Source organism: Lonchura striata, chromosome 1 (assembly GCF_046129695.1).
Source record: "Lonchura striata isolate bLonStr1 chromosome 1, bLonStr1.mat, whole genome shotgun sequence".
In the NCBI taxonomy this organism is placed as follows: Eukaryota; Metazoa; Chordata; class Aves; order Passeriformes; family Estrildidae; genus Lonchura; species Lonchura striata.
In genome coordinates, this window is record NC_134603.1 from 155,961,689 (window position 1) to 156,205,481 (window position 243,793).

The 243,793-nt window shown below is 54.8% G+C and overlaps 12 protein-coding genes across 18 annotated transcripts; 6 read left to right on the forward strand and 6 right to left on the reverse strand.

The window, feature by feature from the left end:
* Positions 1–22,727: 22,727 nt before the first annotated feature.
* Positions 22,728–40,134, reverse strand: CCDC12 (coiled-coil domain containing 12). Of its 2 annotated transcripts, XM_021542235.1 has the most exons (7): positions 39,988–40,134; positions 33,244–33,314; positions 26,346–26,425; positions 25,005–25,066; positions 24,160–24,194; positions 23,695–23,771; positions 22,728–23,432 (listed from the first exon to the last, which is right to left on the reverse strand). In XM_021542235.1, the coding sequence occupies exons 1-7, from the start codon at positions 40,111–40,113 to the stop codon at positions 23,353–23,355; spliced, it is 531 nt and encodes a 176-aa protein (XP_021397910.1). In that variant the 5' UTR covers positions 40,114–40,134; the 3' UTR covers positions 22,728–23,352. The 2 variants fall into 2 exon arrangements, with proteins under 2 accessions (XP_021397910.1, XP_021397909.1); XM_021542234.3 differs by lacking the exon at positions 22,728–23,432 and having other exon boundaries at positions 23,569–23,771.
* A 441-nt stretch (positions 40,135–40,575) lies between these two features.
* NBEAL2 (neurobeachin like 2) lies at positions 40,576–75,389 on the forward strand. Its single transcript, XM_077789993.1, is given in 55 exon segments — positions 40,576–40,649; positions 46,926–47,014; positions 48,499–48,663; positions 49,821–49,902; positions 52,169–52,527; positions 52,601–52,683; positions 54,159–54,244; positions 55,150–55,435; positions 56,308–56,414; positions 57,077–57,154; positions 57,242–57,325; positions 57,453–57,551; positions 58,373–58,944; positions 59,034–59,166; positions 59,246–59,365; positions 59,447–59,777; positions 59,875–59,957; positions 60,068–60,160; positions 60,441–60,612; positions 61,030–61,163; positions 61,245–61,404; positions 61,478–61,580; positions 61,935–62,079; positions 62,195–62,353; positions 62,438–62,597; positions 62,739–62,824; positions 63,087–63,746; positions 63,818–63,996; positions 64,068–64,227; positions 64,981–65,118; positions 65,190–65,495; positions 65,598–65,747; positions 67,290–67,447; positions 67,527–67,651; positions 67,826–67,946; positions 68,032–68,189; positions 68,306–68,513; positions 68,515–68,626; positions 69,554–69,649; positions 69,727–69,851; positions 69,935–70,075; positions 70,156–70,286; positions 70,364–70,473; positions 70,552–70,669; positions 70,741–70,838; positions 70,921–71,037; positions 71,124–71,210; positions 71,329–71,438; positions 71,519–71,691; positions 72,009–72,103; positions 72,185–72,301; positions 72,383–72,544; positions 72,616–72,764; positions 73,597–73,732; positions 75,276–75,389. Coding segments are annotated over 55 exon segments (8,568 nt in total). The 5' UTR covers positions 40,576–40,595; the 3' UTR covers positions 75,381–75,389.
* A 12,068-nt stretch (positions 75,390–87,457) lies between these two features.
* SETD2 (SET domain containing 2, histone lysine methyltransferase) lies at positions 87,458–138,036 on the reverse strand. Its single transcript, XM_077789996.1, has 21 exons — positions 137,890–138,036; positions 127,292–127,307; positions 119,594–123,972; positions 118,541–118,672; positions 117,584–117,712; positions 116,252–116,375; positions 115,152–115,229; positions 114,824–114,921; positions 113,563–113,689; positions 112,188–112,322; positions 111,728–111,856; positions 110,015–110,662; positions 101,725–101,773; positions 101,073–101,253; positions 97,525–98,206; positions 96,579–96,713; positions 96,329–96,468; positions 95,265–95,376; positions 90,132–90,212; positions 89,755–89,856; positions 87,458–87,713 (listed from the first exon to the last, which is right to left on the reverse strand). Exons 1-21 carry the CDS (start codon positions 137,925–137,927, stop codon positions 87,552–87,554), a joined length of 7,677 nt encoding a protein of 2,558 aa, XP_077646122.1. The 5' UTR covers positions 137,928–138,036; the 3' UTR covers positions 87,458–87,551.
* A 2,637-nt stretch (positions 138,037–140,673) lies between these two features.
* On the reverse strand, positions 140,674–164,186 carry KIF9 (kinesin family member 9; the record flags this gene model as incomplete). The annotated part of the gene is made up of 22 exons (XM_077783129.1): positions 140,674–140,860; positions 141,585–141,689; positions 142,453–142,568; positions 144,000–144,179; positions 144,708–144,916; positions 147,204–147,368; positions 148,677–148,798; positions 150,256–150,373; positions 150,781–150,836; positions 151,128–151,232; positions 151,867–151,935; positions 153,574–153,651; positions 154,660–154,724; positions 156,711–156,858; positions 157,412–157,504; positions 157,638–157,721; positions 158,784–159,008; positions 160,042–160,148; positions 160,277–160,442; positions 161,004–161,091; positions 163,605–163,682; positions 164,116–164,186. Coding segments are annotated over 22 exons (2,556 nt in total), but the record flags the coding sequence as incomplete, so codon positions are not given.
* A 41-nt stretch (positions 164,187–164,227) lies between these two features.
* KLHL18 (kelch like family member 18) lies at positions 164,228–184,559 on the forward strand. Of its 2 annotated transcripts, none has more exons than XM_021542257.1 (10): positions 164,228–164,438; positions 173,904–174,034; positions 174,196–174,336; positions 176,164–176,362; positions 178,326–178,486; positions 179,196–179,332; positions 180,408–180,645; positions 181,622–181,726; positions 181,913–182,024; positions 182,833–184,559. In XM_021542257.1, exons 1-10 carry the CDS (start codon positions 164,295–164,297, stop codon positions 183,217–183,219), a joined length of 1,755 nt encoding a protein of 584 aa, XP_021397932.1. In that variant the 5' UTR covers positions 164,228–164,294; the 3' UTR covers positions 183,220–184,559. The 2 variants fall into 2 exon arrangements, with proteins under 2 accessions (XP_021397932.1, XP_021397933.1); XM_021542258.1 differs by having other exon boundaries at positions 180,423–180,645.
* Positions 184,560–186,543: 1,984 nt separating this feature from the next.
* On the forward strand, positions 186,544–188,846 carry CAMP (cathelicidin antimicrobial peptide). Its single transcript, XM_021542233.1, has 4 exons — positions 186,544–186,717; positions 187,539–187,646; positions 187,733–187,816; positions 188,700–188,846. Exons 1-4 carry the CDS (start codon positions 186,544–186,546, stop codon positions 188,808–188,810), a joined length of 477 nt encoding a protein of 158 aa, XP_021397908.1. The 3' UTR covers positions 188,811–188,846.
* Positions 188,847–189,884: 1,038 nt separating this feature from the next.
* LOC110476943 (cathelicidin-B1-like) lies at positions 189,885–190,903 on the reverse strand. The gene is made up of 4 exons (XM_021542244.1): positions 190,631–190,903; positions 190,299–190,403; positions 190,116–190,199; positions 189,885–190,013 (listed from the first exon to the last, which is right to left on the reverse strand). The coding sequence occupies exons 1-4, from the start codon at positions 190,901–190,903 to the stop codon at positions 189,885–189,887; spliced, it is 591 nt and encodes a 196-aa protein (XP_021397919.1).
* A 4,895-nt stretch (positions 190,904–195,798) lies between these two features.
* On the reverse strand, positions 195,799–201,459 carry LOC110476942 (uncharacterized). The gene is made up of 5 exons (XM_031504141.2): positions 201,438–201,459; positions 198,825–198,951; positions 198,156–198,230; positions 197,873–197,959; positions 195,799–197,689 (listed from the first exon to the last, which is right to left on the reverse strand). The coding sequence occupies exons 1-5, from the start codon at positions 201,453–201,455 to the stop codon at positions 196,653–196,655; spliced, it is 1,344 nt and encodes a 447-aa protein (XP_031360001.1). The 5' UTR covers positions 201,456–201,459; the 3' UTR covers positions 195,799–196,652.
* A 1,022-nt stretch (positions 201,460–202,481) lies between these two features.
* LOC144245905 (uncharacterized) lies at positions 202,482–203,654 on the forward strand. The gene is made up of 4 exons (XM_077781374.1): positions 202,482–202,620; positions 202,925–202,978; positions 203,045–203,128; positions 203,304–203,654. Exons 1-4 carry the CDS (start codon positions 202,525–202,527, stop codon positions 203,373–203,375), a joined length of 306 nt encoding a protein of 101 aa, XP_077637500.1. The 5' UTR covers positions 202,482–202,524; the 3' UTR covers positions 203,376–203,654.
* A 2,318-nt stretch (positions 203,655–205,972) lies between these two features.
* LOC110476941 (uncharacterized) lies at positions 205,973–214,158 on the forward strand. 2 transcript variants are annotated; one of them, XM_077789998.1, is made up of 7 exons: positions 205,973–205,999; positions 206,942–207,211; positions 207,337–207,463; positions 207,882–208,067; positions 208,818–209,996; positions 210,638–210,748; positions 211,408–214,158. In XM_077789998.1, the coding sequence occupies exons 1-7, from the start codon at positions 205,976–205,978 to the stop codon at positions 212,439–212,441; spliced, it is 2,931 nt and encodes a 976-aa protein (XP_077646124.1). In that variant the 5' UTR covers positions 205,973–205,975; the 3' UTR covers positions 212,442–214,158. The 2 variants fall into 2 exon arrangements, with proteins under 2 accessions (XP_077646124.1, XP_077646126.1); XM_077790000.1 differs by having other exon boundaries at positions 210,641–210,748.
* Positions 214,159–214,546: 388 nt separating this feature from the next.
* Positions 214,547–218,409, reverse strand: LOC110476940 (uncharacterized). The gene is made up of 5 exons (XM_031504142.2): positions 218,386–218,409; positions 217,961–218,308; positions 217,061–217,175; positions 216,569–216,682; positions 214,547–215,922 (listed from the first exon to the last, which is right to left on the reverse strand). The coding sequence occupies exons 1-5, from the start codon at positions 218,407–218,409 to the stop codon at positions 214,895–214,897; spliced, it is 1,629 nt and encodes a 542-aa protein (XP_031360002.1). The 3' UTR covers positions 214,547–214,894.
* Positions 218,410–228,663: 10,254 nt separating this feature from the next.
* On the forward strand, positions 228,664–241,905 carry LOC110476951 (uncharacterized). Of its 4 annotated transcripts, none has more exons than XM_021542252.2 (10): positions 228,664–229,054; positions 229,532–229,661; positions 229,894–229,995; positions 230,408–230,503; positions 230,737–230,856; positions 234,736–234,849; positions 235,936–236,028; positions 236,664–236,780; positions 236,949–237,062; positions 238,685–241,905. In XM_021542252.2, the coding sequence occupies exons 1-10, from the start codon at positions 228,737–228,739 to the stop codon at positions 239,644–239,646; spliced, it is 2,166 nt and encodes a 721-aa protein (XP_021397927.1). In that variant the 5' UTR covers positions 228,664–228,736; the 3' UTR covers positions 239,647–241,905. The 4 variants fall into 4 exon arrangements, with proteins under 4 accessions (XP_021397927.1, XP_021397928.1, XP_021397929.1 ...); XM_021542253.2 differs by having other exon boundaries at positions 236,667–236,780; XM_021542254.2 differs by lacking the exon at positions 235,936–236,028.
* The last annotated feature ends 1,888 nt before the right edge of the window (positions 241,906–243,793 follow it).

Sequence of the window (243,793 nt, forward strand, 5' to 3'; positions counted from 1 at the left end):
CTGTTCTTTGTCTCCTCCAGAGCAAGCCATTATCCCTATTTTTAGGAAGGGAAAACTCATTTGGGATGGAGTTCTCAGTGGCAGACTTGGAATGACAGCAGGACAGAATTGTTGGTGCTGGAAAAGCCCTCCAAGATCAAGTCCAACCCTTCCCCACCACTGACCGTGTTCCCAAGTGTCACATCCACAGGGATATCAAATCCCTCCAGGAACGAGGACTCTTACTGGATTCCACCAGTCAGCACTAGCCTGGAATTTTTTGACTCACCCCAGATCCCAGACACGATCCCTCTTGCCCAACAATGGGATCAGGAGATGAAAGCTGGATTTTCTGGGCTATTCCACACAGATTTCCAAGCAAACCTTTGTGACTCTTCTTGCAGGATTCGGCCCACATGGGAGCAGGGACAGAGATTACCCAACCATGGAAAATATTCCCATTTCCAGAATATAAAATGCCATTCAGACCAAGGTCCAGTCACTTCTAAACCAGTTCTTCCAATCCTGAAGTGGAGGTTTCTCCCAAAGTCCAGGTCCTGCTCGGTTCTCCCTCACGTGCAATGTAAATGATCCATGTGTTTCATTCCCAAAATCCGTGTCCAATACCCAGGTTATTTTTATGAGTCCCATGCTCATGGAAGTGAGATCTGAAATTGAAATGTCATCTGCTATTTGATCCTGATTCCCAACTTCCTGACATCTCTTTTCCCCTTAACATATTCCAGATGACCCAGGAAAATATCCACAATTTATTTAATAAACTGAAGAGGATTTGTTATTTTCATTTTCCTAAGGGCTGAGGGAGCCCTTGGGGCAACGTTTTTCCATGTTTTCCTTCCAAATTGCTGACACTTTTTTGGTACCAAGGTGTCCGGATGCCTTTTTTCCCTCCCCTGGATCCGCCTGGAAACTCCTCGCTCCGTGGTGTTGATGTGTATATGAAGTCCAGAATTCCCTGGATGTTACAGCTCCCGTGGTGTTGTGGTGTTGGATTTCATAAATCACGCATCACCTCGGCTCGTATTCCTGGATTTTAGAGTGATTCACAGTCCCGGGGAGCAGGAATTCAGCAGGATCTGGGAAGATGCTGACAGGACCACTCAGAGCCTGAGCCCCGCTGAGGCCGTTCCCGAATTGTCTGGGGAATCTCCTGTCCTGCTGGAGATGAGGCACAGCAGGAATGTGCACCTGGAATGTCCTCACAGCACGAGGAGGCTGACAACGTGCAGTTGTTGCACTCCAGCTGGTCCAGAGGAGTTTAGGCTGGATTTTGGGAAAATTTAATCCTGGAAAGAGCTGTCCAGCCCAGGGCAGCCGTGGAGGCCTCATTCCTGGAAGGATTTAAATCCATGTGGAGGTGGCACTTGGGGACATGGTCAGTGGTGGCCTTGGCAGCGCTGGGGACAATTGCACTTGGAATTGGAGATCTTTTCCAAATTAAGGATTCCGTGATCCTATCAAGGATCCAAAGAGCTCCACCCCAAAAAAGGGGGAGGTAGATCCTGCTTGGTGCTCCCAGTCCGGATCTTGGGCGTGGCCCCTCGTTATCCTGAGAACCCCAATCCGAGGGGCTGCCATGGTAAGGAGGAACATTGAACATCTCATTCCAAAGCTGACTCCTGCCTCGGGCTCCTGCTCACAGCCCGAGGGGGTCACACAGGGATTCCCTTCCCAAATGTGGGATGGGACCCCCTCCAGCCCTCCCAGCTCTTCCCAAGGGGCTGAGCTGGGACTTGGAGCTCATCACCTTCCCACTGCTCCTCCCAGCACCCAAAGCCACCGACTGAAAGGAGTGAAGGCTGAGCAAGAGCAGCAGAAGAATCCTGGGATGATTCTGATCCTCAGAGAATCCCAAAGGCCAAAATAAAGTTGGAAAGGAGATAGCAGTAGTAAAGAACAACAATAATAACAATAAAACATTTCTTTAGTCCCCGTGTGGATGTTTTTAAAGCACAGCCAAACCAACCATTGGAGATTTGCAGAGCCCAGAGTGAAAAGAAAACTCAAAGACACAAAAATACAGAAGAAAAATATTTCAATGGCCAATCCCGGGAATTCATTCTGGGCAAAGGAGTGTCCATGCTATCCAAGGAATGTCAAAGGAATAATAAGGGATGAGGTATGACATGAAGAGTCTGATTACAAGGCCATGGAGGGACAGGACACAGGGAATGGCTTCCCACTGCCAGAGGGCAGGGATGGATGGGAGATTGGGAATTAGGAATTCCTGGCTGGGATGGAATTCCCAGAGCAGCTGTGGCTGTCCCTGGATCCCTGAAAGTGCCCAAGGTCAGGCTGGATGGGGCTTGGAGCAGCCTGGGACAGTGGGAGGTGTCCCAGGGAATGGCACTGGGATGATCCTTGAGTTCCCTTCCAACCCAAACCATGCCAGGGTTCTATAAATGCACCCATCCCACTCAAGACCTCGGATTTCCTGCAGCTGAGCATCCATTTTGAGAAAAATGACTCAAAAGTTGGGTCAGAATCAGAAAAAAACAAACATTTGAAGTTCATGAGTCCCTGTCATCCTGAACATTACAAGAAACAGAGACCAGCTTGGTTTTACTCCTCTGACAGCAGGAATTTTTTCCAAGTGGATGAGTTTTAAGCAGCTGTCACAAGCCCAAATTAGCTCCCAATGCGTGATCCGTAAAACTGGGCAGATAAATCATCCAGGAATGCCAGCCACGCTCTCGAAGGGAAGAAAAATGGACCCACAGTGTTTTTTCAGGGATGAGTTCTGCAGTTTGGTGAGAGGAGGTGTAGACAAAAAAACCACTGCCCTGACAACTCCAGAAACAAATTGTTCCTTTTCCAGTCACCAGAACTCAGCTGAGGTTTTGTTTGCCTTCATAACCTTCTGCATTCACCCCAAAAAGTCTCTGCCAACCAGGGAAATGTTCTGCAGAGCCCAGATCCTGCCTGGATTTGAAAGGATCCCAAAATTAGAATCATTTACAATGTTCTGGACGGAATCCCATGGAGCAGAGGGAAAAGAAAAGATTTCAAGAATGGGATTTTGCTGCTTTTAGGAGCATGGAGCTGATGGAATGCTGTGGAACTTCTCCTGCTCTTCAGTCACTCTGGGACGGAGGTGATGTGAGGATGGGATGAGAGGTTCCAGTTTTCGTCCTCCAAGGCCTCTCCCAGTTGGCAGACTGGGCCGAGGGAGGGTTTGGTGCCTCCCAGACTGGTCCCCCTGAGTCACGGCCACAGAAAATCCCGATGGCCAAATCCACTCCTGGCCGTGTTTGTTCCTGTCTCGGCAGGAGGAGAAGTCGAAATATTGGATTTTTCCACCCCAAAATTTCTGCCAAGACATCAGAGCCGTGTTGTTTTAAGGGGAAAATTGGAATTTTCACCAGCGTCCTTCATACCAGCCTGAACTCCTGGTGCGGAGGAGGGGTCTCACACTTCCCAGATCCTGGGAGCTGTTGCTTCCCACAAGGACAAGAGAGATCAGGTTGAGCTGCTTTGGCTTCTTGTCATTGTCATTCCAGCCATGAATTCTGAGCTCTCATCCAGGGAAGAGGCCACAGTCCACCCCTGATGCCATCGTGGAGTCAGGGCCCATCCGAGGGAACACGGGATGAGCCATGGAAGGGACAGCTCCAAAAGGGATCAGTGCAAACAGACCCAAAAAATGCATCCTGGAAAGGATTTGGGAAGGGAAAGCGGGTTTTGGGGAAACAGTGTTTTATCCAAGTGTGTTTGGACAGGAAATCCCTGGTGTTTGTGTATAACAGGGAATATCCAGAAAATCCCAGGATTGTCCCAGTCCCAGGAACTTTCCCAGTGCTGGGATGAGATGTCTGTCTGCCTGTTGGAGGCCAATCCAAGCAGAGCTCCCCAGCTTTGGTTCTGATATTCCCAAAAATCTGGGCCAATGATCAAATCCATGCCCAGTCACTTCATGGAAAAATCAGCTGGAAATTTAGTGGGGAGCAGGAAAAACTGAGTTGTGGAATGGTTTGGGTGGGAAAGGATCGTAAGGATCATCCCATTCCATGGCAGGGACACCTCCCACTGTTCCAGGATGCTCCAGCCCTGTCCAGCCTGGCCTTGGGCACTGCCAGGGGTCCAGGGGCAGCCCAGCTGCTCTGGGCACCTGTGCTGCTGTTCCATCCCCTTCTTCCTTATCTACACGTCTTAGCTGCCATCCAGGAATTTTCCAGAGCTTCACCTCAGCTGGAGCACCAAGCCAAGGAATTGGTGGCCACAGTTCCCAAACGTGGCTCCCAAAGTGCTTTATTTAGCTTTGGGATCCACCTCCAAGCTTTTGGGAGCATTAAATGAGGAGCAGTCACTTGGCAAAGCTCCAAAAGGTCCCTCAGGATTTGTGCGGAATCGTCGGTGGTTCCCAAGAGAGACCAAATTGAAGTTGGGCCTAATTAAACACAATCAGGGAATCATGAAGTCGTGGAGCGGTGGGGTCAGAAGGACCTTTAGGATCATCTACTCCCAGCCCCTCTGCCATGGGTAGAAATCCCCTGATCCAGCCAGGCTGGAGCAGGGCCTGGGGTCCCGCAGGAAGGGAGAGGTCACAGCAATGGAACATCCGTGATCCCAATCCAAGGGCTGGGGTGCTGCTGACATTCCCTACAGCCATGGCAGCATCTCCTTGGGGAGATTTTTGGCCCAAAATACTCTGGAAACTGAGGAACAGGGAAGGGCTTTGCTCATCTTCCACTGATTTATGGCGAGAATGTCAGGACCACGTGGAATTCCTTGTCATTCCTGCAGGGGAATCACTCCTGGCAGGGAGATTCCCTACAATGAGACCAACTTCCCTGGGCTTCCTGTTCCTTCCTGCCAGCACAAATTTCAGGGAATAGGAGAGGGGACACACTTCGGAGCACCTGAACCCCAAAATTTGGTGTCCTGCTCCAGCAGGATCCCTCTGCTCATCCCGAGGAGCCCCCGAGCAAACAGAGCTCCTCAATCCTGACCGGCAATGTGGGGCAGGGAGGGAAGCTGAAGGAAAATAAATAATTTCTGGCTGCTCTGAATCAAAGCCTGTTACAATCAAAACAGTTCCCCGCTGCAGCAGGGCCCTGGGGCCTCGTTCCCAAAAATTATGTGTGTGCTGGAAGCCACAGGGAAAAACTCTCTGACAGAGGAGACCTTCCCGCTGTCTGAGGGAGCCAGGGAATGCTTTGAATCCAATATCTCTGTCCAGGCTCTCCCGGAGCTTGTGCAGCCTCTCTGTCCAGGGTCCAAGCTGGAGTGGGTTAATCCTGCTGCTCCTGCTGCAGATCCTGACCCTGGGAATGCCCGGAGGGAAAAACAGGAAAGGAAATGAGGATTTGGGGGCTAAATTGAAACGGGAAGTGGACAAGAGAGCATTGAAGGAGGTTGGAGGGAAAAACCCTCGGCACAAATGCCAGCAAGGAGCCCCGATCCCAGTTTGTCTGAGAGTGCCACTGATTTCGTGGGAAATATTCCTGATTCACAGGAATTATCTCTGATTTTCAGGAATTGTACATGGATATATGCACAGGAATGCAGCAGTTGAAATGGGAATTCAGAAATCTCATTGCAAGGGATCTCATGAGGTTCAACAAGGGCAAGGTCCTGGATCCAGGTGGGATAAATCCCGAGCACAAACACGAGTTGGGTGGGGAATGGATGGAGAACCCTGCGGGGAAGGATTTGGGATGTTCATGGATGAGGGGCTGGATGTGCCCAGGCCAGAGACCCCCTGGCCCAAGGATGATCCCAAGGGTGGGATTAGGGATGGGATTGTGCCCCTCTGCCCCTCAGGTGAGACCCACCTGCAGAGCTGCCCCAACCCCAAATCCAGCAGCACAAGGACCTGGAGCTGCTGAGAGATCCAGGGGAGCCCCCAGAGCTGCTCCAGGGCTGGGAGAGCTGGGAATGTTCACCTGGAGAAGCTCCAGGGAGAGCTCAGAGCCCTGCCAGGGCCTGAGGGGCTCCAGGAGAGCTGGAGAGGAACTGGGGACAAGGATGGAGGGACAGGACACAGGGAATGGCTCCCACTGCCAGAGGGCAGGGATGGGTGGGAGATTGGGAATTGGGAATTCCTGGCTGGGATAGAATTCCCAGAGCAGCTGGGGCTGCCCCTGGATTATCCCTGGCAGTGCCCAAGGCCAGGCTGGAGCAGCCTGGGGCAGTGGGAGGTGTCTCTGCCCATGGCAGGGGTGGCACTGGATGATCCTTCAGTTCCCTCCCAACCCAAACCATCTTGGGATTCTGTGACAGGATGAAATGTCTGGGATTTTACCCCTAAGAGCCACTGATTCATGCTGAATATCCAGACATTTCTCTTTGTCCAAGATAAAGGCTGGAAACTCCACTTTTCCTCCTTCAGCAGCTCCAGGTTTCTCCCCATCCCAGCATCCATGAGCTCCAAAGTGACACCAGAGCTCGTCACAGGGATGGGACTTGGAGCAAGACCTGGATCCTGCTGCTCCAGAGGATCCCAAGAGCAGATCCCACCAAATTCTAGGATGTGGGGAATCCACATGGAAGATCACCAGCAGGATAAAGCAGCAACTTTCCTAATTCCGGAGAACCGCAAGTGCAACTGGCACTCCAGAAATTCCAGGTAACCTTCCTTGGCACCTTGGATTTCCTGAGAGGATGGAGAGGACAGGAATCAAGGATCAAACTCTGCCACTTGGGATCCCAATTTCTCTTTTTCCCCTCTCGTGGTGCTGCTATGAAGACAGAATTCCTTTCATCCTGGGTATATTCCACGTCCTTTTTGTGCATACAGAGTTTGTTCTCACCCCTTGACCGGTCAGATTGGGCAGTGCTTGTGTTTTTTAACCCCAAAAAGAGATGGGAATTGAGTCAGATCCCAAATTCTGATGGAGACATCACTGAAAGCAAAGAATTGGGATCCAAGGATATCCAGAGGTGCTTTCCAAGCCCGGTGACTCTGATTTTCCAGCACAAATCCACAAAAGAAGGGCAGAATCGTTTCAGGGGAAAAAAAAAGTGACAAAACCTCATTTTCTGTTGGGTTCTCCAGCAACAAGGACATTCCAACGGAGTGGAAAAGGAATGAAAGGAGAAGCTGGGAACAAGGAAGGTGGGAACTGGGGCTGAATAACCTCGGAGCAGTTACAATGGATCCTTGTCCTGCCGCTGGAATGTGTCCAGGAGGTGCTGAACAAGGAACTGCTCATTCCCTTGGTGACAGATAGGATTTCATGGCTTGGTTTTATGGGATGTGGCCATAAATCCATGGATTCTGCACGGCTGGAATGGGCTGGGCTCCTGCTTATTCTTTCCTGGCTTAAAACAACTGGTGTGAGGTGAGGAACCAGATGTGGGCAGATGTGGCACCTTCCAGAGAAGAGACAGACTCCAAGGATGATCCAGCATGGAATTCTCGCAGGACAGAGCTTTCAATGGATTACAGAGAATCCTTGGAGTTGTTCTGGATTAAAATGATGAGCTGGATTTAAAACAGGACAAGGAGTCTGGGCCAGCTTTGCCCCAAGCCCATCCTGGAAAATCCAGCTTGTCCTGCCTTGCCCAGTCCTGAGAGCTGAGAAAATTCCTTGGAAAACAAGGAAGGAAACTGGATTTTTCAGCTTGGAAAATACTACTACTACTACTACTACTACACTACTACTACTACTACTACTACTACTAATAATAATAATAATAATAATAATAAAACTGGGGGGTGCTGTGGAGGATTCAGGTTCTTTGACGTGTCCAACACTGATTTTCCTGGGATCTCCAAGCTTGGCATAAATCCTATTAGGAGAGGCTGGGAAAACAGAATACATTGGGATGAAAAAAGATTCCCACCTGGAAAGACTCTGGGATCCGTGTGAGGAATAATTGTGAGGCAGCTCCCCACAGCTCCTCCATCCAGTCAGAGCTGGAAGTGACTTAGCAGAGCTGCTGATCCAGCTTTTCCCACAAACACAGGGAATTGGGATTTGGGGGGCTGGAGCCCATCCCAGTTTCCACAAGTTTTATGGATACTGCTGAGGAAGAGAACGAGCAGAGAGGAGCCTGGATTGGGATGGGGACACCAGAGGGTTCCTACAGGTCTTTGAAACTGGATTCAAGAAGGGATTGAGGGAGGAAATGATCCCAGAGCACAAAGGTTGGATCCAAGATTTTTGAGGGGTTTTCCTCATTTTTTATGATGGGTAACTTGGCCACTTGAGGATGGAATGAAACAAATCCAGTGGGAATCTGGTCTGGAAGTCAAAGGAATGGTCAGAGGGACCCGGGGCTTCCAAGCCTTGCTTGTTGTCCCCTCACCAAGCTCAGCTTTCATTCCCTGCCTTTATTCCCTTTTTTTCCCCCCTCGGTTTGTAGTGGATTACAGGAACACAGCCCTCGTCCTTTTGGAGCCCCCTCCTGCCTGGAATTCCCTGGAATTCCAGGGAGGCAGAGAAATCCTTCCAAGAATATCCTAGAAGGTGAGACGTGGTTATATATGACCCCATTATTCCAAAAATAGTCATTCCCTGACAGTGGGACGGGGCCAAAATGTTGGATTTGGGGTTTCCCCCAGGATTTCAAGGATGCCTGAGCCACCCTGGGCCTTCAGCTCCAGCAAATCCCAGATTTTCTCCTCGCCAAGCAGAGCTGGCACAACACCTCGAGCTCCACATCCTTTTGTCCTGAAGGAATCGTTCCTGGCAAAGGCTTGTGGAGTTCTGCCTTCCCTTTCCTGCTTTTCCAAATGAAATTCGATCTCCAGGCTCCTGTGCTCCTGGCGGGATGTGAATTGGTGGAGGTGGTTCCCAGCATTTAGCTCGGGATAGGATTTAGGAGCTGAGCCAAAAGGCAGGAAAAGCCACAATAAAAATTCCAAGGAACAGTTTTACCAAGCTTGGAGCGGGCCCAGGGATTTTAAGGAAAACCTCCAGGCGTTCCTGCAGCTTCCCAGCCACATTTTTCCACTTCCATGGGATTGGGAAGAGCAAAATGTCCCCCAGGAGCTTTAAAGCCTCCACGGGGCAGGGGAATGGACCTTTCCTTGCATTTCCCTGCTCCAGACTCATCCCAGAAAGTTGGGAAGTTAAAATTTACAGCCTGGGATGATCCTTTCACTCTTCCCACTCTCCTCACCGGGAGCCAGAGCTGTTTCCTTGGCATCCCTCTGCTTTTCCTTGCCCTGATATTCCACGTCTGCACCTCCAGAAAAGGGAAGCATTTAAATAAATCAAAGAATGGGATTAATCCAGCAGGAGCTGAAGATCCCTTTTGAGGAAAATCCAAGTGGCTTTCCTCAGAGTTTCTTGGGAATACTCCATGTCCCAGCAGTCTTTGACTCCGTTGGAATTTGTTTTGTGTTAGCTGTGTGAAATAAGTGCTACACAATCCTGGAATTCCAGAATTTGGGTTGGGAGGGATCTGAAGGGTGATCCCATTCCCACCCCTGCCATGGGCAGGGATACTTCCCATTGTCCCAGGGTGATCCAACCTGGCCTTGGACACTTCCAGGGATCCAGGGGCAGCCCCAGCTGCTCTGGGAATTCCAGCCCAGCCAGGAATTCCCAATTCCCAATCTCCCATCCATCCCTGCCCTCTGGCAGTGGGAGCCATTCCCTGTGTCCTGTCCCTCCATCCCTTGTCCCCAGTCCCTCTCCAGCCCTAACTTTTCCCTGGATCCTTCTCTTCTCCAGGTTGAACATTCCCAACATTTCCAATTCTTCTACTGAATGACTCCACCAGCAAAATCCTGGCTTTGGTTTTCCTTGACTTCTGCCAGCAGGAACAGGAATTTCTCAAGGAAACAAAGGTTTGATCCAGCTGTGGGATTGTGAGGATGGGAATGGGATCGGTTCTGGAGGAAAATTGGTTTTATTGGGAATTCTCAGTCAATTGGCCAAGGAAGTCCCTTCCCAAGTGGGGGCTGCAACCTCAGCCCAAACCCAGAGTGAGTGAAAATTCCCAAAAAATAGGAGGGGAAAGATGAAACTGGGAGTGAAAAAATTCCATTGGGAATTATCAGAACTCCTGGATAGAAAAACACCCAAGGAATAAAAAAATAAACAATTTTAAAATCCCCAAATTGGAGCAAAACCAAAGTAACAGAACCAACTTTCCTGCTCCCCTTGAGTCTTGTTTTTTGGGACAAGGATGGATGAAATCCCTCTTTTCCTTGGAATGGCCTCCCCGAGCTTTGAGGAGCTCCTGTTAAATGGAATCCCTGCTGTGGTTTGGATAATGGGTCATAAAAACACTCAGGAGGGATTAAAACACAACAAAACCCCACAAATATCTGGTTTTCCAAAAAAAAAAAAAAAAAAAAAAAAAAAATCCCAGGACATTCCCTGCTCCGAGGGGAAGTGAGGCAGGGGAAAAAATTCCATCTTTTCCAGAAGGTTTGCAGAGGAGCAGGAAGGGGCTGAAGGTTTGAGGATCTGAGCTCCAGCCTTGGGAAGCTCCACGGGAAGGGCAGAGATGCCCTCTCTTGGGGGATCATGGAATTATCCCTCTAAAATCCCCTTTTCCCAGATTTTAAAGGCTTCTGTGTTGATGGAAGTGGGAATCCATATTTCCCAACTCTCCTTTTGGGGTTTTGGGAAGGAAAATCTCCCCGTGGAGCATCACTGCCTTCTCAAGAACTGCAAATCCTGGTTTTCCTCTCAATCCTTTTGCTGGGAAAGCCTCTTTGGAAGGGAAAAGAAGGGAAAGGTTGAGCCTATGGAATGATAAATGTCTTGGGAGGGACGGGAATTGTCCTTTAATAAATCATGGAATGAGTCCTGCAGGTGCCACCGACCCCAGGCAAGGCTGATCCCAAAGGTGGAATTGATCCCGGTGAAACGAGGGGGAGTTTTCCATGGGGATGAAAACAGTGGGAAGTGTGAGCTTCCTTCTGCTGCTTGGGATTGGGACACACTCCACAGGGGAGGAATTTTATACCTGAAATATTTTGGGATATTAAACCACACAAAGGGGATTCATGGTGCAGAAGGTTTGGTTTTTCCAAAAATTCCTCAGGCTGGGAATCGACACAGGAATAGAATTCCATATTTAGGGCCTTCACAGCTCCAGACAGCCTGGAAAGGAGTGGATCTAAACTGAAGGAGAGCAGGGATAAATGGGATATTGGGAAGGAATTCCTGGCAGGGAGGGTGGAATGGATTTCTTGGAGAAGCTGGGGATTAATAATGGACTCATGTTTAATAATGGATTCATAAGTAATGATAGGAAGGAAATGGAGCAACCTGGAGGAAAAACTGGGATGGAAAAAAAATTCAGCTTTGACCTGGAGGGAGGATTAGGAAAAGCTTCTGCTCAGTGGCTGAATCCCAGAATCCTGGAATGGTTTGGGAAGGAAGGGGCTGACAGCTCATCCCATTCCCGCCTCCCACTGTCCCAGGCTGCTCCAAGCCCAATATCCAGCCTGGCCTTGGACACTTCCAGGGATCCAGGGGCAGCCACGGCTGCTCTGGGAATTCCATCCCAGCCAGGAATTCCTAATTCCCAATCTCCCATCCATCCCTGCCCTCTGGCCTTTCTGGGATCATCCCTTCCCCACCTTTCCATGTTTGTTCCCGCCTCGCTGTATCCCAGATCAGAATCCCATGGGAATGATCTCTCCCTGTCCCAATTCCAGCACTCCAAGGCCTCTTCCCATCCCCTCACAGATGGAAAAGTCTCTTTGCAAGGACCTGGGGAAAAATGAGGGATCCTTGGAGAGAGAAATCCTTGGAGCAGAAGGTCCGTGAGGGTTTTTCCCTCCCTCATTCCAAGTGCTGCTCCCCCTCCATCCCAGGCTTGGAAATCCATCTTTTCCCTCTGCTCCAGAGGTGGGAAGGAGCTCCTGGAGAACTTTCTCCATAGGCAAAGCATTCAGAATTCCAACTTAACGAGGAGATTTTACAGGCTTCCAAACATTCCCTGGCTCCAGCCTCTCCCCCTGTGGTGGATCCCGAGGCCAACGCTTCCATGGGGGAATTATGATTTTGGAAAACTCCATTTGAAAGATCCCAAGGGAATTTATTAAGACTTCCTGTAAAAGGACAGGGAGTTTAATACAGAGCGGGGGGAAAAAAGAAACAGGAATTTTGATTTCTACCAGAACAGGGCTTGACTTCATAAACGAAATTCCCTCATGGTCTCCCCCATCCTGTTCCCATCCCATTTTCCCCCCTCCTCATCCCATAAAACAGAGCTTGGGATCAATGCCCCATGTGTATGGAAATAAAGAGGAATCTTGTCATTCCCAGGTTTTTTGGGATGGGTCACGGAGCTGGGGCAGGAACAGAACTGCTGGGAAAGGCACAAATCCTGGGTTGGCTGGGATGGGAATTTTTTCCCTCCCAACCAAATTTTTCTGGGATTCTGGAATTCTATGGAAAACAACTGAAATATTCCCAAAATCCAGTGTGCTTTCCCTCACCTACATAATTTATTTCCTCTTTTCCTTTCTGTTTTGTGTTGGAATTTCTCACTCTCAGAGGGAACCATTGGAGAGGGAACAAACCCTCATTCCATAGGGAAGGGAATCCAGCCAGAGGCGTTTCCCTCCATCCCAGTCCATCCCAACAACTGGTGACCGGTTTCCCTGGTGGATCTGATGGAATCCCAGGGTCCTGCAAAGCAGATTTTCCCAAATAAATTAATTTACCTCCTCAAATCAATTCTCCCAATAAATCCCACCTTTCTACAGCCAGGAATTTTTCCCTCAAAGCCAATCCCCAGCTTTGAGTTTTTTTGTAAAAATTGTAAAAATCTTTACAATTGAATTTTTAAAAACTGAATTTTTACAATTCCCTCATCCCTGGATTCCAAAGGGATCAGGATCTGACCTTCCCTTTTCCCAAGCAGCTCCTCAGTAATGTTGGAGTTCTGGCACCTCCTCCTTGGCTGCTTCCAGAGCTCACTCCAAGATTTAGGGATCGTGTTTCACTCCATATTAATGCCTGAAATTTTATTATCCCAGGATCATAAAAGCCCAGCTGCTGATGGCGGCCCCAGCCTCGGTTATTTCACCCTGCTGAATTCCTGGGATTGAATCCAGACTTTCTCCATGACCGAGTGGAGAGAGCCCTCTGCAGATCGCTGGATAAATCCATCCGCTCACAGGAAATATTCCAAGGAAGATGCTTTCCTCCTGCAGGAAAACCTCTGGGAAAGCAGCGTGGCTGGACCCCGGGATCTGGGATCAGCCCTTCCCAAGGCCAAGCTTGCTTTATTCAGGACATGGATTCCCTCTTTTCCTGACCTTTTTCCTGCTCTTGTGGAGGAGGTGAGACCTGACAAGGCTTAGGAGCAAGAAGGGATCAAATCCAGGATTTCCTGAGCTTTTCCCTCATTTTCGCTGAGGATGCACCAGAATTTGAACTTCTACTTCCATCATTCCCTTGTGTTCTCCCTAAAATGTTGGTTAGACATGGAATCATAAAATCCTGGAATGGTTGGGAAGGGACCTTAAGGATGATCCCACTCCACCTCCCACTATCCCAGGCTGCTCCAAGCCCCATCCAGTGGCCTTGGAAACTTCCAGGGATCCAGGATCACCCTCAGCTTCTCTGGGAATTCCATTCCAGTCTCTCCCCATCCTCCCAGCCTGGAATTCTTTCCCAATATCCCATCTAAGCCCCAAGAGAAGAGCCACTGTCCTGGTTCAATCCCCAACAGCCGCTGGTTTGGAGCAGGGATCAGAATTTCCCAGGATTTCAATCATGGGAGCAGGGAAACACAGCCTGTTTCCCTCCACTGAAGGGATCAATCCCAATAAAATCCTTGATCCGGAGCTACTGGAATTCCTGCGCCTGCTAATGAGTTAATTAAAGAAACTGCCCATGGAGTTGATGGTGGCTGGGACAGAGCAGGACAGCGAGGGGACACCATGGGGACATCGGGAGAGAAGCCTCCGGAAGCGCCTTGCACCATCTGGACTTCCAAGGATACTTGAGGATGGATTGTGAACTTAAAATTCCCTTTCCACCTAAATTATTCCACTGAAATTAGGCTCCACTTGGCTTCCGAGCACCATCCAACGAGAGCATCCAAAGATCCTGGGTCTTGGGTCATCCCAACTTTCTCAAGGCTTGGGACAATTCCCTGTCGCTGGATGTGAGTCAGAAAGAGCAGGAAATCCAGGAAAGACTGGAATTTCGGAGGTATGGAGCAGGAAGAGCTGACAGAGGTAAGGAGAGGATCTTGGAAAGGACAGGAACAATGGGGATAGAAGGGAGGGAGGAAGCCACAAGTGGAAAAAATCAGAGGATTCCTTGTGGAAAGATATCCAGAATATTGGAGAGAGTTTTCCTAAAGTCTGGGAACAGCCTGAGCACATCCCACCCCTTTGGAAAAGCTTTGGAAAAGCAAATCATGGAAAAGCCACCATTCCTAAAAACCTCCCAAGAGGTGGGAGAGGGACACCAGAGCAGGGGCCAGGGGATCCAGCAGGATTTCTCCCGGTGGCACAGGACATCTCCAGGAGCAGCAGGACCATGGACCAGCACCTCCCCATCAGCTTTTGTGGGAAAAAGCAATTCCCAGCTCTCCCGATAAAAATGCTGGGAAGTTTTGGTCTTGATGGCGATGGGATTTATTGGGCTGGAGTAGGAGAGGACCATGGACCAGGATGATCCTGAAGGTCCCTTCTGACCCAAACCCCTCCATGATTTGATGATGATTATGCAAAAGGAATTCTACCTTGGAATTCTGTTGTAGCCAAGGCCAAGGTGGAACAGAACTCACTCCAGGACATTCCCGACTCCCATCTTCTCGTTGGACGGAGGATAAACTTGAGCAAAATCCGAGCCCATCCTGGCCCCTCATCCCGCCCTGCTTTACAGCTCCGTAGAGAATCCAGGGATAAAGCTTCTGTCCATCCCAACAGGATCCCGCCCTGGAATCTTCTGCTTTTCCAGCACACACAACGTGACTGCGGGGAGGCGGCAGACGAGGCTGGAATAAATCCAGGAGAGCAGCAGGAGGGGCCCGGCATGCGGCCGGAATTAGCGGAGAGGGGAATTGCAAACAACTGGGGAAACGTGCCTGAAATTAATTTTTAGGACCTAATGGGATTTTTGCTTGGAGCAGAGTCAAGAATGAAAAGCTTTCCGTGGCAGAACGAGGCACTTTGCATAAATTTGCATCCTGACATTGGCTGGCTCTTCCTGGTCGGAGACGGGAGCGCACGTGCGTCCCTGCACGGCTGCAAGGAGGATTTGGGAATTGCTTTAGTCGTTGTCCACAGCTCCTCTCGAGGAGTTTTAATGGGAACAGACACTTGAAAGCCGGGATTCCTGGGCTCTGGAATGTCGTGGGATGAAAGAGCGGGAAAGGGAAGGACAAGTCACCTTGGTGTTGACATGTATGAACTGGAGGGAATTTTTAATTCCACAGGGAGCTGTCTGGGAAGTGTGACTCCCCAGGATGGACTGAATCCTGTAGAAGAAAGGATGAGGTGTTTTGGGAAGTGAAATGATCAAAGAATAGGATCAGGGAATGGTTTGGGATGGAAGGGACCTTCAGGATCATCCCGTTCCACCCCTGCCATGGGCAGGGACACCTCCCACTGTCCCAGGGCGCTCCAAGCCCCATCCAACCCAAACCATTGAGGTCCCTTCCAACCCAAACCTCTCTGGAATTCCATCATTCCTATGAACAATCACAGCAGGAAATTCCCCAAAACCCTCAGTTTTCCTTGATGCCCAACCCAGCTGATTTTAAGGAAAAGCCCAGGAATTCAGCCATTCCCTATTGATTAAGCTGTGCTTTAATTTGCAATTATGTTATTTTATCTCCTATCCCACTTAGTGCTCTGCTTGGAAATGGGATCCACATGGATCTGGATCAAACTCACTAAAGCCAGTGGAAGTTTTTCCCTGGATTTCCAAAGGCTCTGGATCTGCTCTTTGTCCCTTTGCAGGGAGACGCCTGGTCGGGATCTCCGTCTCCAAAACGCCAACAGGGATTAAAGAAGCATCGAGAAGGTTAAAATTCCTTTGCTTTATTATTCCCACTGAATGAGGAAGGATTTCCATCCTCACTGGAGGCAATAAAATCATCCTGACTGGATCACGGGGAGGTGGGAACGTTCAAACATGACTCCCTGCCAAATTTGAAGGTTCTTCATCAACCAAAATCAAAGGTCCTTCATCAGCCAAACTCCTCCTTCATCTCCCAGACTCGGAGATCCTTCATCAGCCAAGCTCCTCCCGATTTCCACAAGTTTTAGCAGCAAAGGGATAAAGGAGAGCAGAATCCTCATGGGATTGAGGTGTGGAGTTACCTCCCAGTAGGACCTTCAGAAGAACCTTCCAGATCCATTTAACACAACGTCACTGCCCAAATACCTGTCCCAGTTTTCCAGCTGGGAGAACATGGAAAGAGAAGCTTTTCCTGCTATTTCAGGCCTCCCCAAGACTTCCAGGCATTTCCATTAATAAATTTTCCAGGCTGATTTTTTTTTTCCTTGGCACAATCCGACCCCAGCTCCAATGGAGACCTGCTGGGAAGCTTTTCTCTTTCCCGACTCCGAGTGTTGACAGGCATGGGAAGAGCCTTCTCCTTACATCTCCTGCCACAGGGGTTTTTGGTGCTCCCAGCTTTTGTTCCACGCAGAGACACGGACAGCTCCTTAAGAAATTCCACACTTCAGCTGCTCCTCAGCTTTCTGAAGGACACAACCCCAGTAGCTCCAGTGCCCCTGGGAAGCATTTTGGAAAACATCAAGCCAGGACGGCTCTGCCAAGTATTCCCAGGGCAAGAACCACCCTCATCTTCCCAAACATCCATCATTCTCCATTAAATACAGAGGAATGCCAAGTCCTTCCCTCTTTTCATGTCATTATTTTTGGGAACAATAGGTCAGATCCCCACAGCCGGCAGGCAGCTGGAAGGGAAACACTCCCGGGAAAAACCCCGGCAAACCTTTCCTGGCTCTACCTGGGTGGGATGAGCTCATCCAACTTCCACTTTTCCTCAATCCTTCCGAATCCCTGGAGGGAAAAATCCTTAATAAAGGCACGGATTTGCTATTTTTAGTTACATTTACAATCTGCAAACGCCTCCAAGATGTTTTATTCCTCCCAGCTCCATCTACCACAGATGGAGCCCAGGAAGAGCCGTGGGAGGTCGGGCTCTTGTTGAAAATTCCTTTTTATTGGAAGTTTTCTGCTCTCTAACAATCACGTCATAAATTCAGCAGGACTTTTATGGGAACTCCCAGGGTGTTTTTATTTCAAATATCATAATACAAGGGTAAGGGGGGAAAGTCCTACAGAGCTGGAAGCAGCTCCTGTTTTTCTTGTTTTTAGAGGGATTTTAACAGGAATTGTTCTGAGCCAATGGCAAAAACTCTTCAGGAACAGCAGCACTGGGCCAAGGAAAGGAGTTATGTAGTACAGTTGGAATTTTCTGCTGGAAAAGGGTATCCAGGGGTGGGATTCTGCTTCTCTGACCCCTCAGGTGAGACCCACCTGCAGAGCTGCCCCAACCCCAAATCCAGCAGCACAAGGACCTGCAGCTGCTGAGAGATCCAGAGGAGGCTCCAGGGCTGGAGCCAGGCTGGGAGAGCTGGGAATGTTCACCTGGAGAGGAGAAGCTCCAGGGAGAGCTCAGAGCCCTTCCAGGGCCTGAAGGGGCTCCAGGAGAGCTGGAGAGGGACTGGGGACAAGGGATGAGGGACAGGGCACAGGGAATGGCTCCCACTGCCAGAGGGCAGGGATGGGTGGGAGATTGGGAATTGGGAATTCCTGGCTGGGATGGAATTCCCAGAGCAGCTGTGGCTGCCCCCAGATCCCTGGAAGTGCCCAAGGCCAGGTTGGAGCAACCTGGGGCAGTGAGAGGTGTCCCTGCCCATGGCAGGGGTGGCACTGGATGGGCTTTGAGGTCCCTTCCAGCCCAAAGCATTCCATGATTCCATGACCTTGCAATGGTCAAAGGGACACGAGTTCCACACTCACCATCCATTAGGGATGGACACAGGATGAGCAGAGGAGAGGACAACAGGATCCTGCTCCAATCGTCCCGGCTCCGAGTGACGACTTTCCCTGAACTTCCATGGGGGGCCCAGAGGCAGAAAAGCAGCTGGAAGTGGGACATGGGCAGCAGGAGCAGCTCTCCTTCCAGGATTTCCCTTTGGATCTGACAGGCTCTGATCCCAGCAGGAACGTGCTCCTCCCTGCCCAGGGCTCCTTGCTGCTCCCGGGAATTCGGAGCAGGTGCCGGAGCCAATCCCATGGGCTGTGTCCAGCAGAGGCTGCACCACCACACTCCAACACCCCAATTTTCCATTCTTCTCAGCACAGGCAGGGGAAAATTTCCCAAGGCAATTCCTGCAACGTTGGCTGGAAGAGCTGAACGACAAAGAAACGGGGCAGGAGGATAAAAGGACAGAAAAGTCCCAGGAACATTTTCCTGAGTGGAAATTCATTGGAGTCATTGGCCAGGCCCCGGGGCTGGAGGCAGCTCTGCAGTGGGGGGGGGGGGGTCTCATCCCAAAGAATTCCAAGAGCTGCCCTTCCCCACCCCCTCAGAGGCCAGTTCTGACGCGTGGACTCCCAATTCCCACATCCCAGTATCCTGTGCCTAGGAAACATCCCCCGGGATCCCTCTGCTCCCCCTCTGCCATTGCCACAGGTCTCCCAGAGTTCCCAAACCCCATCCATCAACCACCCCAGAGAGCCCTTGGAAACGGCCAGGCATTTTCCAAGCATCCCAAATGTTTGAGGAAAAAAACTATTCCCAACAGATCTGCTCAGACATTCCAAAGGAAAAAATCCCAGGAACCTGCTTTGGAAGCCTCGGACCTGAAGAGTCAGGCCAGCAGCCCAGAAGAAGGATTTGTGTCCAGACGCAGAAATTATCCCAAATCCCCCCGGAGCTGGAAGAGACGGCACAAACCCTCGGCTTGGGCAGAGTCCGGCCGGGAGCACCACAAAAGGAATTTCAGCAGCTGTCAAAAACTGGGAATTCCTTTCATATCCCTGCAGCAGATGGACACTTGAAAGCCGGACCTCGGCCGTGGGTGTGACCACTCCAAAACCACGGCCTGGAGGGCCGAGGGCTCGGCATGAAGGCTCCTCTCCATCATCCCAGCAGGTCAGAGAATCCCAACCACTCCGGCACTCCAGGGCCAATCCTGCTTCGTGTCACGGAGATGTCAGAGGCTCCTCCAAATTCCAGCCCACCCTGGTGCCTTTTATCCTGGCCACGAGCATCCCAGGGCCTGGTTTTTATAGGACAGAGGGATGTCAGAACTTCCAAGGCCGGAGCGTGGAGAGCACAGGAGGGAATCCAATGAAAAGAGGCAGGAGGTGGCATTTCCAAGGAAGGGAGAAAGAAACATGCCGAGTTTTAAAAGGCCAGAATGTTGGCGGGGGATAATCCAGAGGGAATGGCCAGGAGGATCCCGAGGGATGGATTTGACCCCGGAGTCAGTTTGGGGCTGTGTCGGTGCTCTCCACATTTCCCGGACAAAAAGCAGCGGTTCAGGCTCCAAACCAAAGGAAAACAGGTTTTCCTATGGATGAAGGAATCCCTGATTTTCCACACAGGGATCCCTGTTCCTCACCAGAGCCCCAGCACCACGCCAGGATCCCTGTCCCACTCCAGAATCATTGTCCCATGCCAGGACCCCTGCCCCACACTGGGATTCTTGTCCCATGCCTCCGTGATCCCATATTGGGATTCCTGTCCCATATTGGGATGCCAGGATCCCTCTCCTGTACAGGAACCCCATTCCCGTGCCAGGATCCCTGTCCCATTCCAGGATCACAGTCCTATTCCAGGATCCCTGTCCCATATTGGGATCCCTGTCCCATGCCAGGATCCCTCTCCTGTACAGGGACCCCATTCCCATTCCAGGATCCTTGTCAGGATCCCTGTCCCATTCCAGGATCCCTGTCCCATTCCAGGATCCCTGTCCCATATTGGGATCCCTCTCCTGTACAGGGACCCCATTCCCATGCCAGGATCCCTGTCCCATTCCAGGATCCCTGTCCCATATTGGGATCCCTCTCCTGTACAGGGACCCCATTCCCATTCCAGGATCCCTGTCAGGATCCCTGTCCCATGCCAGGATCCCTGTCAGGATCCCTGTCCCACGCTGGGTTCCCTGTTCCACACTGAAATCCCAGTCCCACTCCTTGATCCCTGCCCTGTGTTTGGCACCCCAGTCCCATCCCAAGTTCTGTGTCTCATTCCAGGATCCCACTCCCATCCTTGGATCCCAGCCCCATGCAAGAATCCCAATCCTATACCAGGACACCAGTCCCACACTGGGATCCCATTCCCACACCAGGATCCCAATCCCATGCCGAGATCCCATTCCCACGCCAGCTCCCGCATCTGTCCAGGACTCTGATCCTGCTTTAATTTCAACCTGGAATAAGTGGAAAATACACAGGAAAAGGAAAATTCAGGACACTTCACTTGAGGTTTGCCCTAAATGAAAACATTGGGATTTTTCATTTCCAGGTCAGATTTTCCGGGAGGGCTGAAAGTAAAAATTATCCCTTCAGGAACTGGGAAAAGCGGTGCCTGGAACTGGAACCAGTTTAAAGGGAATTTTTTTTCCCTTGAAAGTTAACGAGGGAAAAATTTTCTGCTTCCCACCTTGGTCTTGCTTCAGCCAGGGAAGGAAGGGATGGATGGATGGATGGATTGATGATGGATGGATGGATGGATGGATGGATGATGGATGGATGATGGATGGATGGATGGATGATGGATGGATGGATGGATGGATGGATGGATGGATGGATGGATGGATGATGGACGGATGGATGGATGGATGGATGGATGGATGATGGACGGATGGATGGATGGATGGATGGATGGATGATGGATGGATGGATGGATGGATGGATGGATGGATGGATGGATGGATGGATGATGGACGGATGGATGGACGGACAGACGGACGGATGGATGATGGATGGATGGATGGATGATGGATGGATGATGGATGGATGGATGATGGATGGATGATGGATGGATGGATGATGGATGGATGGATGGATGGGTGGATGATGGATGGATGGGTGGATGATGGATGGATGGATGGATGGATGGATGGATGGATGATGGATGGATTGATGATGGATGGATGGATGGATGGATGGATGGATGGATGGATTGATGATGGATGGATGGATTGATGATGGATGGATGGATGATGGATGGATGGATGGATGGATAATGGATGATGGATGGATTGATGATGGATGGATGGATTGATGGATGGATTGATGATGGATGGATGGATGGATGGATGATGGACGGATGGATGGATGGACGGACAGACGGACGGACGGATGGATGATGGATGGATGATGGATGGATGGATGATGGATGATGGATGGATGGATGGATGATGGATAGATGATGGACAAATGGATGGATGGATGGATGGATGGATGGACGGACGGATGGATGGACGGATGGATGGATGGATGGACGGATGGATGGATGGGAATTCCAGCTGGCAGCATCCCAGTCAGGGATGCAAAGCCTGGCTTCATCCAGATTCCAGCTGTTGGGAACAGCTGGACATGGCAGAGTTTTGTGCATGGAGATCTGCTGACATCTACAGGGCATTCCAGAGATTCCACAGCTCCATGGAATCAGGGAATTCCAGAACAATTTGGGTTGCAAGGGAACTTAAGGATCATCCCATCCATCCCACTTCCATGGGCAGGGACACCTCCAATTGTCCCAGGCTACTCCAAGCCCTGTCCGACCTGGTCTTGGGACACTTCCAGGGATGGAGCAGCCACAGCATTTCCTGATGGAACCTTCCCACTTATTTTCCAGAAATATTTTGCTCCAAGACAAGGGTGAGGGCCACTTGGATGTCTCCCATCCAAGAAAAAATAGGGAAAACCACCAAATCCACCCCATAGGGAGATGGTTGGGCTCCCAGCCCAGGTGTTTTCCCACCAGAGAATCCAAAGGGAATCCAGAGGGAATCCAGAGGCACATCCAACACCGAGCCTGGCCTCGGTGGGTGCATCTCTCCCACTGCTCCATGGAATGTCCACGTTGTCCTCACACACTTGGGAATGGCCCCTCCAAGGGGAGAGGATGGAGCAGGAATGGCTGCAAACACCAGGAATGGGAGAGCCAAGGAGAAGGAAGGAAGCTGGGAATGGAGGTGGAATCTGGGAATTTTCCAGCTGCTCTTTGCTCCCAGGCATCCCCTGGAAGCAGGAACGGGGCTCTGGCAGGTGGGAAATCCTCCTGGAGGAGCATGGAGCAGTGGGAACAGGGACAAGGATCCATCACTCTGGGAATGATGCACCAGAAAAAAACCAGCAGGACGTGGGAATTACCAGGAACAGCTCTTCTTATCCCAGTTGGGATCTTTTGTCAGCACCAGCTGTTCCACCCAGGATAAAATCTTTGGAATCATACCCGAAGGATTCCAGCACCACCCTGCAAGATCTCCCAGAGCCACAATAAAGATTTCCAGGGAAAACGCAGGATCAGCTTGCTTGGCAGATCCCATCTGCTCACCTTTTCCAGAGGCACAGGGCTGGGATCACCCCAGGAACCTGGAGCACACAATAACCTGGATCAGCCCATCCCAGGAATTGTGCTTGACTTGCTGTGGCCACCTCCAACTTCCATGGATTCAGTCCCACTGCTCCTCCTCCAATTTCCAGGGACTCAATGCCACTGCTCCTCCAATTTCCATGGACTCAATGCCACTGCTCCTCAAATTTCCATGGACTCAATCCCACTCCAACTTCCATGGGCTTAATCCCACTGCTCCTCTTCCCACTCCTCTGCAGGACAAGTGACAACTCTTTCCACATGGAATTGTTTTATTAGGAAAAGATCCATTAACAATAAAAAACCCCCAAGAGGAGGAGCGGGCCACGCTCCTGGAGGGTTGGGAAATTCGGGAGCAAAGCAAATCCCACGTTAAACTCAGCCAGATGCAGAGCAGCCAACAATTCCCGAGCCACACAGCCCCTTCCCACAGGGATTCCGGGGCTGGCCACGGATATTCCCAAATACTCAGAGCCTCAAGGAGTCTCTGCACAGGAACAGGAGCACCAATCCCTGGGAAATGATCCTGCTTTTCCAAGGGCTGCTGGCATTTCCCTCCTTTCCCAGCCAGTCTGGATTGACCTTTGCAGCCCCAGCCCGGAGTTTTCCCATTTTTTCCTTGCTCCAAGGAAATTCCAGCTAACTGGGGGGGGCGGGGGGGGGGTCTGTCCTGCTCCCATCAACCCCCCCACGATCCCAGAACGTTTTCCATGGAAGTTCCTCAGCAGCCAGCCAGGCTCTTTGGATCTGCCCCTCCTCCAGGCACGGCAGGATCAGGGAAGTTTGGGAAAAGGGATGAGCAGTCCCAAGCAGGGAGGGAGCTGAGGGACGCGGGGCCGGTGCGAGGCAGATCCGGAGCCCGTTCCTGATGGATTCTCCTCACTCGGAGTCGCTTCCCTCCTGCTTTGCTGATCCCACAGCCGACGCCAGCTCCCCCTCCTGCCCTTTCAAGCGCTCTCCTGCCGGGAGAAAAGCCATGGAGAAGGGATGGACTGGTTGGATCAGGAGTGACCCAGCGCAGGACCCCGAAACCCTTCCCTTGGCGCGATCCAAGCGCTCCTGGAGCCTCCTTGGGAAGCTCCTCGGGACCAACAGCTTCCCAGATCCATTTGGGAAGGGATCAAGCCCCACCAATCCCTCCCCGGCCCAGCGAGCTCCCAGCAGGGATCCCGGAATCCCTCTGGAATGAGCCACCCCCGTTCCCGTGGCTCCGGAACGCACGGATCAGCTCTGCGATGGCTCTCTGCGTCCTCTTCTCCAGCTTTTCCAGCTTCTTGGACACATCCCGCTTCAAATCCCTGGGAGAAGAGCCACAAGGTCAGGACAATTCCATGGCCAGGCAGGGCCCACTTTTCCCAGTGGAGATTCCTTCCCTTTCCCAAGTGCCACTGCTCCAAAACCAACCCATCCCTCGGTGACAAGCATTCCCAAGAATCAGCAGGAAAAGGGAATTGAGTCTTCCTCCATGGCCAGGAGAGTTTTCCAATTCCATGGAATCATGGATCAATCAGGGCTGGAAAGGTCCTTAAAGATCAGCTCATCCCAACCTCCCATGGGATTTTCCTGGCATTTTTAACCCTCAGCTCAGGTTTTCCTGGATATTTCCAGCACAATCTCAAGGTGTTGGAACCCCCACCGCTGACTCCAACACGCTTTTCCCGGGAGCAGCATTCCATAGGCACTCACCAGTCAGGTTTCCTGGGAGCCAAGTTTGCCAAATCCTAGGAAGAAGAGGAGACAGCCAGTGAAAGCCAAAGGCAACATTCCAGCCTGGACCTGGCACGGAGCAGCTACAGATTCCCAAATCCAGATTTCAGATCTGGATTTCCCAGATCTGGACTATGAGATCCAGATTTCCAGCTCTGGATTCCCCAGTTGAGATTTCCAGATCTGGATTTCCCAATTGAGATTTCCAGCTCCGGATTCCCCAGTTGAGATTTCCAGCTCTGGATTTCCCAATTGAGATTTCCAGCTCTGGATTCCCCAGATCCAGATTTCCCAATCCTGATTTCCCAGATCCAGATTTCCAGCTCTGGATTTCCCAGTTGAGATTTCCAGCTCTGGATTTCCCAGATCCAGATTTCCCAATCCTGATTTCCCAGATCCAGATTTTCTGCTCTGGATTTCCCAGTTCTTGATTCCGAGATCCAGATTTCCCAATTGAGATTTCCATATCTGGATTCCCCAGATCCAGATTTCCAGCTCCGGATTTCCCAACTGAGATTTCCAGCTCGGGATTTCCAGCTCTGGATTTCCCAATTGAGATTTCCAGCTCTGGATTCCCCAATCCTAATTTCCAGATCCAGATTTCCCAATCCAGATTTCCAGCTCTGGATTCCCCAATCCGGATTTCCAGATCCAGATTTCCCAATCAAGATTTCCAGCTCTGGATTTCCCAGATCCAGATTTCCCAGATCTGGATTCCCAGATCCAGATTTCCAGCTCTGGATTGCCTAACCCGAATTTTCAGATCCAGATTTCCCAGTCTGGATTTCCAGCTCTGGATTCCCAAGAATTCCAGCTCTACCTACCACCTCATCGATGATGGGCTCCGGCTTGGCCGCTTCCAGCTGCTCCTTCACTGTCTCCTCCACTAGATGGGGAAACAGGATCAGTGTTGGAAAACCGGGAATTCCAACAGCGCTCCAGGCTCCCAAAAGCTTCCCTAAAATCCCATTCCCACGGCTTTACTTAAAAACATGGCTGAGTACATCCCTTTGATATCCAAACCCTTCTGGAGACTCCTAAAAATTATCCGGGAATGATGGAAATCCCACAAACAGCAACGGCAGCTGGAAGCCGGTTGGGATCAAGGCCTCTTCTCCCAACATCTGCAAGGGATCAGCTGCTCCAAAGGTCTGGAATTTTGCTTTCCCAGACTCATTTCCAGGCCTGGGACACTTTGGGGGAGTCAAGCTCCAGCCCAGGCCTTGGGAAAAGCTCCGGAGATATCTGGGATAATGGGAAAACACTCATGGAAAAAGGCACCCACGGAGGGGCTGTGGCACCAGGGAGCACATCCAGCACGTGGATTTCATGGAATCAAGGACAATTTCAGTGGGAAAATCCCCCTTGGGTTGAGTCCAAACATTCCCAGCACTGCCCATGTCCCCAAGTGCCACATCCACAGGGATTTCGATCCCTCCAGGAATGAGGCTCCACCACTGCGGGACAAGTGGAATTTTCCAAATATCCAACCTGGTAATTCCCTCTCCTCCCGTCCCTGTTCCCTGGGAGCAGATCCCAATTTCCCCCGGGATCCTGTCAAGGAATTGTGCAGAGCCAGAAGGTTCTCCCAGAGCCTCCTTTTCTCCAGGATAACATTCCCAGCTCCCTCAGGAATTTCCCAGCTCCACTCCCTTCCCTGGACATGCTCCAGCCTTTCCATGATTTTCCTTTCACATGGAAGTTTCAAGCTCCTACAAAAACACAAGGAAAGGGCAGTGCCAGAATTCCCAGCCATTCCCATCCCTCCCTTTTTATTCAGGGCATGTTTCAAGGGATTTATTCCAGGAAAACTCCACTTTTCAGGATCCGGGGAGCTCTTTCACTTCCCCCTCAGGTGATTTATGGAAATTCCAGGTGAGGAAATTCCAGCCCCAACGCCCTCAACTCCTGACTAAGACTTCCTTCAAGATAAATCCAGCAAAAAAGCAGCCGGAATTTCCGGGAGGCTCCTCCGAGGATGAATCCTTGGATTTGGGCCTGGGAGTGTTCCCACCCCTCTTGTGCAATGCTGGGTGTGAGGGTGACAGGATCAGATATTCCAGCCCCTCCACGGACACCTCATCCCAGTGGATCTCCCACTTTTGGGAAGAGCACGGAGCTTCCCAAGCCTTCATTTCCCTTCCCACATTCCCGGTTTCTCCCACCTGAGGCCGGTTTGGCCGGGGGCAGCTTCCTCTTCTTCAGCTCCTCATCCTCGGGATCGTAATTCCGCAGCTTGATCTCCCTGGGAAAAGTGGGAAGAGCAGTGAGGAAAGTCCAGGGTGCCCCAGTGGGCACTCAGGAAAAGTGGGAATGTTGGAATCGGGAGCGAGAGGCAGCTGAAATCATGGAATTGTTGAGGTTGGAAAAGCCTCCAAGATCATCAAATCCAGCCAAGGCCACCACGGATCCCCAAGTGTCCCCGAGTGCCACATCCATGGCTTTTAAATCCCACCAGGAATGGGGATTCCCATTCCCCATTCCATGAGAAATAATCCCAGTATCCAACCTGGGATATCCTCTGGCACAGCCTCAGGCTGTTCCCTCCTATCTTGTCCCTGGGAGAAAAACCCAATTCCCACCTGGCTCCAACCTTTTGGGTCCAAAAACTGGGATATTCTGGATGGAGACCCCAGGGAAAATCCAAAATCATGGAAATAAATCTTTCAGGGAAAGACACGGGGGGGGAAAGGATTATTTAGGATACAAGGTGGTTATCCAAGCATTTCTGGAAGTGCTAAAATCAGGGAGCAAATCCCAGTTCTGGAATAAATGGATGGTGGAGCTGAGGGAATGAGGGCCCCACCATCACCTGGAAGTTTTTCCATGTTTTCATCTCCTCCAGGAAAACTCAGGATTGAGCCACAATTCCAGGATATCCCAGCTTACTTGGGCTATAAATGGACACCCTCATTCCCATGAGTGATTCCTCGCTGGAGCCAAACCCTGCAAGCCTCAAGGGGAATTCCCAAAGCCACAATCCTGGAAAATCCAGCTTTGAGGAGCTCATCCCAGCTCCAGGACACTCAGGAGGCTGCGGGATCCATGGAAAAGCTCAGCCCACGGGGATAATGAGGGAGGTGAAGCTCATTAACCGAGGATGGGATTAACTGGGATAAACGCTCCAAGAGAAGCTGGGAAGGTTGGGAAGCAGAGGACCAGGTTTTTATGGAAAGCACCAAAAATCCAACCTTGGAAGTCACCAGAGCATGAGTGGAAAATCCAAACCTTCCCACTCCATCCCATTCCTGCTCCAGGACGGGAATTTCCTGGCCAAGAGACCGAGCCACTCCATGGGAGTGCTGGGAAAACTGGGATGTGTTCCAGGACTGTGCTGAGGTAAATTATGGAATTCTAGAATGGAAGTGACCCTTGGGATCAGGGCCATGGCCAGGGACACCTTCCATGATCCCAGGGTGATCCAAGCCCCATCCTTGGACACTTCCAGGGATCCAGAGGCAGTCATAGCTTCTCTGGGAATTCCATCCCAGCCCCTCCCCACCCTCCCAGCCAGGAATTCCTTCCCAAAATGGAACTGGGAGGATCTGGGGAGTGCAGCATTCCAGAGGGAAACAATGGACACTGCCAGGGGTGGCACATTCCCTGGCTGAGCTCAGGAATATCCCAAATCCATGTTTCCCTCAGGCCCGGAGCTCTTGGCTGGGGAAGCAGGAGGGATCCCACCTTTTTTGGGAAGAGGCCCTTGGCACCGGCACGCCGGGAATGTGCGGAATGCCCGGAGTGTTCCCGATGGAAACCAGGCCCCTCCGAGCTTGGCTCGTGCTTCTCTGTTCCAGCCCCAAGGGTTTTACGGAACAAACAATTCCACGGATTTCTCCAAGCCTTCTGGCTGCCAAAATCCTTGTGGCAGGAGCACCGGGAATGGCTTTGCCAGAAAAAGCTGGAACAGGGATTTCTCCCGGTGTCACAGGTTCCTCGCTCCTGTCGTTATTTCCAAAAGCCACCGGGAGCTGCTTCAGGAGCAGCTTCCCCATCCCGCTCCCTGAGGATGAGGCTTCCACCTCCAGGAACAGCAGGAAAAATGGATGGAGATCATGGAATCATCCTGGAATGGGCTGGGTGGGATCTGAAGGGTGATCCCGTTCCACACCTCCCACTGCCCCAGGCTGCTCCAGCCTGGCTTTGGACATTCCCAGGGATCCAGGGGCAGCCACAGCTGCTCTGGGAATTCCATCCCAGCCAGGAATTCCCAATTCCCAATCTCCCACCCATCCCTGCCCTCTGGCAGTGGGAGCCATTCCCTGTGTCCTGTCCCTCCATCCTTGTCCCCAGTCCCTCTCCAGCTCTCCTGGAGCCCCTTCAGGCCCTGGCAGGGCTCTGAGTTTTCCCTGGATTCTTCCCTTCTCCAGGGGAACATTCCCAGCTCTCCCAGAGCAGAGGGGTTCCAGCCCCGGGAGCAGCTCCATGGGATCCTCTGGACTGACTCCAGCAGGTGCTGCCGCCATTCCCAGATTCCTCACCCGAGGCACCAGAGGAGGAACAGGCAGAGATCCAGGAGAACCCGCCCTGAGGAAAAGCTCTTCCCTGGAAAAGCTGCTCCTGCCCGAGCTCCCGAGCGTGTCCAAGCCCGCCCTGCTCCCAGAGTGGCTCCAGAAGGAAGGAATCCCAAAAAATCCCACCAAACTTGCCAGGCAGGTTGGTTTTCCCTGCTGGAGCAAGGATTGGGAGACATCCAGGTGTTCCAGGAGAGCTGGAGAAGATCCCAAATCCATCAGGATTCCCATCGCTTCCCACAGGGCTTTCCCAAGCACCTGAGCTTTTCTTGGGACACTGGGAATTTCAATATCCATGAATCAAGCCAGGACAAAGCCCACATTCCATGTGGAGCGTGGGATCCTGCTGGAGCTGGAGGATTCCAAGCCATTCCCACCGCAGCCATCCCGGGAATACCAGTGTGGGAACGAGGACAAAGCTCATCCATGCTTTCCTGCGGCTCCTCCAGGTTGGGATGGATCCAAACCCAACTTCCACCCTTGAGGTTCAACCAAAAGGAGCCCTGGAGGCACCTTGGGAGCATGGAGATGGCCACGGGATAACACCCGGGATAACTGCTGGAATTCCTGGGATCAGACCCACAAGCTCAGCACGGAGCCAGCACAAGGACTTGGAGCAGAAGGATGCTCCAGATGTGCTCCCACTCCCAGGAATTCTCCCCCAGGAGGAGCAGCTGGAAGTCTGAGCACCCAAAAATCCACGCCCAAAACACCGTGGGGTGGATGAATTCCCAGGAATGATTCCTGGAAAAGAGCAGAGCGCTGGGAAGAGCCAAGGGCTGGAAGGAGCACGGTGTCACCTCTGGAGGCTCATCCCCATCCCAGGGAAAATCCAGGACCACCCAGATCTTGGGATCACGGGAAGCTCCATGGATCCTTCCCTAGGGATGGATCAGCTCCATCCTGAGGGAAAATCCAGAGCATCCTGCAGCTCCAGAGGGAGGAAGGACCAAAACATGGATCAGAACCTTCAGGATGGAGCCGGCTCAGGAATTTCCCCAGCCTGGATCCCGTTGATCTCAGCTTCCGGGTGGGATTCAATCCCAGCTTTCCCTTTTCCAGCTTGGAGCAAAATGTGGCAGCTCCCAGCGTTGCCCATTCCCACTCCTTTTCCTGAGCACATTCCCACTGGGAAGGGATCCCTGGGATGCTCCATGGCCGTGTCCAAGCGGGAGCAGATCCCGGGAAGTGTCAACCAAACCCTCCCCGGGTCCCCTGCTCAGCTCCCACCTCCCGCATTTAATCCGGATTTTTTCCCATTCTTTTCCTCCTCCCTGGGATGAAGGGAATCACGTCCTGGATTCTCCTGGCGAGCCCAACCCCCTCTGGAGCAGAATCCCGAGGGATTTATTTTGAGGCAGGGATTAACAAACAAAAGGGCTCCGGACCTGCCCGGTGACATTCCAGAGGCAGAATTCCTGAGGGAGATCGGGTTTCCCAAGCCCCGCTCCTCCCCCAGACCGGGAGCTGCAGCTTCCAAGGATAATTCCCTGTCCAAGGGCAGGGCTCCGCGTGGATTCACTTTTCCTAAAACTGGGAAATTGAGGATTATTTTTGTCCCATCCCTCTCCAAGCTTTTCCTTGGATTTTTAGCTCCACTTTTCCCACCTCTGCCCAGCTTTGCTGGCACAAGGAGCCCAATTATTCCAAAGCTCAGCGCTGCGGGATGGGAATTCCAGGCTCCAGCAGGTCCCTGATTCCCAAATCCAGCGTTTTCTCCCGCGGGAATGAGGCGGAAAAGCCGAAATCCTCCCACACCCTTTTCCTGGGAAAGGCGGAGCTGCTGCTCCGCTTCCTGGTCCACACCAAAATCCAAACGATCCAAGTTTTTCACGGCTCCAGAGAGAATTCCCAGAGTTCGGATCTGGAATTCCTGGGAGAAAAGCAGGGCTTGCAGGAAAATGAGGAAGGAAAAACGGGATGGGGAGGTTGGAGTGGAGCGGGAACAAAGCAGGAAGTGGCCAAAAAATGGGATCACAGGCCAGGAAAAATGTTGGGAAAACCAGAGCCGAGGGGATCTTGTCCTTCCTGCAGCCACTGGAACAGAAAAGTTGGGAATCTCCATCCCTGGAAGCGTCCAAAGCCAGCCTGGGATAGTGGGAGCTGTCCCTGCCCATGGAATGGGATCATCCTTTGGGTCTTTCCCACCCAAACCATTCCAGGGTTTTTCCCTGCTCCAGCTTTCCTGGCAGCACTGGGATGCCATGGAGCAGGTAAGTGTGGGATCTCCCAGAGATTCTTGGAAAAATGTGGAGAAGGGGTGGGAGAATCCCAAAATTCCAGAATGGATTGCTTGGAAGGGAGTCAAGGATGATCCCATTCCATGGGCAGGGACACTCCCACTATCCCAGGCTGGCTTTGGACGCTTCCAGGGATGGAATTTAATGGGATTTCTCCATATCCCAAGTGGCTGAGAGGAAATTCCCAAAATCTATTCATAACTAAAGGGAAAAGCAGGAAAAAAAATCCTTGGATAACTCCCAGAATGATCCCATGCCCTGGCAGGGACCTCCAGCTCCTTCTCCTGGAGTTTTCCCTTCCAGCCATTCCAGGGTCACATTCCTGGGATTAGCTGGGAATACGGAGCCTGTGGAGAATCCTCAGGATCCCAGGAATCCAGGAAGGATTCCAAGCCAATCCATCCTGGAATTCCACACCTGGACAGGCTGGGATAGAGCTGAAATGAAGCAGCCAGGAGAGAAAATCCTGGAATTCTGCTCCACAAACCACGGGATTATTCCCTGAACTGCCACATTCCCTATCCCACAAAATTCCTTCTGCCTGGAAAATCCAGCCCAGCTCCTGGAAGTGCTTTGGAGGGAAGGGAGATTGCAGCCACCAGGACTCCATATTTCCCAAATCCAGGTGAAATTCCAGCAGATTCTTCCCCTTTTCCCCAGGCCAGCAGTGCCCAGCAATTCCCTTTTCCATAGGGAGATTCTCAGGAAGTCCAAATCCAAGAGGAAATCAAGGGATGGGCTCTTCCAGATCCAATTCCAATGGGAAAAGCAGAAATTCCACAAGAAAAGCAAAAGGAAATCGAAACTTGGGAATTATCTGGGCAAAATTTGGGATTCAGACATTTCCATGGAGCAGATTTTGCTGGAATTTACCTTGGGAAAATTCCCTCTGGATCCCAACAAAACAGGCTGAGATGGGAAAGGTGGAAAAACAGGGAAGTTAAGTTTTCCCCCAAAAAGAGGAGAATTCCAAAGAATTCCATGAATTTGAGGAGAAAACCGGGATGGAATTTCCTACTCCACACTCTCCTCTCCACATGAAACTTCCTTGGATTTCCAGGAAATCATTTTCCAGGAAATCATTCAGGAGGCAGGAGAAGGATTTTGTCTGGATCTGCCACCGGATGAAGGAAAAATCCATGGAAAAACTCATTTCCTGGTGCTGCTGAACATTGGGAATGAAACACCAGGAATGGCACAGAGGCCTCAGGTCCCTCCAGGCAATCCCAGCAGCCATTCCCAGGAGAAAATCAGCCCAAACCGGGATTTTTTGGGATTTGCAGGATGATTCCCAGGAGAAAATCAATCCAAACTGGGATTTTTTGGGATTTGAACAATTCCCAGGAGAAAATCAGCCCAAAGCACGATTTTTTGGGGGGGATTTGGAGGACAATTCCCAGGAGAAAATCAGCCCAAAACAGGATTTTTTGGGATTTGGAGAATTCCCAGGAGAAGATCAGCCCAAACCAGGATTGTTTTGTTTTGTTTTTTTGGGGTTTTTTTGGGTTTTTTGGGTTTGTTTTTTTTTGGGGGGGATTTGGAGGATGATTCCCAGGATAAAAATCAGAATTTTTTTGGGATTTGGAGGATGAATTCCTCATTCCAGCCAGGCCTGGATCCACAGGGGTGGGAAAACCAACCCAGATTCCGTCGGCTCTGGATCCGGTGGCAGCGCTGGAATCCGAGAGCTCCCGAGCCATTCATTATTCAGGATTTTCCCAAGCTCTGGTTTCTCCTCTGGAGCTTTGTCTGGCACAAATTCCAAGCACAGAAATTTCCCTCTCCAAAGAAATTTCCAGCCCCAAATCCGTGTGCGATTTTCTCCATCGGGATTTGCTTTTTCCAATGAGTTGTTCCCAAAAAAAAAAAAAATTTAAAAAGAAGGATTTTCCTGTTTTTTTTTCCTGGTTCATTTTTGCCACAGAGGAAGTTTTTAGGTATAAATCCATGGGATTTATCCACATTCCATGTTTTCCACCCGAATTTGTGATCCCAAAAAAAGCCCTGGTGGGAATCAGCCGGATCTGCCTCAACTCCTGTTTTCCAGGGAAAACAGTTACAGGAATCCATGGAAAAATACCAATCCCTGCAGGAATGGCTGGGAATTCAGGGAAGCTCCCAACATTCCTGCTGCCTCTGGAAATGTTCCAGGTTTTCCCTCTTGATCCATGGAATTTTGCCTCCAAGATGAATCCACCCATCCCTCATCCCAAATTATTTGCACCAAATTCCTATGGAAAATTCCCATTGAATCACAGAGATCCAAGGGAAAATACCCATGGGACAAGTGGGAATAAAGAAGGAATTACCTGTGCTTGACCTGCTCCTCTTCCTCATCTTCTCTGGGAATTTTGGATTCAGGTTCTCCGCTCTCCTTGTTCTGCAAAAAAAATGGGATAATCCATCAGATTTTGGCTTCTCTGGAAAATCGGGAGAGCAAACAACACCAAAATCCTCTGGGATTGGGATATTTTTGGGTTAAGAAAGGATGTGGGAATGAGTGATGAGAAGCCATAAAAAATTTGGGAATTCACAGAGCACGATTCCTTTTTTCCCTAATTTACCATTTGGGATGGAAAACGTGGAATCCCACAGGGAGCAGCACAACAAAGGAATTCCAGCTTCTCTGGAATAGGGAAGGAGGCTCCATGGGCAGCAGCAGATCCCAGAAAAAGCGGTGGAATTCCCTCTCCCATTCATTATCCAGGCAGGAACAGGGATGGAATGGTGCCCAGGGGGAGCTGGGAATGAGCAGCCATGGAATTCTGGAATCCCGGAAGGAAATGAACATCCCAACTTCCCAAAAAAAAAAAAAAAAACCAGGAGCAGCTCTGGATTTCCCAGGAATAGCAGCAGGGATGGACACAGCAAACACCGCTCAGCTCCTTATCCCAACTTTTATTTCCATGGAAAATGATTGGGGAAAAGGAGATTTGAGCCTTCTCTATTCCCAGATTTAAATTCCCAACTTTTCCTAAAGGCTTGGATGGGAAAGGATCCTAAGGATGATCCCATTCCATGGGCAGGGAATTCCCACAATCCCAGGCTGCTCCAAGCTGGCCTTGGACACTTCCAGGGATGAGGCAGCCATGGAATTTCTTGGGAATCCCTTCCCAACATCCCACCTCTCCCTGCCCTCTGGCACTGGGATCCACTCCCTGGATCCCATCCTTTATCCCAAGTCCCTTTCCCAACACCAGCTCCAGGATCCCAATATTATCCAGGAGCTCTTCCAGGCCTGGGAATGTTTCCCAAAGTGCTGACTCATTCCCTGGATCCCTCTTCTTCCAAAGTCTGTTCCACAATCCGGGTTAAAAATTACATTCCCAGACAACAGGGAAAGGAGCCAGGGCTGGAATTGTTCAGCTTCAGCTCCTGATCCAAAGACAAGGAAAATATTCCCAGTTTTTTCAAGGAAAAACCAACAATAATCACCCCCAAAACCCCAATTAATTCAATTTTCATTCCTTGTTTCTAAGTCCATTAAAACTTTAGGATACTCCCAGGAATTCCCTGCTCCATAAATTCAATAAAACCTGGGAAGAGCCCTCTGGAATTCCCTGCTGCAGCTCCAAGCTGGCTAATGCTTAGCCACCCTTGAATCCATGGAATTCCAAGTCCCTTCCACACTCCGAGTCCTTTCCCATTCCTTTCCTCTCCTCCAGAGCTGCATTCCCCTCACTCCCGCTGGAATTCTATCCAGAGGGTTCCAAGATAAGGAAATATTTGGCACAAATATTCCCCGGGAGCCCTGGCTGTTCCCATTCCTGCCAATTCCTGCTTTTCCCGGGCATTGGAATATTGGATATTCCAATCCTGCCACAAGCTTGCCCAAAAATCCCCAATTCCGGCTTCCTTCCCATTAAACCCAAAGTTTTTAAAGGCTTGGGAATATTCCTAGAAAATCAAAGCAAAGGTTTTCCAGGGAAGCTGTGAGGGAAAAGGGAAGGAAGAAAAGAGGGAGGGAAAGGAAAAAAGGGCAGGAAGGGAAAAGGAGAGGGAAAAAACAGAGGGAAACAAAAATGGCAGGGAAAAAATCATGAGGGAAAAAGGGCAGGAAAAAGTGTGGGAAAGGAAAAAAATGTGGGAAGATAGGGAAAGGAAAAAACAGAGGGAAACAAAAATGGCAGGGAAAAAATTGTGAGGGAAAAAATCATGAAGGAAAAACGTCAGGAAAAAAATCATGAGGGAAAAATGGCGGGAAAAAATCATGAGGGAAAAATGGCGGGAAAAAATCATGAGGGAAAAATGGCGGGAAAAAATTGTGAGGGAAAAACGGTGGGAAAAAAATCATGAGGGAAAAACGGCAGGAAAAAAGGGCAGGAAGGCAAAAGCAGGAAAAAAGGCGGCACAGCTCTGGATTTTCCAGGAATGGCAGCAGGGCTGGGCACTGCAAACACTGCTCAGCTCCACTTATCCCCATTTTATTCCTATGGAGGAAGGAGACTGTGGCATTCCTGAATTCCCAGAGCTGAATTCCCAACATTCCCTGAGCCCACGGGCACAAAAGGCTGGGATTGGAAGGGATCCTAAGGATTATCCCATTCCATGGGCAGGGAATTCCCACTGCTCCAGGGTGCTCCAGCCTGGCCTTGGGCACTGCCAGGGATAATCCAGGGGCAGCCACAGCTGCTCTGGGAATTCCATCCCAGCCAGGAATTCCTAATTCCCAATCTCCCATCCATCCCTGCCCTCTGGCAGTGGGAGCCATTCCCTGTGTCCTGTCCCTCCATCCTTGTCCCCAGTCCCTCTCCAGCTCTCCTGGAGCCCCTCAGGCCCTGGAAGGGCTCTGAGCTTTCCCTGGAATTTTCCCTTCTCCAGGTGAACATTCCCAGCTCTCCCAGCCTGGCTCCACCCCTGGAGCAGCTCCGTGACCTCGTCTGGATTTGCTCCAGGAACTTTGCTCCAGCCCTGAGGATCCCACCTGAGCCATCCCAGCCCTCTCCTATCTCCAAATCAACATTCCCAGGCTGGAATTGTTGGGAAGAACGTCCAGGATGAAACATTTCCAGCCCGTTCCGACTTTCCAAAAAAAGCCTGGATAGGAAAGGATCCTTCAGAGCCCTCCGAGGGGTTTTATCCTGGCTGGAAAAACTTCCCAGGGCTCCGTTTCCACAGCAACTCTTCTCCCAAGCCTCTGGCGCTGGATCACGAGGAGCAAAAAACAAATCCCAGCACGATAAAAAAAAAAATAAATAAATAAATAAAAAACAGGAAAAACAAGGACAGGAGCAGCCAAAGTCCAGAGCTTTGGGAAAGGGCGGAAAAGCAGGAAAAGGCAGCGGAAAGGAGCAGTGCCGGCCCTTCCTCCCGCCGGGAAGGTGTGGAGGAGCTGGGATGTGGCTCTGGAGCCAATCCAGCCGGGAACAAAAGCTTGGGATGCAGCCAAAGGAATTTTTCCAGCTCGAGGAACAACACAGGGAATGCTCCGGAGCGATGGGAGACTCTTCCTTCCCAAAAAAAACCACGGCAAAGCTCTGGTTTTTTAAGGATTTGGGGATAAAAAGGCAGGAGAAGGAGCTGTGGAGGTCTTGGATTAGGAATTTTGGGAATCTGAGCCAGCGATCCCACCTGGATTTTACTGAGGGATCCTTTGGGAATATCAGCAGCACCCCCATAGACCTTAAAAGATGAATTCCCAGGGAATTTTCCTGGGAATTCCCTCAGAGTGGAACTTCGAGCCATCAGATCCCAGAATTTCACATAAAAAGGGGAAAAACTGGAAATCTAGGATGTGCCCAATGGGAATTCCCAAATATTGTCCCAGCAAGGAATTTTTTCCTTAAATTATGGGAAAAAGTCCTTCATCCCCTACTTTCCATGGGAAGAAAGGAAAAGTGGGAATCCCAAAGCAGGAATTCCCAGATTTTAACTTAAATCCTCTGGATAATCCTGGAATATATTCCCACAAAGAAACCTTCCCACAGCTCAGCCTCTGCTGGATTCCCTAGGGAATCTGAGCACTGCAGACAAAGGAGCAGCTTCCCATTTTTCCATGGAATTTTCAAGCAGGAACATCCTTATTCCATTGATTTATTCTCCTCTCCCGTTATTTTTTACACCAAAATATTTTTGGAGAATTTTCCTTGAGGGAATCTGATCTGGAAACTGAAGGAGCAGACAGAAGAAATTCCCTTTTTCCCTATTTTTGGTGCCTCCAACCCTAAGAGAATCCCAGAAAAACTGGATTTTTCCACAGGCAGGACACAATCCAGGTTTCTCCGTGAACAACCCAAAATTTCACCCACGAGACACCAGAGTGACAGGAAAACTCCAGGAAAAGCAAAATTCCTTAACACAAGGGATGCAAGAAACAGGGAAAATCCAGATATTTCTGAGATATTTTCCTTCCTTCAGCTTCTCCCTAATTTTTAGGAAGTCCTGGACGTCCAAGGATTTTTTTTCCAGTGAAAATCCATTGCCCTTGAAACGTTTCCCAGAGATCTGAAGCTGGGATCATTTGCATTCCCTGGATTTCTGGAATTCAGGCAGGAAAACAAAGGGATGAGCTGTCAAAGGGAACGGAACCAACGGGGAATAAAGGAAAAGGATAAAAGCCTTTAACAGCTCCCAAAAAAAAAGCAGGAAAAGCTTCCCAAGGACCTTGAGCTGCTCCACAAAAACTGCTGGAATTTTCACCAGCTCGGGATCATCCTGGGGCGGCTCCTCCTGGAATATCCAGGGTTTATTCCCATTAAAACCTGGAATTCCTGCCGGGATCGCAGCCTCAGGTTTGCTTCCCTATGGATTTCAGGCCTGGAATGTTCTGGGTTCCCTGCCCATGGAACTGGGTGAGGTTTAAGGTTTCTTCCCAAAAGAAAAATTTATTTCCCACCCTTTTTCTTTCCCACCATTTTTCCCCACCCTTTTCTTCCCCCCTCAGCTTTCCATCCTTGGAAAACCAGGAATTTTCCATAAACCAAAGAGCTCCACAGCAGCTGACTGGAATTCCCTGCCCATGGAACTTTCAGGCTCTTTCCCAAAAGAAATCCGGGATTTTGGGATTCTCCAAGGTTTGATAAAGCAGGAATTTCAACCCAAACCTTTTCCACACCACAACAGAATTCCCAAATTTCTCCCCAAAGGCCAGGAATGGCTGAGCTCTCCCAGAATCTTCCAGCAGGGTGGGAAAAGTTTTCCTTTATATCCCAGCTCTTTTCCAAGAGCTTGGGATTGTCCTCCATTCCTCTGGAATGATACTGGATCCGATCAGTTGGAAAAATTTATTTCCCATCCTTTTTCTTTCCTACCATTTTTCCTTTTCCCACTCTTTTTTTCCTCCTCTCAGCTTTCCATCCTTGGAAAACCAGGAATTCTCCACTAAAAACCAAAGTGCTGCTTGGAATTCCCTGCCCATGGAACGGGATGACCTTGAAGGTCCTTCCCACCAAAGCATCCCATGAAAGAGAATTCCCAAGGGGAATTCTGGCACAGCATCCCAAAGAGGCTCCGTGTCACTCCTCATTTCCACGGATCCCATCCCAAAGCTCCGGAAAAAAAGGACAAATCCAGCTGGAATTCCAGGAGATGAAAGGAGCCCGGGATGAGGTTTGGGATCCCAAGGAGCCTTTAATCCTTTTTTTTTAATGGAGAGGGATGAAAAGAGGGAATTAGGGAAAATCTCCGTGCACATTGCCATGGAGATGGGAATGGCAGGGGAGATTGAGGAAAAGCCAATCCCAGGTTTTTTTTAGGAATTAACCCTCCCTGGCAGGAAACGGGGAGATCCTGTTCAAGGAGAAGAAGGAAAGTTTTTGGAATGGGGTTTTTCCCAAGATTTTGCCTCCGCTGGTGATGGGAAAAGAGTTCTGGAATCCTGGAATTTTCGAGGTTGGAAAAGCCTTGGAGATGGAGTCCAACCATTGCCAGCACTGATCCGGGTCCCACAGCCACGGGATTTCAATCCCTGTGGGATTGGGAATTCCACCCTGCCCTGGGAGCAGCACCCCAAAAATCCCAGAGGCTGCACATGGAGGGGGTGAGGGCAGGGAAGAGCCGATCCTCTGTCCCACCACATCCCAAAAAACTCAGGATCCATGAGGGACCCTTGGACATCTCCAGCCCCTGTGGGACCCCAAAATCCTCAAATCCCTTCCTGCCCCATCCCAAATAACTCAGGATCCGTCTGGGATGTGACACCCCCAGTCCCTTTGGGACCCCAAAATCCTCAAATGCCATCCCACCCAAAGAAGAGAGGATCCCAAAAAACTACGGATCCGTGTGGGATGTTCTGATTCCCCTCCAACATTCCCTGCCCCTCTGGGACACCAAAATCCTCAGCCCCATTCCAAACCTTCTGCATCCCAAATCCCACACCCACCCCCAACATTCCCAGCCCCATTCCAGACTGCCTGCATCCCACATCCCAAAAAACTCGGGATCCACATGGGATGTTCTCATTCCTCTCCAACATTCCCAGCCCCATTCCAGACCCTCGGGAGCCCCAAAATCCTCAGCCCCATTCCAAACCTTCTGCATCCCAAATCCCAGAGCCACCCCCAACATTCCCAGCCCCATTCCAGCCCCTCTGGGACCCCAAAATCCTCAGCCCCATTCCAAACCTTCTGCATCCCAAATCCCCACACCCACCCCCAACATTCCCAACCCCATTCCACACTGCCTGCATCCCAAATCTCAAAAAACTCGGGATCTGCGTGAGATGTTCTCATTCCTCTCCAACATTCCCAGCCCCATTCCAGCCCCTCTGGGACCCCAAAATCCTCAGCCCCATTCCAAACCTTCTGCATCCCAAATCCCAGAGCCACCCCCAACATTCCCAGCCCCATTCCACACTACCCGCATCCCACATCCCAAAAAACTCGGGATCCGCGTGGATGTCCTGAACACCCCCACACCCCAAACAACTGCGACCCACCTGGGGCCCCTCTGACACCCCAAAAGACCCGAGGACCCCAAATATCCCAAAATTCTCAGAATTCCCCTGGGCCCCTCCGCCCGGCCGCGGCACCCACGGCGCCTTCCGCGGCCTCGGCCCCACCGCGGGGCCCCTCCGAGCGCTTCCCCCGCCCTGGCAGCGCCCGGCCCGGCCCGACCTGCAGCGTCCGCTGCCTCAGCGCCTTCAGCCGCTCCCGCCGCTTCAGCGCCTCCGCCTCCAGCCGCCCCAGAACGAACCCCTCGGCCTCCTCCGCGCCGTCCATGCCGCCGCCGGGCGCCGCCATCTTGCACCCCGCGTCCCCCGCTGCCGTACAGCGCGCGGCGCGCATGCGCGGCAGGCCGGGCGTGCCGAGCGCCGAGCGTATCGATGCGAGCAATCGATTGGGGGCGATTGGGGTGGCGGTGGGGGGGGGGGGAAGGTGAAAAATTCCCCATTAAATGTTTGGGGATGCTTTAAAAGGAGATTAAAGGGGAAAACGAGGCGAAAGCGTCGGGTTCGGTTCGTGCAGGGCACCTCCGAGTGCGAGCGGGGCTCAGCTGCGCTAATCAGCGCTAATTATTTGGGGCGGGGTGCGGCTTCGCCTTGCTCACCCCATTAATGAGCGCGCGGGGATGCGGGAATAGGGAAGGGAAAGCCGAGGGTGGGGAAGGGCCCGCAGCAGGTGGAGGGGAGTCCCCGCCCCCCCCACACACACACCTGGGGGAGGTGCCGGGGGTGGGGGGGCTCGGGGCGGGGCGGAGCCGCCGCTCGGTCCCGGCCCCGGGCATGGCTTCTTCCCGGGAGCGGCTCTGCGAGCTCTGGATGCTCTACTTCGCCAAGGTGAGCCACGGCCACCGCCGCCGCCACCCCCGGGGACACCCCCCCGCCCCCGTGTCCCCATCCCCGCCTGTCCCCCATTGTCGCATCCCCCCCTGCGCTGTCACACCCCGGACCCACCCCCGTGTCCCCCCCGCACGCCGTTGTCACCTGCGCGGTGTCCCCAAAGCCACCCAGCCCCCCGTGACACCCCCCCACCGCCTTGGGGACAGCGCATCCCGCGGGGACCACCCCCCACCCGCCCATCCCGCGGTGAATTTGGGGTCCCCCCGCCCCTCTCGCCGCTCCCCAGGGGGGTTTGGGGGGTCCCCCCGGGAGGATTTTTGGGGTCCGCGTGTCGCCACCGCCCGGCGCAGGTGACATTGGAGCGGCGACAGGGCGGGGACAGCGGGCTCGGACGGGCGGGGGCCGGTTTTGGGGACCCCCGGCACCCTCTGCCAGTCCTGGGGGATGTCCCCAAGGGGGTCCCTAGGTGGGGACCCCCCCCCGCGCCACCCCAAAAGTCGCTCGTGGTCGTTTTGTCCTGAATTACCCCGGGTGGGGGCGGGTCCTGCCGGAGAGGTGGCACCCAAGTGTCACCACCCCCTTGTCACCCACCCTGGTGGGTTTTGGGGTGAAGCTGCTCCCCCAAAACCCCGCTGTGGCCCGGGCTGGGGACACCCATGGGGCCTGTCAGCTCGGCTGGCCCCGCGATGTCACCTGGGACCCTCCTCGGCACCCCAAAACGGGGTCACCCCTGCTTTGGGGGGACAGGGCCACGTGCTGGGGGGTGACACGGGGACAGGTGCCGCTGCATCGGGGTGGCCGTGGCACTCTGGGGACAGGTGCCACATTGTCCGGGTGGCCATGGGGGCACTGAGGTGGCCGTGGTTGGGTGGGGACAGGTGCCACACCATCGAGGTGGCCGTGGCACTCTGGGGACAGGTGCCATTGCTGAGCTGTGTCCAGGGGACAGGTGCCACCCTCCAGCTGTGTGTGGTCACAGAGGGGACATGGATGGGGACCGGTGCCATCCGTCAGGGGGGTGTGTGGTGGCAGGGGACACATGTCACACTGTGGCGTGTCCGTGGGGACACGTGCGGTGTCACCAGGGGCTGACGGCCCTGCAGGGTCCCATCGTGCTGTCAGGGCACTCACAGGGGACCCGTGTCACCCACGCTTGTGTGGGGACAGGTGCCACTTGTCCGGGTGTCCTGCTGGCCGTGCCACACCAGTGGGGTGGCCGTGTCACCTCTGAGGCACCAGGGACGTGGCCAGAGCCCGGTGTCACCTCCCAGCCAGGACACAGAGCAAAACCCTGTGGCCTGTGCCACAGCCGTGTCCCCAAGGCCCTGGTGAGGACAAGGCTGGGGGGACATGGCCCAGGTGATGGCGGTGTCCCCTCCATGGCAGTGTCACTCCATGGCGGTGTCCCCTCGGTGGTGGTGTCACTCCATGGCAGTGTCCCCTCCAAGTGTCCCCTCGATGGCGGTGTCCCCTCCATGGCGGTGTCACTCGATGGCGGTGTCCCCTCGGTGGCGGTGTCCCCTCCATGGCAGTGTCCCCTCCATGGCAGTGTCCCCTTGGTGGTAGTGTCCCCTTGGTGGCGGTGTCCCCTCCATGGCAGTGTCCCCTCGGTGGCAGTGTCCCCTCAATGGCAGTGTCACTCAATGGCAGTGTCACTCGATGCAGTATCACTCCATGGCGGTGTCCCCTCGATGGCGGTGTCACTCCATGGCAGTGTCCCTTCCAAGTGTCACTCGATGTCAATGTCCCCTCAATGGCGGTGTCCCCTCGATGGCAATGTCCCCTCGATGGCAGTGTCCCCTCCATGGTGGTGTCACTCCATGGCGGTGTCCCCTCCATGGCGGTGTCCCCTCGATGGTGATGTCCCCTCGATGGCAGTGTCCCTCAATGGCAGTGTCCCCTCGATGGCAGTGTCCCCTCAATGGCGGTGTCACTCAATGGCGGTGTCCCCTCAATGGCAGTGTCCCCTCCATGGCGGTGTCCCCTCGATGGCGGTGTCCCTCAATGGCGGTGTCCCCTCGATGGCAGTGTCCCCTCAATGGCGGTGTCCCCTCGATGGTGATGTCCCCTCGATGGCAGTGTCCCTCAATGGCGGTGTCCCCTCGATGGCGGTGTCCCTCAATGGCGGTGTCCCCTCGATGGCAGTGTCCCCTCAATGGCGGTGTCACTCAATGGCGGTGTCCCCTTGATGGCGGTGTCCCCTTAATGGCGGTGTCCCCTTAATGGCGGTGTCCCTCCATGGCGGTGTCCCCTCAATGGTGGTGTCCCCTCAATGGCGGTGTCACTCAATGGCGATGTCCCCTCCATGGCAGCCTCCCCTCGATGGCGATGTCACTCCATGGCGGTGTCACTCGATGGCAGTGTCACTCCATGGCAGTGTCACTCGATGGTTGTGTCCCTGTTGCCACCCCCAGCCGGTGGCCCGGGCATGGCCGCGGTGTCTCCGGTGGCTTCAAAGCAGGACAGAGCTGTTGTCACCGGCCCGGCAGGGGACAGGGGACAGGGGACAGGGGACAGGGCTGTCCCCAGGGGTGGCTGTGCTGTGCCACCCCTCCCAGGGGTGGCGGGAGCGTGACCCCAGTGCCAGCCCCGCGGGGTCACCCGGTGTCACCCGCGGCGCTCAGTGCAGGGGGTGACATCCCCCCGGCTTTGTCACCGTCACTTTTTGGGGGCTCCCGGCGGAAGGGCGGCGTTCCCAGTCTGGCATTCCCAGTCTGGCATTCCAGTCTGGCATCCCTGGTCTGGGCATTCCTGGTCTGGCATCCCTGGTCTGGCATTCCCAGTCTGGCATTCCCAGTCTGGCATCCCTGGTCTGGCATTCCGGGCTGGCCATTCCCGGTCCAAATTCCTGGCTGGGCATTCCCAGTTTGGATTTCCGGTTCGCATTCCCGGTCTGGCACTCCCAGCTGGGCATTCCCGGTCTGAATTCCTGGCTGGGCATTCCTGGCTGGGCATTCCCGGCTGGGCATTCCCGGTTCTTATTCCTGGTCTGGCATTCCCGGTTCACATTCCCGGCTGGGCATTCCCAGTCTGGCATTCCTGGCCGGGCATTCCTGGTCTGGCATTCCTGGTCTGGCATTCCTGGCTGGGCATCCAGGTCTGGCATTCCTGGTCTGGCATTCCCGGCTGGGCATTCCCAGTTCTTATTCCCAGCTGGGCATTCCCGGTTCCCTTTCCCGGTCTGGCATTCCCGGTTCGGATTCCCTGCTGGGCATTCCCGGTTCCCCTTCCCGGTCTGGCATTCCCAGTTCAGATTCCCTGCTGGGCATTCCCGGTTCCCCTTCCCGGTGTGGCATTCCCGGTTCCCTTTCCCGGTCTGGCATTCCCGGTTCGGATTCCCTGCTGGGCATTCCCGGTTCCCCTTCCCGGTCTGGCATTCCCAGTTCAGATTCCCTGCTGGGCATTCCCGGTTCCCCTTCCCGGTGTGGCATTCCCGGTTCCCATTCCCGGTCTGGCATTCCCGGTTCAGATTCCCTGCTGGGCATTCCCGGTTCCCCTTCCCGGTGTGGCATTCCCGGTTCGCATTCCCGGTCTGGCATTCCCGGTTCAGATTCCCTGCTGGGCATTCCCGGTTCCCCTTCCCGGTCTGGCATTCCCGGTTCGGATTCCCGGCGCTCCCAGGCGGCTCCGCGCCGGCCGAGCCCCGAAGCCGCCGAACAGGCTCTGCCAGCCGGGAACCGGCTGCGACAGCTCCGCGGGTGGCACCGCCACCGGCACCGGGGCACACCGGCAGCTCGGGGAGCGCCGCTCCGGTGGGCACGGCGGGAATTCCGGGATGCAGCTCCGCGCGGGTGCCCCGGCGATTTTGGAACAGCAGCTCCAGGTGGGCGCACCGGGAATTCCGGGGAGAACGCACCGGGAATTCCGGGGCACCGGCTCCGGGGAGGGCGCACCGGGAATTCCGGGGAGGGCGCACCGGGAATTCCGGGGCACCGGCTCCGGGGAGGGCGCACCGGGAATTCCGGGGAGAACGCACCGGGAATTCCGGGGCACCGGGAATTCCGGGGAGGGCGCACCGGGAATTCCGGGGAGGGCGCACCGGGAATTCCGGGGCACCGGCTCCGGGGAGGGCGCACCGGGACTTTGGGGGTGCAGCTCCCGGTGGGCGCTCCGGGAACTTGGGAGCGAGCTCAACACTCGGGCGGGATTTGGGGGTTGGATTTGCCGGGAATTCCGGGATGAAGCAGCGCAGCTCCTCGCCGCGGGGCGCCGGTGGCACCGCGGGGTCCCCGAGCGGGGCCGCGGCGGGGCAGGAAGCGCCGCCGGGGCCGCGGGTGACTTGGCATTTCCTGGCTCTGGGGCTTTTTCGGTGGCTTTGCACAAGCGACAGCGGTGACAAAAAAAAAAGGGGGGCCCCCATCCTGAGCACCCCCCGCACCCCGTTCCGGCCCCGCTGCGCCGGCGCCGCTCCCACGGCTGCGGGGCCATGGATGGCCACGGCCACCCGCGGGGACAGGTACCGGCCCTGGGGACCGGGGGACACCCCCGGCCCGGGGGACGCTCGGCGTGGAGCGGGAAGGGCGGGGGAGGCGGATTTTGGGGTGTCCCCCCCCCGCCACCCCCGTCGAGGCGGTGCCTGGCGGAGCGCCGGGATCCCGGAAAAGCGGGGACGGTCACCGTGGGAATGGGGGGACGCCGCGGGATGTGGGGGATTCGGGGTGCTCAGGGATTGGGGTGACCCCCAAGGTGCTGCATCAGGGTGTGGGGGTCCCCAGGGTGCCACAGTGGGGTGCACAGGGACCCCAAATTGGCGCAGTGCAGCGCTCAGGGCTGTGAGCGAGCCCAAAGGGCAGCGCTGGGTGCTCGGGGGCGAGAGGGACCCTAAAGGTGGCACCCTAGGGTGCTCAGGGATGGGGTGACACTAAAGGTGCCACCCTGGGGTGCTCGGGGCTCTGTGTGACCCCAAAGCGCCCCGTTGGGGTGCTCAGAGATGGGGTGACACATGTGGTGCCACCCTGGGGTGCTCGGGGCTCTGTGTGACCCCAAAGCGCCCCGTTGGGGTGCTCAGGGATGGGGTGACACTAACGGTGCCACCCTGGGGTGCTCAGGGATGGGGTGACACATGTGGCGCCACCCTGGGGTGCTCGGGGCTCTGTGTGACCCCAAAGTGGCCCGCTGGGGTGCTCAGGGATGGGGTGACACTAAAGGTGCCACCCTGGGGTGCTCAGGGATGGGGGTGACACTAAAGGTGCCACCCTGGGGTGCTCGGGGCTCTGTGTGACCCCAGAGTGCCCCGTTGGGGTGCTCAGGGATGGGGGTGACACTAAAGGTGCCACCCTGGGGTGCTCGGGGCTCTGTGTGACCCCAAGGTGCAGCCCGGGGGTGCTGAGGGACACGGGGCACCCAAAGGTGCCCTGTTGGGGTGCTCAGGAACTGGGGTGATGCCGAGGTGCCACGTGTGGTGCCCAGGACTGTGGGTGACGCCGAGGTGGCCCACGGGGTGCTCAGGGATGTGGGACACCTGAAGGTGCCACCCTGGGGTGCCCAGGGCTGCGGGTGCCCCCGGGGCGCTGGGTGGGTCCCCTGCTGTCACTTCTGTCCCCGCTGTCACCGCTGTCCCCATTGCACAACCACAGCTGGGCCGGGCAGGGCCCGCTGTGCCCTGATTGGCTGCAGGGACAGGTGCTCTGCGAGCTGATTGGCCGGTGAGTACCACAGGTTGTGCTGTGCTGGGCTCTGATTGGCTCAGCACCTCCACAGGTTTTTGCGGCTCTGGCTGCTGATTGGTCAGCGAGTCCACAGGTGATGCAGTGCTGGGCACTGATTGGTCAGAGGCTTCGCAGGTTCTGCGGTTCAAGGTTCTGATTGGTCAGTGGCTACTTGGTTTGTGGGTTCTAGGTTCTGATTGGTCAGAGGCTTTGCAGGTTCTGCGGTTCGAGGTTCTGATTGGTCAGTGGCTACTCGGTTTGTGTGGTTCTAGGTTCTGATTGGTCAGAGGCTTTGCAGGTTCTGCGGTTCGAGGTTCTGATTGGTCAGAGGCTTTGCAGGTTCTGCAGTTCGAGGTTCTGATTGGTCAGTGGCTACTCGGTTTGTGTGGTTCTAGGTTCTGATTGGTCAGAGGCTTTGCAGGTTCTGCGGTTCGAGGTTCTGATTGGTCAGAGGCTTTGCAGGTTCTGCGGTTTGAGGTTCTGATTGGTCAGAGGCTGCCACGGGTGTGTCACACACCTGAGTGGGCGGGGCTGGTTTCTCTGGCTGTGATTGGCCAATCCCTGCGGGCGGGGGCCATGCAGGGCCGTGATTGGCTGCCAGCCCCAGCCCCGCCCTCCCTTGCAGAAGGACCTGTCCTACCTGCAGCAGTGGCTGGAGGCCTTCGTCGCCAGCTTCGAGAGGGTCATCGCCCTGCCCTCGCTGGAGCCCCGCAGGTGGGACCCCAAAAACCCGCGGTGACCCCGCTCAGTGACCCGGACACCCTGAGTGACCCCGGACACCCTGAGTGACCCCTGTGGGTGACCCCGGACACCCTGAGTGACCCCAGACACCCTGAGTGACCCCTGTGGGTGACCCCGGACACCCTGAGTGACCCCAAACACCCTGAGTGACCCCGGACACCCCTGAGTGACCCCGGACACGCTGAGTGACCCCAAACAGCCCTGAGTGACCCCAAACACCCCTGAGTGACCCCAAACAGCCCTGAGTGACCCCAAACAGCCCTGAGTGACCCCAAACACCCTGAGTGACCCCAAACACCCCTGAGTGACCCCAGACACCCTGAGTGACCCCGGACACCCCTGAGTGACCCTGGACACCCCTGAGTGACCCCAGACACCCCTGAGTGACCCCGGACACCCTGAGTGACCCCAAACACCCCTGAGTGACCCCGGACACCCCTGAGTGACCCCAGACACCCCTGAGTGACCCCGGACAGCCTGAGTGACCCCGGACACCCTGAGTGACCCCAAACACCCCTGAGTGACCCCGGACACCCTGAGTGACCCCGGACACCCTGAGTGACCCCAAACACCCCTGAGTGACCCCGGACACCCCTGAGTGACCCCAAACACCCCTGAGTGACCCCGGACAGCCCTGAGTGACCCCTATGGGTGACCCCCAGCACCCCTCAGTGACCTCCAACACTTTTGAGTGACCCTCAGCACCCCCGAGTGACCCCTCTGAGTGGTCCCAAACATCCCTGAGTGTCCCCCAGCACCCCTGAGTGACCCCTGTGGATGACCCCAGCACCCCTTGATGACCCCTCTGGGTGGTCCCCAGCACCCCTAAATGATCCAAACATCCCTGAGTGACCCCTCTGAGTGTTCCCCAGCACCCCTGGGTGACCCCTGTGGGTGACCCCAAACACCCCTGAGTGACCCCTCTGGGTGGTCCCCAGCACCCCTGGGTGACCCCAGCACCCCCGAGTGACCCCTGTGGGTGACCGCAGCACCCCTAAATGATCCAAACATCCCTGAGTGACCCCCAGCACCCCTGAGTGACCCCTGTGGGTGACCCCACCACCCCTGAGTGACCCCTCTGGGTGTTCCCCAGCACCCCTGGGTAACCCCAAACACCCCTGAGTGACCCCTGTGGGTGACCCCAGCACCCCTGGATGACCCCAGCACCCCCGAGTGACCCCTATGGGTGACCCCAAACACCCCTGAGTGACCCCTGCGGGCGACCCCAAACACCCCTGAGTGACCCCTGCGGGTGACCCCAGCACCCCTGGCTGACCCCCAAAACCCTCGGGTGTCCCCAAACCCCCCGCGGGACCCCGGGCCCGCGTCCGGCCGCGGCGCCTCACTCGCTCCCCGCGGTCGGAGCCACCGGGCGCTTCGGGGGCTCCCCGGAGACGGCGGGGTGACACCCCGCAGCCCAAAATCGGGGTGACACGGTGCACCCCAAATGCTGCCAGGCCCGAGGAGGCGGGCTCCGAGATCCCGGCGCTGCCGCGGGAGGTGCTGCAGGTGCTGAGCCAGCGGCTGGGGCACAGCGTGGCGCTGGGGACGCGCGCCGGGGACCGCGCCGCCGGGCTGGGCCAGGCGCTGCTGCTCCTCAAGTTCTTCAGCATCATCTGCAGGTGGGTGACCCCCCAAATCCCCCCTGCGCCCCTCGGCCGCCCGCCCCGAAATCCCCGGCTCCAAAATTCCGTCCTCACCGGGTCTCGCTTTGTCCCAGAGCATCCCTTGGATTTGGGGATGTGCGGCCCGCATCCCAAAAAAAATACACACACAGAATTCCTCCCTTAGGGGAAGCATTGTGAAGTTTGGGGTCCACCCAAAATCCCCTCTAAAGCGCAGGCCGTCTTTAAAAATAATTAATAATGATAATCGCAGTAGTAATAATGGTAATAATAACAGCGGTAACTATGCATAATGCAAAATAACAAAATGTTTGGAAAATATAATCGTTTAGAAAAGGAATTATAAATGTGAAATTGTGAACGTTAATTTGTAAGTGTTAAAAAATGTTATTGCCCCCCAAAATTCTGTCACTTCCCCCAGTGTAGTGCCCCTCCAAAAGTGCAGCACATCTGTAAAAATAATTATTTTTAAATCGTGATATTAATAATAATTATTATTTATTAATATTATATATTATATATTATATATTATATATTATATATTATATTGTATTATATATTATATATTATATTTATTATGTGTATTTTATATATTATTATATAATATATTATATAAAATATATATTATATATTTCTATATTATTATATATAATATATATTATAATATGTATTAATAATAATAATGTAATACAATAAAAATATAACAATCAAAAAACACAATTTCCCCTAAAATTTCATCATTCCCTCCCAGTGGAGTATCCTCCCCAAAATGCATTATATCTCTAAAAAAATTTTTTGGAAATAATTAATGTTATTAATGGTTAATGTATTTGACAGTAATCATGACTATAATAATATAATCATGTAATGTAATTAAAATATAAGAATAGGAAACCATTATTCCCCCCAAAATTCCATCATTTCCCCCCCCAAATTGCATCACATCTCTAAAAAATAAAATTAAATTATTTTTATTATTAATAACAAACATTAATAACACAACATAATACAATAAAAACTGTGTAAAATAGAATAATTTTTTATGGCATTTTCCCTGCTCCAAGCACTTTATTCCCGCGCAAATTTCCCTCTTCCTCTTCCCAAATTCCCTCCCGCCCTGGTGCGGGATGGATTCCCGACGTTTTCCGTTCCAGGAACCTGGAGAACATCCAGCCCGACCGGAGCCCCGGCTGCCTCCCGCACGTGCTGCGGCTGCTGCGGCTCTGCGGGAGCCAGGTGGGAACGGGAGCGGGAACGGGAATGGGAGTGGGAACGGGAGTGGGAATGGGAACAGGAGTGGGAATGGGAACGGGAATGGGAACGGGAATGGGAGTGGGAACGGGAACGGGAATGGGAACGGGAATGGGAACGGGAACGGGAATGGGAGGGGGAATGGGAATGGGAACGGGAATGGGAGTGGGAACGGGAACGGGAATGGGAACGGGAATGGGAACGGGAGTGGGAACGGGAACGGGAATGGGAACGGGAACGGGAGTGGGAATGGGAATGGGAACGGGAGTGGGAATGGGAGTGGGAGAGGGAATGGGAATGGGAACGGGAATGGGAATGGGAACGGGAATGGGAATGGGAATGGGAGTGGGAATGGGAATGGGAACGGGAGTGGAAATGGGAGGGGGAATGGGAATGGGAGGGGGAATGGGAACGGGAGTGGGAATGGGAGCGGGAATGGGAATGGGAGTGGGAATGGGAGTGGGAACGGGAATGGGAGCGGGAGCAGGAATGGGAGTGGGAACAGGAGCGGGAATGGGAGTGGGAATGGGAATGGGAACGGGAATGGGAATGGGAGCGGGAGCAGGAATGGGAGCAGGAACAGTAATGGGAGGGGGAACGGGAACGGGAATGTGAGCGGGAATGGGAGCAGAAGTGGGAGCGGGAATGGGAATGTGAGCAGGAATAGGAACGGGAATGGGAGCGGGAACGGAGTGGGAATGGGAATGTGAGCGGGAATGGGAGCAGGAACAGGAACGGGAGGGGGAACGGGAGCAGGAATGGGAACGGGAATGTGAGCGGGAATGGGAGCAGAAGTGGGAATGGGAATGGGAGCAGGAATGGGAGCGGGAACAGGAGGGGGAATGGGAATGGGAGCAGGAACGGGAATGGGAATGGGAACGGAAATGTGAGCGGGAATGGGAATGGGAGGGGGAACGGGAATTGGAGTGGGAATGTGAGCAGGAATGAGAATTGGAATGGGAGCAGGAAAGGAAATGGGAGTGGGAACAGGAATGGGAATGTGAGCAGGAATGAGAATGGGAACAGGAGTGGGAGCGGGAATGGGAGTGGGAGCAGGAACGGGAGCAGGAATAGGAGTGGGAATGGGAATGTGGGCAGGAATGAGAATGGAAACGGGTGCAGGAGCGTGAATGGGAGTGGGAACAGGAGAGGGAACAGGAATGGGACTGGGAATGTGGGCAGGAATGAGAATTGGAATGGGAACGGGAATGGGAGTGGGAATGGGAATATGAGCAGGAATGAGAATGGGAACAGGAGTGGGAGCGGGAACAGGAGTGGGAACGGGAATTGGAATGGGAATGGGGACAGGAGCGAGAATGGGAATGAGAGTGGGAATGGGCACGGGAATGGGAATCAGAATGGGGACAGGAATGGAAACAATCATGGGAATGAGAATGGGAAAGGGAATGGGAACAGAGCTGGGAATGAGAATGGGAAGGGCCTGATTGGCTGGGGAGGGGCTCAGCGCTGATTGGTCACTGAGTCTATACATTATGTGAATCTGGGCTCTGATTGGTCAGCAGCTCTACAGGTTGTGCTGATCAGGGATTTGATTGGTCAGTGAGTGCACAGGCTGTTTGACTGAGTTCTGATTGGCCAGTGTCTCTATAGGTTGTGTGATTCTGGATGCTGATTGGTCAGAGAATCCATAGCTTGTGCTGCTCTGGGATCTGGTCAGCAAGACCATGGGTTTTGTGATTCTGGATGCTGATTGGTTGAGACCTCTACGGGTTGTGCTGATCTGGGATTTGATTGGCCAGCAGGTCTCTAGGTTGTGTGATTCTGGATGCCGATTGGTCCATGAGTCCACAGCTTGTGTGACTCTTGATGTTGATTGGTTGAGAGCTGTACATGTTGCATTGCTCTGTAATTTGATTGGTTCATGAGTCCATAGCTTGTGCTACTCTGGTGCTGATTGGCCAACAGCTTTGCAGTGCCTGGTGCTGATTGGTCAGTGCAGCTCTGAGTTCTCATTGGTCAGCAGCCCTACAGGTGGTGCCACTCTAGCTGCTGATTGGTCAGTGCATCCCAGCTTGTGCTGCTCTGAGCTCTGATTGATTGATTGATTGATGGATGGATGGATGGATGGACGGATGGATGGATGATGGATGGATGATGGATGGACGGATGGACGGATGGATGATGGATGGATGATCCCATTCTCCCCACAAAGAGGAGTTCCCCACCCCAAAAAAAACCGCATCCCGTTTTTTGGAGCGTGTCAGGGATTAAAGCTCGGCTTTCCCGGCAGCTGCGGAACATCCCGGGGGACGAGCGGAGCCGGGCACAGCTGGAAAACAAGGGGACACAGCTGGAGAGCCAGCAGAACGGGGCACAGCTGGAAAACGGGGCACAGCTGGAGAAGGGGACACTGCCGAAAAATGGGGCACAGCTGGAGAGCCAGCAGAATGGGACACAGCTGGAAAACGGGACACAGCTGGAGAAGGGGACACGGCCGGAAAATGGGACACAGCTGGAAAATGGGGCACAGCTGGAGAGCCAGGCACAGCTGGAGAGCCGGGCACAGCTGGAAAACGGGATGCTGCACGCCCTGCACCTCTGCGAGTGCTTCCTCGACCCCTACCAGACCTGGCGGCGGCAGCTGAGCGGGTGAGGGGCGCCCCCCGCCCCCCAAATTCCCTCCCCTGTCCCGGATCCCCTCCCCTCACCCCTCTCTTTCCAGGGAATCCATCAGCTCCAAGGAGAAGAGCAAATACAAGTTCGCGCCCGCCCCGCTGCCCCCCGAGTTCGGTGCCTTTTTCCAAGGTAAAAGCGGGATTTGGGAAAGGGAAGGGTCGGTGTGGGACCCCTAAGTGGGGAGAGGGTCCAGGGATGGGGGGTGCTGGGGCAGGGGAGGGATCAGGGAATATTTGTAGGATCCGGGGAGGGATGGTGTGTTCAGGGGTAGGTATTGATCCAAGGACCTTAAAGGATCCTGCACCTGCTCCAGGTTATCCTGGACTTGTCCCACAAATGTGGGATCCCACATCTGCTCCAGGTTATCCTGGATTTATCCCACACCTGCTCCAGGTTATCCTGGACTTATCCCACAAATGTGGGATCCCACATATGCTCCAGGTTATCTTGTCCAAATCCCACAAATATGGGATCCCACATCTGCTCCAGGTTATCCTGGACTTGTCCCACAAATATGGGATCCCACACCTGCTCCAGGTTATCCTGGACTTGTCCCACAAATGTGGGATCCCACACCTGCTCCAGGTTATCCTGGACTTGTCCCACAAATACGGGATCCTGCATCTGCTCCAGGTTATCCTGGACTTGTCCCACAAATGTGGGATCCCACATCTGCTCCAGGTTATCCTGGATTTATCCCATACCTGCTCCAGGTTATCCTGGACTTGTCCCACAAATGTGGGATCCCACATCTGCTCCAGGTTATCCTGGATTTATCCCATACCTGCTCCAGGTTATCCTGGACTTGTCCCACAAATGTGGGATCCCACATCTGCTCCAGGTTATCCTGGATTTATCCCACACCTGCTCCAGGTTATCCTGGACTTGTCCCACAAATGTGGGATCCCACATCTGCTCCAGGTTATCCTGGATTTATCCCACATCTGCTCCAGGTTATCCTGGACTTATCCCACACCTGCTCCAGGTTATCCTGTACTTATCCCACAAATGTGGGATCCCACACCTGCTCCAGGTTATCCTCTACCTATGTCAGGATTATTGTAGGATTCCAGGGCAAATGTAGGAAGCCATTCCAGGTTATCCTACACCTGCCCCAGAAATTTAGGATCCTGTACCTGCTCCCGTGTCCTGGGAAGAGGAACGGGATCCCAAAGCAGGAATTAAGCCCAGCAGCACCTGCAGAACCCACAAAAACCACCCCCAAGGGGGATTTTTATCAGGGAAGCCCCAAAATCCCCTTTTAGAGGCAGCGCCGTTGCAAAAATCCCCCAAAACTGCGGCCCGTAAGCCCCAGCTGAACCCGAGGGTGGCACAAATCCCCATTTTTGGGGCCAAAACCCCGTTCCTGGCACAACCAGAGCTGGAACACCTGGAGCATCCTCACCCTCCCCTCCACCAGCAGGGTCCAGCACCCCCATGGGTGGATTTGGGTAGGAAAGGGATTTTTCCCTATTTTTTGGCTGAAAAAATGATTTTTTTTCTTTATTTTTAGCTAGAAAGGGGTCCTTTTCTCTTTGGTTTTGGGCTGGTTTTTTTTTGCTGTTTGCTCCTCTGATGAAATCTGTCCCTCCTCATCCTCACAGAGAGTTTCCAAGGTGGGAAGCAGCTCCCGGAAACGATCCAGCTCCGGATTATCCATCTTTTTGGAGCCATCCTCTCCGGATCCAAGGTACCCATGGGAGCTCCTCATTCCAGGGATAAACCCCAAAGTTTTGTTCATTCCAAGGCTGGAATTAAACCAGTGAATTTTCCAAAGCTTTTAAAAATCATGTGTATCATTCCAGCCTTAAATTCGGTGGGATCGGCTCAGAAACGTTCAATTAAGGAATTAAATTCAAGAATTAAAGTATTAAAATAAAACAAAATAGTTGAAAATTAAATAAAATTATTTAAATTACTTACTAAATTAGGAATTTAAGAATGACGTAGAACAAATAAAATAATAAAATAAAAATAACTAAAATAATCGATAATTAAATAATAATTAAAATAAATTCATAATTAATTATCAATTAGATAAAATAAAGTTATTCATAATTTAACTTAATAATAATTAAGTTTAAGGAAATAAAATAAATAATATTAATTAATAATTAATAATTAATAATAATTAATTACTATTATTATTAATATTAAGAACAGAAACTAATGAAATAAAAGAAATAATAAAATAAAGCAAAATTATTTAATTTATGTAAATAAGTTAAATAATTAAATTATTGAATGAAGTTATTTTTGAATTATTAAATAGTTAAATATGATCATTAAATTACTAAGTTAAATTATTTTCTTGGACTATTACGTTTAATTGTTAAAATTAATTAAATAATTACACTATGGGAAGCTTTTAAGCTGAAGCTTCACCACCCACTCACCTCCGGGCTGGAAGCTGCAAAATCCTTGGATTAATAATTCGGAGCCGGAATGGCTTTTAATTCCCGCAGCCGTTAAAAATCCATTCGATCGATAATCCCAAAATTGCCTTGAAAACCATTCCCAGTCGCGGGGTACAACGTGCAGCGCTGGGGCTCAAGGAATAACGGGATGGGAATTCCCGCTTTCCCCACCCCGCAGCCCAACGCGCTCCAGGCCATCACGCCGGCGGCGCTGGACGCGCTGCTGCGGCTGCTGCAGCGGCGCTGCGGCGGGGCCCCGCCGTGCCCCGCGCTGCAGGAGGCGGCGCTGCGCTCCGTGGTGGCCGCGGTGCATGTCCTGCACGGCTCCAGCCCCGGCGCCGGCCCCGTGTCCCTGCGGAGCCTCCTGGACGGGTATTTCAGGGTGCTCAACTCCGACCTGCCCGCGGCCTCCCCGGAGCCCGAGGCGGCCGGCGGCCTCATCGCGCTGCGGGTGCTCATGTTGGGTAGGTGGGGAATGGGGTGGGGTTTGGGAAGGTGGGGTGGGGTGGGATGGGATGGGATGGGGTGGGATGGGATGGAGATGGGATGGGATGGGGATGGGGATGGAGATGGGGATGGGATGGGGATGGGATGGGATGGGGATGGGATGGGATGGAGATGGGATGGAGATGGAGATGAGATGGGATGGAGATGAGATGGGATGGAATGGGGATGGGATGGAATGGGGATGGGATGGAGATGGAGATGGGATGGCATGGAGATGGGATGGAGATGGAGATGGGATGGGGTGAGGTGGGATGGGATGGGATGGGGATGGAAATGGGATGGGGTGGGATGGGATGGAGATGGAGATGAGATGGGATGGGGATGGAGATGGAGATGGGATGGCATGGGGATGGAGATGAGATGGGATGGAGATGAGATGGGATGGGGATGGAGATGGGATGGGATGGGGATGGAGATGGGGTGGGGTGGGATGGAGATGGAGATGGGATGGGATGGAGATGGAGATGGGGATGGGGATGGGATGGAGATGGGGATGGGATGGCATGGGGATGGAGATGAGATGGGATGGAGATGGGATGGGATGGGGATGGAGATGGGATGGGGATGGAGATGGGATGGGATGGGGATGGAGATGGGGTGGGGTGGGATGGAGATGGAGATGGGATGGGGATGGGATGGAGATGGGGATGGGATGGCATGGGGATGGAGGTGAGATGGGATGGGGATGGAGATGGGGATGGGATGGAGATGGGGATGGGACGGGACGGGATGGGATGGGACGGGACGGGACGGGACGGGACGGGACGGGATGGGATGGCATGGGATGGGATGGGATGGGGCGGGGCTGAGCCAGGCGCTCTGTCCGTAGACGCCATCCCGGCCATGCTGAGCTGCCAGGACCGGCCGGTGCTCCAGGCTGTGTTCCTCAGCAACAACTGCTTCGAGCACATCATCCGCCTGCTCCAGAACAGCAAGGTACGGGGTGGTGCCTCAGTGTCCCCGTCCCGATCTCCAGCGTCATCTCCATCCTCATCACCATCTTCATCCCCATTCTCATCTCCATCTCCTGTCCTTATCACCATCTTCATCCCTATCCTCATTTCCAACTTCGTCACCTTCCTGATGCCAGACAAACCTGAGATAGGTGACACCAAGTTTAAATGCCCCCATCTCCATCTCCCTCATCTCCATCCATCTCCCCCATCTCCATCCCTCTCCCTCATCTCCATCCATCCATCTCCCTCATCTCCATCCATCCATCTCCCTCATCTCCATCCATCCCTCTCCCTCATCTCCATCCATCTCCCCCATCTCCATCCCTCTCCCTCATCTCCATCCATCTCACTCATCTCCATCCATCCATCTCCCTCATCTCCATCCCTCTCCCTCATCTCCATCCATCCCTCTCCCTCATCTCCATCCATCCATCTCCCTCATCTCCATCCATCTCCCTCTCCTTCATTCCCTCCCTCCCTCCCTCCCTCATTTCCTCTTTAAATGACCCTGGGACAGGCATTTGGTGACACCAGGGCTGGGCACCTTCATCTCCATCTCCATCCTCACCCCACGCACATCCATGGCGTGGGGACCCTCCAGAACCCCTTCCCTGTGTCCCATGTCCACCCCGTGTCCCACAGCTCTACCTCGGCGGCTCGCGGGAGGCGGGTGAAGCCCGGGACGAGGTTCCCACGTGGAACGGGGATGGACTCCAGCAGGTACCCCATAACCCAACCACCACCCCTGGTGGGCCGTGTCCCCCCATTCCCATGTCCCGGCAGCTCCCGCATTCCCGTGTCCCGTAGGTCAACGCCAGCAGCTCCGACGCCATCGCTGTCCACGCCCTCGGGGTGCTCACGGCCATCATGAGCAACTCGCCGTCAGCCAAGGTGGGCAGGGGGCCTCCCCTGAGGAGGACACCCCAAAACCAGAGGGATTTGGGTAGTTTTACCCGGGTTGAGGTGGCTTAACCCGAGGTGGGGCTCATCTGGGATTCCACTGTCCCTGTGCTTCCAGGAGGTGTTCAAGGAGCGCATCGGCTACGCCCACCTCTACGAGGTGCTGAGGAGCCAGGGTCAGCCCACCCAGCGTCTGCTCCAGGAGCTCCTCAACATGGTGAGCATTCCCACTTTTCCTGATTCTGGGCAAATCTCTCGGCACTGGGCGTTCCTGTGGATCTCAGGCCCCGTTCTGAGCCCGCCATCCTCTCCACTCTGCTGGTTTCTCAGCAGCTTCCGAGGGGTCCCAGGTCCGTCTTTCACTCGGAGTTGTGCTTGGGTTTGGGAGTTCTGAGCCTTTCGGATGTGGAACTGCTCATTCTGGTACTGCTGGGCACAGGAGGGTCTCCAGGGTGCTTCATGCATGAGGGTCTCCGAGATCCTTGATTCGTGGAGGCCTCCAAGACACTTCATGCACGGATATTCTGAATGCTCCGAGATTCTGGATGCACAGGAATCTTCAGAATGCTTGGTGCATGAGGGCCTCCAGGATCCTTGATACGTGGTGGCCTCCAAGATTCTTGATGCTTGGGGTCCCCAAAATTCTGGATGAACAGTATCTCCAAAACTATTAACGCGTGGGAGTCTCCAAGACTTTAATCCGTGAGGATCTCTAAGATCCTTGATGCATGGAGGCACTGAAGATCCTTGATGCATGGAGTCTCCAGAATTCTTCATGCACAGGATCTCCAAAAGGATTGATGCATAAGGGTCTCTGGCATATTTGATGCACGAGGGTCTCCAAGATCTTGAATCCATGAGGGTCTCCAAGACCCTTGATGTCTGGGGTCTCCAAATTCTGGATGCATGGGAGTCTCCAAGATTCTGGATGCACAAGGGTCTACGCAAGGTCTCTTCCTCCAGCCCAGGGTGGTCTGGGATGGATCCATCCCTCTCCAAGCACTGGAGCTGCACCAACCCCCTCTCGTGTCCCTGCAGGCAGTGGAGGGTGACCACAGCTCCTTCCCGGTGCGTCCCATCCGCAACGAGCAGCCCCTGCTGATCCTGCTGGCCTGGCTGCCGGCGCTGGAATGCCGGGATCTCCAGGTGTTCCTGTCGGTGTGGCTGCGGCGGCTCTGCGAGGCCTCCCTGCCCAGCCGCCTCACCTGCGTCAAGGCGGGCATGGTGGGCTCCCTGCTGGGCGCCCTGGCCACCGAGCCGGCGCTTCCCAGCGCCTGCTCCCAAAACCTGCTGGAGCTGCTGCGCTCCTTGGGCAGCCTCTCCATCCGGCCCGGGGAGCTGCGGCAGCTCCTGCGGCTGCTGCGGCGCGAGCGGGGCCGGGGGCCGCACCCCTACGTGGCTCCGGTCATCCGGGCGCTGTCCGGCATGGCCAGGGGCGAGGGACCTCCGCGGGCGCTGCAGAGCTTCGACCTGAGCCCCGGCATGGCCGGGATCATGGTGCCCACCATCCAGAAGTGGCCCGGCGGCGCCTTCGCCTTCCACGCCTGGCTGTGCCTGAGCGAGGAGGAGCCGGAGCCGCTGGCGAGGCCGAAGAGGAGGCAGCTCTACAGGTGATGCTCGCTGGAGGGGGCGAGGTGAGGGTGGGGAAGGGCAGCAGCACCATCCCCACCGTGGTTTTCTCCATGGTTTTCTCCACCAGCTTCTTCACGGCGGGCGGGACGGGCTTTGAGGCGTTCTTCACGGCGGGCGGCGTGCTGGTGGTGGCCGTGTGCACCAAGAAGGACTACATGACAGTGGCACTGCCCGAGTTTGCCTTCAACGACTCTGCCTGGGTGGGGATCATCCCCATCCCCGCCCCTGTTCCCATCAGGGACACCACAATGTCCTGATGTCCCTCTCTGTCCCCCCCAGCACTGCATTGACATCGTCCACGTTGCCGGCCGCCGGCCCTTCGGCCAGAACATCGTCAGCATCTACGCCGACGGACACCTGCGGAAAACGGCACAGCTCCGCTTCCCCTCCCTCCACGAGGTGGGGGATCCTCCCAGCGCCCAGCCAGACCCTTCTGCGTGGCCTCGCTGGGGGCTCAGTGTGATCCCTTCTCCCTCCCAGTCCTTCACCTCCTGCTGCATCGGCTCCGCGGGCCACCGGACCACCACGACGGCCGCCACCGCTGCCAGCCACCCGCCGGCACCGCACGGGCCGGAGCTGGTCTTCACCCAGCACCCTGTGCTGGGACGCTCCCAGTCTGTCCCCGCCACCCTCGGTCCCCACTCCTGGACCCCCACCCAGCTGCCCACGGAGGGGGTGGTGGCCACCACGGCAGCCGGAAGCCAGGACACGGAGTGGGGCAGCCCCACCTCGCTGGAGGGTCACCTGGGCTCCGTGGCCATCTTCTGCGAGGCTCTGCAGCAAGCCCAGGTCAAGGCTCTCTTCTGTGCAGGTGTGTCAGGCTGGGACGTGCAGGATGTCCCCAGGGTGCTGGTGGTGGCCAGGGTCTCCCCCACCAGGTCCCAGCTCATCCCAGTCCTCTCCCCCAGGACCAAATGTCACATCCCCGTTCACACTGGAAGGTGACTTGGTGGAGCTCAGCAGTAAACTCTTGCTGTACTACACCCCCCAGGTAAGGAGAGCTGTCCCACCCCACTGGGGACAGGGACAGGGCTGGTGGACCCTGTGCCACCAGGGACACGTCCAGGAGGATGAGGATGCTCCCATGGTGTTCTTTTCCAGGCCTGCAGGAACAACATCTGCTTGGACCTCTCTCCCAGCCACGGATTGGACGGGAGGCTGACGGGACACAAGGTGGTCAACTGGGACATCAAGGTAGGCTGAGCACGGGGTGACCTGTCCACCCCATGGCCTGGAGCCGGGGGGTCCCTCCTGGGGCACAGTCCCAGGGCAGGACCCTCACAGGTCCCCTGGACACCGCAGGGACTCTGCCCGTGGTATTGGGTCCACCGTGACCCATCTGTCCCGTGGGTCCTCATCATCCACCGTGGGTGGTGCAGGGGACCAGGTGACTTTTGGGGAGCCCAGGTGCCATGGATCTTCTCCTCCACACTGCTGTCACCACCCAGCAAAGCCTCTCCCCTCCCTCCCCCAGGACGTGGTCAACTGCGTGGGTGGGATGGGGGTGCTCCTGCCCCTGCTCGAGCAAGTGGTGTCCAAGACGGAGGAGCCCGAGGATGAGCAGGAGACCAACGACCTGGTGGGGCCAGAGCTGACATCCTCCAGGAACGCCCAGGGCATGCTCATCCCGCTGGGGAAGTCCTCGGGTGAGGAGTTCAGGGGATGTGAAGCAGGAGCTGTCCTGCTTGGGTGGCTGGAGGTGACCACAGGGGGGTTCCTGGACCTGGCAGGTGTCCACCACGGGCAGGAGAAGTCTTGCCTGAGGCTCCAGGAGTTACGGGGCAATGGAGGAACCACTTTAGATGTTGCTATGACCCAATTAGTCACAAACAAACGGTCCTGGGACAGCGAGGGTGGCTCCAGGAACCTTTGGCGTGGGTGGAACGTGCTTTCTCCCAATACCCAGCTGCTCATTCCCAAGCTCAAAGCACCAGAGGCTTCCATCTCCTTAAATCTGGAGAAAACAGGAGAACAGGGCGAAAAGTTCGGAGAGACAACTGCGTGGGATCTCCAGGAAGGGGTTTGGGTGGGCCCTGGGGCTCACGGGTCCCGGTGCCCTGCAGAGAGCAGGCTGGAGAGGAACAGCGTGGCCGCCTTCCTGCTGCTGGTGAAGAACTTCCTGCGGAACCACGCCGTGAACCAGGAGAGCCTGGTGCAGTGCCACGGCCCGGCCATCATCGGAGCGCTGCTGCACAAGGTGGGGGAGGCTCCCAAAACCTCAGCCCGCCGTCCTTGCCGTTCCCAAGGGGCTGGAAGTGTCCCCTGTCCCCCGTGGCAGGTCCCTGGCACGCTACTGGACATGAGCGCCTTGATGGCCTCGCAGATCCTCATGGAGCAGGTGGCTTCCGAGGGCAGCGGGCTCCTGCTGCACCTCCTCTACCAGCACCTCCTCTTCGACTTCCGCATCTGGAGCAACAGCGACTTCGCCGTGCGCTTAGGTGGGAGCAGGGATCGCCTGGGAATGTCCATCCCACCCGGCCTCCCTGGGCTCCTCACACCTTCTCCCTGCAGGTCACATCCAGTACCTGGCCAGCGTGGTCAAGGACCACAAGCAGCGCATCCGCAAGAAGTACGGGGTGCAGTTCATCCTGGACTCCATCCGGACCTACTACGGGTCAGCTGCCGCGCGGGGCCGGAATCCCGGAATGCTGACGGGGTGGGATTGGGAGCCGGGAGCTGTGGTTTGGCTAAACACCATTTTTGTGGGGTGGGAGCGTTGTGGTGGGTGCAGGACCTGCCATGTCCCATCCCTGAGCCGGCGCCCGGCTCCAAAATCCACCCCCGGCAGCCGCCAGGAGTGAGGTGGCTTCTGCAATGAGCAGGCCCAAATGTGTGGGGTGGACATGTCCCGGGGTAGAAGATCCCTGGAGCTCCTCAGGCTTTGTGTTGGGATTTGGGATGATGCTGGCGATGGTGGTGGGTGACGAGGGACACATCCCCACGCATTTCTGTCGGTCAACACCTCCAGGGAGAAGACCACGGCCACCGATGACGTCAGGACGGTGCAGACGTCCCTTTTCAGCCTGGTGAAGGATTTCTTCTGCAGGAGCTTCTCCGGGGAGGAGATGCAGAGCTTGCTGAACTACCTGGCAGGGGCACAGGACGAGCAGCAGGTGTGTCACCAGCCACGCTGTGGTCCCCAAACCCCGAATCATGGGCTGGGGAGAAGCCATGAGATGCTGGTGGGGCACTCGGATGGCAGTGGACAACCATGCTGGTGTCCTGCAGGTCTGTGGAGCACTGGAGGTGATCCACAGCCTGCTGAAGGGCTCCCCAGCCCAGGAGCAGCTCTTCGCCTTCCTCTTCGAGCCGGGCCATGTGGAGCTGCTCTTTTCCCTGCTGGTGCAGAAGAGGTTCTCGGATGAAGTGAGGGAAAGGGTCTTCAAGGTAGGGCAGGTCCCCAGCGCCCACCGCCTCCTGCCCCCAGAAGGGATGTCACAGCCAGGTGGCCTCTTCTCGCTGTCCCACCAGGTCCTCTACAAGATGCTGAAGTACGAGAAGGTCCCTGAGCGCAGCAAGAGCCGCCTGAAGCTGAAGGACATCGGGTACCACGGGCTCATCTCCTACCTCAGCGACATTCCCGGCTCCATGCTGCTCTTCCGCTGCCTCTCGGAGCAGGTCCTGGGGGCAGGTACCGTGTGCCAGCCACGCCAGCCGCGTGCCATGGGATCATCACTGGTGGCTTCCCACGAGGCTCAGCCGGGCTGAGTCTTTGGTGGCTTTTGGGGACAGCGGGAAGGGTCCCACCACTGTGCTGACTCTTTGTCCACAGACCCTCCCAACTACAAGGACCTGGTGGCCGTGGTGTACCTGTCCCACCGGGCTGAGCTGAGCATCCGACTCGACATCTGCCGCAAGGTGAGCGGGGCCGGGCCACAATGGGACGTGACAAAGGTGTCACCCCCGGGTTGAGCTCCTTGGACACCCAGCTGTGCCCAAAAGCGGTGGCCGTGGGGATGGTGGTGACACACATCTGCCAGCATGGGAACGGTGCAGCTCCTCCACGATGATTTTGGAGGATGTGGGGTGCTCCCGTTCCTGGGATGGATCCATCCCTCAAGAGCTGGAGCAGCAGCATCCAGTGTCCTTCCTTCTCCTTCTCCTTTCCCTTCTCCTGCAGCTCTTCCACCTGATCTACGCGCAGCAGGACCTGGTGAAGCAGCTGGCCAGGCTGGCCGGCTGGCAGGACACGCTCACCAAGCTCTACGTGAAGGAGTCCTACGAGTGCCGCCAGCGCGGCCGGAGCACCGCGGGCTGCCCGGAGCCGCTGCGCCTGTCCGAGCCCTCCGGCAAGGACGGGATGAGCCCGCCGCCCGCCGAGCTCCAGGAGCTCGATGTCTTCCTCCCGCTGGGATACGAGGCCTCGGACCAGGAGCTCTCCGAGGGCTTCTCCGACCACTCCATCTCCCCGAGCGGCCGCACCAAGTCCTTCCACTCCTACAACTTCAAGTCCTTCGACTCCTCGGACCGGGCCAGCCGCTCGTCCTCCAACCCCGGGGACGGTCCCGCCTTCGACGGCGTCTACCACCCGCTGTCCCCCTTCTCCACCTCGCCCTTCGACCTGGGGCTGGACCTGGCCAGCACCAGCTCCATGGCCACGGCCGAGAGCGGCACCCAGACCCCGGCCAGCGGCCCCGGCACCCCCTCGCCCCTGGAGAGCTTCAAGCCCTTCCCGGGAATGCGAGCGCGCAAGAGCTCCAGCCTGTCCAACGTCCTGGATGAGAGCAGCTACCAGGACGCGCTGCCCAGCGACAACGTCTCCAACACCAGCAACCCCCAGGTGAGCCCCAAACCCTCATCCCCACCACCCTGGGCGCTGCGGGCGCCTCTCACCTTCCTCTCCGCCGGCAGCAAACCCCCGAGGAGGAGCTGTGCAACCTCCTGACCAACATCATCTTCTCGGTGACGTGGCGCGGGGTCGAGGGCTGCGACGAGGCGGCCTGGAGGGAGCGCGGCCAGGTCTTCTCCGTGCTCACCAAGCTGGGCACGGCCTGCGAGCTGGTGCGGCCCCCGGACGAGATCAAGCGCAGGTGAGGCTCGCCCGCGTCCCGGGGGTGCGTCCCGAGGGATGGGCACCTCCGGAGCCGCTGCTGTCCCGCAGCCTGCTGGAGATGATGCTGGAGTCGGCGCTGACGGACCTGAAGGAGTCGGGCCCGGCCGCGCTGCCCGGGCTCAGCCACAACGCCCTGAAGCTGCTGCGGCTGCTCCAGGATTTCCTCTTCTCCGAGGGACACAACAACCAGGCGCTGTGGAGCGAGAAGGTGGGTGGGAGTGAGCAGGGATTCCTGATCCCCAGCCGCAGCTCTGCTAATCCCTAAACACGGCCCTGGCCCTGAAAGCAGCCCCGCCTGCAGGACTTGAACATAACCTCAGATTTATGCTTAAATTGAAGTCCAAGCCTAATCCTAACCTTGGGAAATAACTTCAGCCTCAATCCTAGATTTAAATCAAAGCCTAATCTTAATTTTAGGAAATAACCTGTGCCTTATTTGTAATCTTAATCCTTAAACCTTAATCCTAACCCCTAATCCTAAACTTTAATCTTAAACCTTTAGCATAAATGCTACCTTTTATACTCTTAAACTCTGAACCTAAACCCTAAGACTAACTCATAAACTTTAAGTGTAACTGTTCCTCCTGAATCATGATCCTAAACCTTAACGCCACATCTTTGTCATAAAACCCAATCCTTAATCTTAATCCTAATCTTAACCCTAACTCTTTAAATGCAAAACCCTAACCTTAACTCACAGCCTGTAATCTCTGTTAGGATTAGGAGTACTTCCTACATCCTAAACCTTACTGCAATACCTTTGTCCCGCAGCTCAACCCTAACTCCAGCCCTAATCCTGACCCCTGACCGTAAATCCTGAGCCCCAACCTCATGCCAAACCCAGACTAGTTCGCCACGAGTTGGGTTCTACCCTAATCCTAAACCCCAACCCGAATCCGAGGAGGGCTGGGAGATGGGGCCGGTGGCTGGGCAGGGCTGGGGGCTCACGGTGTCCCCCCAGATCTACGAGGGGGTCAGCAGCCTGCTGGACAAGCTGGGCGTGTGGCACCACCTGGCCGACGGCACCTCGGACCTCAAGGAGATGGCGCAGACGGGGCTGCGGGTGCTGGTCGGGTACATCCTGCTGCAGGACCCCCAGGTGGGTCCCCCCTTCCCTGGGCACCGCGGTGGCCTCGTGGTGGCCCCGCCTGATGTCCCCCGTCCCCGCAGCTGCACTCGCCGGCCTACGTGAAGCTGCACAGCCTCCTGCAGACCACGTCGGCCCCGCGGCGGGACGAGGCCTGTTACCTGCTGGGGAAGCTGGAGACGCCCCTGCGGCGCTCCCTGGATTCCAGGTCGGAGACCTTCTCCTGGCTGGTGCCCATCATCCGCACGCTGATGGATCAGTGCTACGAGACCCTGCAGCTGCAGCAGTTCCTGCCCTCGCTGCCCCCCACCAACGGCAGCCCCACCTTCTACGAGGACTTCCAGCTCTTCTGCACCACCCCAGAGTGGAGGGGCTTCATCGAGAAGCACGTGGGTGCCGTGGGGTGGGGTGGGGTGGGGTGGTTGTTGTGGGGTTACCTGGATGAGGGGTGGTGGGTGCCAAGCCCTGGGAATGCCTCTCCGCTCGTCCAGGTGCAGCCCACCATGGCCCAGTTTGAGATGGACACGTTTGCCAGGAGCCACGACCTGATGTCCAATTTCTGGAACGCCTGTTACGACGCCTTGATGAGCAGCTCCCAGCGCCGGGAGCAGGAGAAGGCGGCCAGCCGCAAGTTGTTCCAGGTACTGCCCGCTCCTTGTCCCTGGGATGTCACCCTGGGGCGTGCTCTTTATCCTGGGGACACTCTGCTCACCCCTGGGGTGTCACTCTGGGTGCTCCTCATCCTGGGGATATGTTCCTCACCCCCAGGATGTCATCCAGGGATGTCCTCCTTATCCTGGGGACAAGGTTCTCACCCCAGGGTTGTCACTCTGGGTTCTCCTTAGCCTCTGGACATGCTCCTCACCCTCTCACTCCAGGGATGTCACTCTGGGTTCTCCTCAGCCTAGGGACATGTTCCTCACCCCGCGGATGTCACTCTGGGTTCTCCTCAACCTTGGGGACATGTTCCTCACCCCAGGGATGTCACTCTGGGTTCTCCTCATCCTGGGGACATGTTCCTCACCCTAGGGATGTCACTCTGGGTTCTCCTCATCCTGGGGACATGCTCCTCACCCCAGGGATGTCACTCTAGGTTCTCCTCAGCTGAGGGACATGTTCCTCACCCCAGGGATGTCACTCTGGGTTCTCCTCACCCTGGGGACATGCTCCTCACCCTAGGGATCTCACTCTGGGTTCTCCTCATTCTGGGGACATGTTCCTCACCCCGAGGATGTCACTCTGGGTTCTCCTAATCCTGAGGACATGCTTCTCTCCCAAGGATGTCACTCTGGGTTCTCCTCAACCTGGAGACATGCTCCTCACTCTGGGAATGTCACTCTGGGTTCTCCTCAGCCTCTGGACATGCTCCTCACCCCAAGGATGTCACTCTGGGTTCTCCTCAAACTTGGGGACATGTTCCTCACCCCAGGGATGTCACTCTGGGTTCTCCTCACCCTGGGGACATGTTCCTCACCCTAGGGATGTCACTCTGGGTTCTCCTCACCCTGGGGACATGTTCCTCACCCCAGGGATGTCACTCTGGGTTCTCCTCAACCTTGGGGACATGCTCTTCACCCCGGGGATGTCACTCTGGGTGCTCCTCACCCTGGGGACATGCTCCACACTCCAAGGATGTCACTCTGGGTTCTCCTCAGCCTGGGGACATGCTTCTCACCCCAAGGATGTCACTCTGGGTTCTCCTCAGCCTGGGGACATGCTTCTCTCCCAGGGATGTCACTCTGGGTTCTCCTCAACCTGGAGACATGCTCCTCACTCTGGGAATGTCACTCTGGGTTCTCCTCAGCCTCTGGACATGCTCCTCACCCAAGGATTCATGCAGGGAATGTGCTCCTTGCTCTGGGGATGTCATTCTAGCAAGGCGCTCTTCTCCCTGGGGTATTAATCCTGGGGTTGTGCTCTTCACCCCAGGGATGCCATCCTGGGGACATTGCCTTCAGGAAGTGCTCCTCCTCCTGGGGACATTGTCCTGGGGATGTGCTCCTGGTTCCAGGCACATTACCCCTGGGATGTGCTCCTCATCCCGGGGATATCATCCCAGGGATACTCCTCATCCCAACCATGTCATCCTGGCGATGTTGTCCTTACCCTGAGGACATCACCCTATGGATGTCCCCAAGCCCCAGGCTGCTGTCACCCTCACTCTGGTGGTGCCCCCTCGGCAGGAGCTAGTGCTGGAGCCGGCGGCGAAGCGCTGCAAGGCGGAGAACGCGCGGCACGCCAACGTCCTCAAGCAGACCAACAACCAGCACAGCACCGTGCTCAAGCAGTGGCGCTCCCTGTGCCGCCTGCTCACCTCGCCCCGCTCCGCCTGGGCCGACCGGTGGGTCCCCAGCTCGTCCCCGGGCAGGGGTGGCACAGCCAGGGCTCCCCAGGGTGCCTCACCCCCAGCTGTCCCCCAGGAACCCGCCGGAGGTTCGCTGGAAGTTGTCAAGTGCCGAGACCTACTCCCGGATGAGGCTGAAGCTGGTGCCCAACCTCAATTTCGACCAACACTTGGAGGCCAGCGCCCTACGGGACAATCTGGGTGAGGTGGTGGCGCTGGGGCACCCGTGGGTCCTCCCGTGCCACGGGCAAGGGATGTCACCGGTGGGTTTGGGCTGGGAGGTGGCATGGACAGCGTTGGATTTGGGAGCCCTTCACAGGAGCTGCCCCCAGCTCATGGGGGTGGAGGGTCCTGCTGACCCCCTCCTCATTTCAGGAGCTGACCACCTCCAGAACCCCGCCGAGTCCCTCCCGCTCGCCATGGCCAAGGAGGCCAAGGTGAGCGAGCTGGAGGATGACCAGCTGGCCGAGGAGGACCTCCCTGTCCTGGACAACCAGTGAGTGACGCCACCCCTGCCCCAGCGCGGGCTCACCTGGGCTGGGGGTGTCACCAGAGTGTCCTCACGCCACGGTGCCACGCAGGGCTGAGCCCAAGGAGCAGAACCAGCGGGAGAAGCTGGTGGTGTCGGAGGACTGCGAGCTCATCACGACGGTGGCCGTGGTCCCTGGGCGCCTGGAGGTGACAACCCAGCACGTTTATTTCTATGACGGCAGCAGCGAGAAGGAGGAGACGGAGGGAGGTAACGGCGGGCGCTCCTCGAGGGCTGTGAGGAACCCCGGCCCAGCCCCATCCCTGCCTCGGGAATGGCGGGATGGTGACACCTGGGGGGCTTCCATGTCCCCCCGCCCTCGGCAGGGATCGGCTACGACTTCAAGCGCCCCTTGTCCCACCTGCGCGAGGTCCACCTGCGCCGCTACAACCTGCGCCGCTCTGCCCTCGAGCTCTTCTTCATCGACCAGGCCAACTACTTCCTCAACTTCAGAAAGAAGGTGGGGACCCCCTCATCCCCTCCCAGGTCCTTCCCAGGGCCGCAGCTGCAGCAGCTCCGTGTCCTTGTGTCCCCTCCAGGTGAGGAACAAGGTGTATTCCTGCATCCTTGGCCTGCGGCCCCCCAACCAGACCTATTTCGGCAGCCGGTCCCCCCAGGAGCTGCTCAAAGCCTCGGGGCTCACGCAGGTACCGGCCCCACCACGCCCGTCCATGTTCCGTGTGTCCCCTTCCCAGATGGAAAAGAGAGGGTGACACCATGGAGTGGGGATGCCCATGGGACGGGGATGGACGTGGGCATGGACAGGGGATCAGGGATGGCTGTGGATATGGGAGTGGCCATGGGACCAGGGATGGACATGGACGTGGGCATGGACAGGGGATCAGGGGTGGTTGTGGATCTGGGAGTGGCCATGGGACCAGGGATGGACATGGACAGGGGATCAGGGATGGCTGTGGATGTGGGAGTGGCCATGGGACCAGTGATGGAGGTGGACATGGGATCAGGGATGGCTGTGGATGTAGGAGTGGCCATGGGACCAGGGATGGACGTGGACGTGGGCATGGACAGGGGATCAGGGGTGGTTGTGGATCTGGGAGTGGCCATGGGACCAGGGATGGACATGGACAGGGGATCAGGGATGGCTGTGGATCTGGGAGTGGCCATGGGACTAGGGACGGACATGGACAGGGGATCAGGGATGACTGTCGATCTGGGAGTGGCCATGGGACCAGGGATGGATGTGGGCTTGGAGAGAGGATGAAGGATGGCTGTTGGGAGTGGCCATGGCACCAGGGATGGCAATGGGGTGAGGACAATCATGGGACAAAGGACATCCATGACACATGAGAGGATCTGAGTGCAGGGATGGCCATGGAGCATGGCTGTGGGATGGAGGTGGCCATTGGACTAGGGGTGACTGTAGAACCAAGGATGACCATGGGGTGGACACGGCCACAGTTCTGGGAACAGCTGCAGGACCAGTGATGGCCATGAGACTGGGGACAGCTTTGGAGCCAAGGGTGGCCAAGGGACGGGCACTGCCATGTGGCAGGGGGTGTCTGCCCTGTCTCCTCTGCCCCCACGCCCATCTCCACCCTCTCCCTTCTCTCCAGAAATGGGTCCTGCGGGAGATCTCCAACTTCGAGTACCTCATGCAGCTGAACACCATCGCGGGGCGCACCTACAACGACCTGTCCCAGTACCCCGTGGTGAGCCCCGGTGTCCCCCGCTGTCCCCACACTGACCTGGTGCCACCCCACCTCACCCACCTCCCGCCCCCACCCAGTTCCCCTGGATCCTGCGGGATTACGTCTCCGAGACCCTGGACCTCACCAACCCCGCCGTGTTCCGCGACCTGTCCAAGCCCATCGGGGTGGCCAACGAGCGGCACGCCCGCGACGTCAAGGAGAAGTGAGTACCCCCCAAACCGAGGGCAGGGAAGCAGGGGGGCACCTGGCCACCTCCTGGTGGACCCCATCCCACCTGGCCTGCAGGTACGAGAGCTTTGAGGACCCCACGGGCACGGTGGACAAGTTCCACTACGGCACTCACTACTCCAACGCCGCCGGGGTCATGCACTACCTGATCCGCACCGAGCCCTTCACCACCCTCCACATCCAGCTGCAGAGTGGCAGGTGGGCACCCGGCGGGTGGGTCCTGCAGAGGGGACATGGTGGGGACAACCAGGCTCCAGCCAGGTGTCCTGTGCCTCCAGGTTCGACTGCTCGGACCGGCAGTTCCACTCGGTACCGGCGGCGTGGCAAGCCCGCATGGAGAACCCTGTGGACGTCAAGGAGCTCATCCCGGAGTTCTTCTACTTCCCGGAGTTCCTGGAGAACCAGAACGGTGAGGGACACCGTTGTCACCAACAGGGGAGCACAGGGGTGGCTCTGTGTCCCTCATCACCCTCGTCCTGCCCGCAGGTTTTGACCTGGGCTGCCTGCAGCTCTCCAACGAGAAGGTGGGGGACGTGGTGCTGCCGCGGTGGGCGCGCTCCCGCGAGGACTTCATCCGCCAGCACCGCAAAGCCCTGGTGAGATGGGGAGCCCGCTCGGCCCTGGGGGCGTTCGGGGCCGTTCCCACCCCACCCTGACACCCCATCCTCGGACAGGAGTCGGAATATGTCTCCGCCCACCTCCACGAGTGGATCGACCTCATTTTTGGGTACAAGCAGCGCGGCCCGGCCGCCGTGGAGGCCCTCAACGTCTTCTACTACTGCACCTACGAGGGTGAGCTGCGGGGCAGAGCGAGGGGGACGCCCGCCAGGGGTGTGTCCCCCCGTGACCGTCCCCACCCGCAGGGGCCGTGGACCTGGACGCCATCACCGACGAGACGCAGCGCAAGGCCCTGGAGGGCATCATCAGCAACTTCGGGCAGACGCCCTGCCAGCTGCTCAAGGTAGCCCAGACCCCCAGCCCCCAAAACCAGCCCCTTTTTGGGGGGTCCCCCCACTTCTGACGGGTGCCCTGGCCCCCCCCAGGAGCCGCACCCCGCCCGGCTGTCGGCAGAGAGCGCCGCCCGCAGGCTGGCCCACCTCGACACCCGCTCCCCCAACGTCTTCGAGAACCTGGGCCAGCTCAAGTCCTTCTTTGTGGAGGTGAGGACACCCCCGGGGGTCCCTGGGCAGCGCTGGCAGGGCTGGGGTGGCCAGGAGGGTGCCCAGCAGCTGCCGTGTCCCCACAGGGCATCAGCGATGGGGTGGCCCTGGTGCAGGCCGTGGTCCCCAAGAACCAAGCCCATTCCTTCATCACTCAGGGATCTGACATCCTGGTGAGTGTGGGGAAACTGAGGCACGGGGACGTTTTGTGGTCCGAGGATGGGTCCAGGACCAAACCAGGGAGGATCCCAACAGTGAGAGGGGTGTCACCTGCCCTCCCTCTCTGCCCAGGTCACCGTGAGTGCCAACGGCTTGTTGGGGACCCATAACTGGCTGCCCTACGACAAGAACATCTCCAACTACTTCAGCTTCACCAAAGACCCCACTGTCACCAACGCCAAGTGAGTCACCGGGGCACAGGGTCCCCAGGGATGGTCCCTGGAGGTGCCACCAAATCCACCATCCCACGTTCTCCTGGCAGGACCCAGCGCTTCCTGCAGGGCCCCTTCGCCCCCGGGGCCGACCTGAGCTCGCGCACGCTGGCCGTGTCCCCCGACGGGAAGCTGCTCTTCAGCGGGGGACACTGGGACAACAGCCTCCGTGTCACCTCGCTGGCCAAAGGCAAGGTCGTGGGGCACATCACCCGGCACATAGGTACGTCCTCCTCCCGTGGTGGTGGTGATGATGATGATCTGATGATGCCCTGAGGGGGTTGTAGGGCCACGGCAGGAGAGGGGTGACACCATGAAGGGCATCTCCCGGTGTTTCCATCTCCTGGAGACAGTCCAGGTTCAACCTCAGAGCTAGAGTGGGGTGAGGAGCAGCAGCATCCACACGCCTAAATACATCTCGGAATGGGATTGGCAGCAATTCTACATCCAAAAACACATTATGGTGCCATCCCATGGGATGGGGGGCCAAGTATGGTGGGAGGGGACCAGCACCTCACGGTGTCCCTCTGGCTGTCACAGATGTTGTCACCTGCCTGTCACTCGACCTCTGCGGCATCTACCTCATTTCTGGCTCACGGGACACCACCTGCATGGTGTGGCAGGTCCTACAGCAGGTGAGGGCTCGAGGATGAGGGGGAGCTCATGGTGTGGGCACTGCCAGCAGGTCACTGATGTCCCCATGTCCCCAACGCCAGGGTGGCTTTTCCAGCGGCTTGGCTCCCAAACCCGTCCAGGTGCTGTACGGCCACGACGCCGAGGTGACGTGTGTGGCCATCAGCACCGAGCTGGACATGGCCGTGTCCGGCTCCAAGGTGAGCCGGTGGGGCCGCGGGGTGGGCGTGGGATGGGCAGTGCCACCACCAGCGTCACCCTGCGTCCCCTTCCTCCCCCAGGACGGCACCATCATCACCCACACCGTGCGCCGGGGGCTCTTCATCCGCTCCCTGCGGCCGCCCGGCGAGAGCTGTCCCCCCGCCGTCCTGTCCCACCTGGCCGTGGGGCCCGAGGGGCAGGTGGTGGCCCAAACCGCCGTGGGGCAACCCTCCTGCTCCAAGGTAGGTCCAGGTGTCCCCACGGTCCCCTCCTGGCCACCGCCGCCGCCATGCTGCCGCTGTGCTCCTCGCAGGAGAGGTTCGCGCTGCACCTGTACTCGGTGAACGGGAAGCTCCTGTCCTCCGTCCCGCTGGACCGGGAGGTGACAGCCATGTGCCTGACCGAGGACTTCGTGGTGCTGGGGACCTCGGAGTGCGGGCTGGAGATCCGCGAGCTCCAGAGGTGAGGGATGGCTGCGCCCTGTCCTGTCCCTGGCACGCCCTCAGGGTGTCCCATGCGATGGTGTCCCATGCTGTGATGCTGTGGTGTCCCGTTCCGTGGTGTCCCGTTCCGTGGTGTCCTGTTCCGTGGTGTCCCACTCCGTGGTGTCCCGTTCCATGGTGTCCTGTGCCATGGTGTCCCACTCCTTGGTGTCCCATGCCATGGCGTCCCATGCCGTGATGTCCCACTCCATGGTGTCCCATTCCATGGTGTCCGACACCATGGTGTCCCATTCCTTGGAGTCCCATTCCATGGTGTCCTGTTCCATGGTGTCCCACTCCTCAGTGTCCCATTCCATGGTGTCCCACACCATGGTGTCCCATTCCTCGGTGTCCCGTTCCGTGGTGTCCCATTCCATGGTGTCCCACACCATGGTGTCCCATTCCATTATGTCCCCTGCCATGGTGCTCCGTTCCTTGGTGTCCCATTCCTTGGTGTCCCCATTCCTTGGAGTCCCACTCCGTGGTGTCCCACTCTGTGGTGTCCTGTTCCATGGTGTCCCGTTCCGTGGTGTCCCACTCCATGGTGTCCCACTCCTCGGTGTCCCATTCCTTGGTGTCCCGTTCCGTGGTCTCCCATTCCATGGTGTCCCACTCCTCGGTGTCCCACTCCATGGTGTCCCACTCCTCGGTGTCCCATTCCTCGGTGTCCCGTTCCATGGTGTCCCACTCCATGGTGTCCCGTTCCTTGGTGTCCCATTCCTTGGTGTCCCGTTCCATGGTGTCCCGTTCCATGGTGTCCCACTCCATGGTGTCCCACTCCTCGGTGTCCCACGCGTGGCTCGTGTCCCCAGCCTCAGGGCGGCCGTGCCCCCCGTGCCCATGCGGGTGCCCGTGCGCAGCGTGTCCGTCACCAAGGAGAAGAGCCACATCCTGGTGGGGCTGGAGGATGGAAAGCTCATCGTGGTGGGCGCCGGGCAGCCCGCGGAGGTGAGCGGGACCCCGCCAGGCCGGGTGCGAGGGGGACGTGCCTCGGTGTCCCCTGGGTGTTCCCGGGGTGGGGACATCGGGGTGTCCTCGCCAGAGCTGAGGGGGACCGGGCTGGGGTGGGGATGGAGGAGGATGAGGATCTGGAAGGGGATGGTGGTAGAGAAGGGGATGAAGACGAGGTTGGATAGCGGATTTTTGGGAAGGGGATTGGGGTGGAGAGGAGGATGAGAGTCCGGAAGGGGATGGGGATGGTGGAGAGGATGAGGATGGAGAAAAGGATGAGGATCTTGAAGAAGACGAGGATGGAAATGGGGAGGGAGAAGAGGATGGGATGGAGAAGCAGATCTGGGAAGGAATGAGGAGGAATAATGGAATGAGAAATGCAGAGGAGGTAGGGATGGAGAAGGGGATGAGGACTTGGGATGGGGATGGAGAAGTGGATGAGGACTTTGGGATGGTAATGGAGAACGGGATGCGGACTTGGAAGGGGATGGGGATGGAGAAAGGGATGAGGACCTTGGGATGGGGATGGGGATGGAGAAGGGGGTGAGGATGGGGATGGAGAAGGGGATGAGGATCTTGGGATAGGGATGGAGAAGGGGATGGAGACCTTGGGATAGGGATAGAGAAGGGGATGAGGATCTTGGGATGGGATGGAGAAGGGGATGAGGACCTTAGAAGGGGATGGGGATGGAGAAGGGGATGAGGATCTTGGAACAGGATGGGGATGGAGAAGGTGGTGAGGATGGCAATGGAGAAGGGGATGAGGATGGGGATGAGGACATTGGTATGGGATGGAGAAGGGGGTGAGGATGGGGATGGAGAAGGGGGTGAATATCTTGGGATGGGATGGAGAAGGGGATGAGGACCTTGGAACAAGATGGGGATGGAGAAGGGGGTGAGTATCTTGGGATGGGGATGGAGAAGGGGATGAGGACCTTGGGATGGGGATGGAGAAGGGGGTGAGGACCTTGGGATGGGATGGTGATGGAGAAGGGGGTGAGGACCTTGGGACGGGATGGAGAAGGGGGTGAGGACCTTGGGGTGGGATGGTGATGGAGAAGGAGATGAGGACCTTGGGGCGGGATGGAGAAGGGGATGAGGACCTTGGGGCGGGATGGAGAAGGGGGTGAGGACCTTGGGGCGGGATGGAGAAGGGGGTGAGGACCTTGGGGCGGGATGGGGATGGAGAAGGGGTTGAGTACCTTAGGATGGGGATGGAGAAGAGGATGAGGACCTTGGGGCGGGATGGAGAAGGGGATGAGGACCTTGGGGTGGGATGGAGAAGGGGATGAGGATGAGGATGGAGAAGGGGAAGAGGACCTTGGGGTGGGATGGAGAAGGGGATGAGGATGAGGATGGAGAAGGGGAAGAGGACCTTGGGGTGGGATGGAGAAGGGGATGAGGACCTTGGGACGGGATGGAGAAGAGGATGAGGACCTTGGGGTGGGATGGAGGAGGGGATGAGGACTTGGGGTGGGATGGAGAAGGGGAGGGGCCGGATGAAGGCTTTGGGATGCGAAAGGCGCTCCCGCGTCCCCAGGTGCGGCCGGGGCAGTTCCACCGGCGGCTCTGGCGTTCCACGCGGCGCATCTCCCAGGTGTCGGCCGGGGAGACCGAGTACAACCCCTCCGAGGGCAGGGCCTAGGCTGGCACCCAGCACCCACCCACCCACCCAGCACCCAGGGGAGCCCCGTGCCCCCCACACGGACCGGGGGCACCCCCGGGCGCCGAGGGGGGCCCGGAGAGCCCCGTCCTGCCCGACATCCGTGGCCTTATCCAGCCCCGCCGGCGTGTCCAGCCCCCCTGGATTTTCGGGAGCCGCCCCCCCGTTGTCACAGCAGGGTGGGGGACAGGGGGAGGTGGGGACCCCTCGCTGGGGAGAGGGGGTGGCACAGCCCCCCCGCCGTGCCCGCTGGCCAGGAGCCGGCAGCGTGTGGGTGTCCCCCCCAACCCCGTCCCTTATTTTTTATTTCTATCCATTTTTAGAGCTTTTACAGAAGATGAATTGTTATTAATAATAATTAATAATGATAATAATAATATATCAGTGGGAAATCAAGGTGTGAGGCCCGTGGCTGTCCCAGGATGGGGACACAACCCCTCCTGTGTGTGTCCCCCAGTGTGCCCCTGCTCCCGTGTCCAGAATTTTGGTCTCGGAGATCCCCACACGTGTGTCACAGGTTTGGGGGGGTCTCAGCAGCTCCCCACGCGTGTGTCACCATTCTGGGGGGTCTCAGCAGCTGTGCACCCCCATGTCACGAGTTTGGGGGGTCTCAGTAGCTGTGCACCCCCATGTCACGAGTTTGGGGGGGTCTCAGCAGCTCCCCACACGTGTGTCACGAGTTTGGGGGGGGTCTCAGCAGCTGTGCACCCCCATGTCACGAGTTTGGGGGGTCTCAGCAGCTCCCCACACGTGTGTCACGAGTTTGGGGGGGGTCTCAGCAGCTGTGCACCCCCATGTCAGGAGTTTGGGGGGGGTCTCAGCAGCTGTGCACCCCCATGTCACGAGTTTGGGGGGTCTCAGCAGCTCCCCAGACATGTGTCACGAGTTTTGGGGGTCTCAGCACATCATCTGTCCCCCCCATGTCCCAGGCCGGGCAGTGGGTCCCTGGCACGTGTCCCCGTGGCCTCTGTCCCGTGTGGCAGCACGGGAGGAGCGCTCCCGGCTCCGGTGTCCCCTCCCGGCTCCGGTGTGCCCCTCCCGGCTCCGGTGTCCCCTCCCGGCTCCGGTGTCCCCGGCCCCTGGGCTGGCAGCGACCCTTGTCCCCGGTGTCCCCAATCCCAGCTCTCCCAGTCCCAAATGTCCCAGTCCCAGCTCTCCCAATCCCATATATCCCAGTCCCATATATCCCAATCCCAGTTTTCCCAATCCCATATATCTCAGTCCCAGTTTTCCCAGTCCCAAATGTCCCAGTCCTAGCTCTCCCAATCCCAAATGTCCCAATCCCAGTTTTCCCAGTCCCAGGTGTTCCAGTCCTGAGTTTCCCAGTTCCATGTATCCAGTCCTACCTCTCCCAATCCCAGCTCTCCCAATCCCATATATCCCTGTCCCAGCTCTCCCAATTCCAAATGTCCCAGTCCCAGTTTTCCCTATCCCAGGTGTCCCAGGTGTCCCAATCCCAAATGTCCCAATCCCAAATGTCCCAGTCCCAGCTTTCCTAATCCCAAATGTACCAGTCCCAAATGTCCCAGTCCCGGCTCTCCCAGTCCCAGGTGTCCCAATCCCAGTTTTCCCAATCCCATATATCCCAGTCCCAGTTTTCCCAATCCCATATATCCCAGTCTCACCTTTCCCAATCCCAGATGATCCAGTCCCCAATGTCCCAGTCCCCTTTTTCCCAATCCCATATATCCCAGTCCCCTCTTTCCCAATCCCAGGTGTCCCAAGTGTCCCAGTTCCATAGATTCCAGTCCCAGCTCTCCCTACTCCCAGTATCCCTCTCCCAGGTGACCCAGGTGTCCTTGTCCCAGGTGTCCCCATCCCACAGCACCTGGTCCAGGTGTTCCAGTCCCCTTCCCGCAGCGCGGCTCTGGGCTGACAATGCGAATCCCCCCATAAAGGGACCCTCAAAGCCCCCCCTGGGGGGGCTTTGAGGGTCCCTTTATGGGGGGATTCGCATTGTCACCGGGGGGGTGGTGGCGGCGCCGCCGGCTTTTGATGTGATGTGACCCGGGGCATTGTCCCCTCCCTGTCCCCCTTTCATCCCGGCGGGGGTCCGCATCCTGCGGGGAATTGCGGCCGGATGGGAAAAGGAGGCGGGAGGTGAGGAAACCCCAGATTCCACCCCCTCCCCAAAATCTGGGGGGCTCCCGGGCGCAGCTGGGGCTGGTTCCGAGCACATCTGGGGGTCCAGAAATAGCTGGGAGGGGTCCCGGGCACATCTGGGGGTCCAGAAATAGCTGGGAGGGGTCCCGGGCACATCTGGGGGGCATTGCTGGCACAGTTGAGGGGATCCCAGGCACATCTGGATGATCTCTGGCGCAAGTGGGGTCTCCCGGGCACATCTGGTGGCAGCCTCACACATCCTGGGGAGGTCTCCTGCACATCTGGGGGCTCCCAGAATCACCTGGAGGGGGTCTCCAGCACATCTGGGAGCGCTTTAAAACATCTGGGGGGGGGGGGGGGGTGTCCAGCTCATCTCGGTGGATCTCTGGCACATCTGGAGATGCTTGGGCACAGCTGGAGGGTGCTCTGGCACATCTGGGGGGGAGTGGGGGGATCTGGAGGGGGACACCCACCAGCCCTGAGTCTTTGAGGGGGATTTCGGGCACATCTGGCTGGCACCTGGGCACATCTGGGCAGATCTTGAATTCTCCCCGGCACACTGGGGGGAGGTGTCCCCTCCGTGCCAGGTGTGTGCCACAGCTCCGTGTCCCCACCGTGCCAGCCCCGTGCACCCACTGCCAGGTCCCGCACCCACCCCTGCACCCATTCCCACCCCCTGCACCCACTCCTGCACCCATTCCTGCACCCTGCACCCATTTCCACCCCCTGCACCCACTCCTGTGCCCACTCCCACACCCTGCACCCACTCCTGCACCCACTCCTGCACCCTGCACCCACTCTTGCACCGCTCCCACACCCTGCACCCACTCCTCCACCCATTCCTGCACCGTGCACCCACTCTTGCACCGCTCCCACACCCTGCACCCACTCTTGCACCCATTCCCACACCCTTCACCCACTCCTGTGCCTGCTCCCACACCCTGCACCCATTCCCACACCCTGCACCCATACCCTGCACCCACTGCCAGGTCCTGTACCCACTCCCACACCCTGCACCCACTCCCACACCCTGCACCCACTCCTGTGCCCGCTCCCACACCCTGCACCTATTTCCACACCCTGCACCCACTCCTGCACCCTGCACCCAATTCCCACTCTGCACCCCCTCCACGTCCCTCCACCCACTCCAGGGTGCTGCACCCACAGCGGGACTCAATAAAGCTGCTTATCCCTCTTCCAGGCCCTTATTGCCCCAGGAAGAGCCGTGGGAGGTGCGGGAGGGGTGGGTGGCCCCGTCCCTTGGGTGCCCTCGCTCCCGGTCGGAGCCGTCCCGAGGGCGGGACTCGAACCTGCGACCCCCGGGGCTGGGGGGGCGGGGCTCCGCGCCTGGCCACGCCCCCAGGCCGCGCGCAGCCAATGGGAGCGCGCCCCGCCCGGGGGAGCCACGCCCAGCCCGGCCCGGGCGCGACGGGACCGAGCGGGGCCGGACCGGGACCCAGTAGGTCCAAAAGGAGCCGGACCGGGACCGAACGGGGCGAAACCGGGACCCAGCGGGGCCGAACCGGGACCGAACGGGGCCGAAAGGAGCTGTACCGGGACCCAGCGGGTCCAAAAGGGGCTGAACCGGGGCCGAACGGAGCCAAGCCGGGTCCAAAAGGGGCCGAACGGAGCCGAACCGGGACTGAACGGGGCCAAGCCAGTACCCAACAGAGCCGAACGGGGCCGAACCGGGGCCAAACCGGGATTGAACGGGGCCGAACCTAGACCGAACGGAGCCCAAGCAGGACCCGGCAGAGCCGAACGGGGCCGAACCGGGACCCAGCGGAGTGGAGCGGAGCCGAACCGGGGCCGAGCGGTGCCGGACGGGACCGGAGCGGTTCGGCCCGGCCCGGAGCGGGTTCCCGGGCCGGTGCCGGCGATGCGGCCGCTCCCGGTGCCGCTGCTGCTGCTGCTGCTGAGCCCGGTGCGGGCGGGACGGGACCGGGAGGGGAACGGAACCGGGACCGGACCTGGACAGGAACGGGACCGGGACGGAACCGGGACCGGACCTGGACAGGAACGGAACCGGGATGGGACCGGGATGGAACGGGGACGGGACCTGGACGGGATCGGAACCGGGCCGGGACCGGGATGGGACCGGAACCGGGAGGGGACCGGGAGGGGAACGGGACCGGGATGGAACCGGGATGGAACCGGGACGGGACCTGGACAGGAACGGGACCGGGAGGGGACCGGGACGGGACCTGGACGGGATCGGAACCGGGACGGAACCGGAACCGGGCCGGGACCGGGATGGGACCGGGATGGGAACGGGAGGGGAACGGGACCGGGATGGAACCGGGACGGGACCTGGACGGGATCGGAACCGGGCCGGGACCGGGAGGGGACCGGGATGGAACCGGGACCGGGATGGGACCGGGACCGGGATGGGACCGGGCCGGGACCGGGAGGGGACCGGGATGGGACCGGAACCGGGCCGGGCCGGGTCACTTCGCCCCGGGGCTTTCGTTGTTTTTGGCTCTGTTGGGTCACGTTTGGGTCATTCCGGTTCCGTTCCTTTGCTTTCATTCCCTTCCATTTCCCTTTAGTTCTTTTCCTTTATTCTCCTTTATTTTTTCATTTATTTTTTCTTTATTTTTCCCTTTTTTCCTTTTCCTTTATTTTTTCTTTTTTTTTTCTTTTCTTTTTTCCTTTATTTATTTTCCTTTATTTTCCCTTGTACTTTCCATTATTTTTTCCTTTATTTTCCTTTTTTCCTTTATTGTTTCCTTTATTTATTTTCCTTTATTTTCCTTTATTTTTTCCTTTTTTCTTTTCCTTTATTTTCCTTTCTTTTTTCCATTATTTATTTTCCTTTCTTTTTTCCATTATTTATTTTCCTTTATTTTTTTCCATTATTTTCCTTTATCTATTTTCCTTTATTTTCCTTTCTTTTTCCATTATTTATTTTCCTTTCTTTTTTCCATTATTTATTTTCCTTTATTTTTTCCCATTGTTTTCCTTTATCTATTTTCCTTTATTTTCCTTTACTTTTTCCTTTATTTTCCTTTATTTATTTTCCTTTATTTATTTTTTTCCTTTGTTTTCATTTATCTTTTTCCTTTATTTATTTTCCTTTATTTTCCTTTATTATTTCCTTTCTTTATTTTCTTTTCTTTTCCTTTCTTTTTTCCTTTCTTTTTTCCTTTATTTTCCTTTCTTTTCCTTTATTTTTTCCATTATTTTCCTTTCTTTATTTTCCTTTCTTTTCCTTTATCTATTTTCCTTTCTTTATTTTCCTTTCTTTTCCTTTCATTTCCTTTCTTTTTTCCTTTCTTTTTTCCTTTCTTTCCCTTATATTTTCCTTACTTTTTTCCTTTATTTTCCTTTCTTTTCCTTTATTTTTTCCTTTATTTCCCTTTATTTTTTCCTTTATTTATTTTCCTTTATTTTCCCTTTCTTTCCCTTTCTTTTTCCCTTTCTTTCCCTTTCTTTTTCCCTTTCTTCTTTCCTTTCCCTTCCTTTACGTTGCCGTGTTTCCCCGCAGGTGCCGGCCCGGCCCGGGGGGTGTCCCCGGTGTCCCCGCGGGCTCCCCGAGCGCGGCGGCGGCGCCGGGGACCCGGAGCCGGGCCCGGCCCCGCGAGCGGCGCCGCCGCGCCCGAGCCCGGAGCGCGCCGAGCCCGCGGCACCGCGCCGCGCCCCGGGGCCGTGCCCGCCCTGCGGCCGTGAGTGGCACCGGCGGCTCCCTGCGTGCCTCAGTGTCCCTCCGTGCCTCAGTGTCCCTCCGTGCCTCAGTTTCCCTCCGTGCCTCAGTGTCCCTCCGTGCCTCAGTGTCCCTCCGTGCCTCAGTTTCCCTCCGTGCCTCAGTGTCCCTCCGTGCCTCAGTGTCCCTCCGTGCCTCAGTTTCCCTTCGCGCCTCAGTTTCCCTTCGCGCCTCAGTTTCCCTCTCCTGCCTCAGTGTCCCTCTCCTGCCTCAGTTTCCCCTCGTGCCTCAGTTTCCCTTCGTGCCTCAGTTTCCCTCTCCTGCCGCAGTTTCCCCATGTTGCTCCCTTTCGTGCCTCAGTTTCCCCGTGTTGGTGCTCAATTTTCCCTTTTTATGCCCCAGGTTCCCATTTGTGCCTCAGTTTCCCTTTCGTGCCTCAGTTTCCCTTTCCTGCCTCAGTTTCCCCGTGTTGCTCCCTATTTTCCCCTTTCGTGCCTCAGTTTCCCTTTCCTGCCTCAGTTTCCCTCTCCTGCCTCAGTTTCCCCATGTTGCTCCTTAATTTCCCCTTTTGTGTCTCAGTTTCCCCATGTTGGTGCCAAATTTTCCCTTTTCGTGCCCCAGTTTCCCTTTCGTGCCTCAGTTTCCCTTTCCTGCCTCAGTTTCCCTCTCCTGCCTCAGTTTCCCCATGTTGCTCCCTTTCGTGCCTCAACTTCCCCGTGTGGCTCCTTAATTTCCCCTTTCGTGCCTCAGTTTCCCTTTCCTGCCTCAGTTTCCCCGTGTTGCTCCTTAATTTCCCCTTTCGTGCCTCAGTTTCCCCGTGTTGCTCCCTAATTTCCCCTTTTGTGCCTCAGTTTCCCCATGTTGCTGCTCAGTTTTCCCTTTTCGTGCCTCAGTTTCCCCTTCGTGCCTCAGTTTCCCGTCCTGCTTAGTTTTCCTCACATCGTGCCTCAGTTTCCCCACATCGTTCCCATAATTCCCCCTCGTCCTGCCTCAGTTTCCCCAGTCGCCCCTCAACATCCCCACATCCTCCTTTCGTTTCCTCGTGTCGTGCCTCAGTTTCCCTTTTTCCTGCCTCAGTTTCCCCCATTTTACCTCATTCCCTTGTGCCTCAGTTTCCCACATTTTATCCCATTCCCTCTTTTTGTGCCTCAGTTTCCCCTCTTTGTGCCTCAGTTTCCCCTTTTGTCCCCCATTCCCTTTCACCGTGCCTCAGTTTCCCCTTTGTTTTCCAATTCCCCCTTTTTGTGCCTCAGTTTCCCTTTATCACCTTGTCCCTTTCCTGTGCCTCAGTTTCCCCTTCTCTCCCCCATCCCCCCTCACCGTGCCTCAGTTTCCCCTTTTTGTCCCCCATTCCCCCATTTGTGCCTCAGTTTCCCTTTCTCCCCGTGTCCCTTTCCTGTGCCTCAGTTTCCCTTTTCCACCTTATCCCCTTTTCCGTGCCTCAGTTTCCCCTTCTGTCCCTCATTTCCCCCTCACCGTGCCTCAGTTTCCCCTTTTCCCTTTTTCCGTGCCTCAGTTTCCCCTTCTGTCTCCCCAAAGCCGGGCGCTGTCTCCAAAGGGGAAACTGAGGCACGGCCGCCCGTGCCCTCATTCCGGTTCTCCCGCAGGCGCGGCGGCGGCGCCGCTCCCCGCGGGGGCCCCGCCGGCCCCGGGCACCGCCCGGGTGACGCCGCCGGCGCCGGGGGCGCCCCCCGAGCCCCCCGGGGACATCATCCCGCTGTACTGCGCCCTCCTGGCCGGCCTCGTCCTGGCGCTCGTGGCCTACGTGGCCTTCAAGTGGTGAGCGCGGGCTCGGGGCCCCCGGTGTCCCCGCTGTCCCCCGGTATCCCCCCGGTGTCCCCGGTGTCCCCCCGGTGTCCCCAGTGTCCCCCCGGTGTCCCCCGGTGTCCCCCGGTATCCCCCCAGTGTCCCCGGTGTCCCCCCGGTGTCCCCAGTGTCCCCCCGCTGTCCCCCCAGTGTCCCCCCGGTGTCCCCCGGTGTCCCCCCGGTGTCCCTCGGTGTCCCCCGGTGTCCCCCGGTATCCCCCCGGTGTCCCCGGTGTCCCCCCGCTGTCCCCCCGGTGTCCCCCGGTGTCCCCCCGGTGTCCCCCGGTGTCCCCCGGTGTCCCCCGGTATCCCCCCGGTGTCCCCCGGTGTCCCCCCGGTGTCCCCCGGTATCCCCCCGGTGTCCCCCGGTGTCCCCCCGGTGTCCCCCGGTGTCCCCCAGTGTCCCCGGTATCCCCCCGGTGTCCCCCAGTGTCCCCCGCTGTCCCCCGGTATCCCCCCGCTGTTCCCCGGTGTCCCCCGGTGTCCCCCCGGTGTCCCCCGGTGTCCCCCCGGTGTCCCCCGGTATCCCCCCGGTATCCCCCCGGTGTCCCCCGGTGTCCCCCTGGTGTCCCCCGGTGTCCCCCCGGTGTCCCCCGGTATCCCCCCGGTGTCCCCCGGTGTCCCCCTGGTGTCCCCCGGTGTCCCCCCGGTGTCCCCCGGTATCCCCCCGCTGTCCCCCGGTGTCCCCCCGGTGTCCCCCGGTGTCCCCCCGGTGTCCCCCGGTGTCCCCGGTGTCCCCCCGGTGTCCTGCAATGTCCTCGGTGTTCCCCCGGTGTCCCCCGGTGTCCCCCCGGTGTCCTGCAATGTCCTCGGTGTTCCCCCGGTGTCCCCCCGGTGTCCCCCGGTGTCCCCCCGGTGTCCCCCGGTGTCCCCGGTGTCCCACCCGGTGTCCTGCAATGTCCTCGGTGTCCCCGGTGTTCCCCCGGTGTCCCCGGTGACCGCCATGTTCCCCGATGATTCCCGGTGACCCCCGGTGTCCCCAGTGTCCCACCCGGTGGCCCCCGGTGGCCCGGGGTGTCCTCGATGTCCCCTGGTGTCCCCTCCGGTGTCCCGCAATGTCCCCCGGTGTCCGCACTGACCCTCGGTGTCCCCGGTGACCCCCGGTGTCCCCCCGGTATCCCCAGTGTCCCCCGCTATACCCCCGGTGTCCCCCAATGATTCCCGGTGTCCCGCGGTGTCCCCCGGTGTCCCCGGTGACCGCCACGTCCCCCAATGATTCCCGGTGACCCCCGGTGTCCCCAGTGTCCCACCCGGTGTCCCCCGACGTCCCCCCGGTGTCGCCCACTGTTCTCCATTTTCCCCCGGTGACCCCCGGTGTCCCGCAGTGTCCCCGGTGTCCCCCCGGTGTCCCCAGTGTCCCACCCGGTTTACCCGGTCTCCCCCGGTGTCCCCCGGCTTCCCCGGTGTCCGCACTGACCCTCGGTGTCCCCGGTGACCCCCGGTGACTGCGGTGTTCCCGGTGCCCCGCGCTGTCCCCCGGTGACCCTCGGTGTCCCCCAGTGTCCCCCGGTTTCCCCCGGTGTCTCCCAGTGTCCCCCAGTGTCCCCAGTGTTCCCTGGTGACTCCCGGTGTCCCCCGATTACTCCCGCTGTCCCCGGTGTCCCGCGGTGTCCCCGGTGTCCCACAGTGTCCCCGGTGTCCCCGGTGTCCCCGGTGCCCCCCGGTGACTGCGGTGTCCCGGTGGCCGCAGCTGGGGCACCTGCCGGAGGAAGCGGCGGCTGGACAAGGCGCGGGACGCGGCGGACGCGGAGAAGCCGCGGGGGGACGGCGGCACCGGCCCCGAGAGCGCCGGCCCGGAGCGGCCCCGGCCCCGTGAGCGCCCCGGGACCGCGGGCTGGGGACAGCCGGGACCGGGGACTGGGGATTTGGGACAGCCGGGACCGGGGACTGGGGACAGCCCCGGGATTGGGGATTGGGGACAGCCCCGGGATTGGGGATTGGGGACAGCCCCGGGATTGGGAACAACCGGGACCGGGGACTGGGGACAGCCCCGGGATTGGGGATTGGGGACAGCCCCGGGATTGGGGACGGCCGGGACCGGGGATTGGGGATTGGGGACAGCCGGCACCGGGGACTGGGGATTGGGGACAACCGGGACCGGGGATTGGGGATTGGGGACAACCGGGACCGGGGATTGGGGATTGGGGACAGCCGGGACCAGGGATTGGGGACAGCCCCGGGATTGGGGACAACTGGGATTGGGGATTGGGGACAACCGGGACCGGGGACTGGGGACAGCCCCGGGATTGGGGACACCCAGATCTGGGGAGGGTCAGGGTTTGGGGACACCTGGGACGGGACGGGACGGGACGGGACGGGATGGGATGGGATGGGATGGGATGGGATGGGATGGGATGGGATCAATGGGATGGGATGGGATGGGATCAATGGGATGGGATGGATGGGATGGGATCAATGGGATGGGATGGGATGGGATGGGATGGGATCAATGGGATGGGATGGGATGGGATCAATGGGATGGGATGGATGGGATGGGATCAATGGGATGGGATGGGACGGGATGGGACGGGACGGGATGGGATGGGATGGGATCAATGGGATGGGATGCGATGGGATCAATGGGATGGGATGGATGGGATGGGATCAATGGGATGGGATGGGATGCGATGGGATGCGATGGGATCAATGCGATGGGATCAATGGGATGGGATGGGATGCGATGGGATCAATGGGATGGGATCAATGGGATGGGATGCGATGGGATGCGATGGGATCACCGAGCCCCCGGATGGGGTCGGGGGTCCCCAGCACCTCCCGGGGGTCGCGAGCCAACACCACGCTCGGTCGGTGCGTCCCGGGTGGGACGGCGGGTGCTGAGCCCGCCCCTCCCCGCAGCGCCCGCCGAGGCTCCCGCTCTGCTCCCGGGCTCGCCGCGGCACCGGGAGGAACCGGGAGAGCCGGAGCCGCTCCCGGAGCCCACGGCGGCCCCGGGGGACGCCACCTCCGCCGTGTGACACCGCCGGGACACCGCGGCTGGCCCCGCCGGCGCTCCCCTTCCCCATGGATTTGTTTCTTTACGTGGGTTTTGTACTTTTTTAGGGATTTTAGGGGGGCGGGACTTTGGTGGCCTGGGTGGGGGCATTAAACGTGTCACTGGGTGCCACCAGGGTTTGTGTCCTCGGGTGTCTGTGTGTCCCCTCAGGTGTTGCAGGTGCCACCAGGTGTCCATGTGTCCCTGGGATGTGTCCCTTCAGGTGTCCCCAGTATTCCAGGTGTCCCTTCGGGCGTTTGTCCCCAGAATGTGCCCCCTTGGGTGTCCCCAGTGTCCATGGGATGTGTCCCTTGCGGTGTCCCCCTGGAATGTTCCCCCTCGGGTGTCCCAGTGTCCCCAGCTGTCCCCGAGTCCCCTTGGGGGTGTCTGTGTGTCACCAGGATTTGTGTCCTCGGGCGTTTGTGTGTCCCTAGGACGTGTCCCAAATGTCCCCAGGTGTCCCTTTTGTCCCCAAGAGGAGTCCCTGCATCCCTGTGACATCCCCTCAGGTGTCCGGGCTGGGTGTCCCCAGGGAGGGTGGCACCCCTCAGGTGTCCCAGTGTCCCTGGGATTTGTGTCCCTGGGCCTCCAGGTGTGCCACCAGGACACATCCTGGGGTGTCCGTGTGTCCCAGGCGTGGGTGGCCTTGGCAGGAGGAGGGGACACCCAAATGACCCCAAGGCAGGTGGCACTGGGGACAGAAAAAGCCATTTTTAACCCCAAAAAACTCCCAGGTCACCCCAAACTTCCTTTCCCAGGGAGTCCAGATTCCCGGGAATGCTGAGGGTGACAGGAGGTCCTCAGGGGAGAGGGGACATCCCCAGCCAGGTCCCCCTTGTGGCCCTGCCCAGCATCAATTCTGGGGTTTGGGTTGTTTGTTTTTTATTCTTTTGATTTTTTATTTTTTTCTCTTTTTTTTTTGCTCTTTTTTTTTTTTTTTTTTTTTACATACAAAGTTCCGTAAAAATTGGATAAAGTAAAATGCTCGAAGCAGTAAAATCAATCTTATCAACATGGCCAGAAATCTGCAGTATTTACAGGGAAACGGAGGAAACCTCGCAGAACCAAAAGTTAAAAACCAAGGAAACAACCAAAGAGGGGGAAAAAAAACCAAAAAAAAAAAAAAAAAATCCGGGAATAACTCCCAAATTCTGCCAAACGCTTCCGTGGGATCGGCACGTTTGGGGCTGAAAGCAACGGTGTGGGGGGGGGAAAAAGCAAATTATTATCAATATATTCACATATACGTCAAAATATAATACAGAGCTTGGGAGCAGCGCCGGGAGAGCCGGGCTTGGGAAAGCCTGGATCAACAAAAACAGGCTTGGGAAAGCCTGGATCAACAAAAACAGGCTTGGGAAAGCCTGGATCAACAAAAACAGGCTTGGGAAAGCCTGGATCAGCAAAAACAGGCTTGGGAAAGCCTGGATCAGCAAAAACAGGCTTGGGAAAGCCCAGCTCGTCCTCCTCAGCGACGGGAACCAAGTTTGTTTTCCTTAAAAAACCAAAAAATCCATTGTCATAATAATAATAATAATAATAATAATTAATAATAATAATAATAAATTCACAGGTTGGTGGCTCGGGAGGGCCGGGGCTGATTCCAGGGGCTATTCCAGCTCCGTGTCCTCTTTGGGCTTGTAGAGGATCCCGAATTTCTGCATGTACTTCTTGATGTATTCCTTGGTTTTGTGTTTGACGTTCTCGTTGCACTCCAGGTCCTCGGGGTTCTTGCAGTATTTGAGCTCCTTGTTCATCACGCCGTGGGTCAGCTGTGGGAATGCCACGGGAATGCCACGGGAATGCCACGGGAATGTCACGGGAATGTCACGGGAATGCCACGGGAATGTCACGGGTCACTCCCAAAATTCCCACCAATCCCAGACCTGGCACCCCCAGGCTACTGTGCTCCTATTTCCCAAATACTTCCTCTTCTTCCCAAATATTCCCTGAGCCGTTGTCATCCTATCCCCCAAATATTCCCCAAATACTTGGTATTATTCCCTCAATATCTGCTGTTATTTTCCCAACATTCCCAAGCTGTTTTCTTAATTGTTCCACAAATATTCCCTCTCATTTCCAGGTACTGCCCAAGCTATTGTTATATTGTTCTCCAAATGTTCCCCAGATATTTCCCAAATTCTTCTCAAATGCTCCCCAAGCATTCCCAAACATTCCTCAAATGTTCCCTAAATATTCCTGAAATATTTGGCAGTGTTCCCCAAATAACTGCTATATTTTCCAAACATTCCCCAAGCTATTTTCCTATTATTCCCCAAATATTCCCTGTTATTTGCAGATACTGTCCAAGTTATTGTTGTTTTATTCTCCAAATGTTTCCCAAATATTCCTCAACTATTTACCAAATATTCCTGAAATATCTGGTAGTGTTCCCCAAATATCTGCTATATTTTCCAAACATTTCCCAAGCTATTTCCCTATTATTCCCCAAATATTCCCTGAGCTGCTGTCATATTATCGCCCAAATCCTTCCTGTTATTCCCCAAATATTCCCTAAATATTTACTATTGTTCTCCCAATATCAGCTGTTCTTTTCCAAACATTCCCAAGCTATTTTCCCATTACTCCCCAAATATTTCCTGTTCTTTCATATTACTCCCTAAATTATTTTTCTGTTACTTCCCAAATTTTCCCCAAATAATTCCTAATACTCAATCTGCTATTACTTTCCACGTATTCCCTAAATATTTGCTATTGTTGTGCCAATATTTGTAATTCCCCAAATACTTCCTTTTATTCCCAAATAGTCCCTAAATTATTCTTCTATTTTTGCCCAGATATTCCCTAAATATTTGCTCATTCCCCAAATATTCCCTAAATATCTCCTATTATTCCTCCATATTATTTACCTATTATTTCCCAGTTATTCACTATTATTGCCCAAATATTCCTCGTTATTCCTCATCCCTGTGTCCCTACAGCCACCAGATCCCTGTGTCCTGGACTTCCCGTGTCCTGGTGTCCCACATCCCCATGTCCCTGTGTCCCCATGTCCCTTTATCCCCGTGTCCCCATGTTCCTATGTCCCCTCATCCCTGTATTCCCAAATTCCCATGCTCCTCACGTTCCCAACTCCTTGAACCCCGTGTTCCTGTGTCCCCATCCGTCTCTCCTGGGTGTCCCCATGTCCCCACATCGCCGTGTCCCTGCTCCCCATGTCCCTATAACCCTCATGTCCCCTCTTCCCACATTCCAGTGAACCTGCAGCCTCCATGTCCCCGAGTGCCACATTCCATGTCCCTGTGTCCCCATTTCAGCATCCCCGTGTCCCTGTGCTGCCATGTCCCACATCCCACTGTCCCCATGTCCTTGTATCCGTGTCCCCATGTCCCACATCCCAGTGTCCCTCTGTCCCCACATTCCTGTGTCCCCATGTCCCACATCCCACTGTCCCCATGTCCCTACATTCCTGTGTCCTCATGTCCCTGTACCTGTGCTCCCATGTCCCACATCCCTGTCCCCGTATCCACTGTCCCTGTCCCCACATTCCTGTGTCCCCATGTCCCTGTATCCGTGTCCCCATGTCCCACATCCCAGTGTCCCTCTGTCCCCACATTCCTGTGTCCCCGTGTCCCTGTATCCGTGTCCCCATGTCCCTGTACCCTCCATGTCTCCACATCCTTTGTCCCCGTGTCCTGTGTGTGACCACGTCCCCGTGTCCCTGTATCCATGCCACCATGTTCCCATTCTCCTCGTGTTCCCGTCTCCTTGTGTCCCATGTCCCCGTACCCTGCACGTCCCCACGTTCCCGCATCCGTGTCCCCGTGTCCCCCCACATTCCCACGCTCCCACCTTGCGTGCCAGGTGTTTGAAGTCCTCGGTGGTGGTGATCCGGCCCACCTTGCAGTCGGGCTTCCGGTAGGGATTCAGGCACTGCACGATGAACTGGGACATCTGCGGGACACAGCGCTGGATCCACCCCCTGCTGCCACCACCCCATCCCACCTACAGCCCCATCCCATCCCATCCCATCCCATCCCATCCCATCCCATCCCATCCCATCCCATCCCGTCCCGTCCCATCCCATCCCATCCCATCCCATCCCATCCCATCCCATCCCATCCCATCCCATCCCATCCCATCCCATCCCATCCCATCCCATTATCCCATCCCATCCCATCCCATCCCATCCCCATTCCCATTCCCATTCCCGGGGTGGGATCCCTCACCTCTTTCCTGAACACCTCCTTGCTCTTCTTGGCCAGCTCGCTGGACGTGTCGGCTTCCGCCGTCTTGGGCTTCTTGGAAGACTGGAGAGGGAACACAGGGATGGCAACGCTGCCCTGACTCCACCCTGGGGACAGAGCTCCTGTCCCACAGCTTCCAGCCCAGGGACATTCCCAGGGGCATTCCCAGCCCAACACCAGCACACTCCCCAGTCCAATCCAGATTTCCCAGCCTGATCCCAATGAGCTCCTCAGCCCAATTCCGAGGAGCTCCCAGGCCCCTTCCAGCGCCTCCTCAGCCCATTCCCAACGCCCTTCCCAGCCCAAGGCCGGCACGTTGCCCAGTCTGATCCAGGTACAATTCCCAGACAAATGCCAGCACGCTCCCAACCCAAAGCAGGGACTTCCCAGCCTGGTCCCATGAGCTTCCCTGCCTGTCCTGGTGCTCTTCCCAGCCTTATCCCAGCCTCGCTTAGCCCTGGCGATTCCCCAGTTCAATCCTGGGGAACTTTCAGGTCAGCGTCCCAGTTCATCCCAGGGAACTTCCCAGCCTGATCCAGGCACATTTCCCAGTTCATCCCAGTGGACATCCCAGCCTGATCCAGGCACATTTCCCAGTTCATCCCAGTGAACTTCCCAGCCTGATCCAGCCCCACTTCCCAGTTCATCCCAGTGAACTTCCCAGTCCAATCCCAGCCCGATCTAGCCCCACTTCCCAGTCCAATCCCAGTGAACTTCCCAGCCTGATCCAGGCACACTTCCCAGTTCATCCCAGTGAACTTCCCAGCCTGATCCAGCCCCACTTCCCAGTTCATCCCAGTGAACTTCCCAGCCTGATCCAGGCACATTTCCCAGTTCATCCCAGTGAACTTCCCAGCCTGATCCAGCCCCACTTCCCAGTTCATCCCAGTGAACTTCCCAGCCCGATCCAGGCACACTTCCCAGTTCATCCCAGTGAACTTCCCAGCCCAGTCCCGGCATGCTCCACACCCCAATCCGGGCACAATTCCCAGCCTGATCCCAGCCCAGTCCCAGCATTTCCCAGCCTTGCTCCTGGCACTCCCCAGCTCAGTCCCAACACATTTCCCAGCCCAATCCTGGCACAATTCCCAGCACACTCCTGGCCTGGGAGGCACAGGGACCACTCCTTGCTCTTTGTTTTCTTTGGAAAAAAAAGCTGGAAAAAAAGAGCAGGAGCGGGTCCTGGGGAAGTCAGGCAGGTCCATAGTGGGAATAAGTTCTGTGGTGGTGGATTTTCCTTCAGAAATTCCCTGGAAGGGCTGGGGCTGCCCACAAGCATTCACACGGATTATCTTTAGCTACAGTCAAGATAAAGGGAATTTTCTAGGAATTTCTGGCTGCTTTCCTGAGTACTGATCCCTGATTTACTAACGGGGTAGAATCCAGCCCAGCTGCATCCCGGAGCCCATCCCTTCATGCTGCATCCACACCCACCTCCCACACGCTCCCATCCCAAACTCTGCCATCTCCTTGGAGCCTAAGAAGGGAAAAGCAGCATCCCTGCACCAGCACCAATTTCTGGGAGAGGTCTTGGATCCAGGTCATCCCAGATTGTAAGGACGGGAAGAGCAAAAGGATTTTGTTAAAGGTTTGGAAAGCCGGGGGAGGTTTCCCTTCTCCTTCTGCTCTTTGATGATGTCCCAATATTTCTTTTCATTTTAAAAATCCCACTTTTTACAAGTACTTAAAAGCTGGAAAAAAAAAAGCAGGGAAAAAAAAAAAATCCCTTTCAATCCCTAAAAATGTGCTTGGCTGCAGGGCAGAGCTGCAGAAGGCCAGAGCAGAGGGCCGGGCTGTGAATCAGCCAGGGAGGTTTTATGGCCAGGGAGGTTTTATGGCCAGGCTCGGCCGGAGCAGGGACATCAAAGCTCAGCCCCGGGCTCGGCTGCACTTCAAAAGGCCGGGAATGGGGAGCAGATGGCTCCGGATGGCTCCGGCACCAAGCCTGCAGAGCTCCACGGAAACGTCATTCCCAAACCCCTCGTTATTCCCAAACCCTTCCCAAACTCGTCATTCCCAAACCCTTCGTAATTCCCAAACCCTTCGTAATTCCCAAACCCCTCCCAAACCCTTCGTAATTCCCAAACCCCTCATCATTCCCAAACCCCTTCCAAACCCGTCATTCACGAACCCTTCCCAATCCCTTCGTCATTCCCAAACCCTTCCTGAACTCATCATTCCCACACCCTTTCCAAACCCTACATTATTCCCAAACTCTTCCCAAACTCCTAATTCCCAAACCCTTCCCAAGCCCCTTGTCATTCCAAAACTCCTTCCAAACCCCTTGTTATTCCCAAACCCTTCCCAATCCCTTCATAATTCCCAAACCCCTTCCAAACCCCTCGTTATTCCCAAACCCTTCCCAATCCCTTCCCGAACTCATCATTCCCAAACCCTTCAAAAATCCCAAACCCCTCATCATTCCCAAACCCCTCGTCATTCCTAAACCCTTCCCAAACCCTTCATCATTCCCAAACCCTTCCCAAACTCATCATTCCCAAGACCTTCTCAAATCCTTCATCATTCCCAAGCCCTTCCAAACCCCTTGTTATTCCAAAACCCTTCCCAAACCCATTATTCCCAAATTCTTCCCAAACTCCTCAGCATTCCCAAACCCTTCAGCATTCCCAAACCCTTCCCAAGCCCCTCGCTATTCCCAAACCCTTCCCAAACTCGTAATTCCCAAACTCTTCCCAAACCCTTCATAATTCCCAAACCCCTCGTCATTCCCAAACCCCTGTCATTCCCACTTTGTCATTCCCAACCCCTTCTACTGCCCCAAATCCTTCTCCATTCCCAGATCCTTCTTCATCTCCAATCCTTTCCCCACCAAATCCTTCTCCACCCCCAAATTCCTTCTCCATCACCAAACCTTTTTCCACCCCAAATCCTTCTCCACCCCCAAATTCCTTCTCCATGATGAATCCCTTCTTCATCAGAAATCCCTTCCTCACCACCAACTCCTTCTCCATCCCCAAACTTTTCTCCACCAATCCCTTCTCCACCCCAAAATCCTTCCCCATCCAACCCCTCTCCACGTGGGATCAGGGCAAAAATCGGTGTCAAAACTGGCAGGGAAAGATGAGGAGGAGAAATGAAAACTTTGTTTCCAAGCTCTTCCTCATGCCAAGGTGCCAATTCCTCCTTGGAGAATTCTTCCTAATTTTAGGCTAAAATTCCATTTTAAACTTATTTTAATATCGTAACTTCCACATCAAGGCCTTCCTCCCTCACCCCTCCAAAGTGAAATCCCATAATCCAAAGGCTGCCAGGAAAACTAACACAGGAAAATCCCCAGAATGGTGCTGTCCCTGTTTTCCAGCCTCTGGAGGAGATGGGAATGGAGAAGCCACAAAGATGAGGAGAAAACCAGCCTGGGAGGGGATCAAGAAGCCAAACATTTGGGAAAACCTGGGATTCTCTTTTCCAGCAGCTCAGATCTTTCCATGGAGAACCAATCCATCCCAAATCCAAATTTTTTCCATCTAAAAGGATGCAAAACCTTCAGCATCCAGCCTGGTGTCCCTGCCAGCCTTCCCGCTGGGCCACTCCCTCAGGAAAGCCATTTTCCAAGGGAAAAACAAGATTTCAAGCGTGCTTTAAAGGGAATAGTGATCCTGGCTTCCCACTCCTCTTGTGCTTTTCCAACAAAATCCTCCTCCACAGCCTGGGAACACCGGGAGCAGCAGCAGCAGCTGTCGGACACGGTACTGGTGGGTTTAATCCCTCCTGGGTGGGTTTAATCCATCTGGGAAAGGTGTGGAGTGGGGTGGGGAGGAGGGTAAAACATCCAAGGAATGTGGCTGTAATTTCAGGGTGGAAGCATTGGAGGCAGGAGCTGCAAGCATGGGAATTCAGTGCCAGGAAAAACCCGACCTTCCGGCCATCCTGGCTCAGAAGAAAAGGAATTAAAGCTCCGTAGCGAGTAGGAACCACCTCAGCCTGAGGTCAGCCACAGCCACGGCTCATTTAGGAATGAGGGATTCGGGAAAAATCAGGGATTTTGGGTTTGGAGTGAGCAACAAAGCCTGGAAGGAGCAGCCTGTTCATGTCCGGCCTGAGGTGAAGCCCTGGGATGGTCACCTCGGCCCTCAGCTCCTCTTTATCCCAATTAATGGGATAAAAGCCCACATCCATGGAAGCACCTTCCCCTGCTGCTCCCTCTGCTGTGCAGGCAGCACTGAGACCCTCAGAATTCCATAGGAAAACACCTCCCAAGCTGGAAAGCACCAGCACAGATTGATTTCCCTGCTCAGAAGAGCCCAACCTTCTCCTCAGCACCTCAGTCCCATCCCAGGGATGTTCCCAAACATCTCCAAGGTGCTCTCCACCACTGAACTTCAGCTCATCCCTCCACAGCGATGCATTTCCCAGCCATTCCAGCTTCAAATCTCCCTTTGGAGCCTCCAATTAACATTTTCTTGCTCAATCCCAATATCCTTCAATAATATTTGCAACACCAAGATCCCAGAATATCAGGGAATGTCATGGTACAAAGGTGACACTGATCCAGGGATAAAAATCCTTGAAAAGGCTTCCCTGGATTCCTCTGTGGAAGCAACAGCCCCTCGGCTGAGCGGGGAGTGCCAGCTCTGAGCTCATTTTCCAATTAACTTTTTTCCAGGGAGATAAATATTTGTCCGTAATTTCGTCGGAGTGAACTCGCCAGGATTCCTGGCTGGAGCACTCGAAGGTGTTCTGGGAATGGGATTAACCCTTGGGATCCTGGCAGCACATGGAAAGACAACAGCAGCCACGTGGGATGCTCCTGGGTGCTGCAGGATGGACAACACCTCCAGGGAAACCCCAGGAATGTGGGAGCACCAGAGCAACAGAATTGATTCCTCTCTTTCCATGGATTTTCTCCAGCTTTTTAAGCAATCAGAAAGGTATGGGAAAGGCTCCTGAGCTACACCATTAGTTTGTCCTTCTTCAGTGTTACTCCCCCTCATTCCCACTTTTCTGACCAGCTCCACACAGGTAATGGAATTCTGGGCAGAACTTCCAGCCGAGCCCTGAGTGTGGCCAATGCAGCCACTCCAAAGGATCCGGGGTCACTTCTGTCCCCCTGCCACCTCCCATCCCATGGCCTATCCCAAAGATTTGTGTCCTCACCTTCATGGGGTTCTCGTCGTACGTGGGGGTCCCGAGGTCCATCTCGGCCTCGTGCTCCAGGCTGGCGTCGTCCCCGGGGCTGTCCCAGGTTGGGGGATCCCACTGGGTTTGTCTGGAGGAAGGAAAACACACCACTGTCACCTCCTCAGAGAAACTGCTCATGGATTATCCCATCAGCTGGGACGCCCAGATTCCATCGGCCATCGGAATTCCTGGCACATGGAATTCACGGCCTTGCTCTTCGTTTGAAGGTTTCTAAGTTGGAGAAGGTTAAAACCAAGCAGGAAGAACAGAAGGAAAGAAATCTGCACCATTTTCTACCATGGTGACGCTGTGGGATCAAGGATGTTCATCACCAGGATGGAATTCCCAGCATGGAAAGGTGGGAACATCCCAGCAGAGAGCCCAGGGAAGGTTCAGCCTCCACCAAGGCTCCCCAGGGTCTCCTCATCTCATCCCAAGACTTCCAAACGTCACAATTCCCCAATTCCTGCTCCACTGGTTTGAATTCCAGGTGTTTGAAGGTCTCCTGCTCTGCTGTGTGCCAGGGAGCAGGGAGGAATCCAAAAGGGGAGACGGAAAAGATTTATGGATGCAGGGAAATGCGTGCCAGGAGCAAGAAGTGACAGCAGGAAACTGATATGGAAAAAATATCCCTGCTTATCCCTTCAGAGGTGGATCCTCACCCACACCTCCCATGGTGTTGGAAATTTTTAAAAAGTCCTTTTTAGAAGCATACATTAATTTTAATTTCAGGTAAATTCACAGGCATTGACCCAAAACCTGGTTCTTTCCAAAACTGATGGGAAAGATGGAGGAAAAACACTGGGAACACTGTGTCTCTTCCCATGGAGGTGGGCGCTGGGCTCTTCTCCCAAAAAACAAACTACAGGACAGGAGGGAACGGCCTCAAGTTGTGCCAGGGATGTTCAGGTTGGATATTGGGAAAACTCCTTCATGGAAAGGCTTGTCCCTGGACAGGGGTGCAGTGCCCATCCCGGAGGGACCTCCGAGCCCTGTGGATGTGGCACTTGGGGACAGGGGTCAGCGATGCCCACACCCACCTGGTGACCACGTGGTAGTAGTAGATCTTTCCCTCAGGATCCCGGGCCGTTTTCCAGTTGGGAGGGAGGACGATGGTTTTGGGTTTGGGAGGGGAAGGCGGAGGCAGATCCAGGAGGTTGTTGGTGACCACCAGCTCTGGCTGCAAACAGCACGGAAGGGATGGAGAGAAAAGTTGTGAGGGATCACAAAAAGTGCCCTGGCAGCTCTTTATCCCACGGGAAAACCCTGCCCATCCCCTGGGATCCTCACCTGCTGGATGGGCTGGGGCTGCCCGGCTGCCACGATGGTGGTGACGGCCGTGGGGGGCTGCACGATGACTCCCTGCGGGTGAGCCGTGTAGATCTGCTGGCCCTGGATGTACTGGAGACCTGGCTGGGTGTAGCTCTGGAACATGGAATCACACTCAGCTGCTGCTCCCAAAAAAACTTTCACTGCTGGAGCGCAGCTTCCACCAGACCAGGCTGCTCCAAGCCCACCCAACCTGGCCTTGGGCACCGCCAGGGATCCAGGGGCAGCCACAGCTGCTCTGGGAATTCCATCCCAGCCCCTCCTCACCCTCACAGCCAGGAATTCCTTCCCAACATCACCCTCAGATTTTTGTACTATCATTAATTCTGGTAGCTCCAGACTCTACTTCTAAAAACCAGCGGAAGCTGAGCTCCCACATCTGTGTTTCACACATTCCCTCAGCTTTTATCCACAAATCTCCCTTCAACAGTCAAAAAAACCAAGATACTGCTGCAAGTTGCAAATTCCTGATTGGGCCAAACAACTACGGAATGAATCATCATCCCTTGATGTGTTCAATAATATCCCCCACCCCTGGATGTGTTCCATATCCCCCATCCCTGGATGTTCTCAGTATCTCCCATCCCTTGGAATGTCCAAGGCCAGGTTGGACAAGGCTTGGAGCAATCTGGGATAACAGAAGGTGTCCTGCCCATGGTAGTGGGTGGTACTGGACATTCTTTAAGGTTCCTTCCAACCCCAGGCGTTCCAGGATTCCACGATTCTCTAATTTATGCCGTTTGAAGACGGAAAACACCCTGGAACGTGCTTTCCCCCTACTCCAGGGAAGGAAGCTCCCTGGGAAGACCTAAGAAGATGCTCCAACAAGAGAAGCACAGGGTGAGTAACTCAAGTGTTTTTCCCAGCTGGTTCCCCCATCCCGTGGGGAGCTCCCAGCTGGAATTACCTGGACGATGGGCGGGGTGGTCTGCGAGTAGGGCGAGGTCACTCCGTAGACGGTCTGGCAGGTCTGGCCCTGGTAGTAGATGGCTGGTTGGGACTGGGCCGGGGAGTAGGGCTGCTGCACGGCCACGGCGGGCTGCTGGCTGGAATCCCACACGCCGTAACTCTGGCTCTGCACCGCCCCGGCCGCGGCCACCGGCAGCACGGCCACGTTGGCCTCCTGGTGCACCACGGCGTCGCCCTGCGCCACGTACTGCGGCGCGGCCGTCACCTCCACGGCGGCGGCCACGTGCTGCACGACGGGCACCGGCTGCGGGGTGCTCAGGGCCGGCTCCACCGCGTGCCCCACCAAAGTCTGGGAATGCTCGTATCCCGCCGGAGAGCACATGGAGTCCATGCTGGGCGTGGGCAGCAGCACCTTGCCGGCGTTGGGGTTGCTGGGGTCCACGTAGGCCTGCATGGGGTACCCCGGCGGGTACCCCATGAAGCTGTGGTGGGGCGTTCCGTAGCCCATGGAGTCGTAGGGAAGCGGGGATGTCATTCCCAGGTTTTGGAGCTGCTGCTGTTGTTTCTGGGCTTCCCGTTGGGCCACCTCCTGCTCGAAGAGCTTCCGGCGCTCCTCGGTGGACAGCTTGTTGCGGTCCTTGGGCCGGACTTTCTTCTTGGAAGAGGCTGGGGTGTCGTACCTGGGATAAAGGGAACAGGGAAAACGGCTGTGAGGCCTCAGGAAGCTGCAGGCCCGGGGCTCCAGCAGCAAAAGGGACAGTGGAAAACTTGGAATGCCCAACAGCAGCATGAATTCCTAAAAACATTCCCTTTCTTCCATCTGAAGAGAAACACCCGCTGGTCCTGCTCATCCACAGGGAGCCAGGGATGAGCAATCCCAGTGGATTGGCCAATGTCAGCCTGGTGCTGATGGAGGTGCAAGGATGCCAAGGGAAGTTGTCTGGAGGAGCCGTTCCAGGATACCTGGAGAGGGAGGGAGCATCTCCAAGAGAACCCAAGGGAAGGTCACGATCTGCAGGGTGTCCCAAGCAGGCCCTGCTGGAAACACTCTGCCATGTTTTCCCAAAGCAGGACAAACAAGGAATTTGGAAAAGGATCCCAAACAGGGGCAACTCACAATGCAGCACCTTCCCTCCCAAATTCCAGTGCTGGGGTGAGAATTCCATCTTTCCCATGTGGAACCCCCACACGGGAGCTGCAGACACAGCAAAGAACAAGGGAATCACAAGCAGCACATTCCTGTTTGGAATTCTGCTCGTTCCCAAACCGCAGCTTCAGCTTCAAAAAATAACGGTGTGGATGGGTTTTCTTAATTCCTTAACAGTTTTCATCCCAAAAGGCGCTGCAGCTGGAGGGATTTTTCCAGGGAATTAAAGGAGGAGGGGGGGAAAAAAAGCCTAAGGACTTTGATCAAAGCCCAACCAAGGAAAATTTCAGATCAAAGGTAGATATTTCCAGACGTTATGAGTGTGGTAAAACAGGGATTACAAGGAAAAATGCTTTACAGCCTTAATATAATGGATTCTACAAAGCATCCAGGATATTCTCCATATATTCTGTGTTCCCGGGATCCATTTACATATCAAAAGCACATTGCTACCAACAGATCCGCTGGAGCTGTTTCCTGGCATTCCCAGAGGAGCTGCAGGATCCACTAATGGGAACCTCATTGCCAGGAGGAGTTTGATTTCCCTAATTAAAGTCTTTCCTGGCACTGCCTGGAGAGTTTGGAAGAGAAGCAGCTGCCATGGAGGGAGTGGGAAGAAGGAAACTGAGGGTTCAGCGTTCCTTTCTCCATCTATTTGATTATTTTCCTTATTAAATCCTTGGAATAACAAAGAGGGATGCTCAGAGTGGGGAGAACATTCCCAGAGGAGGAATTTGGTCCTTCACCAACACGGACACGGCACAGGGGGGAGAGCCAGAGCAGCAGCTGCTCACCCAAAAAAAATGCTTGTTCTGTTTAAAACAACCCCAAAAATCCAGGTTTTACTTCCTGGGGATGTTTCCAGCCTCGTTAAAGAGGGATAGATTTACATCTGTATTTTTGATCCAGATGTTTCCAACTTTCCCAGCTCAGCTCAACGCGAGGTTTCCTCGTCTGGCTGACTCGGCACCAATTGTTCCCTAATTATGGAGTGGCTTTGAAAGGGACAACAGAGAAGTGACTTCTTTAAAGGAAATTCCATGGTATTTCTGCTGCCTTTAACACGATCTCCAGTCCCTCTGAACTGCAAGACATGGAATATTTTCCTTCTCTTCATTAGGAGTCGCGTGCTCAGCAGGAGACCTGGCAGCAGCCTGCTGGGATCACAGCAGGACTGGACTGTTGTCCTTACAGGTATTTTTAGGGAACAACCACTCAGTCAAGAAAATTTTGGAGTCAGAAATCCTGGTTTGGGCACTGCTCCCTCCTGTACAGGCAGGGATTGCTCCAAGTTCAGAACAATTCCCAGCACGATGAGGGGGCAGGAGAAGGGAATGGGTTTTGAAGGACCCAGGGAACTCTTTGTATTAGGAAGGCTGCATCCTGGAATTCCGGGATTCACCATCCCTGGAAGTGTCCCAGGCCAGACTGGACAGGGCTTGGAGCACTCTGGGAAGGTGGAAGGTGTCCCCATGGCACAGGGTGGGACTGGATGGGCTTTAAGGTCCTTCCAACCCAAACCATTCCACAATCCCTAATTTCTGTGCAGGAGTTGGCACAGCTTTCCTCAATCCCCACCTCATTCCCAAAACACACCTGAAGATGGAGGTGCAGGTTATCCCAGACAAGAAGCCACCAACACCAAGGAACCACCCAACTCCCACCAGGATTAAATCACCACCAGTGTGGGAATCCAGGGCTTCCCTCTGGCTGCCCTGGGACCCTGGCAGGGGTCAGGAACCCCCTGGACAGAGCCCCAGAGACACTGGCTGTGATCTCTGTCCATGGAAAAGAGTTTTCAATCTTACAGGATGAATTACAAGCTCTGAGTGTTTGATATCAGTAATAATTAAGTGTGGCATGGGTGCAAAAGTCAAATTTTAGGTTTCTAGATGAGGGGTCCAAAGGGGACAAGATGGAGGAAATTGGGTGTGCCTTGTCCTTTTTCTCCTTCTTCATGCCCTCCATGTCTCACTGTGGTGTTGGCATTTTTCTGTTGGTTCAGGCTGGGGACACACTGTCCAACGTAGGTGACAGATATTGGCACGTTCTTGTAAATGCAGCCCAGGGAGTTTCTGGTATTTAATGTTTGTCACATCCCACTGAGGGCAGAGCCCCACACGCTGCCCTGCAGGACAGAGCTGGGCAGGGCAGCAGAACATGTGAGAGATCAACAGAATAAACAACCTGGAAACAGCACAGACCAATTATGGCTTCTGCTTTGGCAGCGGGGCTGACAGACAGAGACTTTTACAACCTCAGAATCATCAATACCTCAGATTCCAACACACCAGGAGAAAACTCCCTTCTCAGGGGGCATTCCAAAGATCTCCAGGATGGTTTTTCCTGCAGGTTTTACCCACATCCCTGCAATATGGCAGCTCCCTGCCACCACTTGCCTGTCCTCCGGCCTCTTTGTGCCCCGCTCGTAGGCCGAGGACGGGGGGGACAGGGAATCTCTGCGCCTCTTCCTCTCCTTGCTCTGGCTCTGCCGCTCTGGGTCCCGCTCTCGGCTCAGGATGGGGTTCTTGGCAGTGGGGGTCTGATCCCGGAGCCCCCCTGTGTCTCTCCCACGCTCAGCTGTCGGGGGAAAAAGGGAGGGAATTTTTATCATTTGGGTATTAAGAGCTCGCCTCTCTTACAAAAGGCCTCATGTTGTGCCAGGGGATGTTCAGGTTGGATATTGGGAATATTTCTCATGGAAAACGATGGCCAGGGACAGGGTAAGGCTGGAGTCCCCATCCCTGAAGGGATTTAGAAGCCACGTGGAGGTGACACTTGGGGACACGGATCAGTGGTGGCTCTGTCAGTGCTGGGGGATGGTTGGACTCAATCTTGGAGGGCTTTTCCAAGCTCACCAATTCCATGTTTTTAATTCTAGGTTGCTCCATGTCACCCTCAGGGCCCCATCTCTCCCCACCCACCACTCAGATCCTCCCTATTCCCAGGAGGAGCAGCTATGGAGGCAGAACATCCCCTGACATTCCCAGCTGGGAAAATGAAGCAGTTTCATGGGAGCAGAGGAAAACATGGGAAAAGGTGAGCACTTACCACTGCTCTCCTTTTCTGCTTGGCTCTTCTTCGGGATGCGATAAACCTCCTGTGGAAAAACCAGGAGCAGGGTCAGAATTCCAGCTGCTCCCAAAACCACCCCAAACAGCCAAGAATCCCATAAATCACACATTTACAAGAAACCACCAGAAAAGGGTGCCTTGAAGGAAAGTTCTGGGGTTTTTGTGGTGCTTTCCATATATTTCCTCTGCTCAGTGTTTGATTTTTGATGGATCTCAGTGGGATTTTGGGCCAAGAGCTCCGGGCAGAGCTGTAGGGTCCTACACCTTCCAAGGTGGTGGAAGAGTGTTCCAGCAGCAGCTCCTGCTGTCCCTGTCCTGGTCTCCAAGGAAATTTGAGATAACCCAGCAAGGAGCAGGGAGTTGGCTGGGTGATCCCAACAGATCCCCTCTGACTGGAGACATCCCACGGCTCTGTGACCCTGGCTCTGGTGGCCAACATCTGCTCCCCCTGCTCAGGGAGCATCCCTGAGCTTCTCCCAGCTCAGCCTCACTGGGGACAGGGTCACACTTCCATGATGTTCCCAAGCTCTGGTGTTTGATGTGGGAGCATCCCAAGGGAAATGAGCAGGAGGACCAGGCCTAGCTCTGAGTGGCCTCTTTGACCAAGGGCCTGCTGAGATCAAACCCCAACGCCCACCACGTCCTCAACAGCAGCAAACCCCAAACCCTCTGCTCATCCAGCTCCTCCCCAGCACAGGGAAAACCTGGAGCTGCTGGAAGTGAATCCAGAGGAGGTCCTGGAGCTGCTCCAGGGCTGGAGCCAGGCTGGGAGAGCTGGGAATGTTCACCTGGAGAGGAGAAGCTCCAGGGAGAGCTCAGAGCCCTTCCAGGGCCTGAAGGGGCTCCAGGAGAGCTGGAGAGGAACTGGGGACAAGGGAAGGAGGGACAGGACACAGGGAATGGCTCCCACTGCCAGAGGGCAGGGATGGGTGGGAGATTGGGAATTAGGAATTCCTGGCTGGGATGGAATTCCCAGAGCAGCTGGGGCTGCCCCTGGATTATCCCTGGCAGTGTCCAAGGCCAGGCTGGAGCAGCCTGGGACAGTGGGAGGTGTCCCTGCCATGGCAGGGGTGGCACTGGATGGTCCCAAAGATCCTGGCAGCTCCAGGTGGAGATGGCACCGTGGGAAGAAAGGGAAGAAGAGCTGGAAATGAGGATCAGAACTTCCCTAAGGTGAAGGTTTAGCACAACATCCTTGTTAATCCCCCCTGGATTGGGCAGGAACAGCCATTCCCACATCACTGGAACCAACTGTGCATCCCTCCAAGTAAGAAATTAGGTTTATTAGCACCTTTCCATGCTCCTTAGATTTTTAATTGGAATATTCTGGCATTCCCAATGTAAATCCCATTTACCCCAGTGTTGCTTATGATCCTACAGAGGTTTTGCAGCATTCCTGACTATCCAAGTACTGGAAGGTTGGGGAAAAAAGCTCATTTTTGTTTAACTCCAGCTTCCATCAAGCCCTTGCTCTGTTCCCTTCCTGAAGGAATACAGAATTCCCAAGAATTCCCAGTTACTTCCAGCAGAATGTGATGAACCAGCTGGTTTATCCCTGATGGGAGCATCCCTGCTGGAGCAGCAGCTGCATCCCAAAAAAACCCCAGCATTAAATCATAAGGAGAAGCTCAGTTTAACACAAATAAATTGTTTTGGGGAGCTCTGCTGACATTCCAGCTTTCCCAGAGCACTATCCCTAAAATATCCTTTCATTTAGGCCCTGGATGAGGCAGGGGGGTGAAGGCTGTTCCAGTTGGGAATTTAAAGCTTCCACATATTCACAAATGTGGCGTTTACTTTGACTTGACTCGCAGATTTTACACCTCTTTTTTAATGTCTTCTTTTTTTAAAATTCCTTGAGTTTTTAAAGCTGTTTGGGAATTAATTAATGGGTGGCTCAGGGGGCTCATTAGCAACGTGTCCACCCCCAGCAATGGCTGGGCTAAACATGAGAATTTCCTTTAGCAAAAAAAAGGGAAGGAGAAGAAACCCTGTTGTGGTTTGTCCACGAGGCAAAACCACTTCAAAAGTGCTGCTGCTGGCTACAAAAATAGGGATTTGGGCCAAGAGTTTTAGGTTTTTAATGATATTTTTGCTTTTCTCTGGAGCCCAAACACACCACATGGAGTTTGAAGCATCTTCAAAAAAGAGAGGCATTGAAATTCCCAAAAAAATGCCCTTCAAATTAAAGTTTTTAAAATTTATTTATGTGTTTGCTATGGGGTACAATACGCCAAATCCATTTTTTTTAGATGAAATGGGGTAGGGAGGGATACAAGATGAGCCCATAATTATGTACAATTTATATATTTATAAATGCTGTAATCCATATAATGGAATTATGGAATCGTGGAATGGTTTGGGCTGGAAGGACCTTGGAGCTCATCCAGTGCCAACCCCTACCACGTGCAGGGAACTTCTCACCAGGCAGGCCAGGTTGCTCCAAGCCCCATCCAGCCATAATCTATGGATTTAATTTTATTTTCCTACAGAATTCCATAGCTATGGATGGCAGGGATGACTCTGCCTCTCCCTACCTCGTGTGGGACGGAGGCGACCACAGGGGCAGGTTCTGAAGCCACAAAATCACCTTCCACCAATAGGTTTGGCCAGGTTTTTCTTTCTTTCCCACATTAAACTCCTAAAAATGTTCATTTTCAGAGCAGCACATCCCAAAAACCCCCACAAGTCTACCCTGGATGCTCCCAGGGAGAATGAGGAGCCACCAAGGAACGGGATCGTGGATGAACTGCCCGGAGCAGAAGGACAACACAAGTGTTGGGAAGAGCTAAACTACACCAAGTCCCCAGCTCCTAAAAAAGATCTGTCCCATTAAAGAGCAGGATGGGGATGGAAAATCACCGGGAAAAGTGGGAAGAGAGGGAGGATAAGGAGCACCTGGAGAAAGGGGACTCGGCAATCCTGGCACTGCCACTCCTGCCTTGCTGTAGCTTCACCAAGACATTGGGGGAGCCCACTCCAGGATCCATCCCAACAAAGTGGCCAGCCCTAAAAAGTCCAGGAAGCCCAAAATCCAAGTTAATCATGAGCAGGGAATGAGCTCCGTGCTGTTGGAAACTCCAGCTCCACTCAATGGAGCCTCCAGCATCCATTCCATGTGGGAAGATGGAGGCAGCGAAGGCTTTGAACCAGGAACAAACGGAGGGATTTGTGCAAATTGCTCCATGAAAAGCAGATGGTGGTCAGGCCAGGCTGGGGAAACTCCCAAGAAAAGCTCCCAGTTTTATTTTTGGAAACGGAAGCTGCTGGCTGGGAGCTGCAGAATTCCTCAATCAACGCGACCGCCGCTAACGGGCTCCAAATGGCTCCCGAGCTCCCAGCACGACTTTGAAGGGATTGCACGGAAAATTAAATGCAGAAGGAAAAGTGACACGAGTCTGTTCGACACAAAAGAGGAGGAAAAAATGGGATTGAGGCTGTCCAGCCTCAGGCACAACCCAGCCTTGGCTTGGGAAAGGGAAGAGAGCTGCAGGATGGAGTCACAACTCCAAGGATTCTGCAGTGGGAAAGGAAGATTGTGTCTTGATGGAACCTTCTCCAAATATCTGTCCCTCAGCTGCCAGTCATTCCTGAATTAATGCTTTGGCTTTATGAACTTGGAGGTCTTTCCCAACCTTAATGATTCCGTGAGTTTATTCTATGAGTTTGTGAAGTTCTGTTGACTTGTCTAAGGAACAACGCGGCCAAATCCATCCCCTACCAGGCTGGATGCTCTTCCCTCCCTTCCTCTCCCCTCTCCTCTTTTTCCCTTGCAGCTCCAATGTGACCCCAAGGGACAGAGCAGAGCAAGAGGAGGGACCAACACCATGAAATCCCTGCTTGAAGGCCAGAAGATCCCACAGCAAATCACAGCCTGGCTGCTCCCCAGCCCTATTGTTTCCCCCAACTATTCCTTGCTCTGAGTTATAACAAATTATAAAATTCCTGATGAAAACATGGGATGTGCATGCCGGAGCCAGGCACTCCAGGATGGCTTCACTGGGAAAGGGACAGGCAAGAGCAGCTTCAAGAAGCTTTACCAGGATAAACCAGAGGAGACTTGGAAAGATCATCCCAGCAGATGAAGGAAGCTCAGCTGCCTTTGGTCACCCAAGATGTCCCATTCAGGGTGAAATGGCTTCCAGGGGAGGTTCAGGTTGGATACTGGGAAAATTCCTTATGGAAAGGGTTGTCCAGCAGTGAACAGGCTGCCCAGGGCAGTGGTGGAGTCCCCATCCCTGCAGGGATTTAAAAGCCTTGTGGATGTGGCACTTGGGGACAGGGGGCAGTGGTGGCCTCAGCAGTGCTGGGGGATGGTTGGACTCAAGCATCTCTGAGGGCTTTTCCAACCTCACCAATTCCCTGATGCCATGATTATTAAGCTCCAGATAGGTGAAAAAAAAAAAAAAAAGTCCACTTTGGTCCAAGTCAGGGTGAGGACTCAGCCTTGAGCTCCAAGTCACTGCAAATGCTCACAAGGCCAGAAGTATCCAACTAAAAACTTTTAAACCCAAGACCGGCTCTTCCAAAAGATTTTTCCTAAAACCAAGACCTTCTCCAAATCACAAGGAAAGGGCCTGTGGATCCTCAGAGCCACAACTCCCAGCTGCCCTTTCCCAGAAGGTGAGGGCCTCCTCTGGGGTGGGGCAAGATTCCCAAAGTTCAGTCCCACATGAGGCAGAGAGGCACCAAAACGTCCTCTCTGTCCCTCAGCTCAGCTACTCAACCTCAGCCCTCAGGAAAACCTCGGGAAGAGCTTCCCAAGCTTGGCCCTACGGCATGTCCTGGTGATTCCAAGAGGTCTGCTGGCCGTCACACCACGTGTCACCTCCAGCACGGGCCTCTCCACACGGATCATCCCACGGAGCCTTACCTGAGCACAATCCACCTGGAAGAACCACGTGGAAGCACCACCTGTGCCCTTGCTGGGTGTCCAGCAGCCAGCCTTTGGCACTGGGAGGGAGTTTTCAGCCCGGGAGAAGCCATGCAGCGCTCCCCCGGAGAGCGGGAACGGCGCCCACGAGCCCGGGCTGAAAACTCATCCCGTTGGGAATGTGAGTGTGTGTGTGTGGTGCCAGGCGTGTGGCCGTGGCCCTGGAGCCCTGGGAGGACTTACGAGTCCTGTGTGTAGAGGTAGAGAAAAAAATTAAGCTCACTTAATCCTTTCAGGCCAGGAGCTGGGATTTCCCCGGAGCGACGTCCATTGCCGGCAATGGACGCACCAAAATAACGTCGGCATCCCCGAGTTAACCACCTCTGTCCTCCTTTCACCTATCACACTGCTCATGCATCAGCCAGCTTCCCAACCATCTTCCCGGCTCTTGGCGCTATGTCCTCTCCCTTCTTCCGCACGGAGTTGGAGAAAAGGAGCCCCTTGGTCAGCTCTGGCTGCCCGGAGAAGCTGGATGGAAACGGTGGAAATTACAAGGGGGTCATCAGCAAGGCTGGAGAGGACAGCGCTTAAGTCACGACGTTTCCGACCCTCCCGCCCCCCAGCCAAGGCCAGGTGTTCCACCACTCCAAAAACCCGGCTTTTCCAAAGTTTGGATGTGCTGGGAAAGGCACCTGGGGGTGAATTATCCATCCCCCTTCCAGCTTGGATTTGTCTTTTAGACATCCGGGGTGGGCTTTGGTGGCACCTTATGAGGTGAGAGTTGGACAGAGGCAGTTAACTCCCAGAGCCATGAAAAAGTCCAGGACAGGATAAATTCCCAGCTCCCAGTTTCCCTACAGTTGTTTTATAGGAGAGAAATGAATTGTCACAGCCCCGTGTCACGATCTTGCTTTTTTGGGGTGGATTTGCTGGGATTACTCCAAGCCCACGAGATCCAACCCCATCCCTACAAGCAGACCACGACCCGAGGTTCATTAATAAATACAGAGAGAGGATGAGAATCCACATCTAAAATATGGGAACGTGTCAGGACTCCGTGGTCCGACCATAACTTCAACAAAATTCTGCAGATTCCCAAGCTGAGCTTCTCCAAGCTCCAAAGAAAACACAAATCCTGGGGATAAAACGACACCACCAGATCAAATTTGGTCTTAAAGCAACGTTTTGGGGGAGTTTGGTGAAATTTCACACATTTTATTAATATTTTATCATTTCTCTGTGCTGTTCCATGTGCATGAGTGTGGAAGGGAACACAACTGTTCCAAAGGAGCAGCTCAGTCTGGATACCCAAAACAAGTCTCCAAAGCAGAGGATGACTAAGGCCTGACTTAACTTTTAGTTTAAAACAGGTTGGACTTGATCTTGGAGGTGTTTTCCAACTTTTAACAACGCTCTTTGCAAGGGATGGAAAAAAAGGATTTTCCCCAACTGAACCACAAATTCAACCTGACGGTGTCGCTTCGAGAGGAAAACCACACCAAGAGTCTGCAAATTCAAATCTGGTAAATGATCAGATCCATTTGATAAAAAAGGAGGGAAAACACCAAATCCCAACCCAACCTCTCTACAGAAATGTGTTTTACCTCACTTCTTCCCCCCTCTAAGATTTGTGTCACAAATGATTGTGCCCAAAGTCTGTGAAAGTTCAGGAGTATCTGATCCTCCTGAAAAATTCAGGCTGAGGTAAAATGTCCCTGAATTCTCCTGGGAATCTCTGCATTTCTAAATCCTGATGTTTGCAGCTCCAGAAATGGCACAAGCAAAACTTAAGGTGAGGCCTCCTTCACCTGCACTGGTGCCGCAGCACAATTAACACCCATTATTTTAATTAACCTTTTCCATTCGTTACTCATTATCAAAGTCAATGGGTAAATCTTTAGCTCTACCATGCATCAGAAAACATGAATTTGCTTAAAATTACTGCCAGTAATTAAAAATGGGCTGGTAGTTTAAGATTAAGATTAAGATTTAAGAGAAGGGCAAAGAGCCTCCAAGTCCCACCAAGGAAGCTGGGATTGTGGCAGTGCCTTCAATTCCTGCTGGATCCTCAGGAATCACTGGGTTTGGACATATTAAAGAGGCTCCCAGCCCTCCTGCCCTTCAATGTATGGAATATGAAGTAATGCACGGAATGCAATCCTACAGGAGCAGCATCTGAGTGAAGAGTTTGCAAAGATCTAAAGAAACCCAAGGAATGGCTGAAGTGTTGAGTGGAGAGTGAGATCCACAGAGTCACGGAATGGTTTGGATGAGGAGGGACCTTAAAGGACATCCAGTGCCACCCCCTGCCACAGGCAGGGACACCTTCCACTATCCCAGGTTGCTCCAAGCTCCAACCTGGCCTGGGACACTGCCAGGGATCCAGGGGCAGCCACAGCTGCTCTGGGCACCCGTGCCAGGGCCTCACACCCTCACAGGAGGAATTAATTCTTTCCTGAGCACTGAGCTAAATCTTTCCTCTTTTCGTTTAGAACCGTTACTGGAATATCACCCTACGTCCCACCAAAGGAAGCTGCTGGCTGCAGATCCCACTGGCCACCTATGGGACAGGGACACAATTCCAGAGGACAGAGGGAGCCACCAAGCCCTTCTCCTGGAGAGGTTTTCTGCTCCAGAAGACCTTGATGGGAGTGAAACCACTGAAGTCCCAAATAACACCCAAATCCGGACATTTCCAACTGTAACACCCAAGGGCTGAGCCAACACTGCCTTTGAGAGACCCTGGCATGGCCAACAGACCCTTCTCTGGAGGTTCCACACGGTGCAGATCTAAAGCAGAGGTTGAAAGGACAGGAAAAGCTGGGGATTTTGGGATAACTCAATTCAGAGAATCCCAGAATGGTTGGGCTGGGGGGAACCTTAAGGATCATCCAATTCCACTCCCTGTTATGGGCAGAGACACCTCCCACTATCCCAGGTTGCTCCAAGCCTTGGCCAACCTTGGGCATTTCCAGGGATGGGACATTTAGGAGTAGCCTTGAACACTTCCAAGGATGGAATTCAGGAGCAGAGAGTCCATCAATCTGTTTCCTCATTGAGGGATGTGGGCCAATTCCACCCAAAATGCTTATGGGAATCTCAGTCCCTCAGAGCTGCCCATTCCTTGGAAGTCTAAGGGGATGACCAAAGTATCCTTGCGTGCCCAAACCCAACCAGCTGCTGGTTTCACCAACACCTGGACACTTCTCAGGTCACACCCAGGGCAGCTGCCACCAGAGGATTTATACAGAAAGCACTTTTTGTGTAGAAAAGGCCATTTAGTTACCAAATATTGACCAAAAGACATCAAACCAGCCCCATTTGCACCACACCACCACCAAATCCACATTTTCCTGAGCTCCAAGTGCTGGAGCTGCACGGAGTTGCCTCTTACCTTGAGCTCCTTCCAGCTGTCGAGCAGCCTGGTGGCCAAGTCGCTCACATCCACGATTTTATCCGTCTGCTCCTGGCTCCTCTCGCTCTCCACGTCGGAAACTCCTTCCTCTTCATCCTGCGACGGCGTTTCCATGGCCATGGGCTCCTCCAGCTTCGCTCCATTGCTCTCCTTGACCTCCGCCTCGGGCTCGGCCTCCAGCTCCGCAGGCTGGGATTTGCTGCTCTCCACCGGCGCCTCCACACCAGTTTTGATGTCCTGCTGCTGCTGCTGCTGCTGCTCCTCCATCACCTCCACTGGGGCTGCCTCCAGCTGGTCCAGGTCCTCCTTGCCCTCCTTCCCTTCCAGCTCGCTGGTGGTGTCCGAGATGGCGCTGTCCATGCTGTTCTCACTGATGATCTTCAGCCTGCGGAACACCAACTTCTTGGGGGTGTCCGTGTCACCTTCCACGCCCTGCTTGGCCGAGAGCTCCGGGGTGTTGAGCGGGGTGTGGGCGCGGGACGTGTTCTCGCTGGAGTACCCGTCGCCCTCGCTGAGCTGCGGCACCGCCGTCTTGGTCTGAGCCCAGCGCTGGATGATGGGCAGCACCTTGCTCTCCTCCAGCATGTTCTTGGTAGGGATGGGCAGCAGCTCCAGGGTCTTCATGATCTGAGGGAAAGGACAAGCAGGGTGCTGTAAGAGCCAGCAGGATTTAAAGCTGTGCCCAACTTTTCTCAGGAAGAATTAACTCTGAATTATCAGGGTGATAATAAAATCTTGGTTTGGGTGAGAAGGGACCTTAAAGCTCATTCAGTTCTCCCTGCCATAAGGGCAGGGACACCTTCAGCTATCCCAGGTTGCTCCAAGCCCCATCCAAGCTGGATTTGGGATGGGAAGTCCACAACCTCTCTGGACAACCTGTGCCAGGACCTCACCATCATCACAGCCAAGAATTCCTTCCCAATATCACAAAATCTAAGATCTAAATATCTGATCTCATCTAACGATGGTCACAGGTCATAGGAGATAGGTTTTGGGAAGAGTTTTTCATGGAAAGGGTTGTTAAACATCAGAATGGGCTCTCAGGGAGGTTTGGAGTCCCATCCCTGGAGGTGTCCAAGGAACACCTGGAGTTGGCACCCATTGCTCTGGGCTGGGAATAAGGTGGGGAATGGGCACAGCTTGGACTCAATGACCTTGAACTTCCAGAAGTCTTCCTAAATTGTTTATGGAAAAAAAACATTCCAGCTCCACTTCAGACTCTCAGGATCTCTGTGCTTCAGTATGGAATAAACAGCAACAACCCTTAAGTCTCACTCATGGAATCTATGTCAGGAATCTAAAGAAAACCACAGGAGCAAATTCCTTCCATCTATTAAGGATCTGCCTGAGGGCAGAAATTTCAGGCCTGTAGTTCTGAGGCACCTGAGGTTGTTTTCCACAAACACTTGGCACGGATTTGTGTTTTAAAAAAGAGAAGGAAAAGAAAATTCTGGTGATCCCGAGCGTTCAGCAAAGCTGCCAAAACCCCTTTCCCCAAAAAGGGCTGGCCAGCCCTGGCACAGGGCAGAGTCCCCATTCCTGGAGGGATTTAAGGACCTTGTGGACGTGGCACTTGGGGACAAGGGTGAGTTGTGGCCTCAGCAGCGCTGGCAAATGGCTGGACTTGATCTTAAAGGGCTTTTCCCACCTCGAGCATTCCGTGAGAGCTCCCAATCCCAGGGAATCACTGACCTCCAGCTGCAGCTTCAGGTTGTTGGCCGTGCTTCCTCTGCCATCACCCAGCTCCGTCATCCAGATCCAGAGCAGGGACAAGCCGTGACACTCCAGGAAGGACTTGAGGCAGGACTGCGAGTGCGTGTTCTGGAGAGGCAGATGTGGGAACAGTCAGAGACTTCCAGGCAAAAACATGGAAAACTGCTCTGGAAGCATGGTCAAAGCCATGGCAGAGCCAGAACTCGGCAGGTCCAAGGTGATTTGAGTGGCTGGAACTGCTGGGACTGGAGCAGGGATCCAGCAGCAGGACCATTCCAACCACTACAGCTCCCACTGGGGGATCACACCGAGGGACAACGTATCCTGGAGCTGCTCACTGAGCCTGGGGTGCAGCAGAAAGGGCAGGACCTGCCTCCCACACTCCCCCTGTTCCTCTGAACAGGACGTGGATCCCTCCCCTTCCCAGGCCGCTCCTCACCTGGATGAGTTTGAGGCAGGTGAGTTTCTGCTCCAGGGTTTCGATGCGCACCATGAGGCGGGACAAGCTGAGCACCTGGTTCTTATCCGAGAGACCCTCCCCGTTCTCCAGCAGCGCCTCCAGCTCCCCATCCACCTGCACAGCCACAGGAAACACCCTGAGGCTCGGGCCAGCCAATTCCCTGACTCCCAAGCTCCCTTTTCCCTATGGAAAATGTTTCAGCTCTGCTAGAAATTCCACGTGATTGCACCAAAACCCCCTCAGTCCTGAGTTTATCTTTTCATGCAGGAAAACAAACTAAGAAATTCTCTTTAATTGCAGGTAAAGTTATTATTTATATTCTGAGTTGTGTAACTTCTTTATAAATTTGTAATGATTAATGGCTTATAAACTGTAACAGATTTATTATCCTTACAACCTGAGATTCCCTCTCTATATGCCCACTGAAATATCACCCTCTCATTTAGTGACTAATTAGTGTTTTAAAACACCTTATAAATTATTTAGGAATTATTTCTTGGTTTCCTCACTCTCTGATACAGCACATTAAAATGAAACTGGCATTTTTAAACTTCCCAAAAGAATTAGGAATCAATCTTCTCCATAGGAACAGAGGTTTGTCCCTTCAAGGATGGAATAATTACAATTTGTAGGAATTAAAGAAGAGCCTGTGCAGGTTCTTGCAGAAGATTTCACCCAAAAAATTCCTCTTGCTCTGGATTCTCTGCCCTTTTTCCACATGGCATGAACCCAAACCTGAAATTCCATGTGTTCTCTAAAATTCCACCTCCCAACCTGGAAATGGTGGAACTCTGCCCTTGGAGCAGCCAGATTTCAGGTGATGCCCTAAACAGCAAAGCCAGTATTGTTCATCTTTCATCAATGTTTAAAAATCACGGAAAGAAACCCACATTTTTAAATCCTGTTTATGGTGGGGTTTACTTATGGATGAGCAAATACTGGACCTGGGAAAGTCACTCTGGTGGGACTTCAAATAACCAGGAGAAAGGAAATTGGATTTAACCGTAGATCCAAGAGGACACAAATCTTGAGGGGCCTTGTGAAATAAAACCATTGGAGTTGGAAAAGACCTCCAAGATTATCAATCCAATGACAGATCCATGGAAAAACTGAACCCTGAGGTTATGAGGAGTCATCTTCTCCTAAAGGAACAGTGATGGGATGAGAGGAAACTGCCTCCAGCTGTGCCAGGGGAGGCTCAGGTCGGATATTGGGGAAATTCCTTCACGGGAAGGGCTGGTGGTGGAGGAATCCCCATTCCTGGGGGGATTTAAAGCCACGTGGATGTGGCACTTGGGGACGTGGGTGGTCTTGGCCGTGCTGGGGAATGGTTGGGCTCAATCCTCAAACTCACCGAGTCCTTTTTCCGGGAGCGTTCCTTCTTCATCTTGCCTCCGGCCGCGCGGATGCTGACCCTGTTCTCTCCCCCCAGGTACCCCCGGCAGTTGGAGGAGCCACAGAAACATTTCTGGGCCTCTTTGCTGTGGAGGGACACAAAGGGAGGTTCAACAACAGCTCAACCCCAGCCACAGCCGCCCCTGCACCTTCTGAAGCCAGGAATGGGAATGGCTCTGCATGGAAAAGCCACTGAAAATCCAAATCAAGTCTTCATTCCCACCACAGCTGCCATGATCCTGAGCTGGAAAGCCAAGCCTGCCTCACTTCCAGGCTCTCCACAGGCCAAGAACCAGGAATCCGAGAGGAAAAGGTGGAGCTGGTGGGGCTGACAGCTTTTTATCCCACATTGCCATCAATATCCTAATTTTTCTAAGGAATTTATCCTCAGGATTATACATCCATTAGGAAAAGCTTGCTTTTCATAGCATTTTATACCTCATATACTGAATTTTAGAGCTCAAAACAGGATAAAGAATGAGCTCAGGATTCATGGAAGCAGGAAAATCCACATGGAAAATTTGTTTTGGGTGTTCAGCCATGGCTAAAAAATACAATATATATAATAAATGTAATAAATGCAATACATGCAATACAGTTCCCAAGGAATATTTCCACCAAGTCTCTGTATTTCTCACTTGACACACCATCCATTTTAAACTCCATTCCACAATTTCTTGGGAAAATAGCAGGGGTTTATTTTAAATACATGGAACCCACTGGAGGAACGTGGCTCTGCAGTGGTAAGAAGCAGGGATGCTCAATTCCAGGAATTTCTAGGAAGGAGGAATAATCTTAAAACGCAACTAAAAACTCATTCCTGCTTACAGAAGGGCCTGAAGAAGGTTCCAGAATGAAAAGGAAGGGTCGTTCCTCAAGTTATACTTCACCAAAGAGTAATGGAGGAATCTTAGGCTCAGGTTTAGCCAAGGGATCCCAATTCCAGGCTGGAGCTTTTTCCCTGCAGCCCTGGATTAGGCCAGGAAGAGGGGATGAGTTATCCAGGGGGTTTTACAGCTCCTCAGGTACTTGCAAAGCCATAAAACAGGAGTGGGAAGGGAAGAACGGGAATTCTTGAGGGATATTGCAAAGTCTGGAGCCTGGCTAATAAACAATCAGACAGGAAGAAGCAGGGAAGGTAATTGTCTGGGAAAGGGATGGAGTAGGAAGAGTGGGGAAGGGGAAGAGCAGGAATTCCTGTGCCAGGAAAGGGGACGTACCCGTATCTCTGGAACTGGTAATCAAACGTCAGCTCCGAGCCCGACGGGACCAGCTTGGTGGTGAAAAACCCAACCCGGAGCTGCCCATTCACAGTCCACTGTGGGAAAAAGATGCCAGGAGTTATTCCAGGTTTGCTTTCCCTGGACACACCAATCCTTGGGAAAGCAGCACTGGGGAGTTTCAAAGCGAGCAAAGCGCCCGGTTTAAATCCAGGCGTTTTCATGTCACCGATACAACAGCAACAAAACTCCCCAAAATAAAGGAAGAAAACGTTTCAGTCTGAGCTCTCCAGAGGGAGGAGCTGCTGGATTTGACCCAGCATTTTACCTTTTGGGTCTCACAGTTTGGCTCACAGCTGTGGTTCATGAAGCGGGAGCAGTTTCCTTTCTGGGTGGCGTCGATGATCTGAAAAGGGACAAGAAATGCGGGGGAAAAGGTTCATTCCTTGGCATGGGAACCATTCCATGTGGGAATCATCCCCCTTCCCACTCCTTATCTGATATTCCCCATCTTTATTTTAGAGATTGGGGGTTGCTAGGACATTAATTCCACCCCAAAAGAGCACTTAGGTACTCGGCTCCTCATTTTCAAGAGCTCTCCAGCTGAATGCAGATCCTGCATTTTGTTTCTGATACAGCCATGAGGGCCTGGGACAGTGAATTTTTCTCCCACACACCTCATGCTCCAAGGGAAAAGTCATCCCAGAAATAAAAACTCGTTTGATGACTGGAAATGCTCATTTGTGACACTTAAAATCACACAACAATCTCAAAAAACCCTTATTTTAGGAGAAAAAACACCCAGGAAAAATCACTCTGAGTATTTTTAGCTCCTTTTCTCTCAAGCTCCCCAGACCTAAAAAGTCCTGACAGGAGAGACAAGGAGAATAAAGGAGAATAAGAGATGGAATTTCTATTTATCCTTCTTGTTCTCAGGTAGAGGGAACAGCTCCACATCCCTTGGAGCTGAAGCAGCCATAAATAATTAAGGATATCCCATATATAAATATCCCAGTGGCAATCCTGCACAGAGCAACTCTGCCAGCTCCCAATTTCATGGAGTTTAATGTGAAAGGAAATGTGGATTTTTGGTGTATTTGGGCACCCAAAAAGAGCAAGTTTAGCTTGGAGCATCTTCCCAAACTTCTCTCCCATGGATGTTTTCCCATGCAACAACGAGCCATGCTCCATCTTTTCCTTTGGAAAAACACTTTTCCCTCCCTAAGGATGCTGGGATACATTTAAACTGCCATAGTTTTGTTGGAACTGAGCAATGGGTTAAAAAATCTTGAGGCTTGATGTTTCCTTTCCTCAGGAAAACATTCCCAATGGATTCAGGACTTGCTCCATGGGTTCCCAAGGAGCTGGTGCTGTACACAGCTAAATCCAGCCTTTCCCAAAGCCCAACCCAGCAATCCCACTGCTCACCTCATCATTCTTCAGGGCCATGAAATAATAGTGGATGTTTTTATTCCGGGCATATTCCTTCACTCGAGCCTTGAATTCCTTGTGATCCAGCACTTCCCCACAGTATTCCAAGACAAAAGTGTTGCTGAAAGAGGGAAAAATATTAATTTTCTTAGAAAAAAACTACAAACACAAAATAATCCCTGTTCAGGAGAATTTTCTGAGCACAATTCTCAGCCTGGCCATCCTGGTGGTGTAGCAATAATGGTGTGCTTTAATCTCAGGGAATTCTGATTAATTTGGGATTTTATGCTGTCACATGGGAAGGTGACAGAGGGACAAAGCTCCCCTTGGAGCAGGGTTTGTTCTATAAATTCAGTATATTCATGGAATTACAGGATGGTTTGGGTTGGAAGGGAACTTTGAGCTCATCCCATTCCAACACCATTCCCATGGGCAGGGACACCTTCCACTGTCCCAGGCTGCTCCAAACCCCATCCAACCTGGCCCTGGACACTTCCAGGGATCCAGGGACAACCACAGCTGCTCTGGGCAGCTGGGCCAGGGCTGGAGAGCCTTTTCCAAGAGGAATTTTCCCAATATCTCCCCTGAGCCTGCCCTGGCCCAGCCTGAGGCCGTTCCCTCTCCTCCTGTCCCTGTTCCCTGGGATAAGATCCCAAATCCTCCCGGCTGTCCCTCCTGTCAGGAGCTGTACAGAGCCACAAGGTCCCCCCTGATCCCCCTTTTCTCCAGGCTGAGCCCCTTCCCAGCTCCCTCAGGAATTCTCCAGCCCCTTCCCAGCTGTGTTCCCTGCCCTGGACACACTCCAGGATGCTTCCTTCTCCCAGTGAACCTCATCTTGGTCTCCCCATCCTGATCCTCCCCTGTGCCTCAGGAGATTTCAATGTCCTCACTCCTCTCTCCTTTGCTGGCCTCACCTAACCCAGCACTTGGAATTACAATCCTGAATTAACAAACAAGGAGGAAAGATCCCCTCTGGATCTTCTCGCTGTCCCAGGGGGAGGAGGACTCGGGAAGAGAAGTTTTGCAGAGATGGGAAGAGATGAACGGACACAACAGGAATGAAGCAGGAACAGAGAGAGTGGAGGCAGATTCATCCCAAGAATAAGCCATGGAAAGGATGTTGGGAAACCACAAAGAGCAAAACCAGGCTGGGAGATCAAACAATAGACGGGCAGATGCCAAAGAGAAGAGGGACATCCAGCAGGGATGAGGACGAGCTGGAAGAACTCAGCCCATCTCCTGTCAGATAAATCCAGACCCCACAGGCCCTTTTCCCTTCAGGAGGGAGGAAAAGGGTGGGAAAAGGCCGTGGGAAGAGGGAAGGCTTACGATGGCAGGTCCTTGGCAGCTCTGAGCCCCCAGCCCTTCTTCTCGGTCAGGATCACCTCCACATCCGCGTGCTGCTTCTTCTGGAAGCGCCGGTTGGAGCAGTAGTCACCGTTTGGACACCGGGAGGAGCTGAGGGAAAGGAAGGGAGCAAATCAATTCCCAGCAGGAAAACAGCACCAACAGGAAGGGCTCAGATGGGAAATAAATCCCAAATAATCAGGAGAAATTCCGTGCGAAAGCTTCAAATGTGGTTCGCTATAAAAAGCAGAACCACGTGGCTGTCAACGTGCAAATGCAGATCGTTTATTTCTGGAAAGATAAAAACATTTGGAATGCTGATCCCGCTGTATTTTTGTATCAGGGCATCCCAGTGGGGAGAACTGGGCTCTTCTCCCCTTCTTCTGGGGGTTATTCCCTCAAGACATTTCCTGCTCTAGGCCTGACCTATGAGATAAAAGCAAAAATTGGGATTCTGGCAGGTAATTCCAATCCTTCCACAATCCTCGTGCCAGGGGGAAATCCCACCAAGCACCCTGTCCCTGCCTGCAGCTCCCATGGAGCAGCAAACCTCTTCCAGAGGGAGAAGGAGACATCAGCCATAGGCTGGAGAGGCTCTGGGGAAAGAAGATCCAGAAGGTTGTGAGGGCTGATCTCCTGCAGATCATCCAAGGATTTAAATCATGGAATCATGGAATGGTTTGGGTGGGAAGGGACCCTAAGGACCATCTCATTCCACCCCCTTGCCATGGGCAGGGAGACCTCCCATTGTCCCAGGCTGCTCCAAGCCCCATCCAACCCCCAAAACCTTCCAGGGATGGAGCAGCCACAGCTTCTGCTGGCAGCTCCGAAGCTCACTGCAGGCCAGCACAGACACTTCACTGCCACCTCTCAGGAATTCCCGGGTTATTTGAGGGATTCCCAGGACACCTCCAGGCCAATCCATGGACCCCAACTCACCACTCGATCATGAGCAGGCGATTGAGACAATCCTCTCCACAGGCCACCTCCCCCTGCGCCCGCTCCTCCTTGGACAGCGGGGGACACTCGCACAGCATCCGCTTGATATCCCGGTGGGATTTGTTCTTCTTCCTGGGAAGCCAAGGCATGGGAATACAGGTGAGACAGCAGCCAGGTGGAGAAACTCCTCCTCAATCCTTATCAGTGGTTTTTGGAAAAAAAAGGGAAAATAAATTTCTCGACGTACGCATTGATAACCCTAGGGACAAGAATAACCAAGGACACTTGGCTTGGTGATGACTTTGTGATGGCAAAAGGCGATTTCTTTTAAAGAGAATTCCCAGGATATTTAGCTGTTTTTCCTTTCTCCTCCCTGTCTATGTTTATTTGGACACCCACATTTTAATAAGGCAAATTGGAGGGTTTGGTTACTTCAGCCTCTGCTTTGCTGTTAAGTGTGAGGATGAAAAAGAGGAGAAAATCAGAGTTAGACAAAAAGCAGGGAATCCACTAATTCATATTTTAGCTTCCATGAAGGATTTGGGGAATGCTCTAGAGTGTGGATCCCAACAAGGCAAAAAATATAAGGAAAAGAAGTCAAACTATGGCAATTAGATCCAAAAAAGCTCCTCTGAGATGATAGATAAAGACAAGGAAGTAACCAAAACCTTTGGAAAAGCGCCTTGTTTGTCCAAGAGCTTTTCAACACCCAGACAGAATTCCCTGTGCCAACAGAAAGGGAGTGAGCTGGCATTTGGGGACATTAAACAGGCAGGATCTGGTAAAGGGTATAAATAAATCAACCTTGCCCTCTGATCCTCCCATTTTCCAGCTCTTCTCAGCACTTGGGACTGTCTGGGCCAAAGTGGGCGATTCCCTTTAGGAGGAGAGAGCCTGGGGTGGCTTTGCCAAATGTGGGGAATGCAGCATCCCTGCCCCTTCCTCCAAAGGATGCCAATTCGGCCATAAAACCCCCCAACCATCCTGGAAGCAAATGGAAGCTAAATCCCAAACCTGCTCCAGGAATTAAAACAAGGCTAAAGCAGCAGTTACCTCTCCGTCAAGTAGACGTTCTCCTCGATGAGGTCGAAGTAACAGGGCATCTTCCCCTGCTTGGCAAACTCCTTCCAGCGCTGGGGGTCCCTGAAATCATCCATGATGCATAACCTGCCCACCATGGAGGAATCCTGCGGCGCCGGCTCCACCTGCTCCCCCTCCAGCTTCCCCTTCCTCTTCTCCCCGGAGTCGCCGTCGCTCTCCGAGTCGCTCTCCAACTCTGGCCGCCTTTTTTTCGGTGGGCCTCGTTCCTTCACGTCGTTTTTTTCCAAAGCTTTCGCCTCGTCCTTCTTCTCCCCGCCAGGCACCGGCTCCTTGGTGGAATTGCTGCTGATCTCGTGCGCCTGCACCGAGCCCTTCTCCTTCTGCTCGGGCAGCTGGGATTTTCCAGAGGGGCTGGGGAAGCGGGGCTTGCACTCCTCATCCCAACGCTCGTCCTCTTCAAACTCCTCGTGGTCTTCCGTGAGGGAATCCGGCACCTGGCCCTGGATGCGCTCGTAGTTAACCACGGAGGCTCTGCTGGCTGCCCTCGCATCCCAGTAACCGTTGCCCTGCCAGTAGCTCTGGGAGCTGGGATAGGCTCCCGGGCCCGGCTGGTAAACGTAGCCCGAGTACATCCCAAAGCTGCTGTCCGGCTGCTGGTAGGTGCTGCTGGGCTTCTCCTGCTGGGAGAAGTCCCAGCCCACGGCACCCATCTCCTCCGGGGCACGGAAACCATCCAGCCTGGAGTAGTCTCCGAGGCCGGACTGGTTCAGCCCGCCCTGCCCTTGCCGACTGTCAGGCTTGGAAGAGCTCATCTGGTGCCGGGATGTGTCGGTGCTTTCCAAACTCTCCGGGACGCAGAAGGGCTGCTCCTCCGGCCGGCCCATGGACCTTCCCACGGCCGCCGTGTCCGGCAGCCCCATCCTCTCCTCCGTGCCGGCTTTGCCGTGGGAATCGGCCGTGAGGTCCGCCTGGCTCGTGCTGTCCACGCCATCGCTCTGGGCCTGGCACGGATCCGCCCGCAGCTCCTCCAGCTCCTTCCTGCTCAGCTCCGTGGAGGTTGCCGGACTCTTCTCCATCCCTCTGGGAGAACACCTGCTCTCCACCTGGGGACCACCTTTACTCCCCGTATTTTCTGACCTCTCCTCATAGTAGGGCCTGCTGGGCTCGGGGCGCTCATCATCCCAGTGGTCGGAGAAGCGCCGGGTGCTCCGGGAGGAGCCTGGGCTGCTCTCCTCCATGGCTATGGTGGAGTTCTTGGGAACCACCACAACTGACTGGAGCTTCTTCCGCGGCGTCCCATCATCGGAATCCGAGTCCTCCGTGTCACTGTCCTCACTGCCCCCTTCGCTGTTGCTGTCCCCTGAGTCGGAATAATCGTCGTGGCCAGCGGGAATGAATTCCAAGGCGTTGCCGCTGCTGTCACACGTTGGGGCTTGGGTCACCATCTCCGTGTCGTCTGCCGTGACAATGACATCGGAGGAGGGATATAAAGTGTCTGGAAAAGCCGAGGCCACCAAGGGCTCGCTTCCCTCATCCCTCTCGGCCGATACGCCGGGAGACTGAACCCTCAGCTCATCCAGCTCAGCTCCCTCCGTGGAAACAGCACTTTCTTCCACGACCTCTCTGCCACGGTGCTCCAGCGGCACTTCCGAATAGTAGGAATGTTCATTCTGGAACGACAACTTGCCTTTTGCTGAGCCAAGATCAACGTGCTGAGCATCCAACTCCAGCATCTCTTCGGCTTCCGAATGCTGGAGTGGCTCCTGGCACACACCCGGCGGGGGCACGTCCCATTTGGAAGAGACACTTTCCTCCAGCACGGGATGATCCGACTGGAGCCTCAGGGAACAGCCATCCTGGGAGGAATCCCTACTCGAGCTTTCCACTGCCAGGCTGATTTTATGGGAAGGATGGCATTGTTCATCCTCCCCGGCAGACTTGGAATGGGAATCCTCCGCGCTCTCGTAATCGCACGTCACCGTCTGTGGCTCCACCTGCACGTCCAGGAAAGTCTCGGATGGCACTTTCAAATCCGCAGGTTCCGCTTCGATTTCCACTTCCGAGTGGTACAAACCAGGGGTGGCATCAGAAATGTAGCAAAAAACAGGTTCTTTGGTTTTGTCACACAGAGTGTGAGTCACCTCCTCATCCAACTTCTTCAGGTCAGCGTTAGTGGGATCTACATTCACGGCAGGGAGAGGAGCGGCTTCCTCCGGCTCTGGAGCCTCCGCTTCCTGGAACAGGCTGTTGCACTCGCTGGACTGGACCCGGGAATCATCCAGCTCTTGTTCTTGGGACACATCCGTGCTCTCAAACCCATTGGATGGCAACGGATATGATGGGCTGGTATTGATGGCAGGCGATGCTTCCGACCGACCCGGGCCGTGGTCAGAGGATGCAGCAACATCCTCTGCTTTGCAGGCACTGGAAGTTGCCAGACCTTCATCCTGACCCTCCGGGGAGCCGTTCACGCTCGATTCCGTGGGGAAACACATTCTCAAGGGATCGTGCTTTGCCCTTAAGAACGTTTCTTGCTCCTTAACACTGTCATGGCCTTCGTTTGCTGCAAGTTCCTCGGATTTTGAGTTTGCCAAACCTGCCTTGGACTCGTCGGCCTTCGGCAAAGCGGGAGAATCGTTGAACTGATTTAATGGAGAAAGTGTCTTTTCCCTTTCCAACTTTTTCACACTGGACACCCTGATCTCATTGTTCTTTACACAAGAGGTCTCTAAATCTAGAGAATTAGACTTGGACTTGATTTCTTCAATTGATTCTGTACAACAGAAAGAACTCTTAAATTTATCAGGCTTTGGTGCGGGGGCCTTGGAAGGGGTGGATTTATAGCGGGAGGAATTCACATTACTGTCGGGCTTGGAATGGGATGTCCCCTTCCGATAGCCCAGTTCATCAAGGGGAGAGCACCTTTTGGATACTTCACTTTCAGAAGTCCTTTTGGAATCTCGATCCGCTTTTGAAGACGACCTCCCTCTCCTGTCCACGTCGGCATGAGACGACTCCACTTTGCTGTCCCTGTCCGACTTGGAGTAAGAGGATCTCGAGTCTCTGTAGGAGGAGGAGGAATGGGAGGACGTACGCCTGGAGTCACTGGACCTGGAATGTGTCCTCCTGTACTCGTCCTCCGAGTCCGAGCTCTCCCGCGCCCGGCTGTCCGCGTACGACCGGGAATAGCGCGACCGTTCCCGGTACGGGGAGCTCCGGTGGTACCGGCGGTCGGAGTCGTAGTAATGCGAGCGTTCTGACCTGGAGTAGGAGGAGCTGGTTCGGGAGCTGCGGTCGGAGCGGGAACGCGAATGAGACCGGCTTCGCCTTCTCTCTCTCTCCGAGCGGGAGCGGGAGGACGAGTACCGCGAGTCTCTCTCTGATTTGGAATAGCTCGAGTACTTCTCATCCCTGTCCGACCTGGAGCGCGACGAGGACTTGCCCAGGTCATCGCTCCGGAGGGACGCGGAGCTCCGTCTGGGATCTCTGTCCTTTTCCGTGCTCGAGATCTTCTGCTCATGCGACCGCTGGCTGGAGGAGGTCCTCACGGAATCCTCGTCGGACTCGGAGCCCTGCAGCGCGCCATCCGACTGGGAGAACTTCCTCTTGGCTCCCTGCCTCCGGGAGCACACGGGAGCACCCTTTGAGCTGTCGGGAACCTCATCCTCCTTCCCAATATGGGAATCTTCCTTGGGCGGGGTTACCTGTGTCTGCTCGGGCGCGGGCGGAGTCACGCGCTCCTCTGAGCCGCGCGACGCCGGATCCTGCTTGGCGTCCGGCTCCGAGGCCTCCCTGGGCAGCGCCTGGCTCGGCTCCCTCGGCACGGGGGCTTCGGCTTCGCCGGGCGGCGACAGCAGCAGCGCCGGCATCGGTGTCGCCAGCGGGGCCGCGGCTCCAGGAACCGGCACCGGTGACGCCGGCGGTGGCGGCGGTGGCGGGGGAGGCGGCGGCGTGGGGGGGAGATCCACGGCCAAGGCCACCGGTTCCGTTACCGGCGCCGCCGGAGATGGGGGTGGCTTTGCCGTGACGTTCAGTAAATGTTTTTTAAAATGAATCTTCCCCAATTCTACCTTCGGTTTCGGAGGCGAAGATTCCTCGGCTGAACTGGCGGTGTCCCCCAGGTCCAGTTTATTTTTGGGGTTAAAATCAGCGGGAAGGGGAACCGCTGGAGGGGTGGGAGTTTCATTTTGTTTCTCGTTTCCCAGAGCAGTCAGGAATCGATTGGGTAAAGTTTTCTTGGTTAAACTAAAACTGAAAGACACTTTTTGTCTTCCCTGCTCCTCAAGGTTAACCTTGGTTTTGGTGCCTTTGGGCAGAAAGCGACTCGAGGCGACGCCTTTGAACACGGGGCCTTTGATAAAACCGGCTCTCGGCACCGTTTCAGGTTTGCCCTGTGAAAGAAAAAGAAGATGCAGTTGGAGGAATTGGATTTTGGGGGGGGTTTCAACTCAGTTCTGCAGCATTTTCTTTCACCTGGTGAATTTTTCATGATGATAAAAGAGAAATGCATACCCTGTGTCTATCTTTATTGCCTGGCTCTGTCCTGAAAAAATCAATTCCTAAGACTTCTCCAGCCTGAAACTAAGCCTCCTCTGAGGTTTGGGCTGAGCCTTTTTATCTGACTTACTAATGACCAAGCTCAAAGTCCTTTTATCATTTAATTCCTATTTTTTTGAAAAAGAGAGTTCAGCTTATAAAGTTAATTGAGGGCAAAATTCTGCCTTTTTTATGCTGTTTCTGTGGTCCCAGGCTACAAAAGATCCTGAGTTTTAAGCTTAAAGTGCACTTGTTTATGTGAATCCACCTGGATGCAGCCTTCCAGTACTGGAGAAGGCAGCAGGGAGAGCTCAGAGCCCTTCCAGGGCCTGAAGGGGCTCCAGGAGAGCTGGAGAGGGACTGGGGACAAGGATGGAGGGACAGGACACAGGGAATGGCTCCCACTGCCAGAGGGCAGGGATGGGTGGGAGATTGGGAATTAGGAATTCCTGGCTGGGAGGGTGGGGAGAGGCTGGAATGGAATTCCCAGAGCAGCTGTGGCTGCCCCTGGATCCCTGGAAGTGCCCGAGGCCAGGTTGGAAATTGGGGCTTTGAACAACCTGGGACAGTGGGAGGTGTCCCTGCCCATAGCCAGGGTGGCACTGGATGATCTTGAGAGTCCTTTTCCACCAAAATCATTTTGGGATTCTGGAATTTGGTCCCAGCATAAACCAGACCAATAACAACTACAGCAGGAATATAAACCCCATCCTTTCCCACCTCCCCCCAACAGCCTTCTCCTGGTCATCACGAATTCCTGCAAGTTCCCAGGCTCAGGCCTAGACCAGCATTAATGAACAACTCCCCAAGAATTCCCATCAGGAGCCAGTGGTGCATGATGACTCCATCAGCTCTGGATCAACCGACTGTTCCAAGCTCCATGTCCTTCCCACCAGGAGCTGCTGGCTGCCTCCTACCCAGGAGCTCACTCAGCACCTTGCAAGCCCAAATCCAGGAATTTTCAGAGCACGCAGCACCCTCTATTCCATTTGAGCATTTCTTCCTCTGTTTTAAATCTTAAAGCTCATCTGTGTCCCAGGAATAACATCCTGGAGAAGATAAAGCGGGAAAAGGGCTTTGTTGTCAATAGTACCTATCTCCAAAAATCCAAATTGCATCAGAATCACGGAATTCCCAAATGGTTTGGGTTGAAGGGACCCTCAGGATTATCCTGCTTCAATCCTGCCATGGCAGGGACACCTCCCACTGTCCCAGGCTGCTCCAAGCCCTGTCCAGCCTGGCCTTGGGCACTGCCAGGGATCCAGGGGCAGCCACAGCTGCTCTGGAAATTATATTTTGTGTTTTAACCCTAATTCCAATGGAAAGAGTCATTTCCAAATTGTCCAGAGCCGGGTTTTGCTGCTGTAGCTGTGCCATGAGCACATTTTTGGCAGGAGCAGCAGTTTCTTGCAGCCCCCTGTGAATTATTAAGGATTTTGTTATCCTTTAACTCATGGAAAACAACGTGGAGCTGCCCAGGATCAAGGCACCACAGTAAATGATTAAATGAGACATTGGTGGATTGGAAATCCTGTGTTTTCTGCACCCTGGGACATCACATATCCCAAAAACTCCTCTTTTTCAACACACTGGGGGTTTCATTGTGAGCACTTGTTAATGGTCTATCCATGACTTGTCCTGGGGACCCAACCCAGCATCACTCTGGATCTGCAGCAGAAAATTCCCTTCGCTGTGGGAAAACCGGGAGCAAAACCCAAAAGAATTTCCTTGAAATCTGTGTCTTTTATTAGGGGACATTTCAGGGATGATTTTAAAGGAGTTTCATGGCTAAAAGAGAATCCAAAACATTGACTTTGGACAAAAGGAATCTCCAGCTCTGAAATGGGCACCTCTCAGCACAACTCACAAACATCTCCACAAAGTCCTGCTGAAAATGCCATCCTGGCTTTCCAGAGAATCCACACAACAAAAGTGATCCTGGGATTCATCCACATTAATTCATGGAAGGATGAAGCACAAAATGAACACTACTGAGACCACCCTCCTGTAGGAGTTCAAGCCTCCTGAAGAGTGAGGGAACAGCATTTTGGGAGAATCCTGGATCAGTTATTATCCTTACAACCAGAAATTCCCAATTTTTTTACTTCAACTTGGGACAAGAGAAGGGAGCAGCTTCCTCTCCAACTATACCCTGAAGGATCCCCACAGGTCAAATTCTTATCAGGGATAGGATTTTTTAATCATATCAACTATAAATAAGAATATAATAAATATATAGGTTAAAATATTGGAAATTCAGGGAATCAGCATTTCAGAACTTTCCTTCTTGCTACAACTTTGGTGCTGTTATTTTAAGTGTCAATGTTTTGATCAAAATCCTTTTAATTTCAAGCACAACAGCTCTGAAATAACGGGAATAAGGGGGTTTGGATAAATTCACCTTTTCCCAAATATGGGATCTGCAGGCAAAAAAAAGCTGCCACATTTCCATTCCTCCCCTTCCCACAGCAAACTCAGCAGAGCTGACACATTCCAGGATATTTCCCCTCATCTGTTCACCCTTCCAGGGATTTTTTTTTCCTTACATAACAGCAACTTGAACAAAACACAATTCCCAGAATTTGAAACACACTCCACAGGTAAATTGGTAAATGTAATAGGTGGGAATTACTGAAAAACTCCCCAGGAGAAGAGGAATTCTCCTTCCTCTCCTGTTTTACACAAAGGGAACATTACTCAAAATGGAAAAAAAAAAGCACATCCAAAATGATTAACAGCCCTCATTCCAAAGCCAGGAGATTAAAATCTATCCCAAGCCTCCAAGTTTTCTCTTTTCCCAATAAATTCATTGAGTCACAGGCAGCAAAACTCATTATTTTTACAAATTAAGTCTTTAAATAATCAGCACCAACCCACACCAAGCTGTGCCATCATTTCTCGTGTGCTTGTGGCACAAGTGGTACTGGAATTACTGCCCTTCCTTTCCAGATTTAATAAGAATTATTGCCCCTCATTCCCAAATTTAATAAAAATTACTGCCCCTCCTTCCCTAATTTAATGAGAATTACTGCCCCTCCTTCCCCATTTAACCAGAGGAATCCCAGAAAAGCATCCCTTTGCTTTATCCAGCCCTGGATTCATGGAATGCCTCAGTCAAACCAACCCAGCTGGGCTCACAGGAGATCCAGGAACGTTGCAATTGGTTTTACTCACCTCATTTTCTTCTTCTCTATTGCAATCCAGCCGGGGAAACATGGAAAAAAAAAAAAAAACAGGAAAAGAAGGTGTGAACAGCAGGTAGGAACAAGAAATGAAGCATTGGGCATCTGGATTTGGAATGGGATGGATGTGGGACGCGGAGTGAGGGAAACACCAACAACACCTGGACACAAACCAGGCTCTGAGGGGAGCAGGGCACAGTTGGGAGGCTCCAAAATTCCCTGGAAAATCCCACATGGATTAGGACAGAGCAAACCTTTTTGGAGAGAACTGCTAGCTTAGTGTTGTCTCCAGTTATTCCAACATGCTGCAGAAATAAAACCCTCAAAAATTGACTGAAAAAGGTGGATTTAGGATTCCTTCCATTTGAATACTTTCCTGAATAACTGAAAGTTTCTGCCTCTCACTGACAGAAATTAAAGATATTAACGAAGGTCTGACTGCTGTGCACCTGCCCTGGCTATTTGCATAATTAATCCCTACTTTGGCAGCTTGAAAATGAATTAATTAGGATCATTCTCCATGCCGAGCCAACAGAAAAGTTAGGTTCTCCCAATTTTCCACTCTTCCCAAGTTTTCTGCTCCGATCCCACGGCGAAGTTGTTTCTCCTCAGGGAAGGAGAAGGAACAGGAACACAACTCCCTCTCCTTGCTTTGCTCAGTTCCTTGGAGAGTGTCAGGGAATTTCTTGGCCCAACCAACACACCTCAGCCAAGACATCAACCCTTCCTCTGTCATGGATCTACCAGAGATCCCAAACCCCTCTCCAGCGCTCCGACACAGCTCAGGGCTGGAATTCTCCGACATTTTACCAACTTTTATTCAGCACCGCTGTGGTGACAAAGCCAAAGATTTCCCACAGAAAAGTTCACAGATTCCAGCTCAATGAGAAATACCCAATTCTGGAAGAAAAACTCAAGATTTTCGTTTCGGAGCAACGCGGACGCGGTGACGGCACAAGAACCACCCGCGTCCCCACTGAAACCATCCCCAACTGGGAACTGGGAGCAAAGGGAAGAACTTTCCCCTCAGGAATATTCTCCTGCCCCTCCAAAGGATCCCATCCAATTGATCCAGCTTAATAAAAACCCATAAATTATTCCCAGAGCAGCGCCAACGGGGTTTGATTCCATCAGGGAAACCTGAGCCGGGAGTTCCAGCCGGATTCAATGGGGTCAGGCAAGGCAGGAATTCCAAATCCCACAGATTCAGGAGATCTCCAAGAGCACCACTTTACTGGAATTAAGGCCTAAAAGGAGCTTCCAATCTCAGGATCACCAAAAGAGGAGTTTGGGACTTTCAGGAAGCCTCACGTGGTTTGGGTTTGAGATTTTGTGGGGTCAAAACTCAACAAAAACCTTGCATTTGGTGATTGAAGGGTCTTTCCCAACCTCAGTGATTATTCCAGGAAGATTTTCCAGACTTCCTAAGGAGATGCAGCAGAGAATTACGACCACCAGGTGGAAGCTGAGGGATCTAAGGCAAAAATAACTCTTTATACACAAAAATCCATCTTTAATCAGCTGTATACTGAGAGAGAGGTAATTCAATTTCATATTTATAATTAATAACAAGGATAATTAATGATAAAGAGAAAAGAGAGTCAGGATCCTTCAAATCCCAGAAAAAGCCTGCAGGAAAAAGAGAGGAAACAAAAGATCCCCATCCATGGAAGTGTCCAAAGCCAGGTTGGACAGGGCTTGGAGCAGGCTGGGATAGTGGAAGGTGTCCCTGCGAGGGACAGGATGATCCCATTCCAACCCAAACCATTTGGGATTCTGAGATTCCATCAATTAAAATAAAAGGTGCTGACCTTCCTAAAAGCAGGGTTATGGATCCCATTTCCTTTCCAGCTTCTTCCTTCTCCCCAAATAAAAAACAAAAAAAAAACCCAACAAAAACATAAAAATAGAATTCCAAAATTAGGGAAGGCGCAGCCGTTCCCTCAGGAACTTTGTGCCAAATTCCTCCCACACTGGGATGAAGTTACATAAAACCCCCCTGCTCCCAACACATAACCCAGGGGTTTTCCAGCTCCACAGGTTTGGAACAATTCCCTCAGCTTCACCTTGCTCCCTGCAGGCACCAAAAATAGAACTGGGATGAAAGTGAACACGGAATTTTGTGGCTCCTTCCTGGGAAAGTCAGGAGAAAAGAGTTGGTGAAACCCAAAATAAAACTGAACACCCTGAGAAGTGCTGAATAAATTTTAAAAAATAACCTAAAGAACCACAAAATCAACCAAAGAACAAAAAAATAACCCCAGCACCAGGAAGCTTCACCACCTTTGATCTGTTTCCAGCTACTCGATGTGTTAATTTTGTTAAAAAACAAAAATCAGGCACCACTTAAATTCCAGGAAAAGCTTTTCTAAGACTACAGAACTACATTTATATCAAAATTCTTTACATGGGTCACATTTCTATATTTTTTTTTTTTAATATGGATCCACATTTCAACCAAAATTATTTATTTGAGGCCACATTTCCACCAAAATTCTTTACATTGAATTTTCCTTACATATATTTTGACCTTACATGTATTTTGATGAAAACTTTTTATATTTAAACTTTATCACCTTCTCTCCTGACGGAAACATCCCAATTTTGCCACAGTAATGGTGATAAAAAGTAAAATTTTATTTTAATTCCAGGGTTCAGCAGCTCCAGCATTTCTTGGTGCTTCAACAGGTTGAGCTGAACATTTTTCTCCTTTTAAAGTGCAACCCACACAATAATTGGAATTTTATCCTGGTTTTCCTTATGCAAAAGGAGCCAAAAAATGCCCTCAGGCTTCTAAAGTCTAAAAGACAAAACTTTAGGAGCCTCATCTCCCCTAAATACTGAGGTTTTTTTTCTTTTCTTCCCTTTAAAAGAGGAAAATGTGGAAGCTTGGGGCTTTTTTTTATCTAAGCATCAGCAGCCTAACAGCCCTGGGAGCTGAAAAGACCCATTCCCAGCAGGAATTCAGCTCAGGAATTCACAGAGATCCATCTGAAAGCCACCACAATGTTCAAAGAAAGGGAAGCTCAGCTCAGGAAATTGGGATTTAACCTGTTTTGTTCAGGCTGGGTTAGCCTGAAATATCCTGGCTGCAGCTGGAATTCCATGGATCATCACCCTCATCCACAGCAGGAAACTGGAAGGCAACGAACCAAACCAACACCACAGCTGGAAATTTGGAATTCCAACAAGATCCTGAAGCCCAAAAGGAATTATCCAGGTGGGTTTTACCGTTTTTCCTGGATGCTGATGGAGAGCTGCACCCCTGGGTTTCTGCTGGGAATGTAATTCCCTGGAAGCTGGGGAGGAAATTCCCTCTCTGCTGTTCCAATTCACAGAATCCCAGAATTCCAGAATGGAAGGGACCCTAAAGCTCATCCCATTCCAGCCCTGCCATGAGCTCCTTCCACCATCCCAGGCTGTTCCCAGCCCTTGGACACCTCCAGGGATGCAACATCCATGGTTTCTCTGGGAAAACTCATTCCCCCCACAGCCAGGAATTCTTTCCACGTATCTATCCCAATTTTCCCCTCCATTTATTTCCATCCTCCACACTGAAGGATTTGCTGGAACACTCCCAGGCCTGAAGTGCTTTTGCTCCTCTGCTTATGAATCCCTAAGGTGGGATAAAAAACCAAGGACAGAAGTGCAGCTGTCCCTGTGTTTAATGGAATATTAATGGAATACTGGGAGGAATTCCTGGGAAGGCTTTTGTGCAGAGCACTGGGCTTTTAATATCCCAACGTGTCCCTGCTCCCAAAAACACCACACTGCAAATGGAGAAGGGGCAGGCAGGAAAAGAGTTGGCAAGGTAACAGGCAATCCTGCTCCTTCCCAAAAAAAAAAAACATGGAGAGTGGAAAGGCAAAAGCACTCACATGAGTAGGGAAAATCCCTGGAAAAAGTCTTATTTAACCAGGAGGTGGAATCCAAGCTGTGTTTCCCGGGAAATGAGGTGAAGGTACCTCCCAAAATCCCCAAATCCAGCTCTCCTGCTTCCCAAAATCCCCAATTCCTGGTTTAGACATCCCCACGGAGGGTTTGGAGCTGGAATTTTGGAGCAAGGGAAGTTTCTCCTGTGCTGGAATAGGAAAGAACAGGGAGGACTGGATATTCCAGGGAAAGAAGGAGACAAATATATTGAAAATAGGGATTTATCCTTTCATTTATAGAAATGAGGAGGGGTTGAGTGACTTCATTTAGTAATTATTCCATAATTTATCTAGGATTTATTCCATAATGGAATTATTCCATAATTCTAGGATTTCAGAGAAGTCAAGATGTGCTCCAGGAAAAAAGTCCAGTAAAGAAAAAAATATCCAGTTAGTCTGCTCCTTCTCCCAGCTGCCTGAAAACTCCCAAACTCCCCCCAAATCCTGCTTTTCCCTTTCTGCTCAGGGCACACCTAAGGAAGAAATTCCACTTGAAATCCTGACAGGAATCAGGAAAAGCAAAACTGCTCCCACGGAGGATGGGAAAGGGATTCACCTGGCACAGGGAGGGAGAGGAGGAGGATGGAAGGGTGAGGATGAGGATGGGGGTGGAAGTGGGATGGGACCCAAAATAGAGGCACAAATCCCCGCTGGAATTCAAAGCATGGCTCTTGGAAAACTTTCCCCTCCTCCTCTGGGAGCAGGGAAGGAGATTCCAGCAGCAGCTTTGGGAGTCAGCACCTTCCCATAAACCACATGGCCACGGGGTCACTTCCCAGGTAATCCCTGCCCCAAATCCCTCCTGGGGCACAAAGAGCCTTCCAAGGAAAAACCCTCCAAAAAGGGAAAAGCGCATTTTCCCAAATGAAATCCCAAAATCTGGGCACATCCCTGAGTCCATCCAGGGTGCAGGGGAAAGGATGGGCCTGGATCCACACACAAATGCAGTTCAGCACCTCCAGGGTGGCTTCCCATGGATCTCTCCCTGTGGAATACCACGGGAGGGATGGACAGGTGGGAATTGCACTGAGAACCCCCAAAATCCACATTAAAACCCAGCTGTCCAAAGAACCCCCAAATCCACATTACATCCAAAATTCCATGGAAACTTTGGACACAGATGTGGGATCAGAGCAGCCAAGGGCATCATTTCACCCTGGATTTTCCTCCCTTATTAACAATTCATAATTCAAATTAAAACCATCCTAAAGCCAAAGTTAGGCCAGATTTAAAGCTCAGGCTCAGTTCCACCACCAAAACGCTTCCCCTGCCAGCACAGAGCCACTTCCAGGACTGAAAATTGAATCAGTGGGAATAGTAGGGGGAAAAAAAAACCCCAATTTTTTATCATTTTGCTCAAATCCCAAAATTATCCGTGCCCAGATAAAGTTCCTGTGTTTAAGTTGCTGTTTTTAAGTTGCTCTTTGTAAATTTCTGATTTAAGTTAAAATAGGTTTGAGCAGGAAAAAGTTTTCAGGAGGAAGTCCTGGAACCTGAAAACTGGAGGAATTTCGGGATTTTAAAATTAAACAAATAATCAGAAAAATCCCAGTTTACTTACAATTGTTGCTACCAGGGACCGAGACATTCCCAAGGATGAGGATTCATTCCCAGGGACTGGGATTCATTCCCAGCACCTGGGCATGCAGAGGTGCTGAGGCTCCACCTGAACTGAGCAAAGAATTTGGGATTTGTGCTAAAAATCAGGGAAAAAAACTCCCCAGAGCAGCAAAGCAAGCCCCTCCCTCGGAGGGGGAGGATTTAGGAATGGCCCCCAGCATCCAACACTTGCTGTTTTCCCGGGAAATCCAGGAATTTCCAGCCCTCCATCACCCCCCTGGCCTATCAGGTATCCCCATCCCGGGGGATTTTCCCTGAATGGGGCAGCAAATTCCAAGCGGGATCTTATGGAGCCTGAATGACATCACCCCCCCCCAGGCACTGCACGGCACCTTTGTCTCCCAAAATGCCCGGAAAACAAGGAATTCTCTCTTTGGGACACAGATGGATCCGTGGCACCCATTCCCAACATCCCCCGAAAAAAAGAAGCCATCCTGTCCCCTCCATCCCAAGGTTCACACTGAGGAAAAACCAGGAAATTTTAGTGTCACCACCTCCTACTTCACACACGTGCAACACCAAATATTCCCAAAATTCACCAGATCAAAGGTCCAAATATCCCGTTCTGAGCCCAGACTCATCCCAAATTTAACAGGAAGGCAATTCCCAATCATGAGGTGATCCTAAAATCCCATTCCAAAGGGGAGCAGCTGCAACCTGCAACCCAAAAAATAAGGAACAGAACGTTGCAAGGCCCTTTGATGAGCTCAAAGTCACTCCTTTGACAAAAATAAATAAAAATAGATAGAAATAAATAGAAATTCTCCAAGGATTTATTTCTTACCTAATTATAGCTGAAGTCTAACGTCCTGGGATTTTGCCCAGCAGGAGCAGGGACACCTTGGGAATTGCTCTCAATCCCACAGGAGAGAATAAATCCTTCTCATGCTCCTTTACACCAGAAATTTGCCATAAAATTCCAATCTGGGAATGGGTTGTGCAGGCAAACACTAAGCACCAGGCTCTGGAGATTTTTCCTGTTGGATTTCCAGCTGCAAAAAGCTGGGGAATTATAATTATTTCCTGCTACCTGGGAATGACACACTCTGGATTTCCAGCTGGAAAACTTCCACTGCTGCATTTCAAACAGGAAGGGGAAAAGGGAATTACAAAGATGCTGTGGAAGCTGTAAAATCTTGGAGCAATCCAGAGGGAATCCACTGGAAATGAGAATCCACAAGGAGCTCCGGCTCCTTCCTGAACCAGCCTCTTCCTCACATCAATATTTTGGGATCAAATTTTGACTCCTGGCTCATATTCTCCTGAGTTTTAGGTCCACCTCCACATCATTCCCAGGGATTGCAGCCTCTGGTGTGGATCCCAAAAAGCTGAAGGAGTGGTGTAGCTGCAGGGATGGAGCATTTTTAGAGAAGTTTAACTCCAAAAAATGGGAAAAGTCAAGAAAAAAATCAAGGAAAAAGAAAATAGCCTGTTCTACCAACACTCCATCAACCAGAGCCACACTGGGACGTCCTCAAGACTTTTCCTCAAGGAGTTCTAAAATTCTGGAAGGAAAAATGCCCATTAAAAACAGGTGCTGATAAATCCTCTCTTCCTTTCTAAATATCCAAACAAATCATATTTAAAATTCCATCAGCACATCTGGGAACAGGCTGCCCCAAGAAGCTCCAGCTGCCCCATTCCTGGAAATGTCCCAGGTAAGGATCCCAAATTCCCCATTCAGGCTCCCAAGGCCAGACACATAAAGTGAATTTTCCTTAAATAATCCAAGTTTCCAGACACTTTAAAGCTGGAAAACCCATGGATACGCTCAAGCTGCGAGAGTCAAGCTTCTCCCTTTTCCCATCCCACAGACCATCATGAATCTCCTTAATAAAGGGGAAGAGCATTCCAAGGGAAATGCAGGTGGAAAACTCAGCCTTTCCCTCCCCTCAGCATCTCCCAGGTGGATTGGAACATGCTCCAGGACCTACATGTGGGTGTTGAACCACAGCACTTTGGCCAGGAGCTTGTGCAGAGGGAACCAACCTTATGGATGGTTTTCCTTAGGGAAAAGCAGAAAACAGAAACCAGATTCCCAGAAAAAAAACATCCCAAAGTGACACCAACAGGGAACAGCCTGGGAGACTCTACAACTCCAAGGAGCATCAAAATAATTCCTTGGGAACAGCCACAACCAAGAAACCTGGAGTTCCAGACTGTCTGAATCTGTATCGAGTCATGGTAACAAAACCAACAGAATATTCCATAGTCTGATCCTAAATCCCAACCCTCCAAACCACCCAGCAAGCCCCACCAGGATCACCGGGATGGCTGGAAAAGCTTCTTCCTCCAAAAGGGAGCTGAATTCCTGCTGGGGAGGTCTCCAGAAGCAGATGTATAAATGTAATTTCCACGATGACAGACGAACATGAGGAAAAGAAATCCTTGGAGTATGAATTCTGTCCCATCATGGAGGTGTCATTGGTCCAAGAGGTTCCTGCACCATCAGGATGGGGATGATCTTGGAATATTCTTCCAGGAAACAGCAGCACCAAGAGATGAATTGGCTTCTGCTCACAGCAGGATACAAACATCCGTCCGTGTCCGTCAGGAACAGCTTGTCCACAGAAGCTGTGGCTGCCCCTGGATCCCTGGAATGTCCAAGGCCAGGCTGGACAGGGCTTGGAGCAGCCTGGGACAGTGGGAGGTGTCCCTGCCATGGCAGGGGTGGCACTGGATGGGCTTTGAGGTCCCTTCCAACCCAAACCAGTCTGGGATTCTAAACAGGTCCAGGCCAGCGTGGGCAACTCCATGGAGAAGCTCCACGTGGAATGTGGTGGCACCTCTGAGCTCTGGGAATTGGGCTGGCCCAAATTTAAGCATCCAAAAAGTCAAGGAGACCTGGTTCTGCTGGACACCGAAGTTCCCAGGAATGCGAGCTCTGGTTGATAAGCGGACACGGAGAGCGACCCACGAGGTAAAAGCCAGCCAGAGTTCCTTTCCTACAGGAAAATTCCAGTAAAAGCCATCATTCAGCTCCTGGCTCAGCATCCACCTTCTCCGGCCAGCCTGGAGCTCCAGCTCAGCAGCATCCCTGGAAGTGTCCAAGGCCAGGCTTGGAGCACCCTGGGACAGTGGAAGGTGTCCCTGCCATGGCAAGGGGGGGATGAGACGATCCTTAGGGCCCCTTCCCACCCAAACCATCCAGGGAATAATTCCCAAGAAAAGTAAGGCTGAGCCTGAGGATTCACCGGGCTCTCATCAAACCTCTCCAAGCAGCACGATCCCAACGTTCCGAGCTACCAAAGCAGCTCATCCCAAAAAAACCAACCCTGCACACGCCTCCTCATCCCACCCCGCGATGGGTAAGGAATGGGGGAAGCCACAAACATCCCACAGGCAGCACGGCTCCGTTTGAATTCCACTCTTCCCAAACACCCAACAGATCCCCAGACGTTCCTAACAACCTTCAACCAATTCTCCCAAAGGATCCCTTTCTCCAGGTAAAAGTTCTGTGCTGGGAAAAGCACATCCAAATTAAGGCACGCCACTAACGAACGGAACGCCGGGATTCGAGGTGGGGATGGGGAAACAACAACCCTAAAAACACCAGGACAGCTCCCAAAAACTTTCTGAGTCCCAACACGCAACAGCCAACTCAAGGAAACCCCAAAACCAGGCCAATTAATCCATAATTCCACTAGAAAGTCGTTAGAGGAGCCGCTCCAGCTCCTTTCAACAGGCCAGGTTGGCACCACCGGACATTTTTAGCCAACAAACAGCGACATGAGACAACGTGGACAATTTTGGATACCAAATTCCAAGTGCCAGATCAACCCCAGGCACAAGGGTCCCTCCACAGGCTCCAAATGACAAAGGTAAAACACCTGAATTAGCCTAAAAGTTTTGGGATGAACGAGAGTCCATTGGACCCAGAGGGTCACCAGGGAAGTGATCATCCCACCAGGATTTACTCCCATCCCAGGAGCCATGTCTGGCAAAACACAACCTGGATTCCAAAGGAAAGTCTCCATTCCTCGCTAATTTTAGAAGGCTCAGCCACCGGCATCGTTTCAGCTGCAACAAGGGGAAGCCGTTCCTCAGCTGCTCCAGGTGGGCACGGGCAGAACTCGTTCAAAAAAGGTTTGCTCTGTTGTCCCTGCTCAAAAAAACCACCATTTTTAGCTTTGCCTCCAATCCGGCCGTTGCTTGGAGGGTGCTCCGTGCCAGATGTCTGCTCCTTCCACCCCAGAGCTGGCAAAGTTTATGGAGCCCCTGAATCCTTCGCCAAGGAAGTCTAAAAATGTAAAAATAGCGTTGAGAACCAGCGGGAAACGGGTGTGGGGGGAGAAACCCGGCAGGGACGGAGTGACTTCTCAGGAGAGGCGATAAAGCCGGAGGCCCTGGCGGGATCAAGGGGGTGGGTTGGTGAAATTCCCCCTCCAAAGGAGAGCCAGAGTTCCCGGCCATTAGGCTGCTCCCCCTTCCCTGGCTCCTTCCTCCTGGCAGAAAATGGGGTCAGGGCAAGGGCCGCCCGAGGGGAGAGAATTCCAGGGCTAAAACCAAGACGAGGCTCGGTAACTAGGAAAAACAGCATTAATAACAACAATAATAATAAAGAAGGTACAGAAAAATGGCCCCGCGGGGAGGCCGGGACACGTCCGCACGCTCCGCCCGGCTCCCCCCGCGCACCCCCGGGCAGGGACGGGACAGGGAAGGGGACACGGCAGGGGCAGCGGGGACGCAGCCCCGGAGCCGACCCGGCACCCGCGGCGCGGCCGCTCCCGCCGCCCGCGCCCCGCGCTCCCCGCGCCCGCCCCGGCCGCGGCCATCACGCGAGGCCGGGGATGCGCGGCCTACCCCGGACCGGCGGGAGGACGGCGGGAAGGAGGAGGGCGGCGGGCCGGGGAAAGGGCAGGGGCGAGGGAGCGGGAAGGGGAAGGGGAACGGGAAGGGGAAGGGGAAGGGGAAGGGGAAGGGGAAGGGGAAGGGGAAGGGGAAGGGGAAGGGGAAGGGGAAGGGGAAGGGGAAGGGGAAGAAGCCCGGCTGCCGCGCGGCGCCGGCGGGCCCGAGGCCGCGGAGGGCCCGCGCTTACTCCGGCGTGGGGTGCTCCGGGTCGTAGAAATCCCCCATGGTGGGTGGGCGGGCGCGGGGCTCCGCAAGTGCCCCCAGGCCGGGGAGGCCCCGCTCGCCCCGTCGGGGCTCCTCACATGGTCCGGCGGGGCCCCCCCGCCACCCGCGCCCAGCCCGGCCCGGCCCCGCCGCGATCCGCCCCGGCCGCCGGCTCCTCCTCCCGCGGCACCGCGCAGCGCCGGGAGCGCTCCGGGAGCGGCCGCCGGTGCCCGCCGCACGCCGGCATCGCGCCCGCCTGTGCCGCCGGCGGCCGCGGCCCCGCCGGCGATCCGCGCGGCACGCGGCGGGATCGCCGCCGAGAGCGCGGCGGGCACCGGGAGCCGCCGCGGGGCCACCGCCACTTCCTTGGGGACGTACTAGGATCGTTCCAGGGATCGCCGGGGCACGCCAGAATCAGCCGGGGTGGCACAGGGATCCCGCCGGGATCCAGGAAGGGGTCAGCGGGGCACACCGGGATCAGCCGCGGGACTGCCGGGATCTCCTCCAGGTCAGCCCTGCACCACCAGCATCTCCTCCAGGTCAGCCCTGCACCACCAACATCTCCTCCAGTTCAGCCTTGCACCATCAGGATCTCTTCAAGGTGAGCGCTGCACCAGCAGCATCTCCTCCAGGTCAGCACTGCCTCATCAGGATCTCCTCCAGGTCAGCCCTTGCACCACCAGGATCTCTTCAAGGTGAGCACTGCACCAGCAGCATCTCCTCCAGGTCAGCCCTGCATCACCAGGATCTCCTCCAGGTCAGCCCTTGCACCACCAGGATCTCCTCCAGGTCAGCCCTGCACCACCAGGATCTCCTCCAGGTCAGCCCTGCACCACCAGCATCTCCTCCAGGTCAGCACTGCCCCACCAGGATCTCCTCCAGGTCAGCCCTTGCACCACCAGGATCTCCTCCAGGTCAGCCCTGCACCACCAGCATCTCCTCCAGGTCAGCCCTGCACCAACAGCATCTCCTCCAGGTCAGCCTTGCACCATCAGGATCTCTTCAAGGTGAGCGCTGCACCACCAGGATCTCCTCCAGGTCAGCCCTTGCACCACCAGCATCTCCTCCAGGTCAGCCCTTGCACCACCAGCATCTCCTCAGGATCATGCCTGGGTCACTCCCAGGATCAGCCATCGGATCACTAAAATCTCCCCAGGATCACCAGGGCCACACCAGGTTCGGCCACGCTATTCCCGGGATCTCAGCGGGATTCCCCTGGGGCCACACCAGGACTGGCTGCAGGATCTCCTTGGGATCACCCCTGGGATCCTCAGGATCTCACCAGGAGCAGGTGGGAGATCACTGGGGCCGCACCCAGATCAGCTGCAGGACTGTTGGGATCACTCAGGGACAGGCAGGAATTTACCAGGATCTCTCAGCATCACACTGGGAGCACCCCCAGGAGCACCCCCAGGATCACACCTGGACACCAGCACCCCTTGGCACCAGATCCCTGGGGCTGTTCCAGGCCCCATTTCCCCTAAAAATCACTAAACCCCCTCTTTTTCCTTTCACAGGGCATTTTCCATCTTCCCAGTCCCTGGGAGAACTCCTCCATGGAATGGTGCCGGAGCACTTCAGGAGACCCAGCTGCTTCAGGAATCCTCCAAACCACAGTTACAGCTTCCAACGTTGAGATTTCTGGGATTTTCCCAGATTTGGGGGAATGGTGTGGACAGGAAGGACCCACAGGGATAAAGTGGGAAGCAGAGGAGGGGTGGATATAGGGAAGGACACAGGAAGGTTTAGTTCCAGTCCTGTTGGAAGCATTTTCCTGGGAAATCCAGCCTGGCCTGAATTCCCAGCAGCTTTTGGAACCTCTGGGATCGGGTCATTACAAGGAAAAGGTGATTTCTGGGATGTTCTCCAATGCCCTCCCAGGGCCCAGGTGCTGTTTTGGGGCCAGAAGGAAGCTCCAACAGATCCAAGCAAACCGAGCACCGTGGATCCGTTCACTTTGCCAGTTCTCCATGGAACTGGGGCTGGCCTGGGGAAAATCTGGGATGCCTGAACTGGGGATGCTCCTGCCATGGCTGGTGCTGGTTTTGGCAGCTGGGGGCTGTTGGTTTGGGGCTTTCAGCATTCTCCCCTAGACCCCAAATCCCTCAGAGGGAGCTGGAGGGGCTCATCCTGGAGAAGAGGAGGCTCAGGGGGCACCTTGTGGCTCCTGCAATTCCCGGGAGGAAGGTTGGAGCCGGGAGGGGTGGGGCTCTGCTCCCAGGGAACAGGACAAGAGGGAACAGCCTCAAGGGCAGGTTCAGGTGGGATATTGGGAATGTTCCTCTTGGAAAAGGCTCTCCAGCCCTGGCCCAGCTGCGAGGGCAGGGCTGGAGTCCCCACTGCTGGAGGGATTTCAAAGCCCTGTGGACACGGGGACACGGTCAGGGTTGGTCTTGATAGTGCTGAGGAATGGTTGGACTTGACCTTGGAGGACTCTTCCAACCAAAACCATTCCGTGATTCCCCAGAAATGAATCTTTGTTTCATTCCCTTCTCCAGACAGATCCAACAGGCCAATCCATGACTTGTTGCTCCAATGGGAACAACAGGAGAGCCTGCTGCTCGAGCAGCAGGAAAGAGGGAGTCAGGAGCAGCCTGGGTTATCCACAGCAACCTTTGTGCTGTGATCCTGCCTTTTCCAGAGGCTCAGGAAAACAAGTGGTGCTGCTGGAACTGCCTGGCTCGTGTCCTGTCCAAACAGCGGCATCGATTCCCACTTAGAACTCCCTGCCTGCCCAAAGGTTGCGTGGTTCACTTTTCCTGCTGTTTATTTTTACAAATCGATGTTGGATGCGAGCAGGAGGCACTTCCTGAGGTGGCATTCCTTCGGGAATGCTGGGATCCAGGCTACGTGAGGGGCAGGAAGGACAGGGCTTTCTTCTTCCCAGCATCCGGGACCAGTCCGGGTTTCCTGTGGATTTTCCGGAGGGCCGCCATGGTCCTGTTGAAGGTTTGCTGGGAACAGGGAACACAAAGGGATCACACTGAGCTCAGAGCACAGTTCTCACCTTTAAAAGCTTTTTTCCTGAAAAATAAAACCAAATGCCTTCTCAGACTTTCCAAGTGGTGCTGGAAAGAGCTAGGAAAATCCCCATTATACCAGCATTGCTCTGCTGAGAGCAAATCCCAAGGAGGGGACAGGAATCCCTAGGAAGTTCTCCAAGGGCACTGAAAAGATGTTGAGATGTTTTCATGGAATCCCAGAATTATTTCAGTTGGACCTTAAGGCTTATCCCAATCCACCCCATTCCATGGACAGAGACAACTTCCACTGTCCCAGGCTGCTCCAGACCAAATCCAGCCTGGCTTTGGACACTCCAAGGAATCCAGGGGCAGCCACAGCTTCTCTGGGAACTCCATCCCAGCCCCTCCCCACCAGGAGTTCCTTCCCATATCCCACCCATCCCTGCCCTCTGGCACTGGGGACCATTCCCTGTGTCCTGTCCCTCCATCCCTTGTCCTTCTCCAGCTCTTTAGGCCCTGGAAGGGCTCCGAGTTCTCTCTGGAGCCTTCTCCAGGCTGAACATTCCCAGCTCTCTCTGGGTGAATTTGTTCTGACAGGGCTTGGAGCACCCTGGGATAGTGGAAGTTGTCCCTGCCCATGGCAGGGGCTGGATGATCTGAAGGTCTCTTCCATCCCAATCCATTCTGGGGTTCTCCCAGGCCCAGCTGGGGTTACCTTTTGATCTGTCTTCATCCTGGCCCTGTAGAAGGACACGGAGCCCGGGCAGTCCGGCAGCGCCGTCTCCTGCACCCGCTCAAACTTGTCCTGCACGTCTTCATCCTGCCAGGGAAAAGCATTCCCCACTCCATGTGCAAAACACACACCTGGAGACCTGGGACAAGGATCCCCTTTGCTGCAGCAAGCACCAACTCAGCCAGGAAAACCCTGAAAGTGAGAAGTTTCCCTTTCCACACCTCGGAGGAGCAGCTTTGGGCAAAAACCTGCAAGGGTTGGGATTTTCCCACAGGAAAAAATATTCCCAGCTCTCCCAGCCTGGCTCCAGCCCTGGGCCCTGCTCTGGGTCTCTCCAGCAGCTTCAAGTCCTTGTGCTGTTGGATCCAGGGCTGGGGCTGCTCTGCAGGTGGGGTCTCACCTCGGAGGTGCAGAATTCCCCCCTTGTGGTCACGCTTTTTTTAGATGCAAGAATTCTGGGAAATGGGAATTTAACAGAATTTCAGGATCAGAAAAGACCCAGATCCCCACAGTGGCTCATACCACAGGACTGGTACTGACCAGTGCCACAAGAGTTTGGCTGCAAACCTGTGATCCCACAGGCTGGGAATCCAAACATCCCTGCAGCCCCAGGCACTTTGCCCAGTTCCTGATATTCCACAGATGCCCAGGTGCTCAGTCACTGTCCTGATTTAGCCTCCAGACAGTGAAGGGAATGTGACAGCAGGACGTGGCTCCAGATATTCCCTTTGTGCCTCGTTCCTTCTCCTCCTTCTCCTTTTTCTCCTCCTCCTTCCACAGGCTCCCTCATTCCCTCACCACACCACACGGGGCTCCCGAGGAGAATCAGCAGAGCTCTGGGATAACTCACCAGGCACATGACTCTCCTTAAGGGAACCATTCCAGGTCTGATGTTCCCACCAGGCTCCAGAGCTTTCTTCACATCTTTAGGGAGATGGACGTTTTCGTTGTACCAGATCTCAAACTCTGCAAAGCAAAGAGGGGCAATTAATGGCTGTAATTAATAACCCAAAAGACAGCATGGAGTGCTTGTCCCTATGGATCAGGCAGGATCTCAGTGCTCTTTAAACCCTCAGACAAAAGCTCAGAACTGCAGGATTTGGAGTTTAAATGATTGGAAAAGTGAATTTAAGGAGGCTGTTGGCTGTGCTGAGGTGGCCAGGAGGTGGTGGCCAGCTCTGGGGACAGTCCCCTGGCCATGAGAAGGCACTAGTCCTGCAGCCCCCAGAATCTCTTTGGAATGAGCAGCACGGCTGGGGCTCGGATTTCAAACCCACACACTCAGGCACAGCCATTTGCCATCCCATAATAGGCAGTGAGAACACACAGAAGGTGGGAATCACGTCCTTATTAATCCTGGGAATTTCCCACTCCTGATGTGGGTGAGCCCTGGATGTCTGAACAAACAGCAAACATCTGGAGCACCCAGAAATGCCAGACCTGGATCCCACAGAAAGCAGTGGCACAGCTGTGATTGGGGCCTGTTTATCCCTGGAATGATGGGAATGATTATCCCATTCCTTCCAGCCTGGGATGCTCTGATGGATCCAAGCTGCCCCCTGGCAAATGTTGCCATGTGCACAGCATCCAAATGTTTGGAAATCTGGAATTCCTACAGGGTCCAGCTTCCCTTAGAGGGGCAAATCCAGGGATACTGCAGGGGCAGTTTGAATGCACAGATTTCCATGTGGAGCCCAGCAGGAATTTGCAGGGATTTCCCAGGCAGAGCTGTGGCCAAGCTGCTTTTCCTGATGAGGCTGCAACTCTGGAAGCTGTAAATCACACAGGGACAGAGGAAATATTGGGAATCCAGAAGCAAAGCCCTATCCCAGGGCAATTCCTTAACCAGCAGCTCTATGAAATAAAATCAAGGATGAGATGTGAGGTCAGCAGTGTAAGATTCCTTGTAGGAGGCTTTTTTCCCCATGTAGGGGTGGGATCAAGAAGTAGAGGGATGTTATCTGGAAGAGAGGATCTGCAGCAATTCAAGGTTAGGTCAGAAAACCCCACCTGATTATGGATAAAATCCATTCTGGACAACAGAGAGTGATAATTTGGCAAGGGGCTGGAGGGACAGGACACAGGGAATGGCTTCCACTGCCAGAGGGCAGGGATGGATGGGAGATTGGGAATTGGGAATTCCTGGCTGGGAGGGTGGGCAGGCCCTGGCACAGGGTGCCCAGAGGAGCTGTGGCTGCCCTTGGATCCCTGGCAGTGCCCAAGGCCAGGCTGGACAGGGCTTGGAGCAACCTGGGACAGTAGGAGGGGATTGGAACTGGATAAGCTTTAAGTTCCCTTCCAATCCAAACCATTCTGGGATTCCATGATGTTTGGGAGTGCTCCAGTCTGGATTTGTCCCAGCTGAGCTGGAGGGTGCTGAGCCCTGGTGCTCTGTACCTGAGATGAGCCTTTTCCTGCACTTATCCAGGAGCTGCTGGCAGTACTGGATCTCTGCCTTCAGGTCCTGCAGCTCGGTAAAGCCAGCCCTGTGCTCCTCCTTCAGCCCCTTCAGCTTCAGGATGAGGGAGAACTCCTCCTCATCGATGATCACCTGTCCTTTCTCATCCATGTATTCTCCTGGAGAGGGAGAAAAGGAAGGGAAGGTCCTTGTGAGGGTGGAGAGCAGGGACAGGGCTCTGCAGATGTGACACCTGATGGAGGCTCTGACTTGGCTTTCAGGGGAAAAATTCCTGGGATTGTTTAGATGGGATATTGGGAAGCAATTCCTGCCTGGGAGGCTTGGGAGGCACAGGTTGCCAGAAGCTGTGGCTGTCCCTGGATCCCTGGAAGTGCCCAAGGCCAGGTTGGATTTGGTTTGGAGCACCCTGGGACAGTGGAAGGTGTCCCTGCTCATGGCAGAGGTGGAGTGGGAATGTCCTTAACAACCCTTCCAGCCCAAACCATTCTGGAATTCTATGACCACCCAAAACTGCTCTGGAACCTGGAAATCACATAGGGATGGAGGAAATATTGTGAATCCAGGGGCAAAGCCCTATCTGGGGGTAATTCCTTAACCAGCACCTCTAGTAAATTAAATCAAGGATGAGACCCAGATGAGACCTCGAAGCCCAGAGGTCCATCCCCTGTCCCGTGCTGCCTCCTCACCCTCCTGCCTCCTCTTCTGCTTCTGAGCCTCCAGAGCCTCCTTGACTGCCTCCATCTGCTGCTTGAGGCTGTTGATCTCCTGTACCACAGCATGGCTTCTCTTCTTCCTGGCTATGAGGATTCTCTTGTTGTCCCTGAAGATCCGGTGGATCTCCTGTCCAGTCGCCTTCTTAAACAGCTCAAAGGCCTCTTGCTTGGACACAGGGGGCCTGGAAGCAGACACAGACACAGAGCTCACTGTGCCCTGCCCTGCAGCTTGGAAAAGCTCTGCAAATTCTTCGAGTCCAAGCATCCCCCAGCACTGCCAAGGCCACCCCTGACCCATGTCCCCAAGTGCCACATCCACATGGATGTTAAATCCATCCAGGGATGGGGAACCACCACTGCCCTGGGCAGCTGAGCCAGGGTTGGAGAGCCTTTTCCAGGAGGAACATTCCCAAAATCCACCCTGACCTCCCCTGGCCCAGCCTGAGGCTGTTCCCTCTCCTCCTGTCCCTGTTCCCCAGGCTGTCCCCTCCTGTCAGGAGCTGTGCAGAGCCACAAGGTCCCCCCTGATCCCCCTTTTCTCCAGGCTGAGCCCCTTCCCAGCTCCCTCAGCCACTCCTGGGGCTCCAGCCCCTTCCCCAGCTCCATTCCCTGCCCTGGATATGCTCAGTGTGGTGAGGGGCCCAGAACTCCACTCAGGATTTGAGGTGTGGCCACCCCAGTCCTTGGGAATAGCCACAGCTGAGGTCTGATGGGGTTTCAGTGGGTTCCTTTGGGGTCCCTGGCACTGTTCCCATGCCAGCCCCAACACCCACTGTCCCCCAGGCTGCTCCCAGAATAAAGTTCTTCACCCTGACACCATATTCCTCAGGAGATGCCTCACAACTGAGTATTCCCTGGAAAGCTGGCCTTTCATGGGTTGGATTGTCACCAAAATCATGGATATTGTCCCTCCCTATTGTTAAACAAATGCCTTTGCTCTGCCCATGCTGCATTCCCAGCAGGATCAGCCCCCTCTGGAGCCAAACCCCCGCAGCCCCAAGCACTGGCCAGCTCCACAACACTGCTGCCATGCCTTGCAAGTCCTGCATGTTTTCCAAATCAGAATTCCAAGTGCCATTCCTGACTTTTCTGTGAAATGGCTTTGATGCCAGCATGTCCCTGTGAACACCTGGTGTTATTCCAATATGAGCCACCCCAGGCAAAAAAAGGAGAATGTCACATTCCACAGATACTCCTGGAGAGCAGGATGGGTTTGGGAGAAACAGAAAACCATGGAATGATTTGGGTTGGAAGGGACCTTAAAGCTCCAAGGCAGGTACCCAGAGGGCTCCACATTCCTCACTCCCAACTCCAGCTCCTGCCTTCCCTGGGTGCCCTCTTAAGGGCATTTTCCAGCTGCTCCAGGGCTGTGTGAGCTGGCACGGGGCTGTAAACAACAGCTCCTGGGCAGAGTGCCACAGCTCAGCTCCCAGCTGCTGGAATTGCTCTGGGATGTGCCTCCTGCAGCTGCAGCAGCCTGTCCTGCCAGCCCTGGGAACATCAGAGGGACACAAATCCTGTGTGGAGGGCATGGAAACACAGTGAGGAGCTCCAGGAAGGAATTCTGCAACAATTCACTGCTCTGCTGGAACCCACAAAGCACAAATCCTGGGCTGATCCTGGGCAGCAGGAGTGGGGGATTGTGCCCCTCTGCCCCTCAGGTGAGACCCACCTGCAGAGCTGCCCCAAATCCAGCAGCACAAGGACCTGGAGCTGCTGAGAGATCCAGGGGAGCCCCCAGAGCTGCTCCAGGGCTGGGAGAGCTGGGAATGTTCACCTGGAGAAGCTCCAGGGAGAGCTCAGAGCCCCTGGCAGGGCCTGAAGGGGCTCCAGGAGAGCTGGAGAGGCACTGGGGACAAGGATGGAGGGACAGGACACAGGGAATGGCTCCCACTGCCAGAGGGCAGGGATGGATGGGAGATTGGGAATTGGGAATTCCTGGCTGGGATGGAATTCCCAGAGCAGCTGTGGCTGCCCCTGGATCCCTGGAAGTGCCCAAGGCCAGACTGGAGCAACCTGGGACAGTGGGAAGTGTCCCAGCCCATGGCAGGGGGTGGAAAGGGATGATCCTAAATTCCCTTCCAACCCAAGCCAGCCTGGAATTCCATGATTCTTTTGCTCCATTTCCATTTCTGGCTGCATGTGAGGTCTCCCTGCAGTTTTCCCACTCACCAAAGGGATGCTACAGCTTTTAGAGATTAAAGAATTAAATGAATTAAAATAAAATAAAATAAAAATTAAATAAGTGAAGTTTTTAAATATTCAAGTGGGCAGGGCAGAGCTGGAAGCAGAGATGACCCCCACCATCACCATGTGGAGTTCAGGGTGTTCCCACCAACACTCTTGCCCTGTATTCCCTGCAAATCCCCAGATCTCTCCCCTTTGCCTTGGAGCTGCACTCAGGGAACACAATCCAGTGTAAAACACCCTCTGGAAAAAGGGATTTACTCCCTCCCAGGGAAAACCTACCTGAGGTTCTGGGAATCCTCCGAAGATGGGATTGTGGGCTCTTCATCACTGTCCTGGTCAGCTCCTTCCTCTTCCTCTTCCTCTTCCAGCTCTATGGTGGGTGTTTTGGATTGTGAGGATTCATCCTGATTTGTCTCAGGAGGAGGGCTCCTAGAGCTTTCCTTCCTGACAGGGGGAAAAACACAAACCAGATTCATTAATTCCTTCACCAGAGGCATCTGGAACCAAAACACGCTGAGGGTTTGGCTTTGCTGAGTTCCAAACTGATCTGAGGCAGCTTCTACCAAAGTTTCCAGGGAAACACCCACTGACAAGGAATAAAACCAGCCTTGTTCCCACAAATCCTTCATCCTCAGAGTACTGTGGGATACAGGCCAGGCTGGAGGAGCTCTCCTGAGAAGGGTCTCAAGGACAGCAGCCCCACCCTGCCCAGCTTTGGGCACAGCTGGACAAAGGCTGAGCCTCTCCAAAAGAAATCCCCAAGGATTTGATCCAAGCCCACTTTCAAAGCAAGCCGGGCTCCCTGCTCCTTTCCCTCCACAAACCCCTCCAGCTTAAACTGCAGGGAATAGAAACAGAATCATCATGGAATCATGGAATGGGTTTAGTTGGGACCTTAAAACCCATCCCAATCCACCCCTGCCATGGCAGGGACACCTCCCACTGTCCCAGGCTGCTCCCAACCCTGTCCAGCCTGGCCTTGGGCACTGCCAGGGATCCAGGGCAGCCACAGCTGCTCTGAGCACCCTGTGCCAGGGCCTGCCCACCCTGCCAGGGGATTTCTTCCTAAGGAATGGTGTGAGCAGGAGAGTGGGATTTGGATCACAGGCAGAGGAGTGTTTGCCACATCTCCTGGAGGCTCCCTAAAACCAGAACAGCACAGCAGAGCCCAGGGGTCACATGGACACCAAAGCCTTGGTGGTTCTTCTACTCCCTCCATGAGGGCTTTGGGGAAATGTCGGGGAGGAACCAAGCAGGGTTTACTTCTGTAAATTGAAGGCTCTTCCTCTGCTCAGGACTGGCTGGCTCCCCCTTCCCTCCCCAAATCTCTTCTGCTCCTCTGGCAGCTCCCTCCATTCCCTCCTCCATGGGCTGCACATTCCTGCCTGAGCAGGGCTGGGTCCTGCACTTGGGCCACCACAAGGATTGGGGACAACAGCTGGGACAGGAGGGGGACAGGAGGTGCCAGAGAACAGGGACAGAACAAGGGGAAACACTTCAGGTTGGATATTGGGAATATTCCTTCCCCAAAAAGGCTCTCCAGCCCTGGAACAGCTGCCCAGGGCAGTGGTAGAGTCTCCATCCCTGGAGGGACATAAATCCCTGTGAATGTGGCACTTGGGGACGTGGTCAGGGGTAGCCCTGGCAGTGCTGGAAAAATGGTTGGACTGAATGGTCTTGGAGGGCTTTTCCAATCTTGACAATTCCATGATTATCAGAGGTAAAGGAGAGGGGTGTGAGTGCTCAACTCACTCATCATCCTTCTTGGCTTCCCTCTTCCCACGAGGAATGGGGGATGTAGGAGGACTTCCAATCTCCAGAGTCCCTGCATCATCCTCCTGCTCCAAATCCTCGTCCTTATCAGTTCTTCCTTCCTGGAAACACAAATGTCCCATTTGTGCACACCATGGAAGCACAGAAACATGGAAACACAAGGGAAGATCCATTTGTGCACACCATGGAACACAGAAAGATGGAAACACAAAGGAATATCCATTTGTGCACACCATGGAAGCACAGAAACATGGAAACTCAAGGGAATATCCATTTGTGCACACCATAGAAACACAGAAACATGGAAACACAGAGGAATATCCCATTTGTGCACACCATAGAAACACAGAAACATGGAAACACAGAGGAATATCCCATTTGTGCACACCATAGAAGCACAGAAACATGGAAACACAAAGGAATATCCATTTGTGCACACCATGGAAGCACAGAAACATGGAAACACAAGGGAAGATCCATTTGTGCAAACCATGGGAACACAGAAACATGGAAACACAAAGGAATATTCCATTTGTGCACACCATGGAAGCACAGAAACATGGAAACACAAAGGAATATCCATTTGTGCACACCATGGAACACAGAAACATGGAAACACAAAGGAAGATCCATTTGTGCACACCATGGAAGCACAGAAACATGGAAACACAGAGGAATATCCCATTTGTGCACACCATGGAAGCACAGAAACATGGAAACACAGAGGAATATCCCATTTGTGCACACCATGGAAGCACAGAAACATGGAAACTCAAGGGAATATCCATTTGTGCACACCATGGAAGCACAGAAACATGGAAACACAAAGGAATATCCCATTTGTGCACACCATGGAAGCTGTCCAGGCCTCACCCAGCAGCTCCTCCATCCCCTGGAACAGCCTAATATGGGAATTAAAAAGTCTCTGAGAGCCCACAGGAGGATTTATGGATTCAGTGGGATTTATACACTTGGCTCCAGACATTATAAGGATTAAAAAAGGAATCTCAGCAGAGGCAGGACCTCACCTTCTCCAACCCAGTGACACACAAGTCACTTTGGAGATTGCATTGTACAGGACATTAAGGAGGCGTTAAAGTGAAAGGGGCACTGTTTAAATGGTATTTTGGGAAGCAATTTCTGCCTGGGATGGTGGCAAGGCCTTGGAATGGAATTCCCAGAGCAGCTGTGCCTGCCCCTGGATGTGCACAAGGTTGGATTTGGTTTGGAGCAACCTGGGACAGTGGGAGTTGTCCCTGCCCATGGGATGGGATGATCTTTAATGTTCCTTCCAACCCAAACCTTTCTGGGATTCTAATTCCCATTTCATGAATTATTCTGTGCAGATAAAGGGCCCAATGAATCCCTCTGCTGCCAGGAATTCCTCTTTGTTCATGGTGCATCTCTGCTCTGGACGCATTTGATGACAAACTCACCCCAGTGACATTTCTGAGTTTGATTTCCACAAGGAAAAATCTGCTTTATACAATTCCCATTTGGGCAGCAAAGGAGCCAGCTCTCAGGTGGATTCTGGGCCAGGACAAGCACCAGGCATTACCATGTCCTCCTGCTCCTTCTCCAAACGCAGATCAAAACTAGAACTGGACCCAGACTCAATCATGTATCTCAGCCCGTACTTGCTCCAGAGCCTGCTCTCCACTTCTTCCTCCTGTTGGCTGAGAAAAAACCAGCCCTTTAGGAACCTTTCCCACCTGTGATTCTTGCCAAAGCCACATTCCCAAACAAAAACCCCTTTTACCTGTGGTTTTATCCCTCAACACCCACCCTAGGCTTCCCATGATAACCTTTGTCCACTCCCTTCCTCTCCTTTCCCATGATATTCCTTTAGGGATCTTTAATATTAAAGCTTTTTGATGCTTATTTTAAAACTTTCCAGGACCTTTTAATGGTCCACATCAAACCATACTAGCTCTGCTCAGTCCCATCCCCTTGTTTGAACCTTTAATCCGGGTTGGAGGGGGCTTGGAGCAGCCTGGGATAGTGGGAGGTGTCCCTGCCCATGGAATGGGATGATCCTTAAGGTTCTTCCCAGCCCAAACCACTCTGAGATCTCTGGACTTACTTTAAAATCGCTTTGAACTGTCTAAACACCTCCTGGATTTGCCTGACATTCACAATCTGAGGAAGAGAGGTACAAAGCCATCAATTTTGGTATTAATTATATAAAGGAGTTCCAAATAAATCTGTTTAAAGGGTTTTATGATTAAGGAAAAGTCTCCTGGAGATGCCAAACCAGCAAAAATTGAATGAAAACAAAAAAACAGACTTAACAAAGCAAAAAGTAATTAAATTACAATTCTGTACTGGGTTTAGGGTGAAAAACAGCCTCTTCAAAAGACATTGTCACTGCTCCTCTCTTGGAGGAAAAGAGGATGGAATCAGGGTTTAAGTCTTTTTTTTATTACTTACATCTATTTCCTCAATTACTCCTCTGAGGTATTTCTGGACTTGGGATTTGATTTCTGCTCTCTGGGCTGTAGTCAGTGGGTTGTAACTCATCAAGGAATTATCTGTCTAAAAAAAAATATTGGAAAATTGAGAATCAGGGAGTTACAAACAGCTGAGGGAGCTGGTGAGAACAACAGGGACAAAGCTTTGGGCAGGTCCTGTCGTGGTGGGATAACGAGTGACAGCTTTAAACTAAAAGAGGGGGGATTCAGGATGGATTTTAGGCAGGAATTCCTGGCTGGGAGGGTGGGCATGCCCTGGCACAGGGTGCCCAGAGCAGCTGTGGCTGCCCCTGGATCCCTGAAGTGTCATGGACAGGGCTGGGAGCAGCCTGGGACAGTGGGAGGTGTCCCTGCCATGGCAGGGGGTGGAACTGGATGGGCTTTAAGGCCCCTTCCAACCCAAACCCTTCTGGAATTCTGTGATTCCACTGGTCTGGCAAACACCTGGAATTGCTGTGCCCATTTCTACTTGGGATTGTCATCACCTGACTTGGTAGGAGATGGGATTTGGGAGCAATAAACCAAGAGAAGAGCTTCAGGACTTTGGGATAAAGCCAAACTTCACCTCCAGTGGCTGGGGATTGAAATTCCAACTCCATCCCTCTGGCCTTCAGAGGTTTCCCTGAGCCTCAGAGGATGATGCTGGGAAAAGAGGGAAGGACACAACCCCACTGGACAACGAGTTCACTGCTCCTCACCAAGGTGTTCTGCATGATCAGCTCTTGCTTCAGGAGCTGGATCTCCTCCTCCAGAACCTTCACTGATGCCTAGCAGGGATAAAAAGGTTGAGCAAACCATTAAATTATATTGGAAGAAAAACAAACTTGCTAAAAGCAGCACTGGAGAATATCCCAGCTGGATCCCAGCTCCCTCAGGGAATCAGTGGGTTTGGAAATCAGTTTGATTTTCCTTTGATGAGCTCCCTATAGGAGAGTTTCTGCTGGGTCCTGCCTGCAGAACCTGCTCAAGCCATCTCTGCTTTTTAATGGGATGATTTCCTGGTCTGGAATTGCAGGGACCATCAAATTCCAGGATCTGGAATGTTATTATGTGGGAATCCAGATTTTCCCTCTGGCTGCCCTGGAAGGTCTGGGACCCTGGCAGGGTCAGGAACCCCCTGGATAGAGCCCCCAGAGACACTGTCTGTGATCTCTGTCCATGGAAAAGAGTTTTCAGTCTTACAGGATCAATTACCAGCTCTGAGTGTTTGATATCAGTAATAATTATGTGTGGCACAGGTGCAAAAGTCAAATTTTAGGATTCTAGATGAGGGGTCCAAAGGGGACAAGATGGAGGAAATTGGGTGTGCCTTGTCCTTTTTCTCCTTCTTCATGCCCTCCATGTCTCACTGTGGTGTCGGCATTTTTCTGTTGTTCAGGCTGGGGACACACTGTCCAACGTAGGTGACAGATATTGGCACGTTCTTGTAAATCCAGCCCAGGGAGTTTCTGGTATTGAATGTTTGTCACATCCCACTGAGGGCAGAGCCCCACACGCTGCCCTGCAGGACAGAGCTGGGCAGGGCAGCAGAACATGTTAGAGATCAACAGAATAAACAACCTGGAAACCAGCACAGACCAATTATGGCTTCTGCTTTGGCAGCGGGGCTGACAGACAGAGACTTTTACAATCTCAGAATCATCAATAGCACAAATTCCAGCATTATCCTGGAAGCCAAGCATTGTGCAGGCCTCACCTCTGCCCTGAACTCAGCAGCTCTGACAATAACTGGGACAAAGGGGAAACTTTTCTTTGCTGGATTTGACTGGATTTCTCCATACCATAGAATATCTTCAAGAATTCACTTTTTAAAATGTCTTTCCAGAAAGGTGAGCACAAAAATCTTGGGATTCAGGGAGAAGTGGGCACTGAGCTGCTTTGCATGACCTCTGGAGCAGCAAACCACAAAGCTTCCTTTCAATATCAGCTCCTCCAGTTTGGGTTTCACTCTGAAAATGCACTCTAATATCCTGTGATCCCTTCCTTTAAAGGATTTCCTTAATTACCCAAGTTTTCTAATTGTGGAGAAGCTGTTCTGTTACCAGCAGCAACAGGGATAAAGATGCAGGAGGAGTGGAGATGATTTCCCTCCATCCCAGGAGAATAATTCACCATAAAACCTCTCTGTCGAGAGCTGAATCTCATCAGAAAAATGTGGGATATACAGAAGAAAGAATTCCCAGGAAGAAGTGACCACTTGCATGGTTGTGCCTTAGATAAACCAGGGAACTACAATTAAAAACCTATAAAAAGGTTTAATATTGATCCATTTTATCACCCACCTAAAATCAGCAGTGTCAGCTTGGCTGAGGAAAGGTTATTTATGAAACTACCTGATTTTCTTCAGGTTTTTCAGGTTCTTCTCCTAAATATTAATGATAAAATTATAAATTCCCCTTCCTTACCTCCTGGTAGAAGGGCCCGTTGGGGACAGGCTCTGCTGTCACCCAGTTCATCCTGGTGGCAAAGCGGAGGGAGGACAGCTGCAAAACAAAGGTTTAAAATAAATAAAAATAGGATACTTCCATAAATATCATTTTCCTAATCTTTCTACTTAATTCTGTCAGACCCTAAAGCAGAAAAGATATAAAATCTGTAAATTGTTCCAGGTGATTCCTCCCTGTTTGCCACGGATCCAGCTCACACAGGGGGAATTTCACCCATTTGATCATTTACAAATTATTAGGTTAAAAAATTTAGGTTTAAAAATAACCTCTGGGAGGTTCTCTCCTCATTCCTGCTCCAGCAGGGAGCCAGCTCAGCTCTGCTGTGAAGTGGACCAATTCCAGGGAGTCCATGAGGGGATTTCCAATGGAAACACATTAAATAATAGTAGTAATAATAGTAATAATAATAGTAATAATGATAGTAATAGTAATAGTAATAGTAATAGTAATAAAAATAGCAATAATAAAAAGTAGTAATAATAGTAATAGTAATAATAATAGTAATAGTAATAATAATAATAATAATTATTCAATAATATTATTTCAATATTAATAATGATATATTCTTAATATAGTCATATTATATAATAATATATTATTACATTATTAGTATATTATTATATATTATATATTGTTAATAGTAATAACAATATTTAATATTACAATTATATTAATAATTAATATATTATTATTAATTATAAATTAGAAATTATACTTAATAACTATATTAATAATTAATATATTATTATATATTCAGTATCAATAACAATATCACAGTATATTATTATATAATAATGTTAATGTTAATAATAATAACAACAACAATAACAATAATAACAACAACAAAACAACAACAACAACAACAACAACAATAATAATAATAATAATAATAATAATAATAATAATAATAATAATAATAATATAGTATCTCTCCAGTGAGCTTCAATCCAAGCAGCTCCTGCTCTGCTCCAGGCTCTCATCTGACAGGAACTTGGATTTGAGCCCTGAACCAGGATTGGATTCTGCAGGAATTCTCCAACTCACCGTCTCTTCCACGTGCTCAGCTTCCCCATAGATGTTTGTCACCAGGACAGTGTTGCATTTTCCCCCTGGGAAAAAAAAAGTAATAAAAATAAAGGTAATAATATCATTTTGGGTGATTTTTTATGTTGTTGTTGTTATTTCCTTTCCTGCAGCGTGTTTTATTACGTGCTGATTAAAATACAGGAGAGACAAAAATGGACTTGTATATTTTTTTAACAAGGTTTCTCAAGGATAAATTCTTTAATTAAGAAATGATACTTAAGTTAGTTTTATTTTTAACTTGTGATTCGTAATGCGGATTTTTAAAATTTAATTACATAATATTATTTAAACTTGTGAAGGAGAAAATAAAGAAGGATTAGCTTTTGTCTTAAAACTTTTATCTTGTTTTATATATATTTATATATTTATTCTATAGTTTATAATATATATTATAACATATATATTTATATATATTTATATATTTGTATATTTGTATGTTTATATATTTACATATTTTTATATAAATACATTTCTATATTTCTATATATATTTATATATTTATATATTTATATATTTATATATTTATATATTTATATATTTATATATTTTAAAACTTTAAACTTTAAGTTTTCGACTATGTGATATTACACACTTATTTAAATTATGTACATATAATTTTAGTTTTATTATTTAATTTTTGGAAAGTTTTTTCTATGGTTTTAGGTTAAATGCAATGTTTTCTTGGGGATCAGTGTCTGTTAACAAAGAAAATCTAAAATTTTTAGCAACAAGGGCTCCAACAGAATTCCAGATTGGTTTGGGGTGGAAGGGATTTAGGGATCATGCAGTGCCACCCCTGCCATGGCAGGGACACCTTCCCTGCTCCAGGCTGCTCCAAACCCTGCCCAGCCTTGGACACTTCCAGGGAACACCCACAGCTCCTCTGGAATTCCAGCCCAGCCAGGAATTCCTTCCCAATATCCCACCCAAGGCTTCTTTCAGTGTAAAGAAGCACGAAGGACACACCAGAGTGAAACTGTTCCTCCAAAGGGCACAGGAATGGGCACAGAGTGACTAAAAAGGTGAAGTTTGTGTCTCGTGGGAATAAAAACTCTGAGTCCCAGGTGTTGGTAAAGATTCTGTTTCTCAGGATGCCCCTGGATCCCTGGAAATGTCCAAGATTGGACACTTGGATCACCCTGGGACAGTGGGAAGTGTCCCTGCCATGGCAGAGGAGGAATGGATGATCCTTAAGATCCCTTCCAAGCCAAACCATTCCAGCATTCCCTGATAAAAAATGACCTTAGGACTTGCCGTGCCCATGGAAAGAGCAGCTTTGCAGGAGCTGTGGGCACTCCCAGTGTTGGAACTCAAAATGTCCCTCAGACACTTTTAGAGGTTCCAGGCCTTGCACAGAAGCATTTGAGACCCTGGCAGGCAGCTGCAAACAGCTGTGATTTTGAGTTTGAGCCATGGGATGAGTTACCAACTTTGGAGGTGGAACAAGCACTCACAAAGGGTTAGATGGGATAGTAAAAGTAGTTACAAAACAGAGGGAAATTTTTTAGTATTGTACAGGGGGGTTTTAGCACCTGTCCAGGGGGTTTTTACTTTGTACATGGGGGTCAGCAGTTCTAAGATGGAGGAAAGTGGGCTGATCCTGTTCTTCCTCCTTCTTCTTCCTCACCTCCATGTTCTTGGTGATGTTGGCACTCACAGATTGGTTTAGAGTAGAAAAGCACTTTGTAATATAGGTAGTAGGTATTGGGGAAAACTGTAAACATGGAAACGTAATATATCATATAAAAGATAGCAGCAGCCCTGGGTGGGGAGGGAGAAGAAGACACAGACAGAGAGGATGTCAGGGTGTGTGTGTGCCTCTGCCTTAATACTGAGCAAACCACAGCAGCCAGAGAAGAAAATCTTTTAGATAATTTGCAATAAATTGCCTTGAGACCGAACAGCAAGAGCCTGCGCAGTTTTTCTTTGGAAGCACGGCTTGGAGGAGGAATTTCACCACCACATGGGACCCCAGAGCAAGGCTGGGATTCCCACATCCCAGCTCTTACCCAGCGAGTCCTTGAGGACGTGGGTGAGTTTGCTCTGCCTGAAGGGGACGTGGTCCCTCTTGGGATCGGCCAGGGCGATCACCAGCTGCTCCAGGAACGACAGGGACTTGTTGATGTAGGAGGCTTCCACCCTCACCTGGCCCTCGGACTGCAGTGGGGGCAGGAGGAAACAGCTCTGGTCACACACAGGACAGGGAGGCTTCCTCAGCAGGGCTGATGTCGTTTTGATTTTGGACGTCACAGAATCAGGGAAATGCTGAGGTTGGTTGGAAAAAGCTCTTGGATTGGCCCAACCATTCCCCCAGCACTGCCAAGGCCACCCCTGACCATGTCCCCTATGCCACATCCACATGGATGTCACATCCCTCCAGCGATGGGAGCTCCACCATGCCCTGGGCAGCTGGGCCAGAGTTGGAGAGCCCTCTCCAGGAAGGAATATTCCCAAAATCCAACCTGAACCTCTCCCTGAAGCCATTTCCCCCTGTCCCTGTTCCCTGGAGCACAGCCCAACCCCTCCACTGTCCCCTCCTGTCAGGAGCTCTGCAGAGCCACAGGGTCCCCCCTGATCCCCCTTTTCTCCAGGCTGAGCCCCTTCCCAGCTCCCTCAGCCCCTCCTGGTGCTCCAGACCCTTCCCAGCTCTGTTCCCTGCCCTGTTTTGACAAAGGGACCCAAAGGAACCTGAGGAGCTCCCACCACTCACCCCTGTCTTGCTCAGTCTCTCAGACCCTGCCAGGTCAATGAAGGTGATTTTAGATTTAAGGCATTTGTGATTGGTGTAATCTCTGGAACGACACTGAGGGAGAGGGGAAGAGAAACTGCACTTAGGGGCAGGCAAAACTGAAAACCAGGAAAAAACAGGCTGCAAAGTTCCCCTTGGATCCCTAGAAAGTCATTTCAATCCATAGGAACAGGGCAGGAGCTCTCACCTCAATGTATATGGTGAAGATGCAGTGGGATCTGGAGGAATTCTTATTCAGGCTGTGCTCTGATATCACTCTGTTGGTCTCACCCTGCCAACGAAAAGAAAATTCCAGGCTCAGCTCATGGAATTGTGGCTTTTTGAGGATAAGCAGGCAATATCTCTGTGGCTCTTTCCATTTCCTGATGACTGGAAAAGCAAAGAGCTCCCCAAGCTTCAAATGGCACTGAAAATTCCCACAGGTGTGATGGGCATGGATCTGAACCTCTGCCAGGAACACAAAGGGATGTTGGAAGGAGCCTTAAAGTCCATCCCACCCAACCCCCTGGGGCAGGGACACCTCCCACTGCCCCAGGCTGCTCCAAGCCCTGTCCTGCCTGGCCTTGGGCACTGCCAGGGATCCAGGGGCAGCCACAGCTGCTCTGGCAATTCCATCCCAGCCCCTCCCCACCCTCCCAGCCAGGAATTCCTAATTCCCAATCTCCCATCCATCCCTGCCCTCTGGCAGTGGGAGCCATTCCCTGTGTCCTGTCCCTCCATCCCTTGTCCCCAGTCCCTCTCCAGCTCTCCTGGAGCCCCTCCATGCCCTGCCAGGGGCTCTGAGCTCTCCCTGGAGCTTCTCCTCTCCAGGGGAACATTCCCAGCTCTCCCAGCTATCATCACCCTCCTTCTGCTCTTTAAAAAGAAGAGGAAGCTCCTGCACATTCCAGAGCTCAGGACACCACTGGGTCATTAAAAAGGCCAGAGAAATATTTTAAGGGCAGCAGATGGTTCTGGGTGAGATCCACCTCCTGCAGCCAGATCCAATTCTTTATCCCTTTTTTCCTCACCAACTGAAGCATCATCCATGAGGAAAAGATGCTGATCCCTGTAATCAAAGTCCCCTCACAAACCTCTCACCCTGAACAGCTGTGGTGTGAGTTCCAACAGCACCACGATCACCTCATCTTTTCTTGGAGCATCTTCCAGAATCCCTGAACCAGGGACATTTTCCCTGAGACCAAGAGTTTCCAGTTTTTCTCCCCACCACCAAGACGGGTTCAATGGCTGAACTTCCTCCCACCATCTCAGCCACCCACTCCTGCTTTTCCACCTCCTCCTTCAGCCAGCAGCCACAACCACGGGATTAAAAGGAATATTTGGGTTGTCTTGCCTCAAAAAGGAGATGCAGGCCCTCCTCCTCGTGGCTGACAGGGTGGATGGAGAGCCCCTTGACATAAACCCCCTGAGGACCATCCATGACCGCCAGCTGGTTCTCCTTGCACCCCCGGCCCAGCGCCGGCGCCAGCAGGTCAAACAAGGCCTCGTTGTAGATCTCCAGGTAGGAAATTCGGACAGTCACCATGATATTGAGGAATTCTGCAGCTGATTTGAAGATCTGCACCAAGACAAAGGGTTCGTGTCCATTCGCAGGGAGAGTTTTCAGTTATTTGTGGCTTTTCGGAGAAGATATTTGGGTGGATGTTGATGTAAGATATAAACGGGTGTGGTATAAGGAGATGTAAGATATAAACAGAGAAGATGTAAAATATGTCTTAAGATATAAAAAGAAGATATAAAGATATGAAAATATATAAAGGTACATAGATATAAAGATATATAAAGATATATGAAGATACAAAAAGATATATATATTAAAAGCGACTGTGGGCAAAGAGTTGCTGGAAATTCCTTCTGGCCTTGTCCTGCTTGGAAATCTAAGAATGTGAAATGAGAAGGGTATAAAATATAATTAGGTATCAAATACAAATAAATACATTGAGGTGTGTACAAGACATCAATTTCTGTAATATAGAGATATTGACGGAGAAATAGCTCTGAACCGCTCCAGGAGTGTGTGGGGCTAAATCTGAGCTCTGAGGGCTCAGCTTGGATTTGGATTTAATGATCAATTTAATGAGAAGCATTAATGAGAAGATTTAATGAGAAGCATAGAATTCTGGAATGGTTTGGGTTGGAAGGGACCTAAAAACCTATCCCATTCCACCCCCTGCCATGGCAGGGACACCTCCCACTGTCCCAGGCTGCTCCCAGCCCTGTCCAGCCTGGCCTTGGGCACTGCCAGCTGCTCTGGGCACCCTGTGCCAGTGTCTCTGTGCCTTAGAGGTGTTTTTAAATGATTTTATGATCAGTTTTTAACCTGATTTCACACAACGACAGTTTGGAAACACCTCTTTTGAAGGCTTGGCGACATTAGGGGAGCAGCAAGACCTCAAACAGGAACTAAAGGGGAACAAGCTCTGAAAATGACAATAAAACTCCCTTATTCTGTAACCATCATCTCTGGGGTAAAATGAAGGGGAAAAAAACACATTCATTGTGTTCAAACACTTTTCTGTCAGCAAGGGGTGATAGAAGAGTGCTCCTTGGTGTTTCTCCCTCCTCTTTTCCCAGGCAGCTGCAGTCAGTACCTGCTGGATAGCTCTGGGGATGATCCCTCTGTTCCTGTACTCAGAGGCTGTTCCTGTCATGGTGTAAGTTTTGCCAGCTCCAGTTTGCCCATAGCACATGATGGTGCCTAAAAAGAAAAAATCCAAAAACAAAAGCATAAACTCGGGAGGGAGCCTCCAACAGAACAGCAAATGGCTCTCTGCTCAAATCCAACCTCTTGGTGTGATCAAAAGAATAATAATTGCAATAAATCACCACTGTAGCCCTGCAAAGCTCTGGACACCAAGCCCTTTGCCACGGTCTCATAAACCATTTCCTGGGAAGTGTTGTGGAGGAGCCCATCCAGCTTGAAGGACCAGTCAGTCTGAGAGTTATTCACAGCTCCTCCCCTGGGACTCTTCTGGATGTAGATTTCGATGCTCTGCAAGCCAAAAAGAGAGGGAGATCAACTCAAAAGCCCTGAGGGTTTTCAGCAGTTCGGGACCTGGGGTTAAATAGAAAAGGGAGCACAAATAACAAGAGTTATTTCACTGTTCTAGATGTCCTGAAAGTATCTGGTAATGCTCTCAAATTTCTGGTGACAAATATGCTAAATAAAAGGAAATGTGGTTAAGCTCATCTGTTCAACTTTCAGCGATTTTGTGCCTCAGGGAAATTAATTAAGGAAGAGAAGGCAAAGGGAGGAATTTGCATAAGAGGGGATGGAAATAGACTGTGCCAATTTGTGGTTAGCACTGGGAAATCCTCATGGATCAGCCAGCCTCAGTCCTTTGGAGGCTTTTCCTGGTGATTGTACCACAGGAATTGTGTTTTCCGTCCTCACACTCTGCTGTGACAAAACCACTGCCAAGCAGGAACACAAAAACCAGCACCCCCAGAGCATTATCCATGGCCTCAAGGGATGGGAAAAATCCTGGTTTTCCATTGGAAAAGCTGGAGCCAAACTCCAAACCTTTCCCACCTGCAGTTTCTTTGACTCTACCTTGTTGTCTGAGCCAAGCCTGATCATATCTTGGGCAAAATGAGCTGTTGGCTTGACCCGTACGAATGCCAGGACTCGCTTTGGTGCTCTAAGGAGAGAGGAAAAACAAGGAAAAGAATCCCTGAAATTTACATTATTTCTCAGCAAAAGGTGAGGATGAGGAGTCAGAATTCAAAGTGAAACATTGGCAATTATTTGCTGCAGCTTTTATTCCCCATGAAAAGCACTGCGGGCAAAGAGTTGCTGAAAATTCCTTCCAGCCTGGTCCTGTTGGAAATCTTGAGGATGTGGAAGAAGAAAAGTCAAAATGATTCTGGTTTCCTGAAGTGCTGCACAACACCAGTTTTCTTCCTCTCAGCCTTGGGAAGCAAAATCTTTGCAGGAATGGGAGAGGGATTTTTCTTTTGTCACGGGCAGAGTTTTAATTTTAAAAATAATCTAAATTCCCAGTGAACAGCTGATTTTCAATTTGTTGGAGGAAAATATCCACAGGCTGGAGGATCTGCTGAGTAAAACCCCCACGAGGAAGCTCCAGCTGCTAAAGCCCCTTGCACTGAGGATTTTTAAATCCCTGGAAATGTGTAAATCCCACATTTTTCCTCAAACCCTTCCTGCAGACAGCCCATGCTCAACAATTGTGGAATAAGCAGTGACAACTTCTGGTTTGGGAGAAAATCTTTGGGATTTCTGGTGCCTCCAGGATGTTTGGGACCTCTCATACTTGAGCTGCTGTAAAATGAATTGTGGGGGTTGGAGCTGAGCCAGGATTTGTTGGGTTGAAAGCAGGGTGTCAGGAACAAAGTTCCCCAGGCAACAAAATTAAAAACCACAAAAAACCTGGTTTTCCTGCTTGTAAAAAAAATCTCCATGACCTTAACAAAAAAGACTTCTCCCCCTAAATAAACTTTTAAAAAAAGATTATTCGAAAATAATAAACTAACTAAAAAATTTAGGGATAATTTCTTTACATTATCAGTAAAAAAAAAAAAAAAAAAAAAAAGGGGAGGGAAGAGAGCTATTCTGAAAGGTTTATTTTAATTCTCACTAATTTTTTTCCTTTTAATCACTATTAATAAAATTTTCTTTGTACCCTTTTGAAAGTTTTAAATCTATTTTACCTTTCTCCTAATCCTATCTCACAGTAAAAAATAAATACACTAGGAATTAACCAACACTAAAACCCACCCCACACTCATCAACACATCAATTTAAAAATTTTAGAATTTAAAAATATCATAACTGGACAAATCTAAAGCCCTGCACGTGGGAACATTTGGGGGATACCTGTGTCTTTTACCCTTGGGCTCTGTGTCAGAGAGCAGGAGGGAAATGATGCTCTCCTCGTCCTGGTCCTCATCCTGCTCCTGCTCTTGGTCTTTCTCCTGCTCCTTCTCCTGTTCCTGCTGCTGGGATTTCACAAAGAACACAGAAATTTGTCCAAAAAAAAACCAAAAAAAACCAAAAAAAAAAAAAAAAAAACCCAAACCCATTGTTGGAGCAGTTGGGAATCATTTCTCCAAAGCAAGAAAGCAGAAGAGAAAGGAGGAAGGGAAAGGAGGAAGGGAAGGTTTTTTTGGAAAAACTCCACTAGGAATCAGAGAGAGGACAAATTGTAAAAAAGTGACATTTTCCTTGCTGCAACAGCGCCCTTTGTGGGGCTTTGCACAGCTGGGGAGAGCAGCGATCATTGCTGGGAGTGGCTCTTAACACCGGGGGATGGAATTCCCAGAGAAGCTGTGGCTGCCCTGGATCCCTGGCAGTGCCCAAGGCCAGGTTGGAGCAGCCTGGGGCAGTGCGAGGTGTCCCTGCTGTCAGAATCTGTGCTATGGATGATTTTGAGATTGTAAAAAGTCTCTGTCATTCTGCCCCGTTGCTAAAGAAGAAACCATAATTCGTCTGTGCTGGTTTTCAAGGTTGTTTATTCTGTTTATCTCTACCATGTTCTGCTGCCCTGGCAGGTCTGGGACCCTGGCAGGGGTTAGGAGCCCCCCTGGACAGAGCCCCCAGAGACACTGTCTGTGATCTCTGTCCATGGAAAAGAGTTTTCAATCTTACAGGATCAATTACCAACTCTGAGGGTTTGATATCAGTAATAATTAAGTGTGGCACGGCTGCAAAAGTCAAATTTTAGGATTCTAGATGAAGGGTCCAAAGGGCACAAGATGGAGGAAATTGGGTGTGCCTTGTCCTTTTTCTCCTTCTTCATGCCCTCCATGTCTCACTGTGGTGTTGGCATTTTTCTGTTGGTTCAGGCTGGGGACACACTGTCCAACGTAGGTGACAGATATTGGCACGTTCTTGTAAATGCAGCCCAGGGAGTTTCTGGTATTGAATGTTTGTCACATCCCACTGAGGGCAGAGCCCCACACGCTGCCCTGCAGGACAGAGCTGGGCAGGGCAGCAGAACATGTGAGAGATAAACAGAATAAACAACCTGGAAACAGCACAGACCAATTATGGCTTCTGCTTTGGCAGCGGGGCTGACAGACAGAGACTTTCTACCATCTCAGAATCATCAGTAACTCCAACACCTGCCATGGCACTGGGTGGGTTTTAAGGTCCCTTCCCACCCGAAGCACCCCAGGATCTGGCAGGAATTACCGCTGGTTCAATCTCTGCTTTGGATGCAGAACTTTCAGTCTTTTCCAGCCCCTCGGAGCTCTCCTGCTCCTCTTCCTCCTGCCAGGGAAAAACAGCCCCAGTCCCAGGTGAAAAACACAGGGGATGACCCACACATCTCCACAGCCTTGCGAGCAGGAGGCTCTCCTTCCCACAGGTCAGATTTTGGGAGGACTTTGGGGAAAACCCATCAGGAAGGGCTGGGAGCTGTCCGGGGAAGCTGGGGCTGCCCATGGATCCCGGCAGTGTCCCCGGCCAGGCTGGACATGCGGCTGGGAGCACCCTGGGCAGAGGGTGGAATTGGATGATCCTAAAGGATCCCCAACTGCATCACGCCGTGTTTTCCTCCAGCGCACCTCCCGAGGCGCCACGCCCGCGGGGATGGGGGCGATGCCTGGGGGCTGATGAGGGGCTGGTGCGGGGATACGACCTCCGATCACCCCCTGAGGAGGCGAGGGTGACCCCATCGGGCATCCCCTGGGCTCTGCCCCACCTGCGACCCCACTTGAGACAATTCCGGCGCGGCGTCCGGGGTCGCCATGGCAGCGCCCACTTCCGGGTTCTCTATGGCAACGGCCACTTCCGCTCCCTCCCGGAAGTGGCCCCCGCGGACGGCGGCCGGGCGGGGCCAGGGCGCGGCGGGGGCGAAGCGGGACGGGAGCGACCGGGACGATGCTGGAAGCGGCGGCGGCGGCGGAGCCGGAGCTGGATCCCGAGGATCTGGTGCATTTCTCGGTGGGAGACCTGCCGAGCCGCGGCTATGGAGTGATGGGCGAGATCCGGCGGCAGGGAAAGCTCTGCGATGTGACGCTCAAGGTGCGGCCCGGCCCCTCGGGGTGGGGACCACCGGAGCCCTGAGGGGACCGAGCGGGGCTGAGATGGGGATGAGGGACCCTGGTCCTTCAGGGGGGCTGAGAGACCTCGAGGGATCCCCCCGGCTCCTGAGCGGGGACCCCCGGTCCTTGAGGGGACACTGAGGGGGGACCTCGGCCCCTGAGGGGTCGCGGGTTTTGGGGAGGGGGATCCATTTGGGGGATGCTGAGGGGGCTCCATTTGGGGGATGCTGAGGGAGCTCCCTTCAGGGGGATGCTGAGGGGGCTCCCTAAAGGGGATGCTGAGGGGGCTCCATTTGGGGGATGCTGAGGGGGCTCCATTTGGGGGATGCTGAGGGGCCTCAGCTTCTGGAGGGGGCTCTTGAGGAGCCCCCAGACCCCTGAGGAGGGACCCCAGCCCTTACCAGAGGGGGCTAAGTGCCCCCCAAGTCTCTTTCCCAGAGGGAAGGAGGCAGCTGGAGCTCCCCCAGACCCCTTTGGTGGGGGGTAAAGGGGACAGGAGAGGGAACTGAGGTTCCCCCTTCCCACGGGTTTGGCAGCAGAGACAGAGCTGAGACCTCTCCCAAAGCCCCTTTGTGGGGTGTCAGGGACCTTCCCAGCCCTGCGGGGTCTGTGGATCCAGGTTTAGGGACCTTTCCCTAGGGAACCATTATTCCCTTATAGGAAACCCCCCTCCTGAGCATTCCAAAATTCATCCCTGAGCGTGGTAAGTGCTGAGGATGGTGTCCCTGGCTCTGCAGGGCTGGCAGACTGTCCTGTGGCAGGCAGGAGCTGCTGGAGTCCCTCAGGATTTCTGAAATCCCTCAGGATTGCAGAGTGGCAGGAGCTGTTGAATCCCTCAGGATTTCTGGAATCCCTCAGGACTGCAGAGTGGCAGGAGCTGCTGGAATCCCTCAGGATTTCTGGAATCCCTCAGGACTGCAGAGTGGCAGGAGCTGCTGGAATCCCTCAGGATTTCTGGAATCCCTCAGGACTGCAGAGTGGCAGGAGCTGCTGGAATCCCTCAGGATTTCTGGAATCCCTCAGGATTTTTGGAATCCCTCAGGATTTCTGGAATCCCTCAGGATTTCTGGAATCCCTCAGGACTGCAGAGTGGCAGGAGCTGCTGGAATCCCTCAGGATTTCTGGAATCCCTCAGGATTGCAGACTGGCAGGAGCTGGTGGGCTGGGAGCCACACGCAGCTCTGAGTCACTGCAGAATTAACTCCGTGCTTTAATTAAACAGGGAAGGTGCTGCCTGCCTACTCACCCTGAAACCTGCCAGGGAGCTGGGCCTGTCAGGATGTGGAGCATTCCAGGGGATGGGCAGCATTCCAGGGGATGGGCAGCATTCCAGGGGATGGGCAGCATTCCATGGACACGGGGGCTGCTTCATCCCCGGGAGGAGGGGCTGAAGCTCGGGGTCCTCCTTGGGAGCTCTTGTTCCTTCTGCAGGGTGAGACTGGTGAGAGGCTGGGCTGGAACCCGGGGGAATTCTGTGTCAAAGCTGCTTTGGGGTGCAGGGTGTAGTGCTTTTAGGATTCAACTGTGGCAGGAGGAGATGACCAGATCCTGGCATTCCCGCATTTCTGGGAGACAAGGCAAGGAGGTTTATGATCCCAGTCTTATCCTGGATAAAATCCTCACCATTGTTTATAAAATTCCTGTGAATAATTATCCATCGGTGTGGATTTTCCATAGCAAAGAGCTGTTTAAATCCTCTTTATCCCTACAGAGCTTTAAAACATATTAGGAAAGATCAAAACCATCACAGACCAGTTTGGGATGGGAGGAACCTTAAGGATCATCCAGTGGATGGGTAGGACACCTCCCACTGTCCCAGGGTGCTCCAAGCCCCATCCAACCTGGCCTTGGGCACTTCCAGGGATCCAGGGGCAGCCCCAGCTGCTCTGGGAATTCCATCCCAGCCCCTCCCCACTCTCACAGGGAAGAATTCCCTCCCAAAATCCCCAAGAGAGATGCCAGCAGCACCTGCTGAGTTGTCAGTCCTCTGTCCATGTTGTTTCAAGCATTCCAGCTCTCCCTCCTACACCCACAGCTTGGAATTCCAAGCGTTTCATTCATTTGTCTGGGGTCATGCTGTGAAAATATCCCACCCTGTGCTGCTTCTGCCTCTGGCCATGCCTTTTCCCAGTGCCCACCTGGTGGTGGGATTAGTGCAGCCATTCCCAAGGACAGGCTGGCTGCTCCAGCTGCTGGACCTTCCAGCAGGAGTTGGAGGTGGCTTTGGATCACTGAGGCACCCCAAAATCAGCCAGCACAAACTCCCTCTGCCCTGCCCTGGCTCAGGAAGGTTTTCCCACTGGAAATCCAGGCTGGGCTTCCAGCAGGGACACAGTTTGGGGGATTCTTACTCAGGAGTAAGGGAGGAACATGAAGGTCATGGAGCTGCTCCAGGGCTGGGAGAGCTGGGAATGTTCACCTAGAGAAGCTCCAGGGAGAGCTCAGAGCCCTTCCAGGGCCTGAAGGGGCTCCAGGAGAGCTGGAGAGGGACTGGGGACAAGGGATGGAGGGACGGGACACAGGGAATGGCTCCCACTGCCAGAGGGCAGGGATGGATGGGAGATTGGGAATTAGGAATTCCTGGCTGGGATGGAATTGCCAGAGCAGCTGTGGTTGCCCCTGGATTATCCCTGGCAGTGTCCAAGGCCAGGCTGGAGCAGCCTGGGTCAGTGGGATGTCCCTGCCCATCCAGGGGTGGCACTGGATAATCCTTGAGATCCCTCCCAGCCCAGCCCATTCCAGGATTTTCTGATAAAAGCTTGGAGAAACATTCCAAGTCCAACACAGTGGATCCTCCAGGTGCTCCCACACCACTGCAGTGAATTTATTCCCCTTTTTTCCACTCCTGCTACTTTTTGTTCTGTTCCATCTCTAAACCAAAAAGCTTCCAAACACCCCTTTGTCCCAGAAGCTGGATCCTGATGTGCCCAATGCTCTGCCTCATGGATTTAGGGAATTCTTTCCTCTCCCTGTCTCTTTAACAGCTGCAGGTCAGGGCTGCTCCTGATGTTCCCTCCGAGCTCCCTTTGGAGCCTCTCCGAAATGTTTAATTAAATATTCATTTGCTAGGAGCACACATGGATGGACTGCAGGGAGGAGGGGAGGGAGGAGACGCACTTCAGTCTGTGGTTAGTCCTTTTCCTTTGGAAAAAAAAAAAAAAAAAGTAGGAATTTTGCTTAGCAAAGCCACATTTCTGCTTTCTTCTCTGAGAATCACCGGGCTGGGCGTCGGTGTGGCCATAAAATGTCCAACCCAACCCTCCTCCCCAGCTGAGCCCCATCCCAGCCGTGATTTCCTGTGCTTCCCTCCTCATCCACTCCTGGTGCTGCTGGTGGAAAAGCTGATGGAGGTTCCAGCAGGGGCAGGGAAACACCAGGGCTGGAATATTCACAGAGAGAGCAGAAATGAGGCTCCTGAGCCTCTTTTTTCTTCTAATTTCGTGGGGTTTGAGGCTTTGAACTCCAGCTGTGGACCAGCCAAGGGGCAGAATTCCTCCCTCAGAACCTCTCCTCCTGATTTTTAGTGGGTTTCCAGGCTTCTCCCCTTTGCAGCTCACAACTACACCCTGCAAAAGCCCCAGGAATTCCTCCGGCTCACGGAGGAATTTGAGCTGCAGATCCTGAGCTGGTTTTTAACAGCACAAAAGAAGCTCCTCGGTGCTGGTGTTGTTCCTGGGCATTGTTTCTGGAGCTGTTTCATCCTTGCAGGATGAAAGCAGCCTGGGCAGCTTTGTTTTCTGGGATGTGCTGTGTGTGCTGCAGGCCGAGGTCCAAGCGCTCTCCAGGGACACATCAGAGGCTGCTGGAATGCAGAAACCAGGGCAAACGGATCCATCCTATTGCTTCCTTACAAACTGAGAGGGAATAAATCCCTTCCTACCTCCTGCTGGCTCCCACTGCAGCTGGAGGAGAACGTGCCAGGCTGGCACCTCCAGAAATCCTGACCCAGCTGTGGCAGGAGGGAAGGGCTGTGCCTCCCCAGATCCTTGGAGAGCAGAGCTGATGTGGGCTCCTCTTGCTGCTGCAGCTCCTCCTGCAGATCTGAGCCACTCCAATGCCATTTTTCCATTACTAACTCCAAGACTAATTAGAAAATTCTCCTAAAAATATAACCCAGGTCTGGCAAACTGAAATAATTCCCAGCTGTGGAGAGGGTACAATATTTGTTTGGTGTACAATCCCAACGGCACCAACAGCTCATAGCCCTGGGGGCTTCTCTCCCATCGTGATCCCAGTTTTTCCAGAGCAGACTGTTAACTCCAAACCCCCCAAATTGGAGCAGCTGCACCCCCCAGAGCTGCTGCAGAGGTGGGGGAGCCTCTGGATAAGTGGAATTCCAGACATCTCAGGCTGCCTGCCTGATCCCAGCAGGATCCTTGACAACCCAGTGCCTGGCTGGTTCTGCAGATGTTGCAGCATGTTTGGGAGATCTTCCAGGAAAACAGCCCTGGAAAGAGAGGGAATATCTGTTTTATGGGACAGACTGGAAGAGCAGATGATCCACTGTGCACAGGAGAGCTGCAGGATGAGGATGTGATTCCAGCCTTGTCACCCAGCAGACAGGAATTCTTTGGGATTCTGCCTGGATGTGATTCCCCCGAGCTTTCAGCTGCCATCAGCTCTCCCCGTACACAAAATATGAGGATTTTTAGTTCCAGGATAACACAAAATTCCTTTTTGCTGTCCCTTCAGGAGCATTGAGGAGGGCAAGGCTGGAGCTGATCCCCTCAGGATGCTCCCTGTCCATGTGGGAAGTGGAGGGACTGGAATTCCAAAACGGAGTTGGATTTCTCTGAGCTGGCAGGGAATTCTCTGGGAGTGTGGCTTTGCTGTACACCCAGAGGAGATGTGTCCTGTGCTTCAAATTAATTGATCACCATTCTCATGGAATCCTGGAATGGTTTGGGTTGGAAGGGACCTTCAGGATCATCCCATTCCACCCCTGCCATGGCAGGGACACCTCCCACCATCCCAGGCTGCTCCAAGCCCTGTCCAACCTGGCCTTAGGCACTGCCAGGGATCCAGGGGCAGCCACAGCTGCTCTGGGAATTCCATCCCATCCAGGAATTCCTTCCCAATATCCCATCCATCCCTGCCCCCTGGCACTGGGAAGCCTTCACAATTCCCTCTTTCCTGCTGCCCACACTGGGGGATCAGCCCAGGGCACGGGGGGCTCAGGCCAGGGAACGTGGAGCTCCTCATCCACCAACAGCCCCAAATCCCTCCCTTCTCACTGTCCCCCCAGCCTGGATTTGTGTTTGGGATTGTCCTGATCCAGCTGCACCCCGTTACCTCTTCCTGGCAAAACAGGGCTGGGAGGGGTTGGACACCAGCTCTGCTTCTGCTCTGGCCTCTCCGTGCCCTCAGTGCCAACCTGCCCACAGAAAAGGTGGATTTGGGGTTGTTGGAGACCTTTGCAGCACAAAACTCAGCAAGCAGGCTGGTGATGTCAGGAGCACAAGAAATGCCTTTCTCCCACCTACACCATTTTCCTTGGAGAAAGGCTCCTTGTGCCCTGGAATTTGTTCACTGGGGCTGTGGGGGTGTCTGGGGCCAGATTCCTTTGTTACCCTCTCAGAGACACATCAGAAGAGAATTCCAGGATTCCTGAGGTCAGGAGGGATGCTTGCAAAGCTCCTTCTTCTGGGAAACAGAATCTTTTGCCTTAAAAGCAAAGGACCTAAAGTTAGAAACTGTAAAACAGAACATCCTGGAATGGTATCAGGAAGAGGATGAGCTCTTCCCCACTTTCTCCTTAGGTGACTGCACCAGGAAAGTGCATTAATTTAGTAATGGAAAGGGAGAGCCTTTGGCTCTGGAGGAAGGGAGCACTTTGGGAAAGAATAGGATGAGCTGAATGGACTCATCCTTGGAAGGATTTTCCATATTCCACAGGAAAATCCTGTCCTTTGCCTGAGCAGGAAATGCAGCTGTTCCCTGGGGACTCCCATGAAGCGCTGATGGAATGAACACTGTTGGAATCTGAGGTATTGATGATTCCCAGATTGTAAAAGTCTCTGTCTGTCACCCCCTGCCAAAGCAGAAGCCATAATTGGTCTGTGCTGGTTTCCAGGTTGTTTATTCTGTTTATCTCTCACATGTTCTGCTGCCCTGCCCAGCTCTGTCCTGCAGGGCAGCGTGTGGGGCTCTGCCCTCAGTGGGATGTGACAAACATTAAATACCAGAAACTCCCTGGGCTGGATTTACAAGAACGTGCCAATATCTGTCACCTACGTTGGACAGTGTGTCCCCAGCCTGAACCAACAGAAAAATGCCAACACCACAGTGAGACATGGAGGGCATGAAGGAGGAGAAAAAGGACAAGGCACACCCAATTTCCTCCATCTTGTCCCCTTTGGACCCCTCATCTAGAATCCTAAAATTTGACTTTTGCAGCTGTGCCACACTTGATTATTACTGATATCAAACACTCAGAGCTGGTGATTCATCAACTCTTTTCCATGGACAGAGATCACAGCCAGTGTCTCTGGGGGCTCTGTCCAGGGGGGTTCCTGACCCCTGCCAGGGTCCCAGGGCAGCCAGAGGGAAGCCCTGGATTCTGACAGAACACAGTGATGCTTTTAGAGCAGAGATCCCAATTGCTCCACCTCCCCAAGGGCTCCCCACCGTTCCAGGAGCAAGTTCCAAAAAGAAGGAATTCCAGCTTCCGTCTTGTCCAGCAGCAGGGAATATTTCCCAGGCTCTTTGCTGATGCAGCTCCGTGAATCCCAGTACCTACAGGGATCCCAGGTTCCCAGTCTGGGAGCACCTGGAGGGGCAGCAGTGCCCAGAGCCAGGGGATTTGATCCCAGTGATGATTTCATCCCAGCTCTCCTTACCCCCAGGAATCTTGCAAGATGCCTGGGGATGTTTGCTCCTGCAAGGCTGTTTGGTGGCAGCTCCTCTGCTGCAGCCTGGTGGGACCCTTCCACCCTTGGCCAGGGACTGGGGGCATGGAATCATGGAATGGTTCAGGTTGGAAAAGCCCTCTTGGATCACTGAGTCCAACCATGACCCAGCACTGCCAAGGCCACCCCGACCATGTCCCCAAGTGCCACATCCACATGGATGTCACATCCCACCAGCGATGGGGAACCACCACTGCCCTGGGCTGTCCCTTCCAAGGCTTCACTCCCTTTTCCAAGAGGAATTTTCCCAATTTCCACCCTGACCTCCCCTGGCCCAGCCTGAGGCCGTTCCCTCTCCTCCTGTCCCTGTTCCCCTCCACTGTCCCCTCCTGGCAGGAGCTGTGCAGAGCTACAAGGTCCCCCCTGATCCCCCTTTTCTCCAGGCTGAGCCTCTTCCCAGCTCCCTCAGGAATTCTCCAGCCCCTTCCCAGCTCTGTTCCCTTCCCTGGACACCCTCCAGCTCCTCAATGTCACTCTTGTCACGAGGGGCCCAGAGCTGCCACCTGGGCTCTGTAAATTACAGTTACTTTCTGAAATAAGGGCCTTTTTCTCCTCCTTGGGTCACACTACAGGCTTGGGGTTTGAGTAAATATAACCTTGGTGTTGAAATTCCTGTTATCTTTAGTTATAAAGATAATTTTGCCTATAAATAGAAGGTTACTGTATGCATTTGAAGCAGGTGTTTCACTTTAAGAGGTGCCTGTTCAGTTTTAGCACCACGTTTCATTTATTAAAAAGCTGAAATGAGATTTGGACAGTTGTGATTTTTGGCAGCTTGGGCTTAGGGGGAAACGAAAGTCAAGTAAAATGTTGCTTTTCTTGCACACTCAGCCTGAATGGGAGCACTCAGCCAAACAAACCAAATGAACTTTTGCAGTTGGAGTGAATTCCTGACAGGATTTCAGAGATAAGAGGAGGCCTTGTTCTCTCACCTTTCAGAAAGAGCAACAGGAGAACTGGAGAGTTTCTGTGTGTCTTATGTTGTAAGAATATACCTTAAATAAGTAAGAAACTGTGTTAGTTAAGATGATGAAGGGTTTTATAATATAATAACGTAGCAATGTGTTTATACAGAATAAACTAAGAGTTTAGATGTTTTAATATGTGTAAAATATGTGTATGTGGATACATACATATAATAATATAATACATATATAATACACATAATAAGACCTTATTAGACAAAAGTATCCAGATTACAGTAGAAAAAAAAATAAAGGTAATAAGTTAAAAACCCAAAACATACTCTATAACTGTCCATTGGATTAGGAAATTCTATACTGTCTTACAACAAAGAATTTATAACCATCCTAGACTATGGCTGACCACTTTCTATCTTATAAACCTCATAACCTTTAAGATTGATGTTATCTAAACAATAAATCATTCTTAATCTGATGGCAATCCCCTCCCTTCAATTAATACAACAACAACCACACTGTGTCAGCCCTTCCCACTGGGAATTCCCAAACCCAGAGCTCCAGCAGAGTCCTGAGGGATCTCCCCATCCTGAGCAGCACCTCGGGACATCTTAACACATACACACAAAACCACATTTTAGCCTATAAATTGAGTAGCAAAAAAGCTACTAGCCAATTACATCTGTAAAAACTGTATTAAAATGAGTTATGTAAATTAAATTTAAAAATGAACTTTTCCTACAGAAAAAAAACCTGAGTCCCATCTGCTTTATTGCAACAGGCTTGGATGTTGCATGTTGGAATCCAAAATGCAGGGAATTCTCAGAACTTTGGGCCTGTGAGCCAAAGCTTAGAATTAAACCCAGGATTTGATCTGAGACCTTGGAAAAGGCTTCCAAACTGAGGTGCTAGAGGTGAGAATGTGGATTTGTAGTTTAAAGCAGAGACACATTAAGCAAAGTAAAGGAAAGATTAGAGTTTTAGAGTTTAAGATATAAAAATAAAAGTAGTTACAGAGGGAAACAAGAAGTTTAGAGTGTCGTACTTTTAAGTTTGTGTGCCATAACATGATTGGATAAGAAAGCTCACACTGCAGCATGGGTCTGTAAGAGAAAATATTTAAGGATATAATATTAATATTAGGACATTTCTTCTTAAGGAGATGGTGGAATCACCATCTCTGGATATGTTTTAAAAAAGATTGGACTTGGCACTTTGTGCTATGGTGTAGTTGTGGTGTTAGGGCATAGGTTGGACTTGATGGTCTTAGAGGTCTCTTCCAAGCTCATTATTCTGTGATTCTGTGACATAATTAGGGATATAATATTTAAGGACAAAATATTTAATGTCAAAAGCAGAAAAATATCCTTGTTGGCAGTGTTTTACTGGTCAATAAATCCTTAAAAGGTCTTGTGAGTAACTTGTGACCTTCATGCTGTGAAGATGTCAGCTCACCCTTCCTGCCTGTGTAGAGGATAGGAAAAACAAACCACATCAATAAAATAAAACAGCTCCGAGATCCCATCTGAAATTCCTTCCAAAACTCGCCAGGGGTGAATTACAGCTGCAGGAATCCCTGGAGCAGTGCTGGTGCTGATCCCTGTTCTCCTGCTTTAGGTGGGGGACCATAAGTTCAGCGCTCACCGGATCGTGCTGGCAGCTTCCATCCCCTACTTCCACGCCATGTTCACCAACGACATGATGGAGTGCAAGCAGGATGAGATCGTCATGCAGGGCATGGATCCCAGGTAAAATTCCCAGGGAAATCCCAGGGACCACCACTGCCCTGCCTCATAGTGCCTGCAAGGCTCACAGCCTGTTCTCAGTGTGAGTGATCCCACAAAAACACCCTGCTGTTGGCAGAGTGTGATCCCAGCTGGAATTCGCTGCATTTTCTCCCTTTTTTCAGTGCACTGGAGGCTCTGATCAACTTTGCCTACAATGGTCACCTGGCCATAGACCAGCAGAACGTGCAGTCCCTGCTCATGGGGGCAAGTTTCCTGCAGCTGCAGAACATCAAGGATGCTTGTTGCACCTTCCTCAGGGAGAGGTGAGTGAGGCTGGTGGGATCCTGAGGGAATTCCAGGGGAATTCTGAGGGGATTCCCCAGCAGCAGTGAGGTTCAGTCAGCTGTGTCCAGCTTGGGAGGAGCAGGATGTGTCCTTCTAGCGGGATGAGGAGTGTGTATCCAAAAGCTTGGCATCTGTAGAGTTACAGAGCACAAAATGGGTTGGGAGGGATCTTAAATCCCACCCAGTGCCACCCCTGCCATGGCAGGGACACCTCCCACTGTGCCAGGCTGCTCCAAGCCCCAGTGTCCAGCCTGGCCCTGGGCACTTTCAGGGATCCAGGAGCAGCCACAGCTTCTCTGGGAATTCCATCCTAGGGTCTCTCTACTCTCTCAGCCAGGAATTCCTTCCCACTATCCCAGTGGGAAGCCATGCCCCCTTCTCCTACCATTCTCATTCCCTTCAGAATAACCTATGGGTTATTCTGGGGTTATTCCCCTTTATGGGGGCACAATAAAAAACCTTGGCCTGCCACAAGAATCAAAACTCAGAGCAAAACTGAGGAGACATTTCCCTTTTGGAGAGCCCATCCTGGCAGGAATTGCCCTTCCTGCTGCTGTGTGTGCTAAAGGGGAAGAACACAGTGCTTCAGCCCAGGAGCTGGACAGGAAACTGTGACAGATCCCTAAATTGGTCCCAGGTTTTTCAATTTCCTCACTGGTGTTTGGCTGTGAGGCTGTTCCAGCAGCACGGTGTGGAAATGGAAATCTGGGATACTCTCTGTCCACATTACACGTGGATTCTTAGCCCTGCCAGGGAGTCTGACATGTTCACTTTTCCCAGCCTGGCTTCTCTGCAGCTGCTCAGGGCATTCTGTGGTGTGATGTTAAACACACCCACCAAATACAAGGACTGGCCACCAAAATTCTCCCAAATCCACCAGGAGCAGCCAGGTGTCCTATGTGAAGTCCTTGGTTTGAGTGCACAGCTGCCACTTTGGTTAATAACAAAAAATCAGTGGATTCTGGCCGCCCTGGAGAGCTGGAACATGGATGCTGAGCTCTCCTTCTCAAGTGGAATTGAGAATTGGGATATTTTTAGGCAGCTGTGTTGTAACCAAGCCCTCGGAGTCACCCTCATGTGACACTTCCCCACCCAGCAGCACAAGGACTGGAGCTGCTGAGAGACCCCGGGGAGGGCCAGAGCTGCTCCAGGGCTGGAGCCAGGCTGGGAGAGCTGGGAATGTTCCCCTGGAGAGGAGAAGGATCCAGGGAGAGCTCAGAGCCCCTGGCAGGGCCTGAAGGGGCTCCAGGAGAGCTGGAGAGGAACTGGGGACAAGGGATGGAGGGACAGGACGCAGGGAATGGTTCCCTCTGCCAGAGGGCAGGGATGGATGGGATATTGGGAATTAGGAATTCCTGGCTGGGAGGGTGGGGAGGAACAGGCACAGGGTGCCCAGGGAAGCTGTGGATGCTTCCAGAGCCACCTGGATCTATCCAATGCCTCTTTGGCAGGGACAAAGGGACATTTGTGTTTTCCATCCTCTGGCTCTGCCTTGGATTCACCTGGAGCTCCCTGTGGAGATCAGCTCCTGGCTGAGCTGGAATTGGCCATCACTGGAGAGGACACATCTTCCAGTGCACTGTGTGTCCTGTGCTTCCCAGAATCCTAGAATGGTTTGGGCTGGAAGGGACCTTTAATCCCATCCCATTCCACCCTGGCTTTGTGCAGGGACACCTCCCACTATCCCAGGTTGCTCCAATCCCCAGTGTCCAACCTGTCCTTGGACACTTCCAGGGATCCAGGAGCAGCCATCTTCTCTTCCATGAACCTGACATTCCTGTTGCTCTCCTCCTCCCCTTTTGCAGGCTCCATCCCAAGAACTGCCTGGGCGTGCGGCAGTTTGCCGAGACCATGATGTGCACGGTGCTCTACGACGCTGCCAACAGCTTCATCCACCAGCACTTCGTGGAGGTCTCCATGTCCGAGGAGTTCCTGGCCCTGCCCTTCGAGGATGTCCTGGAGCTCGTGTCCAGGGACGAGCTCAACGTCAAGTCTGAGGAGCAGGTGGGTATTGTAAATGCAGGCAAGCCCAGTGAGAAGAAATGAGGGTGTCTGGCTCAATTCAGAAGGCTGAATGATTTCTTTATCATAACTATGCTAAAATACATTAATATGCTATATAAAAGCAGGATACTAAAACTACATGCTACTTTCTCTGACTCTAACACAACTCGTGACCCTCTCTGGAGAGTCCAGCCCCAGGTGGGTTGGATTGGCCATCAGTCTCAAACAATCCTCACCAGAATCCAACCAAGCAATCACCCCAGGTAAACAATTCTCCAAACTCATTCCACATAGGAAAAACAAGGAGCAGAAATAGAAATTGTTTTCTCTTTCATTTCTCTCTGTGCACCTCTATGAAAAATCCTGAGAGGGAGAGAAATGTGCTTGCCACAGGTGGGTACCTGGTGTAGGTGTTGACTGAGTAGGGCTTGGCCTTGAGGGGTTTCTTTCTGCTTGGGAGTGGAATGGGAATGGGAATGGGAATGGGAATGGGAATGGGAATGGGAATGGGAATGATCCTGTTCCTGGGCTGGGTGAAGCTGAGATGTCCTGGCACAGTGGGGACACTCAGAGGTGCTGGACAGAGCTGTGATGGTTTCCTGTGCCTATTCCAGACTGCCTCATTCCTAAAGAAACAGAAGGCAGGGCTTTTTTAGGATCACAGAATCACAGAGGCTGGAAAAGCCCTCAGAGAGGATCGAGTCCAACTTCCCCCAGCACTGCCAAGGCCACCACAGACCAATGTCCCCAAGTGCCACATCCACATGGTTTTTAAATCCCTGCAGGGATGGGGACTCCACCACTGCCCTGGGCAGCTGTGCTGCATCTGGACAGCCCTTCCCATGGGGGAATTTTTCCAAATTCCCATCCAAACCTCTGCTGGGACAACATGAGGCTGTTTCCTCTCCTCCTGTTCCTTGTTCCCCGGGAGAAGAGCTGGAATCCCACTTGACTGCACCCTCCTGACAGGGAGTTTGTGGGAGTGAGAGGAGTTTAGGGTGTTCCCACAGCCTTGAGAATCCATGGGTGTGGGCTGAGAGTGAGAAGGGAAAACGGAGTCTGTCCTTGAGCCTGGAAATCTGTCCTGCTGTTCCTGAGGAGGTGACAAAGGCAGAGCAGACCTTCTGCTTCTCCTTGTAGGGTAAAAATGTGTTTCTTTAATCAGGTTTAGGGAGGGACGGAGGGGAACCTGCCCCACATTCCAGCCACATTCCTGTATCATACCAAGAATTCCTCGCTCTGTTTTTCCCAGAGCAGGTAGGATCCAAAGAGTCCATCCTGGGAAGTGTTCCCTTGCCCTTGCAGCACCCTTCAGAAATTCCAGTAGCATCCTGTAGAGTGGAAGAAAGTTGGTTTGGGGTTTTTAAGCCCTGTGATGCTGGATGATCCTTGAGGTTCCTTCCAATCCAAACCATTCCAAGATTTCATGTCATTTCATTCCCATCTGTGAGAAATGAATTTGTTGAGACTTTTTAAAGTTTGATAGAAGATCCACATAGTATATATTTGTATGTAAACTTCGAGATAAGAAATGTTGACTTATAAATGCCATGGAATAGGACATTGTTGAGAGAGAAATGGAACTAGAAACGAGTTTTAAAGGATAGATTTGTAAATAAGACTAGATATTTTGGAGAAATAGAACTATGAAAGATGCATTGTAGTAGGACTCATGAGGGGTAATTTTAGATGATTAAAATGTTTATAGAATAGTGTGGTAAAAGTTGATAAGCTAAGACACGCTTATAATGTATTGTAATTAGGAAATAGTTGGGTTTTGATTGTAATAGTGTTAATTAGAACATCTGAATTGCCTCACTCTTCACATGAGACTGAAAATGGAATAAAACTTTTTAAAATACTTCTCAGTTGCCCCATCTCTGGGTCAGAAAGGAGCTTCATCCGACACCCATCCACTTGCCCAGCCCCCAAACTCCACCTTCCCACCGCTGTCTCCTGGCAGGTGTTTGAAGCTGCCTTGGCCTGGATCAGGTACGACCGAGAGCAGAGGGAATCCTTCCTGCCCGAGCTGCTCTCCAAAATCCGGCTGCCGCTGTGCCGGCCACAGTTCCTGACGGACCGCGTGCAGCAGGACGACCTGGTCCGCTGCTGCCACAAGTGCAGGTGAGGCCTGGCCACGGACTCACATCCTTCCATCTCACACTCCAGACTGCCAGAATCTGTGCTATTGATGATTCTGAGATTGTAAAAGTCTCTGTCTCTGAGCCCCGCTGCCAAAGCAGAAGCCATAATTGGTCTGTGCTGGTTTCCAGGTTGTTTATTCTGTTGATCTCTCACATGTTCTGCTGCCCTGCCCAGCTCTGTCCTGCAGGGCAGCGTGTGGGGCTCTGCCCTCAGTGGGATGTGACAAACATTCAATACCAGAAACTCCCTGGGCTGCATTTACAAGAACGTGCCAATATCTGTCACCTACGTTGGACAGTGTGTCCCCAGCCTGAACCAACAGAAAAATGCCAACACCACAGTGAAACATGGAGGGCATGGAGAAGGAGAAAAAGGACAAGACACACCCAATTTCCTCCAGCTTGTCCTCTTTGAACCCCTAATCTAGAAACCTAAAATATGACTTTTGCACCTGTGCCACACTTAATTATTACTGATATCAAACACTCAGAGCTTGTAATTCATCCTGTAAGACTGAAAACTCTTTTCCATGGGCAGAGATCACAGACAGTGTCTCTGGGGGCTCTGTCCAGGGGGGCTCCTGACCCCTGCCAGGGTCCCAGACCTGCCAGGGCAGCCAGAGGGATGTCCTTGATTCCCACACCAGACAGTCAGATCTCCTGTTTAATATTCTATGGTTGGATTTCAGGGATCTGGTCGACGAAGCCAAGGATTACCACCTGATGCCGGAGCGCCGGCCACACCTGCCGGCGTTCAAGACGCGGCCGCGGTGCTGCACCTCCATCGCAGGGCTGATCTACGCCGTGGGGGGACTCAACTCAGCAGGTACCTTGCAGTGGAAAGACCACCAGAGGCTGGGTGGGGTGATGGGATGATGGAATTCCCACCCATGGAAGTATGGAGGGGCTGGGTGGGGTGATGGGATGATGGAATTCCCACCCGTGGAAGCATGGAGCACTGTCTCATCCTCCTTGCACCCTTCCAGTGAAACCCTCAGGATGGTTTAACATAATTTAACATCTTCCATCTGCAATCCTGTCCAAGTGAGGCTTACTTAGGACATATTCCTAAAGGCTTTGAGCCCTGGAGCCCCAAGCAGGATGTGCAGGGATTCCCACAATGTTGTTGGTGTTGTGGCATCACAGCACTTTGACACGAGCCTCACCATGGCATAAAAAGGGAACAGAAAGTGACCAAGGAAAAACATTTTACAGAGGAGCTGCGCTCCCCAGAAGCATCAACACCACAGATGGGACTTGCAGGTCTCTGCTGCCCCTTGGAGGACGGTGGAGGTGCCACTTCCACACAGGGAACTTGTCCAGGCCCCTCGTGCAGAGCATGGCAGAGCTTGGGAATGTTCCCCGATCTTTTGTGGGAGCAATGGGAATTGTTCAGGGAACAATCCCTGCTCTGGGGACCAGCAGGGATATGTGGCTGGGAAATGTGGGAGCAGGAAGGCTGGAATAGGATGTGAGAGCCCAGGATAGGACAGAGAATCCCAGAATGGTCTGGGTTGAAAGGGACCTTAAGGATCATCCCATTCCACTCCCTGGCATGGCAGGGACACCTCCCACTCTCCCAGGCTGCTCCAAGCCCTGTCAAGTCTGGCCTTGGACACTTCCAGGGATCCGGGGGCATCCACAGCTTCCCTGGGCACCCTGTGCCAGGGCCTCACCTCCCTCACAGGGAAGAATTTCTTACCCCAACCCAAGTGCAGCACTTTGCACTTGACCTTGTTGAATCTCACGAGGTTCCCATTCCTTTTTTTCCCCCCCACAAGATATTTCCCCAAAGGAAAGCAGGCAGATTCCCCACGCCAACCCCATCTTTACCCCTTACCCCTCCACCCCCCCTCACCATCCCAGGGCTTCATCAGGTCTCCCTCTTTTAATTTGAGTAGCAAATTTCTATGCAGGCGACTCTCTGAACGTGGTGGAGGTGTTTGACCCCATTGCCAACCGCTGGGAGAAGTGCCAGCCCATGGCCACGGCGCGCAGCCGCGTCGGCGTGGCCGTGCTCAACGGGCTGCTCTACGCCATCGGCGGCTACGACGGCCAGCTGAGGCTCAGCACCGTGGAGGTTTACAACCCAGACACCGACTCCTGGTCCAAAGTGGAAAGCATGAACAGTAAGAGGAGGTACGTGCAGCTCACAGGGAGGAGACTTCTGGAAAAGCAGGGGGAAATGAGGTTGGAGGAAGAGCGGTTCTTGAAGAGCAAGGAGAAACGGTTTTGGAGGAAGGTGGTGCCCAGCAGTGTGTGTGTGGGTGTGGGTGTGGGGAAATGGGAAAGGCAGTGTGGAAGCAGCTGGGATTTCCTTGGTTAGTTTCTGGTGCAGACAGGTAGGGGCTGAGCTTTGCTCCCAGGAACAGGACAAGGGAAAATGGCCTCAAGTTGTGCCAGGGGAGTTCAGGTTGGATACAGGGAAAATTCTTCCTGGAAGGGGTTATCCAGCCCTGACACAGGCTGTCCAGGGCAGGGGTGGAGGGTGTACACGCCCCTCACCAAGGTTCTCTGGAGCTCCCTCAGCCACTCCTGGTGCTCCAGCCCCTTCCCCAGCTCCATCCCCTTCTCTGGACACACTCCAGATGTTTTTTTTTGTTGTGAGGGGCCCAAATGCAAGCCCAGGATTTGAGGTGCTCCTGCCATGAGCACCTTTCCCCTTTGTGAACTCAGAGTTCAAGTGGGACTGAGCAGTTTGGAGGTGAATTGTCGCTAGAGGACACGTGAAAGCACAACACGAGCCACTGCTATTTGCAAGGTAAAGAAGAAGAAAGTTTATTCTCTGACTCCAACTTTTATACTTTTCCAAAGGTGACAGTGGATTGCAGAGTGAATGGGCCACCTCTCCAAAGACATTGGACAAACCACTAGTACATCAAGTTTCACCACCCCTATGAAGGAATGCAAAACAATATGTTGTTTATAGAAATACTGTGAGAAAGTTTTCTAACAGAATATAAACTCAGAAGGCTTTAGAAAATCTTAAGAATCAGGGTGACAGTGAATCCAGGGAAAAGGCAGTTTGGTGGGATGCCACGGGCAGAGTGTGTGGGGTCACAGTGTTGGGGACAGGGTGACAGCACCTCCAGCCACCTCCTGCTGTTCCTTGCAGTGCCATGGGAACGGTGGTGCTGGATGGGCAGATCTACGTGTGTGGTGGCTACGATGGAAACTCATCCCTCAACTCGGTGGAGTCCTACTCTCCAGAGACAAACAAGTAAGAGCCCTTCGTGTCCCCGAGCTTTTCCAGGATCTTCCCCTCCGGTGTTCCGTGTCCTGGCACGGCTGGGCATCAGGGCTGTGGGAATAAGGAGTGGGGAAAGGAGAGATGGTAGAATCCAGCACTAGAAAAGCATGGAATGATCTGTGGGAGTCCTGGTAACCTCTCCCCTCTCCCTCCCAGGTGGACAGCCGTGACCCCCATGAGCTCCAACCGCAGCGCTGCCGGAGTCACCGTGTTCGAGGGCCGGATCTACGTGTCCGGAGGGCACGACGGGCTCCAGATCTTCAACAGTGTAAGGCCCTGGGCAGGGCTCAGCCCTGCACCTCAGCATGGGGCTGGAAGGCTCCGTGTCCTCTCCCTGGGCAGCCAAACAGCCCCAGGTGGTTGTGCCACCACACTGTGTCATTCCCACCCATAACAGAAAAACCCGAGGTGGAACAGAAGTGACTCATTTATCCACTCGGGCCCATGGAGATGTTCTGAGGGCTGGAGCCCCCTGGATATGGAGACAGGCTGGGAGAGAAGAGAAAGCTCCAGAGAGACCTCAGAGCCCCTTGCAGGGCCTAAAGGGGCTCCAGGAGAGCTGGAGAGGAACTGGGGATGAGGGATGGAGGGACAGGAGACAGGGAGAATGGTTTTGAGCTGAAGGAGGGGAGATTTAGGTGGGATATTGGGAAGGAGTTCCTGGCTGGGAGGGTGAGCAGGCCCTGGCACAGGTGCCCAGAGCAGCTGTGCCTGCCCCTGGATCCCTGGCAGTGCCCAAGGCCAGGCTGGGCAGGGCTTGGAGCACCTTGACATAGTGGGAGGTGTCCCTGCCCATGGCAGTGGTGGCACTGGATGAACTTTAAGGTCCCTTCCAACCCAAACCCTTCAGGCACCACCCCATAGCAGCTGAACCTTTAAATGAAATCAGCTCAATCCTCCCAGCTCCCTCAGCTGCTCCAGACCCTTCCCCATCTCCCTTCCCTTCCCTGAGCATCCCCTCACCGTCTCAGCACGAGAAACCCAAAACTGCCCCCGGTTTGGAGGTGCCGCGGGGGACGCCAGCGGGCGATTCCCGAGGCAGCAGCATCCCTGACAGTGGCCGTGCTCCGTGGCAGGTGGAATACTACAACCCGCACACGTCCAGCTGGCACGCGGTGGCGCCCATGCTGAACAAGCGGTGCCGGCACGGCGCGGCCGCGCTGGGCAGCCGCATGTTCGTGTGCGGCGGCTACGACGGCTCCGGCTTCCTGAGCGCCGCCGAGGTCTACAGCTCCATGGCCGACCAGTGGTACCTGATCGTGCCCATGAACACCCGGCGCAGCCGCGTCTCCCTCGTGGCCAACTGCGGCCGGCTCTACGCCGTGGGCGGCTACGACGGACAGTCCAACCTCAGCTCGGTGGAGATGTACGACCCCGAGACCAACCGCTGGACGTTCATGGCGCCCATGGTGTGCCACGAGGGCGGCGTGGGCGTGGGCTGCGTGCCGCTCCTCACCATCTGACCGCCGCCGTTTTGGGGGCGTCTCGGCGGCGGTCGGGATTTGCAGGTGCTCGATCCAAACGCAAAGAGACTTGACTTGAGAGCAATCCCCCACCTGTAACTTTTTGGGCTGAAGGTCCTGGAGGGCCAAACGTGGTGAGTTTGTGTGCGAGGCAAAGACCCTCTCTGTAACACCCCTCGGCCTTCTCCGGAGCCGAGCGGATCCATCCATCCCTCGTTGGTTTTCCTGCGGTTGCGCCTTCGGGAAGTGCCGTTGCGGGCTGGGGGAGGGGGCCAGGCTTCATTGTGACATAAAAACAGCCACTTGAAGGACTTGGAAAATCCATCTGCACCTTCTGGGAGCAGCAAAACCACCTGAGCCCTCCCAGGGGTATCAGCAGCGATTTGGGGGGTCCTGGTTGCACAAAGGGGTCTCCAAAGAGGACAAACACGGCGCTGTCGCTTCCAGGAGCTTCTTGCACAAGACGCCCCCAGTTGCTCGTGCTTTCCTCAGCTTGATGTGGAAAACTTCTCCACAAGAGCCACAGGATGGAGAAACCAGGAAGAGGAGAAGTTCAGTTAAACCAGGATTGTTTGGGCAAGCTCTGGAGAAGGATGGATGGTAACGACTCCAGGCAACAGCCTGAGGGTTTCAAAATGGAAAATAGATGATCAGGATGTCCTTTAAATTAAATATTGAGGTATTTTCCAAGCCTAAGAGGCAGCTGGAACAGAAAGGCTGGGATATTTTAGGAGAGGCAAGGAAAATACGTCGTGAGTTTGTCGTGCTCTGCTGGGAAAGGTCTTTGCCATGGGTTTTGTGCCAGGAAACTTTGGAACGCTGGCAGAGCCAAAGAGCTGCCTGGCAGCATCTTCCCTGCATCAGCCCTTCAGCCCCTGTCCTGCATGATCCGTGATCCGCCGTCCCTCCGGAGCTCTCCGTGCCCGGCTCTTCCCGTGCCACCCTGGGCACTGCCATACCTCCTCCGGGCAGGCAGGGCCAGGCAGCAGGAACCTGGCCCGACCCCAGCTGCCAGGCATTTGGGCTGTTCCCCCATCCTGGCATTCCCAGGGGCTGGGAGGAGCGGGATGTGCCCCCCAGCCCCGCTCCTGGTGTCTGTTCCTGCTCCCAGCATCCCTGGGATTGACTCTGGCTGTATATGTGGATGTCTATATTGGGGTACTGTGTATATTTTAGGGTCTATCATGAGCATATCTGGTTATAAATGTGATCTATCGGGACATATCCATTTCTCCCACATCTATCCATTGCTGGCTTCCCAGAAATGGGAATCCTTTGGACTTTTCTGTGCTGCTCAGACTTTAAAAAGGAAAAATAAGAAAAAACATGATTAGAATGAAGTTGTTGCCCGTGGCATCTTCTCTTCTCCAGGACCACTCCCGATGGTCTCCATGGGCAGAGGAAGCTCTGGTGAGCTGCTCTCCTGGTGTTCCATTATCCCTTCTCCCTCCCACCTGGGGCTTGTGTCCATGGGATTGGGAATATTGGAACAAATACCTTTGGAAGAGCAGCAGCTCCCCTGACCCCAGGGCTCTTCCCAAGCCCAGGGATCCCGGGTGTTTCCCACTTGTGCTTCCCGGGATTCCTTCCCCAGGGATTCCTTTGCTTTTCCATTGTGGAGGAAGCGAGGAGAAAGGGGAGCTCCTGGCTGCAAAGGCAGCAGGAAAATACTGAATTTTGGGGAAAGGAGGCCCACCCACCCAGGGAAGGCAAACTGGGAGAGCAGAATGCACAGTGGAGTCCTCGGTAAACCCTGTGTTCTTCTTGAATCCAAGGAAAACCTGGGCCTGGGGTGTTTGGATGAAACGGCAAGGTGAGAGGGATTTTTAAACCCCAAAATCGCGTCAAGAAGCTGGGAGAAGGGAGGGGGCTCCAGCAGGATGCTGTGGCTCCCAGCTTGGGAGGAGCAGGATGTCGGCTGGAGCAGCGTGCCAAGAAGCCGGGAGCAGGCACCGGGAAGAAGGGGCCGCGGAGGGGGATCGGCCGTGCCGGAGCTCCAGCATCGCCGCATCTCCTGCGGGTCCAGGCGCGCTCCCCTCCGCGGCGCCGGGCCAAGGACAACCCCGCACGCCGATCCCTCCCCGCGGCTCGGGGGCCCGGGGCCGAGCCGGGGGCCGAGCCGGGGGCCGAGGCCGGTGGTGCCGCCCGCATGGCGCTGCTGCTCGGGGCCGTGCTGCTGGCGGCCGGCGCTGCCGCCGCGCCCGCGCCCCGGGAGCTGGCGCGCTCCGTGCTGGAGGCGCACGGGCAGGAGCTGCGCCTGCTGCGGCTGCTGGGAGTGGCCAGGACGGTAGGAAAAAGGGGGTTCGGGTCGGGGGGTGCGCTCCGGCTCCGGCACCGTCCCGTGCGGGTCGCCCACGGAGCTTTTCTCGCCGGCAGAGCTTCGACTGGGGGACCCACTTCAGCATCAACTTCACGGCCCGGCAGCCGCCCTGCCCCAAGCCCGCCCCGGATCCCCGCGGCTGCCGCGGCCGCCCGGGCAGGGTGAGCGTGGGGTGGGACCCCCAGAGCCCCGGGGCACGCACGGGGGTCCCCGGTGTGCTGAGGCCGCTGTGTCCCCAGGTGCAGCGCTGCTCGGCCCAGGTGTCCGTGTTCACCTTCCTGCCCGACGTGCCGCTGTCGATGGTGGAGTGCGGCCGGGAGCCGGTGAGGGCTCCGGAGCCCGTCCTGCGGGTGGGACACGCGTCCCCCTCACTTCGGGGGCAATTTTGGCTCTGGAGTGAAACCCCCTCTTTTATTTCTCCCCGCAGCAGTCCGGTGACAGCGCCCAGCCCCGCTCCCCTGGTACCAACCCAGGTCACTCATCTTCATCCTCCTCATCCTCCTCCCCATCTTCATCCTCATCATCATCCTCGGGGCCGCCCCCGCGGCCTCGCCCCCGGCCCAGCGCGTCCCTGCAGGGGCCGTCCCGCCGCCCCCTGTCCCCAGCGCAGCTGCAATAAAGAGATTTTGGGGTCGGACGTGTGCGTGTCTGGGGGTGACGGTTTGGGGGACCCGGGGGGCACCCTCGGCCTTGGGCAACAGCGATGGGGCAACTCCGGGCTTGTGCAACCCCGCGGGCACCGACCTGACACGGACAACGTGTCACCACCGCCCCAGGGGTCCCGGCCCCCACATCCCCCGCGCCCGGCCAAGGGGGGACCCCGAGGGGTTCAGATGCCACCGCCCATCCACGGGGACACGCGGGGACCCCCCCGCCCCGCGCGTCCCCCCAAAAGAACGGCCACTCTGCGGCTTGGGGCCGGGCGTTTCCCGAGGGGCAGCCCCGGGGCGGGTCCCCCGTGGTGGGGTGATAAAAGGGACGCGGGGGTGGCCGTGGGGACAGCGATGCCGAGCTCGTGGGTGCTGGTGCTGGCGGTGCTGGGGGGGGCCTGTGCCCTCCCCACCCCGGCGTCCCTCTCCTACGTCGAGGCGCTGGCGCAGGCCGTGGATTCCTACAACCAGCAGCCCGAGGTGCAGAACGCCTTCAGGCTGCTCAGCGCGGAGCCCGAGCCCGCCCCGGTGAGTGCCCCCCACGCGGGACCCCCCCCCACCACGGGTGACACCCCCACCCCACTCGTGGTGCCTGACTGGGGCTGCCCAGCCCGACCCTGAGTCCACCCCGGTGAGTGCCCCCCACTCGTGACCCCTCAATTGTGACCATCACCCCTATTCCTGTCCCCCCACTCGGGGTGCACAGTGCCGAGCCGTGTCACCCCACTCGTGACCCCTCACTTGTGACCATCACCCCTATTCTCGTCCCCCCACTCGGGGTGCACAGTGCTGAGCCGTGTCACCCCACTCGTGACCCCTCATTTGTGACCATCACCCCTATTCCTGTCCCCCCACTCGGGGTGCACAGTGCCGAGCCGTGTCACCCCACTCGTGACCCCTCACTTGTGACCATCACCCCTATTCCTGTCCCCCACTCGGGGTGCACAGTGCCGAGCCGTGTCACCCCACTCGTGACCCCTCATTTGTGACCATCACCCCTATTCTTGTCCCCCCACTCGGGGTGCACAGTGCCGTGTCACCCCACTCGTGACCCCTCACTTGTGACCATCACCCCTATTCCTGTCCCCCCACTCGGGGTGCACAGTGCCGAGCCGTGTCACCCCACTCGTGACCCCTCATTTGTGACCATCACCCCTATTCCTGTCCCCCCACTCGGGGTGCACAGTGCCGAGCCGTGTCACCCCACTCGTGACCTCTCATTTGTGCCACCCCTCATGATCCCCACCTTGTGACCGCCCAGCGACTGCCACCCCACTGGTGACACCCCGATCGCTGACCCCTCTCCTGTCACCTCCCCCTGCTGCCCCGCCACCCACTCGTGTCCGCAGGGCGTGGAGCTGAGCTCGCTGCGGACACTCAACTTCAGCATGATGGAGACGGAGTGCGCCGCCAGCGCCCGCGCCAACCCCGACGAGTGCGACTTCAAGGAGAACGGGGTGAGCGGGAGGAGGAGGAGGAGGAGCGGGAGGAAGGGCGGCGCGGGGCCCGCTGCCATCCCCGCGTGACACGCGTGTCCCCCCAGGCCATCAAGGAGTGCTCGGGGCCGGTGCGGTTCCGCCAGGACTCCCCCGAGATCGACCTGCGCTGCTCCGACGCTTCCTCCGACGTGCGTGGGGCGAGCAGGGGGCGGCAGGGGAGGGGGTCCCCCAAAAGGGACACCCCGAGGCTCCAGAGGAGGGTGGGGGGTCCTGGGTGGGGGGTTTGAGGTGCAGAGTCCCAGGGGTGGGTGTGGGTGCAGGGCCTCGGGTGGGGTGTCCTGGGTGGGGTCTGGGCGTGGAGACATGGGTGGGGTCCCAAGTGTTGGATTCTGGATATGGGGTCACAAATGTCCCAGGTGTGGGGTCCCTGGTGTGGGGACACGAGTGGTGTCCCTGCTGTGGGGTCCTGGGTGGGGAATACCCCTGGGGTGGGGTCCTGGGGATGGGGTCCCTGCACTGGGGTCCTGGGTGGGGAATACCCCTGGGGTGGGGTCTTGGGGATGGGGTCCCTGCACTGGGGTCCTGGGTGGGGAATAATCCTGGGGTGGAGTCCTGGGTGGGGTCCTGGGGATGGGGTCCCTGGAGTGGGGTCCTGGGTGAGGATGGGGTCCCTGGATTTGGGTCCTGGGTGGGGTCCTGAGGATGGGGTTCCTGTATTGGGGTCCTGGGTGGGATCCTGGGGATGGGGTTCCTGTATTGGGGTCCTGGGTGGGATCCTGGGGATGGGGTCCTTGGAGTGGGGTCCCTGGATTGGGGTCCTGGGTGGGATCCTGGGGATGGGGTCCCTGGATTGGGGTCCTGGGTGGGATCCTGAGGATGGGGTTCCTGTATTGGGGTCCTGGGTGGGGTCCTGGGGATGGGGTCCCTGGATTTGGGTTCTGGGGATGGGATCCTGGACTGGGGTCCTGGGTGGGTTTCCAGGTGCGGGGGTCCCTGGGTGGGGTCCCGGGTGTGCTCCCAAGGTGGGGGTCCCACACCCCGCACCCCCTGACCCCCCCATCCCTCCCGCAGCCGGTTCTGGTCCAGCGCGGCCGCTTCGGGCGCTTCCTGAGGAAGGTCCGGCGCTTCCGGCCCAGGGTCAAGTTCGACGTCCGCCTGAAGGGCACCGTGGGGCTGGGCTGAGCAATAAAGAGGCCACCGGGGGTGGCCGTGCAGGCACCGCGTCCTCCTGGCTCTGTCACACGGGGAAACTGAGGCACGGCTGCCACACGGGGCTGATCCCCCACATCGTCCTCAAGGGGATGTGGAGGGACTGGGGACGGGGATATGGGTTTGCTCTGGGGAGCCCCCAGCACCCTAAAAAAGGGACCATGGTCATCGCCAGGGTGTCACTGTCCCCACAGAGCCGTTGTCCCCGCGGTGGCATTGTCCCCACTGCATCTTGTCCCCCCCAAACCAGCAGTGATGGCAAAGGGAGATGGGGGGGACACAGGGGACACTGCAGGGAGCTGCAAGGGAGGGGCTGGGGGGGTTCAGGTCCCGAGGGGACCCCCATGATGGACCCAGTTTGGGACAGGGGGGGCCCAAAAGTGGCTGGAGCAGAGTCTGGCTGCAGCCTCCTGTGGGTGTCCCTCCTGTCCCCCCAATATTCCTGCGGGTCTGCACCCCACAAACACCTCTGTGGGACCCTCCAGACTCTGGGGTGTCCTGGGGACAGGGAAGGACAATCCCAGGGCTCCAAGTCCCTGCAGGAGGCCGGTGCCAGGAGGAGACGCTGGTGGTGCCCGTGTTGTGCCCATTTTGGGGGAGCCGATCCTGCTCCCCCTGGACCTTCTGTCACCAGCACCGTCCCCATCCTCGTGTCCCCTGCTGGTGACAGTGGCGGGGCACGGCACGGCAGGGCCGGGAAGCAGCTGGAGCTGGGATGGGGCTGTCAGGGGGTCCCTGAGGTGGCAGCACCCGCAGGGGGGTCTCTGCCTCTCCACAGCCTTGGAGAGGTGGAGGGAGCCCAGATCTGCCCCAGTGAGAGCCCCCCACTCGTGACGTCCCCCATTCATGACCCCCAAGGTGTTCCCAGCTCTCACAGCTCCGTGGCTGGGGATTTGGGGGGGCTGGGAGCGCTCGGGGGTCCCCACTGGGGCGCAGGGACACTCAGGGTGACACCAGGAGTGATGCAGGGATGTTTATTGGCAGTGAAGCAGCTGGGGAGGGGACACGGGGAGGGGACACAGGGTGGGGACACAGCAGTGTCACCCCTCAGGGTTTGGGAGCCTCGAGGTTGAGCCTGTCCCGGATCCAGATCCGACCACACTGGAGGAACCCCTGGAAACGCTGCTTGATCTTGCCAAAGAAATCCTTGATCTTGGATTTCCAGATCCGGCCAAACTGGGAAAACAAAGAGCAGGGTCAGACTTTGGGGGGTGAGGAGGGGACCTGGGGGACCCCCAGCAGCCGGGGGGACACGGAGCCATCCCGGCCCCTCCTCACCGCAGCCGGCGCCTTCTCGCAGGACAGCTCCACCGTGGGCTGCTGCCCCTCCCGGAAAACGGAGCCCTGGCACCAGGTCACCGCCTGTGGGGCACAGAGGGGACACGGGAGAGCCCAACCCCCTCGTGCCTCAGTTTCCCCAGCGGATGGATAATCCCCAGCTCCCGCGGGACGAAGCCTCACCCCGAGCCAGCGGCTCTTGCAGTTGCTGGTGGCCATTCCCGGTGTCCGGCATGTGGTTTCCTCCAGGGTGAAGCTCAGCTCCTGCCGGCTCTGCAGGTCCGAGGGCTGGGAAAAGGGACAGGACCCATCAGGGATCCACCACCCCCCAGTGCCCAGCCCCATACCAGGCCGGAACCAGCCCTAAGAGGGGCCACATCCAGCCTGGAATGGGTCAGGCTCAGCCCCGACTCGGGGGTCAGCCCCAAAACGGGGCAGACCCACCCTGAGAAGGGCCAAATCCAGCACTGCCCAGTCCTGGAGCTTCCCCTGGAAAGGGAGAGCCCAGCGCTCACCCAGCCGGGCCGGGGCTGAGCCTCGCGGAGCCGCAGGACGTAGGGGCTGACGGCCCTGGCGTTGAGCAGCTCCACGGCCGCCGCCACCACGGCCCCGTAGCTCAGGGGCCGCGGTGAGGATGAGGCCGCCGCGGTTCCTGCGGTTCCTTCCCGCCCCAGCGTGGCTCCGTCCGGTCCCGCCATGGATCCGCGTGGCTCCGGCGTGGTGGCTCCGGCCAGCGCCAGCGCCAGCAGCAGCCCCAGCAGCGGTGGCAGTGCCCGGCTCGGCCCCATCGCGCTCTTGGGTCCTGGTCCTGGATCCTGGTCCTGGGTCCCGCTCCTGGATCCTGGTCCTGGATCCTGGTCCTGGGTCCTGGTCCTGGATCCTGGTCCTGGGTCCTGGATCCTGGTCCTGGGTCCTGGTCCTGGGTCCTGGATCCTGGTCCTGGGTCCTGGTCCTGGGTCCTGGGTCCCGCTCCTGGGTCCTGCTGTTGGGTCCTGGTCCTGGATCCCGCTCCTGGATCCCACTCCTGGGTCCTGCTCCTGATCCCACCCCTGGATCCCGGTCCTGGGTCCTGGTCCTGGATCCCGCTCCTGGGTCCCGCTCCTGGGTCCCGCTCCTGGGTCCTGGTCCTGGATCCTGGTCCTGGGTCCTGGTCCTGGATCCCAGTCCTGGGTCTCACTCCTGGATCCCGCTCCTGATCCCGCTCCTGCTCCCCACCGGGCCAGCAGCGCTTTTATGGGAGCCGCCGCGGGCGCACCGGGGGCTGGCACACGGGGGCTGGCACACGGGGGCTGGCACACGGGGACGTTCCAGGGGGATGAATCTGGCCAGGAGCCCAGCCCAGCCCTGCGGTCCCCAGGGCGGTGGGGATGGCTCTGTCACCTCGCTCAGCAGGGAGAGGCCGCTGGGTTTGGGGTCCCCCTGCCACGGGGGTCCCCAGGGGGGGAATGTGTGACCAGGGGTGACAGCGGGGACAGACGTGGCCTGTCAGATGAAGCTCCTTTCTGACCCAGAGATGGGGCAACTGAGAGGTGTTTGAAAAAGTTTTATTCCATTTTCAGTCTCATGTGGAGGGTGAGACAATACAGATGTTATAATTCACGCCATCACAATCAGAAGCCAATTATTTCCTAATTACAACACATTGTAAGTGTTTCTTGGCTTATCAGCTTTTGCCACACCATACTGTAAATGTCTTAATGCCAATCCTCTAAAATTACCCCTCAGGGGTCCCACTACAATGCATCGTTCATAGTTCTATTTCTCGAAAAATATTTAGTCTTACTTACAAATCTATCCTTTAAAACTTGTGTCTGCCTCCATTTCCCTCTCAGCAATGTGCGTCCTGTTCCGTGGAATTTCTAAGCCAGCATTTCTTATCTCAAGTTTTGCACAGGGATGCACACACTGTGTGAGCCTCCTGTCAGGCCTGGAGAATTCCCTACAAATCCATTTCCCACACTGGCCATCCGTGGTGGGGATGAAAGGTCCGAGCCAGGTGAGCGTCAGTATTGTAAATGCAGGTGAAACTGGTGGGCAGAAATGATGTCTGACTTTAGAAGGTCGAATGATTTTTTATTATAACTATACTATAATACATTGATATACTATTTAAAGGAGATACTAAACTACACACTTATTTTTTCTAACTACTAAATCTAACTCACAACTTGTGACCCTCTCTGAGAGTCCAGCCCCAGGTGGGTTGGATTGGCCATCAGGCTCAAACAATCCTCACCAGAATCCAATCAAGTAATTACCCCAGGTAAACAATTATTTAGACACATTCCACATGGGAAAAACAAGGAGCAGAAATAGAAATTGTTTTCTCTTTCTTTCCTCTGTGCTCTTCTATGAAGAAAATCTTGAGTGAGAGAAGAACGTGCCTGCCACAGGTCAGGTTCTTCTCCCAGGGGACAGGGGGAAACAGCCCCAGGCTGTGCCAGGGGAGGTTCAGCTGGATTTTGGAAAAATCCCATTCCCAAAAATGGTTGGCCCAGCTGCCCAGGGCCGTGGGGAAATTTAAAATCCCTGTGGATGTGGCACCTGGGGACGTGGTCGAGGTGGACTCGTTGGTCTCTGAGGACTTTTCCCCTGGATTCTCTGAAGCCTGACGGGGTTTTCCAGCCCGGGGGTGATTTATGGCCTGTCCCTCTCTGCAAACAGGGGAGCAGGAAGCTCCAGGAGGACACCCAGGATCCTGCCCCGAGGGTGACCCTCAGCTCAGGCCACCCTGGAGCCAAGTGGCAGGTTGGGATCAGTGGAAAACATCCTCACAAATCACACATAAATCACACAGGGGACAAAGACTCGGGGTGGGGGTGGCAGCTGGAAGTCCCCAGGGAGGGACGGTGTCTGTCACTGCCCTGCAGCAAACCCCACCCGACCCTGGAACATTCCGGGTGCAGCCGGGTCCAACCTTCCACGGAGATGGGTGGGATTATCCTGCACCACATCCAGGCTCACCTCCAGGGATGGGGATCCAGCACATCCCCAGGGATTGATTCTCGCTGCTGCCCTTCAAGACTTTCCCAATTCCTTCCAAACTGTCCCCCAGTCCTTAAAAATTCCCTTTAAATTCTGTAATTCCTTCCAAATTCTTCCCCTTTCCTCCCCAGATTCCCTCCAAATTCTTCAATTCCTTCCAAATTTCCTCCAAATTCCTCCCAACTCCTTCCAACCTCCTCAGTTATTCCCATTTTCCCCATGTATCCCACCTAGGATTTAACAGCAAGAGAAAGAGTTTCAAAATAGATGTAAAATATTTAAATTTCATTTTTAGGTGCCTGTGCTAGCCCTGAGCAGGCTCCAAAAAGCCACAAAATCCTGGGAGGCCATTTTGGGAATAAAAAAGGGAAAACTTAGTGAGTTTTCTCCGTGAAATTGTGATTTGTAGAACATCTCCCGCCTCTGACAGGGACAGTAAATCCCTCCCAAAAACCAAACCCTGAGCCCTGAGCTGGGGAATTTCCTTGCTCATAAATCTGACTCTGGGTTTATTTGCCCTTCCCAGGGTTGTGCTGTCCTTCCTCATTCCGGAACTGCCGCGGGTTTGTCTTGGAGCCGTTCCCACAGCCATTCCCTGCTCCCACCTGGGCACTGGAAGGTTCCCAGCCCGAGGTGGGGCTGGGACTGGGGGGGCTTGAAGGTCCTTCCCCACCAACAAGTCTGGGATGCTGCAGGGAGGGCACGGCTGGTCCATCACGGAATCACCCTGGAGTGGGTCGGGTTGGAACGGAGCAGAAATCCAATTCCAGAGCACCCCTGCCATGGCAGGTACACCTCCCACTGTCCCAGGGTGATCCAAGCCCCAAAGTCCAGCCTGGCCAGGGATCCAAGGGAAGTCACAGCTGCTCTGGGAACTCCATCCCAGCCAGGAATTCCTTCCCAATATCCCATCCATCCCTGCCCTCTGGCACTGGGAGCCATTCCCTGTGTCCTGTCCCTCCATCCTTGTCCCCAGTCCCTCTCCAGCTCTCCTGGAGCCCCTTCAGGCCCTGGCAGGGCTCTGAGCTCTCCCTGGAGCTTCTCCAGGTGAACATTCCCAGCTCTCCCAGCCCTGGAGCAGCTCTGGGGCCTCCTCTGGGTCTCTCCAGCGGCTCCGTGTCCCTGCCCATTCCCTGCCTGGTCCGTGCCCGGTCTCTGCCTGTTCCTTGCCCGTTCCCATTCCCTGCCCAGTCCGTGCCCATTCCCTCCCCTGTCCCTGCCTGTTCTCTGCCCGTTCCCTGCCCGTTTCCGTTCCCTGCCCATTCCCTGCCGTGTCCCTGCCTGTTCCCGTTCCCTGCCCATTCCCTGTTCGGTCTGTGCCCGTTCCCTGCCAGTTCCCGTTCCCTGCCAGTTCCCGCTCCCTGCCCGTTCCCGTTCCCGCCGTTCCCGGTTTCCCGCTCCCGGCCCATCCCTGGTTTCCATGGCAACGGCACCGCCCCCGGTCCCCATGGTAACCGCGTTGGGGGGCGTGGCCACGCCGCGCAGCGCGCGCGGCACTTCCGCTTTAAGCCACGCCCCCACCCTCGCCTCGCGCTCGACCCGGAAGCAGCGCGTTCCCGCGCTCATCGGGCGCCGCCATGTTGGGAGGCCGCACAGCATCCGGGCAGCGCGGCGGGCGGCGCGATTGGCGGGGCGTGGCACGTGACCCGCAGCGCGCGCTGCGATTGGCTGGCGGCACGGCCGCATCGCCTTGGTGCTGTGCGGGGTCCTGAGTGGTACCCGGGATGGGGGAGCATCACGGGAACCCCCGGCACTAAAAGCACGCCTGGAGCCGCGACAAAACGGCTCCCGAGACATTTCACCGGTGTTGTTGGCTTTAGAGTCCCGTTTCACCGCCCGCCAGCACTGCCAGGCGGGAATGTCCTTACAGGAATTGCGGAGTCATGGAATTGCTGAGATGGGCAAAGCCCTCTGACATGCCTGAGTCCAAGTCCAGCACTGCCCCATGGCCCCAAGTGCCACCTCCACAGGGCTTTGAAATCCCTCCAGCCGTGGGGACTCCAGCCCTGCCCTCGCAGCTGGGCCAGGGCTGGAGAGCCTTTTCCAGGAGGAACATTCCCAATATCCCACCTGAACCTGCCCTTGAGGCCGTTCCCTCTTGTCCTGTTCCCTGGGAGCAGAGCCCAACTCCTCCTGGCTCCAACCTTCCTCCCGGGAATTGCAGGAGCCACAAGGTGCCCCCTGAGCCTCCTCTTCTCCAGGATGAGCCCCTCGAGCTCCCTCAGAGGGATTTGGGGTCTAGGGGAGAATGCTGAAAGCCCCAAACCAACAGCCCCCAGCTGCCAAAACCAGCACCAGCCATGGCAGGAGCATCCCCAGTTCAGGCATCCCAGATTTTCCCCAGGCCAGCCCCAGTTCCATGGAGAACTGGCAAAGTGAACGGATCCACGGTGCTCGGTTTGCTTGGATCTGTTGGAGCTTCCTTCTGGCCCCAAAACAGCACCTGGGCCCTGGGAGGGCATTGGAGAACATCCCAGAAATCACCTTTTCCTTGTAAAGATCCGATCCCAGAGGTTCCAAAAGCTGCTGGGAATTCAGGCCAGGCTGGATTTCCCAGGAAAATGCTTCCAACAGGACTGGAACCAAACCTTCCTGTGTCCTTCCCTATATCCAACCCAACCCAACCTGACCCTCCCTGGCACAACTCAAGGCTGTTTCCCCTCATCCTGTCCCTTTTCCTTGGGAGAGTTGGCAAATATACAACTTTTTAAATTCCTTTATTTTATTTCTCAGTCACGCTCAGTTTGCCTTTGCCTTGGAGAAAGGAATGAGAGTATTTTTTGAGGGTACTGTTCTCCTCTGTGAGGTGTGATAAACTTAACATCTCAACAAACTGGAAATAGCCCAAAAACACCCAAAATTATAACAAACATCAGCAAACGTCAAGGAACATCTACCCCAGAACTCTGGGGCTGGAAAGGCTGATAAAGAAATTAGTGAGGGTTTAATAAACATCGAGGCAAAAAAATCCCGCTGCAATAAAGAAACCAAATTCTGAGAACTCTGCAATTTGGCACCAATGAACATTTAACCAATGGATTTCTGTTTTGAACTACACAAAGTTTTAAGAAAAAATTGAGTAAACTTTGCATGTCATGGAATGATTTTCTCTGCACAGTTGGGCCATATGTGGGTGAAATAATTTCTGTTGCACATCCCAGCCAGAAATAAGGAAATGCCTCGATGTTCTAACACCAAAAATGTTGTTGGAGGGTTTTTGTTTTTCCTGTAGTTCCAGTGACAGGAGCACAGCCTGAACCCTGGTTGGTTTTTAGAGATGGATTTAACATCCCTTCCAAGCCAAGCCATTCCAGGACTTCAGGATACCATGCTCACTTTTCCTTCTTTCCTCCTTTGAGCCACACAAATCCTCCCTTTTTCCACTGCTTTTCTCCAAAGCCTCTCAATCAATCCAGTTCAGGGCAGGCCCCACATTCTCAGTTTCACCTCCCTCAATCCACCTCTGTCACGTTTCTCCTCCTAAACCCCCCGGAACTGGGGGGGATTAAGTGTTGTGCTTCAGGGAATCCTATTCCAATCTCCTCCTGGGAGTCAGCACTTCCTGATCTCTGCCAAGTTGTCGATCTGGATGATGATGGGCCAGATGCTCTTCCCCTGGGAGACCCCCTGGAGCTCAAACTTCTGGCATATGGAGTCCAGTATGTATCTTATCGTCCTCATCACATTCCGGAACATGTCATGGAGCGACACCCCCTGCAATTTCTGGGGTTCCGCACATCCTTCAAGTTCCTGGCTGGCACTTGGATGCTCCAGAGGCTTTTCCCTCTTCTCCACTCCTGCAGCCAGGATTAGGGGAGGGCGCGAAGCCCCACTTCCCAAAATCCCCTCTGGAACACACTGTGTGTCTGATGTCACCCCCTCGGCGTTCCCGGCGCTCCGGAGCTGGCGCGGTGCGGCCACCTCCATCGGAGGACAAACCCCAGGGCTCGTCCCCTGCGCGGCATCGCCACAGCTGGAGTGGCCTCTCCACGGAAAGCCCAGCCTCCAGTAGGGCTGGTAGCGCCGCAGGATCTCCCTGGCTCTCCGGACCCTCCTGCCCCAGTGGAACTGCCGCCACGCCAGCCGGCGGCGCGCGGCCTGGATGTCGCTGGCCCCACGGCTCCTCCCGGCCCGGCGCTGCCGGCAGTAGTTGTGTTCCCACAGGCAGCAGGGCTGCGGGGCGCAGGGCGCGACCGGCTCGCTCCGCAGGCAGTAACCGTGGTCCTTCGCCGCCGCCGCTCTCAGCTCCTCCACCCGCAGCTCCTGGGATCCCGGGAGAAGCGTCGTCTCTTCCAAGGTGTGTCCATGGTTTTGGGCATTCCCTTGATGCCTCTCCCCAGGGCTATCCCGCAGCTGTTCCCAAGGATCCAGGCTCTGCTCTTCCACTGTGGAATGAGGCAGGAATGTCTCACTGTGGGTTAGGTCTTCCATGAGTCCAGGTTTGTCCTCCACTTCCTCCTTCACAAGCCATGGCTGGGCTTGGCTCCCCACTCCACTGTCTGCTTCCAACGGGAATTCGCTCCTTTCCTCGTGACAGCCAACCTTCTTCTGGAAGCTCCTGTCCTGGAGACACCAAAACGTGCCTGGTCCTGCTGGGAGAGAGGTGGGAAGGGGTTGGATACTTCCTGGCTGGAGCAGGGAGAAGAACATCCCTTCTTCCTACTCCAGGGCTACCTGGGCTCCACATCCCAACCTCTGCCAGACGTCAGGGGAGCCCTGCAGTGGGAGAAGCCCTGGGAGTGGCCCAGGGATGGGGCTGGAGCAGGACTCACCTGGACACGAGGGCTCCAGCCCCTGGTCCCTGCTGGCTCTGGGCCACCAGCCAGAGGAAGGCTCCTCCAGCCAGCTCTTGGCATGTCCTGCAGGGAAAACAGCAGATGTCACCAGCCAGGCTGGAAATCCTGACTCTCCATGGCCATGAGAAAGAAGGAAGAGCCCTGTCCTTGTCCCCACCAGGAGTCCTGACTTCTCCACAGCCACGGGGATGGAGCAGGAAGCCCTGACCCCATCCTGGATGCAGATTCCATCCCTCAGGGTCAGGATGTTGCTGCTCACCTGGAGATGAGCAGATCCACGGCTCTTCCCCACGCTCCAGCCGGTGCAGGATGTCGGGCTTGGGGCCTGGATAACCTGGGAATGGGACAGAGGGCATTGGACTGTCCATGATTCCAGGAAAATCAAGGACTGGGACATCCCAGCTGTGCCTCACCATGCATGGAAACACCTCTGGGATGTGGGAAAAATGAGGGAGAAACCGCAGCTGCTTCCAGAGAGGGATTTATTCCTGAGAGCCCTGATGGAAGTGTGGCAAGGTCCACAGCTCCCCAGTTCCACTGACAGGCTTTCCCAAGGATGTCTCCTGCTCATCCAAGGGGTGGGATATCCTACCATGCTCCCTGATCTTAGAGAATCATTTCCAGTGCTGCTCAAACCCAGACCCAAATCATGCCTTTTCCAGCACTAAATTCCCTGATCAGCCCCTAGAAGGGAAAACTCCTCACGGGAAGGGTTGTCCAGCCCGGGAGGGATTGGAAAGCAGTGTGGATGAGACACTTGGAGACATGGATTAGTGGTGGCCTGGGCAGTGCTGGGGAACAGTTGGACTTGGGCATCTCCAAGGCCTTTTCCAACCTCAGCCACTCTGGGAGTGTGGGATTCCGTGCTCTGGAAGCTGCTGGGGTGGGATCTGAGGGAAGCCCTGGCCAGGGCGATTCTCAGGATTACCCAGAGAGGTCAGCAGCTCGTAGGTGTCGGACACGACGTCCCGGTACAGCTCCCGCTGCCCCGCCGTGAGCGCGTCCCACTCGGCCCGGCTCAGGAACACCGTCACGTCCTTGAAGGTCACCGGCTCCTGCCACGGGATCAGGAATCACAGCTTCCCTCAGAGATCACACCCTCCTGAAGGATCCAACCCTCCCTCAGGGATCACACCCTCTTCAGGGATCTAATCCTCCCTCAGGGATCACACCTTCCCTCAGGGATCTAATCCCCCCTCAGGGATCCAATCCTCCCTCAGGGATCTAATTCTCCCTCAGGGATCTAATTCTCCCTCAAAGATCACACCTTCAATCAGGGATCTAATCCTCCCTCAGGGATCACACCTTCCCTCAGGGATCTAGTTCTCCCTCAAAGGTCACACCCTCCTGAAGGATCTAATCCTTCCTCAGGGATCAAATCCTCCCTCAGGGATCTAGCTGAGATCTAATTCTCCCTCAAGGATCACACCCTCCTCAGGGATCTAATCCTCCCTCAGGGATCACATGTTCCTCAGGGATCAAACCCTCCCTCAAAGGTCACATCTTCCCTCAGGGATCACATGTTCCTCAGGGATCTGAGATCTAATTCTCCCTCAAGGATCACATCTTCCCTCAGGGATCACATCTTCCCTCAGTAATCTAATCTTTCCTCAGGGATCACACCTTCCCTCAGGAATCTAATTCTGCATTAAGGATCACACCTTCCCTCAGGGATCACAGCTTTTCTCACGGATCTATCTGAGATCTAATTCTCCATCAAGGATCACATCTTCCCTCAGGGATCACATCTTCCCTCAGGGATCTAATCCTCCCTCAGGGATCACACCTTCCCTCAGGAATCTAATTCTCCCTCAAGGATCATACTCTCCTCAGGGATCTAATCTTCCCTCAGGGATCTCACGCTCCTCAGGGATCACACCTTTCCTCACAGATCGCATCTTCCCTCAGGGATCAAATCCTCCCTCAGGGATTACATCTTCCCTCTGGGATCCAATCTTTCCTCAGAGATCTATCTGAGATCTAATTTTCCCTCAAGGATCACATCTTCCCTCAGGAATCTAATTCACCCTCAGGGATCATATCTTTCCTCAGGGATCTAATCCTCCCTCAGGGATCACACCCTCCTGAAGAATCTAATCCTCCCTCAAGGATCTTATCCTCCCTCAGGGATCATATCTTCCCTCAGGGATCTAATTCTCCCTCACGGATCACACCTCCCTTCCCAACAGGGGAAGCCTTTCCCAGCCCAAAGGAGCTCCCAGGACATGAGGCCATGGTTGTCACTGTCCCAGGAAGGCGTGTTCCCCCCTGGGGTGGGAATTATGGATCTGGGAGAAGGACAGGCTGGAATCCAGCGCCAAACACGGGAATCCAACACCTTGGGATGTGTTTTACGGTTCCTACCGCGAGCATTTTGTGATCCCCATGGGATTGGGATAGTCCAGGACAGCTCTAGGTCACCTGGAGCTGGGCTGGGGGGACATTCCCAGCAGCCCCCCGTCAGCCCCATCCCAGGAAATCCCTCGGGAGCTATCCCAGTGGGGATGGGGAAACAGGGGGCGGAGAGAGGGAGGGGAGGGATATGGGGGGAAAATGTGGGGGTTTGACAGGGGTTTTGGGGTGGGGAGTGATGGGGTGGGATTAGGGGGATGGAATGGGGGTTTTTAGGGGCTGATGGAGGTTTGGGCAGCGATGGGGATTTTGGGGTGGGGGGTGGGATTAGGGGGATGGAATGGGGGTTTTTAGGGACTGATGGAGATTTGGGCAGCGATGGGGATTTTGGGGTGGGGGGTGGGATTAGGGGGATGGAATGGGGGTTTTTAGGGGCTGATGGAGATTTGGGCAGCGATGGGGATTTTGGGGTGGGGGGTGGGATTAGGGGGATGGAATGGGGGTTTTTAGGGGCTGATGGGGGTTTGGGCAGCGATGGGGATTTTGGGGGGTGATGGGGTGGGATTAGGGGGATGGAATGGGGGTTTTAGGGGCTGATGGAGATTTGGACAGCGATGGGGATTTTGGGGTGGGGGGTGGGATTAGGGGGATGGAATGGGGGGTTTTAGGGACTGATGGGGGTTTGGGCAGAGATGGAGATTTTGGGGGGTGATGGGGTGGGATTAGGGGGATGGAATGGGGGGTTTTAGGGGCTGATGGAGATTTGGGCAGCGATGGGGATTTTGGGGTGGGGGGTGGGATTAGGGGGATGGAATGGGGGGTTTTAGGGACTGATGGAGATTTGGGCAGCGATGGGGATTTTGGGGTGGGGGGGTGGGATTAGGGGGATGGAATGGGGGGTTTTAGGGACTGATGGAGATTTGGGCAGCGATGGAGATTTTGGGGGGTGATGGGGTGGGATTAGGGGGATGGAATGGGGGTTTTTAGGGGCTGATGGAGATTTGGGCAGCGATGGGGGATTTTGGGGGGTGATGGGGTGGGGGTGATGGGGGGTGGGGTCTTCAGGGCGGAATTCCATGGGAGTGGGGGGCACTGGAGGGGTGATGGGGTGGGGTCGGGGGTCGCACATCGACCCCCGGGCGGAGGCGAGGGCTGCCCGGGGGTCTCCCCGCCAGCTCCCGGCTCCTACCTGCTCCTGCCCCGCCATGGCGGCCGGGGGTCCCGGGGGGGTCCCGGGGGTCCCGGGGGTCCCGGGGGTCCCGCCGCCTCTCCCGCACGCGCTTCCGGTCACTGGCCCGGCCCTCGGCGGAAGCGCCGCCGTGACCCGGCCCGGGAGGCGGGACCGGAGGCGGGGCTGAACCCAACGGGAACGGGAACGGGAAGGGGAAGGGCCGAGCCGGCCCTGCCCATGTGTCCCTGCCCCGAGGCTTTTCCTTCCCGTTCCGTGCCAGCGCAGGCCGAGCCCGCCCCGCTCCCGCCCTCTCTGGTGCCCTTTGGCCTCCAGAGTCAGCGATTCTCCCGAAATCCCAAATTAGCGTGAGAATCCTCAGGTTTTCCACCAAAAGTGCGCTCAGATGTGGTCCCCGCTCCGTGTTGTCCCGTGCTTGTGTTCCCCGCTGCCCGCGCGTCCATCCCTGCTGGCTCCTGGATTCGCCTCCTCCAGATTTCCCGCTTCTTGCGGATAAATTTCCCAATGGTTCTGCATCTCCTGTGTGCAGCTTCTCCATTAGTCCCTTTCCGCCAACCCTGTGCAAGTAGTCTCCATCTACCCCCTGGAATTCCCTATGGAATTCCTCTGTCCTGCCTGGACCCTTCGCGTCTGCGCCACCAAAAGCCAGAACGTGGAATGAATCACGTTCCATCGTATCTTAGGGATGCTCAGGAGTGGTCAGGACTAATTGCTCATCACTAAACGCATACAACGAGCCCGGTTTGGTTTAACAGCAATCCCAGAACCTGGAATTATGGGGGTTCCAGAAGCAGAATCTGGAATTGCTGTTGGCAGGAGACGGGATGATCCTTAAATCCCCTCCCAGCCCAGGCCATGCCAGCATTCCAGGACTCCATGAGAGGTGTGCAGGAAGAGCAGGACTCCCAAGACAGAATTGTGAGGAGACGTTTCCTCCAGCCCATCCCTTATTCAGAGCCAGCCCTTTCCTCTCCCTGTGTCCGGCAGCTCCGGCTGTGAGTGACCTTTCCAGGGTCACCGTGGTGACATCGGGGCCAATGTCCAGGCAGGGCAGTGGCCGCAGTCCCGGGACAGCCGCGGTGGCACCATGAGGCTGTGGCTGCTCTGCGCCGTGGCCGTGGCCATGGCCGGAGTGGCCGGAGCTGACCACGGCGACTCCGGGATGGCGGCAGAGAGGAGAGAGGTCGGTTGTGTGTGGAGAGGGGTAAAACTGGGAATAACAGGGCTGGAATGACAGAGCTCGGCACAGCCTGCCCCCTCTCTGTTCCTCGGGGCTGGCCTCACACTGGGACAAATCCCGGGCTGCGGCTTTTCCAGCCTCCCGTCCCTGCCAGGATGGGCTCGGCATTCCCGGGCCGCGGGAATGATCCCAGGGAGGGCACGGCGGGATGGGGCTCCCCGGCATTCCCATCACCTGCCGGTCGTGCCCGCATTCCCACCCTGCGCTCTGGGAGATGCCGGCCCCCATCCCAACCTTCCCTCCACAGGGCCAGCGGCGGCCGCACAGACCCTGCTCCGGCTGCTTCTCGGTGCTGAGCGAGGTGAGCCGGGATGCGGGAATGCGGGGTCGGGGGATGGGGGCTCCTACACCCGTGTCTGTCCCGCAGGAGTCGCAGTCGATGCCCTGGAATTCCCGGGAGGAGGATGCGGCTCAGCTGGGCAGGCGGGCTCGGAGCAGGAAGGGACTGGAGGTACCGGAGTGTGCCCAGGGCTGCCCGGGAATGGGGATGGGGATGGGGATGGGGATGGGATGGGATGGGATGGGATGGGATGGGATGGGATGGGATGGGATGGGATGGGATGGGATGGGATGGGATGGCATCTCCCTCTTCCGGGTTCCCTGTGACACAGCGCTCCCTCCCGCAGGCCAGAGCCAGGAGGGAGAGCCTGCAGCCGTCCCAGCCTGCCGGACACCCCGGGCGCATCCTGCTGCTGTGACCGGTGACAGCGGAACCCCGGCAGGAGCCCGGGACCGGCAGGGACCCCCCGGCAGCCCCCGCGGGACGTTTCAGGAGTGACCGAGCAGCCAAGAGCGCGGTGGGAACAATGCCAGAGCCCGGGAATGCTGCTGGACACCGGGAGCAGCCCCACGCCAGCAGAACTCAGCCACCCACTCCCTGCTCTGCGCTGAGCCCCCCGCCTTTCCCACCCCCCAAAATGCTTCTGGGGCAGCCGCCCCCGCTTTGCCAAGCCCCCAAATAAAGCTGGCACACCAGAGGGAGCAGATGCGCTTGGGGGGACACACGAAGTGTGGGTGACATCAAACAGATCCACCCCACGCTGGGCTGGGCTGGGTGGCACTGTGGGGACACTGGGGACAACGGGGGTCAGAGCCAACCCGGGGGGTGTCTGCACAGGGGGATTGCGTGGGGAACTTCCAGGGGTGCTGGTCCTGGTGGTCCTTCAGGAATGTCAGTCCAAGGGTTTGGGAGGATCCCAGAATGCTGGATCACAGGGGTGGCGAGATCCCCCAGGAATGCTGCTCCCAGCGGACGTGGGAGCTCCTGGAGGTCCCACAGGGCTCCAGTTCAAGGGAATGGCAGATCCCCAAGAATCCTGGATCACAGGGGTGGGGAGATCCCCAGGAATGCTGCTCCCAGCGGACGTGGGAGCTCCTGGAGGTCCCGCAGGGCTCTCAGTTCAGGAGAATGGCGGATCCCCAAGAATCCTGGATCACAGGGATGGCGAGATCCCCCAGGAATGCTGCTCCCAGTGAATGTGGGAGCTCCTGGAGGTCCCGCAGGGCTCCAGTTCAAGGGAATGGCGGATCCCCAAGAATCCTGGATCACAGGGATGGCGAGATCCCCCAGGAATGCTGCTCCCAGTGAATGTGGGAGCTCCTGGAGGTCCCACAGGGCTCTCAGTTCAGGTGAATGGTGGATCCCCAAGAATGCTGGATCACAGGGGTGGTGAGATCCCCCAGGAATGCTGCTCCCAGCGGACGTGGGAGCTCCTGGAGCTCCTGCAGGGCTCTCAGTTCAAGGGAATGGCGGATCCCCAAGAATCCTGGATCACAGGGATGGGGAGATCCCCAGGAATGCTGGTCCCAGGGCAGGTGGGGCTGGAGGACCCCCCCAGCGATGCCGGTCCTGGGGGTCCCGCAGGGCTCCCAGATCCAGGGAATGGCAGATCCCCAAGAATGCTGGATCGCAGGGGTGGCGAGATCCCCCAGGAATGCTGCTCCCAGAAGATGTGGGAGCTCCTGGAGCTCCTCCAGGGCTCCAGTTAAGGAGAATGGCGGATCCCCAAGAATGCTGAATCATGGGGTGGCGAGATCCCCGAAGAATGCTGCTCCCAGAAGACGTGGGAGCTCCTGGAGGTCCCGCAGGGCTCTCAGTTCAGGAGAATGGCGGATCCCCAAGAATCCTGGATCACAGGGATGGGGAGATCCCCAGGAATGCTTCTCCCAGAAGATGTGGGAGCTCCTGGAGGTCCCACAGGGCTCTCAGTTCAGGAGAATGGCGGATCCCCAAGAATCCTGGATCACAGCGGTGGCGAGATCCCCCAGGAATGCTGCTCCCAGCGGACGTGGGAGCTCCTGGGGGTCCTGCAGGGCTCTCAGTTCAAGGGGATGGCAGATCCCCAAGAATGCTGGATCACAGGGATGGCGAGATCCCCCAGGAATGCTGCTCCCAGAAGACGTGGGAGCTGCTGGAGCTCCTGCAGGGCTCCAGTTAAGGAGAATGGCGGATCCCCAAGAATCCTGGATCACAGGGATGGCGAGATCCCCCAGGAATGCTGCTCCCAGAAGATGTGGGAGCTCCTGAAGGTCCCGCAGGGCTCTCAGACCCAGGGAATGGCAGATCCCCAAGAATGCTGGATCGCAGGGGTGGCGAGATCCCCCAGGAATGCTGCTCCCAGAAGATGTGGGAGCTCCTGGATGTCCCGCAGGGCTCTCAGTTCAGGTGAATGGTGGATCCCCAAGAATGCTGAATCACGGGGTGGTGAGATCCCCCAGGAATGCTGCTCCCAGCGGACGTGGGAGCTCCTGGAGGTCCCGCAGGGCTCTCAGATCCAGGGAATGGCGGATCCCCAAGAATGTTGGTCACAGGGGTGGCAAGATCCCCCAGGAATGCTGCTCCCAGCGGACGTGGGAGCTCCTGGGGGTCCTGGAGGGCTCTCAGTTCAAGGGAATGGCGGATCCCCAAGAATGTTGGTCACAGGGGTGGCAAGATCCCCCAGGAATGCTGCTCCCAGAGGATGTGGGAGCTCCTGGGGGGTCCTGGAAGGCTCTCAGTTCAGGGCCTGGGCAGTGTCCGGAGGTCCGGCCTTGGTGGCCCCATGGCCCCACCCCCTGCCCGGCCCCGCCCCTCCGGGCCCCGCCCCTCCGGGCCCCGCCCCCTCCGGGCCCCGCCCCCTCCGGGCCCCGCCCCCTCCGGGCCCCGCCCCCTCCGGGCCCCGCCCCCCGGGCCCCGGCCCTGGCTCCTCCCGGCCGGCAGGGGGCGCCGCCGCGGCGCGGAGCCGCTCTGGCGCGGCGCCCTCCGCGGGCCCGGCGGCGGCGCGGGCGCGGGCCCGGGGCGGCGGTGGCGGCCGCGGCCATGTCCCGCCGGGGGCCCGCGCAGGTCAGGGCCCGCCCGCGGCACGGGACACGGGCCGGGGTGCGCCACGGGCCGGGGGACGGGGCGGGCCGCAGCCGGGCCGGGTCAGGGGCGCGCGGGGGTCCCACGGGGGAAGTGGGACGGGGGGTCCCGCAGGGTGCTGGGCAGGGGGGAGGGAGGTGGCGTGGGGTGGGTGCTGTGGGGTGACAGCTCGGGGGTGTCCTGGGGAGCTGGGCCTGGGGGTGAGGGGTACCCAGGGGAGGGGTGCTGGTTCTGGGGGGGTGAGGGGTACCCAAGGGAGGGGTGCTGGGTCTGGGGGGGTCTGGGGTCCCCAAGGGAGGGGTGCTGGGCCTGGGGGGGGTGAGGGGTCCACAGGGGAGGGGTGCTGGGTCTGGGGGGGGTGAGGGGTCCCCAGGGGAGGGGTGCTGGGTCTGGGGGGTGAGGGGTACCTAGGGGAGGGGTGCTGGGTCTGGGGGTCAGGGGTGTCCAGGGGAGGGGTGCTGGGTCTGGGGGTCAGGGGTCCCCAGGGGAGGGGTGCTGGGTCTGGGGGGGTCAGGGGTCCCCAGGGGAGGGGTGCTGGGTCTGGGGGTCAGGGGTGTCCAGGGGAGGGGTGCTGGTTCTGGGGGTCAGGGGTGTCCCTCAGGGTCCTGGAGCGGATGGCAGCTCGGGAGGGTGCGGGTGCCTCGGTTCCTGGGGGTGAAGGGATCTCCCAGGGATGCTCCTGGCAGAGGAGCAACTGGGGAACCCCCCCGAGGTGCTGCTGGCGGGGGTTCCCCTGGGGTGTCTGTTCTGGGGGTCTCCCTTTGGTCCGTGGCCAGGTGGGGATAGGAGGACGCAGGGTGGCGGCCAGGCTGTGACAGATCCCTGCGGAATTGGGGGAATCCCTCGGGACTGCCGGGGGGTTCTGAGCGGGTCCCCATTCCCTGACCACCCTCTGGCCAGGCCCTGACCCCGAATCCCCCGCAGGTGTCGGGCAGCCTGCGGCAGAAGGCAGCACCGGGCACGGCCCCGGCGGAGCTGCAGGAGCTGCGGAGCCGCACGGAGCGCGCGGAGCGGCGGCTGCTGGCCTGCGAGAACCTGGTGGGAGAGCTGGGCAGCGGCCTGGCCTCCCTGGGCACCCTCCTGCAGGGCTACGGGCAGCTGCAGCAGCGCCTGCTCAACCTGGAGAACCTCCTCAAGAACAGGAACTTTTGGATCCTGCGCCTGCCCCCCAGCTCCAGCGGGGAGATCCCCAAGGTAGCAGCGGCCGCTTCCCAGGGATGCCGTGCAAGGGCTGGGGGCCGAGCTCCTGCGTGTCCCCGTGGCGGGGCTGGACGTGTCCCGAGCCACGCGTGGTTCCAGGGAATTCCCTGTGATTCCAGGTGCCGCTCACCTTCGATGAGATCTCGGTGTATTTCAACGAGCTGGAGTGGGAGAGGCTGGAGCGCTGGCAGAAGGATCTGTACAGGGCCGTGATGAGGGGCAACTACGAGACCTTGGTGTCCCTGGGTAAGGCTTGGGAGGCTGGAGCTCATGGAGTCGTGGGTTTGAAAGGCTGTGAGGTGGTGAGGCCCTGGCCTGGGTCGCCCACACCCCTGGCAGTGTCCAAAGCCAGGTTGGATGAGGCTTGGAGCAACCTGGGATAGTGGGAGATGTCCCTGACTGCCACTAGAGGGAAACGTTGCAGCCAAAGCTTTTCCCTCGTGGGATTTTAGTTCCTGTTCTGCTGGTTAAGATCCTCTCTGCCTCAGCTGCGTGTGTGCCTGGGGGTGGGTCCTGCCTTGGGGCCCAGGAAGTGTTTGGAGTAGGGATGAGGTGTTTGTGTCCCCGCCAGGACTGGGACAGGGGACAAGGGTCACTGCTGGAATGTGCCAGACTAAAGGCAGCCAAATCCTAACCAACCCCTCATCCTCTGCCCCACGACCAGACTACGCCGTGTCCAAGCCCGACATCCTGTCCCAGATGGAGAGGGATGAAGAGCTCAGTGACAAAGAGGGCCAGGAGCCCCCATGGACACAGACTGGGGATGGTCAGGAGCCCCTCCGGGCAGCAGAAGAGAGGGACAAGGCAGACGAGGCTCCAGGAGATGAAACCCCCATGGAAGCTGCCCCAGGTGGGTGCCAGGAGGAGGTGGCTGTTCCTGGAGACCTCCCCTTCCTTAGGGATGAAGGGCTCAGCTCGCTCCACGGACTAAAGCACCCCAGAGCGCCATGAATCTTCATTCCAAGAGGAATGGTTGTGCTTGGTGGGATGAATCCCAGGGAGAAAAGCAGTCAAAGCCTTGCAGGAGGGTCTGGAGCAGTGGGAAGGGCCTCCTGTAAGACTGGGGCTTCCAGAGGCATTCCTGCCTGCTGTGGAGGGACAGGAAACGTGCTGGGAAGTGAGAAACTGGGAGCTGAGGTGGGAAGGGGAGGCTGGAGCTGCTCTGCTTGTCCTGGGGGAACAGAGGAGTCTGGGGAGCCTTGGGGCATGGATTTAGAGTGGGAGGGCTGGGCAGGAAGGTGGAAGGTGCTGGAAAGGGACAAACAGAACTGGGAGCAACGAAGATGTGGGAAGAGCCGTGGTCAAGGGCTCTTTCCTGCAGGATTGAGGAGCTGGGCAGGTGCTGTCCCATGGGAAAACTCAGCTGGAGCCCAGGTGGGAGTTTGGGGAGAGGAAAAGGGACACAGAGGGACATCTCCTTTGGGGTTCACGTTCTGTTACTCACAGCTTCTGTCCTGTGTGGATCCTGCCACGGGGCCAAGGAGGCGGCTCTGCCATGGGGGTTGGAGGTGTTGTGAGAGGGGACAAGGCTCCCTTTGGGAATCTGGCAGGATAAAGGTGCAGATCCTAATAAAGCCCCTGTTCTGTGCCCTGGGAACAGACGGTGCCGAGTCCACACCCAACGGCCGGACACGCATTGAGAGGGATGAAGAGCCCAGCAACGAAAAGGGTCCTGAGCCCCCATGGACACAGAATGGGGACAGCCAGAAAACCCCACAGATACAGAATGGGGACAGCCAGGACCCCCCAGAGACACAGACTGGGAACAGCCCAAAATCCCCACGGACACGGAGTGCGAACAGCCAGAAAACCCCACAGACACAGACTGGGGACAGCCCAAAATCCTCATGGACATGGAGTGGGAACAGCCAGAACTCCCCACAAAGAGAGAATGGGGACAGCCCAAAATCCTCATGGACACGGAGTGGGAACAGCCAGAAAACCCCACAGATACAGAATGGGGACAGCCCAAAATCCTCATGGACATGGAGTGGGAACAGCCAGAACTCCCCACAAAGAGAGAATGGGGACAGCCCAAAATCCTCATGGACACGGAGTGGGAACAGCCAGAAAACCCCACAGATACAGAATGGGGACAGCCCAAAATCCTCATGGACACGGAGTGGGAATAGCCAGAAAACCCCACAGACACAGACTGGGGACAGCCCAAAATTCTCATGGACATGGAGTGGAAACAGCCAGAAATCCCCACAAAGAGAGAATGGGGACAGCCCAAAATCCTCATGGACACGAAGTGGAAACAGTCAGAAAACCCCACAGATACAGACTGGGGACAGCCCAAAGTCCCCAAGGACACAGAGTGGAAACAGCCCAGAATCCCTATGGACACGGAGTGGGAACAGCCCAAAGTCCCCAAGGACACCGAGTGGGAACAGCCCAGAATCCCTATGGACACGAAGTGGGAACAGCCCAAAGTCCCCAAGGACACCGAGTGGGAACAGCCCAAAGTCCCCAAGGACACCGAGTGGGAACAGCCCAGAATCCCTATGGACACGAAGTGGGAACAGCCCAAAGTCCCCAAGGACAGAGAGGGGGAACAGCCCAAAACCCCCACAGACGCAGACTGGGAACAGCCCCAAGTCCCCACAGGCACACACTGGGGACAGCCAGACACTGCTTCAGACACAGACTGGGGACAGTCAGAACCCCCTCCAGACAGGTGTCCCCAACAATCAGAAGCCCCCAGTGACACCAGAAGAGATGGAGCAGCGGGAAGAGGCTTCGAGAGAGGATCCTATGCCCATGGAAGTTGGCCCAGGTGAGTTCCAGGGGTGCCAGGGAGGATGTGCTTCCCCTTCCCCAGCAGTCCGGGGCTCTGGCAGAGTCCAGGGCAGAGGTGCATGGCCCTGGTGCTTGGAGGGGCATTGCCAGGGAGCCTTGGGATCTTGTCACTGGACAGTGAAGAGGGTCTGGACATGGGAATGCAGCCTGTGGAGATGGTGGGGTGAGGCTTGAGGCTGCTCTGTGAGGTGCTGGCATGTGCCACCTTGCTGTCCTTCCCTCCCAGCCCTCCCTCTGCTTTTGGCCCATTGTAGCTTCACTCCAGTTCGTCCTGATACCTTCCAGCCTTTCCACAGAATTGCTGGGGTTGGAAAAGTTGGAAAAGCCCTCGGAGATCCTTGGGTCCAACTGTCCCCCAGTACTGCCAAGGCCCCATGTGCCCAGGTACCACATCCACATGGCTTTAAATCCCTGCAGGGACAGGGACCCCACCACTGCCTGTTCCAGGGCTGGACAGCCCCTTCCAGAAGGAATTTTCCTGATAGCTGATCCACATCCTGGCTCTTGAGCCACAGCTTTCTCCAGCTCTTCCACACGCTCCCAGCAATCCCTGGTTCATATTGCTGGAGCGGGGACCTGGGAGGTCTCCATGGGTTTTTAAATCCCTGTTCCCTGCAGCAGAACTCCCCATCCTGATGATGAATGTGATGTCCCTGGGGGACCATCAGCCGGGGACGGCGGCAGAGGAGCACCCGGAGATGGAGGAGGATCTGGCAGAGCCTGACACTGGTGAGTCACCCTGTGCTGGGGACATGGGGCCTGGCAGGTGGGTGGGAAGCAGCTTCCAGAGGTGATGGGCTTGAAATAGGGAGGGAAAAATAAGTTTCAGGGGTTCCTTTTATTTTTTCCTGCACCATCATGTGGGTTTAGAGGTGGGTCCCTCATGACACTGGTCCCCATGGCACCCATGGAGGGCTCAGCCTGGCAGCCCTCCAGGGATGGGCACTCCATCCCTGCCCTGGGCCACCGTGCCATGGCTGGACAACCCTTTTGGGGAAGGAATTTTCCCAATATCCAACCTGGACCTCCCCTGGCACAGCTCAAGGCTGTTTCCCCTTGCCCTGTCCCTGTTCCCTAGGAGCAGAGCCCAACCCCTCCGGCTGTCCCCTGCTGTCAGGGAGCTGTGCAGAGCCACAGCTTTTCTGAGCCTCCTTTTCTCCAGGCTAAGCCCCTTCCCAGCTCCCTCAGCCCCTCCTGGGGCTCCTCCAGACCCTTCCCAGCTCCGTTCCCTGCCCTGGACACGCTCCAGCCCCTCAATGTCTTTCTTGTCATGAGAAGCCCAGAGCTGCCCCTGGGACTGGAGGTGCTCCAGCAGGGCCAGCACAGGGAGGGGCCCTGGTCCCGTGTCACACCGGTGCTGACACCAGCACGGTGTCTCTCTGTTCCAGAGGAAGCCTTTTCCATGGAAGATGAAACACCGTGCGAAGGGGCTTCTCTTGAGGACATCAAGGTGAAGGAAGAGGAGCCTGAGCTGCTAGCAGAGGAATCCACAGCCTCACCCGGCTCAGAGATCCAGAAGTGTCCCAAAAACGAGCTGGTGAAAGCCAAGATGAAGAAGAAGCCAAACCGCTGTGAGGCCAGCAACCTCCTGATGGGCAACTGCCGGCGCGGGTACGTGCGGGAGTGGTCCCATCCCTGCACGGAGTGCGGGAAGCGCTTCCGCCTCAAGATCAACCTCATCATCCACCAGCGCAGCCACGCCAAGGAGGGGCCCTACGAGTGCCCCGTGTGCGACATCGGCTTCAGCAACAAGCGGCACCTGGACCTTCACCGCAGCATCCACGTCAAGGACAGAGCCTTGGGGGCCAAGGTCTGGGGCAACGTCCACCCCGAGCTGCGCGTCCGCCCGCGCAGGGTCCTGTGCGGTGGCCACAGGCCGGGCGGCGGCGGCCACGCCGGGGCGGCCTGGCCGGGCCAGCCCAAGGAGGAGCCGGACGGAGAGGGCCTGTCCGGCTCCGGGATCGTGCAGCCCCCCAACTCCAGGCAGAAATGCCCCCACTGCAAGAAGTTCCTGTCCCGCTCCACGTCGCTGCGGCGGCACCTCCAGACGCACGCGCGGGAGCGGCCCTACTGCTGCAGCTCCTGCAACAAGTGCTTCACGCGCAGCAATCACCTCCTGCGCCACAAGAAGATCCACGAGAGGGCTCTGGCCGCGCTCCAGCAGGAGGCCAGCGCCCAGGCCCCCGCTGCTATCCCGGCGTCCCTGCAGCACCAAGCTCCCAAGGCTGAGAGGAGCCCTTCCCAAGAGAATGGGCGCCCTGAGGCTGCAAAAGCGAGTCTGCCCAGCGTGCTGCTGTTGGGAGCGACGCCACTGGGGCTCCCGGGCAGAGGCTCCCCGCTCCCTGACTGCATCAGGAAAGCTGTGCAGCCCGTGGTCCAGCTGGGATCGAGGGCAGTGGCTTCGGAGATGACAGAGAAATGACAGATGACAGACCCTGGGACAGATGTGAACTGTGTGTGACCCTGAAGAGAAGCTGCGAGTTTGTTTGCGTTTGTCCCGCGAGTTTGGTGTCTCGTGGGACACCAAGAATGGGAATCTGCTGTGTTTTAGGTGTTTCCTGGGTTGTGGAAAGAATGGGAAGCTTGGAGACCACAACAGAAAGCAAATTGCAGAAGCCTCCAGTGATGTATAATGCTTCACCATTCCACTGACTTGTTCGAGTTGGCTGATAGTTGGAATTTTCCCAAGCTGACATTCCTGGGAGATGACCAGGTGAATCCTGGTCAAACAGGAGCAGAGCTTTCGCATTCTTTGATGTTGGAGCTGATCCCTTGCATTCGGAAACACAACTGAAGAGGGCAGGGAGAAGGGAATGAAGCTGGCAGCATTCTCAAGCAGCCCTTTGCTCCATGGACCAAGCTTCCTGACTGAGACACCAGATGGAGAGTGACATCTCTGAGACCCCACTGTGTCCTGGCCACCCTTGCCACCCCCACCCTGGGGCGGAGATCAGCAACACTCCCTCCAGCAGCTTGGGAACACTGGAGTTTTGCACTGGAAGATCCATAGGACAAACCAAACCCCAAAATTCTGTGCTGGCGTATCCCAGGGATCCCAGCATCAGGGAGGCCACAAACGCCCTCAGGACCATCCTGCGTGGGTGCAGAGTGATTTTAGGAATACTTGACGGGTCAGCCAGCCCCATGCTGCAGCAGCACCCCAATCCTCATGGATGTGCGTGCCCAGAGCAGCCCCTCAGCTCTGTGGGAAACTCCCACTCTCCCAACCACAGCTCGTCCCCTTTCGCCCAAAATCCCACCATAACAAATCCTATGGGAAAACAGTTCTGTAGCTACCTCAGTGAGGGAGAGGGGGACCTGCCCAGAGGCAGCCAGTGGGAGCCAGGCCTGGCACTGCCCCAGTGTCCCCGGGAGCCACCGGAGCAGTGTCCGTGCCCCACGTGCATCCCACCCGCTGGGTGTGCACGAGGAGCACCTCCCGCCCGGAGCCAGCGCCACACGGACACGGTGGAGCAGCTGCTGGGGGCTCTTGCATTTAGTTTTCCAGGTTTTATTGGTTTGGGTTGCTCGATGTAATTATTTGATGTTCTGAGGTCTCTGTCCCTCTCTGAGCAGTGAGCACTGGTAGGCTTTTCCCATCTTTTATTCCGAGTCATTCCCAAGGTGTGGTGATGCTGCTGTGGGAAGCTTTGGGAGCTGAGGGAACGCCTGTGCCACATCCAGGTGTGATCCTCAGCCACCTCCTGCTCCATGGAATGGACAGCAGGGTCCGAGCTGCTCCACAGCAATACACATGACATCCCACTGCTCCTCTGGGCTGGTGTCTCACGTTTCCTGCCCCTGGGATTGCATTGTGGAGCATTCCAAGCCTGCAGCAGGAGACAGGAGGGGTGCCAGGGGCAGTTGGTGCCTTGTGGACACACGGCCATGGATCTGGCAGTGAGCCAGCTGTTGGTTATCCCTGTTATCCCTGCCCACGTAGAGATCCCAATGCTCCCCAGTTGATCCCAGGGGCATGGTTGAGCTTGTGTGTTGGTGGCTGAATGCCCCCAGGCCAGCAGAAGGGGCCAGCAGCCCCAGCCTGGCATTTCTAAATCTGCTGTGACCAGGAGCGGCGTTTCCTGCGACATTCCTGATCCCTTTCTCAGGCTGTGGAATCAATAAACTATTTGTCTCTATGTCTGGCTGCTTTGGGGGCTGTGCTGGTGCCTTGGGCACAGAACTGGGATCAGCCAGGACAGCTGATCAGCAGGAGGGTTTTGGGAGTCACTGCCAGCAACTCCAGAGCCACTGGCAGAGTTGTGGAATCCCAGCCAGGAAGGACGAGTGGGTAAGGGAAGCTGGGAAGGACAGGGAATGGAGTGACCCTGGCCACCATGGGTGGGACACGTCCCTCAGCATTGCCAGGGAGTCCCTAGGTACCCAGATCCTACTGAGAATCCTGTGGGGGGTTCCTGTGGGACTCTCCACATTCCCATCACATTCCCAGCAGGTAGTTCTGCGTTCCTCCCCCACTGAGCCGGGGATGTCACCCCCCAGCTGCCCCTGAGCACAACAGGAGACCAGTCAGTTCAGTCTTTTATCTGATTCTCTTCCCGGCTGGGCTATCAACTGCCCCCAGGCCACTGACCACTCCCAGCCCCGCTCCCAGCACAGTGGTGCTGTTCAAACAACCGAGTTCCACCCTGGGATCTGACACAGCCGCTCCTCTGCTGCCTCGGGGCCAGTCCCATGCCACCCTGGGCCCTTCCCTGCCCAACAGCACAGGAGGCTCCCTCCTCCTCCTGCTCCTCCTGCTGCCACCCAGGTGGTGCCACAACTCCCACAGCATCGTGCACAAACTCCCGCTGCTGCCACAAGCCCCAGCCGTCCCACGTGCAGAACCGCTGTCCCTTCCCTTCTCCAGCCCTCTGGCTACCGATTATCCTGGCTCAGAGCCTCGCAGGGCTCCAGCTCCGGCTCGTGTCCCGGCAAGCTGCCGGCCGGAGAGGTGGCCACGGCGGCGTGCACCTTCTGGTGGTGGTTCAGCGACTGGCGGTGCCGGAAGCTCTTGGTGCAGCCGTGGCACTGGAAGGGCCGCTGCTGCGTGTGCCGGCGCTGGTGCTCCTCCAGCGACGCTTTTTGGGGGAAGCTCTCGGCGCACTCGATGCAGCGGTAGAGCCGCTCGCCGCCGGCGCTGCCCCGCGTCGCCCGGCCCGGCCACGCGCTGCGGAGCTGCGGCCCGTGGATGCGCTGGTGCTTCTGCAGGTGGTGCTTCTGCACGAAGCCCTTGCCGCAAGCGGGGCAGCGGTACGGCCGCTCCCCGGTGTGGATCCGGTAGTGCTTGTTGAGGTTGGACTTCTCGTTGAAGCTCTTGCCGCAGGCCGGGCACTGGAAGGGCCGCTCGCCCGTGTGCAGGCGCTGGTGCCGCAGCAGCGCGGCGTGGTGGGCCAGGCTCTTCCCGCACGACGTGCAGATGAAGGAGCCGTTGCTCTTCCTCGCCCGGCTCTGCTGCCTCGCCAGGAGGTTCCGTGTCAGCCGGACGCTCTTCCAGCCCGGCGGCAGCGCCCGGGGATCGTCCCGGGGACTCTGCTGCTCCCAGCCGGGCTGCGGCGATGCCACCTCGGCCGCCGGGTCTTCTCCCAGCGGCATTCCCTGGGCGAGCGCGAACGGCTGCTCCGTGCCCGCGCCCAGCGCCTGCTCCGTGGGGAAGGGCAGGCCCGGGGCAGGGTGAGCTTCCACCGGCACCACCACCGGCTTGAATTCCCCCAGGCAGAATTCCCCCAAGCCCTCTCCGGCCGCCTTCGGCCCAGCCACGCCGTGGCTCTCCCAGGAAACCGGCTGCTCCTGGCTGAGGGGAACCTCCTCGTCCAGCCTGACCGCGGGCACCATCGGTAGTGCCAGGAGCTCAGCTCCATCCTCCTGCGGCTGCTGCTCTTCCGTCTTGATCACGATCATCTCACCTGTGGAGAGACCACAGTTCATTCCCAGGAAGTCCTCCCGTGCCTCCAGCTCCAGAGTGGGAGGTGAGAAGAACTGGCAAAGAACGAAAGGGAGCAGGAAGGGATTCCCAGGAGGAGAGGAGGTGAAGGGGGGTTGTCCGGGCAGCTTGTTGGACCTCAGGGACATCATGGAATCATGGAATTAGTGAGGTTTGCAAAGCCCTTCAAGATCATCAAGTCCAATCATCAACCAAGCACTGCCAAGGGCACCACTGCCACATCCACACAGCTTTTAAATCCTTCCAGGAATGGAGACTTCACCCCTGCCCTGGGCATGCTGCACTCAATGACACTATGGACTGACAATAAAATCTCCACAAAAAAACCAAACCAGAGGGAAAGTGAAGGCAAAGCTGAGGTGCAGAGTCCTCCATTCTGGAAGGAACCTCATCAGGAATGGCAGAGTTTAAACGTGTGAATCCAGGGAATCCAGGATCAAAGCAAAGCCTCCCCAAAGCAGGAGGGAGCATCCCCCCACAGGTACCCAGCTCCGGAGCCACCCTCGCTGAGCCTTGCCCAAGGTTTTCCCATTTTCCATCCTTAAGAACTTGGCCCAGTCTGGGCAGGTTGTCAGTGCCCATCCTCAGCCCCCCTCGCTGCCACTCACTGTCACCAAGCTGTCCTGGCACCGCTCCCTTGTCCGGCAGCCCGGGGCTCCCTGGATCCTCCCTGTCCTCGGCTGGTGGCAGCAGTGCAGGTTTGGAACCAACATCCTCAGACCCTGGGAAGGAGGGAGCAGTGGGATGAACTGCTGACAGTGGGACCAGCCAAAGCAGGGTCCTGGAATTCCAGGATATCTGATCACACAGGCCACTGGCAGCTGATCCAGGCACATAATTTTTGCTTATCCCGGGAAGCGCCTGATGGACACTCAAGCTCTAAAATTCCAGCCCAAAATTAATTAAAATGTAGGACTCTCTGCAGCAAATCTGTGCAGGGTGATCCATGTACAGCCCATATCCCAGGAAAAAAACAGTGCAGGAACACTGATTGCAGGACATGTCACCTGGAATCCCCCCATGTTCCACATGGGGAGGGTTTGGAAGCTGCATCAACCCAGGGATGATGATGCTTCTGACATGATCTGAGCGATCCTCACCCAGAGGGACCGAGGCCTCATAATTCCCCTTCCTGGCGATCCCACGGAGCTCCCGGCTGTCCACGCTCCCCAACTCCTGCTCCGACAGAGCAGCCTCCTCGCCCGCCGCCGGCACCTGGAAGTACAGGAGGCTCCACCTGGGGGTCTCCACTGAGCCCCTCCCTGAGCCCCTGTGGGTCTGGAGCCCCTACGGACAGAGCCAGGTCAGGGGGGACATCCCCAGACATCCCAGCGAGGCTCAGCCGTTCCTCCCCAGACCGGGGCAGATTCCCAGGATCCATCCTGGCAGCCAGGTGAGCAGTGACACCTCAGGTGGGAGCAGGACAGGTGGCACCATCCCACATCAATCCAGTAAGGCCCAACACGGCTGAAACACTTGGGGTGGGTGTTCTGCTCCCCCTCTTCCCTGAGGACAGGGACAAGCACCAGAAGAGCCGTGTCCCTCTGGCTCCCTGCAGCTCCTGAGAGCCAGCAGCACTTCCCATGGCCACACGGTCACCTGGGGCACTTTCCCACAGCTTTGGGCACATCTCTGTCACCTGTGGTCTCTCCCTGTCACGCTGAGCACATCCCTGAGAGCTGGGACACATCCCTGTCCATCTCTGGCACATTCCCATTAGCTGGCGCTTGTCCCCATTTGTCACCGCCGGCATGTTCCCGTTATCTGGGGCTTGTCCCCATTGCCTACACCCCATCCCCGTTCCCTGGGACTCATCCTCATTACCGTGGGCCCATTCCTGCAGCCATGGGCTCATCCCGTTCCCCAGAGCCTGTCCCTGCCACCCACCGCTGGCACGGCGCCGTCCCCGCGGGCTCAGCCCGATCCCCGTTCCCGGCGGCTGGTTCCCGTTCCCCGGGCCCATCCCGTCCCCGTGCGGGCCCGAACCCTGCGGCGGTTACCTGTGTCGGTTCCCGGCCGGTGCCGGTGCCGGTGCCGGTGCCGGTGGCGGTGCCCCCGCAGCGGCAGCGGCGGAGCTGGCGCTGGATGCGGCGGAGGCGGCGGGAGTTGTCCCGGAGGAGCGCGGCCAGCCGGGCCCCGCCGGCCCGCACCGTGCGCTCCAGCCCCGCCACGCGCCGCTCCAGCCGCTCCAGCCGCCGCTCCGCCGCCTCCACGCTCCGCTCCAGCCGCCGCTCCGCCGCCGCCACCGTCCGCAGCGACAGCCCCGCCGGGGCCGCCCCGCCGGGGCCCGCGCCGGGATCGGGGCCCGCGCCCTGCCAGGCCTCGGGCGCCCACTCGGGGTCCTGCTGCTGCGGGGGGAAGAGGGCGGTGAGGGGGGCGCCGCCGGGGCTCCGGGGCTGCCGGTGCCGCGGGGTCCCGCCGGTACCTGCGCGCGGCCCCGCTGGGCCATGGCCGCCCCTCGCCGCCGCCGCCGCCGCCGCGGCGCCCCCTGCCGGCCCCGCGCCGCCAGCGCCGCCCCGCCCGCGGCCGCCGCGCCGAGACCCCGGCCCGGCCCGGCCCGGCCCGGTTACAGCCCGGTTACAGCCCGGTTATAGCCCGGTTATAGCCTGGTTACAGCCCGGTTATAGCCTGGTTACAGCCCGGACACAGCCCGGACACGGCCCGGTTACAGCTCGGTTACAGCCTGGTTACAGCCCGGACACAGCCCAGACACAGCCCGGTTATAACCCGGTTATAGCCTGGTTAGAGCCCAGACACAGCCCGGACACAGCCCGGACACGGCCCGGTTACAGCCCGGTTATAGCCTGGTTACAGCCCGGACACAGCCCGGACACGGCCCGGTTACAGCTCGGTTATAGCCCGGTTATAGCCTGGTTACAGCCTGGACACAGCCCGGACACGGCCCGGTTACAGCTCGGTTACAGCCCGGTTATAGCCCGGTTACAGCCCAGACACAGCCCGGTTACAGCTCGGTTACAGCCCGGTTACAGCCTGGTTACAGCCCGGACACGGCCCGGTTACAGCCCGGTTATAGCCCGGACACAGCCCGGACACGGCCCGGTTACAGCTCGGTTATAGCCCGGTTATAGCCTGGTTATAGCCCGGACACAGCCCGGACACGGCCCGGTTACAGCCCGGTTATAGCCCGGTTATAGCCTGGTTACAGCCCGGACACAGCCCGGACACAGCCTGGACACGGCCCGGTTACAGCCCGGTTATAGCCCGGTTATAGCCTGGTTACAGTCCGGACACAGCCCGGACACGGCCCGGTTACAGCCCGGTTATAGCCTGGTTATAGCCTGGTTACAGCCCAGACACAGCCCGGTTACAGCCCGGACACGGCCCGGTTACAGCTTGGTTACAGCCCGGACACAGCCCAGACACAGCCCGGTTATAGCCTGGTTACAGCCCGGACACAGCCCAGTTATAGCCTGGTTATAGCCTGGTTATAGCCCGGTTACAGCCCGGTTACAGCCCGGACACAGCCCGGTTACAGCCCGGTTATAGCCTGGTTATAGCCTGGTTACAGCCCGGTTACAGCCCAGACACAGCCTGGTTACAGCCCGGTTACAGCCCAGACACAGCCTGGTTACAGCTAGGTTACAACCCGGTTATAGCCCGGACACAGCCCGGACACAGCCCGGACACAGCCCGGTTACAGCTCGGTCACGGCCCGGTTACAGCCCGGACACAGTCCGGACACGGCCCGGTTACAGCTCGGTTACAGCCTGGTTATAGCCCGGTTATAGCCTGGTTACAGCCCGGTTATAGCCTGGTTATAGCCTGGTTACAGCCCGGTTATAGCCTGGTTACAGCCCGGTTATAGCCTGGTTACAGCCCAGACACGGCCCGGTTACAGCTCGGTTACAGACCAATTACAGCTCGGTTACAGCCCAGCTACAGCCCGGTTATAGCCCGGACACAGCCCGGACACAGCCCGGTTACAGCCTGGACACAGCCCGGACACAGCCCCATCCCATCCATCTCCATCCCCATCCCCATCCCATCCCATCCCATCCCATCCCATCCCATCCCATCCCATCCCATCCCATCCCAGAATGGGTCAGGCTGCAAGGGACCACAGTGGCTCATCTGGTCTCACCTCCCTGCTCAAACAGGGTTATCCCAGAGCACATGGCACAGGATTGTGTCCAAACCATTCTGCAATATCTCCAGTGAGGGAGGCTCCACACCCTCTCTGGACAATCTGTTCCAGGGCTCAGTCACTGCACAGGGTGGAAGTTCTTCCTCCTGGCTAGGTGGAACTTCCTGGGCATCAGTTTCCTGCCTGTTCCTCTTGTCCTGTTGCCAGGTCCCACAGCGAAGAGCCAAGCTCTATCAGTCCCATCCCATCCAACCTCCATCCCCATCCCGATTTCTATCACACCCACACCCCCATCCCATTTTGTCACGTCCCATCCCATCCCATCCCATCCCATCCCATCCCATCCCATCCCATCCCATCCCATCCCCATTCCATCCATCCATATCCCCTCTCACACCCCCATCCCACCCCACCCCTATTCCATCCTCATCTCATCCGTCCCCACCCCTGCATGAGAACCACAGCTCCAGCCCTCAAATCCCCAGCGCCCAGCAACCCCCAGCGCCATTCCCAGAGGCCCATCCAGACCCCAATCCCATCCCACCCCATCCCCACCTCAGACTGGGACTGCAACCCCCCAGCAGCAGGTGACACCCCCCGCCCAGTGTTCCATTCTCACTCTTCCATCACTCCATGCCACGGATCCCATTCCTGGTGCCACCCGCCCAGCAGGACCCTCCCAGAGGCCCCTCAAGGAATCCACGTGCAGCGTCCTGGTTTCTACAGCATCTATTGGCACTCTCCAGAAAAGCCACCCACTCCCAGCATCCCACCTGCCCTACCAGGGCTTGGGAACAAGGAGCCCCCCTCACATGGGCTGGGCAGGTGCCCCCCATCCCCACACCAGGGCAGGGGAGCCAGAAAATGTTGTCCATGCTCCAGCCTCCATCTGGAGAGGGATAGAGGGGAGAAGGTCTGACAGTGGCCTCCAGTCCCCAGGAGGTCACTTCAAAATCCAGCAGCAGCATCACATCCCTGGGAGTCACTCGAAGGTCCAGTAGCACCATATGATTCTTGGGAGGTCACCTCAAGGTTCAACAGCAGCATCTTATTCCTGGGAGGACACCTCGACATTCATCATGTATCCCATTCCTGAGAGGACACCTTAGAGGCCATCAGCAGCAGCATCCCATCCTTCACCTCAAGATGAGACAGCAGTCTCCTGTCCTAGGGAGGTCAACTTAAAGTCCATCAGCAGCACCCTGTGTCCCAGGAGGTCACCTCAAATTCCATCAGCAACATCCTGGGAAGTCACCTCAAGTCTCTGGGAGGTCACCTCAAATTTCAGCAGCAGCTTCCCACCCCTGGGTGTACACCCTGAGATCCAGCAGCGGCCTCCCGTTCCCGGGAGGACACCTCAAGGTCTGACAGCAGCGCCCCATCCCTGGGGGTCACAGCCTGGCTTCCCACCCCGTCTCCTGCTGCAGGTGCCACCACGAGGGGCACCTGGTTGGCGCAGGGGAACGGCCGCTCCTGCCGCCTGTGGATCCTCTGGTGCACCTTGAGGTGGGAGAACCTCTTGAAGGTCTTCTGGCAGATGCCACACTGGTGGGGCCGGACGCCCATGTGCATCCAGTGCTGCCGGACGAAGTCGGACACCCAGGTGAAGCTCCGGTTGCAGCAGGGACACAGGATGAGGTGGTGGCCGGAGTGCCGGCGCTGGTGCACCGTCAGGAAGCCCTGGTTGGAGAAGGTTTCCCGGCACTCGGTGCACGTGTACATCATTTTTCCAGATGACAGCGAGCACTGGGTGGGGCCGGGCTCCTGCCACACCGTGCCACAGTCCCTGTTGGGGGCTTGTGGCTGGGAGGATGGGCACAGGGTCTGGCTGGGACACTCCTCCGGCTTCGAGGCCTGGCAGGTCCCGTTGGCTGCCCAGGTTTGGGGCTGGGATGTTGGGCACTGGGGTGCCGGGCATGGCCCCTGGCTGGGATGTGCCTTCACAAGTGAGGGCTGGCAGGTGCCATTGGGTGCCCAGGCTTGGGGCTGGGATGTTGGGCATGGTGTCCCCTGGCTGGGATGAGCCTTCACAAGCGAGGGTTGGCAGGTGCCATTGGGTGCCCAGGCTTGGGGCTGGGATGTTGAGCACGGTGTCCCCTGGCTGGGATGAGCCTTCACAAGCGAGGGTTGGCAGGTGCCATTGGGTGCCCAGGCTTGGGGCTGGGATGTTGGGCACGGTGTCCCCTGGCTGGGACATGCCTTTGCATCCAAGGGCTGGCAGGTGCCATTGGGTGCCCAGGCTTGGGGCTGGGATGTTGGGCACGGTGTCCCCTGGCTGGGACATGCCTTTGCATCCAAGGGCTGGCAGGTGCCATTGGGTGCCCAGGCTTGGGGCTGGGATGGTGGGCACGGTGTCCTACTAGGACACTCCTCTGGCTTCGCAGCCTGGTATGTCCCGTTAGCTGCCCAGGTTTGGGGATGGGATGCTGGGCATGGCACCTGGCTGGCACACACCTCCAGCTCCGAGGGCTGGCACGTCCCGTTGACTGCCCAGGCACGCAGATGCCGCCTGATTTTCTTCTTGGACATGAACTTGCGGTCGCAGTGGACGCAGACATAGGGCACCCAGTTGGTGTGGCCACGCTGGTGGATCAGGAGGTTGATCTTCAGCAGGAAGGTTTTCCTGCAGATGGGGCAGGAGTAAAATTCCCTCGTGGCATTTCGCTGGCAGGCCATGGGCCGGCCCACGCAGGAGTCCTTCTCCGGCTCCCCGGGGCTGGGATCTGCCCGTTCTGTCGTTTCGTGGACATCTGGTGTCACCTCCTTTCCTGGTTCTTCAGGAATGTCGGCCACCAGATCTTGGCCAGTATTCCCTAAATGTTTCACAGCCTCCTCTTCACGACCCTTGTCCTCTTCCGGACCCTTGGAGGGTGTTTTGGGCATTGATGGCTTCTCTGTGGCAACCTCCTCCTGCAGCACCTCCATTGGGATCCCTGCTTCAGCATCTCCTGGGAATTTTTTAGAATCCAAACATCACTTTCCACATGGTTTTTGGCTTTAAGGCATGAACAGCAAACAGCTTTTGCTCCCACCCTCCCTCACTTCCCACCCTGCTCCCAGCCAGCACAAACCCCAGCTCCACTCTCCTCTTCCAGCTCAGTCTCTGGACTGTGTGAAAGCCAGGAACATCCCCATCTTATCCCTGTAGGCACCCCAGGAGCAGTTTGAGGTGGAAAACATCACCAAAGGAGACAGGGAATTCTGACAACCACCCTGGGGCTCATCTGGGCAGGTGCACCGATGCCATGCTGTACCCAAACGGTTTCAAGGGCTTGTAACAGGATTTGTTTCCCTTTCCTGGAAGCCCCAAGCCTGCAGAGAGGCCCAACAGACTCCCCCAAGCTGCTGGCCCCACCAAGGAGGGTTAAAGGTTCTGCCCCAGTACCTGCTGCAGGGGGAGAAGAGTTCTGACCCACGGCTTCCTGACAGTGCACGGAGAGCGGGCGGGGAGGGGACGGGGTTGGCTGCCTGAGATCCGCCAGGACAGCAGTGGCTTCCAGAGGGACGGGTGCTGTGAGGGCAAGAGCAGTGAGGAAGGTGGGGAAAGAACAGCCAGGCAGGGATCCAGGACCCCTCACAGCAACAGCAGCAGGATTTGCCAGGCATTCACGTGTGCTGCAGTTCTCTGGGACCGCTGGGTTTCTGCTTTCCTCCATCAGGTCCCCACTTTCCTCTGCTGGGTTCTTGCTTTCCTCTGCTGGGTTCTTGCTTTCCTTTGCTGGGCTCCTGTTTTCCTCTGCCAGGCTCCTGTTTTCCTCCACCAGGCTCCTGGTTTCCTCTGCCAGGCTCCTGTTTTCTTCTGCCAGGCTCCTGTTTTCTTCTGCCAGGCTCTTGTTTTCCTCTGCCAGGCTCCTGGTTTCCTCTGCCAGGCTCTTGTTTTCCTCTGCCGGGCTCCTGTTTTCTTCTGCCAGGCTCTTGATTTCCTCTGCCAGGCTCCTGTTTTCCTCTGCCAGGCTCCTGTTTTCCTCTGCCAGGCTCCTGTTTCCCTCTGCCAGGCTCCTGGTTTCCTCTGTCGGGTTCCTGTTTTCCTCTGTCAGGCTCCTGTTTTCCTCTGCCGGGCTCTTGTTTCCCTCTGCTGGGCTCTTGTTTTCCTCTGCTGGGCTCCTGTTTTCCTCTGTCACACCCCAGATTTCCTCTAGCAGGTTCCCACTTGTCCCCACTAGGCTCCAGCTTTCCTGTACTAGGTTCTTGCTTTCCTCTACCCAGTTCCCACTTTTCTCTGCCATGTTCCCACTTTCCTCTGGCTCCCTGCAGCCCCTCTCCATTGTCTCAGTCTCCAGCAGTGCATCATCGCTGGTGCAGTTCTGTCGGGCTGGTTCTGTGGAGAACAAGGACATTTGAATTCACCAGCAGCCAGTGAAAAATCCCATTCCACAAGGTTCCAGGATCCCTGACACCCAGCAAGCTGCTGGGGCAGGACCTTCCAGGCTACCCACATGTCCCAGGAGCTGTTCCCTCACAGCGGACACCTCCCAATCTCTGGAAGTGTCCCAGATTGGAAAAGGCTTGGAGCAACACGCACTAGTGCAAGGTGTCCCTGCCCATGGCAGGGTGTTGGAAAGAAATAAGCTTTAAGATTCCTCTCAACCCAAATGCAAAATTCTGGGATTCACAGTCCCACAGAAGCTTGTGGCACAGAAGGAACCCAGTGTCACCCACCTACAGCCAGCTCTGGGGACACCTCTGCTGCCTCTGCCTCGGATTCTGGCGGGGTGTTCAGCTCTTCTCTTTCCAGCTGCAGTAACAGTTCAGGCTTGGACAGGGCACAGTCTGGGCAAGAGCAGGACAGACATCAGGCACAGGACGGGACAGGGACTCTGCACCCACAGCTGGGCAACAGAGCCAGTCCCAACCCAGGAAACTTCATCTCCAACCAGGGCCACGACGGGAGTTATGGATACAGAGAGGAAACAGCAGGCAGAGCTGACAGGGGAATATGGAAAGCAACCTCTGACAGTCCCCTGGGAACAACTGCAAGAAAATCCATCCTTGCTCTGCCTCTGCTACAGAATTCCCAGCTCTCTCAGAAATTCACCTTGCAGACAGGAAAACACCCTGAATGATGAGAAGGGAATCATGAGGCTCTTGACTGCACAAGCGCCTGGAGCATGAGGGCAGTGCTGAGGGACCACCTCAAATCCTGGGGGCAATTCTGGGCCCCTCATGCTAAGGAAGACATTGAGGGGCTGGAGCGTGTTCAGAGAAGTGAACAGACCAGGGGAACAGAGCACCAGGAGCTGGGGGGCTCAGCCTGGAGAAAAGGAGGCTCAGGGGGCACCTTCTGGCTCTGCACAGCTCCCGACAGGAGGGTGGAGCCAGGAGGGAATCAGGACCTGCTCCCAGGGAACAGGACAAGAGGAAACAGCTTCAAGGGGATGTTCAGGTTGGTTTTTAGGGAAAATTCTCATGGAAAGGGGTGTCCCAGGCAGAGAATTTTGGAGGTGACAACCCAGGGAGATGACAACACCAACAATGTACCTGTTCTCCAAGAGAAAAAGACACCAAGCACTTACTACCCTGTCCTGCGTGTCCTTGCCACACTCCAACCACTGCCGGAGGGGACAGGGAAAAGGGAGGATTATTTGAGAGCTGGAGATTCCAGTGAAAGGCAAAGAGGCAGAGAAATGACCCCAAGAGAGCTCCCTGGGGCTGCTAAACCGGCGCAAACGCAGCCTACACAGGGACACCAGCATCTCGTAGTTGCCTTCCATGACGCTCCGGTACATTTCCTTCTGTCCCTCGCTCAGGCTTGCCCACTCCTGCCGGCTGAACCGCACTGCCACATCCTCGAACAGCAACGGGACCTGCAGCATCGGCTGGGATGAGGGACAGGGCAGCTCCCCCAAACAACTCCCAGACTCTCAGACCCACCCCAGCTCTTCAACAGCTCCAAAACCCCATACGGAGTCCCCGTTGCTTATTCCCAATGTCCTGAACCAGCCTGCTCCCAGCAGCCCACTGGATTCATCCCCACAGTTTCCTAAAACCCACTGCTGCCCCCTGAGGAGCCACTCGGGCGGCTCCCGGCCAGCCGGGAATCCACTGGATTCCCATCCCGTCTCCCGAAACCCACCGCAGCCCCCTCAGGAGCCCCCCCAAAGCGCTCCCAGCCCTCAAGCGCCCCACGGGCGATCCCCAGGCTCCTTCCCAGCCACAATCCCTCCTTCCAACAGCCCCATAAGCAACACCCAGGCTCCCCCTCGACCTCCCACCAGCCCCTAAGTGCTCCCCCCCAGTCTCGCTCCCAACCTCCAGCCCCACAGTGACCCCATAAGTGACTCCCCCATCACTCCCCTAAGCGCTCTCAGCCTCACAAGCGACCACCCCCTCGCCGCCCCGGCTCGCCCCTCGCGGCGCTCACCCCGTGCAGCCGCGGGGCGGCGAGGGGCCGCTCCCGCAGCGCCGCCTCCGCCCGCTCCATCCGCCGCTCCAGCGCCTCGAGGCGCGCCCGCAGCTCCGCCATGGCCCCGCGCCGGGACACGCCGCCGGAGGGGCGGCACCGAGCGCCCGGAGGGGTGGCTCGGATGGACGGAAGGATGGAGGGGTGGGCTGGGAGGGCGGCACCGAGCGCCCGGAGGGGTGGCTCGGATGGACGGAAGGATGGAGGGGTGGGCTGGGAGGGCGGCACCGAGCGCCCGGAGGGGTGGGCTGAAGGGATGGAGGGGTGGGTTGGGAAGGGGCTGAGTGGCAGCTCCCGGAGGGTCGGGGTGGATGGCACGGGGTGTGGCTGCAGGACGGGCTCGGTGTTGTTTGCTTGGGTCATCATTGGCCCGGGTGAAGGGGTCGCTGAGGGCTCAGAGCTGGGAGGGAGGCGTGGCTGATCCCCTCGAGGGCTGTGTGGCTCTTCAGGAGGACCTCGGCAACTTGGAAAGATAGACAGAGATAAAACTTCTGGAATTCAACAAGGGCAAGCCCAGGTGCTGCAGCTGGGGAGGAACAACCCCAGGTACCTGCACATGCTGGGGGTGAGCTGCTGGAACAGCTCCGTGGGGAAGGAACTGTGGGTCCTGGGTGACAATGAGCTGTCCCTGAGCCAACGGAGTGTGCTGGGGAAAAGAGGCCAATGGGATCCTGGGGTACTTTGGGAAGAGCATTCCCAGCAGGTCAGGGGTGATCCTGCCCCTGTGCCCAGCCCTGGAGGCACCTCTGGGGTGCTGTGTCCAGCTCTGGATCCTCAGTGCAGCAGGGACAGGAGCTCCTGGAGCTGAGGAAGGGCCTGGAACATCTTGGTGCCCAGGAAAGGCTGAGGGAGCTGGGGCTGCTCAGCCTGGAGAGAGCCCCAGTGAGAGGGGCCTGAGCCCTGGGTGTCCCTGTGTGTCCCTGGGTGTACCTGGGTATCTCTGAGTGTCCCAGGTTGTTCACTGGGTGTCCCTGTCTGTCCCTGGGTGTCCCTGGCTGTCCCTGGATGTTCACTGGGTGTCCCTGTGTGTCCCTGGTTGTCCCTGGATGTTCACTGGGTGTCCCTGTGTGTCCCTGGGTGTCCCTGGCTGTCCCTGGCTGTCCCTGGATGTTCACTGGGTGTCCCTGGATGTTCACTGGGTGTCCCTGTGTGTCCCTGTGTGTCCCTGGTTGTCCCTGGATGTTCACTGGCTGTCTCTGGATATTCACTGGCTGTCCCTGGGTGTCCCTGGTTGTCCCTGGATGTTCACTGGCTGTCCCTGTGTGTCCCTGTGTGTCCCTGGATGTTCACTGGCTGTCCCTGTGTGTCCCTGGATGTTCACTGGGTGTCCCTGGATGTTCACTGGCTGTCTCTGGATATTCACTGGCTGTCCCTGGGTGTCCCTGTGTGTCCCTGGATGTTCGCTGGCTGTCTCTGGATATTCACTGGCTGTCCCTGGGTGTCCCTGTGTGTCCCTGGATGTTCGCTGGCTGTCCCTGGATGTTCACTGGGTGTCCCTGTGTGTCCCTGGATGTTCACTGGCTGTCCCTGGTTGTCCCTGGCTGTCCCTGGCTGTCCCTGGGTGTCCCTGTGTGTCCCTGGATGTTCACTGGCTGTCCCTGGCTGTCCCTGTGTGCAGGGAGGGTCAGAGCAAGGCCAGGCTGTGCTCCAGGGCCCAGCAATGGCACCAGAGGAATGGGCAGGGACTGATCCCAGGAATTCCCCCGGCACAGGAGGCAGAACTTCTGCCCTGGGCAGTGCCCAGCCCTGAGCAGAGACCAGACAGGCTGTGGGGTCTCCCTCACCGGGGATATTCCAGAGCTGCCAGGATGTAATCCTGAGCCCTGTGCCCTGGGATGACCCTGCTGGAGCCAGCACCACTGTGGTCCCTTCCATTGAGGAATTCTGAGATTCCGCATCGGCTGCGGTGGAACCCCGTGGGGGTTTCCTGCCACTGCGATCAGCATCAGCCCCTTCGCGGTGACCGACAGCTGCCGATCCCCGCGGGGGCTGCCGGCCGGCGGGGGCCGCTGTGGCGGCGGCGGAAGCGGGGGAGGAAGAGGAAGCGGCGCTTCTTGGCGGCAAGGAAAGGCGGCGGCGAGGCAGGGCAGGAGCGGCGGCGGGCAAGGGCCGGTGCGAGCGGAGCGCTCCGGCTGCGGTGCGGGAGGCGCGGCGAGGAGCGGGCCGGCCCCGCCCCGGTGTGCGGCGGCCGGAGCGAGGCTTTCCCGCCCCGGGGCCGCCTTTCGCCGGTGTCGCAGCCCGTCGCTGCGCTCCGCCGCTCCCGGTGCGGGGATGGAGCTGGCGGGCGGCAGCACCATCTCGCTGTGGACGGTGGTGGCGGCCGTGCAGGCGCTGGAGCGCAGCGTGGCCGCACACGCGTCCCGCCTCTTCAGCCTGGAGCACCGGGCCGGGAACAGCGAGAAGAAGCACCTGGACTGCGAGAAAATGGTCGGGGAGTTCGGGAGCCAGCTGGAGAGCAAGTGCGCGGCGCTGGGCACCCTCATCCAGGAGTACGGGCGGCTCCAGCGGCGCCTGGAGAACATGGAGAACCTGCTGAAGAACAGGAATCTCTGGATCCTGAGGCTGCCCCCCGGGGTGGAGGTGCCCAAGGTAACGGATGGGTCTTTAAGGGGCCTGGGGGGGACAGGACCAGCGCAGAGGTTCCTCTGCTCCTCACCTCTCCCGGCAGCTCTCCGCCATGGAAATCATTCCACGGTCTCCGCCAAGGTTTCTTCTGTCGCCTGTCGTGCCAAGGCACGAAGCAGGAAGTGATTGCTCCTGCATATTGTTACATTCAGCTGGTTTTCCCTACAAAAGGATGGGCTGTCACGTTTTTACCAACAGCGGGAAGTTCTTCCCCACTCCGAGGTCCCCAATGGGATCAGGCTCCAGGGGGAAGTAAGAATATCGTGGAATACACAGTTCATCTCCCAAAGTTTAGCAAAGATCTAAACTGTTACTCTCAGTGTCCAGAGGATGCCCCAAGGCAGGAATTTTCTTTCCCTGACACCTGGTAGCAAGAATAAGTAGGGAGTAGGATTCTGTGTGTTCCAGGAATGGCGCTGAGTGTCACTTTTGGGATTGCAGGGCCCGGCTGTGGCACTGGAAAACGATGCCACCGGCTTTTCCACTCAGGAGTGGGAGAACCTGGAGGAGTGGCAGAAGGAGCTGTATGGAAAGGTACTGACAGGGAAGAGAGAAGCCCTGGTCCAGCTGGGTGAGTGTTGCTGTTGGATCAGTTATCAGCACTTTCTGGTTAGGGAATCTTTCCCAGATGTGGGAAGCACATTTGTGGGAACACTGTGAGACCACTGCCTGTGTTTGAGGACTCTCCGCGCTGCCCAGCCACGTGTTGTAGCTGCTGGAGCAGGTTTGGGGAGCGCAGTGGGTGTGTTCCTCCCTGTGCATGCAGCACAGAAACATTCATTCCTTTCTCGGTTCCTTGTCAGACGATGTCATCTCTGAACCTGCCCTCCTGTCCCGGCTCCAGGGAGGGGAAGCACCCTGCAGTGAGGCGGAGGCAGCTCCTGGAGAGATCCCAGCAGAACCAGGTGCGAGCCAGGGATGAATTAAAGCTTTAATCCTGAGGGTGAGGGTCGTGTGGTGCTGTCACCAGACAGAGGCTGGCACAAGGTGATGGTCCTGGTTTGCACGGAGGGAACTTCTTGGATCTCAAAAGGAGCAGGTTCAGGGGGAGTAACAGAGTGATAAGAAAATGTAACAGGTTTGATTTTTAGGATTATAATTGAGGAAGAAATTCTTGGCTGTGAGGATGGGGAGACCATGGTACAGATTGCCCTGTGGTTGCCCCTGGATCCCTGGAAGTGTCCAAGGCCAGGTTGGACAGGGCTTGGAGCAGTCTGGGATAGGGGGTGTCCCTGTCCATGACAGGGGGTGGAACAAGATTAACCCAAACCCTCCTGGGATTCTGTGATCTGATTCCACAATTTCTGACATTGGCAGAGGCTCTGCTGTTTGAACTCAATGTGAGCAGCTGGGACAGCAGAGAAACGCAGGAAAACCAGGAGGCAAGAGCAGGGCTGGCTGAACCTGGCCATGGTGAGTGTTGTGGAAGGGCTTGAGGGTGTGGAGAACCATCTGGAACTGCGGGGAATGGGGGAAACCACTTCCCTGGAGGGCAGAGCAGAGCCCCAGGAGCAGGAATGGATGGTGCTGGAGAGGTTGTGTGTGGCAACCTCAGCATGGGTGGGTGGGCACAAACTTCTGGGGTAGCAAGGGAGAAGTCCAGTGGAGCTGTGATTGCCAGTAAAGGAGTTTCCTCTTTTCCTCAGCTGACTGCAGCATTCCAGAGCCAAGCTTTGCTGTCACCGTGAAGCAGGAAGAGGAGGAAGAGCAGTATGCAAAGGAGCAGGGAGCCATGGAGGGTGTGGAGTTCTCTGAGCTTGGTGTGGGTGAGTTCTGAGTGATCCCACAGCATCCTGTGCTGCTGGGGATGTGGGAATCCCTGACATTCCCTCTGTGGGACAGAGATGTGGGGAGAGAGCAGGAGCCGTGCTGAGGTGGGGAGTGGGCAGGAAGCCTGGGCAGAGTTTTATTTTTGGGAAGGTGAAAGTGCTGGGAGGGTGAGGCACTGAGGGTGAGGATTCTGGCATACCTGAAATGAATCCCTCAGAATACCAAGAATCATTAAGTTGAGAACAATTCAGGACAGGGAACTTGTTTCTGTCTATTTGAAAAATACTGGTTAAATTCGCAGCAGTAAAGACTTGATTTTTAATAAAAATAACATTAAGCCCATGAAGTTCTAAATGCTTTCTTTCAGTCTTTTCAAATAATTTTACCTGCTGTAAGTGGTAGTTTGTAGTGTTGTACCTTATGGATGGAGAGACAGAAGTTGACCTCAAATCAAAAAAAACTCATGGTGTTCAACTGTTTTTAATTGTTTTTTCAATGCTGTAGTGGAACCTGAGCAGGAGAATTATTCTCCATGTGTGTATCCAAGATCCAAACAGGCCTGAAGTGTAAAAATGTCTAAAACTAGGGTGTAAATAAGCTCACAATACAATTCTCACCCAGATCACGTCAATCCAGCCAGCAACACATTTTCAGTGTTGTGCTCATGATGGGTTGAGTCCAGGAAGAGAAAAAAATGTTTAGTTTGTGGGGTTTTTTGAGTTTTTTTTATTTCTTGGTGCATTTCATTTGTGTTTTGACAGCAGCTGTTTGTTCTGGAACAGAGTTCAGGGGGGTTGTTGCCCTCCAGAGTGCCCATGAGTCACAAGAGTGGTACAATATTGCAATTTACAGAGAAATTTAGACCCAGATATGGAAGGTGGAGAGAACTTGAAAATAAACAGAATTAACAAATCAAAACAAATAATAATGACCTCATTTTTTAGGTCACACGGAAATCAGTTTCCCATGGAAAAGTTTATGCTTTCTGGTTCAGCATAAAATCTGGGGTTTCAGTCAAAATGCTTAGTTGTGAAGAGCATTTTTAGCTTGCTCTTATCCAAGAATCCGTGGCTTCTGTGGACTATCAGATTATTTGAATGAAGTTTTTCCCTCCTGAGGAAATAATGAAATTAACAGTTCATCTTGCATCAAAATGTCATGGAGACATCAAACCTCTTGACTCCATGGAGTCATGACAATGGAACTGTTGGGGTTCCTGCAGCATTTAATCTCCTGTGGATTTAATAATTGGAGACAGAAACTCCCAGTTACAATCTGCTTGGTCAGATTTCACTCAGGAACAAATGAGTTTAGAACTCTCCTTAAAACTTTGGTTGATTTAGTACAGAAACAGGGAAAATTACACTCTGTGTTTTGGTCCAGTTAGAACTTGGATTAAAACATTTCATAGCTTCCTTTTTAGAAATATTCTTAGTGCCCTAAATTGCAGGATAATACTGAGGCTTCCTGCTGGCAGAGGGCTGGATTAGGTGGGTTATTGGGAAGGAATTCCTGGCTGAGGGTGGGCAGGCGCTGGCACAGGGTGCCCAAAGAAGCTGTGGCTGTCCCTGGATCCCTGGAAGTGTTCAAGGAAAAGTTGGACAGGGTTTGGAGCAATGTGGGATAGTGAAAGATGTCCCTGCCCGTGGCAGGGAGTGGCACTGGATGAGCTTTAAGGTCCCACCCAAACCATTCCAGGATTCCATAAGAGCAGGATGTATTCTGGGATAAAGCGGGGAAGTTGTGGCCTCATGAAGCAGTGAAGGGACATTTGCAATTCCCTTGTGATCAGAATATCCTGAGTTCTGTTTGGGATCATCTCAGCAGCACTGCTGGATTATTCTGCAAACAACCTGAGGTGCCCCTTTTTGGACTGTTTCTGTATTTTACATGCTACATGTTTCATCACTTTTTGAAGATGCCTTTGATATCAAAGGTGACGCAGTATTTTACAGTCAGTCACGGTTTCTCTGTTCCAGCCCAGCTCTCCTGAATTTCAGAGACAAATACATGTATTTGTAGCAAATCTCCAAGTTATTTTGGGATTTGTGTTGTTTGAATTGCAAAATAGAATCCTGAATTCAGGACAAAATGTGAAGTAACACAGAAAGGCACTGCTTCCTCAGGACTGAGAGGAAGAATTGAGATTGTCTCTGTGCACAGGCAGAGTGATGCTTGCAGGAATCACAGAATCAAAGAACTGTTGAAGTTGGGAAAGGCTTCTGACTATCAAGTCCAACAATTTCCCAGCACTGCCAAGGCACCACTGGCCCATGTCCCCAGGTGCCACATGCACATGGCTTTTCAATCCCTTCAGGGATGGGGACTCCACCACTGGCCTGGGCAGCTGTGCCAGGGCTGGACAGCCCTTTCCAGGAAGGAATTTTCCCAATATCCCACCTAAATGGACAGGGACCACAAACTCTCACAGCTCTGAAGGAATCCACAAGTGCCTCACAACTCTGAGAGAATCCTTGATCCCTCACAACTCTGAGGGGACTCCAGTCCCTCACAATTCTGAGAGGATCTTGATCCTTCAGTGCTGTGAGGGGACCCTGTTCCCTCATGGCTCTGAGAGGATCCCCAAGCCCATCACAGCTCAGATGGGACCCTGATCCCTCACAGCTCTAAGTGGGCCCCTAACCCTTCATGGCTCTGAGAGAATCCCTGATCCCTCATGGCTCTGAGGACCTTGTTCCGTCATGGCTCTGGGTGGAACCCCGATCCCTCATTGCTCTGAGGGAATTTGCCCTCATGGATCAGAGAAGATCCTGTTTCCTTCATGGCTATGGGTGAACCCTGCTCTGAGGACACTGTTTCCTCATGGCTCAGGGTGGACCCAATCCCTCACAGCCCTGAGTGGGATCCTGTTCCCTCATGGCTTGGGGTGGACCCCAATCCCTCACAGCCCTGAGTGGGATCCTGTTCCCTCATGGCTCGGGGTGGACCCCAATCCCTCACAGCCCTGAGTGGGATCCTGTTCCCTCATGGCTCGGGGTGGACCCCAATCCCTCACAGCCCTGAGTGGGATCCTGTTCCCTCATGGCTCGGGGTGGACCCCAATCCCTCACAGCCCTGAGTGGGATCCTGTTCCCTCATGGCTCAGGGTGGACCCCAATCCCTCACAGCTCTGAGGATCCTGTTCCCTCATGGCTCTGCGTGAGCCCCAATCCCTTACAGCTCTGAGGATCCTCTTCCCTCATGGCTCCAGATGGACCCCGATCCCTCACAGCCCTGAGTGGGATCCTGTTCCCTCATGGTTTTGGCTGAACACAAATCCCTCATGGCTCTGAGGGGGATTCTGTTCCCTCATGGCTCCGGGTGGACCCCAGTCTCTCACCACTCTGAGGGGGATCCTGTTCCCTCACAGCTCTGCGTGAGCCCAAATCCCTCACAGCTCTGAGAATCCTGTTCCCTCATGGCTCCGGGTGGACCCCAAATCCCTCCCAGCTCTGAGGAGGATCCTGTTCCCTCATGGCTCTGTGTGGTCCCCAATCCCTCACAGCTGTGAGGTGGATCCTGTTCCCTCATGGCTTTGGCTGAACACAAATCCCTCACGGCTCTGAGGGGGATCCTCTTCCCTCATGTCTCTGGGTGAGCCCCAACCCCTCACAGCTCTGAGGGGGACCCTGTTCCCTCATGGCCCAGATGGACCCCGATCCCTCACAGCTCTGAGGGGGACCCTGTTCCCTCATGGCTCAGATGGACCCCGATCCCTCACAGCTCTGAGGAGAGCTCTGTTCCCCCACAGAGCGCTGTGGACAAGGTGCAGGTGCGCGTGTGGCCAGGATCAGTAAGGGCGGCCGGGGTCACGGTGGGAGCCAGAGAAGCCCCACGGTGCCCCCTGGCCGCCCCTCAGCCGCCATTCCCCGCAGGGCCGGACGCCGCTGGACACGGGGCCCCGACCCCGGCGGAGGGCAGGAACCGGCCCGGGGCTCGGAGCTGCCAGGACCGGGATGTGAGAGGGAATCCCGCAGAGACCGGCTCCGGTGAGTGGTGTCAGGGGCCATGGTGGGAGAGGGAGGTGGGACACAGAGCACCTGCCAGGATCTGGGGACATCTGGGTGGTGTTTTGGTGTGGAGAAAATGGGATCGGGGGGACCTCGTGGCTCTGCACAGCTCCTGACAGGAAGGGACAGCCAGGGTGCCATGCTCTGCTCCAGGGAACAGGGACAGGGGGAGAGGGAACAGCCTCAGGGTGGGCCAGAGGAGGTTTCATTGGATACTGGGAAAATTCTTTACCCAAAAAGTCTGTCCAGCCCTAGCCCAGCTGCCCAGGGCAGTGGTGGAGTCCCCACTGCTGGAGGGATTTAAAATCCCTGTGGATGTGGCACTTGAGGACATGGTCAGTGGTGGCCTTGGCAGTGCTGGGGGAATGGTTGGATTCAATGGCCTTAAAGGGTTTTCCCAACCTCAACAATTTCACAATTCTGTGACCAGCATCTCTCCAAGGCACTAGCTGTGCTGAGTTTGGTCTTCCAACTGCTTCTATCAGGCATTCTATCCCCACCAGCCTTTCCAAGATGTTCCATCACACCTTTTTTCCCTCTCCTAGGAAATCCACCACTCCCCTCTGCCATGTCTGCACTGTAAAGGTGCAGAGCACTGGCTCGTCTGCTTTGCTTTATTTACTCTACAGACTTTTCTTTTTTCTATACCTTTCATTACTTGAGTAAATTTCTCTAAGAACTCTGTTCTCATGAATGTTTTTCTGATGGGTGAGAAGTGGTGTGTGACTGAGAGGGATTGAAAAGAAACAACAGAACTCTGGCGGCACCAAGAGAGAAACAAAACTCAAGGACAAGAATTCAAGTGGCTCTGGCCTCTCTTGGGGCCATGGAGAACGTGTTTTCACTTGCATGAAAAATTTGTGCATTTCTCAGGCTCAAACATCTGCTGAGGGTTTTGTAACCAACATTTCAGGTCTGTTTAAGAGGCCTTGGTCAGCAGGAACAGGAACTGGAGCGAGGTTTTCTCCGGAATGTGAGCTAGAACAGAGCAGATCTGCCTGGGCTGGGCTGGCAATTGGAATTAATTTTGTATGGTGTTAAAATAATACTGGTTCCTGTTAACAGAAGACAGCATAATCCAGATTAAGCAAGAGGAAGAGTTGTGCACTGCAGATCGGGAGGAGGAGGTTGCAGAAGCTCCTGGAGAGCCCTGCCCAGGTGACTAACTGCATACCTCAGAGGGAAAATTAAACAGAGTGATTAAATTCCAGGTTGTGTGCTTAAATTCCCCACCTCTGCTCATGTATTCCAAATCTTTAAGAAGTTCTGAGCAGACTTGCCAGCAGATCCAACAGGCAAGGGCTGGTATTGCCCCTTTCCCTTCTCACAGACATTTTGGAGTTTGTGGCTGCATGGGTGGTTTTTATCCAAGTGTGGATCTCCCTGAATTCCTTCAGGTTGCCTTTTCCTTCCTCCCTTCTGGGGTTTTTCCTGGGTAAGGAGCACAGAGACTCCTCTGAAAGGCTGCAGAGCCCAGGGCCCTGTTCTTTGCGGCTCACTTGGAACCTCTTTGTTTTACAAATGAGCTGCTCTGCTTTGAAGATTTTCCTCACTCTTTGCAAAGGTAGTAGTGCTGCCTGTTGGCTCCACTAGAACTGTACTTGGCTTCCTGTGTTTGTAGCCAGCTGGGATTTTTAAACCTTTCCAAAGGTTTTCTTAAGAAACTGGGCTTAGGGGAGCTTGGCTTGGGGTAACAACTTCCAAACAAAGCCCAGACCAGAGCAGGTTTTCAGCCTTGTGAAATCCTGAGTTTAGGCAGGTATGATACACTTCTCCTGGACTTCCTCCCTTAGCAGAGCAAGGATTTTACGAGCCTGAGGCATCCAGTCAGACCGGGAAAGGCAACGAGGTGGATGCCAGGGAGCTGCCAGGCACAGAGGGTGAGGACCTCCGGAGAGATCCTGCCACAGGTGAGGATCTGCCAAAAACCAAAAACTCCCCTGCGGGAATTACCCCTTAATGGCTCTTCCTGTTCTGCCTTCCATGCTGCTTTGTTACCTTTGCTCGTTCCCAAATTATCCAGGCTTTGTGGCTTCCCCTGGTGTTTCTCAGTTGTGTAAATTCTCCCCAATGAACAGGATTTCAGACTTATGCAAGGGATGTTTCATCGTGGATTAAACGAGAGGAGGAGCCACCCTGCTCTGAACGACAGGATTTGGAGAAAGAGGAAATCTCTGCAGATCCAAGTACAGGTCAGTAATGGATTTCAGCTGGGATTTTGGGGACAGTAAATCCAGTTTAGAGTATTTTTTAATACTATATGAATACTATTTTAATATTATTTTTAATATTTTAATACTATTTTAGTATTTTTTGATACTGTATGAAATGTCACAACCTTACAGTGTTAACCATGAGAGAACTGGGACAAATCTCAGTTTGCTGGTTAATATTTGGTCACAAAAATTTTGAGTTCTGTCAGCTGAAGAGGCTCCTTCCCTCTTGAGCCAGCCCAAAGCTGTCAGAGACACTGGCTTGTGTTGAGACAAGCCCAGAACTGTATGGATGGAGTCTGTGCTGCTTTTATCTGAATAAAAACCTGGCTGAGGGCTAGGCCCACACAGTGCTGGGCAAGGAGTGACATCAGCTGGTGGCCAGTCACCAGTGGTGTCCCCAGAGTTGGGGACATACTGGGGCCATTGTGTTTGATGTCTTTATCAGTGATGTGGATGAGGGGATGGAGGAGACCTCAGTCCTTTTTATGGCCAGGATTCCCTGCCCTGAAAATAAATTTCTCATTTTCCATGCTGTCAGTTCTTCCAGGCCTTTCTGGAAATGGTTTGGAGGCTCTGGGGATTTTTGGTGGTCTTGATCTCCTCCCTATAATCCATTCCCACTTCCTGACCTCATTCCTGCCTTTGCTCTGTGTTGTGCATGTCTGTCCCAGAAATTGCTGCCTTATCTCCATATGGCACCCGTTCTCCAGCCAAATCTTGTTCTTTCTCATGGCTCCATGGCCATCCAGGTACCAGTGTTTGGGACACACATTCCTTTATTTTCTGGCAATTGGGACCTCACTGAGTCTCACTTTGGACCACAGTTTATAGGATCACAAGAGAATGGGCTTTTATCAGTGATTTTCCATCCTGGCTGCAATTCGAGTCAGTGACTTTCTTTGAAAGTTCCATGACAAAAATATTACTCCACTTGGGTTGTTATTCAGGCAAGAAAAATAGGTTCTGAGGCTGTTCATTAAAAAGTAAGTGCTTCTTAGACAGCAGGAGTTCCTGGGAGCAGAGGGTGCTTCTGATAAGCTCAGGAGGAGAGGTTTAGGTTGGATATCAGGAAAAGGTTCTTCCCCCGAGGATGGTTAGGCACCAAACAGGCTCCCCAGGGAATTGGCACATGCCCGAGGTTGCCAGAGCTTAGGGAGCATTTGGACAACACTCTCAGAGATGGGGTGGGATGGTTGGGGTGTCCACACAGGGCCAAGGGTTGGACTCCATCCTTGCGGGTGTCTCCCAGCTCAGGAGATCCCATAGTTCTGTGACTTGCTGAGCTAGCTCAGGGCCCTGCTTGGACTCTGCTCCTGGAGATGCTCAGGAGAGTGTCTGGAGAGCAGCTGGGAATACTGAGGTGGGACAGTGTCTGCTCTGTCATCTGAGTGAGAGGATGAATCTGAGACTGCAGCAGTCATTATTTATGTAGATTTTAAAAAATACAGTTTAAAAAAGTCCTGTTTTCCTGGAAATTTTGTTTCAGTGGATGCTGGTACTTTGTTCCTCCCTCAGTATTAAAGATTTGGCTTTGGGCTGGGAGGGACATTCCTAAGGGGACTCCTGAATTAAAAAAATCTCTGAATTCTCTGTTTCAGACAAAAATTTGAAGAGGGACCCTCCAGCAGACTGCGTGGAGAGCAAGACCTGTGACTTAGAGGTACCAGGAAAGCCGGGAGAGTCGTTTCCCAAAGATCCCAGCCATGGAGTGACATGGGACAGTCACTGGAATTCAGAAATAATGGAAACAGCCACCACAGGGAATGGGAGCAGCCTTGGGGGTGATGTTCAGTATGATTTCTTTAGCACTCAGGAAAAGAGCCTGGAAAAGAGGCCCTGTGTGTACAAGTGTGAGAGGAGCTGCCCACAGCAGGACCAGCCTCAGGCACTGCAGGGAGAAGGGGAGATGTTTCCAGGCCCCATGTATGAGAGGATGTTCCCTCTGCTTCACCCACACCCAGGAGAGGTGGGAATGGGCCCGGGAGAGACAGGAATGGGCCTGGGAGAGACAGGAATGGGTCCTGGAGCTGCTCCCACTTCCTGTGAGGGGCCAGGACCCCGCTCTGAGTGTGGAGAGACACCCCTGGGCACAGGCAGGCCCCGTGGCCAGGACAGCCTGGGCACAGAGGAAGCTGCTGGAAACGAGGAGAGCTTCCCCACGGACACATCGGGATCCAGCCCCTGCTGGGAGCCGCCCCTGGCCCGGGGCAGCCCTGCCCAGCAGCAGAGCCAGGGCCGGGGCAAATCCTACATTTGCAGCGACTGTGGGAAAAACTTTGTTTGCCATTCGTGGCTCGTTAGGCACCAGACAAGTCACACAGGAGAGAGGCCCTACAAGTGCTCCAAGTGTGACAAAACCTACAGGAGGAAGGATTACCTCCTGAATCACCAGCGCCGGCACACGGGAGAGAGGCTTTTCCAGTGTCCTCTCTGCAGCAAAAGATTTGTGCTCAAGAGGAGCCTGCTGAAGCATCAGGAAGGTCACATGCAGGACACCCACGTGCCGCTGGTCAGCTGGCCCTGCAGGAACATCAGGGGCTCCGTGATGCATTCCATATAGGACATCCCCCACACCCCCTTGGTGGATCCTCGCTGGGCCAGGGCAGCACCCCCAGCTCTGTGCCAGAGCCTGATGGCAGGAGGAGGCTGTGGTGCAGCCATCCCGAGCCTCTCCCAGGAAAAAGGAGCTGGCTGGGGGTTATTTTCAGTGTTAGCATTCACCAGTGCCTGTGGATTTGAGGAGGTGGAGTTCGGAGGTACTGCTGGCTGTGAGTCCATGTGGGAGAGAAACCACGTTGACATGGAACAATTTGTGGTGTGTGTTGCAAAGAAGAGGTGTCTGAATAGAGAGAAATTACCCAAAATGTTATTCCATGAGTCCGGAGTCCTTAGACTGGGCTGGGAACAAGTGAGTTAAAGGTGTTAATTGTCCACTAAAGGAGTGTAAGGGTGTCAGGAAACACACATTTGGGTGAGGTGCTTTGGGAAAGGAAGTGTTGCCCCTGTGGCTGTAGGAGGAAACCTCTTTCTCCTGTGGCAAAACAGAAGGCTGCAGAGCCTGGGAGGCAGCTTATTCCCACTGTTAAATCCTGGGGCTCCTCACTTTGAAACCCAAACGGAGAATTCCTGAAGGCTGAGAGCCTCCCTGGGAGCTATAAAATGGCCACGGAGCCTGGAATATGGTTTTCATTTTGCATAGCCTTGAAGTTGTGTTGCATTTCTTTTCCCACATTGTTCACTGTCTTCTGCGTTTGTTCAGTTCTCCAAATCCTGTGAAAGCAGAACATGGAGATGCTGCAGAAATCTGGGAAACGCAGAGTTAATGAGCTGCTGTGTCCCAAACACTGATGACAGGATCTGCTGGAGAGGAGGCCGTGTGGAGGTAGGGCAGCTCTGCTCCTCCAGCCTCCTCCCTGGGCTCTGTGTGTCCCACTCCCAAGAGGAAAGAAGTTCCCAAAGTCTGTAGATGCCTGTGGTCAAAAAGGAAAGACAGGTGTTAGAACAGTCAAAAAAAGCTCACAGAGTTTTAATAGCAGATTCCACTCTCAGCCTGGGAATTGGTGTTTTTACCCTTATCTTCTGGTAGGAAGATAAATAAAAAGGTTAAAGAAAAGAGGGAAGAGAGAGGGAGATCAGAGAGACAAAGGGGAGGACATCCCCAGTCCTGGCTGTGGCATTGATCCAGCTGTGTCCAGGATCCCAGAGGTGCCCTGTGAGCCTTGGATCACCCTTTTACAGCCAAGTTTCCCACACCCTGGGACTACTTTTTTCACTTTTGATGCAAACAAGTCAGCAGACACAGTCCATACCTCTGGATCCTCTTAGGAATGGGTCAGGGGGGTCTCTGGTGGTTTTGATCCCCCCTGATTGATCAGCCTTTGTTGGATGCTCCATGCCCTGTGCTGTGCATGCTGTGCTTATCTCCAGGAGCCAGAACATGGGTGTTTGTCCCAAAAAAAGAGCTGTGCCTGCTCCGTGTGCCCCCCTTTGCCAGCCACATCCTGTAGTTCCCCATTCCATGTGTTATACAACAGCCCTTGGCTGGCTGCACAGCTGAGACACACCCCTTTATCTCCTGGCCTTCTACAGAATCCAAAGTGATAAACATGGACCTGAAAAATGACCAGCCTGGGACTCTACTTGCTTCAGTAGAACACAGAGAAAGAGAATTATTTGAGAATTTAGATAGGAAAAAGCACGGTAGAGAGAAATAAGACCCCAGAAAGGAAATGAAAGGGAGGAAAAGAGCTGAATTATTGCTGTCAGTGAAAACTGAGCAACTGCAGAAAGAGTTAAGGAAGAAAAGGAGGAAGCCAAGCCCAAAATTGGAAAAACCAGAGGGGTTGAAAATTTCTGAGGGTCCCCCTCTGCAGCCACACCTTATTCTAGTTTGTCCCTTGTTACCCAGGTCTGGGACACAGTAGCTTTTAACTCTTTGATGTCCGGATTGCTACACCCCAGGGCACTGCCTGCACGGTGTTGGGACCCACAGCTCTTACTGGGGCCAACTCATCTGCAACTCCAGAAATTCCCATTCCTGCCACGGCAGGAATTTGCCATTCTGGTACTTTAATTTTAAACCAAGGAGTCAGTGGCTGTAGCCTCTGGAATTCTTTTGGGGTTAAGGTTGGCAGATTTCTGCTTCTCACCCAGGAGCCGTAAATTAACCTGAGCAGTTTGGCACAGGGGGATTTGCCCCAGGGATTTTAACTCTTTACCCTCCGGGTCCTACACCAACATGCTGCTGTGTTAATACTGGACATTGCGCTTCCGTGTCTATTAAATTTTTTTATTAATTGTTGATGAGAACCAGCTGGAATGTGAATGTCCAGACCTTTATTCTGGCTGCATGGATAAGATTCCACTTGCTGGATGTGTGGCTGTTAAGGAAATTTCCCTGTCTGCCCATCCGAGAGCCACTGTGGAGTCACAGATGAGCATTACCTGAGCTGAGATGGGCTCCTGTGAGCCCATGGGTCTCTGATTGATCCCACACCACACTCACACAGGTTTCCATCCCAGATTTCCCTTTGCAGAGCCTCGGCCAGCTGGATCCTTGCACTAATTTAATCTTGATACAATGGCCGGGTAACAGCTCAAGGTGGTGCTTCCACGCCGGGACCTCAAACAAAGGAATTCCACCCCCTCTCCGGGCTTTTCTCACCTCACAACCTAAACAGAAAAGTGGGATGGTCGGCTCCTGCTGTGTCCCTCACTGTGGCCTTTGTTTTGGAAAGCTCGGGCAGTTCCCGGCCTCAGGCTCCGGATTGTTTCCATCCACGGCGCTCGGGATGCTCTTGCAAACGAACCTGGATCGGGTCGAACGGGATCGCTTTTGGTGAGGCATTTCCCGCTGCACCCCCGAGCGGGGCTGTTGGAGGACGTAAGGAATTCCCTTTGCCCGGTTCTCGGGATCACCGCGAGTTTCCATCCCGTTCTTCAGGGGACACAAGCGGTTCTCTGATCTGTGCACTTGTAGCAGCTAAGGCTCCAAGGAGTTAAGGCTGTGCCCTGAACACTGATAAGGAGCGGGACAGAAAAGGATGTGGTTGGAAAGGAGGGCATGGCAGATTAACCAGTGCTGTTCCAAATCCTCCTGGGGACGCGGAGACCCCACAAACACGGGACGAGGCCAGCGGGGAAGCGAGCAGGGAGATTTGCAGAGGAGCATCGAGATCACCACAAGCCCTCAAAGCCCCCCGACCCAATTCCAGAAAGGTCCAGCAGCAGGATTGCGCACGCTCATTTGCATGGGAAGTGGGAAACCTGATAGCGGGGCGGGGAAAATTGACCCATAAGAAGGTGCCCCCACAGCATCCTGGGGACCCTGCACACCCTGGAGACCCGGGTCGGCGCTGGAGCCAGGACTGGTGATGTTCCCTGACCTCTCCCCTCCTTCCTTTTTCATTTACTAATAGAAGATAAGGTGCTAACTCATCGCAATTCCCATGCCAAGTGTAAAATTTACTAATCAAACTTTGTAGCTCTTTCGTGACCTTCTGTTTGTCATTCCCTTTGGACCCTGGGCATCTCCACGCCTGAGGAATTTCCCTCCCTTGGAGTGGGACACGGTACTGCTCGTTAAACATCCTCCTTCCGAGACCTTTTGCTCGTGTTCAGGGTTTCTCACGGGATTATGTCGTGGCCTTATTCATTTTACTCAGTAGAGTCTGGATTTGTCGCCTGTCACTTTGTCGGTGTCGCCGTGGGGTAGAAATAGAGAAACAGAGTCAGGGAAGAGCATGTTTGGGGTCAGAGCTCCTTTTCCTTAAAGGACCTTTTTTGCGTGCGTGTTTCTGCTTGAGTTGTGTCCGGATGTTTTGAGTCCTTGGCTCGAAATTTCAGGGGTTTTAATTAAAATTGTCGAGTGCCACGGGTCATTCTGCAGCGGGAGAGAAGGGAGGAGAAAGGCTGAAAACAGGAGGAACTCAGCGGCTTCCACCCCCCAAATCCCAGGTTTCGAGTCCTTGGGGGGAAACGGGCGGGGAGGCGGGGGCCGGTCCCGGGGTCCGCCTGCGCTCCAGGCGGGGGGGGTTCCTCCGCTCCCCCGGCCCGGGACCGCGCTCCGAGGCTGCGAATCCCGCGTCCAACCGGTATTGGAGAGGAAATCCCGGGGCTCCGGTCCCGACCCGCGGCCGGTGCTCGGTAAGGGAATCCCGGGGCTCCGCTCCCGACCCGCGGCCGGTGCTCGGTAAGGGAATCCCGGG

Bases quoted from the DNA above. Each gene is read 5' to 3' on its own strand.
- CAMP (XM_021542233.1), top strand. From the start codon at position 186,544: ATGCCGAGCTCGTGGGTGCTGGTGCTGGCGGTGCTGGGGGGGGCCTGT. The intron at 186,718-187,538 runs GTGAGTGCCCCC...TCGTGTCCGCAG, and splicing joins CGGAGCCCGAGCCCGCCCCG to GGCGTGGAGCTGAGCTCGCT. The intron at 187,817-188,699 runs GTGCGTGGGGCG...TCCCTCCCGCAG, and splicing joins GCTCCGACGCTTCCTCCGAC to CCGGTTCTGGTCCAGCGCGG.
- KLHL18 (XM_021542257.1), top strand. From the start codon at position 164,295: ATGCTGGAAGCGGCGGCGGCGGCGGAGCCGGAGCTGGATCCCGAGGAT. The intron at 179,333-180,407 runs GTACCTTGCAGT...TAATTTGAGTAG, and splicing joins GGGGGGACTCAACTCAGCAG to CAAATTTCTATGCAGGCGAC. The intron at 182,025-182,832 runs GTAAGGCCCTGG...GCTCCGTGGCAG, and splicing joins GGCTCCAGATCTTCAACAGT to GTGGAATACTACAACCCGCA.
- CCDC12 (XM_021542234.3), bottom strand. From the start codon at position 40,113: ATGGCGGCGCCCGGCGGCGGCATGGACGGCGCGGAGGAGGCCGAGGGG. The intron at 33,315-39,987 runs GTCGGGCCGGGC...TTTTTTTTGCAG, and splicing joins TGAGGCAGCGGACGCTGCAG to AACAAGGAGAGCGGAGAACC. The intron at 25,067-26,345 runs GTGGGAGAAACC...TTCCCCATCTAG, and splicing joins CCCGGCCAAACCGGCCTCAG to TGGAGGAGACAGTGAAGGAG.
- LOC110476951 (XM_021542252.2), top strand. From the start codon at position 228,737: ATGGAGCTGGCGGGCGGCAGCACCATCTCGCTGTGGACGGTGGTGGCG. The intron at 229,996-230,407 runs GTGCGAGCCAGG...TGACATTGGCAG, and splicing joins AGAGATCCCAGCAGAACCAG to AGGCTCTGCTGTTTGAACTC. The intron at 237,063-238,684 runs GTCAGTAATGGA...TCTCTGTTTCAG, and splicing joins CTCTGCAGATCCAAGTACAG to ACAAAAATTTGAAGAGGGAC.
- LOC144245905 (XM_077781374.1), top strand. From the start codon at position 202,525: ATGAGGCTGTGGCTGCTCTGCGCCGTGGCCGTGGCCATGGCCGGAGTG. The intron at 202,621-202,924 runs GTCGGTTGTGTG...TTCCCTCCACAG, and splicing joins TGGCGGCAGAGAGGAGAGAG to GGCCAGCGGCGGCCGCACAG. The intron at 203,129-203,303 runs GTACCGGAGTGT...TCCCTCCCGCAG, and splicing joins GGAGCAGGAAGGGACTGGAG to GCCAGAGCCAGGAGGGAGAG.
- LOC110476943 (XM_021542244.1), bottom strand. From the start codon at position 190,903: ATGGGGCCGAGCCGGGCACTGCCACCGCTGCTGGGGCTGCTGCTGGCG. The intron at 190,404-190,630 runs GTGAGCGCTGGG...CCCTTTTCCCAG, and splicing joins CTCAGCCCCGGCCCGGCTGG to CCCTCGGACCTGCAGAGCCG. The intron at 190,200-190,298 runs GTGAGGCTTCGT...TGTGCCCCACAG, and splicing joins GCAAGAGCCGCTGGCTCGGG to GCGGTGACCTGGTGCCAGGG.
- LOC110476942 (XM_031504141.2), bottom strand. The intron at 198,231-198,824 runs GTAATCCTGAGA...TCCCATTCCCAG, and splicing joins CGAGCTGCTGACCTCTCTGG to GTTATCCAGGCCCCAAGCCC. The intron at 197,690-197,872 runs GTGAGTCCTGCT...CTCTCCCAGCAG, and splicing joins GCTGGAGCCCTCGTGTCCAG to GACCAGGCACGTTTTGGTGT.
- SETD2 (XM_077789996.1), bottom strand. From the start codon at position 137,927: ATGGGGGATTTCTACGACCCGGAGCACCCCACGCCGGA. The intron at 113,690-114,823 runs GTACGTCCCCTT...GTCCCTCCACAG, and splicing joins TACCAGTTCCAGAGATACGG to CAAAGAGGCCCAGAAATGTT. The intron at 101,774-110,014 runs GTAAGAGGCAAC...GTTTTTCCACAG, and splicing joins ACAGCTGGAAGGAGCTCAAG to GAGGTTTATCGCATCCCGAA.
- LOC110476940 (XM_031504142.2), bottom strand. From the start codon at position 218,409: ATGGCCCAGCGGGGCCGCGCGCAG. The intron at 218,309-218,385 runs GTACCGGCGGGA...TTCCCCCCGCAG, and splicing joins CCCAGCGGGGCCGCGCGCAG to CAGCAGGACCCCGAGTGGGC. The intron at 217,176-217,960 runs GTAACCGCCGCA...CTGTACTTCCAG, and splicing joins CCGGCCGGGAACCGACACAG to GTGCCGGCGGCGGGCGAGGA.
- LOC110476941 (XM_077789998.1), top strand. From the start codon at position 205,976: ATGTCCCGCCGGGGGCCCGCGCAG. The intron at 208,068-208,817 runs GTGGGTGCCAGG...CCCTGGGAACAG, and splicing joins CCCCATGGAAGCTGCCCCAG to ACGGTGCCGAGTCCACACCC. The intron at 209,997-210,637 runs GTGAGTTCCAGG...TGTTCCCTGCAG, and splicing joins GCCCATGGAAGTTGGCCCAG to CAGAACTCCCCATCCTGATG.